The sequence below is a fragment of the Colossoma macropomum genome, unplaced genomic scaffold, assembly GCF_904425465.1.
Source record: "Colossoma macropomum unplaced genomic scaffold, Colossoma_macropomum, whole genome shotgun sequence".
NCBI classification, from domain to species: domain Eukaryota; kingdom Metazoa; phylum Chordata; class Actinopteri; order Characiformes; family Serrasalmidae; genus Colossoma; species Colossoma macropomum.
Window position 1 is genome coordinate 5,294,106 of NW_023494809.1, and position 288,358 is coordinate 5,582,463.

At 40.6% G+C, this 288,358-nt stretch overlaps 5 protein-coding genes across 6 annotated transcripts; 4 read left to right on the forward strand and 1 right to left on the reverse strand.

Annotated features, from left to right (window-relative positions):
- The first annotated feature begins 3,575 nt into the window (after positions 1-3,575).
- Positions 3,576-52,142, forward strand: LOC118798842 (SREBF chaperone). Its single transcript, XM_036558419.1, has 23 exons — positions 3,576-3,772; positions 11,289-11,489; positions 16,957-17,077; positions 19,239-19,396; positions 21,153-21,361; positions 22,527-22,632; positions 23,391-23,563; positions 27,427-27,553; positions 31,598-31,710; positions 33,192-33,286; positions 34,834-34,932; positions 35,185-35,400; positions 35,911-36,275; positions 37,317-37,463; positions 41,792-41,993; positions 42,791-42,906; positions 43,740-44,250; positions 45,693-45,778; positions 45,881-45,963; positions 47,315-47,481; positions 49,238-49,318; positions 50,096-50,302; positions 51,213-52,142. Exons 2-23 carry the CDS (start codon positions 11,368-11,370, stop codon positions 51,456-51,458), a joined length of 3,750 nt encoding a protein of 1,249 aa, XP_036414312.1. The 5' UTR covers positions 3,576-3,772; positions 11,289-11,367; the 3' UTR covers positions 51,459-52,142.
- A 10,534-nt stretch (positions 52,143-62,676) lies between these two features.
- Positions 62,677-88,783, reverse strand: ptpn23a (protein tyrosine phosphatase, non-receptor type 23, a). Of its 2 annotated transcripts, none has more exons than XM_036558182.1 (24): positions 88,543-88,783; positions 82,443-82,517; positions 81,629-81,756; positions 79,922-79,998; positions 79,722-79,771; positions 77,714-77,845; positions 77,530-77,610; positions 76,479-76,610; positions 76,117-76,164; positions 74,070-74,185; positions 73,894-73,973; positions 72,012-72,126; positions 71,823-71,888; positions 71,558-71,703; positions 71,138-71,443; positions 70,427-70,581; positions 70,112-70,263; positions 69,830-70,009; positions 66,893-69,662; positions 66,617-66,801; positions 66,359-66,463; positions 66,126-66,264; positions 65,909-66,022; positions 62,677-64,797 (listed from the first exon to the last, which is right to left on the reverse strand). In XM_036558182.1, the coding sequence occupies exons 1-24, from the start codon at positions 88,624-88,626 to the stop codon at positions 64,228-64,230; spliced, it is 6,006 nt and encodes a 2,001-aa protein (XP_036414075.1). In that variant the 5' UTR covers positions 88,627-88,783; the 3' UTR covers positions 62,677-64,227. The 2 variants fall into 2 exon arrangements, with proteins under 2 accessions (XP_036414075.1, XP_036414074.1); XM_036558181.1 differs by having other exon boundaries at positions 62,677-64,800.
- On the forward strand, positions 88,084-141,076 carry LOC118798509. The gene is made up of 6 exons (XM_036557888.1): positions 88,084-88,118; positions 90,547-90,678; positions 137,626-137,985; positions 138,489-138,743; positions 140,126-140,207; positions 140,959-141,076. The coding sequence occupies exons 2-6, from the start codon at positions 90,555-90,557 to the stop codon at positions 141,074-141,076; spliced, it is 939 nt and encodes a 312-aa protein (XP_036413781.1). The 5' UTR covers positions 88,084-88,118; positions 90,547-90,554.
- A 5,584-nt stretch (positions 141,077-146,660) lies between these two features.
- LOC118799061 (cell adhesion molecule 4-like) lies at positions 146,661-155,484 on the forward strand. Its single transcript, XM_036558756.1, has 8 exons — positions 146,661-146,889; positions 147,353-147,607; positions 151,101-151,191; positions 151,546-151,600; positions 152,634-152,767; positions 153,003-153,057; positions 155,104-155,159; positions 155,300-155,484. The coding sequence occupies exons 2-8, from the start codon at positions 147,367-147,369 to the stop codon at positions 155,373-155,375; spliced, it is 708 nt and encodes a 235-aa protein (XP_036414649.1). The 5' UTR covers positions 146,661-146,889; positions 147,353-147,366; the 3' UTR covers positions 155,376-155,484.
- A 3,191-nt stretch (positions 155,485-158,675) lies between these two features.
- Positions 158,676-269,141, forward strand: nek11 (NIMA-related kinase 11). Its single transcript, XM_036558919.1, has 15 exons — positions 158,676-158,729; positions 160,094-160,288; positions 196,575-196,740; positions 214,898-215,016; positions 216,488-216,552; positions 217,890-218,016; positions 225,170-225,319; positions 225,679-225,757; positions 231,162-231,247; positions 234,016-234,135; positions 235,767-235,860; positions 235,986-236,112; positions 251,012-251,139; positions 260,214-260,274; positions 269,044-269,141. The coding sequence occupies exons 2-15, from the start codon at positions 160,113-160,115 to the stop codon at positions 269,139-269,141; spliced, it is 1,596 nt and encodes a 531-aa protein (XP_036414812.1). The 5' UTR covers positions 158,676-158,729; positions 160,094-160,112.
- The last annotated feature ends 19,217 nt before the right edge of the window (positions 269,142-288,358 follow it).

Here is a 288,358-nt window from a genome sequence, read left to right on the forward strand (position 1 = left end):
GCTGAGAATGATCCACCACCCAAATAGTACCTGCTCTGTGGGGGTCCATGGGGGTCCTGACCACTGAAGAACAGGGTAAAAGGGGGCTAACAAAGTATCAGAGAAACAGATGGACTACAGTCTGTAACTGTAGAACTACAAAGTGCACCTATATAGTAAGTGGAGCTGATAAAATGGACAATGAGTGTAGAAACAAGGAGGTGGTCAGAATGTTATGCCTGATCGGTGTACAGCACTGTGTATAAATCAGACATGAAAACTGTTTATCTGGGCAGCGATCTCTAAACTTGCCCGTTCATGTTAGATACTGTTGAAATTCTTAGTAAAAATGCAGAGAACACACTTAAACATTGTGTTTTTTCTGCACGTTGTAATGCATGGTTTCTATTAATTTGCTGAGTTTAACATATTGGAAAAAATAAAACAGTAGAATATGAGCCATAACTTTTGCAAAACCAAGCACAAACACGGTAAAAACATCGTCTGCAGCTTTAAAGGAAAATTCAGGCCCAATCCCATTTCACCCCTCGCCCCTACCACTCAGCCCTACCCCTCTGTTTTGCGCGTTCATGTCTAGGTGTAGGGTGTCCTGATTCTTGTTGCCTTCAAATAACCCTATTTGAAGGCATATTTTAATTTGAGGGGCCCATTTTGGAGGGAAGTATTTCAACCACTACCTCTTGTAACTCAGTTCCAAGGAGCAAGGGGACACTCGAAAACAAGGTGTAGGGGTGACAATAAGAAATGGGACTGGACCTCAGATTATGAGACTCTGATAGCCAGTGTGATACATGCAGTCTGTCTGTGATTCCCGCTGCTGTCATCGGTCGGCTTGAAAAGCTGAAATCACTCATTAGAAGGGCTGTCCGGGCAATTTTGGACATAATTTCCCCTAAAGTTCCTGATGTTTGATTATGCTTGTATATTTGTCCTGTAAAAAGCATGTAAAGCATACAGAAAATAAACCATTACTGTACATTGGGGAGCTGTTCAAATGAGTGAGAGTCTGGGCTGTAGTGGCTTCACCATCCACATATAGTGATGTGCAAATGTTTGGGCACCTCTGGTCAAATTCTAGGTGAGAATCAGTTACACATCCTCTACAGAGACACGTCTGCACATTTTAATACACAATTACTGTTTATTTACTGAATTTAACATATTTCCAGTATGTTAATGTGTGAAAAATGCTACATTTAAGTGTGTTCTTATTCTCACTTAGAACTTAGGAAATCAACACCTTGGAGGGTTCTAAGTTTGGCATACGACTGTAGAAGACAGTGTTGTGTCTTCATATCTATATGTTTAAATTTACTATCAGAGTTTGTTTTCGAGCTCAGTCGCACTGAAAGTTTGTTTTTGCTTAAGTTTCACTGGTTGATTAAGTTCCTGTTTACATGATTTATCGTTTGTAAGGCTCTGCTTCGCAGCCAGTGAATAGAAGTAAATGTTTCCAAATGCTGTTTACTGAAGGTTTAATCTGGTACTAAGGGGCAGTTCCACCAGTTTTTCAAATTTTTGGATAATTAAGTGGTAAAGATGTAAACAGAGTGGTTTGGTGTGAAACGCTCTGTTCTAGAGAAACTTACCGAGTCAGAACTGTTCACAGTGGTGGTGATAGGAACCAGACGTCCACCTCTAAAAGCTCCCTCACAGAAAGTTACTACATGAAATGGTTATGAATTCACTGCCTGATGACTGAGACAGTAGTTTTGAGAAGATTCTTATCTGAAACGTATTATTTAAAAGTTATTAACTGGCAGAGACGTACATGTACGGCAAAATAGTCCCCAAAGAAAACGAACTATTTCAGATTTTACCATCATCAACATTCCATATAAACTCAGAAGACTCGTGTAGGTTCACTGGTGGTTTTTGATAGTAAATAAAATGTCTATATCTGTGTTGTAGTCATGGCGACCCCTGGTTCCTATCACCACCACTGTAAAGACATCTGAACCATTTCACACCAAACCACTCTGAATCTCTCTGTTTACATCTCACACACTGAATTATGCAGAAATTTTGAAAAATCTGTGGAATTCCACTTTAAAGGGCCCATATCATGGAAAAATCTAATTTTCCTCACTTTTTTCTTTAGGAATGATTGAGTTTCATGCAGTACGTAAACCTGATTAAACTCACCTCCCAGACCTCAATAGAAAATATAATCTGCAAAAACAGCCTGTTTTGAATTTATTGTTTTGTGATGTCATGAAAACCAACAAATGTATGCGTATACATACTTCATGAGGAGATTCTGCCCAGGCTGCTTGATAAATGAGGCACAATTCAGGGTGACCAATCAGAACAGAGCTCATTTACATTTTACCAGTCTTGTATTAACAGCCTGTTTAATTGTAAGGGACCTTATGGAGGAATATTATATAAAATTCTAGAATATGGGCCCTTTAACTCTGACTGGGGCCTTTTAACCTCACAGTGCTACAGTTTATTTTACTCAAACGTGTGAAATGTGCCGTCATGAAGCCTTTAGTAAAGACGGTGATGAAGTGAATCTTGTTACGCTCTTAAAAAAATGGTTCTTCAAGGGTTCTTTATTAAAAACAATGGTTGTATATAGAACCTTGAACACTCCAAGAAACTTTTACATGCTTAAATGGTTCTTTAGATTGATGGGATAGAGTGAGTTTTATATGGTTCAATATAGCATGATGTCACGCTTGTAACAGTAGAAAAGCCCTTTTTGGTGCTGTATAGAACCATACACAACACATTCTCCATCAATCTGAAGAACCGTTTCACCATGCAAAGAGCCATTTAAGCATGCAGATGGTTCTTTGAGTGTTCATGGTTCTATATAGAACTGTACACAACACATTCTCCATCACTCTGAAGAACCATTTCACCACACAAAGAACCATTTAAGCATGCAGATTGTTCTTCAGGCGTTCTTTAGTAAAGACAGTGGTTCTATATAGAACGATGAACACCTAAAGTACCATTTGCATGCTTAAATGATTCCTTGCATAGTGAAAGGGTTCTTCAAAGTTCTATGTAGAACCATATACACAACACATTCTCCATCAATCTGAAGAACAGTTTCACCACGCAAAGAACCATTTAAGCATGCAAATATGGTTCTATATAACACCAAAAAGGGTTCGTCTACTGTTACAAGCTTGACATCATGCTATATAGAAACATATACAGCACGTTCTCAATCACTCTGAAGAATAATTTCACCACACAAAGGACCATTTAAGCATGCTAATGGTTCTTCAGGCGTTCTTTAGTAAAGACAGCGGTTCTATATAGAACGATGAACACCTAAAGAACCATTTGCATGCTTAAATGGTTCCTTGCATAGTGAAAGGGTTCTTCAAAGTTCTATGTAGAACCTTATACACAACACATTCTCCATCACTCTGAAGAACACTTTAAGCATTTGAGTGTTCATGGCTCTGTACAGAACCACTGTCTTTACTAAAGAACCCCTGAAGAACCATCTTTTTGTGTAGCAGCAGTTCCAGAGCTCTAAATGAGGCTGAAATATGGCTGAATAAATAATATCCCCTCTGTGGCCGATAGAGGTCGAGGTTGGTGCTTTCTTAGACGTGATGGGGTTGAAGTTGAGGGTTCGTGTTGTAGTTGCATACATGCTCCGCTCTCTGTCCCAGTGCTGACATGATTCTGTCAAAGTAGTGTCTGTACTTTTAACACCTTCCGGTCAGTTTTAACACCAGCTGGACATTTCAGCTGAACGGCGGGTAAAAACGTCCACAGTGGAAGAGGAGAACTAGCTGTTGGGGTAAGCAGCTTTAATCAAACGCATATACGGGCATTGGTTGGGATTTATGTCTTCTTTCGCAGAAGTTGTTAGCTTCTTACGCGAATTTTCCGTTCCACCTTAAATGGTGCAGCAGTTACGTTCTGGCGCCTGGGGCGCCACAATGTAACCGAACGGCACAGCCACACCATTTAAGGTGGAACGGAAAATTCGAATCAGCTCCGTTGTCTTCAGGCCCAGCAAGCGGGCTTGTTAGCTTTGTAACCTCTGTTATCTGTCAAAACGGACTGTTTAATGACGTTAATGGTCAGAAAAATCCCAAGAATGGTCAGCTGTTATTATTTCTCACCTACATAACCTTACAAATCAGCTACCTTAGTAGCTTTGCTTAGCGTTAGCCTAGCCTGTCGCTTAGCTTAGCACACATTTCTAGCGAGGGTAAGGCTGAACAAGCAGTAAATGTCGGTTTGTTTTTCTTGTTGTTTTCGCCAGATACGCGCCAAAATATGTATTTATATATATTTTTGCTTAAAAAGGTGCTTATTTGTGTAGTTAGCTCACCGCTAGCTGGCTAATGAAGGTTGAATGGAGCTGGTGTTGAACTGTGCACAGCCAGCTAGCAGCTCATTCGAGAAAGCTTGTTATTATTAAAGTTCGTTATATTATTATTGTTAAATTATCCGTTGTGCAAACTGCATTTATTAATCTGTATATTTTATTAGTGCTCCGGCGCTTTTAATGATGTTATTTGGCACCAAACGCTACCTAACCACCTAATGAAGGTAATGCTTAAAGGGGAACTCCACCGATTTTTCAGAAAAAAATTCTGCATAATTCAGTGTGTGAGCTGTAATCAGAGAGATTCAGAGTGGTTTGGTGTGAAATGGTTCAGATGTCTTTACAGTGGTGGTGATAGGAACCAGGGGTCGCCATGACTACAACACAAATATAGACATTTTATTTACTATCCAGAACCACCAGTGAACCTACACGAGTCTTCTGAGTTTATATGGAATGTTGATGATGGAAAATAGTGGAAAAGCGGAGATAATACATTTTCTTTGGGGACTGTTTTGCCTCACAACACCCTGAGTGTATCTCTCCACCATGAATGGAGTTTACAGTCAAATTCTTCTCAGAACTATCATAAAACAGTGTCTCAGTCATCAGGCAGCGAATTCATAACCATTTCATGTAGTAACTTCCTGTGAGGGAGCTTTTAGAGGTGGACGTCTGGTTCCTATCACCACCACTGTGAACAGTTCTGACTCGGTAAGTTTATCCAGAACAGAGCGTTTCACACCAAACCACTCTGAACCTCTCTGTTTACATCTTAACCACTTAATTATGTAGTAATTTTGAAAAACTGGTGGAACTGCCCTTTAAGAGCCTCTCTTGGAAAGCTGTAGCTGAGCTCTCTGGCTAACTGTTGCATTCCAAAGGCTGAAATAGTGAAGTGTGGAAACATGAAAGTGAAATTATTAATAAAAATTGCATTATTATTATTATTATTATTATTATTTGATAAATGTGGTTATATATGCATGTGTACCTCTTACACTTGAAGGCTTGGAAGAATGGGTGACCCTTGCTTTCAGTGCAGTATTTAGACGACCAGCATGTGCTGCGTTGAACTGTGGAGAGCCAACAGCAGACCAGATCGTATTTCATCCATTCATTTACAGTTTCAGGAAACTGTAACGTAGCAGATCTTAGCGGGAACTCTAAGTGTTATCAGTGATAAGCTTTGCACCACAGAACCTGCATGAGTGATCCTTTGTGTGGCAGTTTTGACAGAGATCACTATTCTTCACTGCATTGTTTAATCATCATGATTCAGTTAGATTTGGCTATTTTTGTATGTATCAAAGTTTAGTTTGGAAATATACAGAATACACAGATGTAACTAAAGGCACTGTTTGCATTGGAGTGGAATATAGACAGTTAAAACAATACGCCAGGATATTTATTCATTTTTACATTGAATTTTTTTATTGTGGCCAAAAAAGAATATCTGCTTTACTCAGTGTTGTTCTAATCGATCATAATATTACATGATTGATGCTTCTGAATCACCACCTTCAGACAAGTGCATCATGATGCATATTTACACTCTTGTTTTTATTATATTTCTGTCCCTCAAGGCTTTAATCTGTTCACCGCTGTTCTCTTACAATTCAAAACAGTACAGTGAGTCTCCACTTAAATTCAGAATTATTATTAAACATATGCTGAATACACAAATATAGGAATATACACAATAAAAACAATACACCAAGCTTAATAGTATTATTGTTATTTTTAATAACAATAATAATTAATAATAAATATATTAATATAATATTATTATAACTACAAATAGCATAAGAATTTTATTTTGGCGCAGAAATATTTTATAATTTATTGTAATCAATTCCACTATTTCGAAATCGGTACAGCTGGATCACCACCTTTCGATTGCAGTGTGTGTTTTTACTCCCCGAGCGCTGAAGGAGAGGAGTGTAGCGGAGTGACGCTTCACTCTGAGCGAATGTCGTCTGTGTCGTTTGTTCTTTTCTGAGCAGCTCAATCCTGGATTAGCTCAGTGACTGAGCGGTGACTGAGGTGCTGAGCGGCTGCCAGGTTTCTGACCCAGAGTGACCCCTCTGTGCTGGGCTGAGTGGCTCAATCAGAGGGTTTTTAATAAGACAGAAGTCTGTAATTAAAAACGGATCGACGCTGTCGGCAGGAAAAGACCGTAATCACGGCTACGGGAGGGTTTACTGTGGGGGGAGGGAAGCCGGAATTTCAAATGGGCCCATTTACACCTTACATTAACACTAACATCGGTGATTGGATCATGTTTGGATTTCACTTCGGCTGAAGAGCCAGGTGTGAACACAACCAGGATTACGATCGGATCGCTGACCCTGCGTTCACACCAGCAGTGACCCAACGCGACATGGCAGCTGGAGGTCATTCGTTTTCAATGAGAGCTGGAGATTTCCGGTGACAGGAGGCAGCACGAACATGGTGATGCCACAAGTGGGCGAAGTTGATGATAATAAACTCTGAAGTCTGCGCTAAAGTAACACATTTGATACAAATTGGACATATTATTATTATTATTATTATTATTATTATTAGCCGGAGTTTTACGTGGAAAATGTGAATTCTGCGCTATAGTGACACATTTGATACAAATATACTACTACTACTGCTACTACTACTACTAATAAATATAATAATAATAATAATAATAATAATAATAATGATGATAATAATATAATGTTATTGTTGTTATTATTATTATTATTACTACTATTATTGTTATGAGCCTGAGTTTTCATGGAAAAATGTGAATTATGCACTAAAGTAACACATTTGATACAAATATCATTATATATTCATATCTATATGGATATATTAGTCTATATATTAAGCCGTACAAGCGGAGTTTTCGAGGGCCGCTTACCCTGTTAATTCAGCTGCTGTGTGAATTCGCCTTAAAGAGTGAGACCTCTTATAACTGCCATAAAGAGCTGTGTACACTGGTGTTCAGCCCACATCGCGCAGCCCTAAAGTCTTGGGTGCGTCGTGGAATTTGTGTGTTTCAAAACAGCTTATTTAAGCGTGGAATGCAGAACAGCCTGACATGCAGTTTGGACAAGTTACGGTTTTATTGATTTTGAAAAATGCACCTCCAACCTAACCTGTCTGTTCAGCCTCTTCCTCAGTTTTTTTCTTTCTCTGTCAATTTTGGATCATTTCCTTTGGTCCGTTCATCATGAAATTTTGACCCATCAGAAACCGACCTTTTCAAATGAAGTAAAAATATTAAAAATGAGACCCGAGGTTTTGTCCTGACAGCAGTGATTTACTCAAGCACATGAACTTCAGTAAAGTACTGGTGGATTTGTACTCTGCTGAGTATTTTCAAGTCATAATACTTTGAGTTTTACTCAAAAGTACATTGGCGAGGAAAGGAATTTACTTTTTACTCAGTTACATTTTTATCTGTTCGTATTTAGTTACTAATTCCTTTTTTGTGTTTGTTATTCTGTTTTGATGGTGAGAACATCTGTGCTGCTTTGTGATTGGTCGCACCTCCAACTCGGGAGCTTTAGCGTTTTATTTTTCCCAAAAGAACCCAAAAAAGAGAGAAATAGAACTGTACAGTCTTCAGTTCCTCTGCTGATCAGTGCTGGATGCACTCAGAAGTTCCACTGCGGTTCTATAAGTTTCTCAGTACTTAAGTAGATTTGTGACCTGCTGCTTTTGTATTTCTGCTCAAGTTGTTCTTTGTGAAGGTAGTCTTACTTGTGTACTATCTAATGTTGATATTTTTATTGAACTTTGGAAGTTAAAACAAAAGAAAATAACAAAATACAATAATGAATAAACTGCCTGAAAACATAATACAGCAAAATGTGATTAAAAAAGAATAGAACATTTACCAGCACAGACTCTACAAAGATGTATAAATAAAGTAAAAAAGAGGGAAAACAAATGAAATAACAATGAACTAAGGAAAAAATAAGTAAATAAATAAAATAATATATTGTTTTGTAACAGTGTGGTCAGTCTAATGTGCTACCTTTATGCCTTACAGTACAACTGTGTTTATATATTAGAACCTAATCAATAACTAGCTCATCAGGGAAGTTCTAGGAAGGACAGATTTTCTACAGAAGTGTCAGTTCTTTTACCCGAGTGTTGATTTGGGCTGTTCTGTCTCTGATTGTAGTCTGGCAGGGAATGAAAAGTGGAATATTTTTGCTGATCTGAATTTGTCACCTGCGTCGTTTATCTTCCTCCCATCATTCGTCAGTTTTCTTTACGCTCTGCGGAGTCTCCACCTGCGCTGTTTTGGTCGGAGATGAATGGGGGTGTTGTGTGTGTATTTACAGGAGTGTGTGGAGGGTGGTGACTCTGGAGGTTTGGCCTGAGGGAGAGTGTTTATCCTCCGGAGAGCCGCGCCGACTGAACGAGAACCGACAAAAGAAACACTGTTTAAATCACAGAAACCACTGGAGCCGCCTGTTAAAGCAGCACATCCATAGTAGAGGTGTAAAAACACGGAAGGTGCGCTTTTTAAAAAAGTCTTTAAACAAAAATGGTTCTATATAGAACCGTGAAAGAATCCATTGCATGATTAAAGGGTTCTTTGCATCTTGAAAGGGTTCAGATTAATGGAGAATGTGTTGATACGGTTCTATATAGCACCAAAAAAAGGTTCTACCGTTGTTTTATATACAGCGCATTCGCAAAGTCTTTCACTTTTTTCACATTTTGTTGCGGCCTTGTGCTAAAATCCGTTTTGTCCCATCATTCTGCACTCAGTTCCCCATAATGCCGAAGTGAAAACAGAATTTTTTGCGACTTTATTAACGAGGAGACACTAAATTATTGCACTGTCATAAGTATTCAGACCCTTTGCTCAGTACTTAGTTGAAGCACCTTTGGCAGTGATTACAGCCTCCAGTCTTCTTGGGTTTGATCCCACAAGGTTTGCGCACCTGGATTTGGCGATTTTCTGCCACTGCAGATCCTCTGAAGTTCTGTCAGGTTGGATGGGGATAATCGCTGGACTGCCATTTTCAGGTCTCTCTAGAGACATTTGATTGGTTCATGCCAGGGCTCTGGCTGGGCCACTCAAGGACATTGAGTTGTCCCTAAGCCACCCCTGTGTTGTCTTGGCTGTGTGCTTAGGGTCATTGTCTTGTTGGAAGGTGAACCTTCAGTCTAGTCTGAGGTCCCGAGTGCTCTGGATCAGGTTTTAATTAAGAATATCTCTGTATTTCACTCCATTCAACTCCTGAAAAATAACCCCACAACACGAAGCTGCCACCACCATGCTTCACTGTAGGGATGGTATTGGGCAGGTGATGAGCAGCGCCTGGTTTCCTCCAGACATGACGCTTAGAATTGAGGCCAAAGAGTTCAATCTTGGTTTCATCAGACCAGAGAATCGCGTTTCTCACAGTCTGAGAGTCCTTTAGGTGCTTTTTTGCAAACTCCAGACAGCTTTCATGTCTTTTACTGAGGAGAGGCTTCTGTCTGGCCACTCTGCCACTCTGCAGCAGTGATGGTTGACCTTCTGGAAGTTTCTCCTGTCTGCACACATATACCTTGTATCTCCACTTTTGACATTTTTCAGTTTTTGACATAATTTGAAAATACTTGTTATCATTTACATTGTGTGTAAATTTCATGATGAATGGACTAAAAGAAATGACCCAGAATGACTTGGAAAAAAGTCTGGTTCCATTGACTTGCATTACAAGTAAAGAAAGTTTTTTCCTTCTCCTATAAAGTTACCATTTTGGAGATACGAGGTTTTGTTCCGACAGCAGCGATATATATACACACGTTATATATATGTATATATTTATATATGTGTGTGTGTGTGTGGTGTGTTTAAGTAATTACCCCCCCAGCTGTCATAATGAATCATTAATAAGAATCGTACCAAAATAATTAGATAATGTCAAATTGAATTGTGGTGAAATTTGAGCTTTAACAATTAACAATTAACTTAAATCGTGAGGACAAAGAATTATAATGGAGAATTATAAAGATTTATATAAAATAATTATAAAGATTTTTAGAATGGCTGATCAGAAATGCCAGCATGGCTAAGCTTCCAATGCAAATAGGTGCTGGTTAGCATTGAATGACCAATATCATGGCCAGAAACGCTGCTGTTTTCCATTCATCGTTAGCCGTAGCAGTGCTTTTGTGTGAGGTATTCCTTTAAACAGTAAGGTAGTAAGGTGATGGCGTGAGTAGGTGGGGTTGACTCTGTGAGGGGCTGTTGGTGGGTTACGTTACTGTAGTTTGATACTGTGCAGCTTCCAGGTTGGATTTTATTTCAGCATGCTCTCCTGACGCAGGTTGTATTGCATGTAGCACATGATGAAATGCATCCAGGTCTCTGTGGACGTTAGACCTTTTGTGTATTTCTGTATGAGAAGATGAATAACTTACGTACTTAACGGCTGTTGTGGCTGGAAATGAGATAAATGAAGGGTGGACTCTGACTGACACAGTATTATATGTATGAAAGCTTGTGAGGTGAAGTCCAGTATTACTTTGTGCTCGTAGGTGGCTTTATCTCTCAATCTGATGCCAGATTGTTGAATGACTGATTTTTATTTTCCCCTGTGTGTGTGTGTGTGTGTGTGTGTGTGTGTGTGTGTGTGTGTGTTTTTAATATCTAAACCTCATCCTGTGGTTGATGTTTCTCGTCACAAGGAAGTTTCATCATAATGATGGTTATTGCTGTGTTCATGCATTATGTGAGTGATTGATGTGTGCATTTTAGGGGTGTAAAATGCATCTGCTGATGATTCAACTGCATCGATGTTAATATCCAGCACAGTTCGCACTCGTTTCTTGGCTAAATTGCATTTGGAGCATTTACAAACATAAATATGACAAAACACTGGGTGTATATATTTTTGTTTGTATTTTGCTGCTGTCGTTTTAATAGGGTTTAGAACGCTGAACGTTTCTGAATAATTTTTGTGTGTGTTTGTGTGTGCGTGCTGTTTAGGTCCCTGGATGCCCCCTGGTGGCCACGCCCTGTCGGCGCACGCAGGCCGGATGGCCGCCAGCTGACCCCGCCCCCCAGGATGACGGTCAGAGAGCGGCTCCGGCAGAACATCTCGGCCGCCTTCTACCGGCACGGCCTGCTCTGCGCATCGTACCCCGTGCCCATAATCCTCTTCACCTCCGCCAGCATCCTCACCTGCTGGTGAGTCTCACACCTGGAGTCATGGGACCTGGGATTGATGGGATTTGTCGGGTTTGCTTGGGTTTAAATTTCACCTTTGTTTTTTTCGCCTCCCTCATTTAAAGCATTTCACGCAGCATTAGCTCTGCCTCAGTTTCTCTCCCTACTTTATTTTTGACTTGTTTATTATATTTACTTTAGCGCAGTGGAATCACTCGTCTTGTTAGCATTGAGGCCCACAGTGCCATAGTTTATCTATGCTGCAGAACATTTTTCGGAATTTCTGAATACATTCAAGGATTTTGTCAAGCTGTGGTCAAGGCTGGCCAGAATTTTGTTGGGGTCAGAGAGAAATTTGTGAGGGTTGGACAGAAATTTTTGCACTGTAGTCGTAGCTGGACACAGTTTTCTTTCAGGGTCGGACACAGGTTTCCACGCTGCGGTGTGGGTCGGACAGAATTTTGTTGGTCGGACAAAACTGTTTGCGAATCAGAATTTTGCCAGGGTTGGACAGACTTTCTTGTCAGGCCTGGACAGAATTTTTATCTGGGTCAAACAGAATTTTGGGCTCGGACAAAAGATTTTGACGTGGTCAGACGAAACAGACGTCATCATGAGAACAAGGGAAGAGAAACCTCAGTTTCTCAGGCCTGAAAAGTTCCCTCTTCTTTAAGCCACAGTTAGCAAAAACAGCCTGGACAGCATGGAGCTTAAAGGACAGAGCTGACCCACAGAGAGAGAGAGTGACCCTGAGGGACAGTGGTCTGTGTGTCCAGCTGAACACGAACACAGCCGGCCTTTGTGAAGGTACAGTGACTTTAGTCGAGTCTGCAGAGCCAAAGGACGAGAACAGTGTTACAGTTTAGATTCCAGGAACGGAGGCGGTGCTGCTCTCATATCACAAACAAAGCTGGGATTTAAAGTGATAATTTACACAAATTTCTCATTATCACACACGTAGCTGATTATTAGACCTGCTTATGTAGTTTCTGACATTGTGTGCTGTAGTTGTGTTTATAGATACCGCGTCACATCGCTGAAACACAAAGATCAATTAATAAATAAGCCTAAAATGCAAAGATGAATCACTAAATCAGCCTAAAAGCACAAATAATTAATTACGTTTTTTGAGTAAGTGACCCTTATTAGTCCCACAATGAGGAAATTTCACCTCCGCATTTTGACCCATCCGTGCAGTGAAACACCACATACACACTAGGGGGCAGTGAGCACACTTGCCCGGGGTGGTAGGCAGCCCTATCCACGGCACCCGGGGAGCAGTTGGGGGTTAAGTGTCTTGCTCAAGGGCACTTCAGTCACAAACTGTCGGCTGAGGGAATCGAACCGGTGGCCTTCCGGTCACATGGCTGGTTCCCTAACCTCCAGCCCAGACTGCCCCCACAATAAATCACCAAATCAGCCTAAATGCACAGATGAATCACTAAATGAGGCTAAAATGCACCGAGAAATCAGAAAATTCAGCCTAAATGCACAGATAAATCACTAAATCAGCTTTAAACACAGACAATTTACTAAATCATCCTAAAATGCAAAGACAAATTCCAATTCACCACCAATTCAGTCTAAAATGAAAATATAAGTCACTAAGTCAACTCAGCCGTCTACAGATCACCACGTGTGCTATGTGCACACATTAAAAAATGCTAGTTTTTTTGCATTTCTTTATTCATACCAGTATGAAATATTTCCTCACTCCCATATTTAAGTACAGTCTATTTAAAATGTGGATCTTTTCACAGCAGAAACGGATAAAATCCCCTGTGGAGAAGCTCGCTGTGTTCCTGCTGTGTGGGTTACGTGCAGGGATTCTGCTGAAGGCGTCTGCAGTGAAGGACATTAACGTTAAGTGCTGTAATTTAGAGCCGCTTCAGGCTGCAGCTCTGCTGAGCTTCTTCCTGCTGTTTGTCTGAGAGAGTAATGTGGTGATTCTGGTTTTAGTCAGTGAAAACAGCACCTGTGTGATTTGGCCTCCCACCGTTATGAGAAATGTCCGGTTGCGTAAGAGCTCGTCCTCCGGAGCTGGATTTCCCAACTTCAGTCCTGCAGGCCCGCTGCAGCCGCTCACGTTCACCACGCTCAAATAAACATGACTGAACTCGCAGCTGGCTGAGACTCACCAGTGAACCTACACGTGTCTTCTGAGTTTTTATGTTTAATGTTGATGATGGTGTGAAAAAATAAGTTTTCTTTTTCCTTGCAACGCCCTGCATGTATCCCTCCACCAAGAATGGGTTTTAAACGTATGTTTTAGACTAAAATCGTCTCAAAACTATCATAAAACAGTGTCTCAGTCATCAGGCAGTGAATTCATAACCATTTCATGTAGGAACTTTCTGTGAGGGAGCTTTTAGAGGTGGACGTCTGGTTCCTATCACCACCACTGTGAACAGTTCTGACTCTGTAAGTTTCTCTAGAACAGAGCGTTTCACACCAAACCACTCTGAATGACTCTGTTTACATCTTAACGTACTTTGAAGACGGTGTAGTTTGTCTTAAAAACTTGAATCGCTGAATGTAATCGGTAGTGATGGGCCGATCCACTTTTTTTCAGTTCCGATCCGATTCCGATACACAACTGCCGATACCGATACAGATTCCTATACAAGAGCTTTTATTTCACTTTAATATTATCATTATTCTTGTTAGTATTGTGTTTAAACAACATTTTAGTCAAACAAACAGTTAATGTTATTTGCTCACACAGTTAGAGACTGAAGTTGCTGCAGGTTCATGGTAAAACGTGGCATGGAGTCTGGATCAGTGACGTGTCTCATGTTACATTATGTTATGTTATGGCAGGTTCAACTCAAACAAATTGATTAAAAGATGGGCATATGTATTTTTTTTCTCGAGCTGCAGTCCTGCTTTCTGTTCAGCATTTTTTGTTTTTAAATAATACTGAATTGTGCCAGTGTTTGATTTTGAATTGTGTTAAGTTTGCGATGTCATGTAGAGCTTTAATCCAGCATTTCTTTTGTTTGTTTTGAGTCGGAGCCCAACCCAAGCCCAACAAAATTCTCACCCAAAGTGCAGAGTAAAATAATTATAATATGGTGATAAAACTATAAAGAGAATAATAGCCAGCATTTGATCAAAGACAAATAATATATAAAACAATAGAAATGAATAGGCTATAATTAAATAATCTGCTGTCAGAAATTAAGTTTAAAGTTCTGCTTTAATTAGCTTAGTCATTAAAATTCTTGAAGAGCAGCTCGGATGTTTTTTACTCTGTATGAACTCCACACTGAGCTGTTCTCATGCTGTGCCAGATGTTCACTTCAGCTGTTTGGTCTAAACTCTTTTCTGTACATTGAACTACTGAATATATAAAAACATCTCAGCTGCTCTAAAATCGCTTTCCTGAATCGATTCACTGTCTATGTGCCGTTAAGTTCCACACTCGAGCCAGATTACATAACGAGGCTGTGAAAGTAGTGAAGATCACAGTAAGGAGACGAACTAAATCAGAGGAAAATCAGGTGAAATGTGTTTAAAGTGGGAGGTGGGCTGTGAGATCTCCACCGTGAAGTTTGATCCCGAGTCTGACACACATTTGTAGTTTAAGCAGTTTAAGGACTGGGACAAATATTTTTTTAAGCGCTGTTGTCATAATATTTTGAATATTTTCATAAAGAGTCAGATTTCTGGAAAGCTGCTTTGTGCCGACGTGTACGGCTGTCCACTGTAAGTGATGCTATAAGATGGAATTGAATTGTGATTTCTTTGTTTCCCATTGACATTTTATTGTATTAGAACATACAAATGTAAATATACATACAACAGGAAACAATAAGACAGTCGACACATTGACAATTAAAAAAAGGAGACTGAGACATTAACTAAGAGGAAAATCAAAATACAGGTGTAAAAAAGTGGGACCAAATTAGCAAGTGTGTGGTGTGTATATATAAGTTGGGTTACTGTGAAAAATGTAAATAAAAACAAAATGCAATGATGTGCAAATCATTTAAACCCCATATTTCATTGAAAATGCTTCAAAGACAATATGTCAGATGTTGAAACTGAGAAATTTTATTGTTTTTTTGAAAAATATATGCCCATTTTGAATTTGATGCCAGCAGCACGTTCCAAAAAAGTTGGGACGGGGCAACAAAAGGCTGGTAAAGTTGTGTAATGCTAAAAAAAAACACCTGGTGGTTAATTGGCAACAGGTCAGTAACATGATTGGATATAAAAAGAGCATCTCAGAGAGGCAGAGTCTTTCAGAAGTAAAAATGAGGAGGGGTTCACCACTCCGTGAAAGACTGTGCAATCAAATAGTGCAACAATTCAAGAATAATGTTTCTCAACGTAAAACAGCAAAGAACTTTTGCTTTTCATCATCTACGGTACATAATATTAAAAGATTCAGAGAATCTGGAGAAATCTCTATGCCACAGACAAGGCCAAAAACCAGTATTTGCTGGCCGTGAAGAAGAAACCGTATATAAACAGGATCCAGAAATGCTGCCACCTTCTCTGGGCCTGAGCTCATTTAAAATGAACTGAGAGGAAGTGGAAAAGTGTCCTGTGGTCCGACGAATCAACATTTGAAATTCTTTTTGGAAATCATGGACACTGTGTCCTCCGGGCTAAAGACCACTCAGCTTGTTAGCAGTGCACAGTTCAAAAGCCAGTGTTCATGATGGTGTAGGGGGGCATTAGTGCACATGGCATGGGTGACCTGCACATCTGTGAAGGCACCATTAATGCTGAACAATACATACATGTTTTGGAAACATATGCTGCCATCCAGACGACGTCTTTTTCAGGGATGGTAATCTTATGTTAAGCAAAAATGGGAAAACATTTAACTTTCTAAACTACAGCAGCGTCTCCTCAGTTCCCAAACACTTACAGAGTGCTGTTAAAAGAAGAGGTGATGAAACACAGTGGTAAACAGGCCCCCGTCCCAACTTTTTTGGAACATGTTGTTGCCATCAAATTCAAAAGATTTCTCAGTTTCAACATTTGATGTGTTGTCTTTGTACTACTTTCAATGAAATACAGGGTTTAAATGATTTGCACATCATTGAATTTTGTTTTTATTTATATTTTGCACAGCGCCCCTACTTTTTTGGAAATGGGGTTGTACATGAAGGGGATGAATTATGATTTCTGATCTGAATACTGTGTGCTAGAACAGAATGTGGCAATGCAGGGGGCCATGAACTCATCACTGAGGTGTGAGTCATTGGTTAATTCTTAAACTTTTGCTTGGAGACGGCGGGGAGCCTGGTTTGTTCGTTCTCATACACGAACGCTCGCCGCCCTGGCCGCTCCCTCCTCCTTTGTTAAGACGTGCGTGGGGAGTATGCAGCTTAAACGGACACAATTGTTCTTCCCACACTGAAAATATGTAGTAGACTGGGGTCAGGAATGTTCATCTATGGCTCATTGTTCTTCTTTTATTCATTCATTCATTGTCTCTCTCTCTCTCTCTCTTGCTCACTCTCTCTCACAGTTACCCCCTGCTGAAGCTGCCTCTTCCAGGAACAGGCCCTGTGGAGTTCACCGCCGGAGTGAAGGATTATTCCGTCCCTTCCCATGAGCCTCAGGGTGACCTGGGCGAGCGTCCTGATTGGGTATCTGTCTTAAAATAAAAGCGCATTACACGCAGCTCTCTCTGTTCGTGTTTGAGTTGTGTTGCTGTTTCTAGACCTGTAATTGTACTTGATCTTAAGTCTAGAACTATAATTGTAGGTTTGACTTAATTATGGCATTTGTATACTGTTAAAATGTCCGGGACCACACTTCATTTATTTTCCAATCAAAACAGCCACAGTTATTCGTTTTTAAGGAGATATTCCTGAGGAGATTAGATATGATAATACACTTCTATAAGGAAGGAGAATGTCAGAGGAAGACAAGTGAGTTTCCAAAACTGGAGTTCAAAAAAATAAAAGCTGCAGAGAAAACGAGACTCCTAACAACCACCTGGAAGACCTGGTCGACCCCAAAACATCCCCATCAGATAAACAGCACTTGAAGCTTTCATCTCTGAGAGAGAGGAGAAAATCAAGCTGCTTCAGATCTGAAAACATCCACAGGTGTTTCTGTCCATCCTTCCACTGTGAGAAGACGACTCAGCGCTGTGGGTCTGAAAGGATGTGTAGCTGATCAAGAAGAACCTCACTGAGAAAAGGAGACGGACACATCAAACAAAGAAGCTGAACGATGGACTGACCACCCCAGAGTCCAGACCTCAACACCACTGAATGTGTTTGATTACTTCAGAAAATGATCAACCAGCTTCTAAGACTGAACTTTGGAGGTGTGTCTGCAGATTCTTTGAGGAGCTGAAAGTGAGTCTCCTGAAAAGAATGGAAGCTGGAATAAGGATAGATAGATAGACAGACAGACGGATAGATAGACAGACAGACGGATAGATAGATAGATGGATGGATGGATGGACGGACGGATGGATGGACGGACGGATGGACAGACAGATAGATAGATAGATAGATAGATACATAGACCGATAGATAGATGGATACATAGATAGACAGACAGATAGATAGATGGGTAGATAGACAGACGGCTAGACAGACAGACAGATAGATGGATAGATAGATGGATAGATAGATGGATAGATAGATGGATAGATAGACCGATAGACAGATGGAGAGACAGATAGACAGACAGACAGACAGACAGATAGATAGATGGGTAGATAGACAGACGGCTAGACAGACAGACAGATAGATAGATAGACAGATGGATAGACACAGACGGATAGATAGATAGATAGATGGATAGATAGACAGATAGACAGACGGAGAGACAGACAGACAGACAGACAGATAGATGGGTAGATAGACGGCTAGACAAACAGATAGATAGACAGACAGATAGATAGACAGATAGATGGGTAGATAGAAGGCTAGACAGACAGACAAATAGATAGATAGATGGGTAGATAGACAGGCGGCTAGACAGACAGATAGATAGATAGACAGACGGATAGACAGACAGACAGATGGATAGACGGATGGATGGACGGACAGACAGACAGACAGACAGATAGATAGAAAGAAAGAACTAACTTTATTGATCCCGAAGGGTAGCAGGACATATAATTGCGCATAAACGTACATATACTATGCAGAAAATAGAAATAAAATAGACACGTTAACGTATGAGACTGTAGAAATAAAGTATATCTGTTTACACATTTACACAGCATAGGGAAAGAAAGAAATAGCGACACACTGGATAGTTGTGCTTTAAGGGCTCTGGAAATGAAATAAATGAAGGGTGGTCTTGAATTATGCCCAGGACACTAGATACAGTTCATAATTATGTAATAACATACAGTTGTATGCAGAAGTTTGGGCGCCGCTGGTCAAATTCCATGTTGTTGTTGATCTTCTAAGTGAAATAAGCTGCACATCCTCTACAGCCCATGTGTCCCATTCAGTCTTTAAGTATTCGGCGCCTATTTTGTGCCGTTGTAGTTTTGGCATATTTTAAACAAACAATGGACAAAATGTTAGAGTTTTGTTACCAGCAAATAAAATTGCGCACTAAAATTTGCAGGAAAATGCAAAAAAGTGTGAACTTATTTTCACAAAGCTACTAATTTGATCAGGGGTGTCCAAACTTTTGCATATGACTGTAGTGCCTTGCATTTACATTCGCTTAGCATTATGCAAATCATGTCAGGCCAACTTGTGGCTGTGTTAGCACTGTTAGTGTGTCTGATGAATATGTCATTAATTCTGTGCTGTGTGCTCGGTGCTGCAGTATCAGGGGCCTCCGGTGGCGTATATTCAGCAGGTGCTGGTGAAGGCGGCCGTGTCTCCGTGGGACAGCAGCCTGGTGCCCGTCGATGTTTTCCGCTCTCCGCTCGGCCGAGTCTTCAGTTTACTGGAGGAGATCCGCAACCATGTTTACACTGACAGGTCAGCGACTAGCAGGGCTGTAAATCTGTGTTTCACTCGATTAAGGTCTTTAACACACTGACTGTACAACCATGAATATGCAAATATTTGCGCAGTGGGGATGAGACATTTAAAAATGTTGATATTGTAATGCAGAAATGTGGCACATAATTAACGTTAATTATTAATTAAAATAATAAAACACTAATGCATTTTCTTAATTGTGATTGTTTATGTTAACATTACACTTAAATTAATACTAATAAATAACATCCACCATGCTGACCTGTTGGAGCTCTATGAAATCATAGCAAATTCATAACCCTATAAAATGGTTATTTCACATAAGATGTCTGATAAAACAAAGAGTATCAGTTCAGAGTGTTCAGACTGCACTGGGTAAATATCAGATATGTAATTTCATTGCGCTGTAATAAAATAACAAGTGGCCAAATCATCAGACAGCTGTCAATATTAAAACCACTATAAAGTTTTGCAAAAGTAGGCAAAAAAACAAAACGTATCACTCCAGAATGTCACATTATGCACACACTAAAATGAACTGATTGCTCATTTACTGTAGTTTTAATTGGCCGCGTATGTTAATCTTACCTATGTAGTAAATATGTACAAATCTTACCTGTGCAGGTTTATTATGAAGGAAAATACAAATAGCAGATCAAACTCTGTATCAGCTGAAAAGGCTGTGTAATCTCACACAGTCTCAAAACATAAATCCATGCTGTTTTCAACTAATAGGTGCGAATAAAATGGACAGTATATACCTTATTTGCATTTTTCAGTTAATTTTTTTATTATTACATATTTTAATCGTTAAGATGTAGACATTGATTCAGAGTGGTTTGGTGTGAAATGGTTCAGATGTCTTTACAGTGGTGGTGATAAGAACCAGGGGTCGCCATGACTACAACACAAATATAGACATTTTATTTACTATCCAAAACCACCAGTGAACCTACACGAGTCTTCTGAGTTTATATGGAATGTTGATGATGGAAAAATAGAGATAAATTAAAAAAGGGAACTATTTTGCCTCACAAAAAAGTTTAGGTCACAACCTTCTTAAAACTATTGTAGAAAACAGTGTTTCAGACGTCAGGCAGCATAACTGCGACTATCCTGTATTAGAAACTTGCTGTGATGTAGCTTTAAGAGGCATTAAATACTTCAGACGTCTGGTTCCTATCACCACCACTGTGAACAATTCTGACTCAGTTTCTCTCGAACGGCAGTGGTCAGTTTCTCTTCACACCAAACCACTCTGAATGACTCTGTTTACATCTCAATTGTTTATGTAGAAAATTAGCAAAATTGTTGGAATTGCCCTTTAATAAATCATTGAATCAACTATTGATGGACAAAAATATGGGTGAGATTTGCTGATTAAAGTGATTCTGATTTTAGCACAATAATGCTTTTAAAGCTGCACTATGTAAGGCATTGTTGTTAAAACTGAAAGAAGTTTCATTGCTGAGTGAGGAGAATAAAAACAGGCTAAAATATGGTGAGCGGAGCTGCTGTGAGTCGCCCTGCGAAGCCTGAAACGATCATTTTAAAGTCAGAGGCTTTGGGTCGGGAGTTTTTCACACCACGTCGTACGTCTCTACATATTAGCATCACACACACAAACTCAAAAAGAAGGTCTGGCTTGATGTTTAGGTCTCAAATGATCTCAGAATCAACATTATAATCATCTTATACAATCTTCTTCTCCTTCCTTCCCCTCTGTGTGTGTTTGGTGTGTTTCTCCCTGTAGGAGTTTGGAGACGTTGTGTCTGCAGGTGACAGAGCTGTTGCCGGGGTTACGCCGCATGCAGTCCATTCTACCTGAACACGGCTGCCTGCTGGTTTCCCCCGGCAACTACTGGCAGAATCGGAGGGACCTGTTCGACTCGGACCCCGACATCCTGAAGACGGTCCACCAGCACGAGCCCAAAGGCATTCACACCTCCGCCACGCTGAAAGGTGAGACAGGAAGTGACACCACCAGCCAGAGGCCAGTGTGAAGTAAAACTCTGAGCTAGATGGTGTTTTAAGATGTTCTTGCCAATGTTTCAACTTTTTGTGTAACGCGGCTGTGACAAACCAGACGCTCGCGGATATAAAATAGAGAAAAGACTTCATTATTGAATGGACAGTTTAAAGGCAAAGTACTTAATTCGGGCCGGGTCAAAACCGAGAGCGGAACAGGCAGATACATGGACGAGGTAAAAACCTAGTTGAGAAAAAGTCTGGGGTCAAAAACCGAAACACAGCGAATCAGGCAGACTACAAGAAAAGGGCAAGGCAAAAAAAGATAAACACAACAAAACGGGTCAAACACGAAAAAGACAAAACATGAGAAACAAAGGGAGATATATGTGTTTATATAAAACGTGTTTATATATGTATGTATGTATGTATGTACTTTACAGGAGAAGGAAAAACATACTTTACTTTTAATGTAAGTCAATGGAACCAGAAATTTTTCCAAGTCATTTTGCACCGTTTCTTTTGGTCCATTCATCATGAAATTTACACACAATGTAAAAGACAACAGGCATTTTCAAATTATGTCAAAAACTGAAAAAAGACAAAAACGGAGTTACGAGGTTTTGTTCCGACAGCAGCGACTTTATAAACACGAGTGAAAGAAATCAAAACTCAGGTGAGTTGCTTTTTGGAGACTGTCCAGGATTTGGGTGATGGAACGCATGTGACGATCATGTGTTGGTCAAGGGGGCTGTGGGAAGTGGAGTCCGGAGAGTCATCAGGCACGGAACATCATTTGACCACCGCTTATCAAATACACTTATCGTTTCACACACATCTAATATTTCTTTTGATTTTTTCCAGCTTCCTACAAATTAATTGAAACCTGTCAAGTTGTAGAATAGAAATATTTACATCAAATAAATTAAATGAATAACAATAAATAATTTCTATTACACAGTCAATAACACAGTCTAGTAAACATCTGAGCTCACAGTGATTTAATCTGATTATTATTCTAAATGATTCAGTGCATCATGAAAATTAAAATGTCGAGTTCTATAATGATTTTGTTTGATCTAGTTGATACAATTATTTGTGTTTAATACTGACCAAAAAAGCTTTAATGAATACTAATAACAGTGTTTGTGTGTTTCAGACCTGCTGTTTGGTGTCCCAGGGAAAAACACAGGGGTCAGTCTGTACAGCAGGAAGAGAGTGGTCACCTACACCATCACCATCGCCCTCAGCAGCTACGATGCCAGGTCTGCTTCTAGGGACGCTACAAATTTCAGCCATTTTCCTTTTTTTTTCCCCATTTTGACTGAAAAAAAAAGATTAAACATGCCTACAATTGAGTATCAAAGTCTAAGACTTCATAAGTAATCTTAATGGAAATAAAAATCAGAAACGGTGGTTTAAGAAGTGCTGCTTTTTTCCTTCGCTCTCCTGCAGCCGTCAGCACAGACCTTTTCAAATAGCAGTGAAAATATCAGCCATGTGAAACTATTTCACAGTTTCTGTCTGGAATGTTAGAAGATTTATAGTCTCTGTTAAAGAAGAGATACAACGCCCAAGAACTTCCCCACTGCAGGTTAGATAGCACCTGAAAAACATGACTCGATTCACAGAATACAGCAAAACAGTAGCAGAAGGGAACGTACGTCCGCGCCATCTGTACACTCAGTTCAGGAAATGATGGAAACATTCACCATCCACAGACAAAGAGCAAAGCATAGCTGAAATATTATGGAATTCATTGATTTGGATGACCAACCATTCTCTGTTGTCGAGGATGTAGGATTGATGGATGCTGGATTTCGTGGCGAATGTTTTTCTCTGAAACAAGTGTCGTTTTGTGAACCTTTTTTTTTTGTGTCAGTGTCCAAATACTTTTGTGGCCACTACAGATAGACAGGTTGATAGGTTTATTAATCAAGGAAGACTGTAATGCTAATTAAACACGTGTGTGTGTGTGTGTGTGTGTGTGTGTGTGTGTGTGTGTGTGTGTGTGTGTGTTTAGGTTCGTGGCCAGCCTGCGGGCTCGTCTGAAGCAGCTCCACCCCTCAGTGAACTGCACTCTGCGGGAGGATCACATGGTGCACGTTCATTTTAAAGAGGAGATCGGCATCGCTGAGCTCATCCCACTCGTCACCACCTACATCATCCTTTTCGCTTACATTTACTTCTCTACACGTAAGAAATACCTCAGTTTATAATGTTCATATGATCCACACAGTCACTCTGACAGACTGTAATACACTACAGGAAGTGTAGGGGGCGATATGGCTTCTATTGTTTCATTTAAAAAGCTCTATAATGTTCATATGATCCACACAGTCATTCTGACAGACTGTAATACACTACAGGAAGTGTAGGGGGCGATATGGCTTCTATTGTTTCATTTAAAAAGCTCTATAATGTTCATATGATCCACACAGTCATTCTGACAGACTGTAATACACTACAGGAAGTGTAGGGGGCGATATGGCTTCTACTGTTTCATTTAAAAAGCTCTATAATGTTCATATGATCCACACAGTCATTGTGACAGACTGTAATACACTACAAGAAGTGTAGGGGGCGATATGGCTTCTAGTGTTTCATTTAAAAAGCTCTATAATGTTCATATGATCCACACAGTCGTTCTGACAGACAGTAATACACTACAGGAAGTGTAGGGGGCGATATGGCTTCTATTGTTTCATTTAAAAAGCTCTATAATGTTCATATGATCCACACAGTCATTCTGACAGACTGTAATACACTACAGGAAGTGTAGGGGGCGATATGGCTTCTACTGTTTCATTTAAAAAGCCTCTATAATGTTCATATGATCCACACAATCGTTCTGACAGACTGTAATATCGATAATCACATTTTTTTAACTAGAAACATCGCGCTAATTATTTTTAGATATCGCCCAGTCTGTAGTTCAGTGTTCCACACAACAGGCGCAGCCTCGACCTCGTCTTAGCCTGGCGAGCAGAGGGCTTATCAATAATTGATATTGTGTTTATGGCCTGTAAGTTATTTGTTTGATCTCTGTCTTACATTTTTAATTATTTTAGTCGTTTGTGAAGTATTTGCCCTGCTCTGTTTAAGTGTGGTGTTTTTAAAGGCCTGCATTGCTAATGTTAGCATTTACCACTATCAGCTATTGGTTAAGCCTACAAACTTAAAAACGATGATTCTTCAATAAAGAAAATTGTTCTATAAAGAACCATGAACCCTCAAAGAGTCCTTAGCATGATGGAAGAGTTCTTTGCATCGAGAAAGGGTTCTTCAGTTTGATGGAGAATGTGCAGTAGGTGGTTCTATACAGAACCTTTTTAAAATGGTTCTATATAGCGCCAGAAGGGTTTTTCTATTGTAAGAAGCTTGGCATCGTAACAAAAGAAGAACCCATTTTGGTGCTGTATAGAACCATATACAGCACATTCTCTATCAATCTGAAGAACCATTTCACGATGCAAAGAACCCTTTAATCATGCAGAAGGGTTCTTTGAGTGTTCATGGTTCTGTATAGAACCAATTTCTTGACTAAAGAACCCTTGAGGAACGATCATTATTAAGTGTGTACTATAACTAACTAGGCTGACTATTTTCTAGCTCATGCCACAAAAGTTTCCTCCTTTGCTGCAGTAACAGCCTCTATTCTTCTGGGAAGGCTTTACACTAGATGTTGAACATTGCTGTGAGGATTTGATTGGGCATTACTGTTGTACGGTCAGTTCTGAATCACTCCAGCTCATCCCAAAGGTATTGGATGGAGCTCCATCACTCCAGAGAACACAGTTCCACTGCTCCACAGCCTAGTGCTGGGGGGCTTTATACCCCTCTAACCCACGCTTGGAACTGGGCATGGAAACCTTAGTCTAAGAGTGTCCCATTCCAGTCAGTGCTGTTCTGTATAGATTATACGTGCTGTGAATGCGCAACTGAATGTCTGAATTCAGGTCAGTCTGAGTACTTTTGGGCGTTTGGGCATAATGAGTTTGTGTCACGGGCACTGAAACGGCCATGTGCGAACCACTGATGTATTGGCCACAGTGCCAGGTTCCCTTCACGGAAGGGCGGCACTCTGGGTGGCAGAAAGCAGTGGGATTAGTGAGGCTGGTCGGGTTCAGCCTGTGCTGTGCTGCACGCCAGCCCATAGGGATTATCCACGGAACAGTACACTGAGACGCAAGAATTCACACAGATAAGCCTCAGCCCGGCATGTACACACTACACACCCCACACACACACCACTCACACACCACTCACACTGACACACACACCACACACGCACAGACAGCCTGGTTTTCATAGGTGTCAGGATGTGAGCTCCCACATATACTCCACGAGTTCTATATATACACTACTTTTCACAGGTTTGGAATCAAAGTTTTCAGCAAAACAGGTGTTGCTGATAAATGTGTAAAATTATTGATGATGGTACTCGACAACTTCTGGTTTCAACTAATTAGTAAGAAGCTGGTAATGAAAATGTAGAAATGTTAGATGGGTCCAAAAGGATGAACAGAGCTGTAGAAGATTCTAAAAGGACTGATGAAGCTGTAGCCTATTTATAGTAAAGTTCAAATAAATTTTACATCCAGAAAGAAGGTCTGTTAAAATTATCATCCAGGAGGAAATAATAATTAAAACAAAAGAATGTTTAGAAAGCCTTGCATTTGAAAAGTGTTGATCAAATACCAAGGCAGATAACTTTAAACTTCTTGATGTTTAAAAATAAAAATGAAAAAACTTGAAATTATCAATGTAAGTGTTAACACCTTCTTATGTCTAGCTTCTAATATCAGTATATAACATTACACAGCACTGCTGTGTCTGATCCACTCCGACCAGCGCAATAATCCACCACCCAAATAGTACCTGCTCTGTGAGGGTCCATGGGGGTCCTGACCACTGAAGAACAGGGTAAAAGGGGGCTAACAAAGTATCAGAGAAACAGATGGACTACAGTCTGTAACTGTAGAACTACAAAGTGCACCTATATAGTAAGTGGAGCTGATAAAATGGACAATGAGCGTAGAAACAAGGAGGTGGTCATAATGTTATGCCTGACCGGTGTGTGTATATATAACAGTTGGCTTTTGGCTGTATGCAGTTTAAAAGATTTTTGTCAGACCTCTGTGTGAGTGTGCTGGAGTGAGCGGCTTAGTGCAGAGTTATGCAGAGTTACGCAGTTAGTTGCAAATACCAGAAAGACCACACTGCTGCCTTTAAAGCCTTCCAACGTCTCTCTTAATACATAAGGTAGTGATATTTTAAATGCATTGTTTTTTAAAAATATCTATTTTACAAACGTGTGTTTTTGTAGATTTGTCTTTAGCCATGCATGTCATAAAAAATAACAAAAGCATAGCTCCTTAAAACAAGCTTAAAAGAGCAGATTACACCATTTTAATCCTCAACACATTTGTGTTTGCCAGTAGGAGATGATTTAAATTTGAATTTGAAATTTAAAATCTTTGCCATGTTTCCAACAAAAGGTTTAAGTGCTCGAGCCTGTCAATACAGAATGTAAATCTATTGTATAATTAAATGTTATTATGTAGTTACATTTGAGCGGTTATGTAAAGTAGAGCAATCATATCATCACTGCAACTTTGTTTACACATCTATATGTATTGCATGTTGCACTGTCTCTTTCTTTATGCATCCATAAATGTCATATTGCACAACTGTTAACATTGGGTGTTACAGTACATAGTCACTAGTTCTTTCACTGGAGGGGACCTGCACCACTGCACTGTCGACTGTATAGTATTTATGTAATTTACTTCTTATTTTTGTGCTGCACATTATTTTTATTGTTTTAGTATATTTTATTTTTTATCTTTACTTTCTGTTTCGCTGTTTGTCTGTAAATAGCAAACGGCAATTCTTTGCTCTTGTTCATTTTGCTGTTATCTTGTTCTTGTATTGCTGCAATAGAAGAATTTCCCTCCAGGATTATTAAAGTGATCTATCTATATATGTATCTATCTATCTATCTATCTGTTTATCTATATATGTATATAACTGGACTCTCCTCTCTTTCCTTGCAGGTAAGATTGACATGGTGAAATCTAAATGGGGTCTGGCCTTGGCTGCCGTGGTAACAGTGCTCAGCTCGTTGCTGATGTCCGTGGGTCTGTGCACTCTGTTCGGCCTGACGCCCACTCTCAACGGAGGGTCAGTATGCACTCAGCCCCCTACAGTGGGGAAGTAGAGAGGAAATCAGTAATGACCTACTGAGGTTGTCATGATACCAGAGTTTTGACTTAACCGAGTATAGAGCCACAGAGCTGGATACTGAAACAACACAATGACATCTATGTACATGCATACTTTGTTAGCCCCCTTTTACCCTATTCTTCAGTGGTCAGGACCCCCATGGACCCTCACAGAGCAGGTACTATTTGGGTGGTGGGTCATTCTCAGCACTGCAGTAACACTGACGTGGTGGTGGTGTGTTAGTGTGTGTTGTGCTGGTACGAGTGGATCAGACACAGCAGTGCTGCTGGAGTTTTTAAACACTGTGTCCACTCACTGTCCACTCTATTAGACACTCCTACCTTGTCAGTCCACCCTGTAGATGTAAAGTCAGAGACGATAGCTCATCTGCTGCTGCACAGTTTGTGTTGGTCATCCTCTAGTCCTTCATCAGTGGTCACAGGACGCTGCCCACAGGACGCTGTTGGCTGGATATTTTTGGTTGGTGGACTATTCTCAGTCCAGCAGTGACACTGAGGTGTTTAAAACCTCCAGCAGAACTGCTGTGTCTGATCCACTCAGACCAGCACAACACACACCAACACACCACCACCACATCAGTGTTACTGCATTGCTGAGAATGACCCACCACCCAAATAGTACCTGCTCTGTGGGGGTCCTGTGGGGGTCCTGACCATTTAAAAACAGGGTGACAAAGTATGCAGAGAAACAGTTGGACTACAGCCTGAAATTAAAACAAATGGCATAAAGCCTAAAGTTCATCACATTGTGTTTGAAATTGATACAGTATGGCTTGATGTTTGTTTATTCATTGGATCTTAAGATCAAATATTGTCGTTGTTGGGACAAAAGCTTGGCCTTTATTTTTTTATTTAATTCCATAACTTGAAAACGTACGCTGTCTTTTTTATTATGTGGTCATTTCGTGATAAATGGACCAATAGAAATACTGCACAATGAATGATTCATCATTCAGATTTTTTTTTATATTCTAATTAAGTGTGTCTGCCCATTCAGATCGACCTGCTGTATTAACGTACTGTTAAGAATTGAAAATATCGAATTGTTTACCACGTTGTAGTATTGATACAGCACTGCAGTTTTCATTTGTTGTGCAACAGTGGATCAGTATGCACTCACTGACTTGTTACTGGAGTGGACGTTGAGATCAATGATGTTCTCACACAGTGGTTAGTGGCCTATAAGAACAGTGGTTAAATATGTACTAACACAGTTGGCAGTGGAGAGTGAGTAGAGATATAGAGTAAACACACACCACATAGCAGCGTGCACCATATCACGGTGCATTTACACACCTGCGTGTGCCTGGGACTTTTCGGCAGGCGGTTAGTGTTGCAGTACATTGGCCGAGGCAATAAAATAATATGACTAAGTACTTAGCATAAGATCATTAACAGTGTTTTCTTTGTCCCAATAAATCTCTTAAATTTCATGCAACATATTAACCCCTTGATGAGTGCCCTGATTATTCAGTTATTAATCTTTAGACTTAGTCTGCTCTGAGTTATTCAGTAACTACTATGAAGAATTTAGGAACTACTGTAATTTATTCCTTAACCGCTAGAATCTATTTAGTACTGTGAATTATTTAGTAACTACTATGAATTAATGGGTAGCTACTGTGAATTATTCAGTATTTGCTATACATTATTTAGTATCTACCATGAATTATTGAGTTACGACTAATTTATTTATTAGCTTCTTTAAATTATTTGGTAACTGCTGTTAATCTTCTACTGTGAATTATTATTGGATATCTGCTATACATTTATTCAGTAACAGCTTTTAATTTCTAAGTGTCTGACGTAAGTTATTCAGTAACTTCTGTGAATTGTTCAGTATCTACTATAGTATTAAAATGTATTCGCTACCTACTATAAATTATTTTGTAACTGCTATTAATTTTTTGCTGTGAATTATTCGCTTACCTACTATTATTCGACTATCTACTATGAATAAATCAGTAACTACTAATAATTATTCAGTGTCTACTATCAATAATTCAGTAACTACTAATAATTATTCAGTGTCTACTAGAAATTATCCTGTATCTACTATGAATTATTCAGTGTCTACTATGAATAATTCAGTAACTACTATTAATTATTCAGTGTCTACTATCAATAATTCAGTAACTACTAATAATTATTCAGTGTCTACTAGAAATTATCCTGTATCTACTATTAATTATTCAGTGTCTACTATCAATAATTCAGTAACTACTAATTATTATTCAATGTCTACTATGAATATTTCAGTAACTACTATTAATTATTCAGTGTCTACTAGAAATTATCCCGTATCTACTTTGAATTATTCATTAACTGCTATGAATTATTCAGTATCTACTAGGAATTATCCAGTAATTACTGTTAATTATTTAGCATCTACTATGAATTATTCAGTACCTGCTATTAATTATTCAGTGTCTACTATGAATTATTCAGTAACTACTTTATTTACTTTATTACTTTATTACTTATTTACTTTACTTTAATAATTCAGTATTTAGTATGAATTATCCAGTTTCAGCTATGAATTACTTAGTAACTACTATGAATTATTCAGTAACTACTTTAAATTATTCAGTATCTACTATAAATGATTCACTATCTATTATGAATGACTCACTGTGTTCTCTGAAACTAATGTGGTGGTTCTTTAGTTATGAATGTGAGGAACTGAAAAGTGAACATAAACACACCCTTCGAGTTTAAGGGTTAATTGCAAAGTATTAATTTGCTGCAATTAATCATATTCATTATTATACAAAATCATATACAGAATGATGACATTATGATTCAGTATTTATGTCCACACTGGAACCTTTACTCAGTGTACAGTGCGGCAGCCCTCGCTGAGTTGATGTGTAGCTAATTATCAGTGCTGACGTTGGTAGGATGATGGTTAGAGCGGGATTTCCCCATTGAGAGAAGTTCAGGTGGGCGGGGCCTCGACCCTGTTGGCCTATCAGTTCACACTCGGTGGCTTTCAGCCCTGGTGGTGTGACTTAGTCATCCACTCAAAGATACAGGCTGAGTTTACCAGGTCAGAATACAGTAAACACAGGCTAACACGGTTTATTGATCAGATTCCACCAAGTTGACGCCAGCAGTCACATTTCTGAGTAATCAGGCCAGTTCTGATGCGGTAAATCTCTTCACAAGTCTTTATTATCTGCTTGACAATGACCTAGTTCAGCCACACAGCAGCTCTAACTATATGACTATTAATTAATCAATTAATCAATAAAAGCTTCTTTTATGAAGGTCAGTGGTGCACGTTGGAAGCATTTCAAGTTTAAAAGTTCACCCAGGTTCTTATCTGTTTATAAATCTGCACAGGCAGCCTGGAACCATTTCACAGGCAAAATTTAATCAAAATGTAAAATATGGAATGTGTAGCTACATTCATTGTCCACTTTATTAGGTACAGCTACCTTGTATCCACAGTCATTGTCGGTTTTTTTAGCTCCACTTACCGTGTAGGTGCACTTTAAAGTTCTCTGGCTACAGATTGTGGTCCATCTGTTTCTCTGCATCATGTTAGCCCCTCTTTCCCCTGTTCTTCAGTGGTCAAGACCACCATGTGTAATTTGGGTGGTGAATTATTCTCAGCACTGCAAAATTTGTATATCAAGCAAAGAAGCTGCTGGTGGTCTCAGATTCTCATGACTTTCAAGACTGAACTTTGGAGGTGTGGAAAAATATCCCTGCAGATTTCTTTGAAAAACTGAAAGCGGGTCTCCTGAAAAGAGTAAAAAGAATACTGAAAAATGTCATATATTCAGTTATTAATATTCTAATATTCTGTTAAATATGTTTTCTGCTTTTTTTTCCCTCACGCTGAAAATGAATAACTTGTCTTGGTTGAAAATTAAATAAATGAAAAGTGGTCTCTGACTTTTGCACAGTACTGTGTGTCTTTTGAATGTATTATAGGGAGAGATTATAGTTTTCATTTTGTGCTGTTTTCTTTCAGGGAGATCTTTCCCTACCTCGTGGTCGTGATTGGCCTTGAGAATGTTTTGGTCTTGACGAAGTCTGTAGTGTCGACCCCTGTTGACCTGGAGGTCAAACTGCGAATCGCTCAAGGTAAGAGGCTTTTATCTGTCTGAAGGCTGAATTATGATCTTCTGTATGACATACAGTTTTCTGTAAAAAAACAAAGTATGTGGCGTAGCTCTAACAGTAGCAGCCATCTCATGTTTATAGATAAGAGTGTACAGTGTTAGAAACTACATAATCATCAAGTCCATTAGGCTCGGCCTACACTACACAATCTTTTGCCCGATTTTAACCCCGATTTGCACCTTGTGACAAATTTTCACAATCTGAAGTGATTTTCCGCATCGGGAGCTCGATCAGAAGCAACTGATGGTGCGGACGATCTGTTGAGTGAGAGGAGAAACGAGTGAATCTTTAGGCCGCCGATTGAACTCTGAAGTGATCAGAGACCCTCAGATATTATCAGACATGTTTGATATTTACGACTCAAAATGTTCACGAGTCCTGCAGCGAGAGACGGTCAGAGATTTACTCAACGAGTGATTCAAACGGCCAATCAGAGAGCTGGAAGAGCGGAGAAAAGGAGAAGAGATGTGCATGAACAGAGGAGCGCAGACAGAGGAGCTGCGTGTAAAACAGACAGATTAGAGCCGATATCATGTTTATAACGTTGATCCAGATCAGGTCTCTCTTCTCACCACAGATTCATCCCCAGTTTGAGCTTTCCCTGCTCATAAAAGCCCATACAGGTCCAGTACGTTCAGCTTTGTTTGCATCGTGTGATCTGAGGAATTCTGGGACTTTGAGTTCTTATTCGTAGCCCAAACTCGTTGTGTGTTATTCTCTCTCTCTGCTTGTCGTCTAGTCTGAGTGCCTCAAGACAAAAAGACAAGAAATTCTGTGACTAACTGATGTTAAGTTTGTGAAGCTCTTCGTTTTAGAGATCTGATAAGATTTCGTCGTGTAGCGAATGCCTTAGAGATTACACAGCTCCACACAGAGAGAACGTGCAGTTAGCTCCTTGGTAATTGGTGGGGTATAAGCTTCCATTACTAGTTAGCTACATTTAGCCTTGTAGCTCCAGTGAGAAGCAGGAAGCAAACTTCAGACACTGAACTAGTCTCACGGGTCCAGACATGATCTTGTAACAGCAGTAAACGTCTAACGTCTGCTAACAGGGTTAGTAGCAGAAAAGCTCCTGTAAACCCCGCCCCTAAAGTCATCTAGCTTGTTCTGTTTTGACATCTGGAGATCTTGGGCTCCACCTTCATGAGGTGTTGGATTGGTTTTAAGATTTCACTCAAGATTTTGTTCCCATCCTAGTAAATTTACATTCAGCCCCACATTTAGCCCAAATTTTCTCATGGTTGGCCGCAGACGTTCTTGTGATGAGATGAAAACCAGTGTCCTGGCTGAACAGCTACGTTTGGACTAAAAGGACAAATGTGTGTGTTCGATTTTTCTGTAAACTGTTGCTTTAAGGCAGATCTGCCTGCTTTAACCTGACGGCAAAGATGTGTTGATTGGTTTGTTGCGTTGTAAAACGTGCTTGTCTTGTGTGGTTTCAGGTCTAAGCAGTGAAAGCTGGTCCATCATGAAGAACATGGCCACTGAATTGGTCATCATCCTGATCGGATACTTCACCCTGGTCCCTGCCATTCAGGTAACCTGCAATCCTGCTGCTAGACTGACTCTTTGATCCAGTTCATCAGTTAAGGCATTTTCAAAACCTGAGTTAACTTTTGACATCTTTATCTTTGAATGAACGTTAATGAAGCACAATCTTATTCTAAGCCATTTTGGACCATTTCTATCGGTCCGTTCATCCTGACAGTGTGACACAGTGGAAAGAACGACTGGTGTTTAAAAAAAAAACGTAGAAATAGAAAAATCACAGTGTCTGTATCCATTCGTTTCTTTTTTCATTTCATGTTAAGAGCCATTTTGTTCTTTCAATAAAAATCAAACCACTTTGGGAGCCAAATCATTTTATGTCCATTTTACCATCTTGGCTCTAAATATGTCGCAGTATGTGCTACAATATATATAAAAACAATATAAATGAAAACACAGACTTACTTTGCTCTGCTTTAAGCTTTTGCTCAGCTACAGCTGCTTTTCTCACATCTCCAGCAGGAAACATTTCCACAGAAGTAGAACAGTTTCTTGTAAAATGTCTCTCAAAGTTCGACTTTTTATGAGGCTGAAGTCGCTTCTCGTTCACCAGCTTCCTGTTTGAATTTTCCCGTTCCATGTTAAACGGCACCTGACACGCCAGAATGTAACTGCGGCCCTATTTAAGGTGGAACGGGAAAATTCGAACAAGAAGCTGACAAATGAGAAACTGACTTCAGCCTCACGACTTTTTAGTGTTTGTCAGTTTCTCGTTGCAGATTAAACGTATCAGGAAACCAGCTGGAGTGATTATAAACGCAAATAAGTCCATTCGTCTCCAAATTTTCAATGTTTGTCTAAAATCTTTTTGCCTTTTCGTTTCTACTAGCTAGGCGAGACTGTTTTCTGCGTTTTAGGGTTAGATGCCGGTAAATTAGCAGATATAGGCTACATGAACTCCAGTGTTTAAGACCATTTATTGTTAAACTGTGTTGAACGATCAGCAGAGCTTTATTTAACTGGGAATACATATTTTCTGTGTTGTCTGATCTGCTTGAAATTCTTATTGAGAAATATCCTTGTCTCTGTTTATTAAATGCTGACATCTCTTTTGCATTGAAATTAGCACAAAGATGATTAATCTTTGCTGGTCTAACAGCTGCTAAAAAGACTATTATACGTTATTAATAAGCCTGTTCTATGATGAAATTGTTTCCCTGGAGCGGACCACTGCAATGACTGTTAAAGCGAAATCATATACAGTATTGCTGTGGGATGTAAGTAAAGATGTAATATTAGCTGATAAGGCGAATGCCCTTGATAACCCAACCTTTATACTTTATACTACATGTGTGTGTATATATATATATATATATATATATATATATATATATATATATATATATATATATATATATATATATATATATATTTATCAGTTGTTGATTCAGGGACTACATCTGTGTGTTTATTTCTTGGCTGTAGTTCTGACTGTACTTATTCATGTTTATCTGCATTAGAGTGGAATGTAGGATGTGTAACTCATGACGTCTGTTAAAACTAGCAAAAAATTGACCACAAAAAATGTGTTTGTAGGAGTTTTGCCTGTTCGCTGTGGTGGGCCTGGTGTCAGATTTCTTCCTGCAGATGTTTTTCTTCACCACCGTTCTGTCCATCGACATCCGGCGCATGGAGGTGAGAATAATGGCTGCTTTCCACATTCTTATTCTAGTGAGGCGTGCTGAAGATAAGAATAATAATAGAAGACATGGCATCTTGGGCCCAATCCCATTTCACCCTTCGCCCCTACCACTTAGCCCTACTCCTCCGTTTTGCTTGTTCACGTCTAGGGGTAGGGTGTCCTGACTCTTGTTGAGATAGAGTGTATGAAATATTCAGTAAATTTCACATTGTAATAATTTTGTCTTTCCATCCACACGTGCACAGCTGGCTGATCTGAACAGACGTCTCCCAGCTGAGGCGGGGATGCCCCCTCCTCCTAAACCGGGCCCTCTGCGTCCCCGTGAAGCTCCGCCCCCGCCACGCCCCTCGCCACACACCATCACACTGCAGGCGCCGGCCTTCAGAAACCTGCGGCTGCCCAAACGACTCAGAGTCGTCTACTTCCTCGCCCGCACTCGGCTGGCGCAGCGCATCATCATGGTGAGGTTAATTCTGCAGGCTTATTGATGTAAAGGTATAAAAATGAGATGATGCATCAGGATCAGTCTGAAGGTACTAAGTTGCAACAATTTTGCAATGTTGTATTCAATTATGATTGATTGATTTATAATTATTTGTCATCAACTTGGGTCAATAATCTATCATCAATTGCATGAAGTTTACAATTTTATTATCAACTTTGATTGATTATTATAATTTTATAGAGTAAACAGTCTTTTTTTTGTGAACAAAAATTTTTGAGCCATTTTTTAATAGAAATATCCCACAGAACAGTCTTATTGTCTATGTTCAAATACATTTCTCACATATTGTCTGTGTGTTTTTGTTGTCTTTGTGAATCCTGTGTCCATTCTCCATGCACCGTATGTGGTCAATAAGCTTTCAGTGAATTGGTTATTGAATTGTAATTTTTTAAATCTTGAGCGGCGCTGTTACAGTAGTATTGTTACTAAGGTCCTATTTCTTGTTTTGATTTTGTTTTTTGTGTAGGTTGGTACAGTGATTTGGATCGGTATCCTGGTCTACACAGACCCTGCCGGTTTGAGGACCTACCTGGCGGCCCAGGTGTCAGAGCAGTCTCCTCTTGGAGAGGCGGGGCTTCCTCCTCACCTGGGCGTGGCTCCAGTGTTTCCAGGCGGAGACCCAACCAGCACCCTTAGCGTGCTTCCTGCACCCGAACCCACCCCTTTACCGGAGAACCAATCACAGGGCCATGGAGCATCCCGTCCAGGCTCCGCCCCCCTGACCAGCCCCCAGATCAGCTGGGGCTCCGAGGATGAAGAAGTGTGGAGGCGACTGTCCTTCCGTTACTGGCCGTCGCTCTTCAGCTACTACAACATCACCCTGGCCAAAAGGTGAACTTAGAGCTGGATATTGCCAAAACATCACATTAATAAAAACAATAAAGGAGAATTTGATGTGATGTGTTTGGAAAGACGCTCTTCCCATACTGATCCAGTATACTGGACTGGTGTATCGTTAATTAAAGAAAAAGAAAATACATGTTCTAAATTTCCACTTTAAATGTGATATTTTGTCCTCAGCAGGCTTATTCTGTTTGGTTTGCATTACATACGGTTAAAACCAAATATTTTTGATATATTAATGGCTGCCAACTCACCTGATCCAGGAAACCAGATATTTCGTCTGTCCTTCCGTATCTGGCCCAGGTGTTTTGTGAGCAAGAACAAAAATATGGACTGAACAAATAGTGATACTTTATTACATGGTGTTTAGAGGTATAAGGAAGGACAGTGATTAGATCGCCCCCTGCTGTTTACATTCAAAACATAGGACAGCCCCTTAAAATCCCAGGCTTATTACATACTAAGGCTTATTATTCAGTAACTACAGGGACTTCAATGCAAACTAGTTGAGCTATTCTTAGGTTATAAAAGTGTGTAAGAGAACTTTGAGCACTCTGGTGGGCCCTGGCCAATTAGAGGGTTTACAGGTAATCGTGATGGACGTTAATGTGCCATGTCAAAGTAATATTGTAGCATTATAGAGCGCTTTTTAAATGATACAATAGAGGCCATATCGCCCCCTACACTTCCTGTAGTGTATTACAGTCTGTCAGAGTGACTGTGTGGATCATATGAACATTATAGAGCTTTTTAAATGAAACAGTAGAAGCCATATCGCCCCCTACACTTCCTGTAGTGTATTACAGTCTGTCAGAATGACTGTGTGGATCATATGAACATTGTAGAGTGCTTTTGTTGAGTAAGCAACATGCAGGCTCTTTTTGATATTGCTGAAGAATCAATTTTGTCAACTAATCATTGCTGAATTTAAGTGTAAACTTCGTTAAATAAGCTTTGCTTTAGTATATGGGTGCTTCATTGATCTGACTGTGTGATGAGTCAGTACTGACTGTGCGTTTGTGTGTGCAGGTATATCAGCATTTTGCCAGTCATCCCCGTCACACTGCACCTGAGCCCACAGGAGGCCATTGAGATGCGCCACCCTCAGGATACCCAGCATGCACCACGCTCCAGCGCCAAGACTGCTGACCTCCAGACTGACCTCACGCTGTACAAGTGAGTCTCCAGAACATAAACTACCCTTAAGTGTAACGCGTCATTAAAAGCTATCACGTCCTCCAGAGTGTCAGTCGCTGACTATGAATGATGGTTATTTTATATTTCCCACATTTAAAGCCTAAAAATAGATGTTCAACGTGCTGTTGATGTTTAAGATGCATTACTGTTCAAAAATGGAGATTGGAATGCCTTACCATATATACCACTTACATAAACATGCCTAAACACACTGACTGGCCACTTCGTTAAGTTCACCAACTTGTTTCTATACTCATTGTCCATTTTATCAGCTCCACTGACCGTATAGTTTCGCTCTGTAGTTTTACATTTACAGACTCTAGTCCATCTGTTTCTCTGCATACTTTGTTAACCCGTTCTTCAGTGGTCAGGACCCCCACAGAGCAGGTATTATCTGGGTGGTGGATCATTCTCAGCACTGCAGTGATATTGATGTGGTGGTGGTGTGTTAGTGTGTGTTGCGCTGGTCTGAGTGGATCAGACACAGCAGTGCTGCTGGAGTTTTTAAACACCTCAGTGTCACTGCTGGACTGAGAATAGTCCACCAACCAAAAATATCCAGCCAACACCGTCCTGTGGGCAGCGTCCTGTGACCACTGATGAAGGACTAGAGGATGACCAACACAAACTGTGCAGCAGCAGATGAGCTATCGTCTCTGACTCTACATCTACAAGGTGGACTGACAAGGTAGGAGTGTCTAATAGAGTGGACAGTGAGTGGACACAGTGTTTAAAATCTCCAGCAGCACTGCTGTGTCTGATCCACTCGTACCAGCACAACACACACACTAACACACCACCACCACGTCAGTGTCACTACAGTGCTGAGTGTACGGTAAAGAACTGATGGGTTGAATCTGGTTTACATTCAAAAGCACTAAAATACACAACAGGGACGATAGATAGTTCAGTGAAATGTAATCCAGGTTTATATCGCTTTATTGCTGTGTTTTATACCTGCTGAGCTGGATTCTGTCTTTAACACAGCGGCAGTTTATCAGGTCAGGTGCTTATCAGTTACACAGGAAATGGTGGATTACCTGAAACAGATTAGAGATTATTTCTGTTATTGTTGCGCCAGAAATGAGAAACAACACTAAATGTCACTCCACAGCCCTGAGGTCAGCATTTAGGTCAGTGGTGTTAGTGGTGCCAGTCTGAGGTAGAGATTACAGCTGACCGTTCCCCTTTCTGTAGGTTGTTTAGGGAAGTGGTGAGGAGAGACGTTAAACGTCTTATAGCCAAACCATTTCCTTCAAAAGCAGCACGTTGACTTTCTCTTTTCTGAGACTGAGATGAGTTTCTGCAGTGGCTGGTAGAAAAAGTTTTTGTCGTTTTTTTGTTTTGTTTGCATGTTTTTTTCTTTGTCCTTTATATTGTGTGAAAATAATGTGTGTATTCAGAGCGAAAGGATTCCCACGGATCATAATTTGAAAGATTTAAGGTCATAAATTGTGTAGAGCATATTTTAATAGATCAGATCAACACTGGTTTACTAACGCAGCATTCTCCTATATATAAAAATAGAAGTTCACAGGGGGCAACAGGGGAGGGAGGTATTGTACGTGCAAGAAGGATATTGCATATACTAGTTAAGGATACCAGACAACAAGAAACAATAAATAAGAAGTGCTGCCAAACAGTACAGGTGGCTGGATCCCTGTTCTGGTTCCAATCCTTTGTATCATTTTTGTGCTTTGTTTACTCTGCGGTTGTAGAGGAGCAGCAAACAGACCACTGATGAAGTCAAACACACTGAAAAGTGATATTATTGGTTAATATTATTTTTCCACACACACTTGTGTATTGTAGTGTACACAAAATAAAGAAGAAGTTTTGAAGTCATTACATTTTAGTTGAAAATTACAGCAAAACAGGCTTCTAAATGATATGATAAGTTGTGTTTAATATAGCCAGAGACATTAATTAACCATGTAAAGAAGGTCTGTTTTGATTTCAGGTTGACTTTTTAAAGGGGAGTCCTATCATAATTTAGTCATTATAGTGTAAAGTCATTCTGAGTGGTTTGTTGTGAAATGGTTGATTTGTAGAGACTCAGATGTCTTTACAGTGGTGGTGATAGGAACCAGGGGTCGCCATGACTACAACACAAATATAGACATTTTATTTACTATCCAGAACCACCAGTGAACCTACACGAGTCTTCTGAGTTTATATGGAATGTTGTTTATATGGAATCTGAAATAATACGTTTTCTTTGGGGACTATTTGGCCTCACATATTATATATCCGTCCGCCATGAATGAATTTTAAAGGCCAAAATCTTCTCAAAACTATCATAAAACAGTGTCTCAGACATCAGGCAGGGAATTCATAACCATTTCATGTAGTAACTTTCTGTGAGGGAGCTTTTAGAGGTGGACGTCTGGTTCCTATCACCACCACTTTAAACAGTTCTGACTGGGTAAGTTTCTCTAGAACAGAGCGTTTCACACCAAACCACTTAAACATGTAGAAATTTGGAACAATCTGTGGAGTTCCCCTTGAAGTATCACAGTAGAGTTGTATCGTGTAGAGATTCCCAACCTTAATAAATTCTTTATTGCTGAAATATTGAGGGTGAATTGTGTTGGTGTTGTAGAAACATTCTGCATTTTTGAGTAATTCTGAAGGAAGCAGAAGTAGCTGATGAAATATTGGAGAAATACGTCTGCAGTGGCCTTTTCCTGACCTCTGCACTGTCCGCCTAATCACACGTACAATAACTCTCACATCCACATATGCAGCTCCCACAGTCGGCATATTGTTCAAGGTCAGCGTTCTCAGGTCACTTTAACCAGGCCAGTCTACGGTCACCAGTTCAGTGACAAATAGGAACGAGGCTGTGGACACTTCACTGTTAACATAGCCTCCTTTCTGCCACGGTCACCATTGATTGTAATAGTATTTGAGAAATCTGAAGAGTGTTTTGATAAGGATTCCAAAATTATAAACAAATAGCTATTAATTAATTATGAAGCCTTTAAAGAGACTTACAAGATGTGTGGGGGGAAAAATACATGTGTATTATCATAATGCAAACTGCCTGCTGATCATTACAGGTTCATTGAGACGGAAAATTGTTAGATATTTCTACTTTATCTGGTAATCGAGTTTGTGTAATTGCTACAGCCGAACATAATTAAAGAAAGGATCCGTTAACTCTGCTTATCGTTTCCCACCACTGTATTCTGAGATTGTGCTTCCTAGTATTATTTTTGGCAGAGTCCTATGAACAGGTGCGTGTGTAGCTTTGGACGTCGTTATGGTTAGACTGGAATTACAGGAATGGCATGTTCCTCATGTTTGTTTCTCAGGTTTATTGCTCTTTTCACGTCTGCTTATGTTTGCCACACACTATGGGATTCTTAAAATTATGACTGATGTTGAAAACATGAGAGATCCCAAACAAAATGACAGATTTCACCGATTTTTGTTGTCCTTAGACGTCCTTCTGTCATCACCCCCCCCCCCACCGACACAATACAAGATTAATCCAGAACAAAAATACATCAGAACCTGAAATCAGTTTCTCATAACTTTAGATCAAAACAAATTTAATATGAAAAAAATAAAATATGAAATATATGTGCCATAACTTCTGCACAATTTATTTTATTTTTTTTCCCAGTATGTTTATTTAGTCAATAAACAGTAATTGTGCATACAGAGAAGCTCTCTGTAGAGGATGTGTTTTCACTTACACCATCAATACAGTATGTAATTTGACCTGGGGTGCCCAAACTTTTATGCAATAGTTGTGAAAGACCTAATGAACAGTGATAATGTTTAGAATGAGCGCATACTTTATTGAATGTTATTATAACCAATTATAAATGATTTAAAATCATTTCAGCTCAGTTTAAAACACTCCCGAACACTGCCAAGGGACGTCCGACGAGGAGGACGTCAGCCGCCTGAATCCCGAACACCGCGGCTGACATCCTCCTCATCGGACGTCAGACGCCAGAGAGGGGATGACGACAATGACGGCCACGAGAGGCGGGATGCAGGTCCCGAACTCCACTGCCCAAGCCCCGCCTCCTGTTCCGCCTCGTGGCCGTCATTGTCATCGTCCTCCACTCTCTTGCAGCTGACGTCCTCCTCCCAGCCGTCACTCGTGTCCCCTCGGCGGTGTTCGGGCTTCGGGGCCCTTCTATCCCACCGGCTCTTGCGGCTGTCATCGGGGCCTGGGGGATGGGTGTGTGGCACGGTGCTATATAAATAAACTTGCCTTGCCCTGAACTGCCACCTTCAGGTCGATGCATCGGGATGTCTGCCTGTTCTAACTGTGTTTCTTTGTGCAGGGTCGCTGCGCTGGGTCTGTTTGCGGGTGTGGTCCTGGTGCTGCTGCTGTTCTGTCTGTACCGTGTTCTCTGCCCGCGGAACTACGGACAGAATGGGGTCCAGCATGGCCGCCGTCGCCGTGGCGACCTTCCTTGTGACGAATATGGATACTCACCTCCCGTCAGCGAGATTTCACCGCTGCTGCTGAGGGGACACAGCATGGTGAGAGAATACAGACTCTCAGCACTGAACTGGAAATCAGAAGCGCTCTATAATGTTCATATGATCCACACAGTCATTGTGACAGACTGTAATACACTACAGGAAGTGTAGGGGGCGATATGGCTTCTACTGTTTCATTTAAAAAGCCTCTATAATGTTCATATGATCCACACAGTCACTCTGACAGACTGTAATACACTACAGGAAGTGTAGGGGGCGATATGGCTTCTACTGTTTCATTTAAAAAGCCTCTATAATGTTCATATGATCCACACAGTCACTCTGACAGACTGTAATACACTACAGGAAGTGTAGGGGGCGATATGGCTTCTACTGTTTCATTTAAAAAGCGTCTATAATGTTCATATGATCCACACAGTCCCTCTGACAGACTGTAATACACTACAGGAAGTGTAGGGGGCGATATGGCTTCTACTGTTTCATTTAAAAAGCCTCTATAATGTTCATATGATCCACACAGTCACTGTGACAGACTGTAATACACTACAGGAAGTGTAGGGGGCGATATGGCTTCTACTGTTTCATTTAAAAAGCCTCTATAATGTTCATATGATCCACACAGTCATTCTGACAGACTGTAACACACTACAGGAAGTGTAGGGGGTGAAATGAATGTTTGTTTTTTCACTGTACCATAAAAAAATAATTAGCAAAAAGGAATAGAAATAGTTGATGTATAGTAGTATGTATAAATGTAGATGACTGTTGTAGACACCTAGAAATGCTATGCTATTGTTGGTTACCACTTAAGAATCTCTCTCTCTCTCCCTCTGTAGGACATTGAGTGTCTTGCGAGTGATGGAATGCTGTTGGCCAGCTGCTGTTTAGCAGGACAGATCCGTGTTTGGGACGCGCAGACTGGAGACTGTCTCACCGTCATTCCAAACAACGGGTACAAATGCACATATACACTGTAGTTCAGGACAGACAGCAGTGCAGCTCTTACTCGGTGATTTTGTTCTCAAACTCATGCCTTGTTCTCCATGAGTTAAACACTGGCAGTGTTAGCTTACTCTGACAACTGTCTCGCTGGTGGAGCTGTCAGTGAATGGCTAGACTTCTCCCTTCCAGTCTAGAGAGTAAAAGATAAACATCGCCACCTAGTGTACAGGAGTGTGGCTGAGCAATATGGGAAAAATATTATATCGCTGTGCTTCCGACATTTTCACAATACACAATGTGAATTTAGGCAAAAGATTATTGTCTGTGGAATTACTGCGAATATTTATATAACGATTCATATTCTCTTATGGAGTCCCACAAGAGCAAAACAGAGCCTTAGCCTATAGCTTGCACTTTTATCATTATCATCATCATCATCTTTAACCGTTTAATCCAGATAGGATCGCGGTAGCAGCTGGTAAACACAAAGCTTTGCCTTCTGGCTCAGCTCCCTTTTCACCACTACAGTCCGGTACAGCGACTGTATCACTGCTGCTGCCTGTCCCAGCCTGCGGCTGATCCTCTCCCCTTACCTGGAGTGGCCATGCCATCATTTTCTGGGCTTGCGTTTTCCCTGATGTTAATATAAATACTATATAAATACTAACTGGGCGTTTTGTTGAGTGAAAATAAGGTATACATCCTCTACAGAGACACACTTCTGCACATTTTAATGTACGATTAGTGTTTACTGAATTTAACAGACTGGGGAAAAAATATACAGTGAAAAAGTGATTCTCTCTCTCTCTCTCTTTCTCTCTCTCTCTCTCTCTCTCTCTCCAGCTTGAGGAGGAGCAGTAGTAGTGGATGCTGGGAGCACCGTGACGGTTGGGATCCGCTGACTCCTACTTTTGAGCCCGATGCTTTGATGGGCACAGAGTCTCGCGCCCCCGTTTTCACGGACCCTGACGAGTATAACGAGCCCCCTCTACGTCGGCGGGTGACGCCCTCTCGCCCCGCCCTGTTCGGGGACCAGCCGGATCTGACCCCCCTCATAGACACGAACTTTGGCGAACTCCCGCCGTCACACGTGCCCACCAGCTTAGGGTTCGATTTTGGTGGGCTGGTGGAGAAAGCCTATAAAGAGCATGAGGCGTCTCCCACAATGCATTTCACCCCTCCGACACCCCCGGCGCCCCCTGCACCCCCACAGAGACGGCGCAGTCTTGGGGACACCCCGGTGGCCCCTCCGGAGCGGGTCAACATGTCCCCTGGAGACTGGGACAGCTCAGTGTGGTCCCTGGAGCTCAGAGGGAATCTGATAGCTGCTGGGAGGAGCAGCGGAAAACTGGAGGTGAGGGAGTTTAAAGCGAGTTAAAGCGATAGTTCAGCATAAAAATCTCATTTACCCAGTTTTCCCTCTTATCCCAAACGTAGTTGGTCAGACATGTTTGGTGTCTTAAAGTTTGCTCTTTTAGTTTTAGCACTGGAGCTACGATGCTAATGTAGGTAATAAGGAATGAAAGCTTGTCCTTCACCAGTTGCCGAAATTACACTTGCTTCAAATTTGATGCTCTGTTTGACATCATTCAAAAATAATCAAATAATACCACCCATCAACATTGATCTATCAGTGAAATAATACGTTAATCATTCAATCAGCTAATCAGTCTGATTGAATGATTAACAGCCGGTCAAGAAAAGCTACTGCATGCCAGGTACATCCGACCAGGCATCAAAACACCAAAACACTACTGTACTTTATTAAACACAGACCACAGATCCATTGTAGATGGCAGTGAGTTAACAAATGGTTCATTTATTGATATTAAACCTGATCAATTTACCAAATGATGTTCTGAGTAAATCTAGGCTTGCTTTTTTTTGACTACACTCTGATTGATACACAGTATGCGGTCATTTTGCTGCCCTCTGGTGGAGAACAGAGTTCAAACATCTGATAGCTCTTGTCCAAGAATATAAAACAGTAGAAAGAAGCTAATTTGCAAAAATCTCAGTTTACTATTTCATTTTTTACACTTTCTTAACTTCAAATAGTTAAACATTTTGACACCATGCCTAAATTCTGCTGATCTTTCTAAATGTCTGCATAACTCAGTGTTTGAGATGTAAACAGAGTGATTCAGAGTGGTTTGGTGTGAAATGGTTCAGATGTCTTTACAGTGGTGGTGACAGGAACCAGGGGTCACCATGACTACAACACAAATATAGACATTTTATTTACTATCCAGAACCCCCAGTGAACCTACACGAGTCTTCTGAGTTTATATGGAATGATGATAAAAAAAAAAAGTAGTGAAAAATATATTTTTTTGGGGACTATTTTGCCTCACAACGTTTTGCATGTATCCCTCCACCATGAAGGGATTTTAAGGTGGAAAGCTTCTCAAAACTGTCATAAAACAATGTCTTAGACATGAGGCAGTGAGGCAGTGAGGCAATGAATTCATAACCATTTCATGTAGTAACTTTCTGTGAGGGAGCTTTTAGAGGTGGACGTCTGGTTCCTATCACCACCACTGATGGACTAATGACATGTTTTAAAATAGTAGCAGCAACAAGCTTCTGTTTTTTGTTACTTTTTATTAGCCTCATAGCTCCAGTTTAAAACTAAAGAAGCAGACTTTGAACACTAAGCATGTCTTGGCTGGTTGAGTAAATTTTGGGTGAGGGGGATTTTTTTTTGCTGAACTATGACTTTTATTAGAGTATAGATAAAACAGCTGTATTCTCAGAGATTCAAGAATGAGGTCTGACCGTGTGTGTTTCCCTCAGCTGTGGGACGCAGTGGAGGGAACGCTGCGCTGCTGTAATGAAGACGGATCTTCTGGAATAACAGCCTTGGCTTTCCTCAACAACAGGCATGCCACACATAGACATACGTGTACCTACAGTGTCACTCTTCTATAGACCTGATGCATCCAGATGCATCCAGTCCCTCACTGTCATCTCCTGTGTTGTAGGATCGTTGCGGCTCGTCTGAACGGCTCATTAGACTTCTTCACCGTGGACATCAACAAACCACTGGGTTTACTGCAGTACAGAGGTAAGAGAGTGCTTGAAGCTGAAGGCTTTGAGCATAGATATAAATACATGGATGCCACGTTGTCTGTTGTTCTCTACGTCTGCGCGTCCGCCATGTTGGAGCGGTCAAGATCCGCTCATAAACAAATACATATGTACTGAGAGACGATGAGTCTCAGGATTAAAATAGCCATAACTTCATCACTCAACCGAATGACCATGCGGGTCATTTCAGAACGCCGGTTCGTTCACATTAATGACAGATTTGAGTCACTTACCTTAAGTCACTTACTTAACTTACATTTGAGTGTGAACCATCATGTCAGAGAGATCGGATTTGAGCAAAAAAATCAGATTTGAGCAATGAGGCTTGTAATGTGAACGTAGCTGTAGATTATAGGTTGCATGTCTGATTTCAGTAGTTTTTATTTCTGTTTAATAACTGTGATCGTGCTGGTTAGCCATCCAGAGCAGCAGGAAAGTATTCAGTCTGCACCTGACGTTAAAAACGGAGTTTAGCGCGAGAAACAAAATCAGACACATCAGCAAATCCATCAATGTGCGAATCACTTCTAATCTTCATACACATAATAAAATACCCCCCCCCCACAAAACACAGTAAGAATGATGAGGCAGAAGTTAGCACATTCTTCCACAAAGCTGAAGTCAGCGTCTTATTCACCAGCTTCCTGTTTGAATTTTCCCGTGCCACCTTAAACGGTGCAGCCACAGGCAACAGAATGTAACTGCTGCACCATTTAAGGTGGAACGGGAAAATTCAAACAGGAAGCTGGCGAATAAGAAGCTGACTTCAGCTTTGTGGAAGAATGTGCTAATCTGTTGTGAATATACGATTAAGGAACACTGAAATTTACCTACAATGCTTTAGCATTAACACACAAATACACACACACACACACACACACACACACACACACACACATACATACATATATATATAAAAACTTTGTTATAAGTTAATATTGCTGCTGTGTCTAGTTAAGACTCCCTGTATAGGCTATTAAATGAAATAAGCTTAACATGAAACCGCAGGAAAAACATTTACGCCAGCAGGTTCTCTGGTGTGATTCACCAACCACACGGCACAAACAATAAACACACAAACAATAAACACACAAACAATAAACATCACACAGACATGAGTGTAGAATGCTGTGTTCTCTGTTATATAATCCTATCCCACTTTCTGAGTGCTGTATGTACGAAAGTACATTAGCGTAGCTTTTTCCATTTTTAGAGCTAACAGTCTCTCTCTCTCTCTCTCTCTCTCTCTCTCTCTCTCGGGCTTTCGCTCTATCGCTCTCTCTCTCTCTCTCTCTCGGGCTTTCGCTCTATCGCTCTCTCTCTCTCAGGTCCTCCAGGTCGGGCTAGTTTACCCTCCTCTCCGTGTTACAGCAGTGAGGATGTCATTAGCTGCCAGCTGACCCGCTCAGTGCAGTGTGCCCACCAGAAACCCATCACTGTGCTCCGAGCTGCGGCAGGCAGGGTGGTCACAGGCAGCCAGGATCACACTGTTAGAGTAAGAGAGAGATGTACACACATACACAGAACTGTATTACTACCATTGTGTTTTTTTTCCACTGAATTGTGTATCACTGCTAGATTAGATTAATTGTTTCATCACAGTTTACATAAAGGAGAAAAGGATAAAAGGTTCTCAGACTGGTCCTCTGGGACCCCCAGACAGTCCACATTTTTCCTCTGTTTCCTCCCACTTTGTGTTGGGTTGAAGCAAGAGTGCGGACCATCTCGGGCGGCTCTGCAGCTTTTCCATCTCCATCTCCAATGTGGGAATAATTATATGCACTGTTATCATGAAAATGTGATTAGAAGCAAATGTAATGATTTCCCCCAGCAGAGAACGAGAACAGAAGTTACAGTTCATTAGTTACACTTCATTGTGATACGAATAAAACATGAGAAATGTAACATATATGCATACTTAACGACGAGTAAGGAAGCTCTTATATAGTGAAAAAGTCTTCTTACACCTGGTCCCTTCTAGAAGGATCTAGCCTGCAACCTCAAGGCCACTAAACAAGGGGATAAGACTTGGGCAAAATGTGAGGAGTAGGTGATTTGTTCCTTCCTTGCGTCCAGAGAACAGTGATAGTCCACCCTAAATTTTATTAATATCATCTGAAAGATACAGGTACCATGTAGATATAAGTATATATCTTCTAAAACATACATCAACCATGAAAATCTAAGTAGTCTGACTGGCTATTCTCGCATTTCGCGTGACATCACACTGTATAGTGGCCGCTGTTTTGAGGACCGAATCAGGGAGTGACTGCGCTGGCGACGCCTTTAATTTGCTGTGATTTGTGAACGATTCACCTGCAAGACGAGACAAAAGCCGAGAATGATGAGAGATACACACACCTCTGTCGAATAAGCCGTCGTTTTCCGACCCACGACATTCAGTCTGATATTTAACGCTTATGTTTCTCCATTCAAACATCATTTAAATCAGAAGCAGAGAGTAAAGTTATACCCGGCTGTCTGCAGCTCCGTTAAGGGGCGACTGTTCATCTCACGCTGTTAACATCAGCTAAAGTTATCTAAAGGCCAGCATTGATCACTTCTGTGTTAATTAGCTGATGTCATTTCCCTCCTATGATGACAGAGTGTTTCTCCTGTTTATGCAACACCGTGACGTGAAGAGCCGGTGGGCTTCTGTGCTTTTAAATGCTTTGAGAGGCTCCAGAATAGGGAGAGGAGCTGAGTATGAGATAAATATAAATGTCAGGAAAACACAAATTTGGTAGCTTTTCGCCAGTTTAAGTGGGATCAGGAGTTCAGGGGAGACTGTATGAGGATCACAGCCTGTTTTATCGACTTTGTCGAGGTGATGTTTTCTCTTCCAGAGTAAGGAGAGTAATTTTAGCCATCTTTCACCTCTAGTTACGTTCGTGTGGAGCAGCAAAGCCAGAAATTAGGTCCCAAATATGGCGGCTGCAACAGAAAAATTATGTGACTGAAACCCCAGGAAATTAACTCCGTATATCATGAGTGAAAAATGTCTCATAGGTGAATTTTTTCTTACAAAACCACAGGATATTTGAAAACAGTAAGTCGTTGTTTAACTAAAACAACTAAAGTCTGTTGTGGTTAGAAATCAATCAACCAAATATAACAGCTGTCTGCAGCCAAATGATGTTTGTTTCCCATCATCTGTCGATAGTTGGTCCATTCAAATGCTAAATTCAGGTTGGACTCTCACTCGTACTGCACATTCCTGCTTGAGTAACTGCGTTGCTGTGGTGTTGCAGGTGTATCGTCTGGAGGATTCCTGCTGTCTGTTCACCTTACAGGGCCACTCAGGTGGCATCACAGCCATTTACATCGACCAGGTGAGCCCACCTGAACCTCTCATTCACTGAGCCTCCAGCTCTTACACTGCTTCACCCAGAGTTTGCAAACTGTCCCCATTTAAATCTGAATCTCAGGACACGTTTGTATCAATGAATTGTCCTCTTTTTCGAAATGTAAGAGTTCGCTGTAGTATGTAAACACTGTTGAAGTGATGCTTCTGCAGCAGCGTTATTGGAGTGTGGAAAATGATTAAACACAATGCAGCCAATCAGAACAGAGGCCATTTACATACATCAGTAACAAAAACAGCTTGGTTCATTCCAAAGGCTAAACAGAGGCTGGAAAAATGTTGTGTAAAAATTAATTATGACCATTTTTGGCACATAAAGACAGAAGTGCAGAGAGGCCATGAGCTGTTGCTACATTTTTCTGGATTGTTATCTTGAGGTAACGAGATAAGTAACTCGTTATTTAAAGATTACAACTTTATCTTGAGATTACAAGATAATTAATTCATTATCCTAAGATAACAACTTTTGTTTTCTCTAGATAACAAGATAAGTAACTTGTTATTTCAATTTTGTTCTTTTAAAATAACAAGATAATTAACTCGTTATCACAAAATAACAGTCCAGAAAAATGTAAGTCCCTCATGGCGTCTCTGGACTTCCGTACATAAAGTTTCAAACGTGGAATAATCAAGAAAATAAAAATAATAAAAAATATATCTAAAATAATGTAGATTAATATAGGATTAGCTGAATGTCTTAACGTTTTAATCCTTTCTTTCCCTCCCCTCCCATGCGGTGCTGTAGACCATGGTCCTGGCCAGTGGGGGGCAGGATGGAGCCATCTGCTTGTGGGACGTTCTGACAGGCAGTCGGGTCAGCCACGTGTACGGTCACCGTGGCGACGTGACCTCTCTGGTTTGCACCAACTCCTGTGTGATCAGCAGCGGTTTGGACGACCTCATCTGCATCTGGGACCGGAGCACCGGCATTAAGCTCTACTCCATACAGCAGGTGCGTGTGGGAAACGTAGCCTGTTAAATCGTCCTTCACAGACTGTACAGATGACTTTTTTGGCTTCTGGTCATCTAGCCTGGTACAAACTATCGTGAATGCTGGATCTTCCACCTTGATCTGCTTCTCATATTCAGTCTAATATGCTCTTAGTAATGCAGTGCTGCATCACTTGTCACTCAGCACTTTTTTTGTCTTTGATTTCTGTGCCCTATATTTGCAGTTATTAACACGCATGTTGATCAGTGTTTGCTGATTAAATCCCACAGTTCACAGCAACATTTGCAACTTTGACCATACTCTTGTACTGCCAGTTCTCCACTCTTGAGTTCGTTTAGCCACCTGCTGTTCTCTGTGTAGTGTCACATGCAAAACTGCAGTGTTTTAAGTGAACTGTCCCTTCAGTAAGGCATGACTTAATCTAAAATGTAATGTGAGAGTGGAAGATTATATCTGGTAGGCCGCATTAGCATTTTTGGGTGAACTTTCCCTTTAATAAGTCACCAATGTAAAAGTGTAAGATTATGTGCTGTAGGCCACGTTAGCATTTTTTAGTGAACTACTCCTAAATAAGGCACCAATGTAAAATGTAATGTGAAAGTGTAATATCATACGTTGTAGGTTACATTAGCATTTTTGGGTGAACTACTCCTTTAATGAGACATGAATGTAAAATGTAACGTGAAGTTGTTATATAAGATTATATGTTGTAGGCCACATTTAGCATTTTTGGGTGAGCTACTCCTTTAATAAGACATGAATATAAAATATAATGTGAATGTGTAAGATTATATTTTGTAGGCCACATTAACATTTTTGGGTGAACTTTCCCTTTTAGTATCTAAATGAATGTAGAATGCAATGCGAAAGTCTAATATTCTACTTGGTCGTCCTGCTCTCTGTCCGTCAGGAGGTGGGCTGCGGGGCCAGTCTGGGCGTCATTTCGGACAGTCTGCTGGTGACCGGTGGGCACGGCTGCGTTTCCTTTTGGGACCTGAACTACGGGGACCTGCTGCAGACGGTGTATTTGGGCCAGAACAGCGAGGGGCAGCACGTCCGGCAGCTCCTGGTGCTGGATAACGCCGCCATCGTCTGCGACTTCGGCAGCGAGCTCAGCCTGGTGTACGTGCCCTCAGTGCTGGAGAAGCTGGATTAAACCTGGATTAAACCTGGATTAAACCTGCACTCACTGTAGCGCGAGCGCTGATGCCTCAGTCTGATCTGGATCTGGATGATGGACCCTGTTCTGGGCTGAAACGATGGGGCGGTTTGTCTTCTTTGTGCTTTTGTGTGCTTTCTGTCGCACTGAAGACTCCAGATGTCTGGAGTGAATGGATAGAAGCAGAGAAGGTTGGCAGGTCCTGTGATGTTTTTTTGTTGTTGTTTTTTTAACGGCCCTCTGGACCCTCTGTCAGAGCATTTTATATATTTTTGCTAGAAAAAAATCCAAATAGAATGTAAAAAATGACCATTTTTACTCTGGTATGGGATCCTGAATGGAATCCTGGAAAAAGAAACGCCTGAAAAGGAAAACTGGCTGTGAGGAGTGAAGAGGAATAGGATCATGAGCATGAAAAGGAAAAGAGAGATGTGGAAGTTTACCTGGAGAAACACTGCTGGTGTGCGTGTGCGTAAAACAGAGAGAATGAGTGAATGAGTGTGAATGAAACGCTGTGTTGGTTCGTTTGATATAATGTAATCAGCCTGAAAAGGTGGGAAAGTGTCATTTTTTTTAATATTTAAAATCCCTTATTTATTACTGATCATTCTAACAATTTGTAAGATCCTTAAAAAACTGCTCGTCTCTTATGTTAATATGGAGATGTCAAATTTTAATGTACAAAAAAACTCCAGACTAACTGAAAATAATTATATAATATTAATTAGGACAGTAACCAGGCGAGGTAATTTTTTTATTCTATTTTTGAATGTTTAACATTTTTATCAGTTATTTTTTTATTTCTTTTCATGCTGCCTCCTGTTTGTGCTGGAGATTTGGAGAAATCCCAGGCTTCAGAGTGAAAATAGTCAGAATCTGTGTTTTTTTTGTGATTCTGTAAATTAATGATTTGGTCTGTGATGCTAATGTTGCTGATAATGTCATGCTAATCGCCGGCTGTTTACATTCACTGTCAGCAACATTAGCAAATTTTTCCCTTTTAAGCTTTCAAGCTTTTCCTTTCGCTTTTGTTCTCATTGTTTAGTTCCAGAAATCGTCACCGCAAAAAATAGTTCTGTCAAATAGTCAAATATGCTAACGATGCTAACAGTGAAGGAAATCATCTGGCCACAAATTAGCGTTCTGCTAACGAGATCATGCTAGTTGACGGCTTGTAGCTTCTGCTAAGTGTTAGCCACGTTAGTATGTGCTGGTGGCTGTTAGCTTCCACTCAACGTTAGCCATGTTAGCAATGTGTCGTTGGCTGTTAGTTTCCACTCAACATGGCTAACGCTGAATGGAAGTTTACAGCCACCAATAAATACTAACTTGGCTAACACTGAATGGAAGCTATTAGCCCCCAAGTAGCAACCAACCCAAGCTAACGTGGCTAATGCTGAATGAAGGCAAGTCACCAACACATTGTCAGCATGGCTAACGTTGAGTGGAAGCTAATAGCCACCATTGTTAACATGGCTAATGTTGAGTGGAAGCTAATAATGGCCTTCATAAAGGCAACGTTAGCCATGTTAGCATGTGTTGGTATCTGTTTGATGGCTGTTAGCTTCCATGCAACATTAGCCTCGTTAACAATGTGTTGGTGGCCACTAGCTTCCATAGACTGTTAGCCATATTAGCATGTACTGGTTGGTACTTGGTGGCTTCCAGCTTCCATTCAACATTAGCCACATTAGCCACATTAGCACGTGTTAAGTTATCCTCCTCAGTAACGCTGAGTGTCCTTATTCAGACGCTAAAATACAGCGTCAAAAATCCCCCAGCAGTTCAGAAATTAGTGGATAAAAGCTTTTTCTTCTTTAGGTTTTCAGTTTGTTGTTTGTTTTTCTGTCTTAGAATAATTATCTGTGCATTTTTGTGTTGTAGAAACTCAAAGCCATGAACGGTCAGAGGGTTTAAACGGTTACTGCTGAGTTTTTGTAGTCACTGTATATCTGGGCTGTTCACTGAAAGCCGAGGGGAAAGTGCTGCAGTTTTAGTCTCGCACACGCGGCCAGTTCCAGTACACCACTTTAATCAGGATAGTTAATAGTGCTTGTAGTGCTACAGCACACAGATGTGCACTTCTGAGGACACGAAGGAAGAGAAACGAAGAAAATCAGTGCTGAAAATGCAAATGTCAGCCGGAGAGGGTCCTGAGGACCAACTCAGCAGGACCATAACGGTTCATAAAGGCCTTGTTCAACCAGACGGTGGTAATAAGGAATATAAGCTGCTGTCAGAGCTGAGCACTAAAGGAATACTTCAGCATTTTTCAGCCTCATCTCTGTCTGCTGTGTCTGTAGAGGAGGGTCAGCTACCGTCAGCAGTAATCCTGAATCATTTTCCTGCCCTGAGACAAGAACGGAAATCTAACTGACCCGAAACCCACTTAGAATGGAAGCCGATGGGCAGTTGCTGAATTATGTCAGTGATGTTTGTGACAATATAACATGAACACGAAACTAGAACCATTCTAACAGTGCAGAGTCTTACACTGAGAGACTGAAGGTGTTCTTAGGAAAACACTTCAGCTCACCTTCACTTTCCATAAAGCACAGCTCTCAAACTCTATTTCCCTGGGGGGCCACCAGCCAAGGTGGTCTTTTCAAATGGGGCTGGTTGAAAAATATGCAGAGGAAAAAGGGTCCCATATTTCTTTAGTATGAATTTCTGTGTAAAGCTTTTCATCCTTTTTTTTTAATTCTAAACTAAAATAATGGAAAAAATTTAATGTTTTTCCACATGTATGAATTTTAACTGCATAACATAAACACTCATTTTAGTAAATGTTTATTAGCAACCTGTCAGTCACCACAAACTACTACTACTACTATTAATAGCCTAAATTTGTATTTACATTTTTGCCATTATTATTATTATTATTATTATTATTAATAGTAGCAGTAGTTTACATGCATAGTGTATTTATTGTTTACTTAAATCAGCCTGCAAAATTATGTTAATTTTCTATTCTTATTACCCGTTTCACCCTGAGCTGCACTACAGTCCCCAGCATGCACTGCAACATAGTGTGCGTTCTGAACCCCAACAACAATCTCTGGCGGTTACACAAAGAGAAAAGAAGCCTGGTGTCTATTTTAAGAAAATAGGCAGATTAAAAAAACTACCTAAAACAGTTTATTTTTATTTAGAATTATTTTTGAATAAGTATTAATGCCTATTTTGCTGTTGCAGTTTTGGCGTATTTTAAATAAACAATGTCCTGTTCAGGTTGTGGCAAAATGTTAAATAAAAATAAAAAATAAAACCCCGCTGGCTGACGGATCTGCTGGGATCTGACTTAAATGAACTTTTAACAGAACAGTTGGGACTCTTATTGTGACAGCACTGGCGTCCCTTTGAACGTGAGTGAAGTTACTGGGAGTGAAGTTCTTTGTGTATCTGATTGATGAATCCATTCGTTTACTGATCCTGTCCTGATGTGTCTAAAATCACTGCTGTGTCCTGAATGAATCCACACAGGCAGGTTTAACAAACTATCAGCATAAATTAGAATAATATCAAAGTTATTTGTGGCTAAATTACAGCAGTGTGCGCTCAGTGTGTCATTAATCATTTTAATATCAATATCTGAGCTGATCTTATTAAGTTTATGTTCAGTAACCAAACACAGGATCTAGTCTGAAGCCAATTTAGCCAGAGAAAAGTAAAGAAACTGCTTTGTGGGCCGGATTTAAGGATAAATTGTACCGTGACGAGCTGTATGAGGCTGTTTTGGGCTGTTAGTTTGGTCACCTTATATTCCACACTGCTGCGCTGATAAATGACCACACATTCGTCCCTCTTGAAAACGAGTCCCGTCTCTGAAAGCGCAGATCATACAGGTTCATTTCCAAACGAATTTCTGAAATTGTTCTACAAAAATCTGTATTTAACGCACTGATGGAATTCAGCAGCTGCCCACTGGCTTCTGTTAGTAAGAGGTGTTCAAGTCAGTGGATTCAGGGAAACACTGAGTTTATTGTCCATGTTAATGTAACGTATATTGTACAGTCATGTGCAAAAGTTTAGGCACCCTGGTCGAAATCCATGTTGTTGATTTTCTGAGTGTAAATAAGTCAGATATCTTCTACAGAGACACGCTACTGCACATTTACTGCACAGTTACTGTTTATTTACTGAACTTAACATATTGGGGAGAACATAAAACAGAAAATGTAGGCTGTGCAAAAGTTTCTGCACATTTAATATCACGTTTGATTGTTTTTTTTATCGTGTGAAACTCAGCAAATAAATAAAAATTGTACTCGAAAAAAAGTCCAGAGAGGCCATGAGGTATTTATAATTTTTTGGATTGTTATATCAAGATAACAAGTTACTTGTTATCTCAAGATAACCAAATTATTTTTGAAATAACAAGACTTATCTTGTTATTTCAGTATCTTGAGAAGTTAATTATCTTGTGATCTCAAGGTAACAAAGTTGTTATCTTGAGATAATGAGTTATGCATCGTATCTCAAGATAACAAAATGATCTTGAAATGACAAGTTACTTATCTTGTTATCTCAAGATTACAATCCAGAAAATTATAGCAGCAGCTCATGGCCTCTCCGGTCTTCTGTACATATTTGTGTGTTGAAAATGTGGAACTTATTCACACTCGGAAAATCAACAACAACATGGAATTTGTTGAAAAATGCTGGAGAATTCCTTTAAGTTTCCTTGTCAGCTGTTTGGTTGAGCTCTATCTCTCTCATTGCCTCTTTGAGGAAGTCGAGTCGTGCTTTAGAGAATCAGGCTTTGGGCCACTTTCTCCCCTTCAAACACTGCTGGGGTTGAAATTCAAGGGATTTTCTGGTTTAAAGAAAAAAAAATCTACACTTAGGAATGTTTTTGGATGAATGTGTACATATTTTTCCCGCTGAATATTTTTAAAGTGACATTTTTAATCATTATTTTTGTCCCTTATTTATTTAGATTTTCCTTACAGCTCAGTCTTACATTGTCATGATGTCTGAATGTCAAACTCTGGAGTCAGAAAGATAATCAATCACATTCAGTCGGCGTCACTTTCTCGCACACCGGTGACACCGAGGACGAGTCCAGAGCGGAAGTGTTCATATCGCATTTGAAAACACTAAAGGACTGTTTGTAGGCGTGGACTGAAGCGAATTCTCTTGACTGGAAAGGAGAAACACCTGCTGCTCTTTAATATTGATATTAATTTAGTACGATTTGGTGGCTCGATTAAAGGGGAGGTGTCAGTTTTTCAGAATGTCTCTACAATTAATTAGTTATGTTGTGAACAGAGTCGTTCAGAGTGGTTTGGTGTGAAACGCTCTGTTCTAGAGAAACTTACAGAGTCAGAACTGTTCACAGTGGTGGTGATAGGAACCAGACGTCCACCTCTAAAAGCTCCCTCACAGAAACTACATGAAACTAAACTTACTACATGAAATGGTTGTGAATTCACTGCCTGATGACATTGAGTGTCTTTACATACACTTAATAATCTGACAACTACAGAAAATCAGATTTTGTCAGTAATCCTATCAACGTGTTTACATGCAATTGAGTAATCAGATAATGGCAAAACTCCAGGTCTACATGAGTCAGACAGTAATCAGATTTCTGCTTTACAGCCAGCCAAAAAACTCACAAAAGACGACGTGACGTAAACGTCACGTAAAACTCAAACTTCATGTTGCGGCTTTTTTTTTAAAACATTGCGCCACTTTACCTGAAAATATGAACAAACATCATCTAGAAGATGAAGAATAATTAAATCCTTCATTTCGTTGAGCATGTATTTGGTTTCAGCGTCGTTCGAAAAGTGTTTTGCTGCGTCTCACGGCGATGCTGTTCGTTTATTTCTGGTAGCGCCGTCTGTTTTCACACATGCTCAGACTGAGAGAAAGGAAAGAAATCAGAATAAGAGTTCACATGCACTGAGAAATCTGATTACTGAGCTAAAATCCAGCCTCTTTATCCGATTTCTTAGTCAGATTTCTAGTCCTTACTCCAATCAAAGAAATCGGCGCGTGCTGTTCAGATAACTGCAGAAATCTGATTATGATCGGATTAATGAGTGCATGTAAACACTCACTGTTTTTGGCTTTAAACATATTTTTAAACATTCATAGTGCAGAGATACATGCAGGGTGTTGTGAGGCAAAATAGTCCCCACAGAAAACGTATCATTTCAGATTTTCATCAACGTTCCATATAAACTCAGAAGACTCGTGTAGGTTCACTGGTGGTTCTGGATAGTAAATAAAATGTCTATATTTGTGTTGTAGTCATGGCGACCCCTGGTTCCTATCACCACCACTGTAAAGACATCTGAACCATTTCACACCAAACTACTCTGTCTTAGAAATTTTAAAAATCTGTGTAATTCCACTTTAAGCATCTGTCTTAATGTTAGGATGTCAGCTACCAACTTCTGTCTTTAAAGCTGGTTATAAACACTTATTTGGGCAGCAGACGTTAAAGTTCTGCCTCGTCTCCAGTCAGAGAACCAACCTGTCCGTTGTTGTTGCTTCTGATATCGCGACATGCACTGCACTCACAAACCTAGACGACTAGAAACGCACACAACAGCAAAGACATGTTAAATTATTAGCTATATGAATGTACATATTAGGTAGGAGTTATATTGCTGAAAGAAGAGATTTTAGTTTGTTTTTTTTTTCTTTTTTTCTGTCTTTCTTTTAGTTTTCCAAGCCTTGTAGTTTGTTTGGTGGAAATGTGAATTTTTTTTATCTTTCCTTTTTTTAATTGAGTTGTAAATGGCTTTGGCAGATATGATCCATCTCTCTGACTGAGCTTTAACTGTTCAGAATGTTTGGTGCAGCAAAGATGCAGAATAAGCGGAGGTCGACGTGTTCAGTGTGTGTGTGAACTTTAACCCTCAGTGAAGCAGAAAAGCCCCCGAACAGCAGCTGAGAAAGAAGCGGTTCAGTTGAGGTGAAGAGATAAAAGTAGTAGTCCAGCATTTTTAACTTGATCTTCATCTGCTGCATCTGTACTGTACGGTCGAGCACCACGGACAGTAGTTTCAGCACCTTTCCCTGAACTTAGTAAAAGAAAAATAACTCACAACTCGCTTCTGACAGTTGTTCCCATTCAGACGATCACAAATTTGAAGAGAATTTCTGAAAAGTTGGTAAAAGAATAGATAGATAATGTCACATGCTTTGCTTACCATGTGTGGAGTGATTCGGACGGTTTAACGGTTTTTATGGCCCTCTGTAAGCTGTGCATGGCTGGTTACTGTCCCATTTAAAGCAACACTATGTAGGTTTTGGGGATTTGGAGACCCCTGTGGTGGACATATGTAATTGCACGCACCATCCAGAAGAACATTTTGTAACGTTAGCTGTGCTTTGGACCTCCACAAGCAGATGGATCTGACTATTGTGTGTGTGTTAAAAGACTATTTGAAGAGAACCCAGTCTAAACTTGAGCTACGTCCACATTACAAGCCTCGTTGCTCAAATCCGATCTCTCTAACACGATGGTTCACACTCGTTTAGGTAAATGACTCAAATCTGTCATTAATGTGACGAACCGGCGTCCTGAAATGACCCTCATGAGCTCATCCTACTCAGTAACGTCACGTGAATGAATCACGTGCATCATCAGCACAAACTAACGAGCAGAACGAGCTTCGCTGAGAAGATCATTAACTCTGATCAGCTCTCAGCTTGATTATTAGAGCGAGACGAAGGAGAAAAAGGTGAGATGAGCTGCTTTTCCACCGTTTACAGGCTTTAACTTCTGTTCGGCGCTGCTGCCATGGTAACGCTGAATGATGGCGCAGCGCAGTGGAAAAAAGCACATGAATTCCGATCTGAGCGTCACATTAAGGTCACATGGCCATGAATCGGATACATATCCGATCTAGGCGCGCATATGAAAGTGACTCAGGTCGGATTTGAAAAGATCAGATTTGTGTCCACACAGCTCTGAAAACATCAGATCTGAGTCCAGTTAGGGCAAAAAATCAGATTTGTGCCACTTCAACCTGGTAATGTGAACGTAGCCTTGGTGAAGGAGCGTCTTCTGAGAATGTGAGTGAATTATCTACTGTTGTCGTCACATCTTCATCAGTGTAATGTTGAGGTCTAAACATCGAGCTGGACCTTCTTTCTGAGTCTCTGTGTGATGTTAATACACAAAGACGTACAACGTGGTGTGAAAAACTCGACACCTCTGACTTTTAGATGATGATTTCAGGCTTTACAGAGCGACTCACTCACACCATATTTTAGTGTTTTATTTTTTCTCCATACTCAGTAAAGCTATTTCTTTCAGCTAAAAAATATTACATAGTGTTGCTTTAATGAGGGCTGAGGTTGCTGTCCCGCTACACCGTCCCCCACCGAACCCCTGCAAACATCAGTCGGTAAAGTAGCAGTGATGCCCGTCTCAGTTTGTACACTACTGTACTACGCAGTATGTTGAAATTCGTAATGGCGCTCTTGGTCTGTACTAATCTGACGTCCTATTTAGGACAGTATATGTGGTGTAATTTCTTCTGCCGCTATATTGATCATCAGGTAGAGCGTATACGTGACTTTTGTAACTATTTAAAAAAAAAAAAAAGTTTCCGTCACCGTTTTTTCACTTTTCTACTTTGTAAATAAACCAACTTTTCCACCTCATCTAAATTTTTTTGTGATATTTAGCCAATTTGAAACTTTTTTTTTTTGGCTTTTCCATCCATATTTGGAAAGTTTGCATGAAAGAGGTGGATAGAAAATGCCTTAATAAACAGGAGCTTCTGTTTAGCAGTGGGAAATACTGACTGTAAGTTAATCGACCAGATGCTGCGGGTTAAGCTTTGGTTGAAAAGTGCTGTATGAAGTCACTCTTAAATCACTTTACCTGAACAAGCATCGTCTTTCAATGCATCGTCACTGTTGTGCAAAAACCTCCATTTTTGTAGTTTTTGTACTTTTTTTTGAAAACTTGTCATAGTGTTAAAATTTCATGATGATCAGACCAACAGAAATGGCCCAAAATTACTTGGTGAAAAAAAAAGATCCATTGACTTCCATTCAGAGTTTTGTCCTTCTTCTGTAAAGTTACCGTTCTGGAGGCGAGAGGTTTTGTTCAGACGTATCCACTGGAAAGCGTTTATTACCTGAAGCTGAGCTGAAAAACGATCCCCTACTGTTCAGGCAGATTCCTTATTTTTCTGAACACCTCTGTGCAGAAGTGACTCCACACTGAGCTGTTTAATATTTTAGCTTTTTATTCTCTTCTGGCTCTTCAGCTGCAGCCTCACTGGAGAGAAACGAGGGTTTTAAAGGACACTGTATAGGCGACTCCAACGCTGTTCAGCTGTAGCGAAGGCCGGGGCGGAGCAGAGAGATGGTGTAATTATTGTTGAGTAACATGAACGTCCTCCCCTCGTTTACTACACAGGGTACGCAGACAGTAGAGGATGTAACTAATGCTCTGTTCTATTTTTAACACAGGAAGAAAACTTTGTACTAATTTGCAAATAAAAGGGTTTTGATACCTGGTTATTGGCCCGAATGCTCTTGATTCTGAAAATGAAATTAGAAATTTCCCTGCAGTTGTTTTATTATTATTTTTTTTAATTAATTTTTTTATGATAAAAGTCTTGCAGCATTTGTAACAAACTGACTTCACCAGTTGAGCACTGCTAAAGAGGCAAGCAGCCATGTTTACAACAGGTGTAGCGATGGTCACGTACGATACTCCATGCAAAGTCTTGCGTGAGTACTGAAATGCTCGGACATTCACTGATGGTCAGCCCGGTGTTTGTAGGTAATTAAATGATGTAATGGTGATTGTTGGTCTTTAACCTCTTATTCTCCAGGGTATATTATGATTTTTCCATCTGAATTTACACGACCAAATTATGAGGCAAATTATTTAGTAACTGCATGAAATAAATGTAGATTTTTATTTATTTTCTAAAAGCTCTCCTCAAATTAACAGAACATGTGTTTTATGATACACATGTTGCTATATGCTTACAATTTACTGCTGAAAGCCAAAAATCTTTGACGCTCTTTGTATTATTTTATAATAATAATGTTTACAGAGCAGATCACTGAAGAGACGCCATCTGTTTAGTTTATAGCTCAGATTTGTGGAAAAATGGGTCGACTTTCAGTAGAAAAAAAAAATTGTGAGTTCAGCTTCTTTTATTATAAGGGTTTAAAACTACATCACCAATCTATTTGACTGGAAAGAAGACTCATACAACCCCCACCTTGTGAATGAAGCTTATGAAATATGAAAGTTATGAAGTGAAGAATATGACGAAGTGCGTTTTGGAACCACCGGTGGTCCCAAGGAGCTGCACTACAACCACAATGGTAAGTGTAACAATCGCTACACCTGTTGTAAACCCACCTGCTCGCCTACAGCAGAGAGAGAGAGATTTTCTGGTTTAAAGACTAGAAAAACCCCCTTCTGATGATGCGTCTTGAAGGTGGAAGGAACTTTTAAAACTCTGGGGTGAAAACCTGATGGCAGTGTTTGACGTGTGTTTTAACTGGCTAACAGCTAACATTACGGCTAAGAAGCTGAATATCACAGTGGTATTTATTAGTCTTTACATTAGTGGACTGTATGATGTATTTGCCTAATGCAAGCTGGGAACTGTAGTCAGAGAACACAAGCATAAAAAAATTGCTAACAGCATGCTAACGTCTCGATAGCTAGCCAGCTAACTTTCCCGTTCCACCTTAAATAGGCCAGCAGTTCAGACGCCTGAAGCGCCAGAATGTAACTGCTACACATTTAAGGTGGAACAGGAAAATTCGAACAAGAAGCTGGTGAATATCTGACTTCAGCTTTGTATCACCAATGAAGTAACAGTGGGTGATAATAAATAATTGCCCCCCTCTTTGAAGGCATATGATACCCTAAATGTAACTAAAGCCCAGCAGTGAGGAGCTGAACTTTACCCTCCTCTGCTGTCACTGCAGACTGGCAGGGTCGCCTACAGAGCAGCGCTGGTAGCTGTTAATGAAGCAATGTGAGGGTGTCATTTCATTGGGACAATTTCAACCATTACCCTGTGTAACTCAGTTCCAAGCGGTTAGGGTGACACTCGAAAACAAGGGGTAGGGCTAAAAAGAAGAAATGGGATTGGGCCTTAGACTGGAATACCACTTGTACCATGTTCCTGTGGTATGTGACCGTCCTGCTGTTCCTCCTTCCAGGTAACTTCTCAAATCTCTCAATTCAAAGGCAACACAGTTCAGTGTTTCAAGGATGCTGATTTTAATTAAGATATATTTACAATGTTTACTGAAAGGCATAAAGAATCAACTCATTAGAACGTAAAGGATTCTGAAGCGCTGATTCGGAAACGTTAAGTGTTATAAGTAAATTGAGTGCCCAGCATATCAAGTCCGCGCTTTTGTTGCCAGCTTTGACTTTTCGACATAAAATAAAAGAAAACTCTACCCAGAAATGATAGTGTTTCAATAATGAATGGCTACCGGTAGGTGTCAGCTTAGCATGCTAACTGGTAGCCACTGACTGGTGGGTGTCAGCTTAGCATGCTACCTGGTAGCCACTGACTGGTGGGTGTCAGCTTAGCATGCTAACTGGTAGCCATCGACTGGTGGGTGTCAGCTTAGCATGCCAACTGGTAGCCACCGACTGGTGGGTGTCAGCTTAGCATGCTACCTTGTAGCCATCGACCAGTAGGTGTCAGCTTAGCATGCTACCTTGTAGCCACCGACTGGTAAGTGTCAGCTTAGCGTGCTACCTTGTAGCCATCGACCGGAAGGTGTCAGCTTAGCGTGCTACCTGGCAGGTGTCATCTTAGCATGCTAACTGGTAGCCATTGACCGGTAGGTGTCAGTTTAGCATGCTACCTGGCAGGTGTCATCTTAGCATGCTAACTGGTAGCCATTGACTGGTAGGTGTCAGCATGCTAACTGGTAGGCATCGACTTTTTGGGTGTTGCAAATCAAGTTAGCATTTGTTTTTTCGCATTCATATTCCTTTCGGTTGCAGAATGCTGTAGCTCGTACACAGGTGAAGTAGACAAGCTACATGGCAAACAGTAATCCTGTGTTAGAGCACACTAGGCCTGTTGTTCAAACACAGATTAAAGACTACACTTAAGTTGCATTAAATTACACTTTGAGTTAAACTGGGATTCAAAAAAGACTTTAATACTAGGATCAAGTTTAATCTGCATCTAAAGACTGGCGATCAATCTCTAAACCAGTGTCCTTCTCTCAAAAGAAAGTGAATCCAGCTGTTGATTCTTTGTATTTTGTATTTTTTGTTAATACAGTGACACACCTGATGTGCAGTTTGAGGGATCACTGGACAGTTTCTGAATGAAGAGGGCATGCAAGGACACTAATGTAGCCAGGAACAAGAAGGGCAGTGCTGGAGAAGTGCAGACTAAACAGACTCATTAACAGACATACGGACAGACGCAGACAGAGAGAGACGCACAGTGACGTGGTCCCAGAGGCACAGGGACTAGATTGGGAAAGGGGTTCAGAGCAGCCGTAACACCGTAACAGTTAAGGGTTACAGCACGGAAATTTCCGCGCAAACTGCTGATTCAACCAATGAAGGCCATAACAATTAGATGACGAGCAGGAAAACACTAAACGTGATAGCTGTTGGCCTCCAAAACCGTGAGGACCAGTTCCTCAGACCACTGGAACACTGGCATTGCGAACAAAGCATAATCCATGACCAGGTAACTAGCCCTGAATGTACGACACTAAGCCAGAAGGTCAGAGAGTTCCTGAAAGGACCAATGGAAGCGTTTTCTACGTTTTAGGTCTTGTTGAGTGTCCAGAGGGGATCCAGAGTGCTGAGTGGGTCATCTCCTTGTGGGGGGCCCTGAAGACCCTGCCCTTCCTGGGGCTGGAGGAAGCTTTGTTTGCTGATGCGCTGTTTGCCACGGTAGGCAGTGTCCAATGTGAAGGCTTCAGGCGTCAGCGAGGCCAGGAGGTCCAGAGATGATGATGCTGGAGGAGCTGCTGCTTCAGGTGGAGGATGGTGATGATTGGAGACCGGGGAGGCCTGCACGGATCCCTCAAACCCGTTGCCATGACGGTCGGGAGGCGAAGGGGAGCGCGTCTTGCCCGGAGAAGACGAGCAGGAGAGGGGCGGACTCAGTGAGGCAGGAACAGCTTCAGTGGACGAAGGATCCTGAACAGGCTGCATTGGTACTACTGAAGGCTCAGATTCCGCTGCAGCAACAGATGTCAACAGGTCCTGGCTGTGCTCCTGCTCAGACTCAGTGCTAGGGGGTCGGATACTGAGCTTAGCAATGGTCGCCTGAATGGAGCTGATGGGCATATCACCTCCAAGAACAATATCCTGAGCCTCCTGCCGTGGGTACTGCTAAACAGACACATCAAGGGTTTGTTTGTTAGATCAGTGCTTCTCAGTCCTGTAGAACCCCTGCCCTGCATATACTGGGTGTTTTTCCCAGTTCTGACACACCGGATCCAACTAATCAGCTAATTCACAAGCTTTTCCTGAGTTGATGTGGGTGTGTTAGTGCAAGGAAAACACTGAAATGTGCAAAGTAGCGGTACTCCAGGACAAGGAACCACTGATAGATCATGTAAGCCAGTGTTTACCAGTATAAAATACAGAGCACCTGAAAGTATTTTTTATGGCTTTCATATTTATATTTGTCTCAAGTGATCTAATCATAAGTGGACAGGGAGACATGTAGTCATTTACACCTGGCACTTCTGTGCGTCTCAGTGTGCCTCCAGTGATCGGATTTGATTTCGTGACTGGGGGAAAGGTACCATGCAAATTTACTACATCAATCTCTCAATGTTTGTTGTCAAAAAATCATGTGCTTCAAGATCTTGCTCATGTACACGTATCTGCTGTTACAAATGTCTAGACTGCATGGACTGCTAAAGCAACTTACAAACACAGAGCAGAATGAAGCTACACAATGCTCTGCTGTGATAACACAGTTGATTAGATGGCCCTTTGCTGTTGGTAGGGACGCCATTGCATTTACACTACAAATTTTATGTGGTCAAACAAGTCCCTGGTCACCTCTAAAGGTAGTTTAAGGGATCACTGTGTCTCCACACCTATACTTAGCGTTGTCCCACTTATGATCAGATTACCCAGAACAGGTTAATGCTAGGTGTAAATAGGGCCTTGGTTAGCTCATAGTTGATGGAGGGCTTGATAATTAGCTTCTGAGCTGAACCTGGTGCACTGGGGCACAGGTTCCCAACCCTGGTCCCAGGGATCCCTCCCGCTCTGCACATTTTAGTGTTTTCCCTCCTCTTCCCTACTTGGTCCCACTATTTAGCAAGAACTTTCTAAGATAAAGTGGGCATGTAAGAGTGGAGAAACACTAAAATGTGCAGGTACTCAAAGCCCAGAGCTGGGAATCTGCACATTAGAGCAAGGGCAACACCACAGCGATGTAGGACTGGGTTCAGAAAACATGAAAGCGTTTCAAATGACCCACCTTCACTACCGTGTTGTTTGTAGTCTTTTGGCTGGGAGAGGTAATGATGCCACGGCGCTGAAGGACCTGCTCCGCATGTTTCAGCACCGCCTCGTAGCAGAACTTAAGGTGGAGCTGTATGAAACATAGCAAGACCGTATCTGTAGCTTATCCTTAGCCCAATACTAAGCATACTTTGTGCATGAAAAAAATGCCTGATTCTCAAGCATGCACATACCTTCTCCTGTAGCATATTCTTTCTTTGTTGCCTCATTTTTCTCACTAGCTGGGATAAATCTGGTATGCCATTCCCAGCTTCCAGCTCCTGTAGTGCAGCATACAACAAGCAGAAGGCACCTGTCCGGCCAACACCAGAGCTGACAGTGACAAAGACAAGAGATAAATCTTTTTGTCTCTACGTGTGCCATGATGAGTTTCACAAGTCAAAAAGTGTAAGCTGAAAAAGCACACCTGCAATGCACTACCACAGGCATGTGTAATGGACGCTGAAGGAGATAATGTCCATGAACTTCCTGAATGAAGTGTATGAGGTTACTTTTACTTTCTGGCAGGCCCCTGTTTGGGGAAAAAAAATATTAGATAGACTGCAATATTAGAATAAACTATGAAGGGTACAAACTGGTATATGTACCACTTCTTCATAAAAAGCTTTTCATCAAGAAGAGGTAGTGACAATTAATAATTTGCATGTTCAGTTTGATTGCTCACAATTCAGGCCAGGAGGTGAACTGCAGATGGATGACCGTTCGTTTCAGACTCTGGTCTCGGTACTGGAGTCCAATCATGCGCTCCACATGGGTGGGTGTGTTCTTCTGGGTAGTCAAAGTGAGTGTAATTGGACCCTGGGCAACCTGCTGTCCTCTTTCAGATGGAAAGTAGCGCAGGACTTTTTGCTATGAGAAAAATGAGAGAAAAAAAAAGATTTAAGGTGGAACAGAAAGGAAACTCTCCTTAAAAGATTTACTTTTGGTCTGTGGGCCTTACCTTTTCAAGTTCTTGCTCCGACACAAGCATTACAATCAATGACACTTTCTGTTCATAGACCATGAGCCAAAAATCAGCAGCAGTTCCAGTAAGGGGAGCCTGTGTAGCAATAAGGCGTGGACAGTACGGCGAAAGATCCTCTATAAAGCTGGCATTGATGTAGTCATCTTTGCCTGAGCGCAGAACAACACGATTGCGGTCATAAGGCATTACATCCTGATGACGGTTTTTCATGGTGTAGCAACGTGCTATAGCAATGGAGAGTTGACGAGAATCCTTCTCTTGCTGATCCTGCAACTCCTTCCACCGAGCATCAAGTTCTGATAAACCTCCCTCTCCTGAGGGACGCTCCAGAGATTGCACGGTCGATCTAAACCTTTCAAGCTCTGCACAAAGCTGAGAGACTCTCTCTGGTGCCTGGTATGGGTCACCTTGAATAAGTTTCACTCCCTCAGCTTTCTTCCGATGCTGTTCATCCTGAGGGTCAGCCTTGGTGGGTAATAAGACGTTGGCAGTGTCTTTGCTACCTCCATGCTGGCTCTCAGGACTTGAAGAGAGGAGATCATCTGTACTGGAATTCTGGCGCTGAAACAGGGAGTCCGATGATGGCAAGGGGCCAGAGGAGGGCAAGGGTGTTGTGGCAGTCTGGGGTATTGGTGCACCTCCAACAGGTGTGAGAGCAGGAGAGGGTCTTTGAGGCACCATACCCAATGAGGAAGGTCCTGGAGATGGAGAAGGCGATGGTGCAGGTGAAGGCAGGATGTTGCTTTGAGGAGCCCCTGGTGCAACTGAAGAGGGAGGGATCATACCCTGAGGAAGAGACTGGGGTCCAGCTGGTACAACTGGTCCAGGATGCTGCATGGATCCAGGAGGAATGGTTCCACCATGTGGTCCAGCATAAGAGGTTGGTGCCCCTGGTGGAAGCTGTGGAGGAAGAGCCTGGGACTGTTGAGGAACTGCAGACTGGTGGGGAGCTATAGGGACACCACCTGGATAACCTAGAGGTGTGGAGTGAGGGGGAAGAGGTTGCTGGGGCAAGCAGATAGGGTGCTGGGGCACCGGGGGACATGGTCCTGTAGGTGCTTGTGAGTGGAGGTGGTGTTGGGGAGGGAGAGGCTTGGTGGGCGCTGGCAGCTGTGGTGACAGAGAGACAGGAGGTAACTGAGGCTGGACAGGGACAGGAACCCTTGGCGTATTTGCAGGAAATTGTGGCTGGTAACCAGGGTGCATCTGAGGATGAGAGGGATGTGGTAATGCTTGGGAAACAGCAGGCATTGGTGGATGAGTGGAATGTGGTAATGGCTGAGAAACCGCAGGCACTGGTGGACGTGAGGGGTGTGGTAACTGCTGGGAAACAGTGGAAAGTGGTGGATGAGAGGGGTGTGGTAACGGTTGTGCAACAGCAGGCATCTGTGGATGAGATGGGTGCAACACTGGTTGGGAAGCTGCAGGCATTTGTTGGCGAGATGGAGGGGACATTTGCGTGGATGGCGGCAGCATTTGTGGCTGGGGCGGTGCATGACTTTGTGGCTGGGATGGTAGAGGCATTTGCATGTGGGCTGCAGGGGGTACCTGCTGTGAGGAAAGGGGCACTTGTGGAGGGGGAACAGGATGTGTTTGCTGATTGATAGGGGGCATATAGGGCTGGGAAGAAGGGGGGATTTGTTGTTTCACATGTGCTAAATGTGGCATAGAAACTGGAGGCATCTGCTGGGAGGATGGGGGCATTTGTGGATGTAAAGTATGATGGGGCAGCTGGGTCTGAGCAATGGTATTAATGTGGGCATTGACAGGTTGGCTGCCAGGAACAAATGAAGCAGGTGGGTATGCCTGCTGAGGTTGCTGCAGAAGAGTTGGTGTAGGGTGAATATGGAATGGATGTTGCTGAAGGTTTGTTGGTCCAGGCTGTCTTGGTTGAGTCATGGGGTGTGGGTATTGTGGCTGAGGCCTAGGAATTTGTTGTTGGGGCGGTACAGGCTGAAAAAATGTCTGCGGCTGGCTCTGACCACGGACTTGGGGAAAAGGTTGCTGAGGCTGTGACTGTGGTTGAGGGGCTTGTACTGCCTGAGGTGGTTGGTTCACGGGAACACCAGGCTGCTGCATGTACTGAGGCTGAGGTGCAATCTGAGGGGGAGGTGTATACACAGCAGGAGTGGGCACAGGGTGGCCAGGGGTGGGTGTAGGCATAACTGGTTGTCCTGATGCTGGAGTGTAGCTGGGAATGGGTGTTTGCACACTGTCCACAGTTGTGGTGGAAGGTCGAATGGGAGTGGGTGCCCCAGGTGCAGCAGGCTGGGTCTGTAAAGATGGAGGACAGTACCCAGGCACTGAAGGATGCTGCTGGGAGACCTGAGGATTCGGCATTTGTGGAACCTGCTGTTGCTGTGGCAACGGTCCTGGCGGCAGACTGTGGTTGAAACCCTGGGTTGGGGGAAGTGTATAACGGGAAATTCGTGCAAGAAGTTCAGGAGAGGGTAGGTTGGGAGGAAATCTGGGTGGTCCGTAACTTGCCCCAGGCCAATGTAGCGTGGAGCCAGGTGTGGCCCCTGGATGAAAAGCCTCAGGCATCACAGGGAGACCAGCTGATGGAAGAGCAAGCTCAGGAGGCAAGCTACGAAGCTCTTCTGGCAAGTCTCCACCTAAGGCTAGGATGGCAGCATTTAATTTGGCTATTTCAGGGTCTTCCAGGTTGGAAGAATCCATTTCCGGGACTTTTTTCGGAACAGGCTTTGGGGCTGTGGGCCTTTGAGGAGGCTTTTTCTGAAGTTCTCTGTTAAAAGACATTGGTAAGAAGATAGAAACAATGAAGATTACTGAGTGCACTGTTACTTATACATATTGTTAGCAACTGTTGCTTTAATACTTAGCTTTAGACAAAATAGTAGCTGGATGAGATAATGAGAAAGACTCATTCAGGCATGCCGTGTTGCTTCTTACTTTTCTATTATGGCTTGTCTCTCCTCTTCTCTGGTCTTGCAGACTGTTTTAGCCCTCTCTAGAAGGCGAGATGCTTTGCCCTCCAAGTCTTCATAAAACTCTTTTCCCTCCTGAGATTTCTTCATCAGGTCTTCATAAGCCTCATAAGAGGCAACAAGCATTTGGACCGTGCTATTCCATCTGCAAAGTGAAGATGAACCAAATGAGTGTAATGCTAGAATTTGACATAATGCACAAAATATCTGTATTTCTCCAAAGTTTGTTTACTACTTTAACTCTTACTTTTGTTCTGTCTCAGTGAGGCCCTTGCGTACTGTGGCATACTGGACGTTTGCCTCTGTCAGCGCCTTTAGGATGTTCTCCTGTGCAGCTAGATTCTGATCAATGTATACCTTTACTTGTTCATACTTCTTCAGCTGTTCCTCAAATAACCTCTGATAAAGGAGAACCAAGGATTACAATAAAACAAAACCAGAACATATAACTATCTGCTATTGTATATTGGAAAAATGAAATGATTTTCAGTGGTGATTCATCCACCACACTAAAATGTCACCCAAAAGTCAGTTCAATCTGTGCATGGAGATAGCTCTGTACCTTCATATCAGCCCGCTCGGTGGTAACCAGAACAGAAGTTATGTCGTCCTGCTGAATGAGCTCCCTTAGTTGCTTCTCGAGAGAGCTGCGCTGGTCTTTCATCTCCTGCACTTTACTCAAAATCCTTTTCATGCACTGGAGACCTGCCACTTCATCTGGAAAAGTGGGTTTTTGTTCAGTGACATTCAAGGTTGCTATGACTGCTGATTATCTTCAATTATTTTAGCCAAAATTGTTAAAATTACATTAAAACAATGCAGGTGAATTAGCATTAAACTAGTCCCAAATTCCCGGAGTTTTGTCTTGTAACATTGATTGCCATTACGAAATAACGTCTGCTTCATACAGACTGGTAAATGTTGACCTTCCGTAAAGGTTAGGCTGCCAGCAAACATTAAGGCGTCTAGTAGCAAGACTGGCATTAACCTCTTCTAATCTAGGTTTACTATTGTCTTATTGGGTCCTTAGAGTTTAACCCCTTGAATGGCCAGGGCCCGCCAGCAGGCCCAAAGTTTTATTACATACTTCTATGATCTAAGAATAGCTTGGCCAGTTTGAATTGAAGTCCCCATAGTTACTGAATAATAAGCGTTAGTATGTAATAATCCTGGGATTTTAAGAGGTTCAAGGATTAATGATACTGTGCAAACTGGACCTTACTAGCTTCCATCTGATGTCATTTTTGGGTGAAATACTCCTACAAACACGCACCTTCACTGAGTTGTGGTTTGGGCAGAGCCTCTCTCAGAGTGTCCAGAGGCCCTCCCAGCAGTCGCAGGTTGCTGATGTGCAGATTCATGGCGCGGTGAAGCTCTGTGTTGGTGAAGCTTGCTTTCTCGTGGGCCTCCATGTACTTCTCCAGGTCCCTGCGGAGCTCAGCCAGGGCAGCAGGCTGGGCTGGAACTGCCTGCTTTCCTGCTGCCTCCTCCAGCTTCCGGTCACCTGCCTCGTCCTCATCCAGCACTGACCGAATCTCCTTTAGTGAGGCTTCCACATCCGTAAACACGCCGGACAGCACTGAGGAGTGGAGAGGAGGACAAGCATGTTCATTTGTTGTGAAATGAGACAGAATCTGTGAGTTTGTATTGGGGACACATATCTATATTTTTTGCACTAGTCCCGTGCACCTACCCTGCATGGACTGTATGAGACTCTTCACTGTGTCTGGCCTCACGCTAAGAGCTGCGCACTTCTCCATCAGCACTGAAGGTATGTTGTTGTACATGTCCATGTTGTCCACAGAGTTTGGGTCCAGATTTAGGGAGTCCATGAATTGCCTGAGGGAAGACGTGATAATGGAGGTGTTAACTTTTTAATAATAATAAATTACTACCGTTATTTAAAAACAAACAAAAGTAAACCCTCAACACACTGCGCTCAGATGTTTGGTACTCACTCTAAAGTCTCATTCTTGCTGTCTATTTTTGCCATGACGTCCCTTAGCAGCTTGGCCTTTTCTTCACTGCAGATGTTAAGAGGTGTTAATGTCATTTACAGAGGAGTTATGTATGGGTGAAATACTTGACAGGTGTAATGGTCTCACTAAAGAGTCTTCTGAATATCTTTGACCATCATTAAACCTAACCTGTAGAGAGAAGAGGCCTCGTGAGCAGCCATGGGCACCAGCTTAGAGAAAATGTCTGGTCCAGTCACACTGGGGTCTGTTGGGTTCACAGGTAAGGCTTTGACTAGCGGGGCACCTGGATCAAAATGGAGAAGGTGCATTAGTACAATCAGGAACTCTCTGCATGTAGTGGAAGACTCAACTAAAATACATTTTTTCCAGAAAACATTAATGTTGCTAATAGTAAATGACTGTCTTAATAATAATAATAATAATAATAATAATAAATACAGCTTATATAGCGCCTTTCACAAACCCAAGGATGCTTTACATAGTGTCAAAAAAAAAAAAGAGGAGTAAAGAAAAGAAAAAGAGTTTTTAGCAGAGGTTTGAAGGCAAAGATGAGCAATTACAAAGAGTAGAGGGTAGAGAATTCCAGAGTTCAGGAGCAGCAGCGCTGAAAGATCTGCCACCCAAAGTAGAAAGTCTGGTTGAGGGAACTGTGAGGAGTCCAGAATTAGAAGATTGGAGAGCACGAAACGGACAATATAATGAAATGAGAACAGAAAGGTATGTCGGACCCAGACTACGTAGAGCCTTGAAGGTAAGAAGAAGGATTTTGTACTTAATCTTAGAACTAATAGGAAGCCAATGCAACTATCGAGGGAACAGGAGTAATATGAGCTGTGCGCTTGGTGGTAGTAAGAACCCTGGCTGCTGAGTTTTGGATGTACTGAAGACAACTGATTAGTTTAGCCAGAAGACCATAGAAAACTGATTAACAGTAATCAATGTATCACTAGGTATCACTAAGCATAGGGCGTAAGCGTGCAATGTTACGCTGATGATAAAATGTGGTTTTGGTGACGAGCTTAATGTGAGACTCAAAAGTGAGAGAGGAATCAAGAAGATTCCTCTCTCACTTTTGAGTCTCACATTAAGCTCTTAACAAATTCTTAACAAATTGGGCTGGCTCAACAGCAACACCATCAATGTTGACTGAAAAGTTCAATACTTGAGAAAGCGAAGTTTTAGCTCCAACTAATATAACCTCAGTTTTATCCGCATTTAGTTTCAGGTAATTGTTTTGCAACCAGAGTTTTAAATCTGTGATACAAGAACTGAAAGCCTGGGCGAAGGCAGAGAGGGAAGCAGTGCTGATATAAATTTGAATGTCATCAGCGTAGCAGTGGAAGTTAAAACCATGGTTGCGGATGATCTGACCGAGTGGGGAGATGTAAATGATAAAGAGGAGAGGTCCAAGGACAGATCCTTGGGGTACGCCTCAATCTACAGGAGCAATACCAGATTTATGGGAACCCAGAGGAATGTATTGATGCCTATCAGCAAGGTATGACTGTAACCACTGAAGGGCAAGGCCAGTAATGCCAACAGATGACAGTCTAGATATAAAAATGATTTTGGTTAACAGTATTGAATGCTGCTGTTAGATCTAAAAGAGCCAGGATGTTAAGAAACAGGATTAATACAGGCTGGGGTTACTTCTACGGCTCGTTTTATGGCTGGTAGAAGGCGCTGTAATCTTGATATGGGAGTCACTGATATGGGAGGGTGCAGTCAGTAAACATGACTGACATGGCACATTCAGACAGGACTAAAATCACAGAGAAACACTGGTAATAACTGCATTACTCCACCTCCACATGTAAAACTAATCCTGTCCGAATAGGGCTTAAGAGGGAACATTATGAGGGAACAAGTATTATGTATCATCACGAATCACCATGTACCATCATTTTATTTTGGGCAAATTATTTCTTAAGAGGACCAGAATTTACTTACCTACTAATCTCAGTTAAATTCAAAATAAACATCATTAATGGAAATTATGCTGTTTGGCGCGGAGTGGATTTGAAGGAAAAGACATGACACCCCGAAATACCTTTGACTGAGGGCAGCGTCTCCAGAGACGGCACAGACTCGTGGTAAATGAAGTCATTGTCTTTCTTAGCAGAGTTAAATCTGAAATGAGAAGCAGCAACAACATCATTCTAAAAACTCCAGCTAACAGAACAGCATGATAATGTAGGGAAAGCCTACAATAAGGCGTTTACATACTTTCCTCCGATAACATCCATGGTGAACCGCAGGGCTTCCTGTACGCTGTCTGGCTGCCCCTTCGCCAACTTTACAGCTTCGTTGAGTTTGTCGAGTGAGCTCTGAAGATAGGCAAGCTGTGGAGGAACCAAAACACCAGATTTAGAGAAAGAACATTAAAAACAGAGGAATGGATGACTTGGAATGGACTTTTTAGGAAACTGAAACCTCGGCACTTTAATCTTTAAACAGTGAGGGATTTAAGGTCGGCATCAACGTCAAAGTAGCACCTATTAACCCCTTAAAACTCTAAGGGCTGGATTCCCAAAGCTAGATTAAGCTTAAATTTAGACTACAAATCAGGCTTGAGCGATACCTATTTTTTCATACCTCTATGACATTTCACCAGGGTATACAGTATATGACGGTATTTGTGATTAAAATAAAAATAAATAAATAAATAAAATAAAAAATAAAAGCTGAGCTGCTGGTGATAGAAGTCATTTATAACGCTTTTTTCCGTTTCATTTAGCATCGGAAAAAAAGCAGCTTGCTTTACATGATTACCAAATAAGTTAGTGCTGCTAACTAGGAGAAAGGAGCTGGTTAGCGTTAGCTTTGCTAGCATGCTAACATCTCTGTCTGCCAAACTAAAGCACCGACACAATCTTAGATTAAAAATAATGATTAAAATCTCAGACAGTGAAGTCGAGAACCGTTAAAGGGACAGAAACATGAAATTTCTGTGGTGTTTGGATCTGTAGCCTGATATGCTACCTTAACGTTAGCTTAGTGAGCAGCTACAGACCCAGGCAGAGCCACCCATCACAGTGCAGGCCTGATTCTGAAATGCTCTGTTGAAACAAATTTAGACGCTAAAAATGTTTGAGAGCAAACGAAGATTGACAGTAAACCGAAATTCAGCGTGTCTAAAATACCATCATTATTTTTAAACATCATATTACCGTCATCCCATCCAACCCTACACACTTAAAAAGAAGGTTCTTCAACTTCTTCAAATTTTGCTATATAGAACCACGAGTGCTCAAAGAACTCTTTGCACGATCAAAGGATTTTTTGCATTGTTAAAGGGTTCTTCAGATTGATGGAGAGTGTGTTTATATGGTTTTATATACAACCTTTTTGAAAGGGGTTCTATATAGCACCAAAAAGGGTTCGTCTATTGTTACAGGCTTGACATCATGCCAATAGGAACCCTTTTTGGTGCTATAAAGAACCCCTTTCAAAAAGGTTGTGTATATATATATATATACACACACACTCTCCATCAATCTGAAAGACCCTTTAATCATGCAAAATAACCCTTTAATCATGCAAAGGGCTCTTCGAGTGTTCATAGATCTATATAGAACCATTTTCTTTAATAAAGAACTCTTGAAGAACCATCTTTTTTAAGAGTGTACTACAAATGATATTTTAAATTAAGCTTGTCAAACTGGTGATCTTCTGGGACAAAGTGCTGCGGAGATCAGCGTTTACACTCATGAAGGCCTTGCTAATTAGCTGATGAGCTGAATCAGGTGTGTTTAATGGACAGTGTGCTGAAGTCTGCAGTGTTTTGGCCCGCAAGGACTGGAGCCTGACACATGGGTTTTTATAGCGAATCACAACTGGTATTGCAATTTAGTCCCTGTCTAAGCTTATTCCATGTCCAGGAAACTGACCTATATTGGGCCGGTTTACTAGACATAGATTAGGCCAAAGCCTAGCCTGAAAGTCAAAGGATGACCACTGATAATGAAATTTAGTCCCAACTATTCTTAATCTACATCTGCAAAACTGATCCTCCACACTTTAATTCCTCACTCTCATAACTGCATAACTTTCATAGTAGATACTGAATAATTTATAGTAGATACTGAATAATTTGCTGAACATGACATGGTAGCTAACGGATATTGCAGAGTAGTTACTGAATAACTCACTGCATATTGAATAATTCATAGTATTCACGGATCACATAGTAGGTACTGAATAACTCTAATAAGCCTGTGGTTCAGTGGGATAAGTGAAAGATGAAAGTGAGTGATGAAAGGAGGACACTCACCCTTTCTCCATACTTCTGCTGTTCCTCTGCCTGCTTACCCATGTGCAGCTGTGGAGAGAGACAGGAGGCCAGTGAGACGCTACAGCTGCATTTCCATTTGTTTAGAATTTTTACTCTTATTAAAAAGAAAGAAGAGAGATTTGATGTTTATTTTTAAAATTAATATCCTTTAAATATAATCCTTTAATTCTGAAATCAAAGCGCTATGTTACCCCTAGTGGCCATAAATGGCACTGTTCCATTCCCTATATGGAGGTTTCTCATCTCTTCATACTACTTGATACTTCATACTACATCAGACATACTACTTAACTCTAAACTCCCCTAAGTTCATAATAATTAGGCTACAGAAAGTGACCTACATGAGCAATAGCAGCAAAGTAGTAAATCTTCATCTGTACAAGCTTCTTCCAGTCTTTCTGGATCTTTCCAAGCATAGAGGCAGTGTCGGAGTTCTCCAGCGCGCGGCAAGCTTCCTTATAATAGTCCACTACCTGAAGGACAATAAGGAAACATATCAGTGATTATTAGTGTTCTCCCTCTGAGACACAATATAAGAGCATCCACAATAGAACATTCAACAATTTCTACATGTTCTTGTGACATTAGCTATGTTTACATTGATTCCATTGATAATCTGTTAATAATCAGACTAATAGCTCAATTGGAATATAAACACGTCAATCAGAATAGTCTAGCGTGACTGAGGCCATTCAGAATACAGTTTCTATCCAACTGATCGAGGTGGGTAATCCTGTAAATAATCCGTTAAATAGAAGAATAATATCCGTGTAAACTCCTGTATCTGATTACATTCCCTATAGGAAAGTTTAAATGTCCGTTCTGATCATGTGCGTCACGTCATAGTGAAAGTTTATACTGTTCAGCATGGCGGAGCAGAAACTGGTCTGCAGAGGAGACGAAGTTTATGCTCTGATCTTTAAAAGACGGCGGTGGGACAGACGTCCAGCTTATGTGTCTCAGAACACGACGTCTTCCTCTCGGCCTTCTTTAATAAGGACATGTGAAGGACGTTTTACTGAGTCTGACATCATTTTAAAGCAATTAAAAACACAAGCGCTGCTCACTGCTGCTCATCTCACTCTGACTGGACTCACGTGATGCTGGTTGTCATGGTAACGTTTACACTAAGTGGTTCTCTACGCATGCACGTCATTTTGATCCGGATTACTTGTAGTGAGCATGTAAACAGAGATTTTCATCAGATTGTTGAGCAGAGTGACTATAAACACCTCAGTCCTAATCTACTGTATATTGAATATATTCAATCGGATTGGCAAAAATAATTGCATGTAAACACAGAGTGTGTAATTTATTTTTACATCACCATTTTCCAACCAATCTCTATCCCTTAGAATTGAGTTTATGATGAGGGTCCTTAAACTAACTTACCTGAGCGCTTATCCGCGCAACGAGGAAACTCTTTCTATTGTCCAGCATCGACTTCTCCAGGAGGCACTCCTGGGCCTGACCCTGAAATACAGAACAGCCTGAATGAGCTGCAGCTGAAAGCAGGTGTCACTGGAGGTTAATGTATTACGTGTTGGTGGTGAGTTGTTGGTGCGATAAAGCCTACCAGCATCAGATTGATGTTGAGATTGAGGATCTGGTGACTCATGTCCACACTGTAGTTGTGGCTGAAGTGATCGCGCAGGTAGGAGAACGCTCCGGCCGAGCACTGGAAGTGTGTGCAAGACACTTTCATTCCCTATAAAGAAACCCAGAGTTAGAAGGAGGAACAGTGCACTGATATGAGACTTTTAGGCAGATAATAATGCTGTTAATTAATGCCTGACATTAAATAATAACTGACCTACACAATATCAATAACCAATCATTAAAGTAGGACTGAGCAATATGGCAAAAATATCATATCACAATATCGATGCCATTTTCATAGTACATGATAATAATCGAGATATTTCATTTTTCTGAGGTTTGATGAGTTGAAACAAAAAAATTCAATCAAAAGCTATGAATACAACATTTACTACTTTCTTTGTAATCAAACATGCCACTGGTCAGTATTTTTATGGTATAGATGATATTCACCATGTGTAAAATAATTTATCACAATGTGACAAAATATTATGCCTACTCCTAAATTAAGGCTCAAAAATAATAAAGGTTTAAACACTAAAAATGCTGCCTCATAATCTGTGGGCTGTATAGATCTCTGGAATTACTCACTCCTGTATGATTTTAATCTCCCTCTTGGTGTCTGGTGCTAAAGTACAGACTCCAAACAGGGGAGTTACTTAAACATGCTGTTACTAAGACTTACTGAGTAAAACAATGAGTGTGTTTACATGCACTCAATAATCTGATCATTATCAGATTTCTGCAGTTATCTGATTATTTAAATGGTCATGTAAACAGCCCATTTCTTAGATCAGAGTGAGGTCTAGAAATCCGATTAAGAAATCTGATAAAGAGGCTGGATTTGAGCTCAGTAATCAGATTTCTCTGTGCTGTAAACTCTTACTCTGATTTCTTTTGCATTTCTCAGTCTGCATGTGTGAAAACAGACGGCGCTACCAGAAATAAGCGAGACACAGCAAAACACTTTTGGAGCGATGCTGACACCAAATATATGCTTGACGAAATTAAGGATTTAAATATTCTTCATCTTCTACATGAGGTATGTAGTTTGAGTTTTACATTACGTTTACGTCACGTCTTCTTCTGTGAGTTTATTGGCTGGTTGTAAAGCAGAAATCTGATTACTGTCTGATTTATGTAGCCCCGGAGTTTCCCATTATCTGATTACTTAGTTCATATTAACGCGTTGATTGGATTACTGACAAAATCAGATTTTCTGCAGTTGTCAGATTATTAAGTGCATATAAAAGCACTCAAAGAGAGAACTCCATATCCCCCAAATACATTTAAAACCTTTCATTTTAAAAAGTTTTACACAGAGATTCAAATACTTTAAATGCTGGTTTTATTGTGTGGATATATGCTGCTCTACGTTGTGGTAAAAAATACATTCTCCACGTTTCACACAGCCTCTTTTTACTGATCATATGCATTTCGATGCAGATATTTTAATGTATTTATGTTAGAAAACTGAATTAACTGCATTTGCAGCTGACTCAATTCACAGTAACTGAGTTAGCTGCAAAACTTTTTCTAGAAAATTTTAGAACTAGCCCCTCAGTTACAATGAACACCACATCTGCATTTGTGGCATTTTTAGCTAAACTGTTCATAAACAGGAAAGGCTGTAAAGTGTGCGTTGTCACTTGTAGCAGAGTTGTAGATCGGCCAAATATATTTTTAAATTATTTAGTAAAACACAAAATGAGTTGTGCCCCACTGAATATGACATCAGTAATCTTCAGTGCTAAACATCTCTTTTACTGTCCTCTGCTAAAACTGAAAAAGCTGTTCATATTTTTCTGTAGCATCACTGCATATGTGATTAAAAATACAGTACCAAGTTAGTGGTTGTGATTTTTGGTACTCTCATATAATCATATATGCATATGTGATTTAAATATACATCAGTGAGGAAGAAGAATTTTGGAAATACTGCACACAACCAAATGGGTCCAATAGAGGAAAAAGCAAGCACTTGCCTCTTCAGACACCCTGTTATCCATGGCTCCCAACATTGAATGAAGTGCTCCTGCAGAAGGAAACATGACTGGAATCAGGATACAAGCCAACAATACCCGTGTTCAGAGACTGTGCGGATTTCCCTGATGACGATGCAAATCTACACAATCACAATGCTGCCTGTGTTCAGCTGTAATGCTGTTCGGGTCAAACTGCTCACCCAGGTTATAGAGGATGCAGGCCTGCTCGTAGCTAATGTCATCGTGGGTGACCGTCTTTCCTGAAAATATCTCAGTCCTATCAACAGAAGAAACAGAAAAGATATACATTTATACAAATAAATAAAAATAAACAGGAACTGTTCAGTAATATTCTATATTTTTGGGTAAACAGCTGTGTGATGTCAATAAGGACGACAAACATGGAATAAAATATGTCTTATGGGCAGAGGTGGACAGTAACTAGTAACATTTCTGCTGCTTTCAGGTGCTCATCGGTAGGTTTTATATACCAGATGGTTAACTAGTAAATACGACATCACTTAGTTTAGGTGCTCATTCATAGATACGCCCAACATTACATCTCATAAACTCATTCATAGGTACGTCGCATTACATCTCATAAACTCATGCATCACCTAGTATCCTGTTTTCACCCGTTGTAAGTACAACTTTGTCGGTCATTCAAGCGCAATTTACAGGTTGGAACACTTGTATTTCCCAGTTTCCAACACCACTTAAACACAGCATCACTCAAGTGCATGTGCTTAACTAAAACACTGATGGATTTGTGCTCTCCGGCGTATTTTCAATTCATAACGCTTTTACTTCTAAGTATTTTGGTGAGTAAAGGAATTGACTTCTTACTCACATATTAGCCATTCCTTTTTTGTGTTTAATTTTATTCTGTTTTAAAGGTGAGAACATCTGTGCTGCTTTGTGATTGTTCACACCTCTGACTTTGGAGCTTTAGCACTTTATTTTAGACCAAAATAATTCCAAAAAGAGAAGAACAGAGCTGTACAGTCTTCTTCTGACAGGTGTTGGATGTATTAAGCAATTTCACTGCAGTTATTTACGTTACTGAGTACCTATGTAGTTTTTTTTGGCCTGATACTTTTGTACTTCTACCCAAACTGTCTGGGTACGTTTATTTGTGTCATCATTTTACCAATATGACATTGATACACTAAACATATCAGTATGTTTATTGGAGCATTGCTTTAGGCTACACTACCCACCTCTGCTTCTGGGTAATGCAGTCATTAATATGTAGGCTAGCTATTATATAAACTGATTCCTCAACTCCCACAGCTGAACTGACGGACACCCACACACACACACGCACACACACACGCGCACACACACGCGCACACACACGCGCACACACACGCGCACACACACGCGCACACACACACACACACACACACATACACACACACATTATGACACCATTTCACTCCTCACTTCTTGAAAATTCCAGATTATGTCCATGACACTGTATTTAAATATAACTACTGCATTTATTGCAAGTCTTTCATATTTATTGTACTGTATTATCTGCACTGTGTATATTCTATTGCCTTGCACTTGTGTTCCTGTGTTGGTCCTGGAGGAAGGTTGTTTTGTTTCACTGTGTACTTGTGTATAGCTGAAATTACAATACAGCCTCTTGAACTTGAACAGCTGTTGAGACTAAAAAGGCTGAATGGCAGGCTAACGTAAAGTGTTTGTGTACATGTGTAATTTCCTGTTTTCGTGCATTCAAGATAACAAAGAAAAATCTCAGCTGCTCACCCCTAAAGCACAGCTCCGTCATCAATATTCAATGACTGTCCTTCACTGGGTAAAATGTGGGTATTGCATTCACTTAACATGCCAAATTACACCGCAATGGGAAGAGAGCACTACAGGTTAGGAATCCTCACCAGGAAATAGGCACAGCAGCTTCCTGCCCAGTACCCAGAGGCACGCGGCTCTGCAGGTAGTGCAGCTGCCCGAAGTATTTCCGTAACGTACTGCAGCCCTCGAAGTCCCTTGTCACGTTCACGGCACTCTGTAGAAGAAAACCACAAACAAGGATCCCTAATAGAGCCGCACAATGGCTTCAACATGCAAATGAGCCCTCTAACCAATCACAATGTTTTGTGCTGTGAGCATCCAGACCAAGCACACTTCCAGATAAGTTACTCTGGGTGTTTTAATGAATAAGGATATTCATGTAAAGCAAGAAAAGATGGTGAGCATGTTATTATGATAAATTATGGCACAATATGCTTTTCTGAGCACACTGTGGAGATGACCACTACTTCAAGGATGTACTTAAACTGACCAACTGCATGTTTCCTTACAAAGAGAGCTTAATTAGCCCTGTTTAATTAGATTTAGTGCTGCACAGTGACTGAAACGTTAAATAAAAGTAACTGTATTACTTATCTCAGCTAATAAATCTTATATATATTGTGATGCTTATTATGCATAAAGAAAATGTCCTGCAGTATCATGATGTTATATTTTTACCATATTGGCCACTCCTATTCTAAACAATGCAGGTCAGTCATTAATTATGTCTAATTGAGGTTCACTAATGCCTTTTACATACACAATTGCAATGTGAAGTAATACAACCACAATAACAGCATTTTGTCCATGTCTCACAATCCTAATGTAAACCCTTTAATGCTGTTTTATGACTGAGGTGGACCAACTGGTCTAATATTAATGACATGCACAAACACTCACCTGTCGCAACTGCTCCAGCTTCTTCAGCTGCTCATTGTAATTGTCTGGGTCCTCACCATAGTTCTTCAGTATGAACTGAGCAAGGAAAGGGACGAAATAACAAATAGAGGTAGGATTAGGTCGACACTTCTGTGATTCAAACCTGCACAAACTGCAGCAAGTTGTTGCCACTCTATTAGCCAAAGCGGCAAAAATCTTCAATGAGCCAAACTGACATTTTAAAGCCACACTATGTAAGATTTGCTTGTTCATATTGAAAGAAGTATCATATCTAAGTGAGGAGAATAAAAACAGGCTAAAATACGGTGAGCGTGCGCTGCTGTGAGTCGCCCTGTAAAGCTTGAAATTTAAAAGTCAGAGGCGTCGGGTGGGGAGTTTTTCACACCACATCGTACGTCTTCACGAATTAACGTCACTCGCACAGACAAAAAGAAGGTCCAGCTTGATGTTTAGACCTCAAATGTTCTCAAAATCATCATTATAGTGATGAAGATGCGATGATAACAGTAGATAATGCACTCACATCCTCCTTCACCAAGTTGAGACTGAGCTCTCTTTCAATCACTAGATTCATCTGCTCGGGGAAGGGAACCGAAGCACAACACACGCTACAAAATGTTCTTCATTTCCACCAGAAAGGTCCCCAAATCCCCAAAACATATATAGTGCAAGTTTTAAATTCGTAAATAAAAAAACAGTTGCCTAGATAAATAACAGGAATCAAATAAAGAGCTACACTGAGAGTAAGAGGATACTACATTCAACATAATGACGTATAACGTATAGTTATGCTATGACGTTTTGGTACATGTGTAGCTGCAGCATTTACCTGCCTCACGTTACTTACTGCAGCACAGATCAGCCGAAATCAAAGTAATAAACTCTCCGATTGTGGATCAGGTGTTTGTAACAATTACATAATCAGGATCTTGGCTGATTCCGTCCAAGCAACCCTACTAACAACACACCTCTAAACTAAATTCCCTACACCACGGGTCGGCAACATGTGGCTCCGGACCCCCATGCGGCTCTTCTACTGCCCTGTTGTGGCTCCACAGCAGAATTAGATTATAGGTAAAAATAAAATAATCCTCCTTTACAGTAAAATAAAGCTCTGCTGATCGTTCAACACAGTTTAACAATAAATGGTCTTAAACTCTGGAGTTAATGTAGAACTGCTGATTCATCAACCATTGACCCTGAACGTTGGTGTGGAGACTGCTGACTACAAAGCAACGCAGACAACAATCTCGCCTAGCTTGCAGCTAACGAAATGGCAAAAAGAACGTTTAACATCGATAATTTGGAGATGAACTGACTTATTCGCGTTTATGAGCAGTCAGATGGTTTCCTGATACGTTTAATTTGCATTGAGAAACTGACAAACACTAAAAACTTGCGAGGCTGAAGTCTCATTCACCAGCTTCTTGTTCGAATTTGCCCGTTCCACCTTAAATGGTACAGCAGTTACATTCTGGCACTTCAGGCACCTTATAAAGTGGAATGGGAAAATTCAAAGAAGAAGCTGGTGAATGAGAAGCGACTTCAGCCTCATAAAAAGTCAAATGTTGAGAGACATTTTACAAGAAACTGTTCTACTTTGGTGGAAAGGTTTCCTGCCAGAGATGCAAGAAAATCAGCTATAGCTGTTCTGCTTTAAGGTTTAGCTCAAAGTAAGTCTGCGTTTTCATTTATATTATATTTTTTTATATTATATTAGTACATCAGCACATACTGAAACATATTTACAGCCAAGATGTTAAAACGTTACTTCAATAAAATGGACATAAATTGTTGTGGTTCCCAAGGTGGTTGGATTTTTGTTAATAGGACAAAATGTCTCTTCTTATCATTTGGGTTGTGACTCCTGACTTACGCAGCTTCATATTCACTACTAAACATACATCAGATAATCACTGCAGGTGTTTATATTTGATGATAAAACCATTTAACTCATTTAACCTCCTTTCTTTGCCACTCCTTTAACAAGACGTCTCTTCTGTGGCTCTTTTGTTGTCTGTAACTCCCGGATCGCCTAGTTAAGAGATCTGTAAATAAAGGCCTAAGCTGAGAAAAACTCTAATTCTGATCCTGGAATCCAGCCCAGTTGGGTGACTTCACTGCTCTGGCACACCCACTAAACCATGCAATGAACTGATAACTGAATCACCTCAGTTTAACGTCTAGATTACACAGAGGAGACGGCATGAAAGTATTTATGGCTTTGTCTATAGAAGGAAGGAGCCTTAGGAAAACCAGTCCTCAGATAGCGACATCAGGAAAAGCTCTGCTTCATACTAAAAGGTTCTAGTAAGAAAAACAGTGATAAGCCTAATTCAGTGTTTCCCGGCAGAGTCCTATCATTAGCTTAAGCTCCATCAAGTGAGTTACCGCCATACTTATTACAGGGAGCTGGGAAGCACTGCTATCAAATCTTAGTTTAACATACCAAAAACTGTAAACATGAACAATGGAAACAGTGTATGGAACTTTAAGACTCTATAAGGCTGGGAATTGAGGTCACATCGTGCTGGATTATGTGGTTGTTCTGTCATTTTGGCAGGGTCTGTTCTTTGTTTACATGCTGCAAACACTCTCACCGCCAGAGCTTGAAGAGGTCACTGTTTTACTGTGTTTTACAGACTTGTGCTTAAAAGTTAATCAAATAAAAGGAAAGTGGTGTATATTAAATCAACTCCACAGAGATGCCATGCAACTATATACAGATAAAATCAGCCTTGCTGACGCAAAGGATCCACACAAACTCCCAAATAAAGAGTGGAGTAATGATCTGGCCCAGCTAACCTTACCTCCTCTTTCATTAACAGACTGTGTCCTGGCTGGTGTGTGACGTAAGTGCACGTTTTTTGAGTAATTCAGAATTTTCAAGTGACTTGAATTCCAAGAACAGTTTGCAAATAGATATTTTACTCAGTGACCGGAAATATTTCACTCAGTTACTGGCAGAAAAGGGCCACGCATTCACGGTTTTAGTTCTACTCCGTTATCATGTACAATCTCGAGATGTTGACTTCTTTATATCGTTATCACGTCACAAAGAATGCTGTTGTCTCAAGATCTTGAGATAAAACAATCGCCCGTTATGTTATGACAATGACATAAATAACTCAAGATCTTGAGAAAACAACACACATTTTGCTGTGATAATGACGTACTGGTATATTTTACTCAGCTACCGGCATATGTAACTCAATTACTGACACATTTCATGCAGTTACAGACACAATCTCCTCAGTTACTGACACATTTCACTCAGTTACTGACACATTTCACTCAGTTACTGACACTACTGACACATTTCACTCAGTTACTGACACATTTCACTCAGTTACTGACACATTTCACTGCAGTATCACTGACACATTTCACTCAGTTACTGACACTACTGACACATTTCACTCAGTTACTGACACATTTCACTCAGTTACTGGCATATTCATGCAGACACTGACACATTTCCCTCAGTTACTGACACATTTCACTCAATTTCTGGCATATTTAACTGAGATACTGACACATTTCCCTCAGTTACTGACACTACTGACACATTTCACTCAGTTACTGACACATTTCACTCAGACACTGACACATTTCCCTCAGTTACTGACACATTTCACTCAATTTCTGGCATATTTAACTGAGATACTGACACATTTCACTGTAGGCAGCTTTATAGCGAACGTTGCTAGCCTAACTAGTTAGCAATCCAGTACAGATTCTTATGTACATTAATGCTGTACTGCACTATATTAAACACCAACAGAGTCCACAGCAGATCAGAAGTGACTTGATTTTCACACAGAAAGGCAGCCAGTCTAAAGTCTTTAAGACAAACACTCAAATACTAAGCGCCTGTTTTTACCTCAGCTAGCGCTGCTAGGCTAATCACATCATGACTACCTTCATCTCGTCTCTCTTAGCCAGAAAACACAGTGTGTGGAGAGAGTTAGTTAGCTGACACAAAACAAGATAAACTCAGAACAAACGCAGATTTATTCCATGAATTCTATACGATTAGAGAACAAAATACACTTGAGCTTTATGTTCATGTTGTGTCTGCACAGTTAAATGAAATTCGCTTTCCTGTCTCTCTGATTTTGCCTGATCTGGAGGCTCCACATGCTAATCAGCTCTGCAGTGTATTTACTGAGAGAATGAGCTACAGATCAGGCAAAATCAAAGGCGGCAGGTGGAAAAAGTCAGATTCACTTTACTACTTAGAATCAGCTTAGACTTCAACCTCTTATGCTCGTGGGTATATTTCGGTTTGTCCATCTGAATTTACATGTCCAAATCATAAGGCAAATTATCCAGTAACTGCATGAAATAAATGTAATTTTTTTTTTTTTTTTGTAAAAGCTCCCCTCAAATAAACAGAACATGTGTTTTTATGATCATACACATGTTGCTATATGCTTACAAATCACTGCTGAAAGCCAAAAATCTTAGACGCTCTTTGTATTATTTTATAAAAATAATTTTTTACAGTGCAGATCACTGAAGAGACGCCATCTGTTTATAGTTTATAGCCCAGATTTGTGGAAAAATGGGTCGACTTTCAGTAGAAAAAAAGTTTGTGAGTTCAGCTTCTTTTATTATAAGGATTTATAATTACATCACCCATCTATTTGACTGGAAAGAAGACGGTCACAGCTCTCATACGACCCCCACCTTTAGAATGTAGCTTATGAAATATGAAAGTTATGAAGTAAAGAATATGATGAAGTGTGTTTTGGAACCGGTGGTGGTTCCAAGCAGTTAAAAAGGTTAATGCTGATATCAGCCCGATACTGATACCCAGCAATACTGACATGACCTCTCTAGTTATGTCATTTCCATGAACAGTCACTTTATGTGGTGTTTTTTAAAAATAATAATACAAAGACTTTTGAATATAAGCTTATATATCGCTGTTGTCTGAAGAAAACCTCGTACTTTTTCCTCGTTGTTTTTCAGTTTTTGGCATAATTTGAAAATACCTGTTCCCTTTTACATTGTCTGTAAATTTCACGCTGAATGGACTTAAAGAAACGACCCAAAACTACTTCAGAAACAAGTCTGGTTCCATTGACTTACATTAAAAGTAAAGTATGTTTTTTCCTTCTCCTGTAAAGTTACCATTTTGGAGATACAAGCTTTTCTCCTGACAGCAGCGATATGCATCATATCAAGTATCAGCACCAATATCAGGATATCAGCCATGGTCTCACTCGGCAGAAAATTAGTGTCTAATATCCTGACAGTCCTGTGTGAGCTTATATTCGAAAGTCTTTGTATTATTATTTACAATAACACCACATAAACTGACTTTTCAGCAAAGTGGGCGTGGCGGGGGGGGGTCTATGCTATGGCCACACCCACACAAATGACTGGGCCTGATTTTTTGGGTTTGCTTGATCATGTTTCTGTTTTAGTGTTGAACTAAACACTCTGTGTACAAACATCTTTGACACATATCGACCAGCAAATCCAATCTTGACCTGATATTGAATCGTATCGAGCTTGAAAATATGATCATCGTCACAGCCCCTGACAGGAACCCCAGCCTCAGTGGGCAGACACCTGCTGTTCAGGTATTACTATGTCTCAGTTAACACTGAAACCCTCCTGAAAACATCCTAGACCCCATTAAAGAGCTTCTGGAAGTATCCAGTAGTGAGTACTGGTACTCTGTGTTTTCCGGATGGGCTGATATCACAGTGTAAAGGTCCTGATGTTGTTCTGAGACTGATTCCCAATTAATTAAACTGATTAATCCTAATGGCCTTTTTCTCAGGCAGGGGAAATCTCGGTTATGGTGAGGTGACAACGGTATTTAGCGAGCTGAAATGTTTTGAACAGGCCAAACAGTTTTGCTCCACAAAACCACGATTAGCACTAACGAGCTAATCACGTTATCTAACAGGCTGGGAAGCTAGTTAGCATTAGCGTTAGCTCGGTAACAGCAGCCGCTTCGGGCTCGGAGGCTGGACTCAGCCGGCTTTTACCCCCCCAGCACACGCAGTGACGGTGTAGGTTTATGAGGGGGAGTGTTGAGGCTGCTCTCCCCGGCTCTGGTGCCTCCGTCTCGGCTGCTCACCTGCTTCACCGCCGCGCTGAACTCGAACTCTCCTGCCTCCTTCAGATCCAGCCAAATCATCGGCATTCGCGGCACCGCCTCCATCCCAGCCCGCTCTCCTCCGGCCGAATGGGCAACGAGTTATCAAACGCAGGTCGGACAGCAGAGTAAAGTGCGGTTTTATCCCGATATCCTGTGTTTTTGTTGTAATCTAAACGACTGTGTCATGTCCATAGGAAACTACTTGGTGTTTCGGACATGACGTCGGCCGTGGAGTCGATTATGCCTCATGGGTAATGTAGTCATTAGGATACAGGAGCGGAAAGAGGGCAGGATATATGAAGATTTACCTTATAAATTATCTTTGATACCAATTATCAAAGCGAAAGACGATTTGTGTCAAATATGGCCAAAAAAAGCATAATTCTAAAACAGGGAGGGGTACGGAAGCCCTCAAAGGACATGCAATCACATCTTTTTTTTCTTTTTCTCAGTTTTAATGTGTTTTCTACAATGTCCTGCTCGTGACATCCCGTATAAATAAAAAAATGCGTGGCTACGCCGTATTAACCCGTGGGAACGAGATCCTAATGCGTGGCCATGACTAAATAAGGCATGGGAACAAGATAATTAAGTCATGGCGTGGGAACGAGATCATGCCTGTGGTCAAGGCTTAATTGTCTCATTCCCATGCCTTACTAAGTCATGGCCACAACTTAATTATCTTGTTTCCACGCCTTACCAAGACACAGGCATGCATTATTTTTATTCATACAGGATGTCACCAGTTACGGAGCCCCGCCAGTGACATCCTGTATAAGTAAAATTAATGTGGCCATGACTTAGTAAGGCATGCAAATGAGATTCTTTCTAATCTTGAAGACTTTAGACTGGCCACGCATTAGGATCTCGTTTTCATGCGTTAATAAGGCGTGGCCACATATTATTTTTATTTATATTGGATGTCACCAGCAGGGGTCCGTAACCAGCAGAGCTCCATAGGGTTTTTCTCGAGATCTTGAGTTATTTCTATCATTATTATGTCAAGATCTCAAGATATTAATGCCATTATCACAACATAATGGATGTTATATTAATAAAACACTACCCCTTATGTTATGATAATGACTCAAGATCTCACAAAATTAACATTTGTTTTGCTGTGATAGTGACAAATATCACTAAACTAATTATTCTGAAACTCATTATTTATTAATAATAATTATTCATTCATAACATTATTTTTTGAACCTCTGTTTCATGAGGTGCACAGTTTTGCAGTAACAGGTGACAACAGGCGTACACTATGGAAAGATTAGTTAAAGCATTAGCTGAGAGCAGACTAACACTTTACTGATGTCTACATTTACCATTTTTCACTGTAGAAATCACAAAGATCGCCCCTTTTAATGGGCACAATAAGACACAATATCAGTTATTATATATTATTTAATTACTATCATTATTATATATTATTACATATTATTTAAAAACTATCAAAACCATAGCAACTACCTGGCACACCATAGCAACCATGTAGTAACTGCATGAGATACATAGCAGCTACCTGTCAACACCATAACAACCACCTGCAATGTCATAGCAACACCTTAGCAACAATTTAGCAGCCTCCCAAAATACCACAGAAAACAACTAGCAACACCCTGGAGCACCACAGAAATCATCCAGCATTAACATGGAGCTGTTTAAGATGTGCGGTCACTGTGCATTTTCTTCAGGAACTGCACTTTCCTAGTTTAATAATATAGTTTGAGTATTATTCTACATTAGAGCACCAGCTTTTTTTTAAAATCAACATTATTTTTTGTTTTTGTGAGTCCAGTAATTTTTTTCTTTTTCTTTTTTTTTGTGTGCACTGGAGTCTGTAAGATCCTCGTCTTGTGGGCTTCAGTGATGCCACTGGTAACGCTTAAGCAATCATTCACATGAGAAGTGAAAGAACAAATTGTGGCGTTTGGGTTTGTAATCTTCTTCTTTTTAACTTTCCTCTTTCCTCTTTTTCAGTTCTTTTCATGTCTCACAGAGAAAAGCACAAGCACTCAGAGAACGTTCACTGCCTGTTGAGAAGTGGCTCGCACTCCAGAGGAGAGATGAACACGCTGCACCTTCTGGTTCTGACTCTGTTCACACTGACCGGTATGAATTATTACTACATTACTATTACTCTGAGTTTCTAACATGCAGAAGTGGGTAGAGCAGCCTACACACTTAAAAAAGATGGTTCTACGAGGAATCTTTATGGTTCTATATAGAACCCTTTGCATGATTAAAATGTTCTTTGCAACGTGAAATGGTTCTTCAGATTGATGGAGGATGTGCTGTAGATGGTTCTAGATAGCACCTTTTTGAAAAGGGTTCTATATGCACCAAAAAGTATTCTTACAATAGAAAAACACTTTGGTGCTATATAGAACCCAAAAAGCTGCTATTTAGAACCATCTACAGGACATCCTCAATCAATCTGAAGAACGCTTTCACGATGCAAAGGGTTCTGTAAGTGTTCATGGTTCTATACAGAACTATCCTCATTACCAAAGAACCCTTGAAGAACCATCATTTTTAAGTGTGTACTAAATTAATGAACTAATGTGCTAAAACCTTTTTAAAATTGAAAGGACCTTTACAATATTAAGGTTCTATACAAATAGAAGTTTTTGTTCAAGGACCGTACATCCAGGCCAAGAACCATTAGGGAAGCTTTAAGAATGCAGAGCTGCAGTGGAACTTCTCAGTCCATCCAGCATCTCTGAGTACAGGAACTGAAGTATATTAGACTCTATTCTTCTCTTTATGGATCCTTTTAGTCCAAAATAAAGAAATTAGAGGAAGAACCAATCACAAAGCAGTGCAGATACTAAACCAACAAAACAGATATAAATTAAAGGGGAATTCCATTAATTTTTCTAAGTTTCTGCATAAATAATCTGGCAAGATGTAAGCAGAGTCGTTCAGAGTGGTTTGGTGTGAAACGCTCCGTTTTAGAGAAACATATAGAGTCTGAACTGTTCACAGTGGTGTTGATAGGAACCAGATGTCCACCTCTAAAAGCTCCCTCACAGAAAGTTACTACATGAAATGATTATGAATTCACTGCCTGATGACTGAGACCCTGTTTTATGATAGTTTTGAGAAGATTTTGGCTTTAAACTCCATTCATGGTGGAGGGATACATAATATGCAGGGCGCTGTGAGGCAAAATAGTCCCCAAAGAAAACTTATTATTTCAGATTTTCCACTATTTTCCATCAACAACATTCCATATAAACTCAGAAGACTCGTGTAGGTTCACTGGTGGTTCTGGATAGTAAATAAAATGTCTATATTTGTGTTGTAGTCATGGCGACCCCTGGTTCCTATCACCACCACTGTAAAGACATCTGAACCATTTCACACCAAACCACTCTGAATCTCTCTGTTTACATCTCACACACTGAATTATGCAAGAATTTTGAAATATTGGTGGAATTCCCCTCGAAAGTGAGTTAGGAGCTAAATGTTGATGACTAAAATGGAACTGAGGAAGATCACTTTACTCACACTTTTACTTCTACTGAAATTGCATTAGAAAACAATCAGGAATGTACAAATCCAATAGTGATTATATTATTAATCTGATTTATGTTGCTGTGCATAAATTTAGTTACTGTGTAATAAATCTTACATAATCACAGTTAGTAATAAAGGTTCTCTCCAGGTACATTTTTGTTCATCAAGGTACAAACAGTGTAAATGTTCCCTCAAAGCTCCAACAGTGGCTTTAAGGTCTGATTGTGAACCTTAAATAAGTTTTTCCAGGTGAAAAGTTCGTATTTGTACCTTTTCATAACCGAATGTTTTAAACAGAACAGTAAAATAAAAGCCTGGAGACGAGACGGGGTGTGTGGAGTCAGTACAGCTTAGAACATATCATTTCAGTGGATTATGGTTCAGTTATGTTCCCTGACTAAAGGTACTGAGATGGACCATTGAGGGTCCCACCCCAGTGGCAAGAGAGGCACTGACCCAGCGACAGTTTAGTACCTTTATTTCTGAGTGTAAGCGTAACATACTCTGTAGTGTTGGTTAACAATTCATCTGTGTTTGACCAAAGAAATTGTTTGCCAAGTCTGCCAGCATCAGCAATAGTAAATATCCTTATGTGATATTTTGTAATTCATAACTATTTTGTCAAAACCTTTAAACTTTAAAAATTGTTTTCTATTCATAAGTTATAACATTCAATAAGACCACACAAAGATATTTCTAGTTAACTGTAACCATCTCAATGTATAACCCGATTAATTTTATGTTAAATAAATTAAAAAGTATATTATCATATGACTTGGTTGCACCCAGAACGGTAACAGGAGTTTAAACAATCTCCGAAACTTTTTGAAGAATGTGATATTTAGATAAAGTAAAATTTCATAAAATAACTTTTAGTTCTCAGTTATTAGAGCAGCTAAAAATGGAACAGTTTTAGTATTTTTTTTTATTATAGCATTAATATCTGCAACTTTTCTCTTTCAAACTCTTAAGTGACCACAGTTGGACTTCTGTGCGGTGTTAATATGCCCTCCTGTATGACCTGAGATGAGGTTTTCTCCATATTTTATCGTCATGTAAAAATACTGCATTTTAGGTTGGAATTGTAGTCGTTAGATTAGATCAATATATTTTTGTTGATCTCCAAAAGCTGTTTAGTACCTATTGCGATTTCCTTTCTGTGGCTGCCTGCCCCCTCAGACCACCTCGAAAGGACAGTCCTGTTCATCCACTTCAAAGTTCAACCCAAAGTAACACTCCTGGACCATTCTACTGAAAAAAAACAATATTTATAAAACAATAAAGTACTCAGAGCTGATATGTTTTTAAAGATATTTATGATCTGTTTAAACCCCAATCACTGAGAGAGACAGTGATAAGGTAAATATACACAAAATTACTCTTCATACAGTCTGTCCCAAACTTTAACCCCTAAATTTATACTTACATTTTTTTGATGATTTTCGATGTTTTCTTGAGATCTTCAGATTTCTTTTAAAGTGAAGTTAAAGGATTTAGATTTATCATGAATTTGACTTTTAAATTAAAAAAAAAATTAAAAATATTGTCTCATGTTTTCATATCACTACCAAAACGTAGAGTTTTAGCCAGTAGGCGGAGCCTTATTTTAGCCATGCCCACTGCATTTTAGAGCAGGAAGTGAGGCTGCATCCCTGTCCCTCATGGCCACATGGTGAGCAGTTAGATCCCATTGTTTTGAAGTAAATGTGTCCCAAAGTCTGAAAATCAGTGTGGAACATTAAGAATCGTCATATTTTCTTCAGTTCAGCACTTTTTAGTGTTTTAATGTAAAATATGATGATTTTCTGTGTGAACAGCCATTCAAAGCTGTGTTTGCTGAGTTTTTGAGCTCAAAATGAGCGAAAATTGTCACCGAAACAGTCAGTCACTACTGAAACAGTCAGTCACTACTGAAACAGTCACTACTGAAACAGTCACTACTGAAACACTTGGTAAAGTTTGGGTGTAGGATTGTTTTGGTAGTGACAGAATAGAATAATCAATCATTTGTTTTAATTAAATACACATAATTAAGGTACAGAGTGATTCAAAGTGAAAGGATTTTAGTCTAAAGTCCAAAATGAATCTACAGCTCTGACCTTATACCAGCTCAGTAGAATCATTCGTACACATTTATGATGAAATGTTACTTTCATGCTACAAAAGCCTTCAGAGTCAGTCTGGAGAAACATCTGTCTGAATGCTGTGAAAATCAGCAGATAAAGTTTCTGTTGGAATTCGAGAAGATCACTAAAAGCATTGGAGCTTTTTACACTACATAAAATAACAGTGTTTCATTTTAGACCATGTTAGGTGGCTCTCTGCCCTCCCTGCTGTTAAGATCTTAACTATTAGAGAGAGTGCTCTTCTACCTTCAGGGATGGGGGAGTAGCTAAGTAGTGCGCTACTGTTTGTAGCTAACTACAAATTTTTGTAGCTAATAGCTGTAGCCGCTACAGTTTTATGAAATGTAGCTAATAGTTGTAGGGCCTACACATTTTTGTACAGTTAAGTGATACTTTTCGCTACAATTTTGCTACAGGCTTCAGGCAATCCGCGAAAAATGTGAACCACAGAACGAGGTTGTTCACTGGGCTGGTGACGATCCTGACTGAGCCGCGGACAGTTCGAGCAAACGGGCACGCCCCTTACCAGCAGGCTTAGCTCAGGGGTGAGAAACCGAAATGTTAAGAAGAGCCATTTTGTCCTTTCAACAAAAATCCAAAAAAATCAACAAAGAAAACACTTTGGGAGCCACAGTGTTTTATGTCCTTTTTACCATCTTGGTTGTAAATAGGTCTCAGTATGTGCTGATGTGCTAGTATAGACTAAAAAATATACGCAGACTTACTTTGCTCTGCATTAATCTTAACTCAACTGTAGCCACTTTTCTCGCACCTCAGAAAACTTACGTAAATTTCTTGTAAAATGTCTCTCAATGTTTGACTTTTTATGAGGCTGACGCTTCTCATTCACCAGCTTCTTGTTCGTATTGCCCCGTTCCACCTTATATGGTGCCTGAGGCACCAGATTGTACTGCTGCGCCATTTAAGGTGGAACGGGAGAATTCAAACGAGAAGCTGCTGAATGAGAAGCGACTTCAGCCTCGCGAGTTGTTGCAGATTAAACGTATCAGGAAACCAGCTGGAGTGATTATAAATGCAAATAAGTCCATTCATCTCCAAATTATCGATGTTCGTCTTAAATCTCTCTCTTTGCCGTTTCGTTATCAGCGTTGCTATGGTGACCAGCAGTCTGAGCGTCAGTCTTCAGGGTTAAAATTGTTTTTTAGTTTGTATTTTAAATGTAAATTATATTTAGTTTATATCCGGTTATTTTTGTTTATTTTTGTTAGGAAAAGCCTGGAATGATTGACCTTAGTCTAAATTTTTCTTGGATATCACGCCTTTGGTTTTGTACATTTGATTGTTGGTCACTTAAACTGACTTTTTGGTGATCTTTTTGTATATTTGCAGCTTTTCAGTTGAATGTTTCTTTCTGGCTCATGATTAAATGCAGTGTCTTGTTTACACTGTCAGTTGGGCTTGTTTGCTGTATCAGGTGGACATTCACAAACATTCTGACAGTCGTGCTTTGAAAGTAGCTAAAATGTAGTGCACTACTTTTCAAAAAGTAGCTAAAAAGTAGCAGTAGTAGTGAAAGTAGTAGTAGAAGTAGTAGTCTTCTCGAAATGTAGCTAAATTATAGCTAGCTACAAATTTTGGGAAAGTAGCTACAAAGTAGCTAACTACTAATATTTCAGTAGCTATCCCAACCCTGTCTACCTTTTTATAAGGATTCTGGGAAAGTCCTTTTCGATGATAACAGAATAACATACTGAAATGATCTGAAATATGACTGTATATGTCAAATAATACATACTCTTTATAAACTGCCTGATCATTGTGGATTCTTCTTCAGTCCTCACTGATTTCTTTGATTTCGTGTCTGTCCTCATATTTTGCAGGTGTTCTCTCAGACAGTGAATGGGGTGTGAATTATTCTGAGCCGATCTGCGCTGTGAGAGGATCTGATGTCATCATTTTCTGCACTTATTTTTACCCAAAGTCAGAGAATCAGGCGAAAAGAGTTCTCTGGTGCTCAATGAACTCAAATAAAGATGGAAAGTGTTATGACGGACCGTACATTTATGACAGTAACTCTACTGCTGATTCAGGAGACTTTAAGTATGTTGGGGACAAAAAATCAAACTGTACTTTATTAATCAGTAATGTACAGTTCAGTCACTCTGGAGAGTATAGATTCAGATTTATAACTGATGACAAATTGACAGGTGACCCTGGAGTGACTCTTGAAGTGGCAGGTAAATACTCAGATTAAAATACACACACACACACACACACACACACACACACACTTTCTAAGTCGCTTATCCTACTGGGTCGCTGGGGGAGCTGGATCGTATCCCAGCGGTTCTCAGATTAAAATCAAGCTCCAAATTAGTTTTGGGTTACATACTTTTTACTCACTTACACTGTCCACTTTGTTAGAAACCTCTGCCTTGTATGTCCACTCACTGTCCACTTTGTGAGCTTCACCTGTCTGCAGGTCCATATGTTTGTAGACTTCAGTGTTTCTTCTGAAATGAAGGTGTTAATAGTGAGTTTGTGCTGCAGTAACAACTTCTACTCTTCTGGGAAGGCTTTACACTAGATGTTGAACATTGCTGTGAGGATTTGATTGAGCATTAGTGATAGGTACTGATGTTGGATGGTCAGTTCTGGATCACTCCACCTCAACCCAAAGGTACTGGAAGGAGCTCCACTGCTCTACAGGCTGTTCCAGAGTGTCCCATTCTACTGGTCAGTGCTTTTCTATGGAGATTCTACAAGCTTAATTCACAGATGAGAAGGGCTGTCTGGATACTTTTGAACATGAACTTGATGAAGAACTAGAAGATGAGAGGATGAGAGGACGGCTAACACAAACTGTACATCAACAGATGATCTACAGTCTCTAACTGTTCACCAGCAAGGTGGAGCTACAAGAGAGGGGTTTCTGATAAAGTGGACAGGAAGTGTATATTAATAAATGAATAATATTAGAACAGTTTACAAAGGAATCATCATCCTTTTAAGAGACAGTGCAGAATGTTTTAATGTGGTAATAAACTCTTAATAACGCACTCATGTGGACTCTTCCTGCTCTCTGAAAGTTCTGCAGGTGTCGATGATCAGACTGTCTGGAAACGGGACTCTAAAGGAAGGAGACTCTGTAGATCTGACTTGTGCTGTGAACTGCAGTCTCAGCTCTCCACAGTTTGTGTGGTTTAAGAACAGAGAGCGTTTACCTGAATCAGGCTCTGTTCTTCACCTTCCTGCTCTGACTGTGAGGAACTCTGGGAGTTATTCCTGCACTTTGAAGAACTACGAGGCCGTCACATCTGAAATGATCAGCCTTGATGTTGAAGGTGGGTCAGCTTCTGTTTTAAACTCTAACCAACTCTGCAGACGAGGCTTTAGAATGTGGTACAGCTGTTTCTGAAATAGTACCATAATGTCTATGAACAACTCCAGGCCATTTTATTGATCTGCTCTTTGACTAAAATGTTCCAGCACTCGGTTCAGACTGAACCGTCCATTTTTATGGAAGCATGAAGTGCAATTTCAAGAGCCAATTAAAAAGTGTCTGACACACAGTCATATTCTGATAATGAGAAAATAGACCATAGCTGGATTAGACAGAAAAATAAATCACTTTTACACTAATTTTGAGGCCATAATGCTGATTTTGGTCCTGCCAGTCATTGTTCAGATTTAGTTTGATGAATTGTATCTATAACATGTCTTTTCTTAAGCCGTCGTCATAAACAGCAGAAATCTGTTTACTTCAGAGTGTTTGGTCAATTCAGTCACGTCTAACTGGATTTTCCAAAAGTTAGAAGTTTTAATGTAGGCTTAGCCCCGCCCACATTGAACTGCATCACATCATACATCGCTGAAAAGCTCATTTCCTGCTGAATCTAACTAGACTGTACAAAAATGTCAATTTCCTTTGCAGTGACGATAATATTCACGTGAGCAGCGCTTGTGCTCTGAGATCTCACTGGGTAACGTAGTTCTGAGGTCCATTCTCACATCTGTTCTACTCTAAATCTGCTTTTCTCTATAATCTTAAAAAAGATGGTTCTTTAAAGGTGCTGTGTAGAACCATGAGACTCAAAGACTCCTTTGCATGCTTAAATGGTTCTTTGCACTAAAAAGGTTTCTGCTATTGTTACAGTGTCAAGCTTGTAACGATAAAAGAACCCTTTATGGTGCTATATGGACCTATTTAAGCATGTGAAAGGGTCTTTGAGTCTCATGGTTCTATACAGCACCTTTGAAGAACCATCTTTATAGGAGTGTAGATTCTGTACTGAGGAGTTGAGCTCTGATCCTGATCAGCATGTTCAGAACGTTCATCAGGTTTAAAAATCTTTCAGTTACCACTGCAGGAAAACAAAGAATGAGTTTGATTTAAAGGGGAATTACGATTTTCAAAATTCCCACATAATCCAGTGTGTGAGATGTAAACATAGAGATTCAGGGTGGTTTGGTGTGAAATGGTTCAGATGTCTTTACAGTGGTGGTGATAGGAACCAGGGGTCGCCATGACTACAACACAAATATAGACATTTTATTTACTATCCAGAACCACCAGTGAACCTAAATCTGAAAAAATAAGTTTTCTTTGGGGACTATTTTGCCTCACAACACTCTCCATGTATTCCTTCATCATGAATGGATAAAAAAACACGCTTTTGGCCAAAATCTTCTCAATCGTAAAACTGTATCTCGGACATCAGGCAGTGAATTCATAACCGTTTCCTGTAGTAACTTTCTGTGAGGGAGCTTTTAGAGGTGGACGTCTGGTTCCTATCACCACCACTGTGAACAATTCTGACTCGGTAAGTTTCTCTAGAACAGAGCGTTTCACACCAAACCGCTCTGAACGGCTCTGTTTACATCTTACATCATTTAATTAGGTAGAAACTTAGAAAAGTTGCTGGAGTTCCCCTTTAAGTCACATGCTCCTGTAGTACCTGAATTGTGTTCAATTACAGGTCTAATTCTGCTGTTTCTTCATTAACAGGTGTCTCTTTATCAAGCTTGAACGCTGCTTTGATCTCATTTGGGTTGATTTTAGTCATACTGACCTCAACTGCTGTGCTTTACTGCATGTGGTGAGAATATTTTCATACCTATCAGTGTGTTCATCAGGGTGACCAGCTCAGTCATGGAGATCTACTGAGTTCTAACAACACCAGGCTGATATTCAGAAGATCCTGAAGGCTTTGATTGGTGGGATCAGATGTGCTGTATTAGGGTCTGATCTAAACTCCTCATACTGGTAGATCTCCATTAGCAGAGTCAGGAACCCAGCTGTCTGAAAAACATTTATAAACATATTTACATGTATACGTCTATTCACCTTATATAGCCCCACCCACTCAGCCTTTCAGCCTGGACTGCTTACTGAATGTGGCAGCCAATCAGAACAGAGCTCACTTACATTATTATTATCAAAGGCACAAGTAACATAAACAGCGTGTTTAATTCTAAGAGATGAAGAGGGATTGGAAAACGGTCATATAAAAATGACTTACACCTGATTTTAGTTCATAAAACCACATAGACGTCAGAAGTGAACAGAATTAAACATGAAAACTGTAGGATTTGGGAAATAATGATTTAACTGCAGTTATGAGGAAAACAGCACTAGTTCTGTATGTACATATTATGTCCAAACAACACATCCTATTTACTCGCTTATCAGTGGCCAGCTGTGACTATTAGAGCGAGGCCTTCAGTTCAGCCCAAAAATGTCCAAAAACCACTAATGCTAATTTCTGCTAGCAGCCCTGTGGGATTTCTAGTGGTGTTTTTTGGCTGCTCTGCATTAAACACAGACATTTGACGCTTGTAAAACACGTTACTGAAGCTTGTAAAAGACACTAACAGATATCTGAGCTTGTATGTATCAGTTTTACAGTGACTCAGTAAAGAGTTCTGACACAGAGCTGCGGCTGCTGTTTTACATTCCTAACAACTAACCAGAACCTGCTTAGACTACAACTCATATTCACTGTCAGTGACATATCTAGAACCTCCAGAAGGACTAGAGTGATGTTTTCTCTCACTAAACTGGTCCGGTTGTAAATCAGAGCGTGATTGGTCGATTCCTCTGTCACTTCCTAATCATTTTAGTAGTTAATCTGATGTGTGAGGCTTTCCAAAACATTACAATGAAATTAGATTATTACTACAATACTCACAGAGTTTAAATACAACAAGCACAATACTGTTAAATAAAAATGAACAAAAAAATAAAAATGCATTTTCACAGAAATCAGTAACAGATGAATGTGTGTCTGATCCTTAAACAGTTTAAGTTCTTAGGTTTAAAATCTACTCAATTGAAGAGCTAATGATCTAATGAACATCCAAACCAGCAAATTTCAGTTCACATTTACAAATGACATTTTCACAAAGCTCAAACTGTTGGATTCTGTACAGCTATTATAGTTATTATTATTACTGTCGCACCAAAGAAGAAACCAGTAAATGACTAAAATATGCGTACATTCATTTGATGTTCAGACCTGATTCAGCTCTGATGAATCAGGGTCATCCTGTAATTGGAACATCCTCCTATATGTGTGATGTACTCTGATCAGACTGCAGGATTTGGTGAGGAATGTGGGCTTGTGATAATTCAGGTTGTGTTCAGACTGCGGCACATCGGATTTGTTTCTCAAATCAGATCTTTTGAGTTGACTGTCCGCTCTGTTGTTTGCAAGTGATCAGATCAGATTTGTGTGTCTAGACTTCGCCAGTCTATCCGCATGGTTTGCCATGGCAACAACGCAGGTGTCAATAACTACGTAGCTACGCTGGTGATGCAGATTTCAAATGCGGATGCAGGAGAGATGGAGGAGCATCATCTCGCCGTCCAAACTCTACAGAACTCTCTTCATAATCATGAATCTTTGGAGCTCTTCTTCAATCCCAGCTCTTCATCACTCTGGATTTCACATCGTCGCTGTTTGTCTTGTTGCGAGTGACACAAAAGACACTTGAAGTCCGATTTGAGTGTCCAGAGTGTCCAGACTGAGATGCATCTGTAAAAATCTGATTTTGAACCACCTCCAGATGTGGTTTGAGATATGCAAAAAATTGGATTTGATCTGTTTTTTAGCTGTATAATCAAAAATCTATCTGGATAGACTCTGGAACAGATTTGGGCTGTCAGTCTGATCGAGGCCTTTGAGACCTATTTTCAGTGCTTCAACATGAAAAACTAAATCTTGAAAAAAATCAGTTTAGATCCTGCAGTGTTTGGAACTGTAAATTATGAACTGTAATGTTCTTCATTGTAATTTATACATATTCATCATCTACACTCACCTGTATTGTGGTGTTAATATCAGTAATGTGCTATTTGGGCTAATTGGGCTTCTGTATGATTGCAGGTCTGTCTGCACTGACCAGCAGAAAGAAGACGTCTACACCACTGTAATCTACAGTACAGTGACCACAAACTGATACCTTAAAACACAGAAGTGCACAGAAGGACTAATTTAGGGTCGTTATCATCATAAAAACATGGACTATCCAACAGATAAGACATATTTGTTAGTGTGAACTTGTTTCTTTATTCCACTTTTATGCTGTTTTTCATAATAAACTGTTATAGAGAAAAATGTTGCTTTAGAAACAAAAGCTACAGATTCTGATTTGTTATGACTATTTCATGCTTGCTGTTTGATTTATGACCATGTTGTGCTTTTTGTTATTGAAATATTCCTATTTTCTTCATAAGAAAATATGATCTTTGGTCTGCTTTTTGCTGTATGACCTAGATGAGCCTTAAGAGCTCTTGAAAGGATTGTGGGATTGTGGATGTAACCATTAAAATATTTTCCTCCTGAACTGTTTCAGAAATCCCTTCAACATAAGAAGAACTCCAGGAACATGTAGCTGAAATATATAAAAAATAATTAGCATATAAAGGCTGAAACGAACTGGAACCTGTAATCACATCACACTGGTAGCTTTGCATGATCTTGGAAATCTGAAGCATTATATTGTGCCAGCTGCTACTTACTCTGCAGAAGGGGCTCTAGAGGAGTGATACATGAAACTTTGCTGTGTGCACTACACCCCCCGTTGTTGCTGTTAGTTAGTCTGTTATTTGTGTTTGATCATGTCAGGCGTGGGTTTTGTTAGTTGGGTTAAGTGTCAGCAATTAAGCAGAGTTGTTGATAATTAGGCAGAAATCATGGCCTCTCCCGTATCTCCTATTATGCCTATGTCATAGTGGTGTCAGAAGTGGGATAGCACGAAGTGGCAAGGAGTGGAATGGATTTAAAAGAATTTTAAAGCAGAAGGTGAGGCAGACAGAGCCTGGTGAAAGCCCATGGCAGAGACTGTCTTTGTAGAGAGGTGTGAACTGTTTGCAAGCTTGTAGTAAGTCACAGGATGAAATAGCCCCAGTGACCACTTGCATGTGGGGATACAAACCTCTTGGTCTGAATTGCGTACACAGGGAAACATCCACTCGGTATTGCCCCTGGTGGTCAACAGATACAAAACATAGCTCTTTCATCAAAATGATTACACCTGAACTTCAGAAACGCTGCAAAGCCAATCACAACACAACAGAAATGTTTCAGGAAGATTCTCGATTCTCGAGATGCGATGTCGATGACACAAGTTGATAAAACCACAGAGACTCACATTGATTCTGGTTAACTTGGCTGGCTAATTAGCTATGTGACATGTCACAGCTGTACTACAGTCGTTATCAGTTCTGGTATTGCTTTTTGAAATTTTACAGTTACAGTCTACAGATAATTTCCATTACAATACAGTGTTGTTAACTGCTTTAGCTTTACTGGTTTACTGGCTTTTAGCGGTGAATGAGTTTGAATGAGCTCCATCCTCTCTGGGTGTCCTCTGTAAACATCATTGTGTTGTGGCTGACTCTGCAGTGTTTCTGAAGTTGCGGGTGTTTTCTACATTTGCATAATGTAGTGTTGGTGTCATCATTTTTATTGAAAGTGTTTTCGGAGTTTGCAGTTTTTCCACCATCATGCTTAAATAACGTGAGATCTCAAGAAAACAACATAAATATCATAAGATCTTGAGAAAACAAATGAAAATAACTTATTTTCATGGAAAACCAGGGTAAAACAAGCCTGTGAATGCAAGGCCATTTTGGGCTTCCTCATAGGGGTGAATCAACACTGAAGTACTGAAATGTTTATGACATAAAAATACGTGCTAAGTGGTTTAGACATGGGCTTAATATGTTATTTTTTAATTAATAAACTGTTAATTCCTGAAAGACTCTTTCATGAGGTGCACAGTTTTAATTGGTGATAACAGGCGTGCAGGCTGGAGAGATTAATTAAAGCATTAGCTAAAAGCAGATTACCAGCTTTCAGATATGTTTACTGACGTCTGCATTCACCATATTGGTTATTAGATATTATTTAATTATATATTAAAATATCAGTATTACTCTGTACCAATATCAAAGAGATTCTTTATCTGCTGCATCTGTATCACAGACAACTTCAACCCGTTTCTGTACTTGGTATGAAGCGGAAAACACATCTGTGGCTTTTGGGTTTTCAGACTTACATAGTTTTTTAGTTCTCTTTTTTAGTCAGCTCTTTTAGTTGCCACCGAAATAAGACCAAGCGCTCACAGAACTTTCACTGCCTGTTGAGAAGTGGCTCGCGCTCCAGAGGAGAGATGAAGATGCTGCACCTTCTGGTTCTGACTCTCTTCACACTGACCGGTATGAATTATTACTACATAACTGTTACTTTTAGTTTCATGCAGAAATGGGTAGAATAGCCTAGGATTATGAAATGAAATGAAATATGCCAGAAAGAGTTCTTTGGAGCAATGCTACAGAAGAACCAAGTTTGGTTCCCATAAAGAACCTTTCACTGCAGGGTTCTTTAAAGAACCATTTCTGTTAATAAGATGAGTGAAGAACCTTTTCAGGTTTAACGACCTTTACAGTATGAAGGTTCCATACAAATAGAAGTGTTCAAGAACCATATATCCAGACAAAGAACCATTTAGGAAGGTTTCAGAATACAGAGCTGCAGTGGAACTTCTTATTTCATCAAGTCGCTCTCAGTACAGGAACTGAAGTTTACTGGACTCTAATCTTCTCTTTTTAAATCACTTTGGTCTAAAATAAAGCGCTAAAGCTCCAAATTAAGAGGAGTGGTCAAGTAAAGCATTCTAGGAGCTGAACTAACACAGCAGGATGAAATTAAAGGGCATTCCAAAGTTTTTATGAAATCTCAGTGGTTAAGATGTAAACAGAGTCACTCAGAGTGGTTTGGTGTGAAACGCTCTGTTCTAGAGAAACTTACAGAGTCAGAATTGTTCACATTGGTGGTGATAGGAACCAGACGTCCACCTCTAAAAGCTCCCTCACAGAAAGTTACTACATGAAATGGTTATGAATTCACTGCCTGATGACTGAGACACTGTTTTATGCTAGTTTTGAGAAGGTTTTGGCCTAAAACATGGTGGAGTGGTACATGCAGGGTGCTGTGAGGCAAAATAGTCCCTAAAGAAAACGATTTTTTCAGATTTTCCACTAAAATCATAAAACTCAGAAGACTCGTGTAGGTTCACTGGTGGTTTTGGATGGTAAATAAAATGTCTATATTTGTGTTGTAGTCATGGCGACCTCTGGTTCCTATCACCACCACTGTGATTTTGGCCTAAAACTCATTTAAAATCCATTCATAGTGGATTACAAATCCATCAAAATGAGTTAATGGAACTAGATCACACCTCTGTTTAGATATAATCGTTCTGCAGTGGTCAGATTTTAAATCTGATTCATGCTGCTCTGCATAACCTCTGCTTAATATATCTTCAATACAAGCGTAACATATTCTATAATGTTAGTTATCAATTCATCTGTGTTTGAACAAAGAATTTGTTTTAGTAAGTCTGCCATAAATCAGTTGTAAATATTCTAATGAGCTATATTGTAATTCTTAACTATTTTGTCAGATATTTTAAATAAAAAAGTATCATATTTTGCCATTAATTACATTTAATAATACAACAGAACCAAAGATATCTTTAGTTATCATTATCATTCACTTTTTGCAAGAGCAGGACTCAACCTAACTCAATTTTTTTCCTAAAAAATTGGAATACATACATATATATATATATATATATATATAAAGTTTAGTGTAGATGAACTCTTAAGTTGGCTGGACAAAGCTGTTGCTATGAAAGTGGTTTCTAAGGTGTTGCTAAGTCATTGTGATGGTATCCCAGGTGGTTGCTGATATGTGTGTATATATACACTAGTATGTGTGTTTGAAGTAGTGCTAGTATGTATGGCGTCAAGACAACTCAATAATATTATACACTTATGATGAAAAAGTCACTTTGATCCTCCAAAAGCAGTCTTCAGAGTGAATCTGGAGAAGCATCTGTCTTACCGCTATTAGAACTGGCAGATGATGCTGCTCTTGATAATCGAGAAGCTGACTGAAAGCATGTTCTTCTGGAGCTTTTTACACTACATAAAGTATGTATGCAATATGTTGGCTTCTGTTAGGTCATACCCTGGTCTTTCTGCGATTGAAAGCTTCCAAAACTGTTCTGTAAGAATTTTGTGTACCAAAATTTTTTGATGAAAGCACAATAACACACAAAGCTAAAAAAACATTTAAAATATGATTGTCATTATTATTATTATTTTCATTATTATGTCAAAAAATACATGAACTCTACACACTGCCTGATCATTGTGGATTCTTCTTCAGTCCTCACTGATTTCTGTGATTTCATGTCTGTCCTCATATTTTGCAGGTGTTCTCTCAGAAAAAGAATGGAGTGTGAAATATCCTGAGCCGATCTGCGCTGTGAGAGGATCTGATGTCATCATTTCCTGTACTTATTTCTATCCCAGAGTCAGAGCGTATCAGGTGAAAGAGTTCTCTGGTGCTCAATGAACTCAAATAAAGATGGAAAGTGTCATGACGGACCGTACGTTTATGACAGCTCTACTGCTGATTCAGGAGACTTTAAGTATGTTGGGGACAAAATATCAAACTGTACTTTATTAATCAGTAATGTACAGTTCAGTCACTCTGGAGAGTATAGATTCAGATTTATAACTGATGACAAGGAAGGCAAATGGACAGGTGACCCTGGAGTGACTCTTACAGCGGCAGGGAAATACTCAGACTAAAATAAAGCTCCAAATTAGTTTTGGTTTACATATTTATCACTTTTACATTTACACTAATTGTCCACTTTATTAGAAACCTCTGCCTTGTATGTCCACTCACTGTCCACTTTGTGAGCTCCACCTGCCTGCAGGTCCATAAGTCTGTAGACTCCAGCGTTGCTTCTGAAATGAAGGGTATTAATGGTGAGTTTGTGCTGCAGTAACTGCCTCTACTCTTCTGGAAGGCTTTACACTAGATGTTGAACATTGCTGTGAGGATTTGATTGAGCAAGTTCAAGTTCAAGTTTCAAGTTTCAAGTTTATTTGTCATTTGCACAACATGTCAGGACATTTATGCATTGAAATGCTTGTGGTGAGGCTCAGATAATCACTCTACAGAAAGTAAATAAGTAAAATATATAAAAAACCAAACAGAAAATATATAAATATACACAAAATATAGAGAAAATATGCACAAAATATAGAGACAATATACATTTTAAAGTGACTCAGTGTTAAAGTGTTATTGTCCATAGCAGAGATATGATATAATAATAATGCTGACAGAGTGACTGAGTGAGATGGTAGTTGGTGAAGGACCCACAGCTTCACAGCTTGTTCAGAAGCCTGACAGCCTGTGGGTAGAAACTGTTCATTAACCGGGTTGTTCCAGCCTGTATGCTGCAAAATCTCCTGCCTGATGGCAGGATGGTGAAGAGGCTGTGTGCTGGGTGAGGCTGTCTGACCGGATCCTTCTGATTTTCCTGAGGCAGTGGGACTGGTAGACGTCCTGTAAGGCTGGTAGGTTGTTGCCTATGATGGCTTCTGCTGGGCAGATCTCACAATAGTGTTGGTGTGGAGAGACCAGGTGAGGTCATCAGTTGTACACTGAGGAACTTCACACTGCTGACTCTCTCCACTTTGGCTCCATTGATGAATAGCGGAGAGTGACCACCCCTCTGGAGCTTCCTGTAGTCCACGATCATCTCCTTCGTTTTGCTGATGTTGAGACAGAGATTGCTGTCATGACTCCACTCTGACAGACCACTGACCTCGTCTCTGTAGGCTGTTTCATCTCCATCAGTGATGAGGCCTAGGATGGTGATGTCATCAGCAAACTTGAAGATGATGTTAGATGTGTGTTTGGCTACACAGTCATGTGTATACAGGGAGTACAGGAGGGGGCTGAGCACACATCCCTGGGGAGCCCCTGTGCTCAGAGTCAGTGTGGAGGAGAAGCTGTTCCCAACTTTCACCACCTGGGGTCGCTCGTCAGGAAGTCCAGTATCCAGTTGCAGAGATGAGAGTTCAAACCCAAGTCTGTGAGCTTAGGAATGAGTCTGGCAGGGATGATTGTGTTGAATGCTGAGCTGTACTCTATGAAGGTGTGTGAGAGCAGTGTGTGTTGTTAGTGCAATGGCATCGTCAGTGGATCTGTTGGAGCGGTATGCAAATTGGTGAGGGTCCATGGTGGCTGGAAGTGTTGAGCAGATGTGAGCTTTGACCAGCCGCTCGAAACACTTCATAACTGTAGATGTCAGTGCAACAGGGTGGCAGTCATTCAGGCAGGTGACAGACGATTTCTTGGGGACTGGAACAATTGTGGTTTCCTTAAAGCACTTGGGAATCACTGACGGTCTTAAGGAGAGGTTAAAGACGTCAGTGAAAACCTCAGCCAGCTGGTTGGCACATGCTTTAAGTACACGGCCGTGGACGCCATTGGGACCGGGTGCCTTGCGTGGGTTTACTGCCCTGAAGGATCTCACCACCTCAGACAGGGGAATGGCTAGAGCGCAGCTCTCCTCATCTACTGGGAGTTTCTCAGCAGGTGAGGTGTTGGTAGCCTCAAAACGAGCATAATGAGCATTAAGTTCATCTGCAAGTGAGGAGAAAGAGGCCCCATCACAGATCACACCTTCTTTGTAGTCAGTAATGGTGCGCAGGCCACTCCACATACGTCTGAGATCAGAGCCATGATAGTTTGATTCCACTCTGTCCCTGTAGCTCCTTTTGGTCAGTCTGATGGTCCTCTGAAGGTCATATCTGGCCTTCTTGTAGCTAGCCGGGTCACCTGAGTTGTAGGCAGCAGCCTGAGCTCTTAGTTTGGCTCGAACCTCAGCATTGATCCAGGGTTTCTGGTTGGGAAATGTTCTGACATTGATTTTTGGTACAATGTCTTCAGTGCATTTATTGATGTAGCTTGTGATGGAGTCAGTGTATTCATTGATGTCTGTGCCAGCCGCATCACGGAACATCTTCCAGTCTGTAGATTCAAAGCAGTCCTGAAGTGTGAAGACGGCCTCCTCACTCCATTGAAAGACTGATCTGAGAACTGGTTTCGCCTGTTTAAGTCTTTGTTTGTATGTAGGCAGGAGAAGAATGGAGGTGTGATCAGCTTTGCCCAAGGCAGGGCAGGGGAGGGTGAAGTCAGGTACTGACGTTGAATGGTCAGATCTGGGTCACTTCAGCTCATCCTAAAGGAACTGGATGGAGCTCCATCACCCCAGAGAACACAGTTCCACTGCTCCACAGTCCAATGCTGGGGGGCTTTATACCCCTCTAGCCCACGCTTGATGTTGGACATGGTGACCTTAGGCTGTTACAGAGTGTCCCATTCTACTGGTCAATGCTTTTCTTTGGAGATTCTATAAGCCTAATTCACAAATGAGAAGGACAGTCCAGGTAGTTCTGGACATGGTGTAATGAAGGACCAGAGGATGAGAGGACAGATAACACAAACTGTACATCAACAGATGATCTATAGTCTCTAACTGTTCACCAGCAATGTGGAGCTACAAGAGAGGGGTTTCTGATAAAGTGGACAGAAACTGTATATAAATAAGGGAATAATAATAGCACAGTTTACAAAGCAATCAATATCTTCTCAGATGTGCAGAATGTTTTAATGTGGTAATAAACTCTTAATAACGCACTCATGTGGACTCTCTCTGCTCTCTGAAAGTTCTGCAGGTGTCGATGATCAGACTGTCTGGAAACGGGACTCTAAAGGAAGGAGACTCTGTAGATCTGACTTGTGCTGTGAACTGCAGTCTCAGCTCTCCACAGTTTGTGTGGTTTAAGAACAGAGAGCGTTTACCTGAATCAGGCTCTGTTCTTCACCTTCCTGCTCTGACTGTGAGAAACTTATTTAGTTATTCCTGCGCTTTGAAGAACTACGAGGCCGTCACATCTGAAATGATCAGCCTTGATGTTGAAGGTGGGTCAGCTTCTGTTTTAAACTCTAACTAACTCTGCAGACGAGGCTTTAGTCAAAGAGTAAATCTAAATTTATTTGATCTGCCCTTTGACTAACATGTTCCAGCGCTCAGTGCAGACTAAACTGTCCATTTTCATGTAATTTCAAGAGCCAGTCAGAAAGCGCCTGACACACAATCATATTCTGATGATGAGAAAACTAAACTATAGCTGACAGACACAGATAGAAGGAGAGTTTAGTCTGTGTTAAGACAGTGACAAAATATTAGGACCAAAAACTTAAAGACTTTAAGGGGAAACCGGATTTTTCAAAAATCCCAAATAATTCAGTGAGTGAGATGTAAACAGAGAGATTCAGAGTGGTTTGGTGTGAAATGGTTCAGATGTCTTTACAGTGGTGGTGATAGGAACCAGGGGTCGCCATGACTACAACACAAATATAGACATTTTATTTACTATCCAGAACCACCAGTGAACCTACAGTAAACGAGAGATTCTGAGTGGTTTGGTGTGAAATGGTTCAGATGTCTTTACAGTGGTGGTGATAGGAACCAGGGGTCGCCATGACTACAACACAAATATAGACATTTTATTTACTATCCAGAACCACCAGTGAACCTACACAAGTCTTCTGAGTTTATATGGAATGTTGATGATGGAAAATAGTGGAAAATCTGAAATAATGATAAGTTTTCTTATAAAAATATTTTCTTTAAAAAAAATTGCTTTTGGTCAAAACCTTCCCTAAACTATCATAAAACAGTGTCTCAGGCATCAGGCAGTGAATTCATAACAATTTCATGTAATAACTCTGTGAGGGAGAACCACTCTGAACAACTCTGTTTACGTCTTAACCATTAATTTATGCAGAGATTTTAAAAAGTTTCTGGATTTCCCCTTTTGGTCACATGTTCTTGTAGTAACTGAATTGTGTCCAGTTACAGGTCTAATCCTGCTGTTGGATGCTGCTTTGATCTCACTTGGCATGATTTTAGTCATACTGACCTCAACTGCTGTGCTTTACTGCACGTGGTGAGAATATTTTCATACCTATCAGTGTGTTCATCAGGGTGACCAGCTCAGTCATGGAGATCTACTGAGTTCTAACAACACCAGGGTGTGATATTCAGAAGATCCTGAAGGCTTTGATTTGTGGGATCAGATGTGCTGTATTAGGGTCTGATCTAAACTCCTCATACTGGTAGATTTCCACTGGGGTCAGGAACCCAGCTGTCTGAAAAACATTTATAAACATATTTAAATATATACATCTATTCACCTTATATAGCCCCACCCACTCAGCCTTTCAGCCTGGACTGCTTTTTGAATGTGGCAGCCAATCAGAACAGAGCTTATTTACATACATTTTCAAAGGCACTGTAACATAAACAGCGTGTTTAATTCTAAGAGATGAAGAGAGAGTAGAAAACGGTCACATAAAAATGACTTACACCTGATTTTAGTTCATAAAACCACACAGAAGTGAACATCAGGAAACAGAATAAAACATGAAAACTGTAGGATTTGGGAAATAATGATTTAACTGCAGTTATGTGGAAAACAGCACTAGTTCTGTATGTACATATTATGTCCAAACAACACATCCTATTTACTCGCTTATCAGTGGCCAACTGTGACTATTAGAGCGAGGCCTTCAGTTCAGCCCAAAAATGTCCAAAAACCACTAATGCTAATTTCTGCTAGCAGCCCTGTGGGATTTCTAGTGGTGTTTTTTGGCTGCTCTGCATTAAACACAGACATTTGACGCTTGTAAAAGACACTAACAGATATCTGAGCTTGTCTGTATCAGTTTTACAGTGACTCTTTCAGTAAAGAGTTCTGACACAGAGCTGCGGCTGCTGTTTTACATTCATAACAACTATCCAGAACCTGCTTAGACTATAACTCATATTCACAGTCAGTGACAAATCTAGAACCTTCAGAAGGACTAGAGTGCTGTTTTCTCTCACTAAACTGGTCTGGTTGTAAATCAGAGCGTGATTGGTCGAGGTCTGTCTGCACTGACCAGCAGAAAGAAGATGTCTACACCACTGTAATCTGCAGTACAGTGACCACAAACTGATACCTTTAAACACAAAAGTGCACAGAAGGCCTAATTTAGTGTCATTATCATTATAAAGACACAGGCTGTCCAACAGATAAGATGTATTTGTTAGTGTGAACTTGTTTATTTATTCCACTTTTATGCTGTTTTTCACAATAAACTATTATAGAAACAAAAACTAGATTTATGACAATTTCATGCTTGGTGCCTCATTTATGACCATTTTCTGCTTTTTGTTAGTGAAATATTCCTATTTTTTCATAAGAGAAGATGATCCTTGGTCTGCTTATTGCTGTCTGAGCTATTTGAGCCTTAAGAGTTCTTGAATGTACTGAGAGATTGTGAATGTATTCATTAAAGTATTTTCCTCCTGAACTGTTTCTGTGGGTCCTTCATCATGTGAGGATCTCTAGGACCATGTAGCTGACTCATCAACAATAATCAGAGGCTGAAATGAGCTGGAATCTATAATCACATATTCTCCATCTTTTCTGGAGGTTCCTCAGCAAAACTATGATGATTTTTGCTCTTGAAATATCGTTGATGTATACAGTATATTTCAAAGACAAATTGTATGATTTAAAAAAATGGAAGTGAATTGGATTTTTATCAACCTATAACATTAAATGCACACTGGGCCTCATTCACCAACATCTTCCTAAGTGTGTTCTTAAGTGTGTTCTTGAGAAAGGACCTAAGAAAAGGTCTACGTCAGATTCATGACGTGTTCTTAAAGCGCAGAACCGTTCTCACCTCTGTGCTCTTGAGTGTGCAGATTCTGTTCTTACCTGAGAACAAATCCCACATTAGAAGACATTTCTTCTTAAGAACCGTTGGTGAATGAGGCCTGTTGTTGTTAAGGTGGAGTAGGTGAGAGGCTGCTGTCTGTCACCAGCTCTCAGATGACATCGCACGAAAAGTTGATCCTTATCTTGTGACAAATTTGGCCTAAACGGTCGTCACCTCAGGTTTATCTGCACTGCGGTTGGTCTGAGGTGAACAGGGAGCTGTTTTTGAGGAAGAAGTTGGTCTGATGAGTGATGGGTGGGTGTTGCTGTTCAGTGATGTCAGATGCCAAATTACCGAAGTGAGAAACGCTGTCAGACATCCTGAAATAAAGATGTTGAAGCCTCACTTAGTGAAAACATAGAAGAGTGACTACAAACATGAAACAGGGGTACACGAACTTTCTGTCTTGAAGGGAGGGGCCAAAGTGCAAAGATAAAAACAGTGTACATTTCCATGCAAAAAAATGGGCCCAAAACTGGCAAAGCATTAAGCTTTTAATGGTCATAACAACAAATTACTGGTCAGTAAATGAGCCAGAATTAAACAAATAGCTGCAGTAAGTTAGTGAGGGAGAGATTTTCCCTTTGATTTCTTTAAAAGTTGAAGTTTTAAACTTGCTTTTACAGAAAGAAGAGTCAATATTGTTCCACTCAGCATTGACAGCTTCATACAGCTAAAAACATTGCCGAGCTAGTTTGAGTTTAATGACTAAATATTAAGAGTTTGACCAGCCAGAACCATCAGTCAAAATTATTAGTGTTTTGGGCTTGGCTCATTTTATGGGCCACAGGAGTGTACAAATAAAACAAAATGTATTTTGTAACTTTATGCTATGTTTTTGGACTAAAACACTTCAAAACAATTTTAAAAGGAAATTAAGAATGTACTAATTTACATATAATATAAATATATGTTTGTTCCATCATTGGGTTGGTGCACTGTGTAAGATTTGGGGATTTGGAGACCTCTCTGGTGGAAATGTGTAATTGCATGAAGAACATTTAGTAGTGCGGGTTGTTCTTTGGACCCCTTCCTCAAGCAGATGAATCTGATAATTGAAAGAGAATTCAAAGAGAACTCAGTCTAAACTTGGTGAAGGGGCGTCTTCTGAGGATTTGAGTGAATTATCTACTACTGTCATCATATCTTCATCAGTGTAATGTTGACTTTGAGACCTAAACATTGAGCCGGACCTCCTTTATGAGTGTGTGTGTGACGTTAACACATAAAGACGTACGATGGGGTGTGAAAAACTCCCGACCCGACATCTCTGACTTTTAAATGATTATTTCAGGCTTTACAGGGCGACTCGCAGCAGCGCACACTCACCATATTGATTTAAAAACCAATATTGCTAAATTGTGTTTTTGTGTCCCTAGCATTTACAGATACATTACACATGAAAAACATGTTAGGGTTACAATTTATTCATATTTTAAAATAAAACAATAAATTATTTTAACAATTACAAATTCTTGAGCCTCAGTTTAGCAATATTCTCCTCACTGCTTTAAAAACTTACCTAATGTAGCTTTGAACAATGCGCCATTCTGGGCCTGCAGACTGTGTGAATCATTCTGCTGTAATGTTTTAAGGAACGCAGATGTGGTTAAGTTGTAAATATGAAATCTTGCGGTAGGTCGTGTGTCTCTGCCCCTCGTTCTAATGCTGTGAATATACATTTGTGGTATTCAGGTTTGTGGACTTCCTTTTTAAGATGTGGTTTGTTTTTCCAAGGAGAAGCTCTATTAGTTCTCACCGTCAGTACAAGAACCCCACACTGAGCTCATGTTCTCACAGAACCTGCACTGGATGTTGAGAAGTGGCTCGCGCTCCAGAGGAGAGATGAAAACGCTGCACCTTCGGGTTCCGACTCTGATCACACTGACCGGTAGGGGTGGGAATCTTTAGGCACCTCACGATTCGATTCGATTACGATTCAGAGGCTGCGATGCGATTATAAAACGATTATCGATGCATCTTTGTTCTCTATACAGGATTTCTATCTTCCCACTGTCTGAGGACTTGGTAGTACATTTGGAGGACTTATTCGCATTTATAAGCAGCGCGGTTGGTTAAATCTGCTGAGAGACTGTCTTTCTCTAAAAAGTTGCGAAAATGAACTCGCTTCTCTTTCGAATTTTCCTGTTCCACCTTAAATGGTGCAGCAGTTACATTCGGCGCCTAAGGCAGAATTTAAGGTGGAACGGGAAAATTAGAACGAGAAGCTGGTGAATGAGAAGCGACTTCAGCCTCGTAAAACAGCCGGACGCTGAGACATTTTACAAGAAACTCGTCTAGTTTTGAAGAAAGGTTTTCTGGCGGAGATGGGAGGAAAGCGGCTAAAGCTAAAGCTTAAAGTAGAGCGAAGTAAATCTGCGCTCTCGTTTATATTTTTAGCCTATACTACGACATTAACACATACTGGACATACGGGACATTAAATGTTGTGGCTCCCAAGGTGGTTTGACTTTGTTGAAAGGACAAAATGGCCCTTCTGATCATTTGTGTTGTGACTCCTGATCTAACCTGGCTTTAATGCAGAGGGAGCCGGTCGGATTTCTCGCTCCTCCAGTAGCGTTTTTGTTTTGTGCCGCCACAGACTGTCTGGGCGCTGCACTTTCCCACTTCCAAGTTCCGCCTTTTGCGTTCCGTCAACATTACGTTATAAGTTAAATATTTAGAAAATCGATTTTTGACATTTCTGAATCGATTCAGAATCGTACACGTCCGCATCGTGATGCATCTAAGAATCGAGTTTTTCCCGCACCCCTACTGACCGTTATGAATTATTACTGCTCCTTTAGTTTCCTACATGCAGCGTTATTATAGCTTTGACATTTTCGTTAGTTATTTCATTATTTTTTTATTTTGTATTCCAGTTTAGTTTAGTTAGTTTTAAGGGTGCATGAATAGTTCTAGTTCTGATGTTATTTTCTGAAAAGTGAGTTTTAGTTTAGCTTTAATGTAGTTTTGGTTTTGGTTTTAGTTGTTAGTATTATGAGAAACGCTACGATAGCAGGTGTTTGATAAAAGTAGAATAAAAATAAAGTGAGTCCTTAAAGACGGATGAACACCGAAGAGTTTTACTTCTAAACTGTCATACATGCACTGAAAAAAATGAAAACTGAAGTAACAAACTAATTAAAATGACTATTTATATCAATATTATTGTAACAAATATCAAAGATAATTCTAGTTAGTGTTCTGTGATATAAATATCATATATGCTGGTGTCGCACAGCAATAATGATTTTTAATTTCATTAGTGTTGACAGAATAGTTTAAAGTCCATAAAAGCTAAATTTAAGTTCCATTTAGTCATTTTAAAAGATGAAAACTCTCAGAAACTTTATCCACTGATTTACTTTTATATTAATTACATAACTAAACATACATTTTGCAGGTGTTCTCTCAGACAGTGGATGGGGTGTGAATTATTCTGAGCCGATCTGCGCTGTGAGAGGATCTGATGTCATCATTTCCTGCACTTATTTCTACCCAAATTCAGAGCATCAGGCGAAAAGAGTTCTCTGGTGCTCAATGAACTCAAATCATGGACTGTGTAAAGATAGACCGTACGTTTATGATAGCAACTCTGCTGATTCAGGAGACTTTAAGTATGTTGGGGACAAAATATCAAACTGTACTTTATTAATCAGTAATGTACAGTTCAGTCACTCTGGAGAGTATAGATTCAGATTTATAACTAATGTCGAGGCTGGCAGATGGACAGGTGACCCTGGAGTGACTCTTAAAGTAGCAGGTAAAAACTCAGATTATTTTTTTACTCATCTACACTCTCCGGCTACCTTATCAGAAGCCCCTTTATCAGGTCCACCTACCTTATAGCTCCACTTTGTGGGTCAGGAGTGTCCAAAGTCTGACCCCAAGGCCAAATGCAGCCTGCTGGCAGATTTTAATTGGCCCGTGGCTTCTGTTTTAGAGCATGTTATAAGTGCCGCACCAGCCAGTAGTTTTTCCTTTGATCAGTTTAATGCACTGCAGTGTGGTAATGAAGTTTACAGTCCCAGGCAACACAGCATAGGATATTAAAATGTCTGTATGCAACTGAAGTTTATACTGAACATCCAGCAAAGCTTAAAAACTGCTGATCAAACCTCTCTGAGAACTGTGTGGGTGTGGCTAATGAGCAACTTGATTGACAGCTCTTTGTCCAACACTCCTTGCCCGTTCTGCCCCATACAGAACTAAAATCATTATCTGTTGTGGACAAACAGACAGTTAGCTTTAGCTCACTAAGCTTCTCTGACTCTGAAGCTGTTCTGTGTGGGCGGGGCCAGAGATGCCAACCTGTGACTGGTCAGGGGAATGCTTTCAGAAGCGTTACACAAGATTAGGACCACCGAGTTTACACTGAGAGGAAAAAAAATATGGTGAAATATATCGGTCATTTATTGGTCACTGGAACATTATTCAAAGGGTAAACAAAGAGAGTCATTCTATGGAAACAAAAATGGAAGCCATTTTTGTGTCCCTGGCATTTACAGATACATTACACTTAAAAAACATGCTAGAGTTACAATTTATTTATATTTTAAAGTAAAACAATTAGTTATTTTAACAATTACACCTTATTGAGCCTCAATTTAGCAATATTGGTTTTTAAACATGTGTTTTAAAAACATGTTTTTCTGCAATTTTAACTGCAATAATCTATACATGACTATGGAATATATGATTTAAATGACAAAGAAAACAAACACCAAATAAATACTATAAAATATATAATAAAGTTGGTGTCCCCAGGAGTCGTGTCACTGGTGTTACTACGTAACAAAATAACTCTTATTTTGAAATAAAAGTCACACTGATGACATCACTTGACTTCCTTTTACCTGTTTTCTGAGGATCTATGAAGAAAAGCTCATGGTGAGTCCACTGTGTCTTTCAGTTATCAGAGATTTTCTCATTTAGCTCATGATTTCATATGAAGCTTTTAGCTGAAGTCACTGGTGTGACCAGCTTTATTCTGAGGTAACTGTGAAAAATAGAATACAAATGGATTAAATTCCATATTTTAGTGGATGTTCCATGACTGACAACATGTGGTTTGATACTCTGTAGCAGCCATTTAGTAAAATGCATTTACCTTTATTATGTGTAACACCAATGATGATCAGTAACACCAGTGACTCCTATGGACAGATAAAAAAGTGGACGTTTCTGTAGAATGACCCAAGAACAAGGTTAACCTAATAAGAAAGAACACACAGATTTATGTTCCCTGGGGTCTTTAGGGGTCTTTCTTCTCTGACTAAACCTGCAGCCTAATTTACTGAACGGTTTTTACTAAGACTGCAGCCATAAAGCGCAGACTTAACTTTGAGGACTGGTGATTTTTGGTGAAATGGAAACTTGAGTACTTTTTCCAATAGAGAGCCAAAGAAAATGCATGTGACTCATATTTCAAAAGACTGTAATGAATTTAACATCAAGAGACACGAAACAAAGCATGAACACTACAATAAATATTCAGGAGAGGACAGACACACTAAAGGAACTGCAAGCTGCCTGGGTCTCAGAGCAAATTCAGTAGTTCAGTAAATTTTGACCCTTGAAGGTCGAACAAAAATGCGGCTATTTATGCTGTTTGATCTGCTCTTCTCACCTTAAATGGCCAGGACCCACCGGTGGGCCCAAAGGTTTTATTACAGACATTTATAGCCTAAGAACAGCTCAGCCAGTTTGCCCTGTAGTCACTGAATGATAAGCCTTAATATATAATAAGCCTGAGACTTTAAGGGTTTAATAAAGTGATCTCTGAATGCATGATATGTAAAGAGCAACCTGAAAATATATAGTTTTTTTTTTGTTTGTCTCACAAATTATATTTTTGAACAAGTAAACACTTCAAAAGAAACATAATTAATACATTAAACATGTTTTATTGTTTATTACATTTCGATAATTTGTTGTTATGCTTACAAACCCAAACTGCTCTGATCAATCCAGCAATAAAAGAAATGCATCTTTATACAGTGATAGGAAACACGGTAGCTCAGAGAAAGCTTTGATTTTATGCGCTGATATTTTGAAAACTTACCATTATGAATCATTTGTGAATAATATTTCGACCCTATTTTGGCATGATATGATCTGGCCCTCTTTGAAAAAGGTTTGGACACCCCTGTTGAGCATCACCATATAGATCAGCTGTTTGTCCAACAAGACAGAGCTACAAGGGAGGGGTTTCTGATAAAGTGGCCAGTGAGTATGAATTGACACTAACAGAACAGTTTACAAAGGAATCAATATCTTCTCAGAGACAGTGCAGAATGTTTTAATGTGGTAATAAACTCTTAATAACGACTCATATGGACTCTTTCCTGCTCTCTGAAAGTTCTGCAGGTGTCGATGATCAGACTGTCTGGAAACGGGACTCTAAAGGAAGGAGACTCTGTAGATCTGACTTGTGCTGTGAACTGCAGTCTCAGCTCTCCACAGTTTGTGTGGTTTAAGAACAGAGAGCGTTTACCTGAATCAGGCTCTGTTCTTCACCTTCGTGCTCTGACTGTGAGGAACTCTGGGAGTTATTCCTCTTCATATAACATGATCCTCATATGTTTCATATCAAAATGCTCCGTTATCTTCATCACTACTTTCCAAAACTGCTGCAGCAGCTTCAGCAGCTGTAAACTCTCTGCACGCCGTTTCACATGAGTCTCTGATGTGGACTGAATGAAGAATGAAGGGTTTCCGGCGTGATGGTCAGTCCTTAGTGATTTCCTGGGTGTCCATTGGTCAGTTTCACACAGAATGTAGACGGACACACAAATCGACCACTTCCACACGGTGAGAGGCAGATGACGTGTATCTCAGCCCCTCTTCATAGGCTCATAACTCCGGATGTGAGTCTCGTATGATCTCGAGATAAGATGGAATGGAAAGGGCGACTCTACAGATTCAGGAAGTGTTTGAACTGAATTTCTGAGCTGGATCATCACAAAGAAACACAAACAGATATAGAGACAGAGAATTTGATGCATGGGTGTGTTTGTGGATCCCAGAGGGTTAAATTATCCAGCGCACATCAGCAGCGATATCTCTTGTTCCTCTGACATCCCTGAACACTGCTTGCACACCTGCCAGCTCTCTAGTCTTCACTGAATGATCTTCAGCATAATTTTGTTGCATGTGATACAAGGGTAAGCTTGCACATTCTTTCTGGTCTCCTTTCTCTGGTAATATAAACTGACATCCAGTTTGCTGGCCATTGAATGGTTTCCCAAATTTGGTGGAATAATTTGGTCAGTACTTCAACTGAATCTTCTTCAGAATATTTGTGTTGCAATATTATCAGTTCCTGCAGCTTCTTCTTTTGTCATTATCTCAAAGCCTGTCTGAGTTTGTCTTCTAGCCCTCACTTCTGCATAGCTGACCTCAATACTGTTTTGTAGAGGTTGTGTATTCCTCTATCTTCGTTTAGATTTTCTGTTACGACTTGTTCTTTGGCATCTCTTAGCATATCCACTCAAGGCTGAAATGTATTTTTTATTTCACATGTATTCTGGAAACGGTGGACGCTGGTCATTTAAGGGGTTCATTTCTTTTTCCTTGTCATTCTTCCTTTCTGTCATTCATCTTAACATATTCAAGTTCCATTCCCAGCTCTTCTGTTCTCTCTGTCCATTATCTGAAATCTGATGTTCTCTTTCACGACAGGGGATGTATTCTGATATATTTTTGGTCATATTCTGAAAAACTGATGGCTTGATTGTTTTTTCAGCTCCACTTAGAAGTTGTGATCTGTCCCACAGTCAGCTAAGGACCAAGTCTTTGCGATTAAAACAGAGCTCTTCCAAGGTCATCACTGCACTCCTTGTTGCAAAGAATCTAATCAGCTTGGTTTCAGTGTAATCCATCAGGTGACGTCCAGGTGTACAGACATCGTTTTGGTTGCTTGGAGAACATATTAGTAACAAAACAGTCATTTTGTTTGCAGAAGTTGATTAGTCCTCCTGCTTTGTTCCCTTCTCATTTCCAAACTTGCCATTCCTGTTTCCCATCAGAAGCAGTATAACGTGTTTGCAGGATATCAATTTAGGCCTGAGCTTCATCAGAAAATGCTTTGATTTCTTCTTAGCTTGGTGTGTAAACCTGTACGACTGTAATTCTGCATGGTTCTGCAAGAAATCAGATCTTTTACAGCAGTGGTGACGTCCTTACTGACAATGAAAGCCGCTCTATTTCTTCTCTGTTGTTCATGGTGAGCTCTCTCTCACACTCTCTCTCTCTCTCTCACTCTCTCTCTCTCTCTCTCTCTCTCTCTCTCTCTCTCTTTCTTTCTCTCTCTGTCCTTTAGCTCTTTAGCATTAGCTCATGTTAAGAGGTGGCCTCCATCACTGCGTCCACTTCTTCTGACACTAAAATTTGCCTAGTTCCTAAAAAATTTCCTTGGAGTGATTAATGTAACATGTTTTCCTGGCGCTGTGTTACAGAAACTTAACCTAAGATCTGACAGGTCAAAACAAAAATTACCACAAATTCGCCCTACAGAAGTAAATCTTGTCTTAATTTAGGGATCTTATCTTATCTTACAGCATCTTATCTCAAGTTAGGAAATCCTAACCCACTCGATCGAAGTCGACAGTCAACTGTCATGTTTGTTACCTAGCAACCGAGTCTGCAGCGTCTGAGATCTTTAAAACGCAGAGTTAGAAAAGAAAATCATCTCACAGTGAAAGCAGCGTTTTACAGTAGAAATAAATGGAGCTCATTATGCTGGTAGTGAACTATGCTGCTGACTCAGCTGCCTAAAAACCATAGAAACGGACCTTAAACAGAAGTGAGGACCCTGTTGGGGTTCATCCTAAAGTTAGGACAAGATTTAGGAGGTTTAGTCTAGTTAGGATGTTTGTGTGATGCTGTTTTCTTATCTGGAGTTCATGATGAGATTATGAAGTTAGGAGCTGTTATTCTGGAATAGCTCCTGTCCGAAATTCAGTCCAGACTGAAGTCGTCATGGAGACCAATCAGATCAGATAAGATTTCAGACCTAAGAAGTTTCTGTAATGCGGCCCCAGATGTGGTCAGAGAGCACAGTTTAAGTATCAGCATAAAATCCTGTGGTAGTTTTCTGTCTGTCTGCCTCCTCGTAATGGTGTGAAGGGGAGGGCACAGCTGTGGTGTTTGGGTTTGTTCTTCTTTAGAAGCAGTTTTTTTTGTAAGGAACAGCACTTTAAGTTCCCACAGAGATACACACACAAAGCACTCACAGAACCCGCACTGCTGGCTGAGAAGTGGCTCGCGCTCCAGAGGAGAGATGAAGACGCTGCACCTTTTGGTTCCGACTCTGCTCACACTGACCGGTATGGATTATTACCACTCTTTTAGTTTCCTACATGCAGAGGAGGGCAGAGTCGCCTAAAATAGTCTAACAAAACAAAGAAAGGAAGGTCTGAGCGAGTGTGAAGAACCTTTTTAACCCCTTAAATTTCCTGAGTGTTTTAACTGGTGATACTTCCATTCTAATACAGTGAGGGGAAACAAGAACTCAGACACTTTGGTTTGTGTTTAGTTAAGGTCAGAAAATAAATCAAACTCTACATTGCTACATATTAATGCTGCAAAAACAAAAACAAAACGTTATTAAACATCATTATTAAAGATGTTGCCTTTGGTTGAGAAGATTTCACACAACCAATAATGAATAATGAAAGTGGAGCTTCTTAAAGTAACGTTATTAAAAAGCTGCAGAGCCCTAGCAAAGACCTAAACATCCCACAGGTGCGTTCACTCTTAAAAAGAGGGTTCTTCAAGGGTTCTTTAGTAAAGAAAATCATTCTATATAGAAGCATGAACACTTAAGGAACGCTTTGCTTGCTTAAGTGGTTCTTTACATGGTGAAATGGCTCTTTAGATTGATGGAGAATGTGCTGTAGATGGTTCTACATAGCACCAAAACTGCTGTTGTTACAATGTCAAGCTTGTAACCATAAAAGAATCCTTTTTGGTGCTGTGTAGAACCATCTACAGCACCTTCTCCATCAATCTGAAGAACCCTTTAATCATACAAAGGCTTCTTTGAGTGTTCGTGGTTCTGTATCGAACCATTTTGTTTACAAAAGAATCCTTGAAGAACCATCTTTTTTAAGAGTGTTGATGTTTCAAAGCAACGGCTTTGCAACAAAGCAATGTTCTTCATTTGTGGTGTCTGAATTTTTCCCCTGTTAATTTCATTTTTAAACCTATCTTTGTTTATGGTTATGAATACATATTTTTTGCTTATATTAAAAAGTACAAACTCAATAGACGTTGTGTGTAAATTTGAAGTGAAAATCTGAACTAAAACTACATTAAATACCAAAAACAACAGTGTCTGAATATTCGTTTCTCCTCACCGTGTTTCAGCGTTTTGCCTCAGTTCTATTTTAGTCATTAACATTCAGTTTCTAGGTTTAATTTCATTTTGTTACCATGGTTACAGCGCCTGTACTGCTGTATGACCGGTCGTACCTCACTTTTAAGGTTTTATCATTTCATTTTAGACCAAAAAGGGAAGAATAGACTAAAAACTTCACTTCTTCTGCTGAGAGAAGCTGGATGGAGTAAGACGTTCCACTGCGCTTCTCCGAGTTACTCGGTACTTTTGTTCTTCCACTCCAGCTGGTTTTTGGAAAGGCGCTTTTACATGAATGACTATTTCACAGAAAGGAGAATAGGAATGTGGGTTTAGGCTGCTTTCCACACATCTGTTTAGACTGTAAGAAGACTGAAAGTTGAATGTCCTGTGAACTTTCAGGAACCTTTATTTCTATTTTAAAGGAACTTCTAACTCCACCAAGCGTCGGTCTGTACAGGAGGTGAACTTTGCTGAGGAGAGGTGTGAGCAACAGTAATGCAGAACATAGACTGTCACCAACATAACAGGAAAAAGTGTGATTGGCTGAAATGGAACTGAGTCTGGAGTAGATTACGTTCTTCACAGACGTGCAGTACTGAGCGAAAGTCAGAGACCACATTAGTGTTTATATCATTTTTAATCAAAATAGCCACGAAGTGCAAGTTATTCATGTTTCAACATCAGGAAAAACACAGAAGCATCAACTACAGAATCTGATCTCAGCTGTGTGTCAGTGAGTCACTCTTTACCTTTATTACAGTTTCTCGAAGAAATCTGCAGACACACCTCCAAAGTTCAGTCTCAGAAGTTGGTTTAGCCCAGGGGTCGGCGACATGCGGCTCTGCAGCTGCATGTGGCTCTTTTACTGCCCTGTTGCTCCACAGCAGAATCAGATTTGTAGGTAAAAATAAAATAATCTTCCTTTACAGTAAAATAAAGCTCTGCTGATCGTTCAACACAGTTTAACAATAAACGGTCTTAAACTCTGGAGTTAATGTAGAACTGCTAATTCACCCTTTAACCCTGAAGATCAGCGCAGACTGCTGGTCACCATAGCAACACAGACAACAGTCTCGCCTAGCTAGTAGCTCCAGCTGGTTTCCTGATACGTTTAATCTGCAGCAAGAAACTGACAAACACTAAAAAAGTCGAACCTGAAGTTGCTTCACATTCACCAGCTTCTTGTTCGAATTTTCTGGGACAGGAAAAAATTGAACAAGAAGCTGGTGAATAAGAAGCGACTTCAGCCTCGTAAAAAGTCGAACGTTGAGAGACATTTTACAAGAAACTGTTCTACTTCTGAGGAAAAGTTTCCTGCTGGAGATGCGAGAAAAGCAGCCTTAGCTGAGCTAAAGCTTAAAGCAGAGCAAAGTAAGTCTGAGTTTTCATTTATATTATATTTTTTAGTCTATATCAGCACAAACTGAGACAGATTTACAGACAAGATGGTAAAATTGACATTTAATGTTGTGGCTCTCAACGTGGTTTGATTTTTGTTGAAAGGACAAAATGGCTCTTCTCAGCATTTGGGTTGCGCCCCCTGGCTTAGCGTTTTCTGAAGTAATCAAACACATTTAGTGATGTTGAGGTCTGGAATGGGACAGTTTTTGTGGTGTACCTGGGGCACCTTTAATCTCAAAACGTTTTCCACCATTTTGCTAAGGTTTCCAGTTTCAATGACGTTTCATCAAACGGTGAGAAACAGTGTGTAACGGGCACAAAATGGATTCTAATAAATGTACGCTACAGTTGAAGATGTTAGAAGACATTCTTTAAAAAGAACACCAAGAGTGGCCTTCACAGCGGCCACAGCTGCTCGCGCTATATAACAGAGTCTTCAACGCATCACCATTTCCATTTAAGGAAACGTTTTGCTGTGTTTTGTCAGGGCTGAATTTCTCAGGTCCTGCATGGTTTTAACACTCTTCAAAAAATGGTTCTTCAAGGTTTCATCAGTAAATGCAATGGTCCAATTTAGAACTACGAACACTCAAAGGACCTTTTGAAAGCATTAATAGTTCTTTGCATCATTTGTTCTTTTCTATGATGGTTCTTTAAACAGCCCTTCTAAAATGGTTCTATGTAGTAGTAAAAAAGGGTTCCACTATTGTTGAACCTTTAATCAGTACTATACAGAGGCTTTTTTGCTGAGTGTAGGAGTCCCATTTTCTCTGTAGATTTGAATAAGTTTTTGAACTCTAGTTTTGGAGTTTGATATTATATTCAACATCATATTCAGTTGCTGAGGTTTCTTTTTCCTGGTACTGAAAACTGAATAGTTTGTACTTCTTGGTCATTTTGACAGAAGATTGATTGGAAAGGGTGGTCTCGGACTTTTGCACTGTACTGTACTTGAGTTCAAGTATTATCATTTGTAAATACTGAGAAAAGTGCAAATCCATGAAAGTACATGTAACTGAGTAACTGGAGCTGCTTACTGCTTACATACAAACACAGAGAGCAGACAAGACTGTTAAGCAACATTCAGTTCACATTCTTCAGGAAACTTTTCCACAAAAGTAGAACAGTTTCTTGTAAAATATCTCTCAATGTTCGACTTTTTACGAGGCTGAAGTCGCTTCTCATTCACCAGCTTCTGAGGCGCCAGAAAGTAACTGCTGCACCATTTAAGGTGGAACGGGAAAATTCAAATAAGAAGCTGGTGAATGAGAAACTGACTTTAGCCTCGTTACTTTTTAGTGTTTTTCAGGAAACCAGCTGGAGTGACTATAAATGCAAAAAAGTCAATTTGTCACCAAATTATCATCTTAAATCTCTCTCTTTGCTGTTTCTTTAGCTACTAGCTAGGTGAGGCTGTTGTCTCTGTTGCTATGGAGACCAGCAGTCTGCGCTGATCTTCAGGATTAAAGGGTGAATTAGCAGTTCTACATTAACTCCAGAGTTTAAGATCATTTATTGTTAAACTGTGTTGAACGATCAGCAGAGCTTTATTTTACTGTAAAGGAGGATTATTTTATTTTTACCTACAAATCTGATTCAGCTGTGGAGCAGCAACAGGGCAGTAAAAGAGCCGCATGTTGACAACCCCTGGTACAGACTATAATTATGCGCGACCTCTTCTATTGTATATATTTATAGATTAGATCATAGATTAGAACAATTCTGCAAAGTAAATAGTTAAATGTGGTCAAAACAATACAAAAAATCATACAGTATATGAAAGAGAACAAAATTATAATTTGCATAATATAAACCCTTATTTAAATTAGGATACTACCAATTCTTCACATTTTCTGCATAATTCAGTGTGTGAGATGTAAACAGAGAGATTCAGAGTGGTTTGATGTGAAATGGTTCAGATGTCTTTACAGTGGTGGTGATAGGAACCAGGGGTCGCCATGACTACAACACAAATATAGACATTTTATTTACTATCCAGAACCATGTAATGTATAAATAACTATACACATATTTATATATATTTTTCTTATATCCTGCCATTGATAACACAGATTAAAAAGAAAACCAAATGTAATACTAATAATCTTAAATATTTGATAGACTGTCTCATTTGAATTAAAAGTCTCAAACACTACAAACTTACAAAATTAAGTTAATTCTAACTTATTTTAATGTCCTCACTGATTTCTTTGATTTTATGTCTGTCCTCATGTTTTGCAGGTGTTCTCTCAGACAGTAAATGGGGTGTGAAATATCCTGAGCCGATCTGCGCTGTGAGAGGATCTGATGTCATCATTTCCTGTACTTATTTCTATCCTGGTTCAGAGCGTCAGATGAAAAGAGTTCTCTGGTGCTCAATGAACTCAAATAAAGAAAAGTGTCATGACGGACCGTACGTTTATGACAGCTCTACTGCTGATTCAGGAGACTTTAAGTATGTTGGGGACAAAATATCAAACTGTACTTTATTAATCAGTAATGTACAGTTCAGTCACTCTGGAGAGTATAAATACAGATTTATAACTAATGACAGCTGGACAGGTGACCCTGGAGTGACTCTTGAAGCGGCAGGTAAATACTCAGATTAAAATAAAGCTCCAAATTATTAATCTGTATTAGAAACACCTACTTTGTGCTTCCACTCTGGTCACTTCATTAGAATCACCAATCTTATAGCTCTACTATGTAGTCGAATAGTTACAGACTGTAGTCCATCTGTTGCTGCACAGTTTATCAGCCCCCTCTACCCCATTCCTCACTGATCAGTTTCTGACCACAGGACCTGTGTTGTCCAGATATTATTTGGGTGGTGGTCCATTCTCAGCACAGCACAGCAGTGACACTGACAGTCAACGAGGCTGAGAGTGGAATGCCACCCAAAAATTTCCAGACAAGAGCAGCTCTGTGGTCAGAAACTGACCATTAACCACAAGACACAAACTGTACATCAACAGATGAGCTACAGTCTCTAACTGTACACCAGCAAGGTGGAGCTACAAGAGAGGGGTTTCTGATAAAGTGGCCGCATATGAAAAGGCATTATCATCTTCTCAATCATGCAGAATGTTTTAATGTGGTAATAAACTCTTAATAACGCACTCATATGGACTCTTCCTGCTCTCTGAAAGTTCTGCCGGTGTTGAAGATCAGACTGTCTGGAAACGGGACTCTAAAGGAAGGAGACTCTGTAGATCTGACTTGTGCTGTGAGCTGCAGTCTAAGCTCTCCACAGTTTGTGTGGTTTAAGTACACAGAGCGTTTACCTGAATCAGGCTCTGTTCTTCACCTTCCTGCTCTGACTGTGAGGAACTCTGGGAATTATTCCTGCGCTTTGAAGAACTACGAGGCCGTCACATCTGAAATGATCAGCCTTGATGTTGAAGGTGGGTCAATCTGCTTTGAATGTTCCTGAAGTTTAAAAATCTGCCTAAAAAAACAACTAAATAAAAACCAAAGACTATCTCAGTGCACACGGACCGACTATGGTCAATGATTTTTTATCAAATTAGATTTTATAGAAATTAACAAATATGCTAATTAACAAATACTTTGATAGTTTGTGTCTTTGTTCACATTAAATGTGAGTTATCATTGAAGCAGTAGAACCCGAGAGGCAGTGTGTCATCGCAAAATAACATCACGGCTGTGATTTGGTGGCCGTAGATCATCACAGCCGTGATGTTATTGGTGATAACACACTCCTCGAGTGTTCTACTGCTTTAATACAACAGTTAAATAAATACAGTAATAAATTAATAAACTGGGTCGTGAACGCGGCGTTTAATATGTTTTAATGTTCGCAGTTCCTTCACCAAATTATAGTTCCTTAACGATCAGCTTGTTGCTACGTCAGCGTAATGAGCTCCACCCACTCCCAGCACAGCCGGCAGTTCGTTCTCCAGCTCCTTACACTAAATTCCCAAACTGTCATCACCACTGAGCAACTTTTCAGTCGGCAGCTGTGACAGAAGAACAGCTAAACAACCTGGAATCAGCCAGAAATGAACCCAACACCATTCGCCAAACGTGTAGTCTGATCTTCAGAGTCTGACCAAATCAGACTGAGCCATAAAACTGCCGCAATATCAAGTTTAGCTCAGTTTTGTCAGTTTTTGCCAGATCAGTATTAATGTTGTTTTGTTCCAGCCAGTCTGTAAAGCATCTTACAGCCCATTTAGTTTGGCGAATGGTGTTGGGTTCATTTCTGGCTGATCCCAGGTCATAAAACGTCCAGAATAAAAGCTTCAGAAAAGACTACAGCCTGGACAGTTCTGAGCTTGGTTTGTAGAGACTCTACTGGACCCCCATAGTGGCCATCATGATAGCAGCTAATGGGGATCCTCAAAATAAACAAATAAAAAAAAATAGGGGTGGAACAATTAATCGACTTAGTCGACTAAAATCAACAACCAAATTAGTTGGCAACTAATTTAATAGTCGATTAGTTGGTGATGTCATCACACGTTTCTCGCATTAACTAGGAATGTTCTGACATTATTGCTTACTGTAGAGTTAAGAAAAGTGCGATGGCAGCCTCGATAACAAAAGTGAGGGAGCATTTCACACTAAACTCAGAAAAAAGGTTGTCAGTTGTGCTGTTTGTAAAGCCGACTTTAGCTGCCGTGGGAGCACATCCTCCACGTTGGAGCATCTGAAGAGGAAACACGTCGGCCCACTGGATGAAGAAGATTAATGTCTGTAAGATTGTTGTGCTAGCGAGCTAGTTAGCCTACTGCAGGGGTCGCAACCCAAATGTTAAGAAGAGCCATTTTGTCCTTTCAATAAAAATCAAACCACCTCGGTAGCCTCAACATTTTATGTCCATTTTATTGAATTAACGTACCCTGCTGTAAATGTGTCTCAGTATGTGCTGATGTTCTAGTATAGACTAAAAAATATGATATAAACTAAAACGCAGGCTTACTTTGCTCTGCTTTAATCTTTAACTCAGCTATAGCTGCTTTTCTCGCATCTCCAGCAGGAAACATTTCCACAAAGGTAGAACAGTTTCTTCTAAAATGTCTCTCAATGTTTGACTTTTTACTAGCTGAAGTCGCTTCTCATTCAAATTTTATTGTTCCACCTTAAAAGGCACCAGTATGTAGCTAACTATGTAGCTAACTCTTGCACCATTTAAGGTGGAACATGAAAATTCGAACAAGAAGCTGGCGAATGAAAAGCGACTTCAGCCTTGTCACTTTTTAGTGTTTGTCAGTTTCTTGTTGCAGATTAAACATATCAGTAAACCAGCTGGAGTGATTATAAATGCAAATAAGCCTGTTTTTCTCCAAATTATCGGTGTTTGTTTAAATCCAAAGCTAAGCTGGCCACTTTTCACTGGCTTTTAAAACTGTCCACCAGAGTAGGATGGGTTCCTCTTTTGAGTCTTGGCTCCTCTCAAGGTTTTTTCCTCTTGCTTTTAGGGAGTACTTGCCACTGTTGCCATTGGCGACACTCATGGGGGCTCAGACACAAATCATTTTTTTTTTCGGGAAAGAGAGCTCCGCCTCCCCCTTACCTCCTCTGCTCCGCAGCTCGTCTGCCTGGATAGAACGTGAGGTGTAGTGAAGCAGCCTTGCTATGGAACAGGAGGTGGGGCCTGGGTGGCAAAGTTCGGGACTTGCTGTACAGCTTTGCTGTAGTCAATGAGGCACATTTTTTAACCCTCTGGGGTCATTCTCTCTCGATTTGTTCATCTCTTCTTAAATCCTCCTTTAAAGGCTCTTCATATATCATGATCCTCATATGTTTCATATCAAAATGCTCCGTTATCTTCATCACTACTTTCCAAAACTGCTGCAGCAGCTTCAGCAGCTGTAAACTCTCTGCATGCCGTTTCTCATGAGTCTCCGATGTGGACTGAATGCAGAATGAAGGGTTTCCGGCGTGATGGTCAGTCCTTAGTGATTTCCTGAGTGTCCATTGGTCAGTTTCACACAGAATGTAGATGGACACACAAACCCACCAGTTCCACACGGTGAGAGGCAGATGACGTGTATCTCAGCCCCTCTTCATAGGCTCATAACTCCGGATGTGAGTCTCGTATGATCTCGTGATAAGATGGAATGGAAAGGGCGACTCTACAGATTCAGGAAGTGTTTGAACTGGATTTCTGAGCTGGATCATCACAAAGAAACACAAACAGATATAGAGACAGAGAATTTGATGCATGGGTGCGTTTGTGGACCCCAGAGGGTTAAATTATCCAGCGCACATCAGCAGCGATATCTCTTGTTCTTCTGACATGGCACCTTTCTTAAAAGGTTCTAGTCTTCATTGAATGATCTTCAGCATAATTTTGTGGCATGTTATATAAGCATAAGCTTGCACATTCTTTCTGGTCTCCTTTCACCATTTGTGATATAAACTGACATCCAGTTTGAGTGGTTTCCCAAATTTGGTGGAATAATTTGGTCAGCACTTCAACTGAATCTTCTCCAGAATCCTGAAATATTTGTGTTGCAATATTATCAGTTCCTGCGGCTTCTTCTTTTGTCATTATCTCAAAGCCTGTCTGAGTTTGTCTTCTAGCCCTCACTTCTGCATAGCTGACCTCAATACTGTTTTGTAGAGGTTGTGTATTCCTCTATCTTCGTTTAGATTTTCTGTTACGACTTGTCCTTTGGCATCTCTTAGCATATCCACTCAAGGCTGAAATGTATTTTTTATTTCACATGTATTCTGGAAACGTTTGTCCATTTTCAATATCTGGCCCACTGGTGGACCCTGGCCATTTAAGGGGTTCATTTCTTTCTCCTTGTCATTCTTCCTTTCTGTCATTCATCTTAACATATTCAAGTTCCATTCCCAGCTCTTCTGGCTCTCGTCCATTATCTGAAATCTGTTCCCGATGTTCTCTTTCACGACAGGGGATGTATTCTGATATATTTTTGGTCATATTCTGAAAATCTGATGGCTTGATTGTTTTTTCACCTCCACTTAGAAGTTGTGATCTGTCCCACAGTCAGCCAAGGGCCAAGTCTTTGCGATTAAAACAGAGCTCTTCCAAGGTCATCACTGCATTCCTTGGTGCAAAGAATGTAATCTGCTTGGTTTCAGTGTAATCCATCAGGTGACGTCCAGGTGTACAGACACCTGGGGCTGTATTACAGAAACTTAACCTAAGATCTGACAGGTCAATATAAGATTTTTCACAAATTCGCCCTACAGAAGTAAATCTTGTCTTAATTTAGGGATCTTATCTTACAGCATCTTATCTCAAGTTAGGAAATCCTAACCCACTCGATTGAAGTCGACAATCAACTGTCATGTCTGTTACCTAGCGACCGACAATCTATACGCAGCTGAAAGGTAAAGACGTAATCAACATAATCAAGGCAGTCAGTCAGACAGCTGCTGTACTGATGTGAAAAAGGTCAAAACGAAGATAAAGTGTGCTAAACTTGAAGTAGTGAATACTGTGAGAGCGCCCCCTGCTGTTTATCAGTAGAAATAAATGGAGCTCATTATGCTGGTAGTGAACTATGCTGCTGACACAGCTGCCTAAAAACCATAGAAACGGACCTTAAACAGAAGTGAGGAGCCTGTTGGGGTTCATCCTAAAGTTAGGACAGGATTTAGGTTTAGTCCAGTTAGGATGTTTGTGTGATGCTGTTTTCTTATCTGGAGTTGATGATGAGGTTATGAAGTTAGGAACTGTTATTCTGGAATAGATACTGTCCCAAATTCAGTCCGTACTGAAGTCGTCATGGAGACTAAACAGAAAAGATTTCAGACCTAAGAAGTTTCTGTAATGCGGCCCCAGATGTGGTCAGACAGCACAGTTTAAGTATCAGCATAAAATCCTGTGGTAGTTTTCTGTCTGTCTCCCTCCTCGTAATGGCGTGAAGGGGAGGGCACAGCTGTGGTGTTTGGGTTTGTTCTTCTTTAGAAGCAGTTTTTTTTGTAAGGAACAGCACTTTAAGTTCCCACAGAGATACACACACAAAGCACTCACAGAACCCGCACTGCTGGCTGAGAAGTGGCTCGCGCTCCAGAGGAGAGATGAAGACGCTGCACCTTTTGGTTCCGACTCTGCTCACGCTGACCGGTATGAATTATTACCACTCTTTTAGTTTCCTACATGCAGAGGAGGGCAGAGTCGCCTAAAATAGTCTAACAAAACAAAGAAAGGAAGGTCTGAGCGAGTGTGAAGAACCTTTTTAACACCTTAAATTTCCTGAGTGTTTTAACTGGTGATACTTCCATTCTAATACAGTGAGGGGAAACAAGAACTCAGACACTTTGGTTTGTGTTTAGTTAAGGTCAGAAAATAAATCAAACTCTACATTGCTACATATTAATGCTGCAAAAACAAAAACAAAACATTATTAAACATCATTATTAAAGATGTTGCCTTTGGTTGAGAAGATTTCACACAACCAATAATGAATAATGAAAGTGGAGCTTCTTAAAGTAACATTATTAAAAAGCTGCAGAGCCCTAGTAAAGACCTAAACATCCCACAGGTGCGTTCACTCTTAAAAAGAGGGTTCTTCAAGGGTTCTTTAGTAAAGAAAAAGATTCTTTATAGAAGCATGAACACTTAAAGAACGCTTTGCTTGCTTAAGTGGTTCTTTACATGGTGAAATGGCTCTTCAGATTGATGGAGAATGTGCTATAGGCCCAGATAGCAATGAAATTTTGGCCCAAATGTGGCCCACTTCTGCAGTTCTCTTATGGCCCACATTTGGCCTTGATGTACAGCGTTGACTCGGGGTGAGTCTGGCTGCCTCAACGCAGCCACAGGTCCACCAAACATGGGCCAAATCTGGGCCAAATAAATTTACCATATGCTCACCTTACATGGGCCATGTCTGGGCCAAATCTGGGCCAAATAAATTTACCATATGCTCACCTTACATGGGCAATGTCTAGGCCAAATCAGGGCCAAAGGACTTAACCTCAGCTTCACTTTATATGGGCCGGATGTCACATGTTGTGGACCAGATCCGTACCAAATTAAATTTACCATACACTCACCCTACATGGGCCAGGTCAGGGCCGAATCAGGGCCAAAGAACTTAATCTCAGCTTCATCTAAAATGGGCCAGATCAGGGACATACCATACACTTACCCTACATCGGCCATGTTATGGGCCAGATGAAAGTACCATGTTATGGGCTGTACGTCAGGCACCGCAGCCGGCATTTCAACGTTTATTTATGGTTGAGTCAATATTGTGAATCAAGGTTAAATCATCTTTTAATTTTGGTTAGCTTTTCAAAAGTGAATCAACGAAGGTGGACATAGCATAACAATCAACAGTTTGCTGCAGTTTTCAGAACATGATGTGCATTATCATTTATTAAGCCAGTATATACTGTATTGCTTTGTACAGAATCTAATCTCAGCTGTGTGTCAGTGCGTTACCTTTATTACAGTTTCTCAAAGAAATCTGCAGACACACCTCCAAAGTTCAGTCTTAGATGTTGGTTTAGCCCAGGGGTCGGCGACATGCGGCTCTGCAGCTGCATGTGGCTCTTTTACTGCCCTGTTGCTCCACAGCTGAATCAGATTAGTAGGTAATAATAAAATAATCCTCCTTTACAGTAAAATAAAGCTCTGCTGATCGTTCAATACAGTTTAACAATAAATGGTCTTAAACTCTGGAGTTAATGTAGAACTGCTAACTCACCCTTTAACCCTGGAGATCAGTGCAGACTGCTGGTCTCCATAGCAACAGAGACAACAGTCTCATCTAGCTAGTAGCTAACGAAACGGCAAAGAGAGAGATTTAAGACGAACATCAATAATTTGGAGATTAATGGACTTATTTGCGTTCATAATTACTGCAGCTGGTTTCCTGATACGTTTAATCTGCAGCAAGAAACTGAACACTAAAAAAGTTGAAGCTGAAGTTGCTTCACATTCACCAGCTTCTTGTTCGAATTTTCTGGGACAGGAAAAATTGAACAAGAAGCTGGTGAATAAGAAGCGACTTCAGCCTCGTAAAAAGTCGAACGTTGAGAGACATTTTACAAGAAACTGTTCTACTTCTGAGGAAAAGTTTCCTGCTGGAGATGCGAGAAAATCAGCTGTAGCTGAGCCAAAGCTTAAAGCAGAGCAAAGTAAGTCTGAGTTTTCATTTATATTATATTTTTTAGTCTATATCAGCACAAACTGAGACATATTTACAGACAAGATGGTAAAATTGACATAAAATGTTGTGGCTCTCAAGGTGGTTTGATTTTTGTTGAAAGGACAAAATGGCTCTTCTCAGCATTTGGGTTGCGACCGCTGGTTTTAGCATTTCCTGAAGTAATTAAACACATTTAGTGATGTTGAGGTCTGGAATGGGACAGTTTTTGTGGTGTACGTGGGGCACCTTTAATCTCGAAACGTTTTCCACCACTTTGCTATGGTTTCCAGTTTCAATGACATGTTTCATCAAACGGTGAGAAACAGTGTGTAACGGGCACAAAATGGATTCTAATAAATGTACATTACAGTTGAAGATGTTAGACATGTTTTCATATTTAAACTCTTCGAAAAGAAAATTCTTTAAAAAGAACGCCAAGAATGGCCTTCTCAGCGGCCACAGCTGCTTGCGCTATATAACAGAGTCTTCAACGCAGAGTCTTCAACGCATCACCATTTCCATTTAAGGAAACGTTTTGCTGTGTGTTGTCAGGGCTGAATGCGGCTCAGGTCCTGCATGGTTGTTACAGCCTTCAAAAAATGGTTCTTCAAGGTTTCATCAGTAAATGCAATGGTCCAACTTAGAACCACGAACATTTGAACCAAGGACCATTTGAAAGCATTAATGGTTCTTTGCATGGTTAAATTGTTCTTTTCTATGATGGTTCTTTAAAGAACTCTTTTAAAATGGTTCTATGTAGCACTAAAAAAGGGTTCCACTATTGTTGAAGTCAAAGAACACTTTATCAGTACTATACAGAAGCGTTTTTGCTGAGTGTAGGACTTTTTGAACTCCAGGTTTGGTGTTTGATATTATATTTGACATTATATTCAGTTGTTTGTACTTAATGGTCATTTTGCCAGATAATTGAATAGAAAGGGTAAAATAAGTTTTTCCAGGTGAAAAGTTTGTATTTGTATCTTTTCATAACCGAATGTTTTAAAACAGAAGAATAAAATAAAAGCCTGGAGACGAGACTTTGTTTCTTTTTACTGCACTTACTGCACTTAAGTAAAATGATTATTATTTGTAAATACTGAGAAAAGTGCAAATTCATGAAAGATTTGCTGGAAAATACATGTAACTGAGTAACTGGAGCTGCTTACATACAAACACAGAGAGCAGACAAGACTGTTAAGCAACATTCAGTTCACATTCACATTCATTTAGTCGGAAACCAAAGCATTGCTAAACTGGCGTGTTGGTTCTTCTTCTGGCTGAGCTCGTCTATTTCACTCTCTGCTGGAGAGCAGATCTCATGTACTGCGGTTTTTGTCTTATTTGCATATTCTCTAGCATTCTTAGCCAGACTGTTATAATCTTTAAAAGTGTTGTTGAAAGTATATAGGTGTGAAGTTCTGACTGTTAAATTAGAACAATTAGTAAATGGTTAAATGTGGTCAAAGCAATACAAAAAAATCATGCAGTAAATGAAAAAGAACAGAAAAAATGGGGATGCCAATAATTTATCACATAATTCAGTGTGTGAGATGTAATCGGAGTGATTCAGAGTGGTTTGGTGTGAAATGGTTCAGATGTCTTTACAGTGGTGGTGATAGGAACCAGGGGTCGCCATGACTACAACACAAACATATACATCTCTTGCCTGTCAGTTAGTCTTTTCTTTATCATTTCTGTGAAGCACGGTGGTGGTAGTATCATGGTTTGGGCATTGGGCTATTTTGCTGCATCTGGGCCAGGACAGCTTGCCATAATAGATGGAACAATGAACTCTGAATGTCAATGTCAGGACATCAGTCTGTGAGCTGAAACTATATATATATATATATATATATAATAAAATATACAAAATATAATGAAAATATAATTTAAATAAATAAATACTATTTGGGTGGTGGATCATTCTCAGCACTGCAGTAACACTGACGTGGTGGTGGTGTGTTAGTGTGTGTTGCGCTGATCTGAGTGGATCAGACACAGCAGTGCTGCTGGAGTTTTTAAACACCTCAGTATCGCTGCTGGACTGAGAATAGTCCACCAACCAAAAACATCCAGCCAACAGTGTCCTGTGGGCAGCGTCCTGTGACCATTGATGAAGGACTAGAGGATGACCAACACAAACTGTGCAGCAGCAGATGAGCTATCGTCTCTGACTTTACATCTACAAGGTGGACTGACAAGGTAGGAGTGTCTAATAGAGTGGACAGTGAGTGGACACAGTGTTTAAAAACTCCAGCAGCACTGCTGTGTCTGATCCACTCAGACCAGCACAACACACACTAACACACCACCACCACGTCAGTGATACTGCAGTGCTGAGAATGATCCACCACCCAAATAGTACCTGCTCTGTGAGGGTCCATGGGGGTCCTGACCACTGAAGAACAGGGTAAAAGGGGGCTAACAAAGTATCAGAGAAACAGATCGACTATAGTCTGTAACTGTAGAACTACAAAGTGCACCTATACAGTAAGTGGAGCTGATAAAATGGACAATGAGCGCAGAAACAAGGAGGTGGTCATAATGTTATGCCTGATCGGTGTATATATATATATATATATATATATATATATATATATATAAAGATTTGGCTTGTATATAATCTTGCAAAGTCAGCACTGATCAGACACTCGCAGATAAAAAGACAAGGTTTAAGTTTTCTTGACTGCTTGGGACAGTTACAAAGAGCGCAGTCAGGACAGGCCAGGGTCAGTACCAGAGAGCAGGATGACCAAAACCAGTCCAGGATCGAAAACCAAGAGAGCAAATAATACACAGCAATCCAATCCAAAAGGGCAAACATAAAATGGCAGGTCATACAAAAAAAAGGCTTTTTAGACAAAAGACCACTCAGTATGTAACAAAAGGGGTTTGCAATGCTTCACAAAGAACTGAACTAAAGCCTGGGCTTTTATTCTAACTGACTAATGACATGAAATGACAGACAGGTGTGAAGGATTAGAACTCCGGTGAGGAGCAGCGCTGGGATGAATGTTTGTTGGTAGATGGTGATGGTATGGGAGTCATGTGATCTCCCACTGACTCATGGGAGTTGGAGTCCTCTACGCAGTCCATGTACTCGAGTGACTCTGTAGGAGAAAGAGAGCAGACAGAGGAGGCGTCCTCGGCAGGAGGCGTGGCAGATAACACTGATTAAACAGAAAACCAAATGTAAAACTAATAATCTTAAGTATCTGACAGTCTGTCTCAGAGAGTGAGAGAGGGGATTTGAGTTAAGTCTCAAAAACACTAAACACTGCCTCAAAACTCTAACTTACTTTAATTTCTTCTTCAGTCCTCACTGGTTTCTTTGATTTCATGTCTGTCCTCATATTTTCCAGGTGTTCTCTCAGACAGAGAATGGGGTGTGAATTATTCTGAGCCGATCTGCGCTGTGAGAGGATCTGATGTCATCATTTCCTGCACTTATTTCTACCCAAAGTCAGGGCATCAGGTGGAAAGAGTTCTCTGGTGCTCAATGAACTCAAATAAAGAAAAGTGTCATGACAGACCGTACGTTTATGACAGCTCTACTGCTGATTCAGGAGACTTTAACTATGTTGGGGACAAAAAATCAAACTGTACTTTATTAATCAGTAATGTACAGTTCAGTCACTCTGGAGAGTATAAATACAGATTTATAACTAATGTCGAGGCTGGCAAATGGACAGGTGACCCTGGAGTGACTCTTACAGTGGCAGGTAAATACTCAGATTAAAATAAAACTCCAAATTATTAATCTGTATTAAAAACACCTACTTTGTGCTTCCACTCTGTCCACTTTATTAGAAACACCCACCTTATAGTTCCACTATGCAGGTGTACAGCTTATCAGCCCTCCTCTACCCATTCATCACTGGTCAGTTTCTGACCACAGGGCTGCTGTTGTCCAGGTATTATATGGGTGGTAGTCCATTCTCAGCACAGCACAGCAGTGACACTGACATTGAACTAGGCTGAGAGTGGACCACCACCCAAAAACCTCCAGACAAGAGTAGCTCTGACCAAGACACAAACTGTACATCAACAGATGAGCTACAGTCTCTAACTGTTCACCAGCAATGTGGAGCTACAAGAGAGGGGTTTCTGATAAAGTGACCACATATAAAAAGGCATTATCATCTTCTCAATCATGCAGAATGTTCTAATGTGGTAATAAACTCTTAATAACGCACTCATGTGGACTCTTTCTGCTCTCTGAAAGTTCTGCAGGTGTCAATGATCAGACTGTCTGGAAACGGGACTCTAAAGGAAGGAGACTCTGTAAATCTGACTTGTGCTGTGAACTGCAGTCTCAGCTCTCCACAGTTTGTGTGGTTTAAGAACAGAGAGCGTTTACCTGAATCAGGCTCTGTTCTTCACCTTCCTGCTCTGACTGTGAGGAACTCTGGGAATTATTCCTGCACTTTGAAGAACTACGAGGACTTCACATCTGGAATGATCAGCCTTGATGTTGAAGGTGGGTCAATCTGCTTTGAATATTCCTGAAATTTAAAAATCTGCCTAAAAAACAACTAAATAAAAACCAGAGACTCTCTCAGTGCACACGGACCGACTATGGTCAATGATTTTTTATCAAATTAGATTTTATAGAAATTAACAAATATGCTAATTAACAAATACTTTGATACTTTGTGTCTTGGTGCACATTAAATGTGAGTTATCATTGAAGCAGTAGAACCCGAGAGGGAATGTGTTATTGTGAAATAACATCCCGGCTGTGATTTGGTCGCCATAGATCATCACAGCCGTGATGTTATTGGTGATAACACACTCCTCGAGTGTTCTACTGCTTTAATACAACAGTTAAATAAATAAAGTAATAAATTAATAAACTGGGCCGTGAACGCGGCGTTTAATGTTTTAATGTTCGCAGTTCCTTCACCAAATTATAGTTCCTTAACAAGCAGCTTGTTGCTACGTCAGAGTAACGAGCTCCGCCCACTCGCTGCACAGCCGGCATTCGCCAAAGGTGTAGTCTGATCTTCAGAGTCTGACCAAATCAGACTGAGCCATAAAACGGCCGCAATATCAAGTTCAGCTCAGTTTTGTCAGTTTTTGTCAGATCAGTATTAATGTTGTTTTGTTCCAGCCAGTCTGTAAAGCATCTTACAGTCCATTTAGTTTGGCGAATGGTGTTGGGTTCATTTCTGGCTGATTCCAGGTTGTTTAGCTGTTCTTCTGTCTCAGCTGCCGACTGAAAAGCTGCTCAGTGGTGATGACAGTTTGGGAGTTTAGTGTCGTCTCATCTTCAGAGTCTGACCAAATCGGCTGTCGGTCAAATGTGATCTTAAAAGTGTCCATTTTCTGTTTGTGGCAAAGTAAGAAGTAAAAACGTTCAAATGGCTTGAGCGTCTCCTACAACTGTCAAAGTCGTTGCTTAGCAATGGTGTCTCAGCGGAGTGATACAGTGTTTGTGATGTTATGGTGAAATAACAGCACAGTTAGTACACTTCTCAACCAGTCAGCTTGCGTGGCCGGAACTAACTGTTGTATAAACTGTTTATTGATTATCTAATGCTGTCAAGTCGGTCCCGTGTTTCTCCAGAACATTCCGTCTTCTCTTTGGTTCTTCACAGTTCTTAATGGCTTGTTCATGATTCCTCTGATCATCTCTGTCCATCTTGTAGATGTTCATCCTTTTCCTCTTTTGGCAACTAATTTAATAGTCGATTAGTTGGTGATGTCATCACGCGTGTTCCTCGCATTAACTAGGAATGTTCTGACATTATTGCTTACTAAAGAGTTAACAAAAGTGCGATGGCAGCCTCGATAACAAAAGTGTGGGAGCATTTCACGCTGAACTCAGAAAAAAGGTTGTCAGTTGTGCTGTTTGTAAAGCCGACTTTAGCTGCCGTGGGAGCACATCCTCCACATTGGAGCATCTGAAGAGGAAACACGTCGGCCCACTGGATGAAGAAGAGTAATCTCTGTAAGATTGTTGTTCTAGCGAGCTAGTTAGCCTACTGCAGGGGCCGCAACCCAAATGTTAAGAAGAGCCATTTTGTCATTTCAATAAAAATCAAACCACCTTGGGAGCCTCAACATATTATGTCCATTTTATTGAAGTAATGTTTCACCACTTTGGCTGTAAATATGTCTCAGTATGTGCTGATGCATTAGAATAGGCTAAAAAATATAATATAAACAAAAACACAGACGTACTTTGCTCTTCTTTAATCTTTAGCTCGGCTGTAGCTGCTTTTCTCACATCTCCAGCAGGAAACTTTTCCACAAAATTAGAACAGTTTCTTGTAAAATGTCTCTCAATGTTCGACTTTTTACAAGACTGAAGTCGCTTCTTATTCAAATTTTCCTGTTCCACCTTAAATGGTGCCTGAGGCGCCAGTATGTAGCTAACTATGTAGCTAACTCTTGCACCATTTAAGGTGGAACGAGAAAATTCGAACAAGAAGCTGGCGAATGAAAAGCGACTTCAGCCTTGTCACTTTTTAGTGTTTGTCAGTTTCTTGTTGCAGATTAAACATATCAGTAAACCAGCTGGAGTGATTATAAATGCAAATAAGCCTGTTTTTCTCCAAATTATCGGTGTTTGTTTAAATCCAAAGCTAAGCTGGCCACTTTTCACTGGCTTTTAAAACTGTCCACCAGAGTAGGATGGGTTCCCCTTTTGAGTCTTGGCTCCTCTCAAGGTTTCTTCCTCTTGCTTTTAGGGAGTCCTTGCCACGGTTGCCATTGGCGACACTCATGGAGGCTCAGACACAAATCATCGGGAAAGAGAGCTCATTGTTCTGCCTGCCCCTCACTGCCTGGATCGAACGTGAGGTGTAGTGAAGCAGCCTCGCTACAGAACAGGAGGCGGGGCCTGGGTGGCAAAGTTCGGGTGCTGTAGTCAGTGAGGCACATTTTTTAACCCTCTGGGGTCGTTTTCTCGATTTGTTCATCTCTTCTTAAACTCTCCTTTAAAGGCTTTTCATATAACATGATCCTCATATGTTTCATATGAAAATGAATAACTCTGGATGTGAGTCTCATATGATCTCGTGATAAGATGGAATGGAAAGGGCGACTCTCTCTCTCTGTCCTTTAGCTCTTTAGCATTAGCTCATGTTAAGAGGTGGCCTCCATCACTGCGTCCACTTCTTCCAACACTAAAATTTGCCCAGTTCCTAAAAAATTTCCTTGGAGTGATTAAAGTAACATGTCTTCCTGGGGCTGTATTACAGAAACTTAACCTAATCTGACAGGTCAAAATAAGATTTTTCACAAATTCGCCTTACAGAAGTAAATCTGGTCTTAATTTAGGGATCTTATCTTATTTTACAGCATCTTATCTCAAGTTAGGAAATCCTAAACCACTCGATCGAAGTCGACAGTCAACTGTCATGTCTGTTACCTAGCAACCGACAATCTACACACAGCTGAAAGGTAAAGACGTAATCAACATAATCAAGTTAGTCAGTCAGACAGCTGCAGTTACTGATGTAAAAAAGGTCAAAACAAAGATAAAGTGTGCTAAACTGTAAGTGGTGAACACTGTGTGAGCGCCCCCTGCTGTTTATCAGAGCGTCGCCGCTCCTCAGTTTCAGTCTCCATTTCCCAAACGCTTTAGCCGAGCGCACTAACGTTACTCCTCATAATAAACAGACACACGTTCAGCTCCGTCTCCTCATTATTCACCACCATCACTGTAATATTTCATCATCAACATTAACACACGAAGGTGATCAGAGGGGCGGTGGAGATCGAGTCTGCAGCGTCTGAGATCTTTAAAACGCAGAGTTAGAAAAGAAAATCATCTCACAGTGAAAGCAGCGTTTTACAGTAGAAATAAATGGAGCTCATTATGCTGGTAGTGAACTATGCTGCTGACACAGCTGCCTAAAAACCATAGAAACGGACCTTAAACAGAAGTGAGGACCCTGTTGGGGTTCATCCTAAAGTTAGGACAGGATTTAGGAGGTTTAGTCTAGTTAGGATGTTTGTGTGATGCTGTTTTCTTATCTGGAGTTGATGATGAGATTATGAAGGTAGGAACTGTTATTCTGGAGTAGATACGGTCTGAAATTCATTCGTACTGAAGTCGTCATGGAGACTTAACAGAAAAGATTTCAGACCTAAGAAGTTTCTGTAATGCGGCCCCAGATGTGGTCAGACAGCACAGTTTAAGTATCAGCATAAAATCCTGTGGTAGTTTTCTGTCTGTCTGCCTCCTCGTAATGGTGTGAAGGGGAGGGCACAGCTGTGGTGTTTGGGTTTGTTCTTCTTTAGAAGCAGTTTTTTTGTAAGGAACAGCACTTTAAGTTCCCACAGAGATACACACACAAAGCACTCACAGAACCCGCACTGCTGGCTGAGAAGTGGCTCGCGGTCCAGAGGAGAGATGAAGACGCTGCACCTTTTGGTTCCGACTCTGCTCACACTGACCGGTATGGATTATTACCACTCTTTTAGTTTCCTACATGCAGAGGAGGGCAGAGTCGCCTAAAATAGTCTAACAAAACAAAGAAAGGAAGGTCTGAGCGAGTGTGAAGAACCTTTTTAACCCCTTAAATTTCCTGAGTGTTTTAACTGGTGATACTTCCATTCTAATACAGTGAGGGGAAACAAGAACTCAGACACTTTGGTTTGTGTTTAGTTAAGGTCAGAAAATAAATCAAACTCTACATTGCTACATATTAATGCTGCAAAATAAAAACAAAATGTTATTAAACATCATTATTAAAGATGTTGCCATTGGTTAAGAAGATTTCACACAACCCATAATGAATAATGAAAGTGGAGCTTCTTAAAGTAACGTTATTAAAAAGCTGCAGAGCCCTAGTAAAAACCTAAACATCCCACAGGTGCGTTCACTCTTAAAAAGAGGGTTCTTCAAGGGTTCTTTAGTAAAGAAAAAGATTCTTTATAGAAGCATGAACACTTAAAGAACGCTTTGCTTGCTTAAGTGGTTCTTTACATGGTGAAATGGCTCTTCAGATTGATGGAGAATGTGCTATAGGCCCAGATAGCAATGAAATTTTGGCCCAAATGTGGCCCACTTCTGCAGTTCTCTTATGGCCCACATTTGGCCTTGATGTACGGCGTTGACTCGGGGTGAGTCTGGCTGCCTCAACGCAGCCACAGGTCCACCAAACATGGGCCAAATCTGGGCCAAATAAATTTACCATATGCTCACCTTACATGGGCCATGTCTGGGCCAAATCCGGGCCAAATAATTTTACCATATGCTCACCTTACATGGGCCATGTCTGGGCCAAATCCGGACCAAATAAATTTACCATATGCTCACCTTACATGGGCCATGTCTGGGCCAAATCAGGGCCAAAGGACTTAACCTCAGCTTCACTTTATATGGGCCGGATGTCACATGTTGTGGACCAGATCCGTACCAAATTAAATTTACCATACACTCACCCTACATGGGCCAGGTCAGGGCCGAATCAGGGCCAAAGAACTTAATCTCAGCTTCATCTAAAATGGGCCAGATCAGGGACATACCATACACTTACCCTACATCGGCCATGTTATGGGCCAGATGAAAGTACCATGTTATGGGCTGTACGTCAGGCACCGCAGCCGGCATTTCAACGTTTATTTATGGTTGAGTCAATATTGTGAATCAAGGTTAAATCATCTTTTAATTTTGGTTAGCTTTTCAAAAGTGAATCAACGAAGGTGGACATAGCATAACAATCAACAGTTTGCTGCAGTTTTCAGAACATGATGTGCATTATCATTTATTAAGCCAGTATATACTGTATACTTTGTACAGAATCTGATCTCAGCTGTGTGTTAGTGAGTCACTCTTTACCTTTATTACAGTTTCTCGAAGAAATCTGCAGACACACCTCCAAAGTTCAGTCTCAGAAGTTGGTTTAGCCCAGGGGTCGGCAACACGCGGCTCTGCAGCTGCATGCGGCTCTTTTACTGCCCTGTTGCTCCACAGCAGAATCAGATTAGTAGGTAAAAATAAAATAATCCTCCTTTACAGTAAAATAAAGCTCTGCTGATCGTTCAACACAGTTTAACAATAAATGGTCTTAAACTCTGGAGTTAATGTAGAACTGCTAATTCACCCTTTAACCCTGAAGATCAGCACAGACTGCTGGTCACCATAGCAACACAGACAACAGTCTCACCTAGCTAGTAGCTAACAAAAAGGCAAAGAGAGAGATTTAAGACAAACGTTGATAATTTGTAGATGAATGGACTTATTAGTGTTTATAATCACTCCAGCTGGTTTCCTGATACGTTTAATCTGCAACGAGAAACTGACAAACACTAAAAAGACGAGAAGCTGAAGTTGCTTCACGTTCACCAGCTTCTTGTTCGAATTTTCTGGGACAAGTAAAAATTGAATAAGAAGCTGGTGAATAAGAAGTGACTTCAGCCTCGTAAAAAGTTGAACGTTGAGAGACATTTTACAAGAAACTGTTCAACTTCTGAGGAAAAGTTTCCTGCTTCCGCTTCCTGGTTCCGACCCCTGGTTTAGCATTTTCTGAAGTAATCAAACACATTTAGTGATGTTGAGGTCTGGAATGGGACAGTTTTTGTGGTGTACCTGGGGCACCTTTAATCTCGAAACGTTTTCCACTATTTTGCTAAGGTTTCCAGTTTCAATGACGTTTCATCAAACGGTGAGAAACAGTGTGTAACGGGCACAAAATGGATTCTAATAAATGTACGCTACAGTTGAAGATGTTAGACGACATGTTTTCATATTTAAACTCTTCAAAAAGAAAATTCTTTAAAAAGAACACCAAGAATGGCCTTCTCAGCGGCCACAGCTGCTCGCGCTATATAACAGAGTCTTCAACGCATCACCATTTCCATTTAAGGAAACGTTTTGCTGTGTTTTGTCAGGGCTGAATTTCTCAGGTCCTGCATGGTTTTAACACTCTTCAAAAAATGGTTCCTCAAGGTTTCATCAGTAAATGCAATGTACCAATTTAGAACCATGAACACTCAAAGGACCATTTGAAAGCATAAATGGTTCTTTGCATCATTTGTTCTTTTCTATGATGGTGCTTTAAACAGCCCTTCTAAAATGGTTCTATGTAGTAGTAAAAAAGGGTTCTACTATTGCTGAAGTCAAAGAACCTTTAATCAGTACTATACAGAAGCTTTTTGCTGAGTGTAGGAGTCCCATTTTCTCTGTAGATTTGAATAAGTTTTTGAACTCTAGCTTTGGAGTTTGGTATTATATTGGTATTATACATCATATTCAGTTGTTGAGGCTTCTTTTTCCTGGTGCTGAAAACTGAATAGTTTGTACTTAATGGTCATTTTGACAGAAGATTGATTGGAAAGGGTGGTCTCGGACTTTTGCACTGTACTGTACTTCAGTACAAGTATTATCATTTGTAAATACTGAAAAAAGTGCAAATCCATGAAAGATTTGCTGGAAAATACATGTAACTGAGTAACTGGAGCTGCTTACATACAAACACAGAGAGCAGACAAGACTGTTAAGCAACATTCAGTTCACATTCACATTCATTTAGTCGGAAACCAAAGCATTGCTAAACTGGCGTGTTGGTTCTTCTTCTGGCTGAGCTCGTCTATTTCACTCTCTGCTGGAGAGCAGATCTCATGTACTGCAGTTTTTGGTCTCATTTGCATATTCTCCAGCATTCTTAGCCAGATTAAAAATCTGTTATCTTTAATAGTGTTATTGAAAGTATGTAGGTGTGTAGTCAGTTTGTTTTCCTAAGCTCTGTTTGTATACACCAGGGGTCAGTAACCCAAATGTGAAGAAGAGCCATTTTGTCCTTTTAACAAAAATCAACTTTCTTTGGGAGCCACAACATTTTATGTCCATTTATTGAAGTAACCTTTTACCATGGTGGCTGTAAATGTGTCTCAGTATGTGCTGATGTACGAGCATAGGCTAAAAACATAATATAAACAAAAACACAGACTTCTGAGTTTATATGGAATGTTGATGATGGAAAATAGTGGAAAATCTGAAATAATAAGTTTTCTTTGGGGACTATTTTGCCTCGCAGCGCCCTGCATGTATAAATGCATAATGTATAAATAACTATATACATATCTATAAATAGTTTTATCATATAAAGATTTGCCTTGTATCCTGCCATTGATAACACTGATTAAAAAGAAAACCAAATGTAATACTAATTAATCTTAAATACTTTGATAGACTGTCTCATTTGAATTAAAAGTCTCAAACACTAAACACTGCCTCATAATTCTAACTTATTTTAATGTTCTTCTTTAGTCCTCACTGATTTCTTTGATTTTATGTCTGTCCTCATATTTTGCAGGTGTTCTCTCAGACAGTAAATGGGGTGTGAAATATCCTGAGCCGATCTGCGCTGTGAGAGGATCTGATGTCATCATTTCCTGCACTTATTTCTATCCTGGTTTAGAGCGTCAGATGAAAAGAGTTCTCTGGTGCTCAGTGAACTCAAATAAAGAAAAGTGTCATGACGGACCGTACATTTATGACAGTAACTCTACTGCTGATTCAGGAGACTTTAAGTATGTTGGGAACAAAACATCAAACTGTACTTTATTAATCAGTAATGTACAGTTCAGTCACTCTGGAGAGTATAGATTCAGATTTATAACTAATGACAGCTGGACAGGTGACCCTGGAGTGACTCTTACAGTGGCAGGTAAATACTCAGATTAAAATTGATTAAAATTAAGATCCAAATTATTAATCTGTATTAGAAACACCTACTTTGTAGGTGTACAGTTCACCCCTCCTCTACCCATTCATCACTGGTCAGTTTCTGACCACAGGACTGCTGTTGTCCAGTTATTTTTTGGGTGGTGGTCCATTCTCAGCACAGCACAGCGATGACACTGACACTCAACAAGGCTGAGACTGGAGCTCCACCCAAAAATTTCCAGACAAAAGAGAATCTGTGGTCAGAAACTGATTAACCACAAGACACAAACTGTACATTAACAGATGAGCTATTGCCTCTAACTGTACACCAGCAAGAGAGGGGTTTCTGATAAAGTGGCCACGTATGAAAAGGCATTACTATCTTCTCAATCATGCAGAATGTTTTAATGTGGTAATAAACTCTTAATAACGCACTCATGTGGACTCTTCCTGCTCTCTGAAAGTTCTGCAGGTGTCGATGATCAGACTGTCTGGAAACGGGACTCTAAAGGAAGGAGACTCTGTAGATCTGACTTGTGCTGTGAACTGCAGTCTCAGCTCTCCACAGTTTGTGTGGTTTAAGAACAGAGAGCGTTTACCTGAATCAGGCTCTGTTCTTCACCTTCCTGCTCTGACTGTGTGGAACTCTGGGAATTATTCCTGCGCCTTGAAGAACTACGAGGCCGTCACATCTGAAATGATCAGCCTTGATGTTGAAGGTGGGTCAGCCTGCTCTGAATATTGTCTACAACACAAATACAGCCATTACAATTAAACTACCTGAAGTAAACTAAGTGAACTGGCTAGTTCAGTCATCGGTATGTTTATGAATATATGATTATATCTCCAGAATCTGTACAAAAATAAAATTTTTACCCTTTAAATGGTCAGGGCTCGCTGGTGGGCCCAGAGTTTTAATACACACTTCTATAACCTAGTCCATGTAGTTACTGATTAATAAGGCTTAGTATGACACAAGCCTGAGATTTTAAGGGGTTGAATCAGATTTTTATAGAAATTAACAAATGTTTGATTAATAAGCAGTGGTGTCCTTGACATCCTCAAGGCTGAAGCTTTTGTATTGGCTACAAAACATAGTGTTGCAGCGGCCATTGTTCATTAAAGAGCTGTTCTCCGATCAGAATCTTCTTTTGACCACTGTTACTATACACTAGCCTAGCTCACAGTAGCCTTAGCCCAGGGGTTGACAACATGCAGCTCTTTTACTCCCAGTTGCTCCACAGCTGAATTAGATTTGTAGGTAAAAATAAAATAATCCTCCTTTACAGTAAAATAAAGCTCTGCTGATCGTTCAACACAGTTTAACAGTAAATGGTCTTAAACTCTGGAGTTAATGTAGAACTGCTAATTCACCCTTTAACCCTGAAGATCAGCACAGACTGCTGGTCACCGTAGCAACACAGACAACAGTCTCACCTAGCTAGTAGCTAACGAAACAGCAAAGAGAGAGATTTAAGATGAACATCGATAATTTGTAGATGAATGGACTTATTAGTGTTTATAATCACTCCAGCTGGTTTCCTGATACGTTTAATCTGCAACGAGAAACTGACAAACACAAGCCGTGAGATTGAAGTCAGCTTCTCATTTGCCAGCTCTTTGAACTCTCCCGTTCCACCTTAAATGGTGCCTGTAACTGCGGAATGGGAAAATTCGAATTCTAAAAGTCAAACCATAAGAAACATTTTACAAGAAACTGTTCTGCTTTTGTGGAAAAGTTTCCTGCTGGAGATGTGAGAAATGCGGCTATAACGGAGCTATAAAGCTGAAAGCAGAGCAAAGTAAGTCTGCGTTTCATTTATATTATATGTTTTAGCCTATACTAGCACACGAGCACATATTGAGATTTATTTACAGCCAAGATGGTCAAATAGATGTAAAATGTTGTGGCTCTCAAGGTGGTTTGATTTTTGTAAAAAGGACAAAATGGCTGTTTTTTACATTTAGGTTGCGACCCCTGCCTTAGCCGGTTTGCAGTGCTAAATAAAAGCTACAGTGGAGACGTTTATTTTGCACTCTTAACTTTTTGTCTTGGCTCATATAAAGTAAATGTAATAAACCTTCATAAACCATCTACATTAAAAATGCTACAGGGACATTCACTGGAAAGAGGCCCCGAATATTCTGTAATAACTCTCTGCAGGACAAAGCAATCTGAAAGAAACAGCGTGCAATGTGTTCCTCAGTATATGGAGCTTCGAACAAGCTGAGATGTCGCAACATTTAACCTCCATTTGCAACTTCTGGGTGCATACCTCCCGTATCCCTTTATGTGTCTGGCAAAAAATGGAGATCACTTCCAGCATCGTGCGTAATGCAATTGATTACACATTCGTCAAGGTATGCAGCATAATTTTTCGTTCAGATTGCTTCATCCTAACGGGAGTTACAACAGAATATTCGGGGCCTCTTTCCAGTGAATCTCCCTGTATTTTCAGTGTAGAATATAAGCTGTTAAGACTAAAGCAATCGATGATATAAACACATTTTCCCAGCCGATGTATTGAGGTTGTGCCCGCTGGAAAAATATGGGTAACATTTACTTGTACAGTTCCTACGTTCTAGACATTAGGAGAGGGTATAGTACCAACTCCAAAGTACTGCATAGTTACTTTGTGTAACATGATGGTAAGTTCTGAGACAGTTTAACTACATTACACTGAAATGCCCCACAGGTTCTAGGTATTCCTTAAATAAGTCTGTGGTGCGATCTTCAAAGTGTTGTGTAATTATTTAGGGTAAAATGATAATAAGTACCAAGACTTTCTAATTAATTAAGCTCATAAAGCTTTTACACGGTGAAATGTCTCATAATTATTTGCAGTAATAAACTAGTCAGTGAAAACATTTCCACTGTAATGTCACACATTTAAGCAGGAAAATAAATCAGAAACACCTCCAAGTAGCAAGTAAGTTATATGGAGTAAAACAACGATATGAAACACAAAGATTTCATGTAAATGGTAAATGGTAAGAACCTAGTAGAACCAAAGAAATCACTTTCATTCATTTTAGTTTATGGCTCTTAAACAGCCACATGCTGTATAAGATTCTGTATTTTATTCATCTACAATCTTTCAAATGCTATAATAATTACACAGTACTGAAGTGTTTTCACCGCACACTTACTCAGATAATATCTAGAACCTGTTGCATCTCAGTGTAATTAAGTTACTTGCTTATCATCATGTTACCCACAATAATTGCCTACTTTGGAGTTTAACCTGTTGAACCCTTAAAGTCCGAGGTTTATAACATCCATCCATCCATCATCTAAACCGCTTATCCTTCTGGGTCGCGGTGTCATTGGGCGGAAGGCAGGATACACCCTGGACAGGTCGCCAGTCCATCACAGGGCAGACAGACAGACAGACATACACATTCACACACACACTCACACTCACACCTAGGGGCAATTCAGTATGTCCAATCAGCCTGACTGCATGTCTTTGGACTGTGGGAGGAAACCGGAGTACCCGGAGGAAACCCACGCAGACACAGGGAGAACAGGCAAACTCCACACAGAAATGACCCTGGTCGCCCGGCTGGGAATCGAACCCAGGCCATTCTTGCTGTGAGGCGACAGCGCTACCCACTGCACCACCGTGCCGCCCGGTTTAGAACATACTAAGGCTTATTATTCAGTAACTACAGGGGCTTCAATGCAAACTGGCTGAGCTATTCTTAGGTTACAGACTCTCAGAAATAAAGGTAGTGAACTACCACTGGGGAAGTGCCCCTCTTGTCATCTCAGTACCTTTAGTCAGGGAACATAACTGAACCATAATCCACTGAAATGATATGTTCTAAGCTGTACTGACTCCACACACCCCGTCTCGTCTCCAGGCTTTTATTTTACTGTTCTGTTTAAAACATTCGGTTATGAAAAGGTACAAATACGAACTTTTCACCTGGAAAAACTTATTTAAGATACACAATCAGACCTTAAAACCACTGTTGGAGCTTTGAGGGAACATTTACACTGTTTGTACCTTGATAAACAAAAATGTACCTGCACAGAACCTTTATTTCTAGCAGTGTAGCAGTGTGTAATAAATCTTTGGGCCTGCCGGCGGGCCCTGGTAATGTAAGGGTTTATTACCAAGAGCTTGCCATGTGGGTCGGTAAACTAAACTAACTGGTTAAACCAAAACCAAACCGTCATTGATAAATATTTGTTTCTTTCAACAGGTTTCACAGTTTTGTACATGGTTTCGATTGTCCTTGGAGTAATTCTGTTCATACTACTCGTGGCAATCTTAGTCGTAGTTTGCAAAAGGAGGTGAGACCGAACATATTTGCACTCATTACAAATGTATACAGTGTAAAACTAAAAGATGACAGCAAGTGTGTTATACTTTAATCAACCTATAGGATTCATAACTAAACTGAATACAACTGGATGTACTTTGACAAGTAACACTGAACGACTGTACAGCTAAATACAGATACTTTAATAGATTAGATTTGCTCTTCTAACATCAGATATTCAAAACATTCAAAATATTGGTTTAAATGTCTCTGTGGTCAGTAAAACAGTCTGCTTTTCTAATCAGAGACGTATCAGATGATGCTGGATGTCCTAGATGCTGTTCCTTCAACTGTATTTCACTGTGCACTCTTCTGCATCCATTAGGAAGAAGGCAAAAGCTCCAGAAGAAGACAGTAGAGGAGGTGGCGGGAAAACCCAGGTTAGACCCAGAAAAGCCTTTCTAGATTTAAGTTCTATGTGGCTGCAGTGCTACAGTTTACTCTAGCACACCTGGTTCAGTCTTACTGATCTGTTTATGCTCCACTCACAAATGTGCTATGATGCTAATGTAGCTAGCCCTCAATGTTAGCATATCAATCAAATGTTTAGCCCTAAAAACTGTGACAACATGACAAATGTATCCTGAGTGATCTTACACAAAGTAAGTCATTTAGCAGCTGCACACCAGCATCAAAATGCACAAGACCAGGCGCCAGATGGAGTGGAGTAAAGCGTCGCCACTGGACTCTGGAGCAGTGGAAATGTATTCTGTGGAGTGACCAATCACGCTTCTCTATCTGTCAGTCTGATGGACGAGTCTGGGTCTGGCGAATGCCAGGAGAACGTTACCTGCCTGACTGCACTGTGCCAGCTGTAAAGTTTGGTGGAGGAGGGATGATGATATGGGGCTGTTTTTCAGGGGTTGGTCTAGAACCCTTAGTTCCAGTGAAGGGAAATCTTAATACTTCTGCAGACCAAGACATTTTGGACAGTTCTATGCGTCCAGTTTATTTGGGGAAGAACATTTCCTGTTCCAGCATTGCTGAGCCCCAGTGCACAAAGCAGCTCCATAAAGGCCTGGCTGGGTGAGTTTGGTATGGAAGAACTTGACTGGCCCTCACAGAGCCCTGACCTCAACCCCATCAAACACCTTTGGGATGAACTTAAACGGGGATTGTGAGCCAGGCCCTCTCGTCCAACATCAGTGTCTGACCTCACAAGACAGACTCTCTCCAACATCTTGTAGAAGCTTCCCAGAAGAGTGGAAGCTGTTGTAGCTGCAAAGGGGGACCAACTCCATAATAATGCCTATGGATTTAGAATGGGATTCATAAAAGCTCCTGTAGGTGTGATGTGTAGTTGTCCCAATACTTTTGTCCATATAGTGTATGGGACCAGAACTCATCCCAGACTATCAGCACCTGTATATTTACGTTATGAACTAATGCTGATAGGTTATGTTATTTTAATAGATTGGTGAAAGAACGCATGATAAACAAACGGAGCTTCAGGATAACCAAGGTAATAAGGCTGCTGAAGCCCCGCTGCAGGAGAACGAAGTGACGTATGCCTCTGTGTGCAATAAACCTAATAAACCAAAAGAAAGGTAAGAACTAACATCATATATAATGTCGAAATCCTTTCTAGACATATTTGATTTGATATGAACCAAGAGAATTGTAGCAGACTGGGTAGAGGACTGTAGAAGTCCGTAAAGGACTTTATACCACACAAAAATACTTGGAACATCAGTTTAGAGATCTCTGTGGTTACTGATGTGTATGAGATCACACTGGATCTAACCGACGCTGCTTTTTCCTCTGTGCTTCTGCATCTATCAGGAAGGAAAAAGCTCAAGAAGAAGAAGACAACAGCCGAAGTGACTGGAAAAGCCAGGTTTGACCTAAAAAAAACTACTAAAACTCTAATCCTGTGTGAATGCAGTGCTGCAGTTTAGTGTTTTCCATGTTCAGCACATCAGGTTTAACCTGATAATTGCATTATCCAGGCTCCGCCTACAAATGTGGTCTTTCGTAGCTACTGTTGTGAGGTTGATTAGAAAATGTAGCGCGAGTTGTCAAATAACTAAATGTGTGTTATTTGAAATTATATTTAATTTGTATGATTTTTTTGTGGTGCAGTCAAACTTTTTACAGATAATTACCTGCTATTCTAAGCAGTGCTTAAGTGCTTCAGCTGTTTTAATCTTGCTAGCTAAACCTCCATTTGTTTTTCTTTGCTGTCGCAGAATAGCTTGGCTTTACTGATGTAGCTCGAGGTTATATACTGTTGCGCTTTCTATTTTCTGCCATAATGTCAATATTCATGGCATTACAACAGGAAAATGCTGTTAGCAAATTAACTTCAGCCATGCTACATTAGCTATTAGTGCGTGGCTATGGTGTTAACTTTGCTAGCTAGCAACGTTAAAACAGTTTAAGCTGGTGAACTTTATTGTTTAGCCTATAAATGGCTAATGTTAATCTCTTAAAAACCTTGATTACACGAAAAATAAACAACACATACCCAAACTACATTATCATTACCTATGTTTTCATAATCAAAATAGCCCAAATAAGACTGAACACAGACATTTCCAAGAGGTGTATAAAGGCCAGTCTATTTATAGTCCCAACAATGTACTGATGAAGATATGATACAATGGCGAGTTCGATTGATGGCGATGCTACAGCCGTCCGTAGCCGGGAGTCCAAGAGAGCACAGCTGGCCTCGGTCTCTCTGGATGGGTAGGATGGCCCCCCCTTCTCCCCCCATCACTCAGTGTGGCGCTAGTCAGCGCAGGCGTCTGTTAGCTGACGTAACAGATCTGGTGGTTGGTGTTTTCCTCCGAGCGCGTTCGGCTGTCCAGTGACGTTGCGTGAGCAGTAGTTCAAAAAGAAGTGGTGGCTGGTTTCACAGGTCTCGGAGGAAGCCAGTGCTGCCTTCGCCCTCCTAGCGTTGATAGTATCGTGTGATTGGGGTGTCCTAACTAGCGTGTGGAATTGGAGACGACTAAATTGGGGAGAAAATCGAAAAAAAAAAAAGATATGATACAATAGTAGATAATTCACTCACATCCTCAGAAGACGTGCCCTTCTCTAAGTTCGATTCCAAGTTCACTTTGAATTCTCTTTCAGTCATCAGATTCATCCTCTCAGGGAAGGCAGCCGAAGCACAACTCGTGGTACAAAGTGTTCTTCCGCACATTGCGTGCAGTTACACATTTCCGTCAGAGAGGTCTCCAAATCCCTAAAACTTACATAGTGTAGTTTTAAACATAGGTATTATGTTTTTTCCTTACGGCTAAATGTTTAACAGAGGGATGTATCTCTTCCTCTCTGCACACTCATGTTTGTTTTGGTGTCGTAAAGCTTTCATCACAGATGAGGTTCTGCAGAAATGTTGCAAAACGTTGCAAAAGCTGCAACTGTGTGAGAGTCAGTGGAGTGATGTGAGTGTTTACATCCAGATCTATCTTGAATAGTCCGATCAGTATCGTCCACATGTTTTAATCACACTGCGGTTTGGTTTGCTAAGACTATAGTCAGACCAGGACAGTCTAACAATGCTGTTTACTTGATCATATCTTAGACTAACAGTCTTAATTACGCTAATGCTGGACTACTGCTATGCATGTAAACGGACTGAGTGTGATCTTTCACTTTTAAATGAAACATAAATCATGTGAAATTAATAAAACACTCCAAATTTAGGTATTTTGTAAGCTGAGTTCTTGCGTTACAGTTTCTAATTAGGTTGAACTGTATTTATTCATGACAATATTTAAACACTGTGCTGTAACTGATGACCTTTGTGACCTCTGAATGAAGCTACATTATAATGATTAATAAACTTGAGAACAGTGTCAGTGTAGATTGTCAGCAGGTTTACTGCAGATCTGATCAGATTGATGATAAGATCTTGGTTGGATCTCTGCTGCAGGGCGAAGACGTGACGTACGCTTCTGTGTCCATCCAATCCACGAAACCTAAAAAAGGGTAAGAACTGATGGAGAACTGTAAATGAAACTGTATTTTCTATGTTCATTCAATATATTAATCTGTTTTAAGGTGCTAAAAGCAATTTGACCACACAAATGCATTTTGCTGCTCATAAATAAGCTTCTGTGTGATTGCAGACCCGTCGACCCTGTCCACCCTGTCCACCCTGTCCAAGACGATTCAGTTATCTACAGCGCAGTGAACACAAACTGATCACAGCTCCACACGTCATGTAACCACAAAGCGTTTGGGCTTATTTGGATATCTTTATAAAATCGCTTGCTGTGAAACCTCAGCTGTGAACCACTAGGCAGAAAATGTAAAAGAAACTTACTGAAACTTAAGCTCTGCGCTTTCTTATATAATGTAGTTGCTTCTTTATTTTAGTTTAGTTTTATAAGAGATATAGATTTTTTATGACCATTTCTTTTTACAGCCAGATGCTTTTTGGTATAAAAATGTACTGTACAAACAAAATGGACTGTAAGCATTAAAGTGTTTGCCTCCATGAACTGTTCCTGAGAGTCCTTCAACATCTGAAGAACCATGAGAACATAGCTAACTTATCAACAATGGTTAGCATAGGAACTGGAATTCACTAATCTTGGTTTTAGCAGAAATCTCGGCAGTTTCATCTGTGCCAAAGCACCAAAATGGAAAAGTCGGACACTTTGATTATGTAATTTAACTCTTTCCAACAGTGCTAGCACCTGCCCTGATAGCTGTTAGCAAGACTAGCCTAGCTACACATAGCGATGTAAAAAAAAGCTACAACCTATTAACAGTAAAATGGAGTCAGTTTACTTCAAATAGAATACAGAATGATTTTTATTTGTAAATTGAATGTTAAGTAGTTTCATATTTTGTAGTTGCAACTTGTAGGACTAGTTAAAATAGCTATCGACACTTAACAATGGTAGCCAACTAGACATTACATTATTAGTGGTAATTCCAGAGAACTTGTAGAGAGAAGAATTCACTCTATAATGTCTTCTGGGTTTCTCAAACACTAGAGGGCGCTCCTGAGCGAGTCCAAAATGAATGGGTTAAGATGGAGCATTTGAGCAAAATCATAGTTTATAAATATTTAAACATTTTTAATATAAAAAGACTACATTCATTTCCTGAATACAGAGCAGTATAAAACATTTTTACACTGCTGTTATATTTTTAAGAGCTTTTAAACTCGAGTTATAGGAGTTTAAAACGGTGCCTCGTGTACATTCATAATGTCAGTGAGTACGAACAGCCAATGAGCGGCTCCGCTCGCCAACCAATCAGCACTCAGTAGCAGTAATGTTAGCGTCCTGCTGCCCAAAACGCGTTTGCTGTAGAATAAAGGAAACATACAGGTGAGTTTTCTTTGCTTTTTTAGTGAAATCCATCCTTCTGCTGTCTAAAATTAAAGGAAAGTTCTGGGCGAGTGATTAGAAACTATTTTAACTTTTCCTTTTTAGCCGTTTAGCTTCACTTCATTGAGGACTCGCTCGCGGGCGCCCTCTGGCGTTTTGTAGTCCTTTTTTTGATAAAATAGGAAGAGGCCAGGCTCCTCATTAATCCTCCTCTCTACAAGTTCTCTAGTATTATTTTCATCATAGATATACATACCTAGATGCCGCGTTGGGTCCAGCCAGGCACGTCAACTGCGCCGCCATTTTAGGGCGGTCAACATCGCTGCTGGACTGCATTCAGTACCATTACAGAGCGGCAGTTTAAGAAAGATACTGTCAAAATGACACTATTTCAGGAATATTACACTCAGAAAGTGGGACAGGATTATATAATGGAGGGAACGCAGCGATCCACACTCATGTCTGTGTGATGCGCATTGTTTGTGTGATGTTTGTGTAGATATGTTTGTGTGGTTGGTGAAGCACAGAGAACCTGTTGATGTGATTGTTTTTCCTCTGGTTTTATATTAAGCTTATTTCATTTAATAGTCCTTACACTCCTTAATCCGTGTAGATATTTTTAATAGAGTAGCACCTTATTATACGAACCTGAAGTTAGGTTCTTGTTTGCCAGCTACTTGTTCGCATTTTCCAGTTCCACCTTAAATGGTGCAGCTTCAGGCACCAGAAAGTGATTGCTGCACCATTTAAGGTGGAACGGGAAAACTCGAACAAGAAGCTGGCGAATAGGACGCCAACGTAGCTTCGTCCTTCTGTGTATAAAGATTAGAAGTGATTCACACATTGATGGATTTGCTGATTGTGTTTTTACCAAAGCGCTAAACTGACGTCAGGACCAGACTGAAAACTTTCCTGCTGGTCCGGACGGCTAATTAGCACGATCAGTTATTAAAGTAATAAAAGCTACCGAGAGCAGATCCGTACAACCTGGATTAATCTGTGTCTGAGGATTATAACTAAACAGATTTGGTGAAAATCTGTCGAGTAATAAGGAAACTTGTGGCTGGTTTAATCCTGAGACTCATCGTCTCTCAATACAAGTGAATCTGTTCACAAGCGGATCTTGACCTCTCCAACATGGCGGACGGTCAGACGTATCGCCTCAGATCAGTGGTGGACAGTAACAAAGTAAATGTAATTCGTTTCTGTACTTAAGTAGTTTCCGTGTATCTGTACTTTACTGAAGTTTTTCCATTTTGGGTGACTTTTACTTTCACTCCACTACATTTCAAAGTCTAATATCTCACTTTTTACTCCACCACATTATGAGAAATCTGTCGTTCCTTTTGGTTTATGTGTGTATAAAAACATAACATGTCAAAACAAAAGAAGATCGAAGTAACAACACCAATCAGGGCACAGCGGTCACTTTGTTTTGAGCTTGTTTTGACCTGTTGGTCATACCGACCCAGTGCAGCACACGGTTCAACATCAGTGCAGCAGCGTAAAATTCTGGGAGAGTCTATTCAACATAAAGGATGAACAAACCTAACTTTGTGTAAATAGAACACAATATAGAAATATGTACTCATATGCAGTTGAGACTGACGTGACTTTTTTCTGAATTTATACAAACACGTTTAATTTCATAGTAAATCTGTTTTTGCTAGTTGGTTTGGAAACTGTTTGCCTTCAGTGTTTTGTTATGATAATTTTAATAGACATCAGTGTCACTAATTAATGACATTCTATTAAAAGAGTCTATTACCAGAGAGAGTATTTTCACCTAAAATGAGTTAATGAAGCGAGTCTTGTTACAAAAATTATAATAGAACATCAGAGCCATAATTAATCTTTTAGTACTTTCACTTTCAATACTTAAGTACATTTGAAGGAAATACTTTAGTACTTTTACTCAAGTGGAGGTCTAAAGGGAGGAACTTCTACTTTTACTGGAGTAATATTTTACCTTGGGTCTCTCTACTTTAACTCAAGTACATGGTTTGTGTACTTCGTCCACCTCTGCCTCAGACAGAGAACAACAGGTAAAATCTAAATATGTGTATCGAAATCTATGATTTTCATCAGAACGCAGTATTTTCCTGACTTTATCGCCGACTAGAGGCCAGAAACGACGGCAACCATGGCAACGACGCGACAACACGGAAGTAGACTCCACGGAGCAGAGCAGCCGGCCGCATAAACAAACACAGAGGTGCGTAGAGGAGAAATAAAACTACAGTAAAACCGGCTAAAATCAGCAAAAGTGTTCTTATTTTACTGAAATGGGGACTCGGGTAAAAATAGAAAGTGACTTTAGTCGAGTTTCAGGCCCGTAGGTTCCCTTATGCGACTGCAGAGGAGGCTCTTAAATTGTAATCAGTATAAGAACTGAAGTTTATCAGACTCTGTTCTACTTTTTTAGACTGTTTGGGTCTAAAATAAAACGCCACAGCTACAAAAATGAGAGGGGTGATCAACAGTAAAGCAGAACAGGCGCTCAGCCAGCACAGCAGAATTAAATTAAACCTAGAAAAGAAGGAAAAGTTCACAAATACACGTATATTTTAGTAGGAATGGAAGTGATAAAAGTAGAAGTGCTTGGAGCATGACGGTCACTGCTACCCACCTCTGCACATAAACCCTACTATTTATACTGGATTGTATTTAACTCCCCTCTCCCATAACTTGCATTGTTTCCCATGTGAATAATATGACATCACTAAATAATAAGGCTTTAGAACTTGGCCAAAATTTCCAAATTTCTGCATAATTCAGTGTGTGAGATGTAAACAGAGTGATTCAGAGAGGTTTGGAGTGAAATGGTTCAGATGTCTTTACAGTGGTGGTGATAGGAACCAGGAGTCACCATGACTACAACACAAATATAGACATTTTATTTACTATCCAGAACCACCAGTGAACCTACACGAGTCTTCTGAGTCTATATGGAATGTTGATGATGGATGATGTTGATGAAGTTTTTTAGGGACTATACTTGCCTTGCAGTGTCCTTCTCTGCTACGAATGGACAAAAAATTACATTTTAGGCCAAAATCTTCTCAAAACTATCATAAAACAGTGTCTCAGCCATCAGGCAGTGAATTCATAACCATTTCCTGTAGTAACTTTCTGTGAGGGAGCTTTTAGAGGTGGACGTCTGGTTCATTTAATTATGCAGCAATTTGAAAATTCTCTTTTAAGAGGCTAATCACTTCTGGTTTGTTTTTGAGCTGGAGTAAAGAAGTGGACAGCACTGGGAGTTCTGCTGTAGTCGACCTGCTCTGCACAGTTTGGTGTTTTCCCACACCTGGGTGCCATCATTTGCTAATGATCAAATCCTTCTGGAGCTGACTCAGGTGTGTAGAGCAGCATATCTCTAAATTAGAGACTCTATGATTACATATCCAGAATCAGAACAGGAAAATACCAGCGTGAGTGCAGGTGGTCTACAGCATTAGAGCTGGGAAGCACTGAAGTAGACCTAACAGTACAAAATGTACTTTCGGTTGCATATTCTTCCTAAATTCCCTTCGGCTAAAAATGCTCTCATCACATATTGACTTTCGCTCTCTACAGGGTCACCCAGTAGGTCGACATGCCTAAATTCCGTGAACTCGGAGCCCATTCTTCTCATCATTACCAAAATCCTCTGCCTCCTGGGCCTTGCAAGCTAATTGCCAGCAGATACGTCGTTCAGCAGAGCCTGGGGAGGGGCAGTTTCGGCTCTGTTTTTCTCATTAAGGACACCAAAGCGGCGCTGGGAGAAGAACTGTGAGTCATTCCTGAGCTCCACATCACTCCACAGCACAGCACACATACATGATCTAAAATAAGATTATTAAATCCACTGTACTGTGCAAATATCCACCCTTCATTTATCGGATTTCCACTCAAAATAGCCGTCAAGTATAATTTATTCATTCAGGAGATATTTTTGAGGAAATTAGATAAAAGATAATCCACTTTTATAAAGAAGGAGAAAGTCAAAGGAAAATAAGTGAAAAAAACAGGAGTTTCCAAAACTGGAGTTCAAAAAAATTATTAAAAAGAAAAAACGGGACTCCTAACAACCACCTGGAAGACCTGGTAGAGTAAATATCTCTGCAGATTTCTTTGAGAAACTGAAAGTGAGTCTCCTGAAAAGAATGGAAGCTGGAAAAAAGGGAAAGAGTGACACACTCAACACTCAAACATCTGATATTAGATTTAGTTGTGTGTAATTTTCTTTTGTATATGTTTTCTGCTTTTTTCCTGACACTGTAAAAATGAATAACTTGCACTTACTGGCTGTTACGACTGAATATTAAATAAATGGAAGGTGGTCTCTGACTTTTGCACAGTACTGTGTATCAAAAATAAAAAAAATATTTTACTTTTTTAGATTTAGATTAAATTAAATGATTATAATGCATTGATGGATCATTTTCCATCTTCCAACTATGTATATCTTACTTATTTTATGGTTAAAATAAATTAAAATGGATAGAAATAGTTTTGATAATCTTCTAAGCTTATTCTAATCTCATAAAGAGAAATATGACATTTGTTGTTGCTATTCAAGAAATTTGTATGTATTTTTACTCACTTAGAGCAGGTAAAATGTTGTGCCTGGTTCAGGGAATATGACTTTATGTTAAAAAAGGATCACAGATCGTAAAAACGTAGTTATAATAATTACAACATCCACAGTCTGTCAATAACAAGCGCACAAAGCTGTGAGTGCTTTAGTTTTGCAGCCACTTGGGGGCAGTGTTGCTCTTTGGAGCACCAGATCAACTTCCATCATATTTTAGGCTCCAAACTGTGATGGAATCTTTCTGGTTCTTTTGTTATTGTTTGTTATTGTACATATTCAGAAGTAGATGTGGGAATATACTTTACACGTCCACAGAAGCATAGAAATTGACTTTGAATATCTCAGAGTTAATATAATCAAATATATGCATATAGGACTTCAACCTATCTTCACTTTCTGCTGAATTCTTATAATAATGTACTGAAAATAGGCTAAAATAGCCTCTAGACTCATTAATTTAACTGCCCCATGTAGTTACACTGTCAGACTGAATTACTTTTCCATTTCGAGTAACAGCCAAGGAGAAATGTAAATCATCCCCACTCTCAGTACCTTTGAACAGGAGCTGCATGTGGAGCTCTGATGTGATTAACTGGTGTTATTACACCGTGTGCAGAAATGCATAATGCTTCTGCTTCAGAAGATCAAAAACATGTTTGTTAATTATCCAAGCAAGCACAAACGAACAAACAGGCACCAACAGTACGTTTGGAGGACAACAATGTTAAATATAAACTATGTAATTAGGTAATTTCTTATTAAACAGGCCACAAAGTCGCTCCACTGAGAGACCTCTACTTTCTGTTTTCTCATTATGACTCACACATTCATACTAGTCCACATCCTGCACTACAGAGACCACCCTTCATTTAGTTAATTCCCAGTCAAAAACGTCCATTAAGTACAAGTACAGCTAGATCTAATCTCAGCTGTGTGAGAGTTCAGTGTTCAGTGAGTCACTCTTTACCTTCATTACAGCTTCTGTTCTTTTCAGGAGACTCACTTTCAGTTCCTCAAAGAATCTGCAGACACACCTCCAAAGTTCAGTCTTAGAAGCTGGTTTAGCATTTAACACATTCAGTGGTGTTGAGGTCTGGACTCTGGGGTGGTCAGTCCATCGTTCAGCTTCTTTGTTTGATGTGTCCGTCTCCTTTTCTCAGTGAGGTTCTTCTTGAACAGCTACACATCCTTTCAGACCCACAGCGCTGAGTCGTCTTCTCACAGTGGAAGGATGGACAGAAACACCTGTGAATGTTGATGAAAGCTTTAGGTGCTGTTTATCTGATGGGGGCAGTTTTGGTGTCTACCAGGTCTTCCAGGTGGTTGTTAGGAGTCTTGTTTTCTCTGTTTTTTTCACTTTGACTTTCTCGTTCCTTATGGAAGTGGATTATCTCATATCTAATCTCTCCAGAAATATCTCCTGAAAAGTGAAGAACTTGTACTTAATGGCTGTTTTGACTGGAAATTCAATAAATGGGGGCAGTCGTGGGGGCAGTAGTGGGGGCAGTCGTGGGGGCAGTATTGGGCTGGAGGTTAGGGAATCAGCCTTGTGACCGGAAGGTTGCTGGTTCGATCCTCTGAGCCAACAGTACATGACTGAAGTGCCCTTGAGCAAGGCTCCTAACCCCCAACTGCTCCCCGGGCGCTGTGGATAGGGCTGCCCACCGCTCTGGGCAAGTGTGTTCACTGCCCCCTAGTGTGTGCATTCACTAGTGTTCACTGCACGGATGGGTTAGATTGCGAAGGTGAAATTTCCCATTATTGCACTAATAAGGGTCACTTAATCTTAAATAAAGGGAGGGGGGGGGCTTGACTTTGAAACAGTACAATAGGTGCCCTTTGTAGTTGCCATTACAGATTGTAGTCCATCTGTTTTTCTGCATAATTTAATAGTTCAGATGTAAACAAAGTCATTCAGAGTTTATAGACTTTCTTTTGAAATGAAGGTGTAAATAGTGAGTTTGTGCTGCAGTAACAGCCTCTACTCTTCTGGGAAGGCTTTACACTAGATGTTGGAACATTGCTGTGAGGATTTGATTGAGCGTTAGTGAGGTCAGGTACTGATGTTGGGTGGTCAGGTCTGGATCACTCCAACTAATCCCAAAGGCATAGGAAGGAGCTTCATCACTCCAGAGAACGCAGCTTCACTGCCCCACAGCCCAATGCTGGGGGGCTTTATACCCCTCTAGCCCATGCTTAGCATTGGGCATGGTGACCTTAGGCTCATGTGTGGCTCCTCCATCCCATTCAATTGGTCAGTGCTTTTCTATGAAGCACAATTGAACGCCTGTGTCAGCAACCAGAGGACTTCAAAGTAACTGAATCTGATTAAGTGCCACTACACGGCTGCGCTTGTATCCCGAAGCTTCCTGCCTCCCTACAGTCGCTAATGTGGAGTCCCGCAATGCACTGTAGCTCGTGACAGCTGGGAAGGAGGAGTGAAAAGAGGAGAAAAGGAGACCAATTAAGGGAAGCGCCCCACTGTAGTGGCTGTGGGATGATGGTGGTGGTGGTGGTGGGGTTTTCTTCCCTCTCTCTGCTTGTTACCGTCCTGTGGCCATATGCTGCCTGCTGACCTACCGTACGCTCTGGCCCCAGAGTCAGACCCGGCATGTGCTTTCTGACTTTGGAAAAAAACAGTAGTGGTCCCTGGCGTGCACGAGCCCCGCCCCTTTTGTCTCAAAATTAATACAGCACTTTTGGATGAGCTCTGAATGCTCTATATGCCGCTGTGAGAAAACTGCATAAGACTTAGAACTGAAAACTGTCCCTGGAGGACAGGCACAGTTTGGTGTGTCTGTTTTTTTAATGAATAGACTTTAAAACACCGGCCTGGTCTCACAGTGCTGCTGTTTCTCTGCTCTTCATTTTTTTTGCATGTCACTCTCAGTTTACGTCATACCACAGCGCCAATCTGAATTCAGAACACTTAATTTTGCCAGCGTGTGGGACAGTATTTCGCTCCTATTTGTTGATTAAGCAATAGAAGACGAGAGGGAGTGTGTTATTGTGAAATAACATCACGGCTCTGATTTTGTCGCCGTAGATCATCACAGCCATTATTGGCGATAACACACTCTTCGAGTGTTCTACTGCTTTTATACAACAGTTAAATAAATACAGTAATAAATTAATAAACTGGGCCGTGAACGCGGCGTTCAATATGTTTTAATGTTCGCAGTTCCTTCACCAAATTATAGTTCCAGTTTGTTCTCCAGCTCCACACAGACCAACTGACAGTTTGGGAATTTAGTGTCGTCTCATCTTCAGAGTCTGACCAAATCGGCTGTCGGTCAAATGTGATCTTAAAAGTGTCCATTTTCTGTTTGTGGCAAAGTAAGAAGTAAAAACGTTCAAATGGCTTGAGCGTCTCCTACAGCTGACAAAGTCGTTGCTTAGCAACGGCGTCTCAGCGGAGTGATACAGTGTTTGTGAAAAAGCTGTGACATAACAGTGTGAAATAACAGCACGGTTAGAACGCTTCTCAACCAATCAGCTTGCGTGGCCGGAACTAACTGTTGTATAAACATGACAATAAAGTTGTGTCATAATCTGCATTGCACTGCATTGTAAAACCAGTGTAGTTTGGTACTTGTACTAGTGATGGGCCGATCCACATTTTTTCAGTTCCGATCCGATTCCGATACACAACTGCCGATACCGATACAGATTCCAATACAAGAGCTCTTTTTACTTTAATATTACCATTATTATTGTTGATATTGTGTTTAAGGTTGTGTTTAAGGTGTTTAATCATCCAATCACTGAGCATATCTATGGGTGCTGCAGCTGAACTGCTGGTGTTTGACCCCCTGCTCTTTTTCACCTGACGCACTGCGCTCTGTAGTGCATATGTGTCAGAGTTCACCCAGTGAGAGACACTGGACTCACACCTGAGGACCAAATATCAGTTGTGAAGCTCATGTTTTTCTTGCTATTCTTTCTCTCTCTCCTCTCTACCCTCTATATTTCTTTCTTTGTTCCTTCACTCTTTTCTCTCTGTTTTCTTTCCCTCACTCTTTTTTTCTCTCTCACACACATTCACTCCTTTCTCCCTCTTCCCTTGCTCCTCTCTCTATTCTTTCTTTCTCTCTCTCTCTCTGTCTCTCTCTCGCTTTCTTTTTCTCTCCTTCTGTCACTCTCTCTCATCTTTCTATCTTTCTCGCTACCTTCATCTGTCTTTTTCTTGCTCTTCTTTCTCTCTCTTCCCTCACTCCTCTCTTTCTTTCTCTCTCTTCCTTTGCTCTTTTCTCTCTCTTTTCTCTCCCTCGTTCTTTTTTCTCTCTCTCTCGCACTCTCATTCCTTTCTCCCTCTTCCTTTACTCCTTTCTCCCTCTTCCCTTGCTTCTCTCTCTGTCATGTTTCTTTATCTCTCTCTCTCTCTCTCTCTCTCTCTCTCTCTCTCTGCTGGGTCCTGTTGTTGTGCTGACGGATGTTTTTGTTTCTTTGTGAGGTGAATGTTGGTGCTGGAGCTGTGAGGAGGATCCACTCCTGTTTCACTGGTCTTTATTTGCCCAGTACTTTTCCCTTTTCTCTTCTACATCCACAGCAAGACCCTCAGAGTTTAAGGGGTTAAAAACTCTAAACATGTTCACACAGTGTGATCGATGTGGAGCTCCACTCTTCCATGGCGCCACCTGGTGCTTTTTGTTTTGCCTGTGATGGTCTCCAAAGCCTTGCTGAAGTATGACTTCCCTGATGGAGGAAACACTTATCATATCAGTACAAAGATGTCATACTGTCTTCTTGAGTGCTAATATCTCCCCTTTGTGGAGAACCTTCAAGCTGCTCAATATGAACGAGTGAGTCAGAGAGTGAAACTGATTTCACACTAAACGTGTTACGCTCTTGTCTGTGGCAGCCTGCTTTCACACTGCTCGCAGTATGATCAGCGCTCGTTGGTTGGGTGTGAAAGTGGGCGGTGCTCTCCGATAAAACTAACCTTTCAGTTAGCAACAGGAACTACCAGACACGCCTACTGCTGTCCTATTGGCTGCCAAGAATCAAGTCAAATTTATTTGTCAAGTCAAGTCAAATTTATTTGTATAGCGCTTTTTACAACTGATGTTGTCACAAAGCAGCTTCACAGAAATCCATTAAAGACAAAGTTTTAACATGAAATGTAAATCCTCCAGGTGAGCGAGCCAGGGGCGACAGTGGCAAGGAAAAACTCCCTCAGAGCTGAGGAAGAAACCTTGGGAGGAACCAAGGCTCACAAGGGGGGACCCATCCTCCTCTGGTCAAACTACCTGCAAAATTATTATACTACTGATATTAATAGTAGTAGTAGTAATAGTTAGGAGTCCACTTCAGTGTAGGGTGGGCAGCTAGTCCAAGGCAGGTGGCGGTAGCTGGGCAAGTGGCGGTGACTGGGGCGTGGGCAACTGGTCTAAAGCGAGTAGCAGGAGAGCTCGACAGACAATCATCCATCAGTGTCCGGCTGGACAGGTGGGCAGTCGTTTTCTCGGAAGAAAGGTAGGGAAATGGAGTTAGTTTTGTTCTGTATGGGTGTATGCATAATAATATGTAAAACATTTCCAGAGTGTGGCTAACGACTCCGGCAGATCCGACTATAACAGCTTAACTAAAAGGAGAGAAGCAAAAGGGCACACAGACATGGGAGCACCCTGAAACAATTGGGCATCCCTCCGCTCCACCGTCCACAAACCTGAGTGATCGCGTGTGAGCGGCGGGACGACAGCACCAGCGTCTCAGTTTACTATAATTCCCTGCATCCATGGACCCCTGGATCTGCTGCCTTTATCCAAGGGGAAACATTAGCTACCAAAAGCTAAACTAAACAAGTGAGTTTTCAGCCTAGATTTGAAGATCGCGACTGAGTCTGAGTCCCGAACATTTTCTGGAAGATCATTCCAGAGTTTGGGGGCTTTATAAGAAAAGGCTCTTCCCCCAGATGAAACCTTCTGAATTCTGGGAACTATTAAAAAGCCAGCACTCTGTGATCTGAGTAATCGTGGTGGATCGTAATGGGAAATAAGGTCTTGCAGGTACTCAGGAGCCCATGTAGGGCTTTATACGTCAATAAAAGAATTTTGTAATCAATACGGAATTTAACAGGCAGCCAATGAAGTGATGATAGAACTGGACTGATATGATCAAATGTTCTAGTTTTAGTGAGAACCCTGGCTGCAGCATTTTGAACTAGGTGAATTCCTGCTGGTGCATCCTGACAGTAATGCGTTACAGTAATCTAGCCTTGAGGTAATAAAGGCATGTACTAATGTTTCTGCATCGTGCAGCGATAAGGCATTTCTTATTCTGGCGATGTTGCGAAGATGTACAAAAGCTGTCCTAGTGACGCTGCCTATGTGTTGATCAAATGATAAATCTGGATCGAGTATTACACCAAGATTTTCTGCTGCTGAACCAGGTATAACTGGAAAGTCAGCAAGATTTAAAATTAAATTTGGTAATTTATTTCTTGCCACTTTTGGACCCAGAAGGAGAACCTCTGTTTCATGTCGTTTCAATGTATTATGGTCCTTTTCTTCATAATAAGCATAAAAAATCGCTAGTAGTAGCTGATGTCTCGGTAGCTGGGTAGCTAAATTTCCCGTTCAACCAGTAAAATTTAAACAAGAAGTTGGTGAATATCTGACTTCAGCTTCATATCACTGAAGAATTAGTGATGGGTGATAATAAATAATTGCCCCCCTCTTTGAAGATCATATGATGCCCTAAATGTAACTAAAGCCCAGCAGTGAGGAGCTGAACTTTACCCTCCTCTGCTGTCACTGCAGACTGGCAGGGTCGCCTACAGAGCAGCGCTGGTAGCTGTTAATGAAGTGATGCTCTGTTTATTTGAGGGTCCCATTTCAGAGGGAAGATTTCAACCACTACCACTTGTAACAAGGGGCAAGGTGACACTCGAAAACAAGGAGTTGGGGTAAAAATAAGAAATGGGATTGGGCCAAAGTTCTAGGTATTAATCAGGTAAGTGTGAACTCCAAAATATTAGAAAATTGGAAATCAGAAAGTTCCAACAGGTTGAAGGTATTGAGTAAGTTTGTGGGGCACAAACTAGGGCAGTGAAATTATTTTGGGTAAAATGATGATGAGTACCAAACTACTCTGATATGACTAACAGGTTCTAGATGTTAAGCAGATAAAGGACATAGTAAAATACCTCATAATTATTTGGAGCAACAAAGTCATACAAGCACACACTAAATTTCACTGTAATGGGTGCAAGAGTTCTTTAGTAAAGACAATGTTTCTATATAGAACCATGAACACTCAAAGAACCCTTTGCATGCTTAAATGGTTCTTTGCATGATGGAAATGTTCTTCAGATTGATGGAGAATGTGTTGTTTATGGTTCTGTGTAGAACTTCTTTGAGAACTTCTTTCTATATAGCATCAACAAGGGTTACAATGTCAAGCTTCTAACAATAGAAGAACGCTTTTTGGTGCTATGTAGAACCATATACAGCACATTCTCCATTAATCTGAAGAACTTTCACCATGCAAAAACCCTTTTAAGCATGCAAATGGTTCTTTGAGTGTTCATGGTTCTATACAGAACAATTTTCTTTACTAAAGAACGCTTGGAGAACCATCTTTTGTAAGAGTGTAGGTAATAAACATGTAGAACCTTTGGGCATTTTGGTGCAATTTAGCTAGATTGACTTGAAATGTGCCATAATGTTACCCAAAATAATTTCGCATTTTGTACCTCACACTGACCTGGTTAATGTCTAGAGCTTAAAGGACTGTAATATAAAGGGTCACCGAATTAGTGACAGTATACGCATATCAGCGTATTGAAGAGCCGTATGGAGCCCATATAAAGTCCAGTCACACTCTGACTGTGGCACACAGGACATCTCCCCAGATGGCCTGCCATTTTGGGCGGGGTGACCTTTACCTAATGGACAAGTCCATCATCAGCATGGACGGCAGCACCGGAGAACGGTGTCATTTACACTTCAGGACATTTATTATTAGTCTCTTCATGAACGGCTCCCACTTTAGGGCTGAAATGATGGTTTTTCATTCAGGCACAGGGGCAGGTGTGCCCAGTCTCAGCCCAAAATGGGCTATGAATGAAGAATTTCCCTCGGCGGAGTCATTTCCTCCAAGACAAGCCTTAATCTGCGTCCGCAAAGCTAAAGTGTGCTGTAATGTCTCCGAATAAATCAGCCTCCTTGTATAATGAGCCTACATGCTGTTGATAGAGACGCGCGCAGCGGAAAGCCATTAGAACCTCAGAGTCAACAGCAGCTTCGCCTCGTATGTGTGACTCCCTTCACATCATGTTTTCACCCTGACATTTACAAATTAATGAAAATATTCTCGAGAAAAAAACCCTCCATCCTCTGAATGACTATTTCAGCTGCTGACAAAACCCTGTCAGCCATTTATTTCAGTGATTAGAAGAAAAGCAGCAGCCAAAATCTCAAAATACGCAATTTGCTTGTGAAAGAATAGCAGGAGAAAGTGGAAAACACCAAAAACAAAACAAAGACAGGAAATCCAGGGAGCCACTGAAAAGAGAGATTCCTCAGTGACAACTATTTATGGCACATTAAGATTAATTGCTTGGCCTATTTTCTTTTCATTAACACACCGTCATTGCCACAGAAAATCCTGGGCTGATTGTTTGTGGCAGCGCATTTAATTGCGATGTTAGAAAGAGCGACTGGAAGGGGGCAGAAATATGCCGCTCCCTGAAATCATAATCAACTAATGGTGACAACCAGCGAAGGAAGGAAGCGGCTTTCTTTTTCATTTACATTGTCTAGACACCTATTTTTTGTTTGTTCTAGATCCGGCTGCACCCAGCAGACCACACTATACTGTTATAAAGAGAGTTTCTGACCATGTAACAGTGATTCACCTACTGAGCACACCCTAGCCACTTTATTGGAAACCCCTCCATCCACTGTGGTGGTCTGTGGTTACAGACTGTAGTCTAGGGGTCTCAAACTCAAATTATCTGGGGGCCACAAGCAAAGTGGTCTTCCCTATGGGGAACCGGTCAAAACGTGCAGGTATGAAGATTAACTACAAAGAGTTTAACATCTAATGTTAGGTGTTTCTAATAAACTGGCCAGTGAGTGAAAGCACAAGGTAGGGGTTTCTTAAAAAAGGGGCCAGTGAGTAGAAGTACAAGGTGGGTGTTTCTAATAATTTGGCCAGTTAGTGGATGCACAGGGTGGGTGTTTCTAATACAATGGCCAGTGAGTGGAAGCAAAGGGGGGGTGTTTCTAATAAAGTGGTCAGTGAGTGGAAGCACAAGGTGGATGTTTCTAATAAAGTGGCCAGTGAGCAGAAGCACAAGGAAGGTGTGTCTGATAAAGTGGCCAGTGAGTGGGAGCACAAGGTGGGTGTTTCTAATAAAGTGGCCAGTGAGTGGGAGCACAGGGTGGGTGTTTCTAATAAAGTGGCCAGTGAATGGAAGCACAAGGTGGATGATTCTGATAAAGTGGCCAGTGAGTAGAAGCACAAAACAGGTGTTTCTAATAAAGTGGCCAGTGAGTGGGAGCACAGGGTGGGTGTTTCTAATAAAGTGGCCAGTGAATGGAAGCACAAGGTGGATGATTCTGATAAAGTGGCCAGTGAGTAGAAGCACAAGACAGGTGTTTCTAATAAAGTGGCCAGTGAGTGGAAGTACAAGGTGGGTGTTTCTAATAAAGTGGCCAGTGAGTGAGAGTACAAGGTGGGTGTTTCTAATAAAGTGGCCAGTGAGTAGAAGCACAAGACAGGTGTTTCTAATAAAGTGGCCAGTGAGTGGAAGTACAAGGTGGGTGTTTCTAATAAAGTGGCCAGTGAGTGAGAGTACAAGGTGGGTGTTTCTAATAAAGTGGCCAGTGAGTAGAAGCACAAGACAGGTGTTTCTAATAAAGTGGCCAGTGAGTGGAAGTACAAGGTGGGTGTTTATAATAAAGTGGCCAGTGAGTGAGAGTACAAGGTGGGTGTTTCTAATAAAGTGGCCAGTGAGAAGAAGTACAAGTACATATAGGCCTATTCTGTGATCATAAACTGGAATTCAAAGCTTTGTCTGGTAGCTTTAATGCTGTAGAAACGAAAAGTGTGCTTTAAAAGCTGCTGTCTATTAAAGTAAAAGTGAATCCCAAGACTGCTGGGATTTAGGTTTGAGTCCCAGCTGTGCCAGAGCACGCAGTAGAGCAAAAATAGGCACGAATACAATGCGGTTCGCAGTAGAGAATTCTCTTGAGGGCTGTACAGGCATGTGAAAACAGTGCTTTAGCTGTATAAAAGAGCCGCTGCTGTGCGTCTGTTAGAGCTTTTTGAAATCTAAAGTGGAGTATTCCAGCACTGTAAGGTATTAGTTTAGGCTCCGCCACTCACACGCTATGAAAAAGCCTAAACAGGATTTAGGGCAGATTGGACATGGGTGGTTTATTTTCTCATGGAAGTCCGAAGGCTATTTATCTTCTGCAGAGAGGGAGTCTCCAGCCTGACTGAGCCGTCTCACGCACACTCTGAGCCTCTCTGGGTTTTACCTGCCAGTCAGAGTCCCTGGAGAATCCCAGCAGCAGCTCAGCATCCCTGTATGAGCTACTATCTTTCATCGACCACAGTTTCATTTAGAACCAGCGGTTTTTCAATGTTCCTGCATAATTCAGAGATGTAAACAGAGAGATTCAGAGTGGTTTGGTGTGAAATGGTTCAGATGTCTTTACAGTGGTGGTGATAGGAACCAGGGGTCGCCATGACTACAACACAAATGTAGACATTTTATTTACCATCCAGAACCACCAGTGAACCTACACGAGTCTTCTGAGTTTATATGGAATGTTGATGATGGAAAATCTAGAATAATAAGTTTCCTTTTGGGACTATTTTGCCTCGCAACACCCTGCATGTATGAATGTATAATGTATAAATAACTATATACATATTTACATATAGTTTTATCATATAAAGATTTGGCTTGTATCCTTCCATTGATAACACTGACTGATGGAAAATCTGAAATAAAAAGTTTTCTTTAGGGACTATTTAGCCTCACAACACCCTGCGTATTGTGTATCCCTCCACCATGAATTCATTTTAAACATATCTTTTAGGCCAAAACTTCCTCAAAAGATGTCTCAGATGTCTGGTTCCTATCAACTATCATTTGGAATTCTACTGATTTTGCTCAGTTAAATAGTTAAGATGTAAGCAGAGTCGTTCAGATTGGTTTGGTGTGAAATCGCTCCGTTCTAGAGAAACTTACAGAGTCAGAACTGTTCACAGTGGTGGTGATAGGAACCAGACATCCACCTCTAAAAGTTACTACATGAAATGGTTATGAATTCACTGCCTGATGACTGAGACACTGTTTGTTATGGTTTCAAAAGGTTTTGGCCTAAAATTTATATTTAAAACACATTCATGGTGGAGGGATACATATATGGTGTTATGAGGCAAATAATCCCCAAAGAAGATTTTCCACTATTTTCCATCATCAACATTCCATATAAACTCAGAAGACTCGTGTAGGTTCACTGGTGGTTTTGGATGGTAAATAAAATGTCTATATTTGTGTTGTAGTCATGGCGACCCCTGATTCCTATCACCAACACTGTAAAGACATCTGAACCATTTCACACCAAACCACTCTGAATCTCTCTGATTACATCTCAACCACTGAATTATGGAGGACTTGTTTTGTGTACATGACATAATAAGCAAAATGAACATTTTTCTCAACCCATACTGATTTGTCCGAATTTGTACCACATGAGTAACATACATCAACATAATTATTGCCACAGGGAATAAAGTAAAGCACAGTAATGAGGTTGATGTATGTGTTTGAATTAGATACATTCAGTGCACTTCAGTTCTGCCTGTTCTGGCCTATTTGTGCATTTCTACAGCAGAGCCTTCACATTCATTCCCTCACACTTTCTCTCTCTCACGCTCCCGCTCCCTCGCTCTCTGTCTCTGCCCTGCTCCTTCCACACCTCCCCTCTCTCTCTCTCTCTGTTCTTTCCGTGCTGTCTGACAGATCTGGGGCTGGGCCGTAATGGCTGCAGCTGCTTCCTTCCAGCCGGGCCCTGAAGCACTGTTTCTTTAAACTGGTTCATTCTCTGACCTGCTTCATTTGTCAAGAGGACTCCCTCTTTCTACTTTACTCAGGGCGGTGACTTACGCAAAGGTACCTTCTACTGTATCTTTCTGGGTTATTCCAGCTGGAAATAAAACCCTTTTTGCAAGCAGTGGACTTGCTGAACTGACTCAATTCTCTGATTTAAAGCAGTTTGTCCACAGTTTTCCCCTCTTTCTGCAGAGGTAGTCAGTCCACCAAGACATGTTTGGTGTCTAAAGTTTGCAAGGCTAATGTAGTTAACATGGAGCAGAAACCAGAGACATTATAAAGGAGGAGGAGACAGTTTACTGGTGTAAAATGAGTGGGATAGCCAGGCGGGGTCAAGTTATCAGAAGGAAGGCAGGAACTGTGTTGACCTGCCCTACCCATGCGATGTCTGGCTATGGAATGATATGATGTTATGACTTATTGCTGACAGCAGTGCAGTCGTCATCCTGCAGATTCTATTGAATTATAGTGGTAAAAAACAAGAAACAATGGTGAGATTAACAAGAACATAAAGGATAACATAAAGCATCTGCTTTTCACACGCACCGTGCACCACCTGTGTGGACACATGCGCAGCAGCCAGAGCAACCTGAAAAAACTAATTTGTGTGTTATTTGGGTCAAAAACTACAAACTACTTGCTGTTTTTGTTCGATTTTAGCTGAAATTTTAAATCTTTTGTTGAAGTGTTGATGTGGCCTTCAGGTTTATATACTGCGTCTCTTTCCTTTTAAGGAGGTCAGAAAATGGTCATGTACAAGTGGAAATAACTGACCAGATCCACTGCTAGGATGGCTGCAGAGTGAGCACACTTTCCTGGATTTTGCTAATAGATTTTTCAAAAATATGACATATTTTGCCTGTATTTTAGAAAACAGTGAGTCACACAATGTCAGAAACCACATAATCAAGTCTATTTTGGATTACTGAACACCTCCAGACAGTTTGACACAAGTATGTGATGATTTAGGCCTGCAGTTTAAACAGTGCTAGTTGGTGGTTTTTAAGATGGTTAGCTACATTAGCTCACAAAAGTGTGGAATACATATGGTTGCTACACTATGCTACACTCCCAGAAATAAAGGTACTACACTGTCACTGGGGCAGGAGCCCTCTCGTCACTGGGGTGGAACCCTAAAGGCTTCATCTCAGTACCTTTAGTCAGGGAACATAACTGAACCATAATCCACTGAAATGATATGTTCTAAGCTGTACTGACTCCACACACCCCGTCTCGTCTCCAGGCTTTTATTTTACTGTTCTGTTTAAAACATTCGGTTATGAAAAGGTACAAATACGAACTTTTCACCTGGAAAAACTTATTTAAGGTTCACAATCAGACCTTAAAACCACTGTTGGACCTTTGAGGGAACATTTACACTGTTTGTACCTTGATGAACAAAAATGTACCTGAACAGAACCTTTATTTCTCACAGTGTCGTTCTCAGCCACAGTTTGCTGAACAAGAAAATACATTCATGTAAACATGTTTGTACCTGCTCCCTGTGGCCTACCTGATTATTTCTCAAAAGCAAAAATCAATAGTTTGCAAATCCTTTTGTTCAGCAAGTGTAGATCAGGAGTGGAGCGCGGAGCATATTAGCACCTTTGCTGCTGTAAACACAGTGAGGAAGATTGTTCAGTGTGAGGCTGAGAGCTGCAGTGAAGGGGCTTTATTCAGACAGATGAAAGGTGAGATGGAATCCCGTTGCATCAGATGTCAAAGCGCAACAGGAGCTTTCTGAGAGCTCAGCTTATTATTAAGATCAGATTAGACCCTGAAGCTGAATAAACCAGCAGGAGTTTGTCTGGCGGTGTACAGAGGACAGACCAGGGATCACGGAAAGTACAGACATACATTTAGAAACTGACAAACTAAACTGCCACATTAAAACTGTGCAGCACTGTTAGCTGTAGCAACCAGAGATGTTCACAGGTCACTTCATTTCGAGTCTTGAGTCGCTGAGGTTTGAATTTGAGTTGAATCTCGAGTCTCTGGGATAGGAGTCCGTGTCGAGTCTCTGGGGTGCAAATTTGAGTTGAATCTCTGAGGTGCGAGTCTGAGTTGAGTTTTGAGTCTCTGAGGTGCGAGTCCGAGTTGAGTTTTAAGTCTCTGAGGTGCGAGTCCAAGTTGAGTTTTGAGTCTTTAAGATACAAGCCCGAGTTGAATTTTGAGTGTCTGAGGTGCGAGTCCGAGTTGAATTTTGAGTTTCTGAGGTGCAAGTCTGAGTTAAGTTTTGAGTCTTTGAGATGCGAGTCTGAGTTGAGTTTTGAGTCTTTGAGGGTCGAATCCGAGTTGAGTTTTGAGTCTCTGAGGTGCGAGTCTGAGTTGAGTTTTGAGTCTTTGAGATGCGAGTCCACATTGAGTTTTAAGTCTTTGAGGTTCAAGTCCATGTTGAGTTTTAAGTCTTTGAGGTGTGAGTCCATGTTGAGTTTTAGCCTTTGAGGTGTGAGTCCATGTTGAGTTTTAGCCTTTGAGGTGTGAGTCCATGTTGAGTTTTAGCCTTTGAGGTGCGAGTCCATGTTGAGTTTTAGCCTTTGAGGTGTGAGTCCATGTTGAGTTTTAGCCTTTGAGGTGCGAGTCCATGTTGAGTTTTAGCCTTTGAGGTGCGAGTCCATGTTGAGTTTTGAGTCTCTGAGGTGCGAGTCTGAGTGAAGTTTTGAGTCTTTAAGATGCGAGTCCGAGTTGAGTTTTGAGTCTTTAAGATGCAAGTCCGAATTGAGTTTTGAATTTTTGAGTTGCGAATCTGAGTTGAGTTTTAGGTTTTTGAGTTGCGAGTCCGAGTTGAGTTTTGAGTTTTTGAGTTGCGAATCTAAGTTGAGTTTTAGGTTTTTGAGTTGCGAGTTCGAGTTGAGTTTTGAGTTTTTGAGTTGCGAGTCCGAGTTGAGTTTTGAGTCTTTAAGATGCGAGTCCGAGTTGAGTTTTGAGTTTCTGAGGTGCGAGTCTGAGTTGAGTTTTGAGTCTTTGAGATACGAGTCCGAGTTGAGTTTTGAGTCTTTGAGTTGCGAATCTGAGTTGAGTTTTGAATTTTTGAGTTGCGAATCTGAGTTGAGTTTTAGGTTTTTGAGTTGCGAGTCCGAGTTGAGTTTTGAGTTTTTGAGTTGCGAATCTAAGTTGAGTTTTAGGTTTTTGAGTTGTGAGTTCGAGTTGAGTTTTGAGTTTTTGAGTTGCGAATCTGAGTTGAGTTTTAGGTTTTTGAGTTGCGAGTCTGAGTTGAGTTGCAAGTCTCTGGCATGCTGGTCCAGTCCTGCATCTATAGAGTGCGAGTCGAGTCACGGGTCTCTGGAGGGTGAGTGTGAGTTGAGTCTGAAGTCTCTGAAGTGTGTAAACTGAAACGCAGAGTCACACATGTACGGTTAGAAACTGTTTTATTCCTTAGCTCCTTTGAGGATGGCCCTTCTAATTTAAGCCCAGCCTGACATTTGTGAGTCTTCAGTCTTGGAGTCCATGTCAAGTTGCGCATAAGGCTTAAGGCCAAGTCAGGTCGAGCCGTTTCAACATGAGACTGCACTATGGAAAACTGCTTAGACCCCAATATGGCCGTGATGCGACAACAGAATGACGCACGAATTCAGAGGTCTATGTTAAGGTGAGTTTAGATGTCTGTATGGTCAAATAATCACGTTCATCCCTAGTTTGACCACAATAATCAGGAAAGCACAGCCCAGTCATTAATTGCGTTATGTTATTAGTTCAAATCATCAGCTGGATGAATCTCTGGTCTTAGCTGACTCCGACTGCTTGTTTGGTCGTCTCCTTGCTATTCCTGGAATAGAGACCAAATTGCCCTCAGCCTCCTGAGACCTGCTGAGAAATAGGACATGAACACATGTTCAATTATTCACCACAGGGAATCTAAGCCAGCTGAGCTGATTTTATTGTATATTTTCATTCTCCAGTTTGAGATGCAGAGATCTAGTTTAGACGGGTGTAAACAGCGTCCATCAATAGCTTATGAATTCATGTTTTCATTAATAGTAGATACAGTAGATCAATGTTTAACAATCCCTGTGACAGTTTGTAGTCAGTATGGGCGTGCAGGCGTGCAGCAGGGACGGTGTAGTACTATGTGTGGGTGTGTTGTGGCACATGTCATGCGTGTTATGTTGCGTAACTAGTTAGGAAGCAGCGCTCTGAAGTAGATCAACCTGATGAATTGTTTGATGTCTGATTAAAGGGCCTACATCCTACATTCTCTTCTTTTTCTTACATAATTTACTTTTTCCCCAGTGAATATTAGTCATTCACACTGTTAGTAGCAGCTGAGCTGTGGATTTCTTTTACACCTAGCCATGCAGTCTGCCTTTACACACATTAGTGAAAGAATGGGTCGCTCTAAAGAGCTCACTGAATTCGAGCGTGGTCCTGTAATAAGAGGCCACCGTTGCAACAAGTCAGTCTGTGAAATTTCTTCCCTCCTACATTTTCCACGATCAGCTGTGAGTGGTATTATTGAAAAGTGGAAGTGTTTATGAACCACAGCAGCTCAGCCACGAAGAGTCAGACCACGTACAGAGCGGGTCGGCGAGTTCTGATGAGCTTAGAGCATAAAAGTCTCCAACACTCTGCTGATCAATAACTGCAGAGATCAAACCTCCTCTGGCATCAACATCAGCACAGAAACTGCACCGGGAGCTCCATGGCAGGGTTTCCATGGCTGAGCAGCTGCACGCAGCCTTACATCACCAAGCACAATGCCAATTTTGGATAGAGTGGAGTAAAGCGCCACCACTGGACTGTGGATCAGTGGAACTGTATTCTGTGGAGCGACCAATCAGCTTCTCTATCTGTCAGTCTGATGGACGAGTCTGGGTTTGGCGAATCCCAGGAGAACGTTACCTGCCTGACTGCACTGTGCCAGCTGTAGAGTTTGGTGGAGGAGGGATGATGATATGGGGCTGTTTTTCAGGGGTTGGTCTAGAACCCTTAGTTCCAGTGAAGGGGAATCTTAATGCTTCAGCACCAAGACATTCTGGACAGTTGTACGCTTCCAACTTTGTGTGAACAGTTTGGGGAAGAACCTTTTCTGTTCCTGCATTGCTGAGACCCAGTGACCAACTCCATAATAATGCCCATGGATTTAGAATGGAATTCATAAAAGCTCCTGTTGGTGTAATGTGTAGGTGTCCCAATACTTTTGTCCATGTAGTGTTTCATTTCAAAAACGTGAGGAAAATTCAGTTTTGCGTGATGTGGGTAATTTAAAGTGACAAACTGTGACGTCTATAAAACTGGACAAAAGTACAGCACCTATCAGTCATCTGGAAGTCTCAGCACTATGAGGTAACGTTCGTAGGTAACCGTGTGTGATACGCTGTCAGCACTATGCTAATTGGTGAGATATAAGCTTCTCTTTCTTGTTAGCTTCATTAGCCTCGTAGCTCCAGCGCTGAAACTAATGAAGCAAACGCGTCTTGGCTGATTGACTGCAGTCGGTGTGAGGAGGGAAACTTATCAGAACTTTAATATGCTTCCCATTCTGTCTCGTGCCCTAACGTGAGGTAGTGTCAGGATACGGGGCAGCTAGCTACACGCCGCTTTCTATTCTCCGGAGAGTTCCCACACCACGTTCCTGTCCTTGACACAAATTTGAGAAGATGGGCTCGATTAAATTGGTTGGGGATTGAAGATGGGTTCAGAGCTGCTTGGCATTCTGGGTAAGGAAAGCACATATTAAAGAATAAAAGGCAAGAGAAGGAGGAAATGATAAAAATCTGTCTCGGAGTAACAGATCAGCAGAGCAAAGGGGACTGTTTTATTCTGATATATTAACCCTTTGAACTACAGGCTTATTATCAGTTATTGTCTAAGACTTCTTATTTAGAATGCACTATGAATTATTCAGTAACTACTATGAATTATTCAGTAACTACTATGAATTATTCAGTGTCCACTATGAATTATTTAGTGTCCACTATGAATTATTCAGTAACTACAATGAATTATTCAGTGTCCACTATGAATTATTTAGTGTCCACTATGAATTATTCAGTAACTACAATGAATTATTCAGTGTCCACTATGAATTATTTAGTGTCCACTATGAATTATACAGTAACTACAATGAATTATTCATTATCTGCTTTGAATTATTCAGTATCCACTATGAATTATTCAGTATCTACTATGAATTATTCAATATCTACTATGGGTTATCCAGTAACCAGTATGAATTATTTAGTATCCACTATGAATTATTCAGCATCCACTTTGAATTATTTAATAACTACTATGAATTATTTAGTTTCCACTGTGAATTATTCTGAATCTTCTATCAATTTATCAGTAACTGCTGTGAATTATGTACTAACCACTATGAATTGTTCACTATTATGAATTATTCAGTAGCTACTATGAATTTATCATTAATTACTATGGATTATGTACTAACCACTATGAATTGTTCAATATTATGAATTATTCAGTAGCTAGTATGAATATATCAGTAAGTACTATGCATTATTTACTAACTACTATGAATAATTCACTAACCACTGTGAATTTTTCAGTATCTACAATGAAACTAAAGTGTAAGTTCTTTAGTTAATAGTTTAGGAATAATGTAACTCTAGTTTAACCACGTTAGTGTGTTTATTTGTCAATATCAGATTAACCAGAGACCAGTATATAAATTTAGCAACACTAGTTTGCACAGATTCATTTAACAGTTGTGATATGATTTTCTGTTATAATGTAATAGCACTTTAATTTGAACATAAACTGTGATCCAGTTGTTTTTACTGTACCATCCAGCTACGAAACACAGTATTTCAGTGTTCCTGTACAGAGCAGTGCTGCCTCTCGGGGCTCCTGCTGTTCTTTTGATCTGTCTGACCTCACAGCACACAGGCAGCCTGTGGGATGAACCTAAAAATGCTAATGATATTGAGCAAGTGTTACTGTAGTGTTACAGCAACTGTAACTGCAGACACAAAGGAGGAAGCTTGGGAAAGTGAAATGGCTCACGGTGTTGTACATTCAGTCAAACAGTTTCTGATCTTTCCTTCTTGCTTCAGCCCGTTACACTCTAAAGCTCTGTATGTGGGTCCACACATCACATCCTCACTCCAGAGCTACAGAACCTACACCTCCGTTTCACAGCAGATCCTAAATAATATATTGTAGATACTGAATAATTCATAGTAGAAACTGAATAATTCATAGCAGAAACTGAATAATTAATAGGAGATATTGAATAAATCATAGTAAATACTGAATGAATCATAGTAAATACTGAATAATTCATAGTAGATATTAAGTAAATCATAATAAATACTGAATGAATCATAGTAAATACTGAATAATTCATAGTAGGTACTGAATAATTCATAGTAGACACTGAATAATTCATAGTAGATATTGAATGAATCATAGTAAATACTGAATAAATCATAGTAAATACTGAATGATTCATAGTAGACACTGAATAATTCATAGTAGACACTAAATAATTCATAGTAGATATTGAATAATTCATAGTAAATACTGAATGACTCATAGTAGTTACTGAATAATGCATTGTAGTTAATGAATAATTCGTAGTAGATACTCAATAATTCATCGTGGAGACTGAATAATATATAGTAGATACAGAATAATACATAGTAGTTACTAAATGATTTATAGTAGATACTGAATAATTTATAATGGTTAATATTGTAGTCACTAAATAATTCAGTATTTGGAAAAAACTATATTAATATCTGACTAATAAACCTTCATTTTAAGTCTACTGTGCTAGGAGTTCCCTAGAACTTTGGGCTACCAGTTGTGACTAGTACATTGGAAAAAAAGGTTAAATAAATCTTTTAACTTCAAGTAAGTGAATGTAACAGCAGATGTAGTGTTACTGTACTAGTAACAGTGTGACTAGTATTTAAAGAATAACTCTCTGGCAAACCCAAAGCCTCAGTCCCTCTCGAACACTGACCGTTTTCAGACGCAGTCTTAGAGAACCACAGCATGCCACAGTTCGGTGTTCCCTGCTTTCTCCTGCTCTGACACACCTGCTCCAACTCAGGAAGGACTGAATTAGTTTTGTTGAATCAGATGTTTTAGAGGGAGAAAAACTCCCCTAAACAAACCCAGCCTGACACGACCACCTGCCGTTTGGTTGAGCAGCGTTGGCCCAGGTTGCCACCTGAGCTTACGGTTCTCATCCTTAAGGCAGAGAAGAACAACAGCAAAAGTAATACACGTTGCAGAAGAAATCATGTCAGTGCATACAGATATAGAAATGGGAAGAGAAAGCACAGCCAGAGGAGGGCCAGAAGTGTCAGACAGATTATGAAGTGGCGTTTACTGGCGCCCCCTGGGTGTCCTGAGGCGTGAAGAGGTCTATTATAACTATCACCCCACACTGGCACAGTCCTGCATAAGCTTAGAGCGGTCAGTCTCCAGAAACTTTCATATCGCTGCTGTCGAAACACAAAACCTCCGAAAAGGTAACTTTACAGGAGAAGGAGAAAACGCTTTTAACTTTTAATGGAAGTAAATAGAGAAATATATTTTTCCAAGTAATTTTGGAATATTTCTGGGGGTCCGTTCTTCATGAAATTTTGACACAACATAAGGGCAACTGCCTTTTTCAAACTAGGTCAAAAAATGAAAAATGACAAAAAATGGAGATACAAGGTTTTGTCCCGACAGCAGTGATTTAAGAGCATCTTCTGTGCCAAACATTTTCTGTCCTGCCTTGTTTGTGACCAGTTGGATCTGATTGGCTCTTCTCAAGTCCGGTTGTCTTTGGTAAAACCATTTCAGAGTGTTTGCAGTGTCTGCGGTCAGTCTTACTCATTCTAAGCTATGGGTGAAGGACGTTTTGTTTTACCGATGAAAGTGTTTTGTGAGTGGAATAATGTGGTTGCAGCGCTTTGTTCTGTTCCGTTGCAGCAGCGGTGCTCATTTGGCTGGAACTTTAGAGCTGCTGGCCCTCCGGCTCACAGTATCACAACTAAACAACAAATACTGGGCACATGTTTTCTCACTGCAGCTAAAGAGATCTGCCCAGGGTGCTCACCTGACCAACATCCTCTCATAACTGCAGATTTAAAGGAGTTTGCTCCAGCCAAAGATAGGCAAAGCAGAGCATGTTTATTTATATAGCACCATCCACACAGAGGCAGTTCAAATAAAGCACTAAATAATATTAAACGTCCAGTAATACAGCTTATGACATCCTGATCTACCACCTCAGACAGGCTTTTGCAAAGTGGCGACTCATGAGAGGGGAGGGAGCCATGATCCACAGTTGGCACAGTCAGTAGAGGGCCATTTATTTAGAGATAAAACTGAGACGAAAAGAAAGGGAAGAAGAGATCATCAGTGTGGTCAGTCGACGGTACCGTAGCTCTTCTGCAACTGCATAAATAAGAAAATAAAAAAAAATAAATAAACTCAGGGGGGAGGCCAGGGCGCTTGGTGAATTTCCCCTGTCAAGCATAGTCTAGTTGTCTGTAGAGAAGACAAAAAAAGAGAGAACAGCAGCTTGTAACCCAACGCAACTGACCCTTTCTGTCTCCAGCCTCTGCTTTTAGAGGCAGTCTCAGGGCGTGTGGACGAGGTGCAGCTGGGCTCTCATTGGTATGGCTCAGCTGTGCTGATTGAGGGCAGGACTGGTCATGTGTAGCGCACTGTCCACAACGTTGGTGCTGAAGCACCTTCTCCCGGTTCTTCAGAACCTTGGACAAGGCCCGTCTCGCCTCGGTTGGCTTGATCTGGCTTGGAGAGGTGGGGTCTCTGGGCCTGTCGTGACAAAACATAGTTATACCGACATAATTAATGTGCATAAGTAGAATACTCATGTCACCGTCACCGTTTCCGGGACGGAGCTCTGTTTTCACACATGCTCAGACTGAGAGAAACGAAAGAAATCAGAGTGAGGGTTCACATGCACTGAAAAACCCTATTACTGTCAAATCCAGCTCTCTGGATTCCTTGATCGGATTTCGAGGCCTTAATCCGACCTAAAACATCGGACTATGCTGCTTCCATGACCACTTGAGAAATCAGATAACTGCAAAAATCTAATAACGACCGTGTTATAGCTGTGCATGTAAACACTCAGTGTTAAGTACAGGTTAGAATGGAGTAGAATGCATCTCAGTCTGGTACAATCAGATTACGCAGACCACCTTCGGAGGTGATCAGGAACACATACGACTACATAACATTTGCAGAGTGAACACTAAAGTGCCCTGTTGCGCCCTGACCGCAATGAAGGACCCTTCAATCATCTGCATCATCACAGCAGAGATGAAAACAAGGGACATTTGTGTCTAACAACAAACACAGTGGGAGACTGACAGAGTCGCAAGTAGTAAGTAAGTCTTCACACTTAAGTCCCAAGTCAAAAGAGATGAGTCTCGATTCAAGTACAGTCAGTAAAGGCGAGTCTCAAGTGAATAGTCCTAATGTTCGAGTCCTAAACAAGTCAGTCTGCATTCTTCACTAATTTAAGGTCATAACACTGAATAAAAGTAACAATACTGTAGCCTTTTAATGACGGCACGGTAGCAGTGTATGGCTGTATGTTAATTTATTATTATTATTATTATTATTATTATTATTATTACTTTTTTACCTGTGAAACTAAAATTAATGATCCATGGTACACAGATAACCATGACAGGCAAACTGTATATACAAAGAGTAGCACCACTACACATGACAAGAATTTTAAAAGTACTACTGAACTTAAGTCTGCCCTGCGATGGACTGGCGACCTGTCCAGGGTGTATCCTGCCTTCTGCCCAATGACAGCTGGGATAGGCTCCAGCACCCCACTGTGACCCAGAAGGATAAGCGGTTTAGATGTTTGTGTGTACTGAACTCTAAAAAAAAAGACTTGATATCTGAAGATAATTTTTGATGATTTTTGGGAAAACTGGACACACAGGATAAAAATAAAAACTAGCTCAGCAACTAAAAACAACCACTAGTTTGAACTGAATTTAGACAACAGAAACCAACACGACTGAGCTGAACACAGTTTACAGAGAAGACAGGAAAATGATGGTGAATGTACGAAGCTGAAGTTGACTTTTTTCTCCAGCTTCTTATTTGAATAATCTGTTCCACCTTAAATGATACAGCAGTTTTTGTAGAGAGAACAGCAAATTTGAACACAAAGCTGGTGAATAAAAAGTCAAATTCAGCTTCGTGGTGAATGTTACGCTTGTTTTACCTGCAGAAGCTGTTAAAGTTGGTCGAACAGAGACGCTGTGTTTCTTTTGTTTTGCTGCCGTGAGGAAAATGGTCAGTTTGGCTGGTGAGTTTCTTCAGTAAGAGTGGAGTTTAAGTGCTGAGCTGGGCACATTGATGCTGTGGATGCTTCGCTTGTTTCCACCTTATGGAGGCGAACTTGAGCTCTAATGCTTCTCTCGTCCACCGAAATAAAATAAACGATAATAAACTGATGACGCAGCTGTTTATTTAGTTAACGTCAGGAAGCGAATCCATTTCGATGAAAAGTAACTGAGTCCCGTCTGCAGTCTGACTCTCCACGTTTCTCCCACTTTGAGTCTCGAGTCTTTCTGAGTCATGACACTCAAGTCAGAGTCTGAGTCACTGGTGTTGAAGTCGAATCCCGAGTCTTTTTTGATTTTCTCAAGTCAAGTCTAGGGTCATGAAATTTGTGACTCAAGTCAGACTCGAGTCCACACCTCTGGAGACGTAGGAAATGTGGGCGGTACCCTTCCTCCAGTCACGAAATGCAGTCACTGGAGACACTATACACTGCCCACTTATGATCAGGTCACTCGAGAACAGGCCTAAGAAATCAAGCAGGCTGTTTACGCTGCCAGTTGATTAATCAGGTCTGACTCCAGACTGCTGGGATGACTATGTTATATGAATATATACATTCATGTTCTCTATACAGGCCAGGACAGCGTTCATAATGTTGACCGTCCTGAGCTGAACGTGATTCAGCTGAAAACAGTGCTGAAAACAGGTTTCTTGCTGCACTGATTACAGATTGAGGTGTAAATCTAATCGTAACAGGTTCTGCTTCCTGTGTTTGTAGCAATTTTCTCTAGAAAGAAGCGACAGCATCATTTGACACGCTGCTAATGAGAGTCCTGCTAATGGCGTTTTGAAACATTAAGTAGGCAAAACACAGTGAAACCCATTTTCTTATGCTATTGCAGAGGAAGAGCAGAGGTCCCCGTCCTGTGGCCCTGAGCTTATTACAATAAATCAACAAACCAGCTTCGCCAATTAGCTCCCTGACTCACTGCAGAACACCAGCGGAGGAAACAAAGCCTCTTTTTACTCTCTGCCTCGGGTCACTTCCTGTAGTGATATTTAAATAAAACGGATAAAAATATGAGATACTTTCAGCTGATTGGCTGAAACTGGAGTAATGAGGACCACACCAAAACCAAAGTGGTCACATTGGAGGAATGGAACAGTTATAACTTCCGTCATTATGGTACCCGAATAATGTATGTTTCTCCTAACATGAGTAAGTGGGAGGGTTCATACTGTTCTAAATGAGGGATAGTCCTGTGGCCAGCTGCACCAGCTGTGTTTAAGTTCAAACGTAGTCTAGTTGTAATGTTAGTGTTTACTAAGTTCAGGTTTATCATCACTAAATCAGAACAAGCTGCTCCACAGACTAGTTTAACGATGAGCTCAGTAGTTACTAAATATTATTGGGCCCCCCCTAAGAGGTGTAAGTGTTGGGGAAACCATCAGAAATAACATAGAAAGCACAAAAAAGACCAAAAACATAACCTTTTTTGGTTAACTAAGCTAAAAACTCTAAACACTATATCGCTGCTGTCGGAAAACCTTGTATCTCCATTTTTGTCGTTTTTCAGTTTTTCACATAATTTGGAAATACCTGTTGGCCTTTGCATTGTATGTAAATTTCATGATGAATCGACCAAAAGAAACGGCCCAAAATGACTTGGAAAGACGTCTGGTTCCATTGACTTACATTAAAAGTGAAGTGTGTTTTTTCCTTCTCCTGTAAAGTTACAAGGTTTTCTTCTGTCAACAGCGATATGCTGTGATTTACTTACGGTTCTAATCATCACCCTGGTTTAAACTCTGAGCATGAAACTAAAGACCCCCAGCTCCAGCTCAGAGACTCAGCAGCCCAAACTGATCTGCTGTTGTGTCGATCAGCCAGAAACCGTCATTTACAAAGCTGCATGTTAGCAGCGGTTCAAAAAGATGCGGTGGAGCTTTACAGGTCACAGAGGAAGCCGGTGCCATCTTTTGCCCTCCTAGCACTGGTGAAGTTGTGTGATTGGGGGAGTCCTAACTAGTGGCTGGAATAGGATATGACTAAATTAGGGAGAAATTTGGGAAAAATCCAAAAAACTATGGAGACCTCTCTCACAAATAGATGTTACATGTATATTCAGATACTCATGCACAGTAACTAAACAGTAATTACTCTGTTGTTACACAATACATGTGCATAAACACACCTTTACACATTTATACACAGGAATAATTTATAACACAACACTAAATTGAAACTACAAATGCACATCCACTTATAACACACACACACACACACACACACACACACACACACACACACCCACACACAGTGGCCTAGCAACACCTTAATAACCACTTTGGATTGCATAGCAGTGGCCTAGTAACACCTTACCAATCCCCTGGGATACCAGAAAAGAAAACCATTAGCAAATAGTGTGGCAACACCTTAGCAACCAACTGAGACGCCATAACAAGAGCCTAGCAACACCTTAGCAACCACCTAACACCCCTAACAACAAGCTGGAATATCATAGCAACCTCAAAGCAACACAATAGCAACTCTCAGGAATTACTATTACTTTATCTTTTGCAGCATTATTAGCTGTTTGTCACGCCAACTTTCTGGTTATGAATTATGCTCTCGTTTAAGGCATTAAGATCAAATCTGATATTCAAATTTGGAAGCTATTATTTAAACAATATTCAAAAAAAGCTCCTTCCTCAACTCTTACCGCACACCGGGTGCATCAAGTGGATGACATGCAACATCCAAAAAATTGCTGTGTTTAGATGCACTCAATAATCCGATCATAATCAGACAATCAGAGACAGCTGGATTTTAGCTCAGTAATCAGATTTCTCAGTGCATGTGAACTCTTACTCTGATTTCTTTCGTATTTCTCAGTCTGATCATGTGTGGAAACAGACGGTACCGGAAATAAGTGAGCAGCATCACCGCGAGACGCAGCAAAACGCTTTTGGAGCAACACCTAAACCAAATACATCCTTGACGAAATGAAGGATTTAAATATTCTTCATCTTCTAGATGATGTATGTTCATATTTTCAGGTGATTTACATCACAACCTATTCTGTGAGTTTATTGGCTGGTTCTCAAGCAGAAATCTGATTACTGTCTGACTCATGTAGACCTGGAGTTTCCCCATTATCTGATTACTCAAGAGCATGTAAACACGTGCTTGGACTACTGACAAAATCAGATTTTCTGCAGTTATCGGATTATTAAATGCATGTAAACGCACTGAATGTTTTTAAAAGTGCACGTTTATTTTTTACAGTACCTTTCAAACACAAGGCAATTCAAAGCTCAGAGGCACAAAAACAGACATTAAAAATATCTTAGAAACTCAGAACAACAACAACAGATTTAGAATAACATTATAATTAAAACATAAAAATGACATTTAAAAACAATCAGCAAATAAAAGCAAAAGCAAGCAATAAAAAGCAATAAAAACAGAAAATATTTCATTACTGAAAAGCTGCAGCAAACAATACAGTTTAAAGTCCTGATTTAAATGAGCCGACGGTTTTACAGACCTCAGGTACTCAGCAAGTTCTACAGTTGAAGAGCACAGAAATGAAAAACTGCTTCACGTTGCTGGGTTTAGATCCTGGGAACACAGAGTACACCTGTCCCAGGTGACCTGAGGGGTCTGGATGCCTTGTAACTCATAAGCCCGAGACCATTTAGTGCTTTATAGACCAGCAGTGCAGTTTTAAAATCTGTTCTTTGACACACAGGGAGCCGATATAGGGATTTAAGGACCACTGTAACGTGCTGTTCTCTCTGTGTCAGTGAGGAGTCTGCCACCAGCGTTCTGAATGAGCTGAAGAGAAATCAACCTGAAAGAAAACTGAACGTTTTTTTAGGTTTGTTACTTCATGTTCCTGGTCACATTAAACTCAACTCATCACATCATACCATTTAAAAGACTGAATTCTTGTTTTTCAGTTGTCTTTAATCAAACTGTATTGACTTTAGCGCGCCTCTAGAACATATCGCTGTTGTCGGAAGAAAACCTCGTAGCTCCATTTTTGACGTTTTTCAGTTTTTGACATCATTTGTCAATGCCTGTTGCTCTTTACATTGTGTGTAAATTTCATGATGAATGGACTCAAAGAAATGACCCAAAATTACTTGGAAAAAATTCTGGTTCCATTGACTTACATTAAAAGTAAAGTAGGTTTTTTCCTTCTCCTGTAAAGTTACCATTTTGGAGATACGAGGTTTTCTTCCGACAACAGCGATATTCTAATTTTTTAATACATCACTGTGCACACCGTGGTCAACAGCACCAGCTGTCAGAGATTCCCAGCACTGTCCAGTTTAAATGTCTTTACTGTCCAGTAGGCCCTTTTCACAAGAAATAGAAGTTCGAAAACGCTGGTAAAACAACGTCCGTTATTGCCTTTCGGACAGTGACTAACCTCAGAAATACAGGCGCTCGTATCCCTTCAGTTCACCACAGAAAGGTGTGTGACTTTATCTTTATCATAGTTGCCAACATTGAAATTCAAGGATACGTCTAGAACTGTTGGAGAACCAAACACAACAATGTGGGAGTCTAAACTAATTAAGGATGTACACTGTGAGAAATAAAGGTTCTGTTCAGGTACATTTTTGTTCATCAAGGTACACACCATGTAAATGTTCCCTCAAAGGTACAACAGTGGTTTTAAGGTCTGATTGTGAACCTTAAATAAGTGTTTCCAGGTGAAAAGTTCGTATTTATACCTTTTCATAACCGAATGTTTTAAACAGAACAGTAAAATAAAAGCCTGGAGACGAGACGGGGTGTGTGGAGTCAGTACAGCTTAGAACATATCATTTCAGTGGATTATGGTTCAGTTATGTTCCCTGACTAAAGGTACTGAGATGGAGCCTTGAGGGTTCCACCCCAGTGTCAAGAGGGGCACTGACCCAGTGACAGTGTAGTACCTTATTTCTGAGAGTGTAAATGATTCGTGGGAAAATTCCTTCTCAGCTATCAGAGCACAGTAACGTCAGCTACGTCTATGGAGTGATAAATCAATGGAGGGGAAAATAACTATAACCAAAACTCTAGATTAGCCATGTTAGCTGGAGATGTTAAAAACCTCGCTTACAATAAACTAAGCAGCAAAAAGCTAAACACTCACACATCCCGGCAGGGGGGCGCGCTGGGTCATCAGGATCCGTAGTGCCACTGTAGATGTTTTGCCACTGATATGTTTAATCTGCAATGAGAAACTGTCAAACACTAAAAGGTCGTAAAGCTGAAGTCAGTTTTGTGTTCGAATTCTCCCGTTCCACCTTAAATGGTGCAGCAGTTACATTCTGGCGACTCGGGCACCATTTAAGGTGGAACCACCGGCACCAGTGAACGAACATCTACTCCCCGCTGAGCTCTCGCTCTCTCAGCCGCTGATCATTTTTGAGGGTGAAAATGAAAACTGTTCCTCTGAAAGCGGCTGCAGCAGCAACTTTAAATCACGAACTGCATTCAGTGTAACGTCAGTAAGCAGCGCTGAAATGCACAGAGGGTCTTTTACTCTGTATGACAAAGTTTACTCCTTTATTAACTCACAAACTCATTTCTCCTCAGCTCATCGTCAGCTGACGAACCACTGAAACTGAGACAAGGCTGTTTTTGCTTCAAGCTCTAATACAGGGTGTCCCAAACAAATTGACATCATTTCGTAGTCTAATAACAGCCAATTCTCCCACTTTTAACAAAATGTGTAAAAACTAACCAAGTTTAATTTTTAATGGTTTTCAGGTTGAAGAATGGCGTTCACTAGAAATGAAAAGGCATTGTGTGTGTTAGAATATGCTCGGACACAGTCAAACGAGAGCATTTTCGAGAAAATTCAATAAAAATGGACCAACTGGACAGCAGATTTGGACATGGCACAAAAAATTCAAAGAGGAAGGCTGTCTGTGCAGGACACAGGGATCTGGACGACCACCAGTATCGGAAGATATTACATTTGTGAAGCTGTGAAATTGGTTATAAAATCCACATCCCTCTGAATTTCTTGTTCAAATTTTGGTAAATAAATCTTGTACTGTTTTGTTTGCCCAGGACATGTAGTTACTCAGATATTCACATCTCAGATGATGTTAATTTTTTGGGACACCCTGTACTTCAGTGAGCCGTACACACTCTACTCGTCATCGCTGCTGTTGTAATTGCTTTAGCGGAAACAGCGTTAGCCTCCAACGACTACTTACTGCAGAAAAAATGTGAAGAGGGCCTCTTGTTGATTTGTTGTTTGACCCCTTAAAACCTCAGAGTTGTTACGTACGAAGTCTTATTATTCAGTAACTACAGGAGCTTCAGTGTAAACTCGTTGACCGATTCTTAGGTTATAGAAGTATGCAGGAAATCTGCTGGCGGGGGCCATTTAAGGGGTTAATATGACCACGGAAATGGTAAAAAAGGCCAATTTTGAGTTCGGGTTGATGAATGTTTATATCTGACTGTGCTGGACTTTCCAAAGTCTCTTGTTTGGATTATGAACTGAATGACCAAACAATGGTGATCCACTGGTATTATTTAAGGAGAGCTAACATCCTCCCCACAGACTGCGGCACAGTCCACACTGCTGCTTCTCTCAGGGCACGTTTAATGATATTCAACATTTAATAATGGTATGATAATTTATGCCTTCTTGCTGCGCTAATTTTGAGTGCTGGAGACCAATTCTGCTCGTTCTGCAGCTCAGAATAGAGCCCTGGAGGAATGAAAGAAAAAAAGAGTGTGATTTTGCGATTCCTTCCTGAATCCTAAAATGGCAGACGCAGAGCCGGTTCTCCGCTGATGAATGCGCTCTTTCTTCTGCTTTAAAACAAAACAGGCTTAATGCACTCGCCTAATTACGGCATAATGACTCCGCAGAGCTCCAGCGCTAACGACAGCCTGAAAAACTCTCAGCTCCGGCAGATTAAACCAATCCGTCTTTGAGCGAACGGAGGAGCAGATGACCTGGAAAGGGTCTGTAACAGATTAACGCTTAGAGGACAACAGTTACAACTGGTACTACACTGTTTAACCCCTTAAAATCCCGGGCTGGGCTCCCGAGTGGCGCAGCCGTCTAAGCGTTGGCCCTATCATCACGAGTTCGATCCCTGGTGATGCTACAGCCATCTGTGGCTGCTGGGAGTCCAAAAGAGCACAATTGGCCTTACTCTCCTGGCTGTCCATCACTCAGCATGATGCTAGTCAGCACAGGCATCTGTTAGCTGATGTAACGGAACTGGCGGTTAGCGTTCTCCTCCCGAGCGCATTCAGCTGTCCGTTAGTGGCGGTTCGAAAAGATAAGATGGCGCTTCACAGGACTCGGAGGAAGCCTGTGTTTGCTTTCACCCTCCTAGCGCTGGTGGTATCGCGTGAGCCCAAACTAGAGGGTGGAATTGGATACGACTAAATTGGGGAAAAAAACAAAAAACAAAAAAATAAATAAAAATCTCAGTCTTATTACATACGAAGGCTTATTATTCAGTAACTACAGGGACTTCAGTGCAAACTGATTGAGCTGTTCTTAGATTATAGAAGTGTGTAATAAGACTTTGGGCCTGCTGGAGGACTCTGGCCAATTAAAGGGTTAAATGAAGTTACGTGATTAATTACATGATGACATTTACATTCGATTTTCTAACAGTGATAACTTTTCATCGATTTCAGATCATAATACAATATCTCCTCTTCCACTTACAAACACTATTGAGCGTTTAGAATCTGCACTTTCCACACAGTGTCTACACTTGTTTCCGTGAGCTTCGAGTCAGAAATCGTCCTTATACACTTAGGCTTTTGTTATCACCAGTGATAATTGGGAATTCTAAGGGATGTGACTGTGTTAGCTTCACCCACTCAGTTTGGTTGGTTGAAAAGTGTTCTTATATCTGAGAACAGCACATTTTTCACCACTCCACTATATCATTTCTCTGCCTACCGGTTAAGCAGCAACGATGGTCAAAGCTGCTGGAACTACTTTTTAAATTGCCAGTGTTAAAAACATACATTTGAAATAATAATCATAGCTTTGTTGCTTTGCTTTTTTCATTACTTTGTAAAACTAAAAGATCAATGAAGGAGGTGTGTTAAAGTGAATAAAATCATGTTTTTGCCTTGTTTACATTTACTCTGAATGAATATAATCAAATTGAATGGGTTGTCCCTATCACTCTGTTGTCTCTCTGAATGTAGTGACTCTGTGTTGAGCTGCTAGTGAGCAATGAGGGGTGAAAAGGGGAGGGGTGGGAACCCCTTGCTGTAAAAAACTATCCCCAAAAACAGGGACAAACCATACAACTGCAGCTTTCTTCATATCAAACAAACCTGTACAGCTGACACAGCAATAAACAATAACAGCACTTACAAGGTTTGCCTCTTTTATGGCTTCTAACCTGAGGCAGAGCAGTGCTGCATAGTTAGTAAAGAATACCAAAGACAGGAGCTCACAGATTGTGAAGTAGGGTAAATAATGAGCTTCCTTAAATCTGTGTTTGAGCGTCTGTTTACTTTCAGGAACCCCCCAGAATTTTGACGTTAACACATTCAGAGGGGCCAAGAGATTAATTAGGTGTACAGACCCAGACATCTCTAAGAGCTGCCTCTCATTGGACTAAACAGCCACACTGCCTCATACCTGAGCCTTTGTTTTATGACAGTTTGCAAGTTTGCAGTGTTGTAAGGCAAAAAGAAAACTGTTTTTCTCCTTGTTTTGCAGAGTGAATAAATTATCTCTATTTGTGTTGTAGACATGACGACTCCAGGGACCGTATTACAAAAACATCTTAACTCTAAAATCCTACTCTAAAATCTTTTCTGCTTAGTCACCATGACGACTTCAGTACGGACTGAATTTCAGACAGTAGCTATTCCAGAATAATAGTTCCTAACTTCATAATCTCATCATGAACTCCAGATAAGAAAACAGCATCACACAAACATCCTAACTAGACTGAACCTCCTAAATCCTGTCCTAACTTTAGGATGAACCCCAACAGGGTCCTCACTTCTGTTTAAGGTCCGTTTCTATGGTTTTTAGGCAGCTGAGTCAGCAGCATAGTTCACTACCAGCATAATGAGCTCCATTTATTTCTACTGTAAAACGCTGCTTTCACTGTGAGATGATTTTCTTTTCTAACTCTGCGTTTTAAAGATCTCAGACGCTGCAGACTCGATCTCCACCGCCCCTCTGATCACCTTCGTGTGTTAATGTTGATGATGAAATATTACAGTGATGGTGGTGAATAATGAGGAGACGGAGCTGAACGTGTGTCTGTTTATGAGGAGGAGTAACGTTAGCGCGCTCGGCTAAAGCGTTTGGGAAATGGAGACTGAAACTGGGGAGTGCTGACGCTCTGATAAACAGCAGGGGGCACTCTCACAGGATTCACTACACACAGTTTATCACACTTTACCTTTGTTGCAGCTGTAACACATTTTTACCATTGTTTTGATTACGTGTTTTATGTTTCAGCTGTGCGCCAATCATCGGTTGCTAGGCAACAGACATGACAGTTGATTGTCAGCTTTGATCGAGTAGGTTAGATTTCCTAACTGGAGATAAGATGCCTGTCAGAATCTAAAGATGCCATTTCACACCAAACCACTCTGAATGACTCTGTTTACATGTCACCCTCTGAATTATGCACAAATTTTGAAACATTGGTGGAATTCCCCTTCAAGAGTCCTTTACATTATGTGGAGGTTCTACAAACCTCAATGAGGTTTACTCTCACACATCTCATCCCTGGTTCTCTGAAGAACCAGCCACTGAACGGTTCTTTAGGGAACCAAAAGTGGTTCTTCTACAGAACGCTCCCTCTCTGGCACCTTTGAGGTGAGAGTGCAGGTGTGTGAGGGAGCTGTGGCTGTTTTGAATCCGCTGACCAAACTGAGTTTGATAACTTCGGACGGTAACAGTCAGCGCTGCTACCATGCAAACACTATTCACAGACATGAAGGGTCAGAGGTCACGCTAACCAAAGATAAGCGCTTCCTGTGGTCTGTCAAACGTCCCGACCCCCAGACTGACCTTTTGTCTCGGCATACACTCACACTCACACACACACATTCACCGATGCCTGCTGAAAGTCGGGGGCTGACCTTTCTAGCCTGACATTTAACGTTTCATTTTATAATTATGCTGTGAAATTAAGATGAGTTTACAGCTAATTAGTCCGCTTAAGGAAGATATTAGAGGATCAGGAGAGGAACAGAACTGAGAGACCGTCTGACGTGTTAAAGCTCTCCAAAGTGTAAAGAGTAGAGCTGCTAATTGGTTTCAGTGTTGCGCTGTTAACAGACATGGTTAATAGAAAACTTCCTTTTCATTTCCGTGCTTCATTCTTTCTTCCATTACCTTTATTTAACTGCATCCATCCATCAAGGACGTATCTTTTACATATTAATAGCCTATAAATAGAGCTAAATTGGCTGTATAAACATTCTGTATCCTCAACATGCACAGTTTACAGGCATTACAGCCTCACAGGCATTACAGCCTAAGGCCAGAAACAGACTCAACGCAGGTATGTGAACACAAATGCCAACGCTTGGCCAACACATTGCAAATGCATGGCACTTCTTGGGGTGTCTACCCGCTAGAAGCTGAATGTATTTCAGCTAGGATGCTGCGTCAGCTCTGTCGGACTAGAAACGTGCCTGTATGCAGTGAAAAGACGCTTCGTTGAGTGTCGAAAAAATCCAAACCAGTTTAACTTTTGCTGCGACGGATTCTGACATGGAGGCACGTCAACCAATAGAAACATGCAGGCAGAAGATGGATGAAAGATGACGGACAGTAGCGACGCTGTGCACTCTTTTCCTGTTCTATATGGCTTCTTTGCCTGTGTGGCTGTTGTCCGCTCGGCTCTGTATCTGGCCATCACCAAAATTTTCTTACGATGCTCCATATTTCTTTGTTTCTGGTCCAAATGTTTTGTTTCCTGATGGACTTCGAACTGTACAAACTCCGCCCCACTCCAGCCGTGTACCCGCCTTCTAGACGGACAAGATTTGCATGCGTCTGCGTATACAGCACCGTCCTTGCGTTGTCTAGTGTGTAGGCAACCTTACATGTGGTGGTTAAAACAATCAGTACTAAAGGGGGCGCTAGAGGACAAATCAGGGAGGATATACTGTTTTTCCAACAGCCTCAACAGCTGAACAGTAGAGGAGAGTGAGCTGCTTTACTTCTTCTGCTGGAACGGAAAGGCGATAATGGATCATATTTTTTATGATTATGTAAGCTGTCTTCGCATGAGACTCAACTGCTCGTCTGCTATGGCAGTTGAGAAGCATGCTGGCGGTACAGGACCTTGGCAGTTGTTATAGTGCCCCCTGCTGTATGGCTCAGATTGCAGCTCACACTTGCTTTGCGTTCTGAAAAGCATAGTGACACATTTTTGAACACAACTACATGTGAAACCCATCTGCATAGCTTGAACCGTCTGTATTCACATCCTTGTGGTGAAGTTTTGAGTGATGTTTCAGGCCCAAAAGTAGCCTTTAAATATGTTGTAATGTTACACTCTCAGAAATAAAGGTACTAAACTGTCACTGGGTCAGTTCCCCTCTTGTCGCTGGGGTGGAACCCATCAAGGCTCCATCTCAGTACCTTTAGTCAGGGAACATAACTGAACCATAATCCACTGAAATGATATGTTCTAAGCTGTACTGACTCCACACACCCCGTCTCGTCTCCAGGCTTTTATTTTACTGTTCTGTTTAAAACATTCGGTTATGAAAAGGTACAAATACGAACTTTTCACCTGGAAAAACTTAGTTAAGGTTCACAATCAGACCTTAAAACCACTGTTGGACCTTTGAGGGAACATTTACACTGTTTGTACCTTGATGAACAAAAATGTACCTGAACAGAACCTTTATTAATAACAGTGTATGTAATATTTCATAATGCAGCGTTGCCTCAGTTTGACAGAATTCCCAATTTTGTATCCTTTTTTTCGTCCATCCATGTTCTCTCACTACAATAAGTCCACAACAGATGAGTTAAATGAGAACGCACACAATGAGAACACTAAACGGTGTCGCTTTAGCATGAAAGTCATGGATGTACAGTGTGTGTCTGAGGCAGGGTGAAGACGGGAGGTGTTAATTTCTCTCCTCTCTCTGTTGTAACACACAGGAAGGTGCTGAAGGAAATCCCGGTGGGGGATCTGAAGCCCGACGAGACGGTGAAGGCCACGCAGGAGGCTCAGCTCCTCTCCCAGCTCCACCACCCAGCCATCCTCAAGTTCTACACCAGCTTCCTGGAGAGAGACGCCTTCTGTATCATCACAGAGTACTGTGAGGTACCTTTTATGCTCCCCTAAATCTGGAGAAGAGGCCCTGTTTGGTGTGAAAATTGATCAAAAGTTAGAAAAATCCGGAAACCAAATCTGCTGAAGTTCTAGGAAGTGCTGCCTGTTATTCCATATGGAAAAAACATACATGGACATGTATTTTTATATATTTGAAATACATTTCAATTAGGGGTGTAACGGATCATTTCAGGGATCAGATCATTTCACGGTTTTTGAGTGAAGAACATTAAGAAGACTTCAAGCCTGGAACGTTTGCCCGTAGTCTTAAATGAGAATAACATGTTTAATGTTTAAATAAAATCATCAAAATAAAATAATCAATACTCATCTGTTAAATTGAAGTGCAGTATGAGGCCTGATGATAAGCTTTTTTCCAAAGTGAATGAAAAAATATCAAATATCTTCAAAAACATCAAAAATGTGACATCATCATGAACATCCTGAAAAAGGTACAAAAAGAAATAAAGCAGACCTGAGCTTATAACGTCAGACTCTTTTTCAAAAAGATAAGTGTATCCGTAGCCGGGAGTCCAAGAGAGCACAACTGGCCTTGCTCTCTCTGGGTGGGTAGGATGGCTCCCATTACTCAGCGCGCTGCTAGTCAGCGCAGGCGTCTGTTAGCTGACGTAACAGATCTGGCGGTTGGCGCTTTCCTCCGAGCGCGTTCGGCTGTCCAGTGACGTTGCGTGAGCAGCAGTTCGAAAAGATACAGTGGCGCTTCACAGGTCTCGGAGGAAGCCTGTGTTAGCCTTCGCCCTCCTAGCGCTGGTGGTATCGTGTGATTGGGGGAGTCCTAACTAGCGGGTGGAATTGGAGACAACTAAATTGGGGAGAAAATTGGGTAAAAATCCAAAAAATAAATCAATTTTTTGAAAAAAGATGAGTGTCTGCATCGTCTGAGGAGAGAACAGACCTCTTTTCCATCACTGTGTCCACTGCTGTGGATGCTTTTGTCCGCCACCCTTTCTCCACCATCAGTATATGTTACAGGGAAGCCGAAATGCTCCCAGACATGTGATTTAAACGATGGAAGAGGCTTTTCAAGTTCTTCCTCTGACTACTGTCACTGCTGACTGCTTGGAACATGCTTTGTTCACGTGACACACCGGCTTTGTCTGTCTTTCCACTGCAGTTCCGCATCGAGATTTAGACAATTATCACTTCAACTACATAATAGTTTAGTGCCAATAACCAAGCAATATATCGCTGCTGTCGGGGTTTTCTTCCTCGAGGTTCTCTTCAGACGGTAGCAATATGATTAGATATTTTCAAATGAATTTGTATTCCGGTATCTTAATTTTAAATATGATCAAATGAACCTTTGACATGAAAAGCGAGTGTTGTAGGTACCGATACTCTGAAAATGCAGTTATGATTTGATATCTTGTTTATTTGACATACATTGTGTGTGAGTGTCTTACTGTATATGTACATGGTTAATGCATGGTATTTACAGTTTGCACCTTTAAGACTAACTGAAACTAAACTGAACTCAAAACTGAAATGAAAATCTAAATGTAACTATAAAAGTAAAGACTGATGAACATTTCAAAAAATATTTACCCTGGTCTGGACTGTCTGGACTAGTCTGGCTGATTAAGTCTGCTTGGGTTGGATTTTCTGGACCAGACTGGCCTGCTCTGCTCTGGACTTGTCTAATTTGGTCTAATCTAGTCTGCATTGAGTGTGACGTCTGGTCTGAGTTGGGGTTTCTGGTCTGGTCAGGTCTGTTTTTGGGTTCTTTCTCTCTATTTTTTTACACACTGTCCTGTGTGCTGCTGCTGAGGGATCAGAGGGACATTGGCTAATGATGGTGGGGTGACCCCCACAGCGCTCCCACAGGTCACTCTCATCTCCTCTGAAGCCGCAGTGTCAGTCTCATCACTTCTCGGGCTAAGACTCGGCTAATCCGGGTCACGCTGCTCTCATCGTTTCTCCTGTTTCACTGCTGTTCGTCTCAGAAAGCAGTTTTTGGGCATGGTTCTAAAGTTCTCCCCCTTTTTAAAGTTAGCATCATTTTGGTGCTTTGAAACAGAGACACGGTACCATTTGCCCGCGTTTGTAACCACGGCCGGTGTTTCATTGAAGTCCTGTGTCCATTTTGACCTGTAGCATCAAAGGGTCAGTGATTTTTCATTTGAAGAAAGGTTTCTATGGCAACAGGAGGGAAACCATGGCATTATTGCAGCAGATGCGAGCACCTTTGGAGATGTTTTTGTTGTTGGGTACTAGACGTCCCCCTGTACTGATGAAAGAAAACAAAATGAGATGGATGGATTGATTTCAAGAGGATATTTAGGAAAAATATCCTTAAGAGTCTGAAAAATGCCGAAATGTGGCATTCAGTGGTGCTGGATTCGGACATAGCAGAGATCAAAAAACAGGGAAGCAATGTAATAATAGGGCAAATCATACTGTGGCCAAAAAACATCTTTTTTTCCAAGGTTGTAATTGTAAATTAAAGCAATACACCACAAGAAGCCATGCGTGCCGTGCCTAAGAACTCCCTTCTCCGTGATAAAATCGCAGGCCAACTTAAAATATGATAAAATACACTAATTTTCAGAAAATAATTTAAGTTGTTATTAATAATAATCACATAAACAAGTATCCCGACAAGAAATGTAGTTCCTTTAGAGTATGGTGTCGTTACGAAGCAACCATGGACCACTGAATGAGGAGAACGTTTGGTCACCCATTGCCGTATATTGCGGTCATTTCAAAAACTTTTTAATTTTTTATTGTATAACAGTGAATATATGATATCACAGCACTGTTTAATGCAAAACCCTTTGTTTTATAAGTACTTTTAGGTCACCAAATTACCACCAAGTCTTATATAGCTCTAATCCAGCAGCACCCGCTTCTCACGTTGGGGCTGAATCTCAAACGGCTCCCTGCTCCCTACATAGTGCACTACGTAGGAGTTTAAATACTGGATCCTGCAGCCCAACAGAGCAAAATACAGCTAAGAAACAGTCATTTGGGATTCAGACTCATCCACACTCGACACATGATGCACTGTTTGGCTGTAGAGGCTAGAATTTCTAAACTTTCATAGCTAGAACACTATTTAGGGAGTACAGAGCCGTTTGGGATTCAGCCTGGGTTTGACGCGACTTCTGACTGAAACACAAACATTTGAAGTGTGTCATTCAAGTGACGTTTTTAGACTTTTATACTGCAGTTTTACAGTTAATCAAACTGTAAGTACTTTAATTCAGGCCTGTGATATTAATGATGGAGCTGTTTAGGCTGTTGGCTCTTTTAGCCTGTCAGCTAACTGACCAGCTTAGTTCTAGTGAAGAACTTAAGCTGTCAGCCCCTCAGTTTAAACAGAAAATGGGTTCTTACTTCATCAGTACACTCGGTGCTCCATGTGAGCAGCATATTATTCCATTAACAGCACTAAGGTTTTTTTCGTGCAGTGATACACAGTTCAGTTGTGAGGTGGTCATAGAAGTGCGTATATTGTGGATTTTACAATAGCTTTGAACGCGGCTCAGCCAAATTTTCAAATCGGAGCAGTCCATTTCATATAGAGATATTATTTGTGCTAGTTATGTAGCACAATGATATAACAGTAATAGTAATTAGATAATATACAAAAGGTGCTGAGCTTTATGTAGAAATGGCGTTAGCGTGAGCTTTATGTGCAGTAGGCAAAATGTTTACATCTTTTCATGTCCTATATTGGTGATAATGATACAAGAGGAAAGAGACTTACAAAAAAATATATATATCTATTCTATATAATTTGAACAGACTTTTTCCATTTCAGCATTACACAGTATTCTATCCATACTTCCAAGCATGAATTACACGCTAGAAGGTGGAAACTACATAATAATGTTTAGTTTTAGTATTGATTTATGAACGTAGCTACACATTAATAAAGTTGTCAGCTAATGTTAGCATCCTTAAATCTAGAGAGACAAGCTAGCGCGATGTTAGCTAGCATCTCCAGATCTGGTAACTTTCAATTTTTCTAGCATTGTTGTGATGTTTGATAAGAGTTTAATCTGTGTTAGCACTGCTGCTGTTTCTCAGAAATGCTAATGTTTTGCCAAACAGAATTTAATGTGCATGGTAGCATTAGCTAGCATTAGCTGACAGTGGCTAGTTAGCCACAGTGATAAATATTGAACATTTCTTATTAAAGCGGTCGAGTGAGAGAGATCAAACATGATTGGTTGCTGTATATATGAAGGCAAATACACTGACATAATGAAGTTATTTTACAGTGTGCAGTGTTTTAAATATTTGAATTGACTGACAGAAATGGGCAAAAATGACAAAATCCTTCTTTAGTAGTCGATTTGTAGTTGTAGTGTAACAATACAATGTATCGCATCGCAATCTATCGCATTGTATCACATCTTATCACAACGTATAGTAACGCATTGTTGCATCTTTGCAAAGATGGAGACACGATCGAGGCCATGATTTCTGCTATGAGAAGTATTTTTTATTAGCACCAGCAGAAAAGTCACAACAAAAACATAACTCTGTACTCTACAGTGGATAACCACCCCCACTACCTCAGTCCCTGATCTGGACTGTGTCCTTGACCTGAACGCTGCACTCTCCACAGCTCTCAAGTCTGGTGCTGTTGGGGACAGCGACAGCATCAACAGCATTTCTCTCAGCTGAAATCATGGCCTTTTCAGTGTGTCCTCCTTCGCCAAGCAAAGAAACTTGGTGTCAGAAGTGGGATAGTGCTCCCCTGCGACAGGGAGTGGAATGGTGCTTCAAGAACTTCAAGGTGGATGGCGTAGAAGGCAAAGCCTGATGAAAGATTGCGACAGTGGACGCAGCGCAGTGAGGCTCGAAGGTGGGGACTGCACAGCCAGGCTTGGTGACAGTGAAAGAAAAGCTGGCAAAAGAGAAGCCATGGAGCACGTGGCAGTCTCCACAGTTTCGTCACACATTAGAACATAGTACATTGTAACATGCTGGAACATATGTATTGTGTGTATTGCATGTGTTGTGAATATATAGAATATATTGTTACATGCTGTAATGCATCGCAACGTATCATAAACTACCACAGTGTATTGCAACATATTGCAATATATCGTAGCGCATCATTTTGTATCATGACTAGTATGTTAATGTGCGGTTAGCATGTTAAATTGAGTGACTGTAAGAGTGCCTTGGTGTGAAGTGAGCTTTTCGTACTGGTATGAAAGCTGGAATAAATACAGTATTAATATTTACATATTAACATGAGGCACATTTACAGGCCCTCCTTATTTTGCTTTTGTTGAAAAATTGAAAAAAGTTTGTAATTGAAACTCAACTGTGTCATATGGAGCAGCGTTATTGCTGCTTGACGCTCGTCTAACGGGCCGCTTTACAGCACCGCATAAATAACAGCTGCTTCCTGTTTGTGTTTATTCCACTTTCCAGATCTTCAGTACAGTCGAGCAGCTGAACTGCGCTTCCTCATTCTAATTCACTGTGTGCTGTCAGGCTCATAGAGAAGAGGAGGAAGGATTACATAAGCATGGCGGGGGGGTCGGGGGGGTGTGGGGTAAAGCCGTGTTTAATATCGTCTGCCTGCTGTGGATTACAGTGTTGTGTATTGTGAAGCTGCTGTGGGGGATCCCCCTTCATCTGAACTCCCTCTGATAATCCAGAGAGAGAGAGAGAGACAGAGAGACAGAGAGAGAGAGAGTGACAGTGAAAATGAGAAAGAGAGAAAGAGGGAGACAGAGCAGAAAGGGAAAATGAGGGATAAAGAGACAAAGTGAGAGAGAGAGAGAGGGAGAGAGGGACAGAAAGAGGGAGAGAGGGGGCAGAGAGAGAAAAGAGAGAAAGAAAGAGAGAGAAAGAAAGAAAGAAAGAAAGAAAGAAAGAAAGAAAGAAAAAGCAGGCATGACAGATAAAACTTGAGCAGGGTTTCCTATGAAGGCCATTTAGGGTAAAATATATGGTTGGCTTCTAAGGGTAAAGTATGGGGGGGCCTGTAGGGGGCCGTTTAGGGTGAAATACACTGAAACATCTGCACACGTACACACTACTCACACACACCACTGAAACACTCACACACACCACTGAAACACTCACACACACACACCACTGAAACACTCACACACACCACTGAAACACACACACACCACTGAAACACTCACACGCCACGGAAACACTCACACACACCACTGAAACACTCACACACACCACTGAAACACACACACACCACTGAAACACTCACACACACCACTGAAACACTCACACGCCACGGAAACACTCACACACACCACTGAAACACTCACACACACCACTGAAACACACACACACCACTGAAACACTCACACACACCACTGAAACACTCACACACACCACTGAAACACTCACACACACCACTGAAACACTCACACACGCCACGGAAACACTCACACACGCCACGGAAACACTCACACACGCCACGGAAACACTCACACACACCACTGAAACACTCACACACACCACTGAAACACACACACACGCCACGGAAACACTCACACACACCACTGAAACACTCACACACACCACTGAAACACTCACACGCCACGGAAACACTGACACACACCACTGAAACACTCACACACACCCTGAAACACTCACACACACCACTGAAACACACACACACTACTGAAACACTCACACACACCACTGAAACACTCACACACGCCACTGAAACACTCACACACACCACTGAGACACTCACACACCACTGAAACACTCACACACACCACTGAGACACTCACACACCACTGAAACACTCACACACACCACTGAAACACACACACACTACTGAAACACTCACACACACCACTGAAACACTCACACACGCCACTGAAACACTCACACACACCACTGAGACACTCACACACCACTGAAACACACACACACACCACTGAGACACTCACACACACCACTGAAACACTCACACACACCACTGAAACACACACACACTACTGAAACACTCACACACACCACTGAAACACTCACACACGCCACTGAAACACTCACACACACCACTGAGACACTCACACACGCCACTGAAACACTCACACACACCACTGAGACACTCACACACACCACTGAAACACACACACACCACTGAAACACTCACACACACCACTGAAACACACACACACACCACTGAAACACTCACACACACCACTGAAACACTCACACACACCACTGAAACACACACACACCACTGAAACACTCACACACAGCAGTTGTGTGTGTGCGTGAGTGTTTCAGTGTATTTCACCCTAAATGGCCCCCGTAGGTTTCAGCCTCCTCCTTTTATCTTTCTCTCTCCATCTCTCTTTCTGTCCTCTTTCTTTCTCTCTGTTTCCATATTTTTTCCTCTCTCTCTTTTCTTATTATCTTTCTGTCTTCCTTTTTCTCTCTCCTTCTCTCTCTCTCTCTTTCTATTCTCCAGACTGTTTGCTGTGTGGCTTACCGCCTCTCATGCTAATGATGCAGGAGGCTCTACATCTCTACTGTATGTGAATGAGAGAGAGAGAGAGAGAGAGAGAGAAAGAGAGGGAGGAAGGGAGATAAGAGAGAGAGAGAGAGAGAGAGAGAGAGAGAGAGAGAGAGAGAGAGAGAGAGTATGTGTTCAGAAACTGTTTCTTGACAAACATTCTCATGGCTTTTGACAGCGTTGACAAGGATAGAGAGTGTTTCCGCACTATTAAAGGGCACGAAAACACAGAAAACTGAAAAAGTTTTTCCTCGTTTTATTGTCTCAAATAAAAGTTAGACGTAGTAGAAACAGTTTTAAATTCATTATGACTGTGATGTCGTTTAGATATGACTGTTCATTCAGCTTGCAGCAGTTTAGCCCCGCCCATTTAGCCTCCAGCAGTTTAGCCCTGCCCATTCAGCCTACAGCAGTTTAGCCCCACCTGTTCGGTCTACAGCAGTTTAGCCCCGCCCATTCAGCCTACAGCAGTTTAGCCCCACCTGTTCGGTCTACAGCAGTTTAGCCCCACCCATTCAGCCTACAGCAGTTTAGCCCCCCTCACTCAGCCTACAGCAGTTTAGCCCCGCCCATTCAGCCTACATCAGTTTAGCCCCACCATTCAGCCTACTGCAGTTTCGCCCCACCCATTCAGTCTACAGCAGTTTAGCCCCACCCATTCAGCTACAGCAGTTTAGCCCCGCCTGTTCAGTCTACAGCAGTTTAGCCCCACCCATTCAGCTACAGCAGTTTAGCCCCACCATTCAGCCTACAGCAGTTTAGCCCCACCCATTCAGCTACAGCAGTTTAGCCCCACCCATTCAGCCTACAGCAGTTTAGCCCCACCCATTCAGCTACAGCAGTTTAGCCCCACCCATTCAGCCTACAGCAGTTTAGCCCCCCTCACTCAGCCTACAGCAGTTTAGCCCCACCATTCAGCCTACAGCAGTTTAGCCCCACCCATTCAGCTACAGCAGTTTAGCCCCACCCATTCAGCCTACAGCAGTTTAGCCCCCCTCACTCAGCCTACAGCAGTTTAGCCCCGCCCATTCAGCCTACATCAGTTTAGCACCACTCACTCAGCCTATAGCAGTTTAGCCCCAGCCATTCAGCTACAGCAGTTTAGCCCTGCCTATTCGTTCTACAGCAGTTTAGCCCCACCCATTCAGCTACAGCAGTTTAGCCCCACCCATTCAGCCTACAGCAGTTTAGCCCCACCATTCAGCCTACAGCAGTTTAGCCCCGCCCATTCAGCTACAGCAGTTTAGCCCCACCCATTCAGCCTACAGCAGTTTAGCCCCACCATTCAGCCTACAGCAGTTTAGCCCCACCCATTCAGCTACAGCAGTTTAGCCCCACCCATTCAGCCTACAGCAGTTTAGCCCCACCCATTCAGCTACAGCAGTTTAGCCCCACCATTCAGCCTACAGCAGTTTAGCCCCACCCATTCAGCTACAGCAGTTTAGCCCCACTCACTCAGCCTATAGCAGTTTAGCCCCAGCCATTTAGCCTACAGCAGTTTAGCCCCACCCATTCAGCTACAGCAGTTTAACCCCACCCATTCAGCTACAGCAGTTTAGCCCCACCCATTCAGCTACAGCAGTTTAGCCCCACCCATTCAGCTACAGCAGTTTAGCCCTGCCCATTCAGCTACAGCAGTTTAGCCCCACTCACTCAGCCTATAGCAGTTTAGCCCCAGCCGTTTAGCCTACAGCAGTTTAGCCCCACCCATTCGTTCTACAGCAGTTTAGCCCCACCATTCCTGTTGAAGTGATGTGGAGTGTTATTCCTGCAGACAGCCTGTATCAGAGTTATTTGGAGTGGACATTGTGCAAAAGTGATTAAACATTGTGCTGTTCCTGGCTGTCAGGAAGCAAATAGATCATTGCAACCTTATAAAGGATCCACACACGCGAAAAAAAAGTCTGGACCGAACAGAGCTCATTTACATATACACTATATGGACAAAAGTATTGGGACACCCACACATTACACCCACTGGAGCTTTTATAAATCACATTCTAAACTCATAGGCATTAATAAGGAGTTTGCAGCTCTAACAGCTTCCACTCTTGTGGCAAGCTTTCTACAAGATGTTGGAGAGGTCTGTGGGAATTTCTGCCCATTCAGTCAGAAGAGCATTTGTGAGGTCAGACACTGATGTTGGACGAGAGGGCCTGGCTTGCAATCTCTATTCTAGTTCATCCCGAAGGTGCTGGATGGGGTTGAGGTCAGGGCTCTGTGAGGGCCAGTCAAGTTGGAAAGATGGATGCGTGCAATTGTCCAGAATGTCTTGGTGCTGAAGCATTAAGATTCCCCTTCACTGGAACTAAGGGTTCTAGACCAACCCCTGAAAAACAGCCCCATATCATCATCCCTCCTCCACCAAACTCTACAGCTGACACAGTGCAGTCAGGCAGGTAACGTTCTCCTGGCATTCGCCAAACCCAGACTCGTCCATCAGACTGACAGACAGAGGAGCGTGATTGGTCACTCCACAGAATGTGTTTCCACTGCTCCAGAGTCCAGTGGCAGCGTGATTAACTCCGGTGGCGTCCTATTACAGAACCACGCTGAATTCAGTGAGCGACACATTCTTTCACTAATGTGTGTAAAGGCAGGCTGCATGGCTAGGTGCTTGATTTTAAACACCTGTGACAATGAGACTGAAAGAAACACCTAAATTCAATGATGAAGAGGTGTGTCCCAATACTTTTGTCCATATAGTGTATCAGTCTTAAAGGCACAGCAGCAAAAGCACAACCATAAATAAACAGTAACAATAAACCCACACAATTGTTATGAAGTGACATTGACTCTAAAGTGATAAATCACAGTGGAGCCACTCCAGTGTGTCCAGCCTCTGTGAGCTGCCGGTGGAGCTGATGATGCTGTGAATGTCTCAGGCTAATAAACCTGCGCTCTGCTTGACGAGGGGCAGAATCATTATCTCAGCGCTCTGAATGAAAGTGCTGTCTCCTTTTCACTGGACTCTAATAGCAGAGCGATAATGGGTCCCTGCAGAGACGCTGTAGCAGAAGAGCAGGTTATAATAGCTTTGTGTTTTATTTCTTTATCATTTCTTTCTGTCTGTGAAATACAGTCATACGCAAAAGTTTTTTTGATTTTCTAGGGGTAAAAAAGTGTAACGTGCAACCAGTAAGCAGACACTCGCGGATGTAAAACAGAGAAGAAGCTTTACTTGGGGATTTAGACAGAGATATCGTCGTCAGTACACAGGCATGGGTCAGTTCCAAAGTCAGCATCAAAACACAGAAGGCGATCATAACAAAATAGGGCAAGGCAGATCAGAGTCCAAAACACAGGCGAAAGTCAAAAACCGAATATCCAGCAAACCAGGCTACAGTATCAAAAGGGCAAATCCGAAAATCAGAGAGAACGAGAAACTGAGGCCAAACACAAGGTCAAAAACACGGGAGATCTGATCAGAAAGAAAGAGTTTCAATATATAGCGTTATTTCTCACTATTTTACACTATTTTACACTGATTGTTTTCAGTTTGTTTCAGTTCGTAAATTGGCATTTTTATTCTAATTCATAGATTTAATAATTTCCTTTCTTCTAAAAGGTCTTGTAATAGGGCGGCACGGTGGCGCAGTGGGTAGCGCTGTTACCTCACAGCAAAAAGGGCCTGGGTTCGATTCCCGGCCGGGCGACCAGGGTCGTTTCTGTGTGGAGTTTGCATGTTCTCCCCGTGTCTGTGTGGGTTTCCTCCGGGTACTCCGGTTTCCTCCCACAGTCCAAAACCATGCTGTCAGGCTGATTGGACATGCTGAATTGCCCCTAGGTGTGAATGTGTGTGTGATTGTCTGTCTGTCTGTCTGCCCTGTGATGGACTGGCGACCTGTCCAGGGTGTATCCTGCCTTCCGCCCAATGACAGCTGGGATAGGCTCCAGCACCCCACCGCGACCCAGAAGGATAAGCGGTTTAGATGATGGATGGATGGATGGATAGGTCTTGTGATAGTTCACCATTATAACCCTCCTCAGCAAACGTAAAGACACAGTCTGGGATTTTAAATCAGCAGAAAGTGGAGGACGCCCCACTGACTTTACTGAAAAGCTGAAAGAGGGATGATTTCTCTGTGATATTAAGAGTCAGCAATCAGCAACTAGAAGCTCTGAGTTTGTTTACATCATCATCATCATGTAAATCTGATGGAAACAGACTCAATTGTGAAAATACTTAAAGGCCTTTTAGGAAATACTCCACTCTGTGGCTGTATTGTTTCAGCTCAGAGATGCTGGGCAGGATAAGCAATGGCCACCAAATTAGGGCTGAAATCTCTGTGCCACTCTGATGACGTCTACCTCGAATCTGGGAACGCAAACACACCAGACAGTCCAGCAGAGCCATTTTTAATGCGAGCTTCAGATCAGGCATTTCAGAACGTCGAAAGCAACCTTCAGAAAGCTCTGTGCCACGATCGGACCGTCTGTAGGGCCAGCCTTTCCCAAACCCCTTTTCCATCACCCTTTTACACATTTCGGCTTTAGTGTTATTCTAACTTTTGCACCTTGTCCTGGAGTAAAAGTCTTCATGTGTTATTTAGGCTTTTTTGTTGTTTTTTTTTGCACGTTTTCAAAATTTGCAAAAAAACTGGTAGATGGAAAACCTGCTTCAGTCTTCACTGCCCAGTGGTGGACTGTAACAACGTACAAGTACTTTTTTCAAATATCTTTACTTTATTGAAGTATTTACATTTTTTTACATTTACTTTCACTTTCCATTTTTCGCCATTTTACCCATTTTCTAAACCAGTTTTATCAATTTTATATACTTCCTAAAACAGTTTTACCCATTTCTTCCATTTCCTAAACCAGTTATACCACTTTTACCAATTTCCTAAAACAGTTTTATCCATTTCCACCATTTCCTAAAATAGTGTTACCCTTTCCACCCATTTCCTAAACCAGTTTTACTCATTTTACCCATTTCCTAAACCAGTTATACCAGTTTTACCCATTTCCTAAACCAGTGTTACCCATTCCACCCATTTCCTAAACCAGTTTTACTCATTTCACCCATTTCCCAAACCAGTTTTATCAATTCTACCCATTTCCTAAACCAGTTATACCAATTTTACCCATTTCCTAAACCAGTTTTACCCATTCCACCCATTTCCTAAACCAGTTATACCAATTTTACCCATTTCCTAAACCAGTTTTACCCATTCCACCCATTTCCTAAACCGGTTTTGCCGATTTTACCCATTTCCTCTCTGTGAGTGAAGCGTGTGCATGGGTGACCCGTCCATAAGCTGAGAATAATCACAGTAATATTAATATCCATGAAACTGAAGGATAAAGATCACTGCACTGAAGCCACAGACCTGAACAGACCCAGTTTGTGATGGATTACTTTTTTGAGTAACTATCCTGACACCCTTATAAGTGAGTTTCAAGGTAATGGATTTTCTGTTCTTTTCTATGTTCAGGGAAACAGGCTGAAATTCTTGTCTGTGATAATCGACCGCATGCCCCAGATGCAGCAGATAGAGATCAGGTTTAATGGCCCATTTGCGGGTCACTGCAGCTAATGACAAAGCTACAACATCAGTGTAGCAGCAGAGACAGTCCTGAGATACGTGTGTTTAATTGATTCCAGACTGCAGTATCAAACTCCTGTCCTGTTTCTGCTCTGAATCTCAGTTTTATGTTCATGTTTATTAAGTCCGTTTGAGCTTGTCAGAGAAAACTGTTCTTGCAGACGGAGTTTACTGCAGGGTCGAAACCGGCATCGTGTCACACCTGCCTGCACCGGAGCATTTCTCCAGAGAAGGCAGATAAACGCTTAATTAAGCCTTAAAAGACTGAATTTCAAATAAACATCTGGTATCTCTAACGCAGAAGAGATTACATGCATAAATTTGGACGAACTGGACATGTGACTGGGGTTCGCAGCAGCGGGTAAATGAGCTTCATTAGCCTTTTTGATGAAGTTAGCCTGAAAGGATGGTGGGTGTGATATTAGATCAGGTTAGCAACATTGATTTAAGTGCCATCGTTTACAGAACGCCGCTGCCAGTGAGCGTCGCTGCAAAATCGAACCTTTGAACCTTAAATTAGCAAAGTGTTTTGAATCACAATGAGCGTATTTTCATAGATAAATACATTAGGAAGACTAATATGTCATTAACCATCTGAGTTTCGGCCTGATGATTGGAAGCAGCTCTCATTTCTCTCTAATCAGAGTCTGACTCTTCCTCCAGGCATATTTGCGCTAAAGCTCATTCAGATCCACTCAAAATGAGCTGCGAAGCCCCTTAACTATCCTCTTCTCTTCAAAAGCAGCCCCTCTGACTGCCAGCATATCACTAATGAATAGTGGGGTAAATCTCTGGCCTCACAATGTAATGATAAAGGAATGGTTCCATAATCAAATTTACACAGTAAAATGTAGTTAAAGAGCCAAGTTTGCTTTTTGACACTGGTGCTACAAGGCTAATGTATTGACAGTGTACCAAAGACATGCATACCACCCAAAATCTTTTTCCATTACTATTATTATTGTTATCATCTCAGTGACTCATTGCCCAGGTCTGCAGCAAGAGTGCAGTTTGCAATGCTGAAAGAGGTGAAAAGGAGTCGTAGCGTATTAGCAAAGAACTACTGGAATCTTCTAAACTCACGAACATCCTGAGTTCACTGTAAGAAGAACACTAAACGGTAGACGAATGAGACAAAAGTCAACTCTTCAGCAGAAACATTCAGCACCATGTATGAAAAAAAAACTAGCACAAGCACCAAAACCTCAGCCCACCCGTGAAGCATGGTGGTGGTAGCCTCAGTGTGCTGGCATAACCTGAAGAAAGCTGTACACCCAAGGAATCTTAGAAATAATAACGAATGCTGTATTTTAGGGACAAATAGTTATTATTATGCAGATCTGATCAGTAGCTACAATTAATGAAGATGGTGATTCAGTTGCATCGATTTTGGAATGTTAGAATTGCATATAATCAATTATAACAATTCTCAATAGAGCATTTCCTCATTGTTTGGCAAAAATTAAACTGTCAGGTTATTTTATTTTATATTTTCAAATGTGATGTTTTCAAATTCCCCTCCCTCCATAAAAGCTATATTCTATTACTGTAAAAATTTGTAAATTCAGTGTATTTTCTAACATAATTCTGAATATTAATGGTAAACAAAATCTAATTGTGGTGCAATTTGAGATTAAATTTCTTAAAGAATCATATTCACATCGAATTACTGTGAGATCAGACATTTACACCATTTGAAAACAGCCTGGGCCTTTTATTTTGGCCAACCAAATAGCACATACTTTATTAAATATTATAATAGTTGATTATAATGGATTCTAACAATTAAAAAATCAGTGCAATTCATTCTCAACCCTCTAATCGATTCATTTTTACACCCCTGGTATTCAGATATCTCAGTTATAGCCTGGTCTCCCGTCTTTCTCTGGTCAGATGGCTAACTCTTCCTCCTGGCCAGCGTATGTGTGCAGGAAAGCTCATTTAGATCCACTCAGAATGAGCTGCTAAGCCCATCAGCCGTCCGCTCAGACCATTCCTCCTGCGACCATATCGCTAATGAAGGGGAGCCGACGGATCGAACAAGCTGCTTTAACAGAAATGACTTTCAGTGAGAAGCCGGAAAAAACGACCTCCGAAACGACTCAAAGGTCATTAGAGGTCACCCGAGTGACTAATGCGCGTGGGAGTGAGGAGAGAAAAATGTGAAACCTTCTGATTCTGATATTGTTTCGCTCAGTTATTCTCAATATGATGGTGTGGCATGAAAATAAGTTCATAATCTGTTAAATGAATCACCTGAAGGCCAAATTTCATTAATAGGAATCATCTGTAAAACTGAAACAGATGAAATATGCATTACAGTATACTCATGTGTTGAGTTCACAGGGCAATACATATAATCAAGTCACACTATACTTTGAACAAAGGATCGAGGATGTGGGAATGTAAAAGAATAGGCATAAAATTAACAGTGTTTAGTTTGATGCTAATATGAATGGAAATTCTTATAGACATGCTGTCAAATTAGTGCCAATTTCTACAACATGAATTCAGTGATAACTTCACATATGTCGCCATTTTTTCATAAGGAGGTATGTAAGTAAAGTATCTTGTTAAGACAATAAATATATATATATACCCACAGAACTATGCTTTTCAAGGGCTAACAATGGAAGCTTAACTTGAAAAAAACATTGCCTCTCTGCAGCATCGTACCAGAGCTGGTTTATGAGGAGTCTGGCCACTTCCTATTTCCACTGTTATATCAAAAACAGGACTGCTAAACAGCAGAGGGCGCCTGTGATCGAGTCCTCAATGAATGGGAGTGAATGGAGATAAACAGTTACAAACGAAAAGTTGAAATAGTTTCTAATCACTCGCCCAGAACTTTCCTTTCATTTTAGAAAATAGAAGGATGGATTTCACTAAACAAGCAAAGAAAACTCACCTGTATGTTTCCTTTTTTCTACAGCAAACGGGTTTTGGGCAGCAGAACGCTAACATTACTGCTACTGAGTGCTGATTGGTTGGCGAGTGGAGCAGCTCATTGGCTGTTCGCACTCACTGACGCCATGAATGTACATAAGGCGCCGTTTTAAGCTCCTATAACTTGAGATTAAAATTTCTTTAAAGTATAACAGCAGTGTTAAAATGTTTTATGCTGTTCTTTGCTCAGGAAATAAATCATCCATTTACATTAAAAATGTTTAAGCATTTATAAATTATGATTTTGCTCAAACGCTCCTTATTAACACATCCATTTTGGACTCGCTCAGGAGCGCCCTCTAGCGTTTGAGAAACCCAGAAGACATTACATGGCGGTAATTCTCCTTTCTACAAGTTCTCTGATCATGCTGAAAAGCTGAACTACGGCAGCTCTAAATGTACAAACTTCATACAAACTGCTATAACAAATGACCTCTAGAGGCCAGCCTTGAGTGTTAACATATTTCACTACTCCACTACCTGCAGGGTGTCCCGGTTCTTGTTGAGATAGAGGGGGAGGGTGAAGTGTTAGGGCTACATGACCCTCCAAACGGGTGTTTTTCAGAGACTCCAAACAGAGAGATATGAGAAAGAAAACAGAAAGGTGGCTCAACAAGCGACCAAAGACACCCACAAATGTGGGAATTTTCTCCGTTAAACATATATTATCTTAGTCTAATGTCGTTTCAGTGTATTATGGTCCTTTTCTTCATAACAAGCATAAAAATCGCTAGTAGTAGCTGATGTCTTGGTAGCTAACTGGCTAAATCTCCCATTCCACCTTAAATGGTGCAGCATACATTCTGGCACCTCAGGCATCAGAACTGCTGTGCCATTTAAGGTGGAATGGGGAAATTCGAACAAGAAGCTGGTGAATATCTGACTTCAGCTTCATATCACTGAAGAATTAGTGGTGGGTGATAATAAATAATTGCCCCCCTCTTTGAAGGCATATGATCCCTAAATGTAACTAAAGCCCAGCAGTGAGGAGCTGAACTTTACCCTCCTCTGCTGTCACTGCAGACTGGCAGGGTCGCCTACAGAGCAGCGCTGGTAGCTGTTAATGAAGTGATGCTCTTTTTATTTGAGGGTCCCATTTCAGAGGGAAGATTTCAACCACTACCCTGTAACTCAGTTCCAAGGAGCAAGGGGACACTCGAAAACAAGGGGTAGGGGTAAATATAAGAAATGGGATTAGGCCTTAGACTGAATTGAGAGTTTTTTCATTCTAACTTTACATTGTTTTGAAAAACTTCAGTGAAATGATTGAATGTTTTCGGTTTATTTTTATGGCCTCTGTGGGGATTGTGTGAGACAAACGCACACGGGCGCTTTAAGCCACCTGGAGCTGAGGAAGGGTTTATCAGACTGAAAGATTGGGGTGTCTGTGTTTGCTCAAGCAACTTTCTAATTATGTCCCATTCTTTTTGTAAGATGAAAAGCGCAGGATATAGAAACGCAGTGTGCGGTATAAATATAGCCTGTGTGCACATCATATAAAAATGCCTCACTAGTTTTTCTAATACCACCCAGGAGAAGAACGCAAGCACAGGATGCTTTAAAGCAGTGGTCACTAACCCTGGTCCTGGAGATCTACCTTCCTGAGGAATCCAGTTCCTACCACAATATGCCTCACCTGCTCCGGCTAAGTATCTTCCTCAGAAGGTCTTGATTGGTTAGATCAGATGCATTAGTGCTAGGAAAGAGGAGGGCAGCATGATCAATGCAGGTTGGAACCAAACTCTGCAGGACAGTAGATCTCCAGGAAGAGGGTTGGTGACCTCAGCTTTAAAGGCCTATATTAGGCATTTTACTTTTATTTCACATTTGTAGGCTGAATGGGCGGGGCTAAACTGCTGTAGGCTGAATGGGCGGGGCTAAACTGCTGAAGGCTGAATGGGCGGGGTTAAACTGCTGTAGGCTGAATGGGCGGGGCTAAACTGCTGTAGTCTGCATTAAACTGCTGTGTGTTGGATGAAGGAGCTAAACTGCTGTAGGCTGAATGGGTGGGGTTAAACTGCTGTAGGCTGAATGGGTGGGGTTAAACTGCTGTAGGCTGAATGGGCGGGGCTATACTGCTGTAGGTTGGATGGGCGGGGCTAAACTGCTGTAGGCTGAATGATTCTAAACAACTAAAGCATTAAAACGTTCTCTTTCTCTGCAGGACAGAGATCTGGACTGTAGGCTGGAGGAGTTGCGGGTGGAGGGGAAAACTCTGTCCGAGCTTCAGGTCACTCAGTGGCTTGTCCAGCTGTTGCTCGGGGTCAACTACATGCACGAGAGGTGAAAACACTCAGCTCTTTCAAGTATTCTACAGCTAGCTAAATGAAAATGAATGAAGGGAATGGTCTCAAATCTAAACCATGAAAATGTGCCACACTGTGCGTATTTAATTTCGCCATGTACTATTTGTGGCTTAAAGGGGAACGCCACCAATTTTCAAAATTACTCAATCATTTAATGGTTTAGATGTAAACAAAATCATTCAGAGTGGTTCGGTGTGAAATGCGCCTTTCTAGAAAAATTTACAGAATTTGAATTGTTCACCATTATAGTACAAGGAACCAGATGTCTGAAGCATTTAATGGCTCTAAAAGCAACACCTTGTTAACTTATTGCACAAAATGGTTATGATTTTGTTGTGTTGCTTGATATTTGAGACTTATTTTTAATATAAACTATTACTCCATAACTGCATTCTCAACTGAGATCAATGTGCACAAGCTAACGTGCTTTTGTAGCTACTAGCCTGTAGCTACAGCCGTTTAACACGGCTAACGGCAGCAAGTTTTGTTTTACAGTTTATTTTTACATGTTTCTTACCTATTTTGGGGGGATGGCAGAGTATGAGGAGGACTTTGAGGAGGTCTGTTTCCAAAATGTCATAGATCCATATCCAGAACACACAAATGAGTTGCAGCGGCTTGAAGAAGAGAGAGTCAGAAGGGGGAGAGAGAGAGAGAGAGAGAGAAAGAGAGACGTGTAAGTTCTCTGGTCATTTTGAATAGCAGATAATATGGAGATATTTGTAGTGTAGACATAGAGACGTCTGGTTCCTAGTACTACAATGGTGAACAATTCTGACTCAGTAAGTTTCTCTAGAGAGGCGCATTTCACACCAAACCACTCTGAATGATTTTGTTTACATTTAAACCACTGAGTAAGTGAGTAATTTTGCAAAATCGGTGGAGTTCCCCTTTAAATACAGACATTTGAAGCCTCTAGCAGGACCCTTTATTTTGTAAGTTAAAGCTTTATAGTGAACTCTTTAGTAAATGCAGTTTAAAGCGACCAGCAGAAGCAGAGGCTTGAGTCCCCACCTCCCACCCCCTACATACAGAAATACCTTCAGAGTCGCTCGTTGCACAGATTGAGCTCCAGTACGAGGCGGTGGAACTCCGCATGTTGTCTTTTGTGTAGAATGGGGTGAACCTAGTGCGAGCGTCATTTGGTTAAAAGAAAAATGATTCATCGTCACTGAAACCGTCTGTTCCTCGTTCCTCTTTGGTCCTCTCCTCTCATCCTCTGAGTTATTATAGGCCTTTATTCTGACTCTAAATTTAAGTCAGTTTGGCTTTAAAAATGTGACTAACCTCATGTGGCAGTGACTGTATGTGTGAATCAACAATTATTTTTGTTTTGTGTTAGATTTTACAGCTCAGCTGCAAACTTTTGCCTTTCTGCCAACTACAGAACAAACCTCTTACCCATAATGCCTCAGTATGTATTGATTCCTGTTGCCTTCCCGCGGCAGGCGGATACTTCACCGAGATCTGAAGGCCAAGAATGTGTTTCTGAAGAGGAATAATGTGAAGATAGGTAAGCTCTCCTGTGGCTCTGCTGTGTTTTTGATGTTTTCCTTCAGCGTCTCGGGAGCAGAGGTGTCTTCCAAGATGCACACGCAGCCCAAATGCTTCCTGAACAGCCTGCTTTTGTCACTGCAGTCGATTCTCTACTACAAAGAACCTGGAGGATTGTTACTGCGGTGTTGAAAAGCACGTTTAGAGCCAGAGAGGAAAAGCTGGGATGAGGAAAGGACTCAGAGTCTTAGTCTGAGACGTCACATATTTTCACTGTGTTTATGATAAAATACAGACACGTTCAAAGAAGATGCTCCATTCAGTGTTATTTTCTTTGGCAGCAGATGTTTTTGTAGTACAATAGCATGGAAGTTTGCTGACATATGAGATCCTGTGTGGACCTCCGCAGGAGATTTTACAGGAAATGTAGCTGTCGGTAAGCCATTATTGAGAAAAGCGAGCTTTTATCCCAGTCTAAATCCATAGACATTAATATGGAGTTGGCTCTGTGAGGGCCCGTCAAGTTCCTCCACACCAAACTCACCCAGTCAGGCCTTTATGGAGCTGCTTTGTGCTCTGGGGCTCAGTCATGCTGGAACAGGAAAGGTTCTTCTCCAAACTGTTCCCACAAAGTTGGAAGTGTACAATTGTCCAAAATGTCTTGGTGCTGAAGCATTAAGATTCCCCTTCACTGGAACTAAGGGTTCTAGATCAACCCCTGAAAAACAGCCCCATAGCATCATCCCTCCTCCACCAAACTTTACAGCTGGCACAGTGCAGTCAGGCAGGTAACGTTCTCCTGGCATTCGCCAGACCCAGACTCGTCCATCAGACTGACCGGTAGAGAAGCTGATTGGTCGCTCCACAGAATACGTTTCCGGCTGCTTGCATGCAGCCACTCGGCCATGGAAACCCTGCCATGAAGCTCCTGGCGCTCACTGTTTGTGCTGATGTTGATGCCAGAGGAGGTTCTAGGAGGGAAGAAAGTTCACAAACTGACTTGGCACGACAGTGGAGTCCTGTTACAGGACCACGCTCGAATTCAGTGAGCTCTTTAGAACAACCCATTCTTTCACTAATGTGTGTAAAGTCAGGCTGCATGGCCAGGTGCTTGATTTTATACACATGTGGCAATGAGACTGAATGAAACACCTGAATTCAATGATTAAGAGGTGTCCCAATACTTTTGTCCATATAGTGTATATTTACTTGTAGGAGGCATAAAGGCATGTTTACAACAGATGTAACAATGGTTAAAATTTTCATTTCGGCTAAAGTGTCACTTTAACAATATCAATCACGCAGTGCGTTGAATGATTACATGTTGATTTAAGTTTGTTTGCATGCTCTGGTCAGGTGACTTTGGAGTGTCGTGCTTGCTGATAGGGTCGTGTGACCTGGCCACTACATTCACGGGAACGCCATACTACATGAGTCCAGAAGCCCTCAGTCACCGTGGTTATGACTCCAAATCTGACATATGGTAAGAGCTGTGGAGTTTAAAAAACTGGGTTGCAAAACTCTCTATGAATTTATTTCCATCTGTAAACAAGTAAGAAGTTTGGAGTCACATAGCTTTTAACATGTTTTGGTATTAATGATCCAATTTCTTTGTTGAATGTCATTTTCTAAAAAAAAGCTTGATCAGGTTTATTTATAGGAAAACAATATCACACAACAAATTATGCCAATTTTAGTGACGGCTGTATTGTAAATAAAGCCAAACCACACAGTTGTGATGTCAGCACTTATCAGCACTCAAACCTTTCAGGTATTTAAACCATTTCTGGACTGAAAGAGTTTTAATATGTGCTTAGTTTTGAAAAAAACTAATTATTATTTATAAACCTGCCCCTTATACCAGCCCAAAGCCTGAAAAACAGCCCCAGCCCATTATCCCTCCTCCACCAAACTATGGTAGGTAACGTTCTCCTGACATTCACCGAACTCAGACTGGTCCATCAGACTGCCAGATAGTGAAGCATGTTTCATCACTCCAGAGAACGTTTCCACTGCTCCAGAGTCCAGTGGCGGCATGTTTTACTCCCCTCCAGCCGACACTTGGCATTGCTCATCGCGATCTTAAGCTTGTATGTAGCTGCTCAGTCATGGAAACTCATTTCATGAAGCTCTCGATGCACAGTTCTTGTGCTGATGTTGGTTCCAGAGGCAGTTTAGAACTCTGTACTGAGTGGTGCTACTGAGGATAGATGATTTTACACACTACTTGCTTAAGAACTTGGCAACTCCACTCTGTAAGTTTGCATGGTTTAACGCTTCATGGCTGAGCTGTTGTTGATCGTAAATGGCTCCATTTCACATTATTAGCACTTGCTAATTCACCCTTTAACCCTGAAGGTCGGCCTGCAGACTGCTGGTCACCATAGCAGTGCATATAACAGTCTCACCAAGCTAGTAGCTAACAAAAAGGCAAATAGAAAGATTTAAGACAAACAATAATTTGGAGTCAAACTGATTATTTGTGTTTATAATCACTCCAGCTGGTTTCCTGATACGTTTAATCTGCAATGAGAAACTGTCAAAAGTCATGAATTTTCCCATTCCACCTTAAATGGTGCAGCAGTTGCATTCTGGTGCCTCAGGAACCATTTAAGGTGTAACGGGAAAATTCAACCAAGATCCTGGTGAATGAGAAGCGACTCCAGCCTCGTAAAAAATCTAACATTGAGAGATATTTTACAAGAAACTGTTCCACTTTTGTGGAAAAGTTTCCTGCTGGAGATGCGAGAAAAGCAGCTATAGCTGAGCTAAAGCTGAAAGCAGAGCAAAGTGAGTCTGTGTTTTTGTTTAGATTAAAATTGTTAGCCTGTACTAACACATTAAAACATACTGAGATATATTCACAACCAAGATGGTGAAATGGACATAAGATGTTGTGACTCCCAAGGTGGTTTGATTTCGATTTTTGCTGAAAGGACAAAATGGCTCTTTTTAACATTCGGGTTGCCCATTTACTGCGGTCCTTTTCCAAACAGTTAGCCAAGTATGAGGACTCTGTCACTGGCACAGGTCCATCTAATACTGAACCTGGCCTCCACCACTCCTGCACACTTGGGGTATATGTGGTGAATGTGTCTTGTTTATGATCTGTAAGATGAGGGGATAGTGTCTGTGTTTTTGTGCTCCGCTGTGTTTTCAGCATTTGATCACCAAAACAGCATCTGAAGGCCCTGCTTTCATTAGCTCCGCTCTGCTTAACTCAAAAGAACGGCGATCATTAAGTCTTATAATAATAAAAGCAGTCCGGTAGATGGATGCAGGTTGAGGGCTGCTGTGTAATGTGAGTATCTTTGAAGGTCTGTGTGTGATCTAGTGTTTCCTGGAAACTTTTTATGAACTTCAAAGCTTCAGAAGAAGCTCTCACTATTTACTGAAAGGTGTGATGAGGCAAAAATGAAGGCAGCAGCATCCCCAACCCAAATCATACATAATGAATCAAATTACTTGCAATCATCTGCTGGGACAGAAGGGTGAGGTCCAGTGCATCAAATGGTCCATATCTGGGAAAATAGAATTTTCTTATTTTTTGAGTCTGTCATATGTAAACTTTTCAAACATACAGTCCACATACGCTGACGTGCCAAAAGTCATGGGATAGTAGTATGTAAGTTGAATATGAAGTGGTATCACCTCAGGGGACGCTTTGAGAACGCCCACATCTGTATAAGTTGTGAGATGTTATCCTGTGATGTTGAACACTGTTGAGCACTTAACATTCCTTGATCCACAGTGTCGTGTGTATAATACATCATAGAAGGCACTACCACCCACAGTGGACAGCGCAGTGGGTGCCCACAGGTGCTTCATTATTGTGACCAGTGACATTTGGCTAGAATTGTCCATGTGAACAGACAAGTGACTCTGGCAGAAATCACATGCCACGCCACATGCATATCCCACAGGTCAGTGCAGCATTTAGCTTCCATGGGATATGGGAGCAGAAGACCCACCACAGTGCCTCTGTTAACACCACAACTCACAGTGCCTCACCTGGTCTCGTGAGTTTGCTAACTGGACCCTAGAAGACTGGCAACGTGTGGCTTGGTCCAATGAGTCACGGTACCAGTTGTTTCGGGGCTGATGGTAGGGTTTGTGTGTGTCGCAGACCCCATGAAAGCACAGACCCCATTTTTCAGCAAGGCACTGTGCAGGCTGGTGGTGGTTCCGTACTGGTGGGGGGTGTGTTCTCATGGCATGGATTGGGTCCACTGGTTCACTGAAACACGTCATTGACCGGTGACCCCCTACGTTTTACTGGATGGTGACCGTTTGCATCCCTTCATGAACTATCCTCAACGATTATCCATGAACTCAACAATTTGTTCCACATTGTGCTTTTTAAATGAGGGCAGCCAATCAGAACAGGGCTCACTTACATATATCAGTCTTAAAGCCACAGTAACAAAAACAGCCTGTTTACTTCTAAGTGATAAAGAGAGGCTCATGAAAACTCATAAAACCATACAAATATTTAAATATTGTGAGTGAACATCTGGGAACAAATCTGAGTTTAATCCTCCACCTGAGCTGTTTTTACCCAGAATTCTCTGCCACTGAGTTTGCCATGACAACGAAAGGGAGGAGAGAGAAGGAATGGGGTGAGAAAGAGAAAGTAGGGGATGGAATGATGGGATGATGAGGAAATATAGGGAAAGAAATGAATAAGAGAAATAGAACGAGAGTAATAACGAAAAACAGCAAAGTACGTTGGAGAGAAAGAGAAAGAGAGAGAGAGAGAGAGAGACAGAGAGAGAGAGGGAGAGAGAGAGAGAGATCTCATTGCCAAATAGCCTCAGGCGTCCACTGCTAATTTAACAAACTCATACCCTCACACACATCATGGATGTGTACACACACACACACACACACACACACACACACACACACGCACACACTCTCACTCCTGCGTGTGTGTGTGTGTTGGAGGGTGTGTGAGTGTGAGAAGCTCTAATGAGATGATGCGCTGTAGTGGCATGTGAAAGACCACCAACACACCAGAGACCACCATAGATAGAGAGAGAGAGATAAGAGAAACATACTGAGAGAGAGAGAGTGAGAGAGAGAGATAGAGAAAGATTGATAGAAGGAAGAGAACGATGGAGAGAGAAGGAGAGAGAGGGAAGAGAAAGTGGGAAGAGAGCCAGACAGAGAGATAAGAGAAATATATATATGTATAGAGGGGGAAGAGGGGAACAAGGGAAAGAAAAACAGGGAGAGAGATGGAGGCAAATATAGAGATGAAGGAAAGAAAAGAGAAAAGGAATGTAGGGAACAGATAGAAAGAGAGAAAGAAGAGAAAGGTAGAAAGAAAGAGAAGAGAAAGATGGAAGGAAAGAGAAGAGAAAGAAGGAGAGAAAAGAGAGAGAAGAGAAAGAAGGAGAGAGAGAAGAGAAAGATGGAAAGAAAGAGAAGAGAAAGAAGGAGAGAGAGAGAAGAGAAAGAAGGAGAGTGAGAAAAGAAAGATGGAAAGAAAGAGAAGAGAACGAAGGAGAGAGAGAAGAGAAAGAAGGAGAGAGAGATGAGAAAGATGGAAAGAAAAAGAAGAGAAGGAAGGAGAGAAAAGAGAGAGAGAAGAGAAAGATGGAAAGAAAGAGAAGGGACGGAAGGAGAGAGAGAAGAGAAAGATGGAGAGAGAGAAGAGAAAGATGGAAAGAAAGAGAAGGGACGGAAGGAGAGAGAGAAGAGGAAGATGGAGAGAGAGAAGATAAAGATGGAAAGAAAGAGAAGGGACGGAGGGAGAGAGAGAAGAGAAAGAAGGAGAGAGAGAAGAGAAAGATGGAGAGAGAGAAGATAAAGATGGAAAGAAAGAGAAGGGACGGAAGGAGAGAGAGAAGAGAAAGATGGAGAGAGAGAAGATAAAGATGGAAAGAAAGAGAAGGGACGGAGGGAGAGAGAGAAGAGAAAAAGGAGAGAGAGAAGAGAAAGATGGAAAGAAAGAGAAGGGATGGAAGGAGAGAGAGAGAAGAGAAAGATGGAGAAAGGAGGAGAAGGATGTGAGAGAGAGAGAGAAGAGAAAGTGGGAAGAGACAGAAGGGAAGAAAAAGATGGACAGTGGGGGGGGGGTGATTGGGGGGGGCATCACAACCATGATGAATTGAAAACGGGCTGCAGTTTGGTTTCCATGTCTGACTGTTTGATCTGTATGTTTTGAGGCTTTAACAGTGTTTTTACAGACGACGTCAAACTCCTATATAAAAAAGCCAGAATAACAGTTTCTCAGTGAAATCAGCCCTTTAATGATGAGAACCACTGTAAACGCCTTTAAATCAGCAGTGATCAGGAAGGCCTCTCCTCTGCTGCTGAGCAGAGCCGCTGCTGTGTCCACCTCTTGGGAGCAATAATGAATGTACAGCTTTCTCTGAAATATTGGCTTCATATTCTCGCATCTTCGGAATCCCCCCTTCGTTTCAGCCGCGCAGCATGATAACTCAATTATTCGCGATATATTTCCATACTCTCACAGGAAATAGATTGCATCTTTAATACAGAACGAATGCTAAAATCTTAATGAAAACAATCCATCACCGCATTGTCAGAATGGGTTCTGGCAGTAATGATGAGGGTCCTAAGGATGCTGTATGTACAGCAGAGTGGAGAGAAAAATGATTGACAGGGGTCATTTTCTGTGCTCTCAGGCAGCTATGATGGCACCTGTAATAATGCATTTATTTTAAATACAAAATTGTTTATTATTTATCATATTAAATCTATACTTTTCACTCTGTTTCAGTTTTGCACCTTATTTCAACTCATTTGGTCAAATTCTGCTTATTTTGGTCTTTACTTAAAGCGCTAGTTTGGCTAAAAATAACCCCTCCCTTCATCCCGAATGTAGATCAGTTTGAAATCTGACGTTTTAGCGCTGCAAAGCTAATGTAGCTAACTAATATGTAAGCTTAAATCCCACCAATTAGCATGGTGCTAACTACCTGACTACTTCATTACATACTCACCTCAAACTGTGACAAGTTGTTAAAGGGGAATTCCACCTATTTTTCATAATTCCTCCATAATCTCAGTCTGTGAGATGTAAACAGAGTGATTCAGAGTGGTTAATTATGTTAATTATGCATTTAAAAAAGTTGCTGGAATTTCAAGAATTATTTAAACTTTAATCTTCAAACTTTAGTCCATGTTTATAGATAACAGTGTGTCTGCTTGACGTTCTGTTGATAGTTCTGAGGAATCACAGATGTCCCTGCAGTCTGAGGTACAGACACTTCCACACAGCGCTGAGTGATGGAATTTACTGACTCATGATTAATTCCTATTAATGAGCACAAACACATTAATCAGTATGATCACAGCTGTCCTTGTTGTCGTTATTGTGCAGGAATGGACACGTCTGAGTGACCTGTGCCTTCCTCTCAATACCACAGTGTATTTGCAGTAAATGTAGTATTATTATTAGGCTAGAAAGACTCAAAGCTTTAGCCAAACGGTGCCATTTTCTGTTCTTCAAGACCTCCAAATTAACCTCTTAATGTGGATCAGTGTGGGGGGTCCACACTTCAGTTCCTCACTCTCAGAACTAGAGTGCACATTAATTTCATGGGGGATGATTCATAGCAGTTACTGAATAATTTTTAGTAGTTGCTTTAGTAGTTGAATAATTCATAGTATATACTGAAAAATTCATAGTGGGTACTGAATAATTCATAATAGATACTGAACAATTCATAGTGTTTACTTAGTCATTCATTAGATACTGAATATAATTCATAATGGATACTGAATAAATCAAAATGTTTACTGAATAATTTGTAGTGTTTACTGAATAATTCATAGTAGGTACTGAGTAATTCATAGTAGGTACTGAGTAATTCATAGTAGATACTAAATGATTCATAGTAGATACTGAATAATTCATAGTCGGTACTGAATAATTCATAGTAGGTACTGAGTAATTCATAGTAGATACTGAACAATTCATAGTGTTTACTTAGTCTTTCATAGTAGATACTGAATATAATTCATAGTGGGTACTGAATAATTAATAGTGGTTACTGAATAAATCAAACTGTTTACTGAATAATTTGTAGTGTTTACTGAATAATTCATAGTAGGTACTGAATAATTCATAGTGGATACTGAATAATTCATAGTAGATATTGAATAATTCATAGTGGATACTGAATAATTCATAGTAGATATTGAATAATTCATAGTGGACACTGAATAATTCATAGTGGTCTCTCAATAATTATTTATAGTGATTACAAAATTATTCCTAGTGGTTACTGAATAATAATTTACAGTGGTTAATTAATAATTCATAGCAATAACTAAATCATTCATAGTAGTTCTAAATAATTCATGGTAGTTACTGAATAATTTATAGTAATTAATAAAGTAATTAATAATACTTAATTATTAATTACTTCATAGTAATTAATAATACTTCATTCAGATGAGTGTGTGATGTGTTAGGCATGCAGTTAGCACCAAGCTAATTGGTGGGATATAAGCTTGCATTACTTCTAAGCTACCTTAGCCTCATAGCAAAACTAAAGAAACTTCTGACACCAAATGCATCTTGGCTGATTGGCTACATTTGGGGTAAGAGGGCAGAAACTATCGCTTTAATATCGATGTGTGTTGTGTGTTGTGTGCAGGTCTTTAGGCTGTATTCTGTACGAGATGTGCTGTTTGAAACACGCCTTTGAGGGTCATAACTTCCTGTCCGTGGTGCTGAAGATTGTAGAGGGCGCCACGCCGTCACTTCCGGAGAAATACTCACCGGAGCTGAACACTTTACTGCAGAGGTATGAAGCTAACAGTGGGTGATATATAATATACTATATATTTTCACAATGTTTTGCTTTTTCGTTTGTAAATAAATTGGGATTGTTAAAATGTACCAGTAGAGCAGATACACTACACTGAAAGCCACAGAGAACCTAAATCTGTGTTTACACATCTACAATTTTGAGAAATTAGTGGAATTCACCCTTAAAACTCATGAAACCTTTAAATTACTGTCTATTTTAGACACTCACAGGCTCATCTGGCAGTGAGCGGTCAGTGAAGGATGATCATTATTATCGGATGTTGGCACTGGCCTGATTAAATTCCTTAGTTACTGCTGAGCTCTCCCTCTTTGTCTCTCTCTCTCTGCTGTTAGGATGTTGGAGAAGAATCCCTCGTGCAGGATCTCTGCAGCGGATGCTCTGAGCAGCAGTTTTCTGGAGGAACTCACTCAGGTACAGAACCAGCTTTCATCATCTCACATCATATCACACCATCTACCTGAGAGACGAATAACAGGACCAGAGTGAATGAGCGAGACCGAAACCCAAAACCTGTCTGGACTCTTCAGAACTGGTGGAGCTCAGTCAGGTCTGAACGCCTGTTAGACACCAGTGTCTAATACTGTAGCTGAGCACGTCTGGACCCAAACCTAAACTTAACCTCAACAACTAACAGATCAGCTTTACACTCTTTTAGCTTTTCAAGAGAAAAAAGAGGTTTACTGTATAATTTACAGTAGTTACTGAATAATGCATAGTAGATACTGCATTATGTTTCATAGTTACTGAACAATTTATATAAGGTACTGAATAAATGATAGTAGATTCTGAATAATTCATAATAGTTACTCAATGATTTTCAGTAGTTACTGAATTAATTGGTGACATTTTATTTGGATGGCCCACTGTAGATACTTCATTTGCATTTAAATTATATTCAACTAAATATCTATTAAATTCACCTTTTTTTCCCAAACCTCAACCTAAAACCTAGACCGGACCCTTACTCAGGTCCTTCACCTAAACCTAACCTCAACCTAAAACCTAGACCAGACCCTGACCCAGGTCCTAAACCTAACCCTAACCTCGACCTAAAACCTAGACCTGACCCTGACCCAGGTCCCAAACCTAACCCTAATCTCAACCTAAAACCTAGACCTGACCCAGGTCCTAAACTTAACCCTAACCTCGACCTAAAACCTAGACCTGACCCTGACCCAGATCCTAAACCTAACCCTAACCCTAACCTTGACCTAAAACCTAGACCTGACCCTGACCCAGATCCTAAACCTAACCCTAACCCTAACCTTGACCTAAAACCTAGACCTGACCCTGACCCAGGTCCTAAACCTAACCCTAACCTCGAGCTAAAACCTAGACCTGACCCTGACCCAGGTCCCAAACCTAACCCTAACCTCAACCTAAAACCTAGACCTGACCCTGACCCAGGTCCTAAACCTAACCCTAGAATTTCCAAAGTCTCACCAGGTAGTTTCTTAGTAATATGAACATCTGTAGATAATGTATCGGGCATGTCCACCTACAAGTGTGACTGAATAGGTTCTCATAGTTACTGAACAATTTGTAGTAGTTATTGAAATATGAGTCTTGCATTCGATATTTATTTTTGTATTGGCTGCATCTTTGATGTTGAATTATGGATTGATTAGTGCACCAGTTAGCAGGTTCTTTCAGTATCTGAACCAGCAGAATGTGTGAGACAGTACCTTTACATTCTCATGCAGATTTATTGATTTATTGTTATTGCTTTGTTAGTGCATCTCTACAGAAGCACTGTTTCACCCACATAACAGGCCAACAAACACACACACTCTCACACTCTCACACACACACACACACACACTCACACACACACACACACACACAGTCCTCCTCTGAAAGCTCTGTGCGGAATTTTCCATCCACAGTCTATTACACCATCACACCTCTGAAACATGTAATCAGCGTCCAAAACGATGACACCAAACACGATCACACAATAGCCTTTAATGCACTTCTCTCTCTCCCTGTTGCTGACCGTGTAATTTGTGCCTTTGTAAATGTTTTCTTCTCTCGGCGCGCTCCTCCGTCCCCCTGAGGATCACGTCCCCGTCTCTCCTTCAGTTTCCGCCCTGGGAATCTGAACAAAGAGAGGAGACAAAGCTATACAGAAGAGCTTCACAGTCTCTGAGGAGTTAGATAACCTAGCATCCACATTTCCACTCAGAATGTTCAGCTAAATGCTGAACAGCAAGACACCCCCGAATCTGAAACTACTGTTGTTGTTGAAGCATAAACACCGTAGAAGCTATAAAATGCTTTCGAAAAGGGTTTTATTACACTTGTGACCTAAATTTGAGACCAAACCTCTGAGACAAAGAAGGTACTGAAGTTAGAGAAGCTAGCTAAGTTGAAGAGTTTAGCTAGCACTATTAGCCCGTTGCTGTTGCGCTACAGATTTGGCACGGTATTCATATTTCATGCATAGTATTCTCGACGTCACACTGTATAGTCGCCGCCATTTTGAGGACTGAATCAGGGAGTGACTGCGCTGCGCGACGCCTTCAATTAGCTGTGCTTTGTGAACAATTCACCTGCAAGACGCGACAGAAGCCGAGAATGACGGGATAAACAGACCTTTAATTCAGTGTTTTCACTCCAGGCTTGGAGCCGCTGCACTGTATAGTTTAGTGTTTCTCTCTGCTGTTCACCTCGTTCAGCTCAAGAAGGGATTAATTAGCTAATAATATCAGGTATTTTAACCAGGAAACCACAGTTATGCAGTGCAGGGGTTTCAGGACTGGAGCTGAACTCTGAACTAACTGCACTAGCAAACTTACAGAGTCACGTCTGTCGAAACACGACGTCGTTTTCCGCCCCACGACATTCAGTCTGATATTTAACGCTCATGTTTCTCCATTCAGACGTCATTTAAATCAGAAACAGAGAGTGAAGTTATACCGGCGGTCTGCAGCTCCATTAGGGGGCGACTGTTCATCTCTCGGCTGTTAACGTTAGCTAAAGTTATCTAAAGGCCAGCATTGATCTCATCTGTGTTAATTAGCTGATGTCGTTACCCTCCTATGATCACAGAGTTTATCTCCTCTTTATTCAACACCATGGGGTCCTTTACCCACCCTGACGTGAAGAGCCGGTGGGCTTCTGTGCTTTTAAATGCTCTGAGAGGCTCCAGAATAGGGAGAGGAGCTGAGTATGAGATAAATATAAATGTCAGGACAATTCTGTAGCTTTCTGCCAGTTTAAGTGGGACCAGGAGTTCAGGGGAGACTGTATAAGGATCTCAGACTATTTTATAGACTTTGTCGAGGAAACGTTTTTCTCTTCCAAAGTGAGGAGAGTGATTTCACCTCAAGTTGAGTTTGTGCAGAGGAGCAAAAGCCAGAAATTCGGTCCCAAATATGGCAGCCATAACAGAAAAATCACATGACTGAAACCCCAGGATATGTTCTTTTTCTCACCATTGTTTCAGAGCAGTTGTGTAGTATTGAGACAAATGTGAATATTCTATAAATATATGCTATATGCACTATATATGTGTCATATTGAAGCCATAGTCTGTCTTTTGCAAGAGCAGTTGTTTATTTGCTATTAGCATGCTGAACCGCTAGTTTTACAGAGCAGACATTAGCAAACCTTACCCAAGGCTAGTTGTCCCCTTAAATGGTCAGGGCCCACTGGTGGGCCAAAGGTTTAATTGTACACTTCTATAAGCTAAGAATAGCTTAACCAGTTTGCATTGAAGTCCTTGTAGTTATCCCTTAATATGTAATAAGCCTGAGATTTTAAGGGGTTACAGTGTCCTGCTAATTTGCTACATCGCATTAATAGAAAATGACATCTTTACATAAATGATATTGTGATATATTAAGTATTAATACTTAAATAATTCATGAATTTATTAATATTATGATGTGTATTCATGATATGATAATGATATGCATGCTTCTTGCTAATGCTGGAAGCAACTCAGCTCTCTTTACTCATCAGAATCAACACTCACAGGTGTTTTCATTCACAGTGTGTCTATTTTTACATCGAATCGTATCAGCATGTCTGTGACTGACTGCTGGAGACCCAAACATGGTTGTATCCTGGGGTGGTTTCCATAGAAACGAATAAAAAAGAACCAGTCAAAATTATTAATCAATCATCATGTGAAATTGAGCAAACTGTGCTGCACATTTCGAAACTGATGTTTTTCAGAGATCCTGATTTCTGAGGCGTTTTAGAGTACAGTCTTGGAACATAAAAATATGCAAATGTATGCAAAAATGTGGCCACTCCTAATATTTTATTTTATTTTTATTTTTTCTTTAAGTAACAAGAATAATAGATTCACATGTTAAAGCACAGTTACTTTATATTTGATTAACTATTACAAAGTTTGGACACCATTCCAGCTGTAAAGTCTTAGAACTTAATTAAGTTATGCCTTAATTGCCTCATTAGGACTGGTTAGGCATTAGGAATTCTCAGCTGATGACAATTCCAGAATGTAATGAATTCCCTGACTCTCTAAACCTTGTGTTAAAATTCAACAACCATTGCCTCCTCTAAGCAGCTGCCTAATGATCTGCCAGTGAAGCTAATTGATGCCTATAAAGCAGGGAAGATTATAAGAAGTTATTAAAGCACTTCCAGCTTGGAATTTCCACTCTCGGAAATGTCTTTAAGAAATGGCAATTAAGAGAAACTGTGGGACTCAAGGCAAGAACTGAAACTCTCAGATAGAAATGCTCAAGGCAAAGCAAAACCCCCATATGACAGCAAAGGACTTGCAGGAATGTTGGAGCAGCGTTCCACTCTGCAGTGTTGCTTGCACAAACATGATCTGCATGGAAGACTCATTAGAAGGAAACCTTACCTGCGACCTCATCACAAACATCAATGTCTGAAGTATACAAAACAGCATCTAGATAAGCCAGAGGTATTGGAAACAAGTGCTGTGGACTGATGAAGTAAAGCAGAAACTCTTTGGCCACAATTACCAGGTATGTTCGGAGAAAAAAAGGAGCAGCATTTGATGATAGAAACACTGTGCTAACTGTTAAGCGTGGTGAATCTGTTGTTTTGGGGTTGTGGGGCAGCCAGTGGCTCAGGAAACATTGCACAGGTGGGGGGAAGAATGGTTTCCACTAAACATCACCAAATTCTGACACAGTCATTCAAGAACCTGAAGCTGAAAAGAGGCTGGCTTCTACAGCAGGACAGTGACCCAAATATACCCCAAAATTCACGATTAACAACTTCAAGGGATGCAAGCTGAGGCTTTTTTTGGTACTGCCTTCACTGTCCTCTGTGCTGCGCATGCAGAATGGCCCAAGAATATTGCAAAAGTGGAAGCGTTCTATGAGGAAGAGTGGGTGAAAATTCCTGAAACAGGAATAGAAACACTCCTAGCTGGCTACTAGTGTTTGTGAGCTGTGATATCTTCCAAAGGGGGTGCAGTTCTGACTAGAGAGAGTAGGATGTCACAACTTTTGCACGTGCCACAAATACTATATATTATTGTATTTTTTAAGTAAATCAGATATGAAGTAACTGTGCATTAACAGTTGTATAAAAATGTTGTTCTTCAGTTTGCTGCAGAGGTTGTTGATTTCTTTTCACTTCAAAAATTAACAAGGGCTTCCCAAATTCTCCATACAACTGTACGTATGTATATGCATTGTCATACTTGTCTTTAGAAATCAGTATATGGAAACAGCCCAGGAATAAAGACAGTATATGGTGTATGTATGTAAACTGGAGTGCACCAATGCAACTGTACTATTCTCACCAAGCCTCATTCAGATTTATGAGTTCCTTGCGTTCTCTCTCTCTTGTTTTACCTCAGACTGTGAAACAGCAGTTTTCGGACCTGATGCTGATCGACAGAACAGAAGGGGAGGAGAGAGATGTTTCACAGATTGCTAAAGCGCTGTGAGTGATCCCACGCCAAGAGCTTCCCAACTTTTTTGTTTTGCTGACACTCTCAGCAGGCGTTCTTTTCTCCCATCTGTGTTCCAGCAAACCCCATCCTACTACCCTAAAATTATCTAGTACTTCATTGATAACAGCCTGTCAGATATACATCCCACCAGTCACCTCTCCATTCTAGTCCACACTTCCACAAACTGGGTGCACAATGAGGTTACAAGCCAACCCCAACACAGGAAACAGGTCACTACCGCTAATTGCAGCCTTGGAGGGATTTGTTGGGAAATGATGAGTAAAAAACTGTCGGCACATCATGTGACAGTGTGATGGCATTTGCACTGGGGAATTCTGGGAATGATGCCTTTTTCACTCCTTTTTCAGTTTCACACCTACATGTCTAAAAATACGTGATTGCTGTGGCGTGTGGCTGCTGTTTGAAACGTGTTAATCAGGTGGGAGATAACGAGTGGCTGTGCTCCATTAATTCAGCCTAATTAAAAATCTCATCACCCACGGCCCGCGTCAGTCTTTCTCAGCCATGATCTGCTGGAAATGTCTCAGGCTCAATCTCAGAAACCCCACTGTTCCTAATATAGACCACAACATACCATCCACTACCTTGTACTTCCACTCACTGGCCGCTTTAATAGAAACACCCACCTTGTATTTCCACTCGCTGGCCGCTTTATTGGAAATGCCTACATTGGGCTTCCTTGACTGGCCACTTTATTGGAAACACCCACGTTGTGCTTCTACTTACTGGCCACTTTATTAGAAACACCCACTTTTTGCTTCCATTCACTGGCCTCTTTATTGGAAATATCAACATTGTGCCTTCACTGTTTGGCTGCTTCATTGGAAACACCCACCTTGTACTTCCACTGACTGGCCACTTTTATTAGAAACACCCACCTTGTACTTCCACTGACTGGCCACTTTTATTATAAACACCTACATTGTACTTCCACACACTGGCCACTTTATTAGAAACGCCCACCTTGTACTTCCACTCACTGGCCACTTTATTGGAAACACCTACCTTGTGTTTTCATGAACTGGCCACTTTATTAGAAACACCTATGTTTGAATAGCCAGCAGTTAGCATTAGCATTAGGCAAATGGGGTCTTGCCAACCTTCCATTTGCGCCCTGTTGGCACGTTTTGCTGGGCTATTCCTATATGGTATGGTGCCTACGTTTGGAGTCGGTTGTTCGTTCGGCCTCGTGCGAGACTGTGGGGCGGACTCGGTTTGTGTCGCGGTGCCTGCATTTGGAGTCGGTTGTTCATTCGGCCTGGTGAGAAACTGTGGAACAGACTAGGTAGGTGTTGTGATGTAGGCTGGGTCTGTTCTGCAGTTTCTCATTGGGCTGAATGGGTGGCTGACTCTGGGTGTAGGTGTTGTGGTGTAGACGGGGTCTGTTCTGCAGTTTCTCATTGGGCTGAATGGGTGGCTGACTCTGGGTGTAGGTGTTGTGGTGTAGACGGGGTCTGTTCTGCAGTTTCTCATTGGGCTGAATGAGTGGCCGGCTCTAGGTGTAGGTTTTGTGATGTGGACTGGGTCTGTTCTGCGGTTTCTCATTGGGTTTGGTGGGATTTTTGCCTGTGTTCTGTAGGGCTTGTCCGGCCTCACGGCAGTGGCTATAAAAGAAGGAGGATAAGGTGATTCCTTACAGCTGCTTTACGTTGTTCTTGGACAGAATCAGTCGTATATTATCTCTGCTGTAGTGCTGAGGTTATAATAATAAAACAGATAAACCTTCAAAAAAAAGAAAAGAAATCCCTATGTTGTGCTTCCACACACTGGCCACTTTATTAGAAACACTTGCCTTGTACTTATACTCACTGGCCACTATATTGGAAACGGTTGCCTTGTACTTACACTCACTAGCCAGTGAGAAGCCTTTATTTCATGAGCACAATGTAGGTGTTTAAAAGTGTAATAAAGTGGTCGGTGAGTGGAAGCACAATGCGGGTGATTCCAATAAAGCGGCCAGTCAGTGGAAGCACAAAAGTGGGTGTTTCTAATAAAGTGGCCAGTGAGTGGAAGCATAAAGTAGGTATTTCTAATAAAGTGACCAGTGAGTGGAAGCACAACGTGGGTGTCTCTAATAAAGTGGCCAAGGCGAGTATTTCATGAAACAAAGGCTTCTTCACCCAAATAGTGTGTTACATTCTGAACAGAGAGCCTTTTAAAATTCATATTTTGGCATTTTTAAAGCCAGGCAGTCACGATGCAGCCCACACGACCTCAGTTCGTGAGACTTTATCCCTCTTTATCCCCTTATTTTATTTTTTGTCTCTCTCTGCCTCTCACTTTCTCTTTTTCAGCCGCCTTTTTCCTCTCAGTGCTCTGCTATTGATGTATCTCAGCTCTCGATTAAGAATGAGTCTGGCTGACCTTTCAGAATCATTAGGCACTTCACTAGCATGTTTAGCCATGCCGTACAGAGAAATTGCACTCTTGGGGATGTGAAGCTGTCCAACTCATGCTCATGAATGCCCTAATGGCCGCCGCCGTTGTTGTGCAGTGATATTGTTTCCTGTTTTGATGTGGGTGCGATCCTCGGTGCCTTCGCAGCTCAAGTAGGCCATTTATTGCTTTGAAGATCCGTGCAGATACCAAATGCGGCACGCTGCGCGGTGGGATGACACATACATTAAGAAAGGAAACAGTTTTTCTGCATAATTTCTCCTGAAACTTGGCCGTTCTTGTCCACAGTGTTGAACAAAGCGCTTCCTGTCCTCATGACCTTCCTGTTCTCGCTCCGCAGGCAGAAGAAGGTGCACCTGCAGACCCTCAGAGAAAGATCAGAGGTTGAGAAGATGAGCCCTCGAGAGCGGATGAGGCTGCGGAAGCTGCAGGCTGCGGACGAAAGGGCCAGGAAGCTGAAGTGAGCACAGTTAAAGGGATCATTCGGACGAAAGATTCTAACATGACTATTGGCTAATAATAAATTACCCCTGCTAGCCACTAATTAGCATGTCTCTACCTCGCCATAAGGCCAACACCTCACCTCACGACCACAGAATATTCATTAACATATTCACTAATTAGCTGCTGAATAGCACGCCTTAAGACATAATAAGCCTGAGAATTTAACTTATTAATTTAAATATAACTCCATAAACTACAGGCTTATTATTCAGTTATTCATCAAAAGTTATTGTTAGGTTACTGCAGTGAATTGTTTAGTATTTACTATAAATGAATCAGTATCTACTATGAATTATTCAGTATATATGCATATATACATTATTCACTAACTGTAAACTAATTAGTATCTACTATGAATTATTCAGTGTCTTGTATGAATTTATTATGCACTATGAATTATTTAGTGTATACTATGCATGGTTCACTAATTACTATAATCTAATTTGTATATACTATGAATCAATTAGTGTCTGCTATTAAATATTCAATATCTACTATGAAGTATTCAATATCTTCTATTAATTATTCAGTATCCACAAAGAATTTTTTCAGTATATACTAAGCATTATTTACTCACTACTATAAACTAATTAGTATATACTATTAGTGTGTTATTAAATATTCAATATATTAAATATTCAGTATTTATTCTTTATACTTTTTTGTATCCACTATGAATTATTTAGTAAATATCATGCATTATTCACTACCATAAACTAATAAATAATAAGTATCTACTATGAATCAATTAGTGACTGCTATTAAATATACAGTATCTACTATGAAATTATTCAGTATCTACTATGAATTATTTAGTATTTGCTATGAATTATTGAGTATCTATTATGGATTACACAGTAACAATTATAAATGATTCAGTATCTACTCTGAATTATTTAATATCCTCTATGGATTATTCATTACATATTGCACATTATACAGTAACCTCTATAAATTAATGTCTATAATGAAGTATTCAGTAACTACTGTAGCTGGGACTGTGGATTATATTAGTAGTCAAGTAATCTACTGTATATATGCTAATGCTAATTGGTGCTAAGTGATGGCTGCCGGTGTTCGTTCATCGCTAGCCGCTAACTGAGCAGTGAACACTACTGTTTGTTAATGAAAGGCGACTTTCTGAGCTTGTTTTTGGTCATTTTCTCTGAAAGTAGAGTTGGGATGAGGAACGGCGTTTGGAGTCAAATGTTAATGTGATGTGGACAGTCAGAAACACCCCAAGGTCACAGTGTGTCCCAAAAACACATTAGCTTTGCCTGATATTTATCTGGATTACTCTAATGTGTTTCTGTTTGTCACCATATAGATGAGCGTCTGCATGGACACTTAGCCGTCTATGATGTTTTCCATAATAATAACCCAACGGGACATTTTCATAAACATGCCTGTCCATTATAATGAAAACAGAACATCTCAGATTACCTCACTGCGTCTGCTGCAAATTGATGTGGAGACGAGCTCACGAGCTGATGTACAGTACGACACGGCTCTGTGTGCGGCTTACCCAGCGTTTTGGATGACCAGGTTCAGGATGACAGGTTTATATCATGCCATTCACCTCAACAGACAAATCGTGGAGGAGAAATATCAGGAGAACCACCATCGCATGATGGAGCTTCGCTCCAGACACTTCCAGAAAATCAGTGTGAATGTTTTAAAGGTAAAACTACAGTTTGTATGTTCATAGTTCATTTCACACAAACACATTCTGAATTTTATGATAATCAACACAATTATTTTTTCACATCATTTAAAACATGTTCTCTCCTGTTGTCTGTCACGAAGGAGAAACCTGAGGACGCTGACTGCCAGAGGCAGCCAATCACAGACCAGAATTTTACTAGCAGCCACTGTGGACCAATGGGAGAGCAGCTTGCTGACAGGTTGAACATGTCTGAGCAAACAGAACGTGGTGAGTGCTGTTTCTGCTGTTACACACTACAGAGACACATGTCTGCACATTTTAATGTACAATTACTGTTTATTTGCTAAATTTAGCATATTGGAAAAAATAAAATATTAAATCTGGCTGATGCAGAAGTTATGGCACATTGTATATTTTATGTTTAATTTTTTCCAGTATGTTAAAGTCAGCAGATAAATAGAAATTATCCACTTTATTGTTCCCTATTTTGACTGAACAAAGTGTGGAATTTGACAAGGAATGTTCAAACTATAGTATTTTGATGGACACATAACTGTTTTTTCTGTCTGCAGTCATACAGGTCACCTTAATAGAACTAGTCCATCAAAACAGCATTACACAATCTCCACAATAACTTGATGTACATTTATCTCCAATCCCATTTCACCCCTCGCCCCCTACCACTCAGCCCTACCCCTCCGTTTTGTGGGTTCAAGTCTAGGGGTAGGGTGTCCTGATTCTTGTTGAGATAGAGGGGGAGGGTGAAGTGTTGGAGCTACATGACCCTCCAAACAGAGGTTTTTCAGAGACTCCAAACAGAGAGTTATGAGAAAAAAAGAAAAACCGGCAAGATGGAGAACAAGAGACCAAAGAAACCCACAAATGTGAGAATTTTTCAGCTAAAAAATTTCAATAACCACTGTATTTATCTTAGTTTAATGTCATTTCAGTGTATTTTGGTCCTTTTCTTCATAACAAGCCTAAAAATCTCTAATAGTATGCTAATGTCTCAGTAGCTAGCTGGCTAACTTTCCCATTCTACCTTAAACAGTCCAGCAGTTCTGATGCCTGAAGCGCCAGAATGTAACTGCTGCTCCATTTAAGGTGGAACGGGGAAATTCGAACAAGAAGCTGGTGAATATCTGACTTCAGCTTCATATCACTGAAGAATTAGGGGTGGGTGATAATAAATAATTGCCCCCCTCTTTAAAGGCATATGATTCCCTAAATGTAACTAAAGCCCAGCAGTGAGGAGCTGAACTTTACCCTCCTCTGCTGTCACTGCAGACTGGCAGGGTCGCCTACAGAGCAGCGCTGGTAGCTGTTAATGAAGTGATGCTCTTTTTATTTGAGGGTCCCATTTCAGAGAGAAGATTTCAACCCACTACCCCTGATAACTCAGTTCTAAAGGGGCAAGGTGACAGGGCGTAGGAGTAAAAGTAAGAAATGGGATTAGGCCTTACTTTTGATGCTGTACGTTTGCAAGATAGTAATTTTGTGTGTTTGCTGAAGTAGGAATGTAGATGCTGCAGTGCTAAAACTGAAGAAGCAAACTTCAGAGAACAAACATGTCGTGGCCATAAGGGATTTAGCAATTAACGATCGCTTAAATGGCACTCAGTGCGTTCAGCCGAGCGCAGAAACAGAGCTGAGGTGCAGAGCTGAGGTGCAGAGCTGGGTCGGGCTCAGCTGTGCCGCGGCTCTGAGTGGCTATCAGTGTGGTAATGTGAACACGGCCGCTGAGGGAGGCCTGAGGGAGCGATGGCGTGGGTGGAAATGGGGTGCATTCATAAAGGTGAGGGGAACCGGTGGTGCGTGTGCAGCGAGAAAGCTCAGATGGTGTTTTGGGGGGCCATTTGACTGCAGACTCCGTGGGGAGCGGGGGGCTGTTCTGAATGCGCTTCTACTCATCAGCATCACAGCCATTCACACTGGACCCATCGTCTCTCAGGCATGGAACAGAAAATTCAGGAATTGAAGGAAGATAAGAATGTTTCTGCCCGCAGGACCCAGTCGGCCAGCATTCGGACTCTGACACTGAGCAGCTCTCCGAATATTACATACCTGGATTAGCCTAAAGGGAAGCGCCAGCATTTCATTAAACTAATCTCACTCTGATCTGTGCTGTAGGTTCGACAGACAAAACAGTGAGGGGACATATTCAGACACATTTTTTTGTTATTTATTGTAGTTCCAGTGCATAAACAGAGAATACCTCTGTTCATTTTTATGCAGAATTCATGTGTATTTGCTAAATTTAACATATTCAGAAAAACAATAAAGCGTAAAATGTGGCCTGTGCAAAAATTATGGCACATTTATATTTTGTGTTACATTTTTTTCAATATGCTAAACTCAGCAAATAAATAGAAATTGTGCAAAATTCCTTATTTAGGGGTTTTCTGTAGAGAATTCTACTATCTATCCATATATGTATCTATCTATCTATCTATCTATATATATATATATATATATATATATATATATATATTTCATCAATCAATTGATCACATACAAAGAGAGCATCAGCAAGCTTTGTTTGGTGATAAACACTTAGAGTGGGAAAGGTGAAGGTCTAGACTACTCCGATCCAGCTAAACTAGATTATTCTTGTTCTATTTTTGTTCTTGACCTTCACCAACCCTGTAAATTACAGAGAACCTGTTGTGGTCTAAATTAGCCCACTGGTGAATCATCATTCTAATGGCCATGTCATCATTATCCTAATCAAAAGACATGCTAAATGAAAGCAAAACGCCTCCTCCTTGACCCCATAATTGAGTTGGGGTATCGTGATGATAAATCTCTGCTCGGGGTTTTCAGGAAGGCCTGGGCGGAGATCTATGAGTTCCTGTCTTTATTGACATTAACTCTGCAGATTACAGAGCAAATCGGAGCTCTTTAAAGAAAGAGGAGGCAGGTTTCTGCTCTGAAGTGACCGAGAGGAGCCACACTGTGATTTGTAATAAGAAGGTCCATTCTGTACTGCAGTGCACATTATAATATAAATGTTTAAGAAGTCGAGTTAAGAATATGACAAACTAAAAATGAATATATAATGTGAGTGTGGCTGTTTTATTACAGGATATATATGTACCTGTGGTGAGCCTATTAGAGCTAGGCCTTCAGTTGGACCCAGACATGTCAAAACCTGGTCAAAACACCCTGTAATGATGCTAATTTCATCCAGCCCACATATAAGATTTCTAATAGTATGTTAGTGCTAAGCTAATGCTGGTCCACATTAACATTTTTTGTCATTCTGGATTAAATGCAGACAGCTAAAAGACATTCCTTAGGGTTTATTAGAAGCTTGTAACAGACATTATGAATGAAAGCTTGTATGTATCAGTTTTACAGTAACTCTTTTAGTAAAGAGTCCTGACACAGAGCTGCCGCCACTGTTTTACATTCCTAACAACTAATCAAACCTGCTCGTATGTATCTAGAACTTCTAGAAGAACTAAATTTTATTGCAGGATATATAGTATATACCACTGGTGAGCCTAGTAGACCTAGGCCTTCAGTTAAAACCAGAAATATCAAAACCTGGTCAAAAATTAGAAAAAACACCCTATAATGATGCTAATTTCTTCCAGCCCACCTATGGGATTTCTAATAGTATGTTAGTGCTAAGCTAATGCTGGTCCACATTAACATTTTGTTGGTCATTCTGGATTAAATGCAGACAGCTAAAGCTTGTAAAACATTCCTTGTGTTTTATTAGAAGCTTGTAACAGACATTATTATATATCTGAGCTTATATGTATCAGTTTTACAGTGACTCTTTCAGTAAAGAGTTCTGACACAGAGCTGCCGCCACTGTTTTACATTCCTAACAACTAACCAAACCCTGCTTAGACTACAGCTCATATGTATCTAGAACTTCTAGAAGAACTTTTCTTAGAATTGATCCCATTGTAAATATGTACCTGTGGTGAGCCTATTAGAGCTAGGCCTTCAGTTGGACCCAGACATGTCAAAACCTGGTCAAAACACCCTGTAATGATGCTAATTTCTACCAGCCCACCTATGGGATTTCTAATAGTATGTTAGTGCTAAGCTAATGCTGGTCCACATTAACATTTTTTTGGTCATTCTGGATTAAATGCAGACAGCTAAAGCTTGTAAAACATTCCTTGTGTTTTATTAGAAGCTTGTAACAGACATTATCATCTATCTGAGCTTGTATGTATCAGTTTTACAGTGACTCTTTCAGTAAAGAGTCCTGACATAGAACTGCCGCCGCTGTTTTACATTGTCCCATTGTAAATCAAAGCATGATTGGTTGCTTCCTCTGTCACTACTTTAATTACAGAATGTTGGTAGTTAATCTAACATGTAACCAATAAGAGAGCTCGCTCGGCTGTATCTACCCAGATACCACAGAGAGAATAATCTTGATTGGATCATTTTGGGTGTTTCAAGATATTAACCCTTCTATTTCCAAGCAAAACATAGCAAGGAAATAAGTGTATTAATTGCAGAGTTTAAATCGACAAGCATGAAAATCATATTAAATAAAAATGAACTAAAAATTACAGACATTTTTTTTTCCCACAGAAATCATCACTCCTTTATGAAGGTCTAGAAGGTCCTGAGGGGATATACAGTACCAGACAAAGAGATATATATTGTATCATTACTGCCATAACCAAACCTGTGAAATGTGAACTTTATATTAGAAGGAAAAACATTCATAATGTTAATGTATGCTAATGTCATTTTTGGACCGTTTCTATTGGCCCATTTGTCATAGGGTTTTCAGATGGTATAAAAAAGAGGTTGTAATATGACAGTGACAATATATTCCATGATTAAATTGCTGAATGATGCCTGAGGGAAGTATTCAGCCACTGGCAGCAAGACTTTATTTATTTTTTAATAAATTCTAATAAAATCCATTATTTTCTCTACATGTTAAAGTCATCTGCTGCCGTCTCTGTTCAAACACGCCATGCTTAATGTTCCTCATATCAGCTCCTCTCAGCACACGCTTGTCTTTCTCCTTTACGCTTGCAGTGAGCTGTCTTTACATTGAAGTTCTGAGCTGTTGCTTGGTTCTCAGCTGTAGTCCAGTGCGCTGCTGAGGGACTGAGGGACCGCCTGTGTTTATACTCTTCGCTGTAAATGAGCGTCTATCTGCACTGATGTTTCAGCTAAACGTTAATGACTACACCAGGGACCCTTGTGTGCAGGTGCGGAACGCAAATCTGAATCGTAAACACTGACAGTTGGAAAGTTATGCATTTGCGTATGTTTTCTTGTCATTTTTATTGACTTTGTTTACTTATTACATACTTTTAGTGTCTGCTTCAATTGTCTGTGTTTGCTTCAGGGAGAAGTTCAGGATTTTGTTGACATGCTCTAATTAAAAGTGTACGTGATCGGTGGAGTTTTTAAGTTGATTATTTGGCTTTGTTTCCAACTTATTTGGAAACGTACACCTCTTAAGGCAGCACGGTGTTATATTTTTTCTTAAAACTGAACGAAGTAGGATTACTGAGTATCGAGAAAGAAGAGCCCACTAAAATATGTGTGCGCCGCTGTGGGTCGTCCTCTAAAGTGACTGATATAGGAACCAGAATGAGGGATTGTTGATCTATAATAAGACACTTATGGTGAATCATGGTAGTCATGGTGACTTCTGGTTCCTATCAACACCACTGTAAAGAAATCTGAACCATTTCACACCAAACCACTCTGAGTGGTCACTGACACAGTGAGATTATGCAGAATTTTTGAAAATTTGGTGGATTTCCCCTTATAAGTGACTGATATAGAACCAAATGAGGGATTGTTGATCTATATTGAGAAACATGTGGTGAATAATTGATACATAGTGGAAATTTGGCAGCAAAAAATAGCCATTTGAAAGTCAGAGGTCCCAGAACAGATATGGCGGGAGTTTTTTGGACCACGTCAAATGCTTTTATGTGTTAACATCACACGCACAGGCTCAAAAAGAAGGTCCAACTCAATGTTTAGGTCTCAAAAGATCTCAAAATCATCATTATACTGATGAAGATATGATAATAATAGTAGATAGTTCAATCACATCCTCGGAAGATGCGTCCTTCAACAAGTTTTGACCGAGTTTTCTTCTTTAAACACACTTGCAAAAGTCTGATTCATCCATTTGTGGGGGTCCAAAGCATAAATGGTTCTTCGGCACATTGCATGCAATTACATATTTCTACCAGAGAGGTCTCCAAATCCTCAAAACTTCTATAGTGCTGCTTTAAAGTGGGAAAAAAATGTGGGAGAAAGTGGTGGTGATAGGAACCAGACGTCTGAAGTGTCTAATGCCTCTAAAAGCTCCCTCACAGAAAGTTATTACATAAATTGGTTATGAATTCACTGCTTGATGTCTGAGACACTGTTTTATGATAGTTTTGGCCTTAAACTCAATTCATGGTGGAGGGATACATGTTGGGTGTTGTGAGGCAAAATAGCCCCCAGAGAAAACTTATTATTTCAGATTTTCCACTATTTTCCATCATCAACATTCCATATAAACTCAGAAGACTCGTGTAGGTTCACTGGTGGTTCTGGATAGTAAATAAAATGTCTATATTTGTGTTGTAGTCATGGCGACCCCTGGTTCCTATCACCACCACTGTAATGACATCTGAACCATTTCACACCAAACCACTCTGAATGACTGTTTATATCTCAAAAACTGAAATTATGCAGAAATTTTGAAAAATTGGTGGATTTGCCCTTTGAGTGACTGATATAGGAATCAAAATGAGGGACTGTTGATCTATAATGAGAAACATGTGGTGAATAATTGATATTTGGTTGTAATTTGGCAGCATGCAGGAAACGTTTCAACATCTCTGCAAGCTTATTTATAATAATCAGGGGAAAAAAGCCATAACGATGCCAGACTCGTCACCGTCGTCCCAGCGATCTTATACTGTGCTAAAATCTTGAAGTTCAGCCAGAAGTTCCTGTGGATTGGACCTGTGGGGAACGTTTCACGGCCGAATAAAAAACAGCACTAATACTTTTTTTTTGCATAAGTGATTCAGGTGGGGCCGTAACAGCGCTGATTAAAATCAATGAAGCCGTGCGTCAGGGGAGGCCTGTCTGAAAGCGCTGAGCATCGTGAGTAAGCCCCAGCCTCATTAACCCGGCCTACACTCATCTTTAATTCCCCCTATTCATCTCCATTAAATCAAAGTTTAAGAGTTTATGATCAGGCTTTAAATTGAGCAAAGAGCAAGCATTAATCCCAAATCAGCACTAAAAATAGAGTTTCTTCAGCGTGTTGTTCATATTCAGCTGCTTTACTTTCACACCAATCACAGCTTTTACAGTGTTCACCGAAAATGTCAGCCCCCGAAAAGTTTTGGCCAAAAATGGTCAAAAGTGGCGCATTTGGTTTTCAATTAAAATTAATATAGAAATTGAACAGATATGTTAAAAATGTCACACTTAAAAAAATAATTTTAATGATAGTAAAAATAAGAAATAGTGGTTAAAACTGCTGTTTGTGTTCTTCACTCTCCTGCGCTGTTCAAACAGTTCGAGCAGCAGCAGATCAACAGTGAAACTCAAACACAGCCCACTGCAGCTGTGTGATATACACTCTTTAACCTACATGCTTTTAAACATGATTTAATGATTATTTCTATAATGAAAAATCACATAAATAACACATTAATAAACTCTGTATCTTTGGCTAATAAACTTTTCAACCTCTGGTTTTGAATGTTGTTACTGTAAACACATGTGATGTTTAGATCCTGCTAGTGTAGGTTCACAGCTGTTTTTTCTGACAAACAGTAAAGGGACTTGTGTGGTAATAAAGTGCACTAATGTGCCCCCTGCTGGAAAAACATCAGACTGCTAGATGGGAGTTCCAAATCCATGTCCACATGCTTTACATATTTCTAAGAATTAGACATTTACCATTGTTATAGTAGAAGGGCTCTCGAATTCAGCTTTAGATACCTAGAAGTATTATATGTTTATACTTTTAGAAGTTTTTAATATTTAATATTATTTATTAAGATGTTTGAAATCAAAGTAGTTCTTTCATTTCTCTTTCCCAACATGGTGATTTTTTACCTTTGAAGCATCGGCAGCGATATTAATGCTTTGGTTTCCGGCTGAATGTGTCCTTAATTTTGGTTTCTGTCAAGAATTTTCATTTCAGTGCATCTCTGGAAAAAAACAATGCAATATTCTAAAATAAAACAAACTGTGCTGTTAGATATCATATTAAATATTTAGAGTATTTTGCCAAGTTATCTGCCTCTTCACTTTTGTATTACAGGGAGGCATTGTAGATATTAATTGTATTATAACTTCATGCAGTCATTATAGAATCATCTACAGCTCTGTTCTTCCTCTGGACACTGTTAACATTTCTTCATTTCTTACAGCTTTTAAATTATCGGTAAAAAGTTACTCAGGACTAGAATATGGTTAGAATCATTTATCAGCTGCCATACTTTTTTATATTATTGAAACTATTGCAAACAGAGAGATTCAGAGTGGTTTGGTGTGAAATGGTTCAGATGTCTTTACAGTGGTGGTGACAGGAACCAGGGGTCGCCATGACTACAACACAAATATAGACATTTTATTTACTATCCAGAACCACCAGTGAACCTACACGAGTCTTCTGAGTTTATATGGAATGTTGATGATGGAAAATAGTGGAAAATCTGAAATAATAAGTTTTCTTTGGGGACTATTTTGCCTCACAGCACCCTGCATATTATGTATCCCTCCACCATGAATGGATTTTAAAGCCAAACTCTTTTCAAAACTATCGTAAAACACTGTCTCAGTCATCAGGCAGTGAATTCATAACCATTTCATGTAGTAACTTTCTGTGAGGGAGCTTTTAGAGGTGGACGTCTGGTTCCTATCACCACCACTGTGAACAATTCTGACTCAGTAAGTTTCTCTAGAACAGAGCGTTTCACACCAAACCACTCTGAGCGACTCTGTTCACAGCTCAACCATTTAATTATGCAGAAATTTTGAAAAATCAAGGGAATTCCCCTTTAAATACTGTCTGACACCATGATGAATTTTATCAGTATCATCTTTTACTTCTGATCACTTTTGTGGGTATATTTTAACTTTGGACTACTTTGTGCATCTCACTGGACAGTAATGTTTACTGGACTGTATATGATGAACGTAAAACAAGACGAAAGACTGTGAAAGAATGAAATGCCAAAGATTTCACTGATGCTAGAAAAGGTTATGTCAATAACAGCAGATAAACAACAGCCTGTTCAAATGTGTGCAGTGATATTTGCCACAGATTAGACTCTTATTCATCAGTTTTTGTACCATATTAATGTGGTTTAATTCCATTTAATGCAGTGTTATGGGTGCATTCAGTTTGTGTGACCTAAAAGTGGAATATTATAGTTTGCTCTGTGTCCTCATACAGCTGTATGCCACAGTTTAGGCACCCCTGGTGTCTATAAGTTACACATCCTCTACAGAAACACACTTCTGCACATTTAAATGCACAGTTGCTGTTTATTTTGCTGATTTTAACCTCTATCCACAGGCCCCCTAGTGTCCATTCGGCCAGACGTTACTTATAACCAGTGTAATCAAATGAAATATGTTGTCCCTGTTACTCTGTTATCAGAGGTATGTCTCTCTGACAACTATGCTGTGACTGTGTGTTGAGCTGCTAGTGAGCAATGAGGGATGAAAAGGAAGGGGTGAGAACCCCCTACTGTGAAAAACTATTCACACCTCTCCACAAAAGACCACCACACTGTGATAAAACAGACCACTGCAGCTTTCACACCCAGCTCATTTTGGTTTTGTAAACCATACACCCTTCTTCTGACATATATTTCATCCACACTGTTGAAGAATTATTGAAGACCTCCAGATTGCCCAGAAATTGTATTTATATATGGCTATTGTGAAAATGGATTAACATATTGGGAAAAAAGTTATAAAAAGTTATAGCACATTTTATATTTCATATTTTACTTTTGTCCAATATGTTAAAGTGTGTCAAAGTGTGCAGAAAAATGTATTTAACTGTATTAGTTCTCTGTAGAGGATGTGTTCACTTATTTTCACTTAGAAAATCAACAATACGTGGAATTTGACCAAGGGCGCACAAACTTTTGAATACAACTGCTTGTGCTGTAGACCAGTGGCGGCAGTCCACTAGGTCCATCCAGTTTCTAAAAGGCTCACCCAAAATGACCTCTTGAATTACTTTCAATATTAAAATTTTAATAATAAATTTAACATTTAAAAAAAAATTAAAATAAATCACTAAATGTGTTCTTTGGCTTTGTCCACACAGCAGGTAAAAGTGGCCCAAATCTGATCTTTTTCTTTATATGTGACACAGATGTGTGTCTGTGTGTCAGTGTGAACAGCAAAAACACTGAATCGGACATTTTCAGTTCTGATTTGAGACGCTTTCATATGTGGAACTAGAATCCAATACGTATCCGATCTGCGGCAGTGCAGCTCAGTCTGAACAGCCAGATCGGAATTCATGTGACTTTTACGTCAATCCAGCTCCACATTCAGTTTCTTGCTGCCAGGCTGATGTTTCTGTGCAAAAATTAGAAAAGACTCATCCAAAACCCTCCGTATTCGAAGAGGTTTTGAAAGAAATGTCCGAATGCGGCTGCAGGAGAACGAGGCTGCAGCGTCAGAGAACAGTTAAAAGTCTGAAAGCAGAGTTTAAAGAATCCGAGGACGCGAACCAAAGAAGTGACCGCGCCCTTTTTACGGCTCAAGCACATTCAGAGTGACGAGCCCAGCTGTCAGTCAGTGAAGTTTCATGATGGCTCCTGTGATGCTGGTGAAGATGAAGCTGATCTTCCGGGAGTGACTGGCGTCGTTGGCGGTCGTGATTGTTTGAGCCGTGGATGAGCCGTGAAGCTCTGTTCTTTCGTTCATGCGAGTCAGTCTAGGAGCTGATCTGTTCAGACTGATTGTTGCATACAGACCACATTTAAAACATATTGTGAACAGCCGAACACAAAAATCAGATTTGGTGAGAAAATCAGATTTGGGCCTCTCTTACCTGCTGTGTGAACGAAGCCTTTATACAGAATTCTGTAATCAGAATTCCAGTTTAATCAGTAGCCATAAGAGCCATTCGCTAAATGAACCTCGGAAAAAAGTCTCATCACTGAAAAACTTTTGTGCGTCAGTTTAGTTTTTTTTCCTGTTCTGATGTCGATGCAGCGCAGACACTTCGTGGTGAGGGTTAAGTTACTGCTTGGCTGAGTGAAATTCAAGGTTCGGCCCACCTGCGAATTTGTCACGTCTGTCCAATACGGCAGTCCTGCTGCAGGCCACGAACCGCTCTGTGCTGATAGTGTTCGCCTCTTCAGCCTCGCTCTGAAAGTGCTAACCAGCATTCAGCGACACTATTGATTATGTTTAAGGGTGTTTGATTGAGGTCAAGTAATCTACTAATCCTGGCAGTGTTTAATTTATCTCCACAAGTGCTGAATGTCCTCTAGAGTTTATTCAACAAAGCAGCTTTTTAAAACTCGGATTAGGGAAGATCATTGTACTTTGTGTTCCGGAAACGCGTTGTTCATTAATCTACATTTGAAGCACCGTTTACTCGAGGACTCCTGTATCCGGACACTTCCCTTTTAGCCTTGATCAACTCCCGTGAGATAAGCTCACCTTACTGGGGGGATCTGATTCTCATCTAATCAACAAATCGCAGAGCAGTACACTTTTCGAAGGGCCCATTTTTCATGAATTTTATCTTTTCTGTAATGTTCAGTTTATGTAGCAAAAACAGTCAGAATTTATTTTACATTAACATTTTCCAACCTTTCTGTATGACATAGAATTAAACAGGCTTTTTCATTACTGTGCCTTTAAAACCGATGTATGTGAATGACCTCTGTCCTAAATGGCTGCCCTTTTATTATTTAAAACCCAGTACAGACTGGAATGTACAGAAAACTGTTAAATTGGGACTGAAATCTTCAAGGCTGTGGGGACAAATAAACTTCAGCCACTCCTTTTGGAAGTCTGGATTCTGAAATGTTTAATTAATTTAATTTTCCACGTCTTCCACTCCAATAAATAATGATACAGACTGTCTGCAGGAACAGCACTCCACATCACTTCAACAGGAATGGGAGGAGCTAAACTGCTGTAGTCCAAAGGGGTGGGGCTAAATTGCTGCAGGTTGAATTGGTGGCGCTTAACTGCTGTAGGCTGAATGGGTGTAGCTAAACTGCTGTAGGCTGAATGGGCGGGGCTAAACTGCTCTAGTCTGCATGGGTGGGGCCAATGTGTTCCAAACTGAATGGGTGAGGCTAAATTGCTGTTTTTTTCATATGTACTATAAACAGTGTTGGAACGATGTTAACATAGAACATTAAACTTTTTTATTTAAAAAAAACAGCCAAAAGTTTTTCTTTTCCTCATCACGGGCCCGTTGATTGAACGTTACAGAGCCAGAATGAGGTCTCTGAACAAAGTGGTCCAATTCTGTACGTCCCCTTTCTAATATCAAAGGTTTGCACAGCTGTGTAAACATAAAACACCAGCTGGAGATGATTAAGTTCCTCTTAGTGTCAGAACCTGCTGGCAGTGTAAATTAGTTCAGGTGTGAGGGATTATAATGTAACGTCTACTGTAAGCCTCCTGGGGAGAGTCTTGTTGTGCAAAGCAGCTAAATAAAGGCTCAGTCGCTGAAGTGCGTGTATGGAGCGACTGACCACATGCCAGTCCTGTACTGCGCTGGTTTGTAAACGGCCTTCAGGGTTGATTTGCTTTGTCTTTGTTCGGTTTTGCTGAACTGCTCACGGCGGATTCAGGCTTTGGATGTGGAGGCAGTTATTGACTAGTGCAGTCGGGCTCGGTAAATGCCAGATTGTTTGCCAAGAAATCACAAGAGTACAAACATGCATACGCTCACCTCACTGTCTCATTATTTCACTCCTATTCTTTTCCTTTCAACACTCAAACCACAAGCATCAGACGTCAGGAGGAGAAGAGAAGCGCTTTGAAACAGACCGATATCCAGTCTCATTTTTCGAAACTTTAAAAACTTCAAAAAGTCTGAATTCACCAAAATGCATCTCTTACTGGCAAAAGCAAACGTAAACGTTAACTTTCCTCATAAGCAAACGCTTCTTTAAAAACGTACACAAGCCCATCTAATCCATAAACACTACTGATTATTAACCACGCACTAATACAGGAGTTGGCAACCCAAATGTTAAGAAGAACCATTTTTTTCCTTTCAACAAAAATCAAACCACCTTGGAAGCCTTAACATTTTATGTCCATTTTACCATCTTGGCTGTGTCTAAGTATGTGTTAATGTACTGGTATAGGCTGAAAAATATAAACAAAAACGCAGACTTACTTTGCTCTGCTTTAAGCTTTAGCTCAGCTATAGCTGCTTTTCTCACATCTCCAGCAGGAAACCTTTTCAACCAAAGTAGAGCAGTTTCTTGTAGAAATGTCTCTGAACATTTGGCTTTTTATTTTCTTGTTCGAATTTTCCTGTTCCGTCTTGAGCGTGAATGTAACTGCTGGACCATTTAAGGTGGAATGGGACAATTTGAAACAGCTTCGTGACTTTTTAGTGTTTCCGTTTCTCACTGCAGATTAAACGTATCAGGAAATCAGCTGGAGTGATTATAAACACTAATAAGTCCATTCGTCTCCAAATTATCGATGTTCATCTTAAATCTCTCTCTTTGCCGTTTCGTTAGCTACTAGCTAGACGAGACTGCTGTCTGTGTTGCTATGGTGACCAGCAGTCTGCGCTGATCTTCAGGGTTAAAGGGTGAATTAGCAGTTCTACATTAACTCCAGAGTTTAAGACCATTTATTGTTAAACTGTGTTGAACGATCAGCAGAGCTTTATTTTACTGTAAAGGAGGATTATTTTATTTTTACCTACTAATCTGATTCAGCTGTGGAGCCACAACAGGGCAGTGGAAGAGCCGCATGCAGCTCCGGAGCCGCATGTTGCAGAACGCTGTATTAGTACAATCAGTATTTCACTTTTATTTAAAGAGATGCAAATTAGTTTTTGGAGAAAGTACAATTAAACATGGACATTCTATAATTAGAATCTATTTATTTAGAAATATATTCAGAAAGAAAATAATGTGGATGCATTGTGAATTAACATTGCATACGCTCTTAAAAAAGATCAAGGGTTCTTTAGTAAAGACAGTTGTTCTATATAGAACCATGAACACTCAAAGAACCATTTGCATGCTTAAAAGGTTCTCTGCATGTTGAAATGTAGAATATGTTGTACACACTTAAAAAGATGGTTCTTTAGTAAAGAAAATGGTTCTATATAAAACCATGAAGACTCAAAGAACCCTTTTGCATGATTAAAGGGTTCTTTGCACCATTAAAAGGTTCTTCAGATTAATGGAGAATGTGCTTTAGATGGTTCTGTATAAAACCTTTTTTGAAAAGGACATCATAATAATAGAAGAACCCTTTTTGGTGCTTCAATATACAACATCATGCAAAGGGTTATTGAGTGTTCATGGTTCTACATAGAACCATTTTTTACTCCTAAGGAACCCTCAAACCCATCTTTCTTAGTGTGTATGGTTCTATATAACACCAGAAAGGGTTTTGCTATAGTTATGATGTCAAGCTTATAACAATAGCAGAACCCTTTAGTGTTATATAGAACGCTTTTAAAAAATATTCCATATAGAACCATATACAACACATTCTCCATCAATCTGAAGAACGATTCCATGATGCAAAGAACCCTTTAATCATACAAAGCGTTCTTTAAGTGTTCATCGTTCTACATAACACAATTTTTTATTCCTAAGAAAACCTTGAAGAACTATCTTTTTTAAGAGTGTGCATGGTTCTCTATAACACCAGAAAGGGTTCTGCTACAGTTATGACATCAAGCAACAGAACCCTTTTTAGTGCTATATTGAACCCTTTTTATAAAGGTTCTTTATGGAATCATATACAACACATTCTCCATCAATCTGAAGAACCATTTAATCATGCAAAGTGTTCATGGTTCTATATAGAACCACTGTCTTTACTAAAGAACCCCTGCAGAGCTGTCTTTACGAGAACTGAAGTCAGAGTCTTCAGAGTGTAGTGAGGGAGTGTGTCAGTGAAGCGAGTGTGTGTTCATGTGTGTGTCTTTGTGCTGTTTCAGACATTCCTGACGACCCCCAGGCCGCAGAGGCGTACTACTGCGAGGACGGGTTCGAGTCCTGCTCGGATGAAGACGATTCCTCTGCAGCTCCGTCCTCCTCCGCCCGTTTCTGCCAGACGTCCGGACAGGTGAGGAAGAGACGTCCCTTCGGACGAGCGGATAAAAGCAAAACTGTCAGTCAGATAAAATGACCTGAGAGAGATTTAAATGTCAGTGATGTCCGTATCTTTTCTTGAGGGTGCTTTAGCATTCAGGTCACTCTCAGGAAGGAAACAAAGAGTGAATTGAGTAATTTAAGTGTAATTCCACCATTTTTTTCTTGCATAATTAAGTGGTTAATGTGTAAACAATGTCATTGAGTGGTTTGATGTGAAATAGTTCATTGTAGAGAAACTTACCAGGTTACAGTGGTGGTCATAGGAACCAGGGGCTGGATTCACAAAAGTGTCTTGAGAAAGAAAATCTTAAATAAGACGTTTTAAACATTAATATAGCGGCAAACAGCTACTTTCAGTGTAAAGATGTGGTGGAGTGATGCCGTGTGTGCATTTTAGTCCTGCCCTGTCAAAATGTCGCCCTCCCCGTGTTTCGTTTAGCCTTCCCCAGACAGTGACCGCCCACACAGCAGTGTGCGTGGAACCGGGAGCTTAGGTGCTGCAATGTAGTCTAAGTTCCACAAAGATCTACAAAAGTGCGTTGGCCTTGACAATGCACATCCATGAACTTGAGGGGCGGAGCTTCTGAAGGAGCACTGAAGGGAGGGGCTTGTTTGTTTTGCTGTTGAGTTCAAGTGTCAACAATCGTCCTCCATGGGCCGGATTCACAAAAGTGTCTTAAGAAAGAAAATCCTCCTCCTTAATTGTGTGTTTTTTCTTAACTTCAATCTTAAGAAAAATGTTATTCTTCAAATAACTTCTTAAGAATTACCTTTTTTATAGTTTCTTAAGAATAATTCTAAGAGCAAGAGTTTTTCTTAAAAACATTGTTTTTAAATGTTTTCTTAACCGTACCACAGCCTCACACTGTCTTAGGCTGTTAGAGTTGATGAGGTCAGCGTCTAAATTTATCAGTTTATCTACATCTGCCCATCCTCGTCTCTTGCTTTCTGCCATCACCCCACATTTATTGTATTTTCCAAGGAGGATTTTTTTCCTGTTGGCTATTTCTTGCACCGTAACCTCTAGTTTCTTGTTGGCTAATTTTTTAAACGCTTGCCTTTATGTTTTTCCTCCATTTTGCTCTGAGCAGATTAAACTAAATAACAGAAATAACAGTTAATACAAATTAAAAATGTATCTTGCGTCGTTTATGGTGCATGGTAAAATGCAACTTAGCCGGCATAAGAATACAATGAAGATTTTCTTAAGAAAATCATAAGAAAATAATTACGATTATTTTAAGAGAATATTTGAGATTTTCTCACTTTTTTCGAGAACTGCATTTAAAAACATTCCTATGAACTTCTTAGTGTTTGTCTTAAGAACATTTGCAACTTTTTTCTCAAGAAAGTTTTTGTGAATCCGGCCCCTGAATCGTATAGTACTCCTTTAACTTCATTCTTAAGAAAAAAGTTACGAAAGATTGTTATACATCAAATCAAGGAGTATTTTTTCCCTATTGGCTGTTTCTTCCTCCATCACCTCTGGATCTTTAGAATTTTTTAAACGCTTGGTTTGATGTTTTTCCCCTATTTTGCTCCTCTGAATGGATGAATACAAATTTGAAATGTATCTTGTGCCATTTATGGTAAGCTGCAAAATGCAACACAGCATATTAAGAAAATAAAGATTTTCTTAATAAAATCTCAAGAAAATAATTAAGATTATAGAAAATATTTTGGAACTTGGAGAACTTGGAGAATTGCGTTTAAGAACATTCTGAACTTATTATTGTTTGTCTTGAGAGCCTTTGCAAGTTTTTTCTTAAGAAAACTTTTATGAATCCGGCTCCAGATGTTTGAAGAGCTTAATTCCTTTAAAAATGCATTTTTAAATGCATATTCATGGTGGAGGGATACATGCAGGGTATTGTGCTGCAAAATAGTCCCCAAAGAATTTCTTTTCAGATTTATCACTATTTTCCATCATCAACATTCATATAAACTCAGAAGACTCGTGTAGGTTCACTGGTGGTTCTGGATAGTAAATAAAATGTCTATATTTGTGTTGTAGTCATGGCGACCCCTGGTTCCTATCACCACCACTGTAATGACATCTGAACCATTTCACACCAAGCCTCTCTGAATCACTTTCAGAACTGCAGTGTTTCCTGACGTTAACCCATAAAATGTCAAGTTTGAGGCGTCATTATAAAGTCTCTCTGTATTCATTATAAAAGGCAACACCATATAATTGGCGTTATACATCGTTGCATGATACCATGCACTGTTTTCTGCACACTCCATATGGATTTTTCACCCTTGAACTGCAGCTGATTGTTTGGCTGAATAATTTACTTCTAAACAAAGCAAACAAACACAGGAAATCCAACCAATTAAAGAAGGAGGTAATTAGAATCCTCTTTGTTGTGCTAAGCAGTGTTTAACAGTGCTGTAGGTGGAAAGTTAAACGTTCAGAGTTTTAAATCACTTCAGCTGTTCGCTGGAACAGAAGTGAGTCAGACTGGTGCGCTGACGTCCACTCCAGGCCACTCCTGGAGGAAAAGCGCAAACGTGGCTAATAACGAAAATGTTAAACGGGCCGCACTAATTGGTGCCCATTGGCTGCCATTTATTCTTCACCACCGTAGCACTTCTGTCCAAACTACTCTCTAAAGGTCATTCTAGAGTGTCTACAGAGTGAAGCACGGCGCTGAGGTGCATCATTGCCTGAGGGAGAGACTTTTATTGTGTTCTTTATTGCCAACTACCTGAACTCTCACACAGTCTGGACATTAAGGATGGCTTTAGATGCTGATGATTGCCATCCCCCACCACGATAATTGGGTTAGAGGAGGCTTGTTGGGAGACAGATTGCAGTAGCATCTCTCTATTATTGTGGGTTTTCAGAGATAAAGTCATGCTCACTCTGCCTTATTGCACTCATTAGATTGTCCTATTTCCCACCTGCAAAACTATAATTACAAAGGCTTTGTGTTCAGAAGTGCTTCCTGTCCAGAAGCATAAAGGATTTGCTAGACAAGCCTATTTGGTAAAAGCTAGTGAGCAAGCTAGTTAGCTAGACTGATTATCTTAGTATTTTCTCCCATTGTAAAAATATACACTGGTTGCAGATGGAACTTGGAGGATTTACTAGCCAGGTCTGTGTGGTTAACGCAGTGTTAGCAAGCTAGATTGATTCATTTAGGTATTTTTCTACTGTAAACATGTACAGAATGAACATCCCTGCTGAAAAGACCAGCAGACACCAGCATGAATTCCATCCTGGTCTAAGCTGGTTTATGCTGGTTTGTGCTGGTCTGGTGCTGGTTTAGTTGGTCACCCAGTATGGTCAACATACCAGCAACACAACTCTCCATTTTTGTCGTTTTTTCAGTTTTTCACATAATTTGAAAATGCCTGGTCTTTTACATTGTGTGTAAATGTCATGATGAATGGACCAAAAGAAACGGCCCAAAATTACTTGGGGAAACGTCTGGTTCCATTGACTTACAGTAAAAGTAAAGTATGTTTTTTCCTTCTCCTGTAAAGTATTTGGTAAAGGCACCATTAATGTTAGCTAGTTAGCTATTTAGCTAGACTGATTTATTTTGGTATGTTCCTAAAATTGTCCCCCCACTGGCAAAATGTATGTAACTGCCATTTTTATTTTAACATTTTTCCCCATTGTTAAAATTACCTAGCTAGTTAGGTAGTCTGCTAATGTTAGCTAGTTAGCAGGCCTGATTATTTTAGTGTTTTCTCCCATAGTAAAAACAATACAATGGTTACAGTGGAACATGGAGGATTTGCTAGCCAAGCCGGTTTGGTTAAACCACTGTTCGCTAGCTAGATTGATTTATTTAGGTATTTTCCTAAAAATCCCCACTGAATGAAAACAGTAGTTACAGATGGAAACATCCCTGCTGAAAAGACCAGCAGACACCAGTGTGAATTCCATCCTGGTCTAAGCTTGTTTTTGCTGGTTTACGCTGGTCTGGTGCTGGTTTAGTTGGTCAACCAGCATGGTCAGCGTACCAGCATCCGAAACACAACATATCACTGCTGTCGGAACAAAACCTCATATCTCCATTTTGGTCGTTTTTCAGTTTTTGACATAATTTGAAAATGCCTTTCACCTTTTACACTGTGTGTAAATTTAATGATGAATGGACCAAAAGAAACGACCAAAATTACTTGGAAAAATGTCTGGTTCCATTGATTCCAAGATAAATTTGTTTTTTTTCCTTCTCCTGTAAAGTTGTCGTTTTGGAGGTGCAAGGTTTTGTTCCAACAACAGCGAAATGCAGGTTTTGCTGGTGACTATGCTGGCTTTTCTTGAGGGGATAGAAGATTTCCTAGCCAAGCTTATTCGGTAATTGCACCGCCAATGATTTTTTTTGGTATGTTCCTAAAATTGTCCTTCATTGTAAAAATGTATGTAATGCCAACAGATGGAAATGTGGAGGATTTTCAAGCGCTGCTAGAAACGAATGCACCCCTAACATTAGCTAGTTAGCTAGCTTGACCTATTTTGGTATCTTCTTAACATTTTCCCCCATTGTTAAAATTAACAGCAGTTACTGATGGAAACACACAAGCTTTTCCAGCCAAGACTACTTGGAAAATGCACTGCTAATATTAGCTAGTTAGCAAAAACGGTCCCTCATTGCGAAAATGTACACAATGCAAACAATGGTTACAGATTCTCTAGCCAAGCCTAGCTGGTAAAGATACCACTAACAATAGCTAGTTAGCTAGCCAGTGCTAGCTAGTTTGGGATCTATTTCCCCTCATTGTTAAAATGTACATAATGCAATCAGCGCTTAAATATGGAAACAGAAGATTTTCTAGCCGAGACTGTTTGGTAAGCTCACTGCTAATGTTAGCTATTTGGCTAGCCTGATTTATTTAGGTATTTTTCCTAAAATGTGCCCCCCACAGAAAAACTACACGGGCCTCATTCGCCAACCCTTCTTAAGTAGAAACAACTTCTTAAACCCACTTCTGCAGACGAAGATTCTGTCATTCACCAGTGTCTCTTATGTGGGATTTGTTCTTAGGTAAGAACAGAATCTGCACACTCAAGAGCACAAAGGTGAGAACAGTTCTGCGCTTTAAGAACACGTCATGAATCTGGCGTAACTTTGGTATTTTCCTAACATTTCCTCACATTAATAAAACGTACAAAATGCAAACAGAAATCTCAGACGTACGTAAATGTCTGTGGCGTAATTCGTGGCTTCTAAAACTAGAAAAATTAAGGATTATCTACGTTCACCCACTCAGGTCAATCTTTCCTCCAGCATAATGAAAGGTCAGGATTCAGAACTGTACAGTTTCCACGTGTGATATTTACAGTAATTCTGATGCTACATGAAGGCAGCATCAGCTACACTGGACTCTGCCTGAGGTTTCAGTGAATTGTGAATCGGCCTGGTCCACCAGTTCACAGGGGGATTCTTCTCCAAAGCCTAGCGGACCGGACCATCTTAACACTCTCTGCTTGAATTATTCACACGCGGCACTGGATCTACTGTACGCATGACATGCTGGCCCCTGACATGGGGGCTGGAGGAGTGTCAGATTTTGGAGAGCATCTCTCCAGCTCCTCTGTCTCACACATGCTTTACTGCTTCAGGGAGTTTTGCTCAAATTTTTTAATGTACTATTCTGTCTATTCTGTTTTTTTCACACATTTATCTAGTTTTTTATTTTACTTTATTTGGTCTAATGACCTGTTTCACGGAGGAGGTGTATTTGTGTGAATTTCATGGCGTACCAAAACCAATTAGTGCATGTTACAATAATAGTTTGACGAAAAATGGACTTGCTTATGTGGTTTCGGAAAATGCAGACTTCAAAAAAGCTTCTACTGCTGATTTATCTACACAGCTTTTTGCCCATTTTTACACTTGGACCTCAGTAGATTACTGATTAAAAATGGGCAAAAAGCTGTGTAGATAAATCAGCAGTAGAAGCTTTTTTGAAGTCTGCATTTTCCGAAACCACATAAGCAAGTCCATTTTTAATCATTAGCCCTTTTCACACTCGGACCTCAGTAGGTTACTGACATACCTTTACTTTTACCTTTGTTTTGGTTTTATGTGCTTTGTACTTCCTTTTAGTTATTTGTTTTATTAATTTTAAGCCACTTTTTTGTTTTTCACTCTTGAGCACTTTTTATTTTTCCTTTTGATTTTCTTTGCTTTTATTTTATTTATGTAAAGCACAAAGTGCCTCGTTCACAAATTGTTCTCAAGAAGAAATTTCTTCTTAAAACCCACTTTTCACAAAGTTTTTAAAAATGCTCAGATGAGGTTTTACACGCCCGTTTACAGCCCTATAATTTAGCCCTGGAATAAAACAGTCTGTTTTCCCTTTTTTGAACGGCTCAGTAATATTGATGAGCTCTGCTCTGATTGGCTGGTTTACAGTGAGGCACTGTGACGGCTCACACAGAAACAACATGTCAAAATAGACACAGGCGGGAAAATAAAATGAACCTCTGTGTAAAAAAGTTGGTCCTCATGCTGTTATCCAGCTGTGCCAGTCACTTGGAGCTTGCAGAGCAAACTAACAACTTTGAATGAAAGTTCCTCCTTAATTAAAGTGAATTGAGGATCCTGTTAAAGATGTGGGAGTTGAAGTCGGCCTCCTGTTCACCAGCTTGTTTTGCGAAATAATGATACCGCAGTTACATTCTGGCGTCTGTACAAGGTGTAGCATTTAAGGTGAAATGACGTTAGATTAAGAAGCTGGTGAATAGGAAGAACTTCAGTCTTGTTTAATAGTGAACGTCAGTCTGCTGACAGTTTGGTTCCTCGGGAAGGGAATGAAAAGTGCTAACATCCCTTCACAGCCTGGAGCTACATTTCTGCACACAGTCTGCCTTTTTTCATTGCTGCTCCAAACTCTTTAGAATTCTCTTCATAATCATGAATCTTTGGAGCTCTTCTTGAATCCCAGCACCTCCGTCACCCTGGATTTGACGACTGTAAATGCGACCACTGAAAGATGGTAGATTGCTCTCAGTTCTCTACACAAAAGATGGTTCTTTAGAGGGTTCTTTAGTTAAGAAAATGGCTCTGTATAGAACCATGAACACTCAAAGAACCCTCTGCATGATTCAAAGTTTTTTTGCATCATGAAAGCGTTCTTCAGATTGATCAGAATGCGCTGTAGATGGTTCTATATAGCACCCAGAAGGGTTCTTCTATGGTGGATGTCAAGCTTGCAACAATAAGCTTTTGTGTCTGTTGCACATTCATGCCCATTCTCCATCAGTCTGAAGAACCCTTTCATGATTCAAAGAACTCTTTAGTCATGCAGAGGGTTCTTGTGCTCATGGTTCTATATAGAACCATTTTCTTAACCATAGAACCGTTTAAGCACCATCCTTTTTAAGGGTGTGCTAAAAATGATCTCATGTGATGCTCTTTAGTGAGCGCGCTCCTCATGCTGGAGCTGACATAGTGCAGGACCGTCTCCCTGAGCTTTTCTCCAGAGAGATCAGCCGTCATCCCCTCGCGGCCCCCGGCTCACAGCTGCGATCCAATCTCCTCCAACAAGCGGCAAGCGGCGCGGCGGGCCAGGTCAGATTAAAACGATTTGTCACTGCTGCGAGAAACAGGGGAGATGAAACCTGAGGATGGGCTGGAATTGACTTCTGCTCCAGTGGATGTTTGATAATTAGCTGGTCCACAGAGAGAGCCCAGTTGCCCTGATTGGGCAGTACATTTTTATGGGGATGTTTTTTTTTGTGCGTGAGATGGAGTGGGTTTTTTCTCTTTATATATATACTGGGTGTGGGTACTACACTCATCTACTTGGTATCCCCAGTGGCAGACCCCAATTACAACACCCATCACAGAAGGAGAGACATTCCAGGGTTTCCCCAAACCAGCCTGAGAGCACAGACGGCCTCCACGCTTTACACATCCTACAATTTCTTGTAGTTTATTTTTCCACTTTTTCGTTTGTGTACTTTTATACACCAAAAACAAACATTGTTCATTTTCCAACCTCTCTTTGTTTTTTAGAATTAAACAGGTGGTTTCTATGTGCACCCTTAAGGCTGATAAACACCAATCAGGCAGAACATTATGACCACCTCCTTGTTTCTACACTCATTGTCCATTTTATCAGCTCCACTTACTATATAGGTGCACTTTGTAGTTCTACAGTTACAGACTGTAGTCCATCTGTTTCTCTGATACTTTGTTAGCCCCCTTTTACCCTGTTCTTCAGTGGTCAGGACCCCCATGGACCCTCACAGAGCAGGTACTATTTGGGTGGTGGATCATTCTCAGCACTGCAGTAACACTGACGTGGTGGTGGTGTGTTAGTGTGTGTTGTGCTGGTACGAGTGGATCAGACACAGCAGTGCTGCTGTATAAATGTAAATGTGTTGGTTAGTGACATCACAAAAACAATGAATTAAAACTTGGGTGTTTTTTGTAGCTTAGTTCCCACACATGGACTGTATGGGCTGTGGAGTGAATAATACTTTTTGATACCATTTTTATGTGATTTTTATTTGAAGGCCCTTTTGACTGATATATGCACTGTTCCCATTAGCTGTGAGACTGTCCTGCATCCTTTTATCTCTTTTAGTTCTCACCAACAAGTAAAAGCCAGTCTGAGATTTACTCTTGTCCGGTCTCTCACTCGGTCACTCTCTCTTTTCCTCTTCCTCGGTCTCTTTGCAGCCTCTGCCATGATGTCTGTGCTGGGAATATCAAGCTTATATCTAGCTGAGTTGTTGGTCTGTGACGTGGTGCCGTAAAGCGTTACGCAGTTCTGGCAAGAGGTTCTTGTGCTTCTCCTCAAAAGTTACATAGTGCTATAGCAGGCTATGGCAACGAGATGCCATTCTGACTATTATAAGACAGTGTAGAATCAAAATGATTTTAAAGCTGTTATTTTAAGGTAAAATTGTTGCATAATGTTGCTTTAATCAATTAATTTATTATGTGATTCATACCCTTGAAGATGAATGGAATCGGGGTGATTCAGTGGAACATGCAGAAAACAACAACATCATAAGGTTTTCTCTCTCTCTCTCTCTCTCTCTCTCTCTCTCTTGTTCTCTCTCTCGTTTAGGACAGTGATCTAGAAGCCATGGTGAGACACATGGAGAATGTTCTGGATGAGAAATACAGCAGTGAGTACAGAACACCCACATACTGTCATTCCTGTCATACAGTACCATACGGTACGGAAAAGTTTCCTGCCAGAGATGCGAGAAAAGTGGCTATAGCTGAGCTACAGCTTAAAGCAGAGCAAAGTAGGTCTGTGTTTTCGTTTATATTTTTTAGTCTATACTAGCACATTATACTACAGTTAGTTCCGGCCACGCAAGCTGATTGAGAAGCGTTCTAACCGTGCTGTTATTTCACCATAACATCACAGCTTTTTCACAAACACTCTACCACTCCGCTGAGACGCCATTGCTAAGCAACGACTTTGACAGCTGTAGGAGACGCTCAAGAACATTTGAACGTTTTTACTTCTTACTTCGCCACAAACAGAAAATGGACACTTTTAAGATCACGTTTGACCGACAGACGATTTGGACCGACTCTGAAGATGAGACAACACTAAATTCCCAAACTGTCAGTTTGTCTGTGGGCGGAGCTCGTTACTCTGACGTAGCAACAAGCTGCTCGTTAAGGAACTATAATTTGGTGAAGGAACTGCAAACATTAAACCATATTAAACGCCACGTTCACGGCCCAGTTTATTAATTTATTACTTTATTTATTTAACTGTAGTATTAAAGCAATAGAACCCTCGAGGAGTGTGTTATCGCCAATAACATCACGGCTGTGATGATCTACGGCGACCAAATCACAGCCATGAGGTTATTTTGGGATAACACACTCCCTCTAGTGATCCACTGCTTAATTAGCACATATTAAAACATAATTTCAGCCAAGATGGTAAAACGTTACTTCAATAAAATGGACATAAATGTGGCCTTCAAGGTGGTTTGATTTTTGTTGAAAGAATAAAATGGCTCTTCTTAACATTTGGGTTGCTGACCCCTGGCCTAGATGGACAGTTCTGCTTCATCCTCTCATTGAAGTTGTTAATAAAGAGCAGCCTTAACACAAAGGGAAGGTGGGGCCCTTGCGTAATTTGCGGGGCCCTATGCAACGCAGCGAGCATATAGGCTTGACCGGCTCTGAATTTAATCCTCTGAATACATTTACACATGAGGTCAAGAGGTCAGCAGATATATAGATGCACATACACACCTCACTTTCTTTACTGTTCACACAAGAGGTCAGTGGACATATATGTGCACACACGCACACTCTCGAGAAACAATGAGTCTGGATGACCACAGACGCTCCTCCGGAAATGAATGATAAAGCATTCCTTATAATCTTTCTCTCTCTCTCTCTCTCTCTCTCTCTCTCCTCTCTCTCTCTCTCTCTCTGTGTGATAATGAGCGTCTTCCCCATTGGAGTGAGTAACGAGGCAGTCTGCCTGTTCTTCTCTTCCTCCAAGCCACTCAGACATTTACATTGATTGGGTCATTCATGTGGAGCTATTTACGGGTTCTGGTCAGATCAAGTGCCTCTCCTGCACTTCCTCCAGGACAAAGCTGCAATCAGTGTTTCCGTCCTGCTCCCCGTTTCCGTCCTGACTGATGTTACCTCTTCAGGTTTCAGCGGCTTTTTTTGAATCTCCTGTTCGGCTCTAATCGCTGCCCTTTACTGTAACTTATAGACTTTTTGAGAGTTTTTGAGTGGTGGTTGAAAATGTCCATCATGCAACCGTCTCAAGTACAGTTAGCAAACAAAAAAAAGATAGAAAAATATTTGCCAATGAAAAAAGCAAAAGCTGTGTTTATAAATAAAAAAAAATATTGTTTTCATAAAGTAACCCGTAAATGATTTACAGCTTGTATAAGAAAAGCACTGACCAATAGAATGAGACGCTCTGCAGCAGCCTCACATGAGCCTAAGGTCACCAAGCCCAATGCTAAGCGTGGGCTAGAGGGGTATAAAGCCCCTCAGCATCGAAACAGCAGCGGAAATCTTCCCAGAAGATTAACACCCTATTAACACCGTTCATTTTTGGGTTCGTCAGCTCTTCAAGGGTTCTTTAGAAAAAAAAGTGTTCTATATAGAACCATGAACACTCAAAGGACCCTGTGCATCATTAAAGGATTCTTCAGATTGATGGAGAATGTGCTGTAGATGGTTCTATGTAGTACCCAAAGGGTTTTTCTATTGTTACAAGCTTAGCATGCTGCATAGAACCCTTTTCAAAAAGGTTTCATATAGAACCATCTACAGCACATTCTGAAGAACCTTTTCATAATGCAAAGAAACCTTTAATCATGCAAAGAGTTCTTTAAGTGTTCTATAGAGAACCATTTTATTTATTAAAGAACTCTTGAAGAACCATCATTTTAAGAGTGTACATCAGCTGCTGGCTGAACCAGGAAATAACAGGACCCAGTAATTTGCAGAGAGGATACAAATAATGATTTCAGCGCTTCTGTTGATTTTAGCTGCGATTGGTTATTGATCGCAAGCAGCTACAATATTAGCTTATGCCTTGAAATTTGCTCTGTGTGTGTACATTGTGCGTGTGTGTGTGTGTGTGTGTGTGTGTGTGTGTGTGTTCGTGCGTGCGTGTGTGTGTGTGTGTGTGTGTGTGTGTCTGTTCGTGTGTGTGTGTGTGTGTGTGTCTCTCTCTCAGATACACAGAAACAGATGGAGAATATGCTGGTGATATTTTCAGTTCTCAGTTTTTTCTGTCGCTCATATTTAATTACAGGGAACTGCTTTAATATCAACACTGTTACTGTAATATAATGTCAGGTATTAAAGCACCTCAGTGCCTCAGTAATCTCCTCCTTACGGACGCAGCACACCTCTCCGCATGGAGCGGTCAGTGAGAGCATTAAAGTGAAAGTTTAAACAGAAAATCAGTTTCAGTTTCTGAGTTGAGTCCAAGACTCAAAAAGAGAACCTTCATAAGAGCATGAGGAAGAACCACTGAGAGGAACCGAGGCTCAAAAAGAGAACCTTCCTAAAAGCATGAGGAAGAACCACTGAGAGGAACCGAGGCTCAAAAAGAGAACCTCCCTAAAAGCATAAGCAAGAACCACCGAGAGGAACTGAGGCTCAACAAGAGAACCTCCCTAAAAGCATAAGCAAGAACCACCAAGAGGAACTGAGACTCAAAAAGAGAACCTTCCTAAGAGCATGAGCAAGAACCACTGAGAGGAACCGAGGCTCAAAAAGAGAACCTTCCTAAAAGCATGAGGAAGAACCACTGAGAGGAACTGTGACTCAAAAGAGAACCTTCACAAGATCATGAGGAAGAACCACTGAGAGGAACCAAGACTCAAAAACAGAACCTTCCTAAATGCATGATGAAAACCACTGAGAGGAACCGAGACTCAAAAAGAGAACCTTGGTAGGAGCATGAGGAAGAACCACTGAGAGGAACCAAGGCTCAAAAAGAGAACCTTCCTAAGATCATGAGGAAGAACCACTGAGAGGAACCGAGGCTTAAAAATAAAACCTCCCTAAGAGCATGAGGAAAACCACTGAGCAGAACCGTGAGTCAAAAAGAGAACCTTTCTAAGATCATTAAAAAGAACCATGGAGAGGAACTGAGACTCAAAAAGAGAACCTCCCTAAGTGCGTGAGGCAGAACCGCTGAGAGGTACCTCAGATGTATCGATCGATGCAGTCTGGTTTGGTTTCTGACATTTAGCTTCTTTAGTTTAGCACTGCAGCTACGAGGCTAATACCACTAAGCAGAACCGAGACTCAAAGAGAACCTTGGTATGAGTGTGGAGAAGAACCACTGAGAGGAACCGTGACTCAAAGAGAACCTTGGTATGAGTGTGAGGAAGAACCACTGAGAGGAACCGTGACTCAAAGAGAACCTTCCTAAGAGCATGAAGAAGAACCACTGAGAGGAACCGTGACTCAAAGAGAACCTTGGTATGAGTGTGAGGAAGAACCACTAAGCGGAACCTAGACTCAAAGAGAACCTCCCGAAGAACCACTGGGAGATCACACAGAGAGAGTGTAGTTATGATCCAGAGCTGCAGTTTAGAGACACAGTAACTAAAAGCTGCCTGTAAAAAAGCACACAGAGAAGATTATGAGAGATTAATAAATGAGAATAATAAATAAAAAGACATAATAATAAAAGAAATAATGATAAAATGTAACTTAATGAAAAAAACGTGTTCTTTTCAAAAGCGCTGAGTGTGTCAGGCCTTATGAGATATTCTAAAATACACAATGAAGGGATTTGATGTGGGATGTGATGTAATCCCTCATTCTGGATCATGTCAGGCAGCATCGCTCTGACTCTGTAATAGAGCTTTTGGGTGGCTCAGATAAGACAACATTACAGGAATCCAGTCTAACAGACAAAAGGCATGGAGACGTTTCTCTGTCAGATATTAAAGGAACGTCTTAGACTTCAGGGACACGACAGAGGGATAGCAGGACTTTCTACAGACCGCACTGATGTGCTTCTTAAGGAAGTAACCTGCTCGGCTTAAAATGCTGAGTTCATTAAAACTAACCTAGTACTGCAGTCAAACTAGTTCTCTTAGCATGAGGAAGAACCACTGAGAGGAACTGTGACTCAAAAATAGAACCTCCATAAGAGCATGAGGAAGAACCACTGAGAGGAACTGTGACTCAAAAAGAGAACGTCCCTAAGAGCATGAGGAAGAACCACTGAGAGGAACCGAGACTCAAAAAGAGAACGTCCCTGAGAGCATGAGGAAGAACCATTGAGAGGAACCGAGACTCAAAAAGAGGACTTTCCTCAGAACATGAGGAAGAACCACTGAGAGGAACTGAGACTCAAAAATAGAACCTCCCTAAAAACATTTGCCTATTCAGCCTACAGCAGTTTAGCCCCGCCCACTCACACTGCATTTATATGGAGTTTTATCCTGGACTGCTTTTTCGACGAGGCACAATGCAGGACAGCCAATCAAGACAAAAGAAATGTACATATTTGAATCTTAAAGAATCAGTGAGATAAACAGCCTGTTTGGTTGTAAAGGATAAAGAGAGGTTGAAAAATGGCCTCATAAAAGACTGAACAAATAAAGATAAACGAATAGAAGGCCACCTTTTTTCGAACAGCCCTTATTAGATGATCTTTATTGTTTAAATTATTAACAGGCTGTTTGTGATTCTCAACAGTCTCATGCTGTGTTCACATGTTTGCAATAGGCCAGGAGTCACAACCCAAATGTTGAAGAGCCATTTGGTCTTTTTTTCAGTATAAATCAAACCACCTTGGGAGCCACAATATTTTATGTCCATTTTACCATCTTGGCTGTAAATCTGTCTCAGTACATGCTGATGTACTAGAATAGGCTAAAAAATATAAATGAAAACTCAGACTTACTTTGCTCTGCTTTAAGCTTTCAGCTCAGCTAAAGCTGCTTTTCTCGCATCTCCAGCAGGAAACTTTTCCTCAAAACTAGAACAGTTTCTTGTAAAATGTCTCTCAACAGTCAAGTTTTTACGAGGCTGAAGTCGCTTCTCATTCGCCAGCTTCTTGTTTGAATTTTCCTGTTCCACCTTAAATGGCACCTGATGTGCCACAATGTAACTAATGCACCATTTAAGGTGGAACAGGAAAATTCGGACAAGAGTCATATTTTCATTAAAACACAAAAAGGTTTACTAAATTGCAGAAAATATATGTTTTGGTAGTGACTGTTCTAAATGTTCCACACTGATTTTCAGACTTTGGGACACATTAACTTCAAAACAATGGGATCTAACTGCTCAGCATGTGGCCACGAGGAAATGCAAACGTTTTGTGTTTCGGGAATGACATGAAAATATGGAGCAGCGCTTTTTTTTATTAATTAAAAAAATTATGGAGCCCCACTGCTGACATCCCATGTAAATAAAAATAATGCGTGGCCATGACTTATTAACATGTGGAAACAAGATCGTAATGCGTAGCCACAACTTAGTAGGGCGTGGGAATGAGATAATTAAGTCGTGGCCATGACTTAGTAAGGCACGGGAATGAGATCATGCAATCCCCTGAGCCGACAGTACATGACTGAAGTGCCCTTGAGCAAGACACCTAACCCCCAACTGCTCCTCGGGCGCCGGATAGGGCTGCCCACCGCTTTGGGCAAGTGTGCTCACTGCCCCCTAGTGTGTGTGTTCACTAGTGTGTATGTGGGTTAAATGTACGGATGGGTTAAATGTGAAGGTGAAATTTCCCCATCATGGGACTAATAAGGGTCACTTAATCTTAATCTTCCCACGCCTTACTAAATTGTGGACACGCATTACAATCTCAATCCCATGCCTTACTAAGTTGTGGCCACGACTTAATTATCTTGTTCCCATATCTTACGCATTATTTTTATTTATACACCAGTCACCAGTGGGGTTCTGTAAAAGTTTAACTCATGATAAATCTAAATCTTCCAGCTTCACTTTAAAATAAATCAAAACAGTGTTTTAAAAAATAAAAAAAAATACAAAAAATTAAAATTTTGGCAGTAAAGAGTGTAAAGAGTGATGATTTGTCCATATTTAGCTTATTAATATCTCTATAAATAGTTTTAATGTGTACAGATTTTCTAGCACCAGTGCTGCCTCCTCAAAAAGTTCACATCCAGCCCTGCTGCACATGATTGCAGTGTCCTTGGCACCACTCTCCAGGAGCAACCACACACACACACACACACACACACACACACACACACACACACACACACTGGCTGTGGTCTGGGCGAGTGAACCGTAACGCACACGTCGGCGTGCCTGACAGCTCAGAGAGGCTCTTTTTTCTGCATGAGCACCTGTGGCAGAGCTACTCTCTCTCATGTCTGCCTTCCCTCAGCACTGGCCTACATAACACACCCCACACAAACAAACTCCACAGCAAACTTTCAGAGAGCCACTGCGCTCAGACGACTAAAGGAGCAAAACAAGAGGCAAAAAACTAAAGAAGAAACTTCAGCTCTGCAGATCTCTCTGCTCACAGCCTCAAAGCTCCGGCACAAAACTAAAGAAGCACAATTCAGCACTAAACAGGGCTAAACAAGACGCCTGCTCATCCAGCGTTGTCCCTGTTTATAGATGACAGTGTGTTGTACAGTGTTAGAAACCACAGAATCAAGTCTATTAGAGATCACTTTAAGAAGAACACCACTAATATTTTGACATGTCTGCATAATTAAATGGTTGAGATGTAAACAGAGTCGTTCAGAGTGGTTTGGTGTGAAACGCTCTGTTCTAGAGAAACTTACAGAGTCAGAACTGTTCACAGTGGTGGTGATAGGAACCAGACGTCCACCTCTAAAAGCTCCCTCACAGAAAGTTACTACAGTAGTTATGAATGGTTATGAATTCACTGCTGATGTCTGAGACATTGAGTGTGTTTGCATGCACTTAATAATCTGATAACTGCAGAAAATCAGATTTTGTCAGCAATTCCGATCAACACGTTTAAATGCACTTGGGTAATCAGATAATGGGGAAACTCCAGGTCTACATGAGTCAGACAGTGATCAGATTTGCTTTACAACCAGCCAATAGACTCACAGAAGAAGACGTGACATAAACGTAATGTAAAACTCAAACTTCATGCTTTTTTAGAAAACATTGCGCCACTTTACCTGAAAATATGAACAAACATCATCTAGAAGATGAAGAATATTTAAATCCCTCATTTCATCAAGCATGTATTTGGTTTCAGAGTCACCCCCAAAGTGTTTTGCTGCGTCTCGCGGCGACGCTGCTCGCTTATTTCTGGTACCACTGTCTGAAATCTGAAAGAAATCAGAGTAAGAGTTCACATGCACTGAGAAATCTGATTACTGAGCTAAAACCTCTTTATCAGATTTCTTAATCAGAATTTCTAGATCGGAGTATGGTGTCTATGACCATTTGAACGATCAGACAACTGCAGAAATCCCTACTAAATTATGATTGGATTATTGAGTGCATGTAAAGGCACTCGCTGTTTTAAAACAATTTTGAGAATGTTTAGGCCTAAAACATTTTTTTGGCAGAGAGGTACATGCAGGGCGCTGTGAGGCAAAATAGTCCCCAAAGAAAACTGATTATTTCAGATTTTCCACTATTTTCCATCATCAACATTCCATATAAACTCAGAAGACTCGTGTAGGTTCACTGGTGGTTCTGGATAGTAAATAAAATGTCTATATCTGTGTTGTAGTCATGGCGACCCCTGGTTCCTATCACCACCACTATAAAGAAATCTGAACCATTTTCACACCAAACCACTCTGAATCACTCTTAATGTATCGTCAGGTGGAAACTACAATAAATTTCCGCTTTAATATACTAAACTCATAACTTCCCAATATCTTCCAGTTATACAGTGCAATACAGAGCTTTCTCTCAAACACACTGGAGATGAATTCTCTGACAGACTCCGCTCGGTGTGCATCATCCCGCGGCGTCGTTTGTTTATGGCGTTTTATGCGTCCTGTCTGTTGTTTCTTCGGACTCAGCGCTGGGTTATAATGGAGGTTTCTCTGTGATGTATTAGATCAATACTGAGATTCAGCGCTGCTGATGAACTCCCAGCGCTCTCACAGCTTAAAGCAATACTTCACCTAAACATGAGGCTGTGAATGAATGAAAGGTAGCTGGAACATAACGGCCTGATTTTGTGCTTATAATGCTAAACATTAGATTTCATGTATTATTACTGCCACTCGCCAGGCTTATTATATCCTAAGGCTGTAACATGTACTTGTACATGCAAAGCAATGCAAACTAAGCTGTTCTTTAAAGGTTCATATCAGGTTCATAACTGAATTTTCCTCACATTTTAAAGGTTAAATTTTAAAAATGAATGGAGTAAGTAGGTCCTCATGAGTGAAATGAAGTAACACAAGTGTGCATGTGTGTTTAAGTAGGGGAAGCAGAGAGTAGTGACCCTCAGTCTGGTCTGCAAAGCATGTCCAGTATCAACACTGCAATGGCTGAGAGCAGAATACAACACATCAGAGAGTGAGTGACCAACTAATACACACACACACACGCAAACACACACACACACGCAAACACACACACACGGACTTGACTTGGTAACAACTACTAAAAGTCTTGGTCTTTACTCGGACTCGGCTACTTAAAAATGTTGGTTTTGACTCAGACTTGAATACTAAAAATCTTGGTCTTGACTCAGACTTGAATACTAAAAATCTTGGTCTCGACTCAGACTCAACTACTAAAAGTTGTGGTCTTGACTCAGACTCGACTACTAAAAGTCTTGGTTTTGACTCTGACTCAACTAGTAAAAATCTTGGTCTTGACTCAGACTTGACTACTAAAAATATTGGTCTTGACTCAGACTTGACTACTAAAAATCTTGGTCTCCACTTGGACTTGACTACTAAAAGTCATTGTCTTGACTCGGACTTGACTACTAAAAGTCATTGTCTTGACTCGGACTTGACTAGTAAAAGTCGTGGTCTTGACTCGGACTCGACGATTAAAAGTCTTGGTCTTGACTCTGACTTGACTACTAAAAATCTTGGTCTTGACTCAGACTTGACTACTAAAAGTCTTGGTCTCAACTTGGACTCGACTACTAAAAGTCTTGGTCTTGACTCAGACTTGACTACTAAAAGTCGTGGTCTTGACTCAGACTTGACTACTAAAAGTCGTGGTCTTGACTCAGACTCGACTACTAAAAGTCTTGGTCTTGACTCAGACTTGACTACTAAAAGTCTTGGTCTCAACTTGGACTCGACAACTAAAAGTCTTCGTCTTGACTCAGACTCGACTACTAAAAGTCGTGATCTTGACTCGGACTCGACTACTAAAAGTCTTGGTCTTGACTCGGACTCAATGTGTCCCGATCTCGGTCTTGACTCGGATTCAGACCTAGCGATCTTGACTGCAACACTACTTATATACACAAAAACTCCCACTTCTCAGGCACATTTGATGCCGATTTGTAAATATTCAAACTGCTTTTTCTGCCTGTCCTGTTCCTCTCTGTGTGTTTCTGGTGTAGTTTCTCTTCTCCGGGCTGAATTCCTCCTTCAAGACAGACTCTCACTCCTGACATCACTCAGTGTTCTCCTCTCTGAATGTGTCGGTGTGCTTTGTAAGCTAAACTCTGCTGTACTGGATACATCATTTCAGCATAAATCTAGTTTAAGTGCTTGCTTTTCCCTACATCAACCATATAGAAAAGCAGATGGGTTTGCTGTAAAAGCCTTTAAACTCCTCCACGCTGCGAGAGTCCTGAATGCATTAGCACGTCCCCAGGCGTATGACTGCACCGTACAGCTAATTCTGCTCTGCTTCTGAGATTTTCAGATTTCAGTTTCTTCCCCAGAGCTGTTCCTGTTGCTCTGTGGCTCAGAGCCGTGTTCTGTATCAGCATGACTCAGCTCGCTGAGGTTTGGGCCTACCTGGCTAACCGGGTAAGACCTCATCGGAGGCCATCTGAGCACGTCTTTATAGTCAGGAATGAATGGAAGGACAGATGTTTGTGTGGTTAACATGTTTAATCCAGAATCGTAGTACAAAAAACAGGCAAGGGTCCACACACGGGCGAACCGGGCTATGCAGGCTAAGTTAAATCAGAATGAGAGAACACAAGCTAGAGGTCACTACACGAAAGAGAAAACATGGTCAAAAAGAGGTCAGACTAGAATCGAGAATGAGAAAACGAGCAAGAAGACAAAACCGGGAAGTCAAACACAGAAATAAAGGCTCGGTGATGCACAGCAGGCTGATACTATACTTCACACTGAGGCTACAGACACAGACAGGTTATATAGGCACTAGAACAGGTGTCAACAATCAATAATCAGGTGAATGGAGTGTGGAAAGGTGGATGGTTGAGAGTCCGTGGTCCGTGTGATCCCCCAGAGGATTCTGGGAGTTGGAGTGAACAGAGTGAGGAGGGTTAGTCTCTGCTAAGCTGGCAGGAGGCGTGACAGTTTGTTTATTGGTTTATTTTTGCATTTGTAAAAACATCCCATCCCCACAGATTATTCACTGATTACTATAAATGATTCTGAAACTATTGTGAATTATTCAGTAACCACTACTGATTGCCCACTAATTACTATGAATTCTTTGGTATCTACATTGAATTATTCAGTATCTGGCATGAATTATTCAGTATCTACTATGAATTATTCAGAATCTCCTTTGAATTATTCAGTATCTACTATGAATTATTCAGTATCTACTATGAATTATTCAGTATCTGTTATGAATTTTTCAGTATCTGCTATGAATTATTCAGTATCTGTTGTGAATTATTCAGTATCTACTATGATTTTTCAGTATCTACTATAAATTATTCAGTATCTACTATGAATTATTCAGAATCTCCTTTGAATTATTCAGTATCTGCTATGAATTATTCATTATCTACTGTGAATTATTCAGTAACTACTATGAATTTAGTATCCACTATGAATTTTTCAGTATCTATTATGAATTACTGAGTATCTACTTTGAATTATTCAGTATTTAGTGAGTGATTTAGTGAGTGATTAGGAATTTATTATGAATTCTTCAGTGAGTATGTACTATATAAGTTCAGGACTATGGACTATGCACCTGCTATGAATCATTCAGTATCTACTTTGGGTTACTAGGTAACTATGAATTATTCAGTAACTACTGTAAAATATATAATAACTATAATGAATTATTCATTGCCAACTTTGAATTATTCGGTATCTACTGTGAATTATTTAGTATCTACTATGAATCAGTACAGCACTGTATCAGCTTCAGTATCATGCTGTTTCTGAGTGATGTGTAGAGAGCTGATCTCTAACTGCTCTCCATGGGGTCCGCTGCGGAAGAAGACCCTCATAAGAGCCCCACAGGCGGCTGTGTTTGAGTTATGGGGATAATTGAGACAGTGTGTGTGTTGGCGATGAGTGGACAGTGCCTCTGCATCCAGACGGCTGCTTTGCCTGGATCAGACTGACATCAACACTTTCCGCTGACTTAGTGATTAGAAATGCAGCAGTAAGTTTCACAGCTTCATTTTGGCCTCTGGTCCAGTTAAAGTGATGGTTTAATTTCCTCAGCTCCACATTCTCTCTGTTTTATCAGCAGGGTCTGAGGTTGGGATGTGGATCATGGCTGATTTTGATATACAAGCGTCTGCAAAAGTTAAATGATATTTGGTTAACCTGCAGAGAGGGAAAAAAGTTTTTTTTGAAGAAGAAGGAGTTTCAGTGCTAAAGGCTGCCCCTTCAGATGAGCTAATGAGCTAACACTAGAGCTGGTCAGTACAACATTAGACGATGACGGAGTGGGGCTTGTTTTTTTTTTCTCAGCTTGTTGAGGTAAAATTGAAGACAGAGAAGTGTTTTCATTGTCTCTGTTCCACAGCTATCATAGTTAGCCTATCTGACAGCAGGTTAATCCCTTACATGGCTGGCAGGCCCAAAATTTTATTACACACTTCTATAACACACGGACATTTAGTTAACCTGCAGAGAAGGAGGCCTTTTTTGACCACCGTCATGGTCAAAAAGGTGCAACAGTGTCTCTACTCCCTACGGAGCCTCAAGAAAGCTCACCTGTGTCCCAGGATACTGGTGAACTTTTACCGCTGTGCCACTGTGACCAAACTCACAAACTGCATCTCAGTGTGGTTCGGCAACTGCTCCACATCTGACCGCAAAGCGCTCCAGCGAGTGGTCAAAACTGCCCAACGCATTACAAGTGCCCAGTTACCCTCCGTTGAGAACATTTTCCATAAGCGCTGCCTGGGCAGGCGAGGAACATCATCAAGGACGTTTCTCATCCTAACCATGGACTTTCTACCCTCCTCCCATCTGGCAGATGTTACAGAAGCCTCCGCTCCCGCACCAGCAGCCTCATGAAGGGGCTTATTCCCTGAGTCTGAGACCCTGCTGAACTCCACACCATCACTCACTCACTGCACTGTACTGTACTTTATATCCTAGTATTTTTACACTTTTCATATTTGCACAGTGTGTTACTGCACTATTCTTATTACCGTACAAGTTTACTCAGCACACACTCTTTTACATATGCTGCTCCCGAATTGTCTTCCCAGTTTATTCACTTACAGTTCCATCTGCTAGCTAAGTGTTCGTCTATCACACAGTGCCCGACGCTGAGAAGCTCAAGGCTAGCATGTTATTCCTCAGAGACACGTGGACTCTTTAGAAAAGATACCCATAAAGGGTTCTGTAAGCTACAGGTTCTCAAACCGTTCCTCAGGGCCCCCAGACAGTCCACATTTATCTCCAACCCAACTCGCAGTGCATAGCGATAGAGAAAAAGATGGGGACCCAGAGGGTCGGTAGATACTAAATTTGTGAGTGTGAAATCTTAAAAACCTGAAGAACCTTCACACAATGTAAAGGTTCTTTATAAATGTAAAGGGTTCTTCCTGGAACTTTTAAAGAACAGTCTGTTTGTGGTCTACCTGCTCTTTGTGGTCTGGTGTTTTTCTCTGTAACTGGCTGTGGCGCCCCCCGCTGAGCTGGAGGTGGCGATATTAATAACTGAAGAATGGAATTAGAGGCTGTCAACTCCATCACAGTGCTTCATACGAGAGAGAGAGAGAGAGAGAGAGAGAGAGAGAGAGAGAGAGAGAGAGAGAGAGAGAGAGAGAGATGAAGGAGAAGGAACAGGGAGAAATTTACAAAAGCTGCATATTCCTTTCTTTCTTGTGGAACATGACTTTTTCCATAATCATTTAATGTCATTTAATATCATTAATGACCAATTGACTTTTGTCAGCTGATCTTTTCAGCTCTACTCATGATATTCTCTGTATGTGTCACTCACCTGATCGAAATTCCTTATATGTAAAAACATATTTTACCCCTCGACTTATTATGTAGTTAGTAATCTTATTATACTACTGACTCATATTATTTTGAATTATTCAATATCTACCATAAATCATTCATTTATTGTTATTATTTATTCAATATCTATTGTGAATTACTATTTTTATATTGCTAAATTACTAGCAACTGAATTATCTAGTATTTACCATAAATTATTCAGTATCTACTATGAATTATTCAGTACCTACTGTAGATTATTCAGTAACTACTATGAATCATTCAGTATTTACTGTGAATTATTCAGTATCTACTATGAAACTAATGTGTAAGTTATGAGAGTGAGGGAGTGAATTGTGGTCGCACATACAGAGCCTTGAAGTTTAAGGAGTTAATCAGTTCTAGTATAGAGAAATCAAGGTATTATTAATTAGTATAGAAATAATCATCAGGGCTGAGTTCTAAGCTTCACTCTCAGCACTTCTTAATGCTGTTTGCCGCTGCTGCAGTGTACAGTGTAATGCTCTTCTTCTGAAAGATCTCTCATCTGTGTGAGTTTTCACGTCCAGTCGAAGCTTTGATCAGCGGCTTCAGAGGCCTGGAACCATCTGAGATACCAAACAGCAGCTTTACACAGCAGAGCGCTACCAGAGACAGAACCGCACCGGAATCAGACTCACGGTCTGAAAGCTCATCTCCACTTTGAGCTCTGCTGTTTACAATTACAATTACAATGACATGTTCGGGATTTTATTTCATTTGAAAAGGCCAGCTGCTCTGTGCAGTGTGTAAACATTTCATAATGTGTGGACAGAAATGGTCCAAAATGACTCTGATGATGTAATCTTATGTAATTTAGATTATTTAATGTAAATTAAAGTTAAAGTACTTTCTTTGCTTCCTCTATTTGGCTCTCATTAAACATTAAAGAGCACTTTTTAAATGAAACAATAGAAGCCATATCGCCCCCTACACTTCCTGTAGTGTATTACAGTCTGTCAGAGTGACTGTGTGGATCATATGAACATTATAGAGGCTTTATAAATGAAACAGTAGAAGCCATATCGCCCCCTACGCTTCCTGTAGTGTATTACAGTCTGTCATAGATAAACGTATTACATTCTGGTGGACTGATCAGATGTATGATTGTAAGATATGGACATGTATAAGGCACTATAGAGCGTTTTCACTGACCCTGTTTGTAGTGGAGGCTGTGATGGGTCTGTATTTGTGGCTGTGCTTCTCTCTCAGTGGGTGTTTGATGGAGGCTGAGAGGAGTTCTCTGGACAGAAAACAGAGGGTGTTTAATGCTGGTGGGGGGGCTGATTGCTGTCTTGATTACCTTCACTAATCAGCTATAAACTCACATAAACTCCTTTTAAGTGGGTGTGTGTGTGTGTGGGTGTGTGTGTGTGTGTGTGTGTGTGTGTGTGCCTTTTTATGCACTTACTTCCTAAAAACATGATAAACAGACTGACAGACGGGACAGAAACACCTGTGGATGTTTTCAGATCTGAAGCAGCTTGATTTTCTCCTCTCTCTCAGAGATGAAAGCTTTAAGTGCTGTTTATCTGATGGGGGCAGTTTTGGGGTCGACCAGCTCTTCCAGGGTTAAGTTTTTAAAATCCCAGGTTCATTACATACGAAGTCTAACTACAGGGACTTCAGTGCAAACTGGCTGAGGTTTTCTCAGGTAATAGAACTGTGTAATAAACCTTTGGGCCCACCAGCAGGCCCTGGCCATTTAAGGGGTCAAATAAATGAGGGGTGCTCTCTGACTTTTGCACAGTAGTAGTCAGAAAGTGCTTATGATTTAGTTCGAATGAGGAAGTCAGTGGTCATGCTGAACCACAGGCACAAAAACTTCAATTAATTTAGAAAGAAACCACACACGGAGGCGTTTCCCGCAGCACTTTCTGTTTGGTGTAAGATTGTGATCTGGGATTGAGACCACCGCTTCCGTCTCCGCCGAGCTGCTCATTAATCCTCATTGGCTGTAAATGATTTTAGGCAGCAGGGTAATTGGGCGTGGACTTCTGTTGTTCTTCATAGTCATGCGCTCAGGTTTATCTGGGGAGAAGAAATAAATCAGCTGATTAATAAACCCCTCAGCTCTGTGGGGAAACCACACGCATCCACTGGCGCAACATTTCTGAAGAAGATTTATGTTTTTATGCATATTTTTGCTCTTAAAAAACTGAATTCTCATTGTTTCTTTTTTTTATGAGAGTTTGATGTAGCATTTAAACTGTTAAAGTTTCAGAACATACTGTTCACTCTGTGCTCCACACATGGAAACTACGCTGCAAAATCAGCTTATTTTGGGTTCATCATGGTTGTGATGTCACAACCTTGAAGGTATTTACATGATCGTGGCCTTTTAAACTTCACTGATTACACTGCACTAACAAAGATCTAACAATGCCTTCTGCAAAAGTTCTTTAGTAAGGACGATGGTTCTGTATAGAACCTCAAAGAACAATTTGGGTGCGTAAATGGCTCTTTGAATGGTGAAATGGTTCTTCAGATTGACGTAGAATGTGTTGTAAATGGTTCTACATAGAACCTTTTTAATAAAGGTTCTACAAAGCACTAAAACGGGTCCTGCAATTGTTAAGAGGTCAAGCTTGTCACAGTGTATTTTGGTGCTATATAGAACCATATACAGCACATTCTCCAACAATCTAAAGCACAATTTCACCATGCAAAGAACAGTTTAATCATGCAAATGGCTCTTTGAGTGTTCATGGTTCTATACATTTTTGTTGTCTTTACTAAAGAACCCTTGTAGAGGTTATTAGAGCTTTTTAACATGGTTAGTACATTGTAGCATTGTAACATTGCAAACTTCTCTGAGCTGATTATCTGAAAATGAAGCCAGTTGTTGCATCCAAAGCAGGAGAAGGCTACAAAAAGATATCACAACACTTCAGGCTCACAACTTCCACTGTCTGAAATATCATTAAGAAGTGGCAGTTAAGGGGAACTGTGGAGGTTTGAGGGAAGATCTGGAAGGCCAGGAAAAGTCTGACACAGAACTGCTGACCAGAAAGGCAAAGCAAAACCCCCATATCACAGCAAAGGTCATCAAGAAAATAACAAAGAAATCCAAGCTAAAGCTTTTGAAATGGTCTTCACCATCCACAGTGGGTAGATCTCAAACATGGTGTGCGTGCAAGACAACCTATGAATATTTCAGAAATGGAAGCGTTCTGCAGAAGTAGGAAAGGACTGATAGCTGGCTATAAGAAACATTTGGAGGCAGTGATTTTAGACAAATAATAAGTACTGACTGAAGGGGTGCCCAAACTTATGCACATGCCACATTTCTTCCAATATGTTAAATGCAGAAAATAAATAATTGTTAAAATTTGTAGAAATGTGTCACCTTTAAGTTTGTTCTGTGCAGAGGTTCACTTAGAAAACCAATAAAATGTGTTATTTGACAGGAGTGCCAAAACTTTTCTACAGCCACCTATTCAGTCGACAGCAGTTTAGCCCCGCCCACTAACACTACAGTTATAAGGGGTGTTCAAACGAGAGGTCATTCACATCTATCAGTCTTTAAAAGGGACCTATTAAGTAGCTTCTTGTGCATGTAAATGTTCTGCAGAGGGAGAAACAGCCACAGCAGAGTTACAGCTACCTCAGGAGAGAAGGGTCTGTCTGCAGACTGCAGGACAGGGGCGGAACGTAGAGGGGCGGAACTGCTCTGGAAGTCGACCAATCAGAACAGAGTGGGCGAGCTGACTAATTAGAGCACGCTAGGCTGGTTGGGAGGTGGGGCTTAAAGACACAGGAGCTCTAACAGAGCGTTTCAGACAGAGGGTGAATAGAGATGAGCGGAGGAAAATAATGTGGTTTTGGAACATTGAAGCTGTAGATCTATTCTAGTAGACCAAAAGTATCAACATTGAAAATGAGCATAATAGGTCCTGTTTAAGGCAGTGTAACAGAAGGTTTGTTTGCTTCTGAGGGATAAAGAGAGGTTGGGTGAAGGTGGTGCAAACATGAATTATTGATTGGATAAATACGCTGTCACTGTCTGTGTTTACAGGCAAAGATTTTTGCCAGTCCGATTGGACATGTTCCAATTCTAGATTAAGACTGAGGTATTTATCTCACTTTACTGAACAATCTGGTGGAAAATCTCAGTTTACATGCTCACTACAAGTAATCTGATCCAAAATGAAATGCATGTGTAGAGAATCACTTGTATAGACGTTACCATGACAACCAGCATCACGCGAGTCCAGTCAGAGTGAGACGAGCAGCAGTGAGCAGCGCTTGTGTTTTTAATCACTTTAAAATGATGTCAGACTCAGGAAAACGTCCTTCACATGTCCTTATTAAAGAAGGCCGAGAGGAAGACGTCGTGTTCTGAGACACATCAGCTGGACGTCCGTCCCACCGCCGTCTTTTAAAGATCAGAGCATAAACTTCGTCTCCTCTGCAGACCAGTTTCTGCTCCGCCATGTTGAACGGTATAAACTTTCACTATGACACGATGAACATGATCAGAACGGGCTTAAACTTTCCGATAGGGAATGTAATCAGATACAGGCGTTTACACAGATATTATTCTTCTATTTAACTGATTATTTACAGGATTACCCACCTCGACCAATCGGATAGAAACTGTATTCCGAATGGCCTCAGTCAGTTTAGACTATTCTGACTGAGGTGTTTAGATGGGCATATTCTATTCTGATTGAGCTATTAGTCACATTATTAACGAATTATCAAGCTGCATGTAAACGTGGCTACTGTGTCAGATTGACAGGTGGTCCATATCCATATATGCAGACCAGATGCACCCATATGCATATATGGATGAAGGAGAACTGTATTCTGAAAATGATTCTGAACACTTGTGTGATCATTCAAAGAAGTAATAATAGTCATTACTATAGTAAAAAAAAGTATTTTGACAATTCACCATCACAACTCTTGCAGGTGGTTGTTAGGATTCCTATTTTTGTATCTTGTAGTCATTTTTTGAATTCGAGTTTTGGAAACTCCTGTTTTTTTCACTGCAATTGTTTAATCACTTTATCTCTGAAAAATGAGTAACTTGGCTGTTTTGACTGGAAATGAAATAAGCAAAAGGGCCTCATTCTGCACTGAAGAGAGAAACAATATTTTTATCTTTAATAATTAATAACTTTGGACCTTAACCATGAACAATGTTCACACAGTGTACACAGCAGATGGTGTTTTCATATGATGTAAAACAGAGCAACAAAAGAGGTTTTGATATATGATGGCTTGCTTCACAGGAAGGTGAGAGATGTGCTTATGCTGTCCACTGAGCATTGCTGACCGCGCTAGATGTCTGTACTGATAAGAAAAAAAGCATCGTTATTGTTCCTACTGCGAATATGAGCAGAAATATAAAACATCCTGGAGTGCAGAAGCTGCGCTGATTTACAGGGCCTTTAAAGAAGCGTCTCATAGTGAAGTTCCTGTGCTAACGTTAGCGAGCTGGATGTCTTCAGCTGGGTAAGCACTTCAGCGGCTGACACCGCGAACCGCCGGGGACGGGGGAATTAACACGTCTGTCTCTGTGGGTGGCCATCAGTCACCCCGAACATCCTCTCACAGCCAGATGTGATCAGTCACTGTATCTGCTCAATGCAGGACAGCTGCTGTCCAGAACTGACAGACACTAGAGCCCCAGAGGAAAAGGACAAGCTGCTAGCATACGCATACTGGATTTACACAACTTACCCGCAGTAAACCTGACAGATTTGTGTGTTTAATTAGGGCTAGCTTAAAAAAATGTTATATAATTTATATTATTCCATTATGAATGATATTATATGATCACATGTCTTCCAATATTGTATTGTGGGTTCTATGTAGAGTAATTTGCAAAAAATCAGAGGCCACCCTTCATTTATTTATTAAATTTCCAGTTAAAACAGAAATTAAGCACAAGTAATTACTATGAATAAATCAGTATCTCCTCTTTAATATTCACTCACTACTGTGAATTATTTAAAATACACTATGAATATTCAGTAAGTAACATGAATTATTCAGAATCTACTATAAATTAATCAGTAACTATTATGAATAATTTTGGATCTTTATGAATTATTTGTAACTACTGTGAATAATTGAGTTTCTACTATTAAACATTCAGTCACTACTCTGAGTTATTCAAAATGCACTATCAATTGGTCAGAAACTGCTATTTAATAACTGAATTATTGAGTATCTATAGTGAATTATATGTGCGCTTGAATATTTCCATCTCCCTTTTTTTGTCCTCTTCTGCTCTGAGAAACAGCTTCAGTCCTTTGTCATTGGTCAGAAACTGGACTTTCCTGCTTTTGAAGAGGCTTTATTGTAAAACCACTCAGAGAAGTGAGTTCTAATACAGACTTGCTTGACTGGCATCAAGAGCTCATTATACAGAGCACTAAACTCAGAAATGGGCCCCATATGAGTTCTTTGAGAGCCTGGAGAGAACGGACCTTATAGGACCACAAGGCCACAACACAGGAACTGCATCAAGACCTTACAGTGAGCTGCCTCTGTGTGTTCACTGCCTCTGTCTGCCTCCTCCTAATGAGCTGAGATCCACTGCAGCACTGCAACAAAGAGCCTCGGGGCAAAAACTTTAGAGACATGCAACAAGACATCAGCGCTGACAGTGAGTTGTTGCTGCAACATGGTTAGATTCACCATGGTTAGATTCACCTGTCATCCTGACAGCAACACCAAGGTATTGCTGTCAGGATGACAACTGTTTTCAACATATCAACCAGATATAGTATTGATTTTTCAATATATTACCCAAAAATGATATTGTTCCCAATATATCAATGGAATACGATATTGAATTTACAACCTGTTAACCAAATATGGGATTGCGTTTCCAATATATGAACAAAATATGATGTTGAGTTTCCACTATATTAACAAAATATGGTATTGAGTTTCCAATATATCGACCAAATATGATATTGAGTTTCCAATCCAACATATCGATCAAGAATAATGATAGGATATTGACCAAATACAATCAATTTCCTACATATCTACCAAATATGTATATCAACGATTTTGAGTTTCCAATATATAAACCAAATATGATAAGTTTCCAATATATTGTCCAAATATGATCAGATTCTAACGTATTAGTTATTATAATTATTCGTTTTGTAAAAATATAGTAATGAAATATGATATTGACTTTACACTAGGTCAATCAAATATAATGTTAAATTTCCAATATATTGACCAAATATCATCATGAGTTTCCAACATATGAACTAAATATGCTGCTGAGTTTTCAATATATGAACCAAGTATGATGAGTTTCCAATATATTGACCAAATGTGATCAGTTTCTAACATATCAACCAAATATGTTTTTTTAAATATATTAATGAAATATGATATTGACTTTACACTAGGTCAATCAAATATAATGTTGAATTTCCAATGTATTGGCCAAATATGATATTCAGTTTACAGTATATTGACCAAATATGATGTTGAGTTTCCAATATTTTTACCAAATATGATCATGTGTTTCCGATATATGAACTAAATATGATGTTGAGTTTCCAATATATGAACCAAATATGATCAGTTTCTTACATACTGACCTGAATATGTTGTTTTCAATAACTGGATGAAGTATGATATTGACTTTACAACATGCCAACCAAATATGACAGTTTCCAACAAATTGACCAACTATAATGTTTTCAATGTATCAACAAAACATATTGTTTAATTTCGCATGTGTTGACTGAATCTGATGTTGACTAAATAAGACGAATATGACATATTTCCAGTATATTGTTCAAATATATTTATGTTTCCAATATATTGACCAAATATGATATTGAGTTTACAGTATATTCACCAAATATGATGTTGAGTTTCCAATATATTGACCAAGTATGATAATGATTTTCCAATATTTTGACCAAATATGATGAGCTTCTTACATATTGACCCAAATATGTTGTTTTCAATAACTCAGTGAAGTATGATGAGTTTCCAGTGTATCGACCAAATATAATGTTACATTTGTTATTTGTTGACTAAGATGAATATGACATATTTCCAGTATATTGTTCACATATGATATTGAGTTTGCATTGTATTGACCAAATATGATGAGTTTCCAGTATATGGCCCTAATGTGAAGCCCATATGTCTGCTGAAATGAGGTCGTGTGTCCAGTGAGAAGACACTGTTGAGCTCTAATAATAACCGTCTTGGATCATAAAAAACTATATCAATGACCCTCTTCACTTCTGCCCACTGTAATCGATCATTTCAGCCTGGTCCACAGGCTCAGTGTTATATTGTTGAACGTGACCCTGCACCCCGGCCCAACAGAACCTCCTAACTTAATATCCTCAGCCCAAATCACTTTAGTTCCAGAGATCCAGAGGGCCTGAGGTAATTCTAAGATAGCGTCCAGTCACCGGCCCTCACGAGAAAGCAATTTCTGATATTTTTCTGGCAAGAATTAATCACACCCAAAGTTCATCCTTCGCGTGCTATCTCCACTCTCCTTACGCAGCCCAGCGCACAGCCCTGTAATGACCTGTCCTCAGCGGAAGAATAGACTGCTCAGACGCATAAAAGGATATTTTCGGAGTCGGGGCTCATATCAAATCACAAATCACTCTTATATCTCACATACTCGATCACTTTTACAGAGCAGGCCGAAGTCTGCAGAGTGAAGCATGAGCGGATATCATCACTTCCACAAGAAACTTCGGAACTCAGAAACTCTTAAACATTTAAACTTTAAAGAGCCCATATCAGAGATTTCCTCAACTGTTTTAGATAGTTTGACGTAGGATGTAAACAGTGACTGTGTTTACGTGCACTCAATAATCCGATCATAATCAGATTTCTGCAGTTATCTGATTATTCAAATGGTCATGCAAACAGCACACTCTGATTTCTTAGATCAGAGTAAGGTCTAGAAATCTGATTAAGAAATCCAATAAAGAGGCTGGATTTTAGCTCAGGAGTCAGATTTCTCAGTGCATGTAAACTCTTACTCTGATTTCTTTCGGATTTCACAGTCTGCATGTTTGCAAAAACAAACGGTGGTACCAGAAATAAGCGAGCAGCGTTGAAAGCCACACCGAAACCAAATACATCCTTGACGAAATGAAGGATTTAAATATTCTTCATCTTTTAGAAGATGTTTGTTCATATTTTCAGGTAAAGTGGTGCAATGTTTATTAAAAAAAGCAGCAGTATGAAGTTTGAGTTTTACGTTATGTTTATGTCTCGTTTATTGGCCGGTTATAAAGCAGAAATCCGATTGCTGCCTGACTCATGTAGACCCGGAGTTTCCCATTATCTGATTACTCAAGATTACTCATTGCTTTTGAGATGTCATCACATATATTTACATTTATACAACAGTTAGTTCCGGCCGTGCTGTTATTTCGCCATAACTTCACAGGTTTTTCACAAACACTGTATCACTCCGCTGAGATGCTGTTGCTAAGCAACGACTTTGACAGCTGTAGGAGACGCTCAAGCCATTTGAACGTTTTTACTTCTTACTTTGCCACAAACAGAAAATGGACACTTTTAAGATCACATTTGACCGACAGCTGATTTGGTCAGACTCTGAAGATGAGACGACACTAAATTCCCAAACTGTCGTCACCACTGAGCAGCTTTTCAGTCGGCAGCTGTGACAGAAGAACAGCTGAACAACCTGGAATCAGCCAGAAATGAACCCAACACCATTCGCCAAACGTGTAGTCTGATCTTCACAGTCTGACCAAATCAGACTGAGCCATAAAACTGCTGCAATAAAACAGAAAAAAGCTGCTCAGTGGTGATGACAGTTTGGGAATTTAGTGCAAGGAGCTGGAGAACGAACTGCCGGCTGTGCAGCGAGTGGGCGGAGCTCGTTACTCTGACGCAGCAACAAGCTGCTCGTTAAGGAACTATAATTTGGTGAAGGAACTGCGAACATTAAAACATATTAAACGCCGCGTTCACGGCCCAGTTTATTAATTTATTACTTTATTTATTTAACTGTTGTATAAAAGCAGTAGAACACTCGAGGAGTGTGTTATCACCAATAACATCACGGCTGTGATGATCCACGGCGACCAAATCACAACCGTGATGTTATTTCGCTATAATACACTCCCTCTCGTCTTCTATTGCTTAAATATCCAGCTATTCACCCTACAGCACTTTGGCTCCACCCATTTGACAGAAGTTATAAGAAGTGTTTTTAGCCTGGACCGCTTTTTGAATGAGGCACAAATCAGAACAGAGGTTGTGTGCAAAAGTTTGTGGTCAAATGGCATGTTTGTGTTGATTTTTGAAGTGTAAATATGTAAATAAAAAAACAAATTCTCTACAGAGGAAACACTTGTGCATGTTTTAATACACAATTACTGTTTATTTACTGAATTTAAGATACTGGAGAGAAAAAACATGAATGCAGCCTGTGCAAAAATTATTGCACATTTTAGGTTTTATGTTTTATTTTTTTCCATCAAATACATAGAAATTAGACACTAAAATCAATAAAACCTATGCATACAACTGTATTGGTCTTAAGGGCACAGTAACAAAAGCAGTGTGTTCAAGTCTGTGGGGTAAAGAGAGGTTAGAAAACGGTCATGTTAACATGAATAATGACTTTCAGTACATAAACCTACACAAATGTCAAAAGTAAAAAAAAATAAAATGTTTGAAAAATGTAGGTTATGGGCTCTTTAAGTGTAGCTTAGGAGAACTTTTAAAAAGTTTCACCAGGAAATGTTCGCAGCGTGTAAAGGGCCGCAGGCATTTTCGACTGAAACAAAACGAAAACATAAAAAGATCTTTGAGGTTTTCCTGTGACAGCGTGTGCTCTGTCCTGCTCTGTCCTCTGGGTGAAAAGCTGTCAGAGTTCAGGCTGATGTCCAGATTGGTGAACATACATCCTGATTCTGCTCACACGTCCAGCACTTGACAGGACCTTTTGGATGAGGCTCTGCTTGGACGCTCCTGTTACTCACCTGCCCTGTAGAAGCAGAGTTTAGACTACAGAGATGTGTTTAGCTGGAGTTTTTCTTCCTCGCTGCGGTCAAGCGTTTCAGCTAGGGACAGTTCACTGTCAGCATGTATCCCTCAGTGCTTCAGTTATTTACATCAGCCATGACACATTCCACACTCTTTATAGACAGAGCAGAGCTTAAGGGGCCCTTTGATGTAGTTTGTTGTTAAAGTTTTAAAGTGGACTGTCCACTCTCTGGTCCATGCCGTTCGTACATGTACATTGAACTGCAAAAACAGCAGGAATTCACAGTTTTTGTTACGTCACAAAAAACAGTGCATTTACGAATACCCACCTATTCATCGTGTAGCGGTTTAGCCCCGCCCACTCTTATTAAAGGTTCAGCCCAGTTTCAGGAGTGTTTCAGCCCTGACTGCTATTTTAAAAAGGGACATTACAGGGCAGCCTATCAGAACAGAGCTCATTAACATATATCAGTTTTACAGTTTTACAGGCTCAGTAACAAGAAGAGCCTGTTAAATTTAAAGTTGGAAAATGATCATAAAAGATAAAAGATACAAAATAAAATGATCATAAAAGATAAAAGATAAGAAATAAAATGGTCATATAAGATAAAATAGGACTGTTGTTTATATGAACACCTACAAATGTTATACAAACACAAGCAAAATGTAGGACAAATTTACTCAGTTTTCTGTCTGATCTACTGGGTTGCCAGGTCAAGCAGAAATCATCAAAAAAAGCATCCCAACGCAAAAGAAATAGAACATAAAAACAATCATAATAGGATAAAAAAAACAGGCCATAAATTGTCTGATTATATGGATGTGTATAAGTATATAAGTAATTTTTTGGAACGATACTTTTCCTTAACTGCAGTTATTATTTCTCAGAAGTATTTTTTCTGGTGTCATGTTAGGCAGACGAACCAGACGCTTGCGGAAGTAAAATGAGTGAGCTTTATTGACAAAAGGGCAGAGCAAGGGGGTGGTCCATAATCCAGGCCAGGTCAGAACCAAGAAACCAACAAACAGGTACATCAGGAAAACCGAGATCTGAGTCCATGAACAAGCAAGGGTCAGCGGCCAGAGAAACAAACACCAGAAGTACAAAGGAAAATCCGACAGGGTAATCGAGGGCCGAAAAGGGTCAAAAACACAGGAGGCAGAAACAGAGAGAACCTCAGTACAGAATAGACAGGGCAGTCAGCGATACTTCACTATGAGTGAACAAACAGAACCAATGAGAACAGGTGAGAGTGATTAGAACTCAGGAGTGGAGGATCTGTGGAACTGGGCTTGTGACTGTGACATCAGAACCAGATGCATTATGGGAGTTGGAGTTCACAGGTGTATGGAGGCCCCAGGGGAAACGGGTAGCGTGACAACTGGAGGGTGGCTTTAAGCTCGTCTATATGCCGCTGCCGCATGAATCATTAACAACTGACTCATATTCCTTATAAATAACCTTATTTTCCTTTTCAAAACGAGACAAATCTATTTATATTCATTTTTACTGTCTGAAGTCTAACCTTTTTGGCAGACATAGTACATTTTTAAAACAGCCCCAAAAACCAAACCCAGTGACTTTATCATTTCAACCTGTGGCTGCATTTTCAAACTAACCCAACTTGGTGAGAAAAATCACAAACCTGGTGACTCTGCTTATCTCAAACGAAGTTGATCAGCCACGAAGGAAGTTTCTTCTGTAGTTTTTCTTTTGTATTAGCTCTGACTGATAAAGATCAGTAATGAAAGCTGATTGTGGAACTATGGATTCTGATTATGAGTTTGGAACATTCATACTCACAGTGCTAGTTGTTGTGTTATAAGCTTACATTGCTTGTTAACTATACTCTTAAAAAAGATGGTTCTTTAAGGGTTCTCAATAAAGACAACGGTTCTATATAGAACCATGAACACTGATAGAACCATTTGCAGGCTTAAATGGTTCTTTGCATGGTGAGATGGTTTCAGACACTTAAATATGACATTTTGACTCTCTGTTACATTTTTGCAAATTTTCTCAGACAACTGAACTCAACCAACCCATCACTGTTGTCTTTGGCATCAGCCTAGATGACTGATTGGCTGCGTCCCAGCAACTAGAACTTCTTCACAAATGTCAAAAGGGTTACACTCTTTAAAAAGATGGTTCTTCAATGGTTCTTTAGTAAGGAAAATGGTTCTGTATGAAACCACGAACACTCATTGAACACTTTGCATCATTAAAAGGTTCTTCAGATTGATGGACAATGTGCTGTAAATGGTTCTGTATCGCACCAAAAAGGGTTCTGCTATTGTTACAAGTTCAACATCATACCAGTAAAAGAACCCTTTTTGGTGCTATAGAACCCTTGTCAACAATGTTCATGGTTCTTTTTCTTTGAGTGTTCATGGCTCTATATATATACAGTGTCTTTACTAAAGAACCATTGAAGAACCATCTTTTTTAAAAGTGTATCAGCCTCATAGCACCGGTACAAAAACTATATAAAAAAAGTTATTGTTTATTAGTCCCACAATGGGGAAATTCATCTTTAACCCATTTAACCCATCTGTACAGTGAAACACCACATACACACTAGTGAACACACACTAGGGGGCAGTGAGCACATTTGCCCAGAGCGGTGGGCAGCCCTATCCACGGCACCCAGGGAGCAGTTGGGGGTTAGGTGTCTTGCTCAAGGGCACTTCAGTCACAAACTGTCGGCTCAAGGATTGCATGATCTCATTCCCGTGCCTTACTAAGTCATGGCCATGACTTAATTATCTTAATTATATCAGCTCAGGGGATCGAACCAACAACCTTCCAGTCACAAGGCTGGTTCCCTCACCTCCAGCCCACGGCTGCCCTCGCATCACAGTGCAGTTGCATTGTCCAGGAATCGGACCCAGGTCTCCCACGTGGCAGGCGAGAATTCTACCACTCAACCACCAATTCAAGGACACAAACTAAAGACACTAAACAATCCCGGCTGATGGAGTACCGCTGGGGTAAAGGGTGAACATGTTTTTGTTTTTAACGTAGCGCTGTCTGTAGGTTTCACACTGAGACGCCCAGCGAAAGTGAACAGCTGCATCATTAAAAAAAAACTTTACAATTTATCATGTCTGAAACATTTAAACGAGCTCAGTGAAGATTAAAGTCGTTTGTCTTCACAACGCTGCGCCAACTTAAAGGTCTGACACATAAAAAACTAAAGTTTTTCAGTTTTTTCACAGCACACATCTGTCGTTGTTGTTGTTGTGCAGGTCAGTGTGTCGGAGGCTGGGGGCGGAGCTCTTCCAGCAGGTGTATGACTACCTGAAGGAGGCCAGGCTGAGGCGGGACTGTGAGGAAAGCGTGGTCTCTGCTCTGGGACGGCTCGTGGAAAGACCTGCTGACTGCTTT

Bases quoted from the DNA above. Each gene is read 5' to 3' on its own strand.
- LOC118798842 (XM_036558419.1), top strand. From the start codon at position 11,368: ATGACGGTCAGAGAGCGGCTCCGGCAGAACATCTCGGCCGCCTTCTAC. The intron at 35,401-35,910 runs GTGAGGTTAATT...TTTTTTGTGTAG, and splicing joins TGGCGCAGCGCATCATCATG to GTTGGTACAGTGATTTGGAT. The intron at 36,276-37,316 runs GTGAACTTAGAG...TTGTGTGTGCAG, and splicing joins AACATCACCCTGGCCAAAAG to GTATATCAGCATTTTGCCAG.
- ptpn23a (XM_036558181.1), bottom strand. From the start codon at position 88,626: ATGGAGGCGGTGCCGCGAATGCCGATGATTTGGCTGGATCTGAAGGAG. The intron at 73,974-74,069 runs GTATGTAAACGC...TTCTCATTTCAG, and splicing joins ATGGATGTTATCGGAGGAAA to ATTTAACTCTGCTAAGAAAG. The intron at 66,464-66,616 runs GTGAGCAATCAA...TTCCCCAAACAG, and splicing joins TTCACCTCCTGGCCTGAATT to GGGCCTGCCAGAAAGTAAAA.
- LOC118798509 (XM_036557888.1), top strand. From the start codon at position 90,555: ATGTCTCACAGAGAAAAGCACAAGCACTCAGAGAACGTTCACTGCCTG. The intron at 137,986-138,488 runs GTAAATACTCAG...GCTCTCTGAAAG, and splicing joins AGTGACTCTTACAGTGGCAG to TTCTGCAGGTGTCAATGATC. The intron at 138,744-140,125 runs GTGGGTCAATCT...CTGTTTGTAAAG, and splicing joins GATCAGCCTTGATGTTGAAG to CCGACTTTAGCTGCCGTGGG.
- LOC118799061 (XM_036558756.1), top strand. From the start codon at position 147,367: ATGATCAGACTGTCTGGAAACGGGACTCTAAAGGAAGGAGACTCTGTA. The intron at 152,768-153,002 runs GTAAGAACTAAC...TGCATCTATCAG, and splicing joins CCTAATAAACCAAAAGAAAG to GAAGGAAAAAGCTCAAGAAG. The intron at 155,160-155,299 runs GTAAGAACTGAT...GTGTGATTGCAG, and splicing joins TCCACGAAACCTAAAAAAGG to ACCCGTCGACCCTGTCCACC.
- nek11 (XM_036558919.1), top strand. From the start codon at position 160,113: ATGCCTAAATTCCGTGAACTCGGAGCCCATTCTTCTCATCATTACCAA. The intron at 196,741-214,897 runs GTACCTTTTATG...CTTTCTCTGCAG, and splicing joins TCATCACAGAGTACTGTGAG to GACAGAGATCTGGACTGTAG. The intron at 236,113-251,011 runs GTGAGTGCTGTT...GTGCTGTTTCAG, and splicing joins GTCTGAGCAAACAGAACGTG to ACATTCCTGACGACCCCCAG.